The sequence below is a fragment of the Lichenostomus cassidix genome, chromosome Z (assembly GCF_008360975.1).
Source record: "Lichenostomus cassidix isolate B80296 chromosome Z, HeHo_3.0, whole genome shotgun sequence".
Lineage (NCBI taxonomy): Eukaryota > Metazoa > Chordata > Aves > Passeriformes > Meliphagidae > Lichenostomus > Lichenostomus cassidix.
In genome coordinates, this window is record NC_139511.1 from 19,429,324 (window position 1) to 19,717,681 (window position 288,358).

General features: G+C 37.0%; 1 protein-coding gene and 1 long non-coding RNA gene across 8 annotated transcripts; one reads left to right on the top strand and one right to left on the bottom strand.

The window, feature by feature from the left end:
- Positions 1-37,510: 37,510 nt before the first annotated feature.
- PRR16 (proline rich 16) lies at positions 37,511-178,746 on the top strand. 7 transcript variants are annotated; one of them, XR_014846744.1, is made up of 4 exons: positions 37,511-37,892; positions 133,324-134,080; positions 174,481-174,621; positions 175,901-178,746. XR_014846744.1 is itself a non-coding variant. In XM_085042292.1 (4 exons), exons 1-2 carry the CDS (start codon positions 37,731-37,733, stop codon positions 134,077-134,079), a joined length of 918 nt encoding a protein of 305 aa, XP_084898418.1. In that variant the 5' UTR covers positions 37,511-37,730; the 3' UTR covers position 134,080; positions 138,845-138,886; positions 175,901-178,746. The 7 variants fall into 7 exon arrangements, 5 of the variants coding, with proteins under 5 accessions (XP_084898418.1, XP_084898417.1, XP_084898416.1 ...); XM_085042292.1 differs by lacking the exon at positions 174,481-174,621 and adding an exon at positions 138,845-138,886; XM_085042291.1 differs by lacking the exons at positions 174,481-174,621; positions 175,901-178,746 and adding exons at positions 138,845-138,886; positions 162,647-162,985.
- LOC146424478 (uncharacterized) lies at positions 133,184-133,783 on the bottom strand. Its single transcript, XR_014846745.1, has 3 exons — positions 133,672-133,783; positions 133,509-133,587; positions 133,184-133,362 (listed from the first exon to the last, which is right to left on the bottom strand). It is a non-coding gene; the product is annotated as an uncharacterized LOC146424478 (long non-coding RNA).
- Positions 178,747-288,358: the final 109,612 nt, after the last annotated feature.

The following is a 288,358-nucleotide window of genomic DNA, read 5'->3' on the forward strand; positions in this document are numbered from 1 at the left end:
AGATTCCTAGTCTAAATCCATTATGAAATATTTCCTTCTGTTATTTGCTTTTTGCCTTTCACTGTATTTTAAAAGCCTGTGTATTTTCAGAGTAATTCTGAACATAAGAGGGGCGAAACAATAAGATCTCTGCAACATAAAAAACTGACCTATTTTTAAACACTCCTCTGAAAGTTGCTGACTCTTGCAAGAAGAAATCTGCCATAAGAATGGGACTTTTACAAAAAAACCTATGGTGGAAGTAATTTGTTTTGGTTTGAATGAGTTATGACCATCTAAATCGCCTATTGAATTGTGAATGTCTCCCTCCATAGGCTGAGTGCACCAACAGAAAGTGCCGCAGCTATGAATTATGAATGGAAAAAGTTTGCCTGTTTTAGCAGATCAGCCCTGAGAAGAGCTGGGCTCTGGGGAGCTGGAGATCAGCCCTGGGCACAGATGGGCTCTGGGCAGCTGGAGATCAGCTGTGGGGCAGAGTTGGATTCTGGGCAACTGGAGATCAGCCCTGCAGCAGTAACACTGGGACCAGGGGCTGACAGAGCTGGCAGTGGGTACTCTGCCAGGGGCACAGGAAGGCTGACGGGGCTGGCGGAGCCTGTTGGTGCTTTCGGGCCCCAACAGTATCTTCCTTTTCTGTACAATTTTTGATATGCAGTATTGATCAGCATGTCCATTAATAACTTGGTGAGGGGGCAAAGTGCACCCTAAATAAATTTACAGACAATAAGAAATTGGCATGAAAAATCTGACAGTCATCCTGCTATTCTTTGAGGGTTGGAGAAGGCATCAGACAGAAGACTGAAGCACTTCAACAATGTCCTCTCCCCAGAGAGGAATATTCCTGAGTACCAGAAACAGATTTTCACTGAATTTTGGCCCTCATTCTGCCTGGTAAGCGCTAAATGAAATTTTCATGGACAGCTACATTTTGAAGAGTCCTAAAATACTCATCTGAGGCACCCAGAAATCTCTAAACATTGTTCTTGCTCTTGTCTTTAGTCACAAGCTACATTAGGGAAGGTTTACATTGGGTGTTAGGAGGAATTTCTTCAAAGAAAGGGTGATTAAACATTGGAATGGGCTGCTCAGAGAGGTGGGGCTTAAGAAAGACTGGTTGTGGCACTCAGTGGTCTCATTAACAAAGTGGCAGTAGGTCATAGGTTGGACCTGGTATCTCAGAGGAATTGTCCAACATAATTGATTCTGTGATTCTGTGAAATAACTTTACTTTTCAGTCAAAAAATAAGACACTCCTCCTCCCCCCCCAGTAAATTGGTAATGAGCTGTGTTAGTCAAAATCTTCCCAGGTGCCTTGTCAAGTTTTATTAGTGATCCAAACCATGGCATCAATTCAATCAGCTCCACACCAACAAATTATGAAATATAGATTTTTAAAGATGTTCAGGTGCTCAGAGACATACGAGCCTCCAAATACCTTAAAAACTATTGTGTTTTTCTTACTAACAATACTTCTCTTTGGATAAACTACTGTTGATACATAGTACAGTGTGAGTGAATCCCCAGCTGCAATGTCTGACATTTGATTGCAATAGCTTGTTTGCTGTAATTAAGAAAATTTGTTTACAGCAGAAACAGTGATAAAATCATAGTCAGATCCATAAGTTTAAGTTATTAGACATTCTCTGGGTATTGCTGCAATTTAGATTTTTAATGGAATTCCAGTTTTAGAAACTCCTGTTAAGTATGCTCTTTTTAACTTCACATGAGGTACCTTTTACTTGTTTCATGTCAGTAAATAGCTGAGATTCATTTTTGGCATAAGAAACTATGTTTTCTACTGAATTATTCCGCTTGTTAAAAGAGGATTATTTTTCTCCTTTAAGCTACCACTGCATTTAACAAATCAGGGAGAATCAAAACTTATGTTGCAATAAGCAACATCTGAATATTTCCAAATTATTTCCATTTTAAAGTTTATTTTTAAATTACCAGATATTTCTATTAAATAAAATGTGAATATATGTGACCTAATATAATTGGATGTTTGATTAGGTAATTTCTAGAACTACAGTAAAAATTTACTGTGGCTAGATTGACAGTTGAAGCTCATGTGACCTGCTGGAAATATGCCATCTTGCATTGTGTCCAAAACCAACAGATGGTGATAAGAAGAGTACAGCTATTATTTAGGGCCCAGAAAGTTTTGGCTTCATAATTTGTTTGGGAAAGTTAGGCAATGGGCTAACTAGTAAGGACAGCCTGTATAAAAGTGATATTTTATAGAGATGATAGCAATATCCAAGCAGATCCAAAATATAGTTCCCATAAATATGATGAACAGCTGATGCAATCCACACAGCACTATGCATGTTGAACTCTTCTCTCTGCCTAAAATCAGAAGAAAAGTGGACAAGTTATTTGTTTAAAGTTGAGACTTAATTTCCAGTGAGACACTTGTTTTGCACCACATTAATCAAACGTACTGTAACCTATTGAAGAGAATTTTCTAAGAAACACTGGAGAGCTCCTAAAGTGTGTGAATTAGTGATAGGTCAATGGCTTTCCTCTACATAATCATACTCCATCTCAGGTATTGCCTTATGTATTGAGCTGAACTGAAGCAGTGTTACTGGATTCACAAATTAGTCCAGATGGCATCTGTTCTAAAATTCAGAAAGCTGCAAATCTTTCCTCCTTTTCCTCTTGCATTTCTACAGACCTCTGTAGAGAACTGCCAATCCCTCACAGGCACAACCCCAAAAGCAGGGACAGAGTACTATATGTGGTTTAATGCCCCATGCAATTTAAGAGATTTAAACATTCAAATTTTTAAGCCTTTTAAATCATAGCTCTTCATATCATGGCATAATGGTTCCTTTAATTTCTTCTTTTTATACCTACAGTGTTTTTAAAGAAAATTTATTCAAATAAAGATTGATTGACTATTAGTTTACATTAAGTGCAACTACCAATACCTTCATATGAATTTTCAGCATCAACTTGCAGGCATCAAGAGGGAATGTTTTCTTTTCTACATAATTTTAAAGTCACATTATATGTATTTATGTGTAGATAACAATAAGAATGTACAATATCAATGAAGGCTTTGGCCTAGTTTATGGTCTTGACCATCATTATCATAGTCATAAACATAAGTCTTGACCATCATCATAGTTCCTAAATCACTGGGAAATAAAATAGTAAAATAGATTAGTAAAAACTGATCTATTGCATCCTTGACAAAAATGATCAGCAATAAGATAAGGAGGAATAAACAGGTGTTAGAATAAAATTCCTTAGGTGTTAAAATTGTTTTCTGCTGTCCAGCTGCAAAAGCAAGGATGTCAAACTAAATGAGATAGAAACACCATGTGAAAGCAAAGTACAAAAACCCAACTGAAAACAACCTCAATCTGATTATCAATGATGACGATTCAAAAATTTTCAGGAATGGTTGCTTCCATTTTTAGTTTTTTTTTTTTTTTAATTAGGGGAATTCTATAATAAAGGAATCAGAAATGATGTGGCAATCTATTTCTAAGTAGCGGTCATGATCAAATTTTTGTGAGGCAAGGGCTGTGGAATAAGTTTGTGACAAAAGGTGAGCTTAGCAAAGGCCTATTCTAATGATGCCATTTTGCATACTGACACCATAAGCAAAACCAACAGTCAATCAAGGCAGAGACTCCTGTTCAGAAAACAGGAGTCAGGTTGTGTTATTGCTGGTGTTAATCACAGACATTAAAGGATTACATACGGGTCTTTTTGACACTATATCAGAAAGGATGGACATTGGAGTTGTAAAGAACAACTGGAACTACAAAAATCTGACAGTTTTTAGATTTTAGTACAGCACCTGTGTGTGATGAGCTCAATTGAAACCCCCCACATAATAGACATTGCCCTCTGGGATGGTACAGTGATTCAGCTATCCAGGGATGGTGGGAGATGCTCCTTTAGCAGGACCCCTCAATGCAGACCATTTTGGGTGGTCCATAGTAATCACCTCTGACAATGTCTGCAGACGTGTTTTGGATGTTGGAAGTTACACCCCTGCTTATGGACTGATTTTCTCTAAGCTTGTCTAATGCGTGCTTGAGTCTGGTGATACCTCATTGAAAACTTCATTCAAAATCCAGAACTTAGGTGCTATGTACTTTCCATTGACTGTGTTAAACTGGTTTCCCTCTAGTTTCAACGACTCAACCTTAGTTGTTGTATAAATTAGTGGGCTTATCTGCTTTCATGATTTTGTAAACCTTGATCACATACCATGTTATGCTTCACCTAAATAGAGAGTACAAATATTTTCAGTAACAACTCACAAGGCAGTTGTTTCTGAGGTTATTTTAGTTTTTTATCTCTGTACATTTCTAACTGCACTACGTCCTTCTTGAGATGCAGAAATCGGAACTGCACAGAGTACTTAAAATATTGGTGCAGCAAGGTCTTTTATAGAGCAAAATTATATTCCCTGTCCTGCTCTCTATACCCTTCCCAGTGATGCACAGTATTTTCTGGGATTTCTTTTTGTCGGCTGCTGAATGTGAAGCCATGTGTTTCAGATATGTCAACATATAGGGACATGATAATTAATATCCTGTGTACATTCTATTCAGATAGGTTATTAAAAAAAACATTCTTAAGGCAATACCGCATATGTTTTGGAACTGACAGGTTTCTAGATTTGGGATCACTGTCAGTAACTTTAAACTGGAATATTGAAAAGTATTCGACTGCAACAGTTACATTGTAGCAGTTTTTCGTATCAATAAACTTGAACCAAGTTAGATATTTTCCTACTGAATATACTGCTCTAGAAATGTTCAGAGATTATAATAGTCTACAGAAAAAAAAAGGTCATATAGTACAGATGTATATTCAAACTAGATTTTATGTCCTTGCCCTTTTTTTTCACTTAATTCATTATTTTTCACCTGGGATAGAGTCATACAAAATATTTTTACACGTGAGTGCTCAACCACAGTGGCATAATTTTAGTGGTACTTGTTTCTCAGTATGCTATATGATACCTCTATGTTTTAACTCCTCTGAAAGGGAACCTCATTGATAATATTATCAGTGTTGTACAAATAATATACAATAATAGCCTAATTATCTTACTTATTTTCATCTATGAGCTAATTTAAAACTCTTGCTGATATCTGCATCAGGTTTTGCATCTGTACTTGGAAACTTCTTCAGTTTAGCTCTCTCTGTTTTTTGTTTTTTTTTTTTTACCTTGTCTCAGCTTTTATTAAGAGTTTCTCTTTGGTAAATTTCAAAACTACTTTCAATTTTCATCCAAACTTATTTGTGGTCTTCCTTGTCCTTTATTAAGTTCCATTACTCTGTAATCTACTAATTAATCTTCAGCATTTATCACTGTTCCTCTACCTGTAGAGAATCAGAAGGAAATTCAATGGTTCTTCAAGCAATTCCTGTATTTTTTCTCTCTACATTTCAACTAATCTATAAGCCTGAACTTAGTGAATATCTCTATGACAACAACTTGCAGATCAGCTTCTCTTCTCCTCTCCTTGTCTAATCAAAACCCTCTTTTTTCCCCTCTTTCCCTTTCTCTATTTCTTGATTGGCATTGATGGTACTACCATCCAGCCTATCACTCAAATATATAATGTGGTTGTGACATTCTTCTTCAATTTCTAGATTTTCAAATCTGGAATGTGCTCAAAAACCTGATGCTTTTGTGAGTATAATAACTTAAGATGTGGGTGTTATGGATATTTCTTTCCCAAGTAGCCATATGGCTAAAACTCTCCTCCAGACTTATATTATGTTTTGGTTTTTGCAGCACCCTTTTCCATGGCTTTGCTTACATGAGTCAGAATTCTGCTAGAAGAAGTAATTTCTTATATTTTTATTTTCACTCTGTAATCTATACTTTTTCTCTAGCATTATCTGCTTCTTTTAATTTTTCATCACCAAAACTTGTAATTCCCATTTTCCCTTTCCTTTTTTCCATCAACTATCACTGTCATGGATTCTCATTTTCACTTGACTCATAATATCAGTTCCTATTGCTCCCTCTTTCTAGCATACCTCTGCTTTCTTCCAGGCTCAAACTCCTCCTTTGGAAACACAGTTAGTGCAAAAAGTCATTCAATTAACCTCTCCAAACACCACTTTAGTGATGAACACCATAAAATTGCCAGACAATATCTGTAACTTCTACAGCACTACCACAGTACAAACAATATTTGCATCAACAGTGTCCTTTGAAAGAATATTTCGAAGATTGGTTTGGTAAGAATGAGCATTTTCTTCTTCTATAAATAAATACGTTAATTTTTTTTCTGATAATTGCCTGTTTTGAGGAAAAATAAGGGGTTTTTTTCTCTTTAGTTGACTGTTATTCTTGTAAATGAACTACTCCTGTTTCACTGGGCACATTAAGTCCCACTCCAAATTAATAGATTACACTGGTACAGGAAAAAATAAAAGAATTCAGGAACATGTAAATATTTATGAATTCAGAATTGCAGCCCCTGTAATATGATGCCTTGTTTGTCTTCCCCTCCACCATTCAGTTCCAAAAACGTGATACTACTGATACTTCTGTCTTGACTTTGAAGTTTTTGCAAGGGGGAGAATGTATTTAACTACACCACGCGGGCACTATTTTGTAGCACAAAGAATCTAACTGTTTTTGTAGAACCATGCAGTTAAAAATATGTGTGCAGCAAGAAAAAACAAGAGCTCTAAAAAGAGAACTATGCAGCCTGGAGGCAAGTGTCTAAAAACGTGATGGTAGAAAATAAAATAGCCTTGCTCTATGTGCTAGTTTCCAGTCATTTGTACCTCAGCCTACAGCCAGACCACAGAAAAAATCATGTACTTTCTTCCATGTTTCAGGAAATTTTTTTGCCTCATAATTTAGAAATATAAGAAGATTCTTGTATTACTGCACACTAAGATTAGAGTCACGTATACATATATGTAGTGTAGGGGCAAGGCGGGTGGTTTCCATTCTCAGTTTCAGCTGAGAATGATTAAGAAAGGACCTCATTTCTTCCAAGCATATGCAAAACCTCCAAATGAGACCTTTGCCTACATCTTCTATCTTTATTTTTGACAGTATAATTTATCTCTCATTTATTCAGCAAAGACAGACTGTTGAGTTATGCTCAATTCTGACCCTGCAGGGCTAGGTACCTGCTGGCCACCAGAGGTTCATGTCTCCTCTGGAAAATGGGATAGCAACATTCCTATTGAGCAAGGTGTTTCTAATGTGCAAAACAATCATGTCTTGGATTTTCACTCGCAGAGAACACAGAATCCTTGTAGTGTACTGGCAAACTGGTCAGAAACCTCCCCTTTCCCTTGAAAATTCACTCCGAGAATCCTTGTACAGTACATTCCTTTTTTATCTTCAATCAACACAGAAATTCTGTATCTATCAGCTTGAAAATAAACAATTTATTAAAACTTTTTTTGTTTGTTTTGGGGTGTTTTTTTCTAGGGATTCATTATTGTTTTCGTTACAACACTCCAAAATTACCCAGTTTATGGAGATCCCATTAGGTTTCTGGGTTTGTTTCAAGATGAGCCTTTTGTCTGTCCCGTGAGCAATTTGAAAGGTTCAGACTTGAGACTAGCTTAAAGAAGCAATCTTTGAGAATATTTTTAAAGACTGGAAAAGTATTCCAGCTCCTAGATACACTTTCTGAAAGATAGTACAACGTCAAGGGGTCTAGAAATCTAATGTCAGCCATACATAACAATCTGCAAAACAGCTTTGAATTAAAGTTTAAGAGTCTTGACAATCTAAGAGGAAAAGAGACAACCTACTCAGTCGTATGCAATTATCTTATCAATTGCTAGGTTTTGCTCTAATGCTAATATGCTCTGAAATGGAAGTTGGAAGGTGCTGTATCTACCCTTGATTTTTCTGATCACTGTCATTTGCTCATGTCTGGCTATGGCAGTTTGATAATATCCATCACTGCACATTCAAGCATTTCTTGTTTTCACTAAATCTTGGAATAAAACTCTCTGAATGAATACTTAGATGGACCTACTCTAATGTTAGTACCTGATTGATTCTTACAGCTATAAAACTTAGTCTGGAATTTATTTATTTACCCCTTATATAATATGTGTACAGAGTTTAGAATTACAGGTCAGAGATTATATAGGCATTCTTATCTACCCTTGTTGAAGACAGAAGAGAAATGCAAGCAATATTCTAATATGTACATATTTCTTCTGATGATAGCTTGAACTCTCAAAATGTTTCCATGGTTTTCTAAGGCCCAAATCTTCTAATTCTCAAGAGTTTTGAAAATACAAATTAATTACTAGAATAAATAGTTTTCTGGGTGATTAGTCAAAGAGAAATGCACAGTTCCCTCACAGCTACCCAAGCGTGGTGTTTGAAGTGTATCATTATGGAACTCATAGGTTTTATTTTATATCTTCTTCCTCTCCTAGATATCTAACTTGGTATAAGACTAACACCATGGCTGTTGTGAGTTGTAATAAAAGATTGTGTGGCTCCCCTTCTGAACCACCTAGTAAGTGCTCTGACTCTTTAAATAGCAGGGTGATTCAGCACATTGAATAGAGAACAGAGGACAGCAAACCTCATGAAAGGCTTAATCTTTAAAGGAAAAGATTTCCAGTTCACTGATTTGAATCCATATTAAGGCAATCTTGTGTTCTTTTGAGAAAATACAATTTATAAATAATTCTTCATGCACACAGAAACGTCTCTTTACTAATCTGAATGCCTGATTATTATTTGTATAATATTCTTCTCTGTCAACTGTCACATTTACATAACAGTTATGAAAAAAATATGACAGTTGAATCTTTGTCTTTAACTTGTGATATCTTGTTTTCATGAGGGAAAAAGACGAATATACAGCTTTTATAAATAAGAAATTGTATTTCCTTTTATTTCTCATACTGATATTAAGATTATGATGTTCATGTCAGCATGGTAATTTACCCCAGGATGAAATCTTAAAAGCTCGCTTGATAGTAACAAATGGAAGTAATACATGAGAAAAAATGGGAAGGTTGGAGGATTTTATTATTATTATTATGATTATTATATTTGTTTAGTTTAATCTATCTTCTCTAAGCCCCTGCTGTTGGTTTACGTATTGACATACCCTCTAAGTTTTGTCCCCCAACAACAGGAGGCCTAGATAGCACAGCTTCACTGTCACTGAGCCAAAACCAGAGGACTTTCATCTAGGTTGCAAACAGCAGATGTTCATGCATCAGATGTGGAGAATTTTGTCTCTCTTCATAATGACATGTTTTATCACTGTAATTTTGGAGGGTAGAAATCTGGCCAACTATGTGGATGAGTTGGAGAGGACTAAAGAACATTTCTGCAGATTAAGGATTATGGTCATTTCTGACAGCTCCCTTAATGAAAAAGTAGAGGTCATTCAGAACCAAATGGGTTGCTGAGCTTTTCAATCCTGACAAGTTTAATGAGACAGAGAGATGTTTTTTTATAAACAGGAAGCTGCCCCTAACTAAATGTTTCTTCAGTCTCTCAGCCTTTTTTTGCCATGTGATAGAACCATCCTCTGAAGAATAGTGTTTTAATCAATTTTAAATCAATAGTCTTTTAATCAATGACAAAGAGATTTCTTTTTCAAGCAGACAACATTTTTCTCTCTGTATATATGCCACATCCATCTGAAAGAGAATGCTTCTGAGGTGTTCCAACAAGTTGTTGATAATTAGGTATAAAAAAGTTTGTTGTTATTACACAACACTGAGTTATTCCTCAGGAGCTGAGTCCATTCATTCTACAAGAATAGAGGACATGTGTTGCAAGTATAGCTGTTTCACTGATAAAGATGTTAATCTGATGCTATGAAGTGATAAATTGGAGGCTTCTTTACTATTCTGAAAATACTAGATACTATTTGTAAAGAATGTACAGGAGCATGTATAATTCTTCCAAGATCCTTTTCTCTCGGCATATTTACGACCCAGTAGGTTTGTGACTATTGCCACTCTCCAACTCTACTTCCTTGGCTTGTCTCTGTCAATGTTTGGATGGTTGTTGATCTCCTTTTTCAAATAGTCTCTGTTTGCCTTGCTTTCATTTCTTTTTCTTTCTTTCTTTCTTTCTTTCTTTCTTTCTTTCTTTCTTTCTTTCTTTCTTTCTTTCTTTCTTTCTTTTTCTTTCTTTCTTTCTTTCTTTCTTTCTTTCTTTCTTTCTTTCTCTCTCTCTCTCTCTCTTTCTCTCTTTCTCTCTCTTTTTCTCTTTCTTTCTTTCTCTCTCTCTTTGTTTCTCTTTCTCTCTCTTTCTCTCTTTCTCTTTTTCTCTCTCTTTGTTTCTCTTTCTCTCTCTTTCTCTCTTTCTTTTTCTTTCTTTCTTTCTTTCTTTCTTTCTTTCTTTCTTTCTTTCTTTCTTTCTTTCTTTCTTTCTTTCTTTCTTTTTCTCTCTTTCTTCCTTTCTCCCTTTCTTTCTTTTTCTCTCTTTCTGTCTTTCTTTCTTCCTTTCTTCCATTTTCTCTCTTGCTCTCTTTCTCGCTCTCTTTCCTTCTCTCTTTCCTTCTTTCTCTCTTTCTTTCTCTCTCTCTTTCTCTCTTTCTGTCCTTTTTTGAATCAGAGACCAGAATATAATCCATTTAGTTTTCACAGCTGGCATCTTTGATTTACTATTTATCGGAAAGGAAGGAAGGACTGATGGCTCTGAATTATAGACTCATAGAGCAATAGAATTATCTGGGTTGGAAGGGACCTTAAAGGCCATCTAGTTCCAGCACTGAACTGTTACCGGAATTCCAATTCCTCCTAATTTTTAATCTAAAGAATTTAATTTAGAAACAGGGATAAAATTTTTCTTCTGAAAATGGCCAGATCTAATAAATACCTGTTCAGGACACAGTAAACATCATACATAGTTAATGTGTTAAAGCTATTGTCCAAATATGCATAACAAGTGCTTCTTGCCTTTAATGGAAAATTTAATGCATAGTTATTTATTTTTGTGATGTTATTGCTCCAATTGAAAGAAACATTGACATTATTGCACTTGTTATTTCAAACAAAGAAAATCAAATATACACAGTAAAATTTCTGTCACTGTGCAATCAGAGCAGGATCATATACTCATTAAAAATACATCTTTATTAATACAATAACTGAGGTTTTATCACGAAAATACATCCATGTCACACAAAACTGTAGTATATCATACATGTAAATTTATATTTCCATCAGAGTTTCTTCTTTCAGAGTATGATTTCAGAGAATCTTAGAGCTCTTATCTGACGGGGCTAATTTTTCTGTCCTACTATCAGTGACATTTCTATGCAGGAAGAGTGTTCTCAGATTATTTTTGTCAAGATTCATATTTATGTCTCTGGTTTTCTGTTTCTGAGCTTTGGAAAGTGGCTGTGGAAAAGTCTCACAAAAATATTTACTCTTCTTTCTTAGCAAAGACTGTGAAATTATTCTGCCTGTGTTCACCTTTCCAAAACACCAATGCAGGAATTCCAGCTTTTTGTACAAGTGTACATTGATGTTTTACAGTGATTGTGCCTGCTCCACAGGATGACCGAAGCTATTTGCTGAAGTTGTCCAGCAATAAACTGAACTGGAAGATTTAAATTTTCCAAACCCTCTGTGTAATATTGGTATAGCAACCTGGGACCAGTGGCCTTTCTTTGGTAACTGAAGTGAAATTCACTGAAACAAAGTAGGAATCACTCAAGATGCTGTGGAGGTCATATTTTCTTGATATGATAATAATTGTCTGGAATTTTAAAGTACCCCAACGACGGTGACTTAAATTTTAATTCAAAATAAAACCTGCTACTTCTGTTAAATGGATGTCAAAAATTATTAATGTGGGAACCATACAACTCAAAAAGCCCCCCAATAAATTAACTTCAGTCTAATAGATGCTTTCACATCACACCTCCATGAAAAAAACCCAGAGAGATAAGAATAACATAAAAGTAAAAAGATTTTTAGATAGGTTTTATTTTTAAATAATAAGATACTGAATGTGTGACAATCTTCATTAGGAATATAATTTTATAGATGCTATAGTAGAAATTCAGTCCTTTCAAACTTAAACAGGAAATGGGGATACAGAGGCCTGTGTAGTAAGAGGATGCAAAAAGTTAGTACAAATAAGAAGCACAGGGCTTTTAAGTAACAGAAACAATCTGGAAAGGGAAAACACTGAGAGTCATAAAAATGGTAAAAGCCAAAAGGAAAGAGTGAGTGTAGAATTACAGAGTATATTTCAACCACCTATAAAGATTTCTTTAAAGTATACTTGCAGTGAGCAGCAGGAAAGTAAAATAGGCAGAGAAATAAGAAATTTAACTAGTAAAACAGCTATGAAAATTCCAGCAGAAGAGACAAAGAAATGGGATATTGCAGAATGCCATTTTGTTTCACAAGTGAGCGGATAAAACAAGTAGACATGCAAAACATGTTTTTAGGATGAGGATTGTTTAATCACAGAACAGAATATCCTGAGTTGGAAGGGACCCACAAGGATCATGTAAATCAAACTCCTGTCCTACACAGGACATCCACAACAGGCACAACATGTGACTGAGAGCATTGTCCAAGAGCATTGAACTCTTCCAGTGCTGTGACCACTTCCCTGAGGAGCCTATTCCAGTGTCCTACCACCCTCTGGGTGAAGAACCTTTTCCTGATATCCAGCCTAAATCTCTTCTGACACAACTTCAGGCTGTTCCCTTTGGTCCTGTCACTGTCACCACAGAGAAGAGATCAGTGTCTGCCCCTCCTCTTCTCTTCACAGGGAACTTGCAACTGCAATGAGGTCTCTCCTCAGTCTCCTCTTCTCCAGGCTGAACAGAACAAGTGCCCTCAGCCACTCCTCACAAGGCTTCACATGGCCCTTCACCATCCCCATGCCCTCCTTTAGACATTCTCTAACAGCTCAATGCCTTTTCTGTGTTGTGGCACCCAAAACTGTCCCCAGCACTGGAGGTGAGGCTGCCCCAGTGCAGAGCAGAGCAGGACAATCTTGCCCAGCTGGCAATGCCCCCCAGGACACAGTTGGCCCTCGCAGCTGCCAGAGCGCTGCTGGCTCATATTCAGCTTTTCATTGACCAGGACTCTCAGGTCATTTTCCATGACTCTGCTCTCCAGCCTCTCATTCCCAGTCTGTCTGTACATCCAGGGTTGCCTCATCCTTCATACAGTTGGTGATTTCCCAGTCCTCTTAATTGCCAAGGTCTCTCTTCAGGGGCTCTCTGCCTTCAAGGGAGTCATCAGGTCCTCCCAGTTTTGTGTTTTCAGCAAACTTAGTGTACCTGTGATATACATGAGGACATCTGTTAAAGCTTAGGTTACAGGCAGCTTCTCCTGTGTCATTTCCTATTCTCCTTTGGATTAGGAAATGTGTTGAAGCAATTTGCATAATTTAATTTTGTGTCTACAGATTCTACTGCAGATCTGGTATATCATCAAGTAGTTAATGAAGCTTTCTCAGGGAGATTATTCCAATTCTGAATACTGTACTATTCAGAGACGATGCCTTTACCATTATGTGTTTTCCAGATTTAATCTTCCCATGTTTTCAGTATTTAAGCTTTTCTAGTATAACTATCCCTGTATATCATGAACATTCTCCTCATTTAATTTAAATGATTGTTTACTCCTACACAGTTCACTTTCAAATCCCATAAGATGGAAGTTGATCTTTTTGTTTGTTTAATGACTTCCATGACCAATGATACAGATATATGTACCTTACATGTGCAACTTTCAGGCCACATGTGTCAAAGTTATTTTAATGTGCTTTGGAAAAAATTCAGTGTATTCTAGACATTTTTATGGAAAGCAAAGAGGAGCAAGTTTACCTGCCAAACATAATTGCAGCTGAGTTTTGCATTAGGAAAGGAGGAAGATTGTCATCAAGTAAAGTGTAATTCTGTGCAGAGCACCAAGAGTTTCATAGAGTTTCATATAGATTCCGTGTGGTTTTATGGAAGAAATCATATTTTATTTAAGGTATTATTTTTTGGAGTAGCTATCACAGAATCACAGAATCACAAAATATTCTGAGTCAGAAGGGACCCCCAAGAATCATCTACATCAACTTTAGTTGCACCTTAGTGAAGTGAAGTGGCTTGTACAGGGATAAAACCCATGACCTTGACATTGTTAGCACCATGCTCTTATTTTAAGAATGGATTTTCTGATGAAATGAAATAAAAAAAAAATGTTCAATGAAGTGATCTGATTGATAAAGAATCTATACCTTCTTAAGCCACTTAAAGACATAACTTCAAGTTGTGGTCTTCTGAAATGCATAGCAGAAGAATTGCATTTAGCTGCCAGAAATACCTCTTTTTGCTTGTGACAGTTATTTAACACGTTTGTACTATGAAAAGTAGTACTTCTTAGAATACTTCAAACCATTTTTTTCTTTGTTATATTTCTGTGCTTGATCCTGAGGCTTCGCCAAAGTTGGTTTACACACATTTTGAGAAGCCTGACAAAGCAGTTGTGTCCTAACTCAAAAAGGGATATTTCATGTTCAATGAGTGGCCTAGAAACACAGGCTCCCAGGACACAGAGGAAGGTTACAGGGCACCAAATAGCAGTACAGGTCTGTGCCCTGGACCAGAATTCTCCACTGTGCACTTGTTTAGCAGCCTGGAAGGAATGTTAACAACATGTCGTTAATATAGAAGGCCGTGGGCCCCCAAATGGTCTCACGTGTAGATGCCGTAAACCTCTTAATTTTTGTGTAGGACTGATGGAACAGGAGGCTTACTCAAAATCTGACTTGAAATGTTTGAAAGGAGAAATTAGCTTTCTGGACCCAAGTCCTGTTACAGTTGCAGCGTCCTGTACTGTAAGGCAGTGCAAAGCAGCTGCCTCTAGTGAACACTTGCAGCCTGTGGAGTTCTGCATGAAAGGGTGGAACTGAAATTATTGGATTACGAATGTTCATATGTCTGCTTAATATAACAGTTTACAATAAAGTGGATTTCCTATGATGTAGATTCCTCTGACTTCTGCCAGGGATTAAATGCAACAAGTTAATTCATTCCAATACCAGACACTAAAGTAACCAAACCACTGCAACTCTATTGCTAACCTTTACAAGTATAGCTGACTTTTCTACGTCTCTGATGCCCTGGTTTCCTGGGTTCAGATCTCTTGGGTTTGGGAAAAATACCTACTGTGCTATTGCAAATACAGCATTTGCCTAGAAATACTTAAATAGAGGCAGAATATATTCAGAATAGTTTAGAAAAAGTGATTTGATTCAAGCAATTTGTCTTTGCGCTGGAAGATTTATCTCATGTCTTGGAGTGCAGGAACTTTGATAACACTACTACAGGTTTTTACTCACAGGACACAGTGTGTTCCCAGACCTGTATGGTTGAACTGGAGCTACTTACCACTAACAGCTGAGATATCATCTTGTTGCTTTTCTTTGAATATCTTCACTGACATGTGAAGAAAAATTCCACATTTTACCTGATGGAAACTAGCATATTTCATCATATACTTTTCTTTGCCTTGTCTCATGGGTGATTTGACCACCTCACAAACTATATATTTTAGGAAAAATTAGGGGAATTCTTTTTCTTAAATGGTCCACTACTAACCACTTCACAGTTGCTTCATATAATATTAGGAAAATAATAATAGCATGCTTGTTGTTTTCCTCCCAAATGTGGTTCACTGTTGTTTCTATCAAAAATACTATTTTCAATCAAGACAGTATTTTCCTCTAGAAGAAAATGCCATTCATGGGAGTTCATTGGATGTTTTCTGGAAGGCAGTACCAGATGCTTTCTCTGATAGAGTGTTGCAGTTCACATAAAATCTTAATCAGCCAATTGGTTGGGATAACATTTTTACCCTCTAACAGTTTATTTTGTGTAATCCATCAAACAAACATTTGTATTCTATGTGGTGCTGCTTGCAATATCTCAATTATATAACTGAAGTATATCATACAAGTGATGCAAACAGGTGCTGGATCTGATTCATTACCATGCTAAATCTTTTTTTAACATTTCAGAGTTATAATATTTCATATTTTCATAGCACTTTCCATTCTGTGGAATCTAAAGACTTAAATTTCCCATCCAGGGAGGCAGAAAACACAAGCCAAATGAAAAAGCAGAGGTGACTTTAAAAGGTTCCTTTTAGTTTGGAGAAGGCTGATTACCTCTTTGCATATGTATTAAAAAAAAAAAAGAAAATAGGTGATAGACTAATTACCATTTTTATCACCTTTAAATGTAAAGTTTCACTAGTCTTGGTGGCAATAGAGTCTGGATCATTACACACAGAAAGGTACCCTTCCTGAAAAATATTGCTCAATTTGAAAAGTGTCTAGAAAATATCTTTTTAATAATCTTTTGTATGAAATAAAATCAGGTTTACTTTTATAGCCTTTTTTCTGCTTTCTGTTAATATGTGGAAAAATGTCAATCACTTCTAGAAGCTTAGAGAAGTTTCTTTGATTTTCATTCTCCACCAAACGAATGTGTCTTTTCCAAGATTTGATACTGGTTAACTGTAGCTGTGCCTACAAAGCTTCTTTATTCTAAATCTACCCTCTTCATTTCCCCCCCGCCTGTTCTTTCTAGAAACAAAATAGTTAACAAAAAGTTTACACAAGCATGGAGTAGTCCAATACCACGTGTCTACTCTAAGGCCTTCATTTCTCTTCAGAATATTTATTTGAACTAAGATTAATTTGGTGCCTCAGGTCTTTCTTTGCTAAGATACTAAATTGTTTTTTAGCTCCCCACAGATGACCACAAGGAATAGAGCTTTTTCTGATCCCACGTTCAGTTAGAAGTGACTTGCAGGTTATCATTCATTTCAGCAACAGCAGCCCAAGTACTCTCTTAGAGGAGCAGAAAGGCAAATTCAAGCCAAAGGCAAATTCAAATATTTAAAAAAAAAAAAAAAAAAGAGAGAGAAGAGAAAAGAAAAAAGAGACATTTCCAAGGCTATTTTGGAAAGATACAGAAATCTAGTTCCATGGCCTATCTCTGCAACTACAACACTTCAATATCTTTTTTTTTCCCAAGAAACCCCACTCAAAATGCTATCAGCAAGAACGACTCCCACCTATGTTTTCCATTTAAAATTACTATAATTCTGCCTTAAGATAAGTTTCCTAGCATATTAAAACAAGTCCAACAGCATGTAATAATAAAGGAACAGGATGTCTGATTAGTTGATCAATGTGTAATTGCCCAATCACTTAAAATATTCTCTTGTAATTGAGGTTTGTAGAATCTATCCACAGCTTTAAGCATTTTCATACAGCATCTTTGTCAAAACTAGAAAAAATTCTCTTTATTGGTGTGAGTTTAGTATTCAGGTAGACACATGGAGTGCTAATACCATATCATGTTTCCATGTCTTTCTAACAATTCTGAATCTCAAAGAGTGCATATTGCACAAGCAGAAGGGACCAATGTATTTCATATCAGCAAAGTCTCCTCTCTGTTTAATGGACCTGGTATTTATTACACTGTTGAAGCTTACTGAGTTTATATGCAATGACAGCATACTAATATATTGTCTCTTAAGTCAACATCAAGTAAAAAAAGTATCAGACTTGGAAATACCAAAATTTTCCCAACCTAGCCAGTATGTGCTTATGCTTCTGGAGCCATAGGATAGGCAGTTTATTCTCTAGGTGTTCATTATTACTGCAATTATTCACTAATTCTACCAGACTTCTTGTTGAACAATCTTTAGTGTCGTCCCAAAGATTCAGAAGCTTCAAATGCACACTGGGCTGAGCATAAATACCTCCTCAGAACAGTTCATCTGTTTAACTAGCAATACTTCTTGGAGCAGTGGCAGAAACATGGGAAAATGTTTTAAGAAACATAACAGTGGGAGAGAGACAGATTATTCAACCTGCTGACACACAAACACCCTTATTGTTCTTCTTAATTGTGTAAATCCCCTACTACTTGGGGTCAAGAATAAATAACACTGATTTCCATTTGACATCATCTCTTCCCTAACAGACTGCTGCTGTTTTCTTTTTTCATACTCAGGAACTGAACAGGAGTAGTGTGTTTCCTACTCCAAAACAAAAATGGAGAAACAAATGCTTCATTTGGAATCACATCTATTCCTTAAAGACAAAAGAAAAAAAAAAAAAAAAAAGAGGCAGTTTCTTGAAAGGACAATTGCTTTTGAGAACACAGGAATTGAACTTTATCCTGAAAATTGCTGTTGGTTTTGAGTGGTTTGGGTTTTTTATTTTATATTGTAGGTATTTTTCTCCTGATCCTCTTCCTTTTAGATCAGATTTAATCTTGCCGGTGCTCTCCATCACTGAAATTCTAATATAATTCCTTCTCTCTTCAGAGGGTATAAAAGTAAAAGTAAACTTCAGAAGATTTTTGTAATTTAGATAAAAGGGAAGAGGAAAGGGAGGAAGAGTGCAACAATCTCTCCTTAGCACAGAAGCATTTAATCTAAAGACTGTGCTGATGGGAAAAAAGCCATACTACAGACATGATAACTGTAATTTCTCTTTGAGTAAAGACATATGTAACTCAGACAGAGACAAGAGCTCTCTATTTCACTCCATCTGTGATTCAAACTCAGTACTGATTCTGAGTACTATGAAAAAAAACTTCAAATATTTTGGTCAGTATCTGGCAGGTACCTTCAGTTTTTGATACAAAAGGACATAAGAGAGACTGATGAGGCTGTTCTATTCCTATTTTTTTTTTTTCTGTATCATTTCAGGTGTGTGAATTTTACTAATGACACACGCTGTAGCTCCAGACTGTTGACTCTTGTACATTATTTTGTATTCTTACACTTGGGGGAAAAAACAATCAAAATATGGATTACAACAATCATTTTCATGATACAGAAAACCAGCAAAATCTAAAGTTACAGGGTAATCCTAACCTATATATAAAGTTTCAAAACATAAAGTCGCACTATTGAGTTGTAAGAGAAGCAAGTTGCATTTGAATCAGAATTTTCTGTCAATCTCTACCCTGTCCTGAGATAGCTTGCACTTTCTCTTTTTTTTTTTTTTTCTTCTTTTCTCTTTTTCCATTTACAGAGGAAGGATGGAAAATGTGTCTGGTAGAAAGGCACAGAGAATTTCATTCTTACTGATAACCAAGTGTTTGCTTTCAGCTCCTGATCTGGCTATCTGACTAATTGGTGTGACACTAAAGAGGTCTTAAAACAAACAGATTGTGAACCTGCTTCAAAGATACTAAAATTGGAAGGGAAAAAGGGGACATAATCTGCTTTTGATTTCTGGTACTAAAGAAAGAGTTCACGAAAACAACAAAGAAACTCCTGGCTTTGAATTCTCCTTCGTTGCACGGTACTTTATAGTAAAACTTCCGGTGGGAAGAAATTTCCATTTTTCATTAATTTCTAGTATGCAAGTATTTACTGAGATTCTAAAAGCTACTTCTATTTCTAACTTTCATTTCCTGCAATATCAGTTAGTTTTCTATGAGACATCTGTTGGTTTTTTAAAATATCTTTTAAAGCTATCCCAGTAATACATGTTACCATATATTAGTCCTTGGTGTTTAAAATGCTTTGACATGATGCTGTTGAGACGCTAGCAGAGTAAGGAAGTCAGTTCTCAGTGGCAAGAAGGAAAAGACCTTTATTGTTTTGATTTCATCATATATAGAGAGTTTTCAAAGGTCACCCAGATTGGTCAGTCAGAAACCTCCCCCTAGGCCCGATTGGCCAGGCCTGCACCGTCCAAATCCTGGGACGCTGTTTTCAATAACATCCAAACCTTATCTTTATTTATAAAACACAAAAGGAATTTTCATGGGAAAGACCTGTGCTAGCCACATTGACATACATTGATTATTTTGATGCATGTTCAGTGTGTGATTAAGCTTCCATATTATGCTTATAGTGTTAGATTTATGCACAACACAAAGCTCTGTGAAAACAAACACACAATTTTTTATGTGATGCTGCTGTTGTGACAGGGAACAGTTTGAAGGGATCAGTCTTGGAAGAAGACAGTAATAGCAGTCTGGAAAGGTGGAAACTTTGGCAGCTGAAAAATTAGTTAGGGAAATGTATCTGATCAGTCTGTGTAAGAGCAGAGAAAATATAAATGTATTTTTCTTGTCCATTAGTTTAGTCAAATAATATTCATGTTCTAGAGGTACTTTAAAAGAGGAATGAGAGCTATAATGGAAAACATAAATCACAGAGTGACAGCATCATTAAGGTTGGAGAAGATTTCCAAAGCCATTGAATTCAACCTTTGACCAATCTCCACCTTGTTAACTAGACCATGACGCTAAATGGTGCATCCAGTTCTTTACTATCATTATTTCCAGGGATGGTGACCACCACCTCCCTGGGCAGTTCCAGTGTTCAGCAACCCTTTCCATGATGAAATTCCTCCCGATGTTCAACCTGAACCTCCCCTAGCACAGCCTGAGGCCTGTGTCACTCATTGCCTAGAAGAAGAGGCTGTTCCCCACCTGGCTACAACCTCCTTTCAGGCAGCTGTACAGAGCAGCAAGGTATCCTTCAAGTGTCCTTTCCTCCAGGCTAAACAACTGCAGCTCCCTCACCTGCTCCCCAAGGATTTGTGCCCCAGACCTGTTGTATCATGGTCCGGGAGGGCTGCACAGGCCGGCTCCGCCCCGGACCGGGTCTCTCACCGGATCCGGGGCGAGGAGCCCCCGAGGTTCCATGGCATGGTGGCAGTCCTCCATCCACGTCAATTCAAGCAGGAATGTCGTGAGACAAAGGAAGAACTGGACTCCATCTCTGTTCTGGCAGATTGGTTTATTTGGGGTAACGGGGAAAAGGGGGTTGCAGGGGAGGAGAAGGGGGGAGGAAAGGCAGGGACGGGATAAGGGGTGCCAGCCCAGAGATGGAAAGACCACGAGGTGATCTGGACATTGACTTATAAAGGGAAAGGAAGGGGAGGGACTGTCTCCCCCAGAGCCAGTACCGGGGAGTCTGAAGGGAAGACAGGCGTAGGGAACCCACCAATAGATTTTGGGGTACAGCAGAGCATATTTCAAAATGAACCAATGGTATACAAAGCAGAGGCACAAAGGAGCACATGGAATCCTAAAACCCCACGTTGCTACACAGACCCTTCATCAGCTCTGTTGTTCTACTCTGGACACACTCAGGGACCTCAGTGTCTTTCTTGTAGTGAAGGGCCCAAAACTGGACACAGGATTTGAGGTGAGGTCTAAGCAGTGCCCAGTACATTTGGATGGTTCCTGCCCTGGCCACACTATTTTTGCTGTAACCCAGGATGTCATTGGCCTTCTGGGCTGCCTGGGCACACACCTGGCTCATATTCAGTCACTGTTGACCAGCAGCCTGTAGCACTGCATGGGGCTGCTGTGAATCAAGTGCAGGACCTGGTACTTTGTCTTGTTGAACCCCATCCACTTGGCCTCAGCCCATCAAGCCACCTTGTCCAGATTCCTCTGCAGACCTTCCCATGCTCCAGCAGGTCAACACTTGCACCCACTTAGTGTTGCCCATGAACTTACTAAGGATACTTTTGATCACCTCATGCACACTGTAAATAAATACATTAAACAGGACTGGGCCCAACAGCGATCCATGTCAGACACCAGAAGCGACCAGAGGTCAACTGGATATAGCTGCATTCACCACCACTCTCTGTTTTTTTACCCAGCAAGGACTATGCCTGTCCAAGCTGTGGGCTGCCAGCTTTTCCAAGAGAATGCTATGGGAGACCATGTCACTGGCTTTTCTGAAGTCCAGGTAGTCAACATCCACAGCCTTTTATGACCACCCACCAGGCGGGTCACCTCGTCACAAAAGGAGACCAGGCTGGTCAGGCTGGACATGCCTTTGCTAAACCCATGCTGGCTGTGCTCCTGGCCCCTTGGCTGTCCCATATGTGCCGAGTGATCGCACTCAAGATGATTTGCTCCATAACCTTGTCAGGCTGCAGTGTATCAACACAAAAGCTTGCTCCCCAGACAGTGATATGGCCAAGAACATTTATTAGAAAAGCATACGGTTTTTATAATATTTTTTGCCATCAGGTTAAAACAACACCCCTCTAGACAGCCAATAGAAAAAATGATTACGGCATGGGAATATTTCTTTCAGAACAAGCATTATTGTTATAGCTTTTGCAAACTCTGACAGTTCCATCTGTTACTTTTTAGAAACTTTGTTACATCTTCTCCCTAGCTCAGCGGAATAAGCTTCCTTTCTTTAACCAAGTGGTCTCTGTTCTCCTTTTACTAAAGCCCCTTTGTTTTCTTGCCCTGCATTGAGCACCGAGGCCAAGCTGACAGGTCTGTAGTCCTCTGGATTCTCCTGCTGACTCTTCGTGTGGATGGGTGTCACAATGGCCAATCTGCAGTCACTTAGAACCTCCCCAGTGTGCCAGGACTGATGGTAAATTACAGACTGTGGCTTAGTGAGCTCTTCCACCAAATATCTCAGTACCTTTGGATGAATCCCCATCCACTCCTGGAGACCTATGAGTGACTAAATGGCCCCAAAGGTCACCACCTACCTCGTCCTGGATTACTATCGGGGGTCTATTCCGCTCCCAGTCCCTGTCTACCAGCTAAGAGGCCTTTTTGCCTTCTGAAAACAACCAGTCTTCTGTTGAAGGCTAAGGCAAAGAAGGTGTTGAAGTACTTCAGTTTTTATCTAAATATAAATGGATGTCTGAAGAAGTGGGGCTCTGTGGTATGGCCATATAAATGTTGGTACTATGAAACCTGAAACCAGAACATGTCAGATGATGCATTTGAGTAAAACTCAGTGAGCTTGTGGGAAAATAAAATTTTGTTTGGTAAACTTTTAAAATTCCCCACAAGGTGAGCTGCTGGCCAGTGTGTAATGTGAGTGCAGAGAGCCTGCAGTCAGAGTCTGGGTTCAAACATGTCTGAAGGAGAAACCTCTTGGAGCATCAGCAGAAGTCAGAGTAAACAACTTTCATTTGAATCCCAGAAACTTTTGTAGAGCATCACTACTGACGTTTGTCATGCCATGATGTTTCCATCAATCTTCCTTCCATAAAGTTTTGGAAGGACTTCTGAGGGACGCTGTTTGTAACTAAAGCTCCAAATGGAAAATCCCATGGAGGCAAAGCCAAGCAGTGACTGAATGTTTTTCCTTTTTTCTGTGTGGTACCACTGTGAGATATGTAGTGTATCTCAACCCAGTTTTAGTAATTACAGTTTACTGTGGGTGAAATACTACGAAAAAACCAAATTTACAATTCTTACCATAAGAAAACATATATGTGTGTTCACACATAGAGATGTGTGACTGGAATCGAGGACTGATTTTTTCCAGAACTGTTAAACTCTGGAATTTTTAAAACACTTGCTCTTTTCCTTTCACTCACAGTCATTTCAATCCCTCTCTGACTTTTGTGGTCTCAACACCACTATTATGCTAGTTTCCAGTAAGTATGACAAACTGTTCTAATTAAGTAATTTAAAACAAGCATTTGATTGCAACCATATGTGTAACTAAATGTGTTCTTAAATTAATTTTCCACTGTTTTTTCATGAAAATTAGATGGCTTCAATCATTTTAAGTGTGATTTACAAAAGCTGGAGTTGTTGAAACCCACTGTTTTGTGACAAGATGATGCATTGAAATATAGTGCTGGTAATATGTGTTTACAAGGAATATATACAATTTGTGGAAGTCGAATTTAAATTCATAAATATTTTACATAATACAGCTGAAAATATTTGACCCTAAGGAGGAGGATATCCTGTGAACTTTCACATGTAAAAGACCTTGCCTTATTAATTCAAGAATTAAAAATATTTATTTAATTGGCATTTATGGCATTACATAGTTAATTAACTACTATTAACTGTTAAGTCTCTCAGTGTTACCTTTTTGTCATGTTTTCAATGTAACTCCTTTAATTTGAGATATCTCTTTAAAACTATTTAGTAAATATTTTCATTCTATAAGTATCGTGTTTGATGATATAGTTTTCTGAAATCAAGATTCTTGACATAAAAGCAAGGCTTTACATAAATAAAACTGTGTTTAAATATAGAGTGGAAGATCAGAAGTAGGTGTGAAAAAAAACCATTTAACCTCAGCATGGCAGAAATTAAAGGAACGTCCACAAATTTGTGTGGAAATGGTTGGTTTGAGCTTGGTGTTCAAGCTCCCTGTTCACTCTTTAGGGATGTCTAGGCATTTATGAGGCTGGTCCTCAACAGCTCACTTGCTAAACTGGAAGGTATTTAGTCTTCTTCTCTACTTCTTGATATAAATTCAGTGATTTGCTCCAAGATACACCTCTCTCAAATAGGAATTCAAAATCTCAACAACTTTAGAAAAAAGACATGCAGGCAAGATGCTTATGCCTCTTTCATTCAGCCAGAGATATGAGAAGTTATTGTCATAAGAACTGGTCTTCTGCCTGAGGATACCCAATCTCCTTCTGGGGCAGATCTTTGATTAGAGACCAGCTTTTACCAATTTCTTCGTGGTTTTGTGAGGAGTTTACAGCAGTTATCTTGTCAAATTCCCAGCTGAAATCGGTCTAATTTTGTATGGCACAAACAGAACTGGCAAAATTGTTTTCTAAAACCAGTGCGGGAATGAATGGAGGACATCAGTGACAGGAAAAAAAATGAACGATTGTGTTTGCTATGTATTCACAATTTAAAGTAATCCACTGTCCCATTATTTGCAGCCCCAGAAACATCAGTACTTTCTTTTCTAAAGCTACCCTATCAGACAACATAACAGTCTTTTTCCTTCCCCTTCTCAGCACTCAGAGCCTGCTTCAAGGCCCAAAGGTCTGAAGTGCTCTGGCAGATCACCCTTGTAGGTCCCCAGGACTTACATGCAGCTTTCCAGATGCTCTGTTCAGAAACAGAGAAAGAGAATCCAGTACACCTTCAGACCTTCTCATCTGAGTTGCAAGCACACTCCCTGGCTGCTGTCCTTCACTGCCACTTTATCCCTGCCCACTGAGGTCAACCAAGCCAACTTTTTAGCTTGCAGCATCATGTCTTTACTAAGCAAACTCAATCTTCTTTTCCTGAAAAAATTAAAAAAACCACAGACACCAGCTTTACTTGTCAAAGATTTGTCAAAGGGCAGACAACAGTAATATTTCTAAAATTATAAATACATATATAGTCTTGCTTTTGTTGAAAACAAGGGTGTCTTTAGAAAGGTTAAGAACTTCTAGTAATTCAAGAGTATTTTAAATTCTGCCTTTTTATAATACACATCTTTCTACTCAATGCACACACACTTCATGTACCCATTCTTCACATTATATGTAACAGTTCTCTGAAAATCTAACAGCGGAGCTGCAACTTCATCTGTACATGATAGCCAGAAGTCAATATATTTTAATATCTAAATGGAGTTTCACCTCTACAGATTTTAAGATAACTTTGCTTCAATCAAAAATGGTTCCAAAGACATTCTTGATCTCTTCTCATCTGAGTATCCTTTTGTAACATCAACTCCAAGGTATATACACTGTGGAAGAGAATCCAGAAGTTGCTCTGAGTTGCAAAGGTGGTCTTTAGAGTTTCACAGAGAAAATGCACAGAACATCTTATGAGCTGTTAAAAACTTTTGTCTCACATAGAGATATCATAAGGAATTGGAGAAGTAAGGTCTCAGCAAAAAATATTTGAAGACTCATAAAGCCATAAGGACGAGATAGCAGTAAGATTTTATAGCCTCAAGACTAGGGCAATGACCTCTTCCTCATTGTCAAAAGTCTGTTCTCTATAATATTCAATATTTGATATAATACATTCATAGAGAGCTAGTAATTTTTATCTAAAATTATGCTTTTATTCAATAAAGTTGTTAAAGATTATAACTTAGTCTTTGTAGTTGCATGAATTCAATTTTTAGAGTAGATTAGAACTTATATGTATAACGAATCTTAATTATTTTTTTCTTGATGTGTTACCTCATTCCAACTGAAGATAATGTACCAAAAAAAATCTCCCAAAATTATTACAATATGAGCACACATGACCTCAAGGTTTATTATTCTCTTTAAATATTTAAAATTCCATCAGAATTAGGTCAAAAGGAACAAAACCCAACGAATAAAATAATTTGGGAGACAGAAATACTGTCATTAGATCTAAAAAAAAAAAAAAAAAAAAAAAAAAAATTACTCTGTTTCTCATGCAGCGCAGTGAAATTTTATAAATTTTCTGAGTAAAGCTTTTCAGGTCTTGACAGTGAAAGGGTATCTTACATGCCAGCTGGAATAAAAGATGGGTACTTTGGACATCTTCCAAAGCATTACATGCCAGGATATTGAAAAGTTTCAAGTATCCCACCTTGTCACACAATGGAGCCAAAGCTTTTTCTCATCAACTTCTTTGCACTAAAGGGAAGCAGAAGTGTAAGAATGGAAGTGAATACCTTAGCAAAAAGTGAATGAATGTTGTCTATTTGCTTAAGTCTCCATATTAGTCCTCATATTATTTAGTTCTCTCATTAAGAGTGTCAACCAACCAAATATTTAAGAATACTGGTTGGGTTGACAGACTTTCTTCTCACATTTAGAAACTATTCCTCTCAACTTTTGAATCTAGCAGGGTTATTATTTGTCAAATTATTTGACAACTGACAAAAATACAGACTATATGTTTGGTTTCATAGAGCTTTGCCTATTATTTTAAATTTTTAAGGGTATAATAATTTCTAAAGGAAGCTTCCTCCTTCTATTAATGTAAAAATAGCCAGATCTTTAAAAGGCAAATTCACCAAGTGCTAGACTGTTCACCCACTAACAAGGAATGTTATTTGTAGTAGACCATGAAGAAACATGGCCAACAGTTTTATCCTGTTGATGATGTGTTGATGCAAAACAGTGTTTGAGCTTTTGCATAACTTGCAAATTTTAAATCGTGGATTTCAGAAATTTCAACCACTAAGGGAAAAGATGCTAAGGGAAAAGAGATTAACAAAAACGTTAATATTCATTTTCACTCATTTCCACACAGGATATTTGCTAGGTGTGACTCAAATGTGAGTCTGTGTCCTCTGAAACATCAGTATTTGGGAAAGCTAGGAATCTAAGTATCTATTCTTAAGGACACTCAGAAGCCTCACTCCAGAAGGTAGAAACTATATCACGAGGTGCCTACTTCACAAGGATGCTCAAGTCATGCCTGCAAGTACAGCACCTCTTGCTAGGAGTTCAAAATCCTGTGTCTAATCCCTCCTCTAGTAGCCCATGGGTTAAAACACAGTTATGATAGTGAAAATATTTTAACAAGTACTAACTAAAAGCAATTGTAAACACAAGAACTTAAAACTCTGACTCTCATGGTTTATCATGCTTGTCTTTTGTAAGAAAAAAGTAAACAGAAACTGAGTTACCAAGACTTCTAATGCTTGTTTTGGCAGTGATTTGGCAGTTCTGCAGAAAAACAAAGCTGAATCACCTTAATCCAAAAGCTACGTAAGAAAGCCAGAGGAGTTAATTCTGCACAGAGATTTTTTGCACCTTGATTTCAGATTCTTTTCTTTATGTTTGTACATGCATAAAGTCCTGCCACAGATGACGTCAAATCAAAGAGATGATATTTTACATTTACCTCTGCTTTTTGTACAGTTTATACTCATTTTTTACTTCTTAGCTTGGTGAGTGCAAAGACGTAGAATCCATGACATGCAAAAAACATTTCAGCTATAATAAACTCCTGCACCAAAACAGACCTACCCGCTTCAAAAGGCATCATCATATAGAAGCCGAGGCTTGATAAAAATTTCAACACTTCAGAATAAATGATCATTGGAGAGGACAGTGGGAATGGGAATGCATTTTTTCCTCACTACTTCAATAAACACCCACAATAATTACATCCTTCCTGTCACCGAAAAGAGAAGTGACTGGCAAAAATCTTAAGGCAAAAGTTACAAGTTTCTGTTTCTCACTCTACTCATTGAAATTGCTTGGATGAATTATTCCCTTATGCAACATGTACAAGAGTAAAAGGATTTGTGTCTTAAGTGGGGGTGACCTGTGACAACAGAGAAGTATCTAAGTACATTCCTGAATGCCTGCTCCATCTGATGGACCTTGAGACCTCAGGTCCTTGGCTCCCACATCAGAACATAAATGCAATCTTTTTAGAAGAAATCTCTCTTTAGAGAAGAAATCTCTACTTGGATTACTTGCTTTGTGCAGTAGAAAAGTGTACAGATCCCAAAATCATAAATGCTAGTTGTCAGACCAGCAATTTCTGTAAAACTTGGGTTCATGTGTGAAGTTCATGTGTGATTTTAAAAGAAGGCACAGTAGCATGGAAATTTAGGAATGGGAATAAAAATTCTAGTGTGGCTAGCATAGGTTTTTCCCATGAGAAATTTTCTTGTGTTTTATAAATAAAGATAAAGTTTGGATGCTGTTGGAACAGTGTCCCAGAACTTGGGCAGTGCAGGCCTGGCCAATCAGGCCTGGGGGAAGGCTTCTGACTGACCAATCTGGGTGACTTTTGAGAACTCTATATATGTGATGAAATCAAAACAATAAGGGTCATTCCTTCTTGCCACTGAGAACTGATGCATTCATTACTCTACTAGCTGCTCAACAGCGACATTCTAGTATCCGTCAAAGCAAGAAAAATACTCCCTTGAACTTCACAGAGGAAGAAGAGATGGTCTCTGTAGTAGGTGGAAGAAGACCAAACCAGCTGTGAGCTGCTGATCATCACTTTATCAGATAACACAGGTTTAGGATTGTATTTGCTTCCAGTGCCTCTAGTTTAAGTAACTTCTGAAGCAGAAGGTCAGTGCTATAAAATACTTGTAGAAATTTTAATCAACAACTTCAAACAATTTGTTGAACAAAACAGTTTTGTTGAACAAAACTGAGCAGAGTTTTAAGAAGTTCTTTGTAGCTCTTCCTTTGTTGTTTGTTTGTTTTTTCATTCAAACACTGGCAAGGTTGAAGTCACATATTTACAAAGGTAAATTAAATTAAACAGGCCTTACTGGGTTTGTCAAGTACACTACTGATGTATTATTCTGCAAGTGCAGAAAAAATAATGTAAATTATCAGAGAGGCACAAATGAGCGTATTTTTATTAAGCCTTCTGTTCTTTACCATTTAATCTCTAAATGAAATCTGATTTGGTGTAAAAAAACTTCAAAACCTTATCTTCAAATGTTAAAAGATTGAGTAATAACATGGTAAAAAAAAGTCAGGTTGCTCTTCCTTTAGTAATATTTGGATACCACAGAAGCCTAAGTTTGTTGTTCCTATACAAAATAATGCATAAACCCAGGATTTTCACCACCTTTCAGACTGCAAATCACATGTAGAAATTTAATTCACTGCATTATACTTTTTAAAGTTCTTTTCAGAATAAAGATATTCTATGTAAGATCTTCTAAGGCAAGAATATTCAATGTTAATTATATTTAATACTTTTCAATGCTAAAAAAATCAATATAGGAGAGATTTATATGGCAAATTACTAGATGTGGTACTTTACGCCTGTATCAAAATTAATTTAGGTATACTTATTCATTAGATAGAAGTATTCAGCAGTATAATTTTAGAGTGACTGTATGATTTGAGACCCTAGGAACAGAAGGGTGTGTGTGCTTGGTTAGAGACAAGGTTGCTTTAACCCAGTAAGCTGTGTCTGATATTGAATTACCACAGAACAAAATGACAGCAGCATGAAAGTAGAGCACATTCTAGGGAATTTATGACAGAGTCTTCTTGTGATCTGACTTTCATGAGAGTTGAATATTTCTGCTAAAAGATAAGATTGGATATACCGAAGAACTGTCACAAAACAATTTTACAGGTGTTTAGACCAAACTGATTCCTTTTTAAACCAGGCTTGTAGAGTGTGGGTCAGCAGGGATGAAGCTCAAGCATGTGAGTTATAAATTTAATTATTGCGACTCTTCTGAAAGTTGAACTAGCCTGTTATTCTCTCTCTACATGTTGCCTACCTCTCGAGTGGTTACTATTAACCAAAGTACCAGGCCTGGTTTATGAAAAAACCAGCCTATATTTGAATGGAAAATTTCATTCTGATCAGGATTCTTTTCCTTAATTTTGCAAAATTATATTGTGTTTAAAAAAAAAAAAGTGTGATAGAACTGCTTTTGGCTGCTATCTGGACGCTACTGCTTTTTCCTGATACTTGCTAAAAATATCAGAAACTATTGTTTTGAAAGCAAATAGATATTTAAGTATATAAAAAAGTTGTTTGCATGTTGGTTTTCAGGCGTTTTCTCTGTGTTGTTTTTTCTCCATCTGTCGAGATTACAATCCAGAGTGCACAGGCTCTAGAGATCCTTGTTCTAAATACCTAGCTAATAATGGGCTGGTGGTAATTATCAGTGAAGTAAACGACAAGCCCTTGATTGTGAAGCTTTCTGTTAGCAACAGGTCCTACCTAGGGAGAAGGAGAGCTGTGAGTTTTCCCACCACAGCTCCAGAGAATTGCAAATTCTCTGGAACAAATTCAAAGCTGAGATAAACAAGAATAGTCACTTTGTTTGAATTAGACTGGTGGTTTAGACATTTGGATATCCACTGAAAACATTACTTCTTTGCCTTCTATCACTTCTCAGAGAAGCATTAGATACAATATCTGAACACATCATTGTGCAACTGACATTTTGAAGACAGGTCATAGGTCCTGAGAGAGTACAAGAAATTATGTAGCAGATTCCAGGTAAATTGATGGTGGAAATTCACAAGGGGATTGTTTCATAGAAAATATTGTTTAAAGTAATAACAATTTAAAAACCCATAGTGTAAAAGCATTACTGTCCAAATGAGTAACATGACATTAGCAAATTGGAAAGCACACAGATTTGAAATGATAAATATCTGAATTTAGAATGGGAATATGGGAATATTTTTCTGTAATTTGGAAGATTCTAACTGGTGCCCCTGGGTACTTCAGTCTGTAATATTCAAGGTCCAGTGCAGCAAGGCATGGGCAGAACCAGCGTTTTCTCATGCCTTAACTTGGAGAACAGTCACTACCTCAAGGGACTACTTGGCACTCACACAATCCAACCAATGTTCATCAGTGAGTAATGGATCCTTCCCATTTGTTTCTGGCTTCTTTCTCTTAGTTTGCACCATGGCTTTTAACATAATTTGAGTTTGGAGAGTAGAGGACCAAGTGGAAGAGATTCATTGTCTGTCAGTAGATAATTCATCAATCTAAAATTAAAGCCTCGAACACATGAATGTTCACCTTTGCTTTATGGTGTATGGCACAGAAGAAATAGAACTGGAGTGGGCTTTGAGATAAAGGCTCTATAAATCCACTGTAGGTTTGCAGGTTAAAGAATTGCAGTTTTTTATCTTTGTATTCTTGCTACTGTACTCTAGCCCTTTTCCATGTTTGGGTTACTCATTTAATCTGGCATTTCTCTAGCTCAGACTATTCTTATTGAGGTGCTTTAGGAAAGAATCCAGACAGTGTTTTTCTTCTATGCTCCAGATGTTTGCAATAATGTACTACTGAAGTGAATGCCAGCAGTAAAAGGATATTCCTCCACAGGAAATACTTTGCATCTGACACCAACCAACAGCTCCTTGGGGGAAAAAAGGCACCAACTTCTTAGCTCACGGTTAACCAGTAAACAAAAAAGTAATCCTGGTAAACTTGGTAAAATTAAGTATATAACTTCCAATAACTGAGTTTGAAAAACAGATGTTGAAAATGACTAATATAAACTATTGCATTAGGATCACTGAAGAAATATATTCAGCCAACCTTCTCCTTTCAGTTTTACCACTTTGTTTACCACCAAACTTTACATTTTGAAAAAGGAAGGAAACTTCTATTCTTTCCAAGCAATGATACAGAACATATTCAAGAAGAAAAAAACATTCTTTATCTCCCTCTATTCCTTCACTTTAAAAGCATTTTGACAGCTATTAGCAGGAGAGATGCAAAAGGAATGCTATAAGTATGTTTTTCCTTGCCTGACCCATTTCATTTTTTCCCTACAATATTCTATTTATTCCCATTAAGACAGCCATTTCTGTTCATTCTTTCCACCAAAGCAGTGGACAGTGCACTGAGTACTTACTGTGAGAGCAAATACATATTTGCATCTTTCAGAGTTGTGTATTCATATAGTTCAGTTTTCTTATTCTCCCACATTAAAATAATAGATTGGTTTTTATGCTTGCCTGTACAGTGCTTTTTTTTTTTTTTAAGTCAAAGCATTCCACAAAGAATTATTTACACAAGGTTAGAAGTCATGTTATAATATGGATGAACAAAATTCACATAACTCTGACAGCTCACATCACCTCTAGATACTAGTATTCTGACTGAAACTGGTTTCATTATACTATCTTACAAAATCCATAGGCAGGACTTTGTTGTGTTTTACATGAAAACTGCATTCTTATTGAATTAAAACAAATTACAGACATAATTAATACTCATATATTTAATAAGATGCTCCATTTCTTTATCTAGGTACTGAGGGATTAGTTCAGAGAAAATAAACAGTTTAAATTCTTTCTCTTGTGCACTTTTCAGAGATTTGGACATTTTTACATAAATACCACTAGTTAAAGTTTTATGGGGAAAAAAGCCCACTACAGTTTTGTGCCTGGGGAATGTCCCAGATGCAGAATGGCCTCATAAGCTACAGTTGTTCACAGCTCCCCAAAAAAGCTTGATAGAACATAAGTAATTCAAAAAAGGAGTTAGTTTCAACATGTTTATCTTCCAACACTTACTTACCCACGAAGATGTAGTAAATCTTGTGAGTTGGCATTCAATACAGAGACATGAAAATAGATTTTTCTTTAAACTGTGTTAGTAAAAGTGACATTCTATCCCAGGCAGATTGAAGGAATTGAACATAAGTGACGCACGGGGTACATGTTATTCATATTTAATAGACAAATTACTTCATATATGTTTTTAAGTTAGGTGAAAATAACTCCTCTATCTTTTCACATCACTCAACAAAGGACTTGCCAGATAAGAAAAGTACTTTTATTGCCATCCTCATTTTACACATTACAAGGAACACGCAAAGAAAATAGGTTTGGATTCCATAAAATTCTGCTCTACTTTTACTTCTAAAGGAAAATAAGGTAGTATAAAGTGTGTGTTCAGTTTCTTAAAAGCTTGGCTTCATGCCTAGAGTTCTGCTCTACAAATAATCAATACTGAATCATGTTTACCAATATTTAAGTCCTTATGAGAAATATCTGTGGATTGACAGAAAGCATGTTATATATACAAGAGTTATGATTTTTTATCAATATCAAGAACAAAAAGGTGGAGAAGAAGGACAAGAAATTGATGCAAAAGGTGACTTTGCCTCAATCCGGACTTCCATGGTATTTTCTATGTACATTTTGGAAATGAGCAAATTTAATTCAGAGGTATGTATTTTATTTTGTGAGACCTTGAAGTTTTTTTCAATTTTGTTGAAACATTTTTCAATGTTTCAACCTGTTTTTAAAGAAGTGGAAGAATATAATGACATTTAATTATGCCACCTTCAGAAATTGTTTTCATTTTTGTTCCTTTAACTGAAAAATTTTGCAGCCTCTATGCGAATGAACGACAGCTCTACAGTTTGGTGTGTAAGCAGCCAGTGTGATTTTCTCAACATAAACATCAAAAATATGTTTAAGAGCTAAGAAAAGAACATAATATTCAGTTAACTATGGATGCATTTTGAAAAGAGATTACCCCACTGTACTTTTAGGATGAAAATATAATAGATGAAAATCTGTCTTTAATAAGGATGTGGAATGCAAGTTAGTGGCATTGTACTGCATCTTAGCCGACTGTTTTAATTTAACTTATGATTAATTTTGAAGATTTTACTGAACACTTTAAGTAATATGTGTCCAATATGCAAGTCTGTGGCAATTGGTCTAAATTTTCTTCCACACAATTTCATTTGGCAAGATAAAGACAGGTTTACTGTTTCATTGCTTCCCTAGCTTGTATGTAGAATATTTCCTTTAAGGACAAATTCTAAAGAGGTATAGAAAATAAATTAAGGTTTTATTATATTGTTCACAAAATTATTACTTCAGCTGGAATATATTTTTGCTTTGCAAATTATTTGATTTTGTTTGGAAAGTATCACAGTGTTTAAAATAAATCAGAACATCCAGATCTTATTTGATGTAAAAGGCTTTATGGAAGTTTTTCCTTTGATAAATAGCCCAAACTCCAAACAAAATAGCTTGATCATGCAACAGCAAATTATTTATAATCAATCTATCTGAGAGACTAACAACTGGATGAAACTGGGATGTAGTTTTACATATATAATTAGTAAAATGCTCCTTTGGTTTCTACTCTCATACAAGAGTAACTAAAAAGCTATTATGGTACTAAAGAAAACTTCCCAAGTAGGCAAGCATCTGAGGCTTTTTTTTATTTTTAATAGGAGACAAGGGACTAAATTCAAAAGTAATTACATTTCTGATATTATTGGTCTGGCTGATTCTCATGCAAAATCATTTCTGTGATTCATGTACATTTTATGATTACTCATGATTTCCTGCATAGCTTCCAAATCTTAGTGACTGCATACGAAAAATAAATAGCATAAATAAAACAGCATGATAAAATAACTGCTTTGTGTGTGTGCAGTTCATTCTATTTGAAACACTTGGCTGAGATATAGGACTTTTTTTCCAGAAGGAAAAGTGCCATCTACTGAATCACCAAAACAAAACTTTGCAGCATCTTGAGAGATTTTCCTGAGAGAGGTCCTTTCCAATTACTGATCAGACCAAACCTTACAGTATTCCTGGATTTCACATGTTAATGGAAAATCAGTGAACTTCCCTTTGAATGTCTTTAGACTTTTACTTTCAGAATAACCTTTGCCCCCAAAATTTCTGGGGAGACTTTTTGTGCATCCTCTGCCTCTCTTTAACACCCAAAAGAGGTCAGATTTCCGGAAAGGAGCTATTCCTGTTTTCCCTGATTAGCCAGTTTGGGTTTGGTGAAGATATAGACAAAAAGAGTATAAAAACAACACAGCATTAAATAACAGCTTATGCACAGACAGAAGCAAAAAGAAATAAAACAACTAACAGATAGCTTTGCTGGGGGAAACGACCTATTAGTTAACTGAGACATGGTCTGCAAGGTATAGAACATTTTTTAAAGGCACTAAATTGCTTTAAAGACCAACTGGACAATAAACTTTATTCAGGATTTGGAAGTGCTGTCAGTATTTTTCAGGGCCAAGCAGTAGACACTTGAATGAATAAAAAATATCAGCCATTGTATAATCCCGCACAGCTCTTAGAAGAATGGCACTACAAATGTGGAGGGATTGGTAAACTGAACATGATTTATATCTTCAAAATTTTGGGAAGCCTCCAAAGGTGGTCACAGGCTTACATAAATTGGATAACCACAGGATTGTGGGTAAAGTCTTGTCACGGCCTAAAACTAACTGATGAGATAGAACAGGAATCAATTCTCCCTTCTCAAAGTAAAAATATTTAGAGTCAAACATGGCAACACTTTATACAGACACAATATATAAAATGTGAACAATTGTGTAGGAAAAGTATGTCTAATAATGAATGCTCAAATTACAGTATCTGTAGCAAATCTGGTATCAATTTTGTGACAATGATGATTAATTGTAGGGTAAGAAACCACCCCTAATCTATATATGCCATGTTATGTATAGCTATGTACAGCATACCTTAACTTCTGTCACAAAACAGGCTTTTTTCTCTAATTATAAACTGGATGTGTGCTGGTTTCTGCATAGATAATTCCACTGATAGATTTTCATAAGCATTTTATTTTTTTTTCTGTTTATATAACAATTCCCCTGAGGAATAATATTCAAACACATTAATTGAAACTTATTCAACAACTTGTGGGTTGCTTTCTTTCTAATTTAGTGGTGACTGCACTTTGGAAATTCTGACTGTATTACTTAGCCAGCTTCAAAAATCATATGATGTTGTTGCTCATATAGAAACAGTAAAGTAAAAATAACCAGAAGGAATGCTTTTAAAAGTCAGTGTTGGAAGAGCTTTCACTTGGTGAGATGAAAAAGAAAACTCCCATTTGACTTGAAAAAAGTTGAGAGGAAAGACGGGGCTTTTCTTGAACATGGCCTCCTTGAAATTGTTTGAAAGGTCTTTGAGACACCTGGGGAAAAAATTACATTCTGTGCCGACTAACATATAATTTCAGCCAAATATCACAAATTTTATTGTGGCAAAATGTGGAAAGATAATTATGCTTCGTCCTAGGCAGTAACAGGTGCTGTCAGGCCCTCTTTATTCATATCACAGTCCCACAATCTTCCCAGAGACAAACTGTTCGTCACCAAGTGGGATTTTTACCACGTGCAGACACACTGCTCTGGGCAAGGTTGCTTTTCCTGTCCTGCTTTAGTTAGGTTAAAACATCTCAGGCTGCCAAAACTCTCAGAAACATTTACAACATCAAAGTCAGCTGCAGCCATGCAGGGTGATGCTCAAAGCAGAGCTTGGCTGCATGCCTTCTTCTCACTGTTCATAGCTAGTGGGAGATAGAAATACCTAAACCAACTCATTTTAGCTTTTTTGCAGAAAAATGAAAAACCACCAGAGGTTAGTGATATCTTACAATCTCTTCATTTTGCTCCACAGATCGATCTCTGAAGAGCAGTAGGGAAAGTGCATGTTCAAAAGTGGCACTGGCCGGTATTTCAGAGAAAGAGCCTTATAGAATATTCGTGAAAGATACTCTGGCTCATGTGCCTCCTTTACTTCGATAGGATGTGATACACAACCTTTGCTTCCCAACAAGAACACGGTCTACTGATTGTAGTGTTTTTGCAGCACAGTATGTGCGGGTGAGCAGGGACACCTAAGCACGTTTTCCAATTTGGTGACATTTACACAACACTGTCCTTCCACAGCTTCCTTCCTTAGTCCAAACCGAGCCATGTACACCCCAGACGGGCCAAACCGGTCACTTTACAGTATAGGGGTGTGAGGGTCAGCCCTCAGAAATTACTTCTATCACCAGAAACAGGCACTATTGTTGCCTTCTTCGACAGGAATGTTCAGTGAGCCAGCCACGAAATGTGTTTCCTTTTTGGGGGGGCTGTTTCGGAGAGTAAATATATTTTCCAGGGCATAGCTGGAGCGACCCATCCCGCTCCCGAAGACCACCGCGGGGGGCTGCGGGGAGCGACAGCCCCGTGCACCCTGCGGGAGATGCAGCGCAGCGCTCTCGCTCCCACGGGCCTTCGGGCGCCGAGGAGGTGGGAGAGCATCTCTGCCGAGGAAGCCGCCGTGCCTCCGCCGCCCCGCAGGAGTTGCGGGCGGTGGGCGCTCCTCCTCCGGCCCCCGCGGCCGCCCGGAGCCGCAGCCGCAGCCGCAGCAGGGGCCGGAGCCAGAGCAGGAGCAGGAGCCGCAGCCCGAGCCGGAGCAGCGGCCGGAGCCCGAGCAGGAGCCGTGCCGGGCCGGGGCGGGCCGGGGCGGGCGGCGGCGCGGGCGGGGCGAGGCGCAGGCGCGGCGCACGGCGGGCTGCAGCCGGGCCCCCGCGCCGCTCCGGGAGCCGATGGCAGCTGCACAGCGCGGCCGCCCGGCGGAGCGCGGCGCGGCTCGGCGCCCCCGGCGCGGGATGCGCGGGCGGGCAGGCGGCGGCGGCGGCAGCGGCTGCGGCAGCTCCGGGAGCCGGAGGGACGGGGCCGGGCGGCCGGCGGCCGCCGCGCTCGCCTGACCTGCGTGCCCCGCTCGCCGCGCCGGGCTGCCCCGAAGGATGTCCGCCCAGTCCAAGGGGACCGCATCCTCCTCCTCGTCGCCGTCCGAGGGGCCGCCGGCAGCCTCCAAAACCAAGGTGAAGGAGCAGATCAAGATCATCGTGGAGGATTTGGAATTAGTCCTGGGGGACCTGAAAGATGTCGCCAAGGAACTTAAGGAGGTGAGAACGAAGGGCGGCGTGGGCGGACACCCCGTCTGCCCCGTATGGGGCAAACGCCTTCGGTCCTGCTCCCCGCCGAAGCACCGCCGCCGCCCCGGGCGCCTTTTACCGCTTCTTCACCGCGGTCCGAGCAACTGGTGTCCAGGCTGGCCACGGGGCAGCTCCCGGCCGTGCCCCGGGGCGGGCGGCTGAGCATCGGAGCGGGACGAGGGGCGCGGCTGGAGCGCGGTGTCCCTGTGCCGTGCGCCCGGGACCGCCGGGCTCCCCTCGGCTGCCAGGAGCCCCTGCCCGGGCACTTCCCACCTCGGCGCACCCCTCGGAGTTTTATTTTTCCCGGGGGGAGCCTGTGCTGAGAGATCGCTCCTGGGCGAGGAAGGCGTTCCGGGGAGCTGCGGGACCCGCAGCGCTGCCCGATTCCGGGCTGTGCCGCGCCGGCATCCCGGCGGTGGGAGAGGAGGCAAGAACGAGCTCGCTGCCGCTGCAGCGGGTTCAACTTTCGGGTGCGCTGTGCAGCCCCGCGCTCGCCCAGCGGCAGCCCCGCTCGCCTCTCCGCACCGGGAGCGCTGAGCAGCCGAACCCCGGCCGCCCTTGGCGAGGGCTCCGTGCCCTGTGCTTCAGCCTCCGCAGCCTGCTTCAGCGGGAGCTGAGCGCCCTGCTTATCGTCCCTATCTGCCAAGATTGCCTTTGCAATCTCTCTTTTGCCGGTGGCGGGTGTCATCTCCTCTAGGTTAATCTGCAGGCAGAGTGCGATTACCGCGGGCATGTTCATAAGCGGGGAAATGCAGTAGCTGAAGGAAAAGAATTTGGCTGTCCTTTTGGAGATTTCCACGTTATCTTGATTTTGCTACACAACTGGTCGACAGATGGTTGGATTATGAACCGAAATTCAAGTCCAGAATCTCTGTGTATTGCTTTATAATCCTATATTTGACATTTATAACAGACTGCGGTTCTCTGCCATCAAATATTAGTTTTCTATTTTAACAACATTGTCAACAAGTTTCTTTCAACAGTCTTTTGCCGTCTGAGGCAGTCTGAAATTCACCCAGTGCTTTGTATAATGTTGAAAGGTACATAAACACACGGCTCACTAATCACAGCTGTTAGGCTCTTTTTTCACCCACGAAAAGGTTTCTTCTTCTCTCTCTCTTTTTTTTAAAATATACCTATAATTTCTGTTTTTCTTTATGTACTGCTGTCTATGCTTTGTAATTTTTGGAGGTATTCAGAAATGAAAATAAACACTTTGTAGAGCAGCTCTTGCTTGATAGCGCAAACTGGCTTCTGTTGCTGCAGAAGCACATTTTCAGGACCTGGAGAGGATGTAATGTGTTCTGTCCCATGAATGTAAATAGTTCCCTGCACATAATCAGTCCTAGCTTTCTTCTAGTGAGCAAACAGGATCGCTGTAAGTGGAGATTGCATATCATCATTTACTGTGGCATGTTTTATCTAAGCAAACTTGTCTGCTCTGGTTGACTGCATCTGTAAAAGAGAGCTGGATTTACCTCTGCTTGGTGGGAAAACTTGTAGAGAAATGGAGCTGTAACTCTATTAAGTACTGTGGACCTGTTGAAGGGTGCAAGGATTGCCAATAGCATCTGTTTTGAGAAAGCAAAAGTAGTTTTGTAAAAAGAATAGTTAAATCTTATTTCTAACTATACATGAGGTTTTGAGTAATGCTTTTCATCAGGTATGTCTTTACAAGGGCAGCTGTGATACTCCAACAAACAAGAGTTGGATACACATATATCTGCTTGATTGCAATATTGTCACTGTGTGTTAAATACACTTTGTGTGATAGTTGTTTTGAAAAGTCTGCAAAAGTTTGCCATCTGAGTACCTTTAGTTCTCTGCCTTTATAGGTTAGGCTAAATCTGTACAAAAACTCTTGCCAGCAATGTGTACTTTTTATGTGAAAGTGAGGTAATTGGTGATATTACAAGCTAATAATCAGTCTCTTTCACAGGTTGTTTGTAGGTGTTAGAAAGCATTGACGGGCTCTTTGTTAAACCTTACAGGAAGTTAGTCTATAGTCCATTTTGGTGTATTACACACAGAAATATAATTGTGCTTCATTTAGGTCCCTACCGTAGGACCAGTCTAAAGGATGAAATAGAGGATGTAAGTTCACACTTTCCACTTTCACTACAAATTGTGTATTTCAAGAAATGTTGTTGGTACATTTTTTCCCCCCCCAGGGTGTTTGCTGCAGCCCAGCTGTTGTGCTACAACCTTTTCTGTTACTTTTTTTTTTTTTTAATAAATTAGTAATGTAGTATTCTGGAAACAGCATTTCATTCTTTTTATTGCTATTTAAAAAGTTTTCAGTTCTGGTACAGTGGTAGAGCATGAAGGCTTTTTAGGTCTTTTTTGTGTAGTTCCAGTAATATTTAGTTGTGGTATAGAAAATATAATGTTGATAATAATTATTTGTGATTTACATCGTTTGTCAAACACTTTTTCTTTTCATGCCTACGTATTTGTTACCCTTAAATATAAATTATGATTACACTTGATATAGCACTTTAGGTATTGTGATGGACTGCATGTCGATCTTTCAGTTTTCTTTTTTTAAGATTTCACGGTCAAAGTACTGTCAAACTGAAATACCTTTTTGTTGCTTCCAAGTGAACTGCTCTGTAACAGTAAGGAGCATGGCTGTACACTACTTGCATGTCTTATTACATTTAGCTTGTTACATTGTACTTACATTACTGTACTTGCATCTGCCCTTTATTTTGAACCCTTCTCTAATTGTTTTTTTAACACTCTTTTTATTGTTTTTAAGAAGGGGAAAGAGAAGGGTGGGTAGAGGAGGGCATGTAAAATGCAGATGGACAAACCGTGAAGCTTATAAATATTCTCTAGAAACACATGACTAAATCATGCGGACTAAAACAAGTACATTTTAAGAGTTACTGTGTCTGAGAAGTGTGACATCCCTTTCTTGCCTCCCTCCCCCTTATTTGTTGTTCTGGTCTGCTTAGGCTAAGGTGACCACAGAAGATGAAGGATGGAGAAGGGAGTGACTGGGAGACATGGTAGGATGGAGCAGGGCTGAGTCCAGAGGCTGAGCTGCTGTATGGCAAGTCTTCTCTAGGGTGCAGTTAATTTAGGAGAGGATTGGCCCCTTTTGTCTCCTTGCTAAAAAGAAACATCATGTGGGTGTGTAGCAACAACGGGATGTGTTTCTGCATTAAAAGAAAAGAATGGATTTGAAATGGATTAAGTGGCTGTTATTTGATGAATATTCCAAAGAAAAATCAGAGGGGTGCCAGAGGATTGAGTAACACTTTCTATTCCTTTAGTCCAGGCTATTTCAAAATTAAGTTGGTGGAGCATTAAACTTTGGTTTTCTTCCAGAGGATTGAATAAAAGACATTTTTCACTGGAGTTTGTCTGGAAGGATTGTTATTATTAAGTCTTGTTTTGGAGTTGATACTTAACTGGCTGGTACTTAAGCAATGTACTACTGGAAATCAGAAGATGGGTACTAATTAAACAGTTATTAAATCCATGGTGTAGCCCTGGGTCTCTGATGACTTCAAAAAGGATTGTAGGGGATGTATATGTGCACCTGTGGGCAGCAGGGCACAGAGATTAATATAATCTTAATAATGATAATATAATTTTTAAGGCCTCCCTGCTTTCACATTTTATGATATGTTACACTTTTCTGTAGTCTTGTGCTTGTTTTCATTAAGGAAATACTTAACTAAATAACTTTATAAATACTTTCTGTAGTAATAAAAATTCATTTTGCAGAACAAATTCCTGGAAGTTATGTGTGAGGCATTTGCATAACTTTTAATTGGCTAAATGTGCTTCAACGTTTTATCGAAAGGAAGCAGCTGTGTAGCTATTGCCAATGTTTAGAATACTCCAAAATGGAGGTGCAGGAGAAACAGAAGCCCTCATAGGCATTGCACATGCATCAGTAAATTTCCAGTCATTTGAATATACCTCCTCTGCTTTAAATCCTGTGAAAATGTCTTGCTGACAGAATGAGTGCATAATCCCCTGTCATCTAACTGATGTGTTTATTTTCTGTAAAGATAAGATCTATAAAATTTGAGCATGACTTAATAAATATTTTCTAAGTGATGATGAGACTAGCAGACACCAATCCCCCTCCCCCAGAACACCATGACAAAGCTTGTTACGGGATAAACGACCTGATTCCATAACCAGGCCAGTCATCACTCCCTTAAGTGAAGGGTGGTCATGTGTTCTGGAGTTTTAATTTGTGGATCAGGACTGCAGAAGTGTATTAAAATTTCAGCCACCAGTGTGTTCCATTCCATTTTTGGTTTTGTGTTCTAGTAACTCTCCAGATGGGAGAAGGTACTTCACGTTCTTGCTGGATGAACCAGAAACTAGGAGGTGTCAGGTCCGCCAAGAGGACTGGAGCAACAATAGTCAATCATGTATCAGTATCTCTGATGTGCAGGCAATGCAAGCACCAATATAAAAAATGTTTTGGGTTCATATTGTTGCATGAAGATGAGGCAGGGAGTTATTACAGCACAGGAATGGGATATACTGTATGGAAACCTAAGGATAGGTAGAAAAACAGCAAAACATTTTAATCCATTCCTTCTTCTCCTTCTGGTTCTTGCCTCTTCTCCTCTTTGGATTCTGTTCAGGTGTCAAGTACCTACCACTCTTTTTGCTAGGTAGTGGCTGTTGAAGGAAGAGGTTTTTGTGCATATGTGTTTCTACCATTAGAAATGCAATTAAATGCAGATGCCCTACTTATATCTGGATCCTGGATGCAGGCCCTCTTAACAGTGTTCCTTCTGGAGTCTTGCTTCAGTGCATATTCTGTCTGCTTATGAAGATCCTGGTCAGTAAGATGTGTGAGGGACTGAAGCTTTTTTGTAAATTTTTTTTGCTATGGCTGGGATTGGGATCCAGTTCAGGTACAAGGATCAAGGTGTTGCATGAGTAAAGGCAAACATTCCAAAACTTGTTAAACTTTTCAACACCTGACTTTTTTTCTCTGCTTTCTCATTGCACTTATTCCTTTGTGCCAGATGCAATCATGTACTGTACCTGGATGTTTGACTGCAGAGTATGATTCATTATGTAAGAAAAACACTGCACAGCAGCTTTATTGTGATCTACCCAGGGGTTCAAAGGGTGCTATGAATAGCCATTGCAGATAACTGAATTATATTTTTTCTTTCCGTCTATTTCTTGCGGTCTATAAAGCATTTATAAAGTTATAGACAATAAAACGTGCAATGGAGTAAGATAAAACTCTTATGCTAGTAGTGTCAATTAAACTAATGGAGCTGAAAGGTAACCAAGAACCTTAAAAAACCACCATGTGTTAAGGTGGTTAGAAACATTTATATGCATTTATGTATACATGACAAGGTGGGGTTTCACCAGGTCTGATTTGTAACCAAAGCTGCCAAGAGTTAGTAATTGTATTGTGTAACCCAATGAAAAGAATAACTAGTGTACCTATAGAGAGTTGCTTATTAATATCCAGATACTTGACAGAGGGAAGCACACTGCTTTTTTGTGCTAGCTGTTCTATTTTTATGTAAACTCATGTCAGCTACTTCATTCCTTGTATGTAATACTCCTGATAGTAATGTGTATTGTGCAACCAGGAGCTAAATAGAGCGTGTATAAATTCCGTTTTCAAATAAAAACAGTACTACAGTGGAAATACATATCTTTTGGTAAAATTTGAATTTCACACAGTCTGTGCACTACTGACCGTGGTACAGAAAACAGAAGTACTGAGGCACAAACTTCAGTCTGTTGCAGTCAGATTTTTTACATTGACCGTGGAAGGAGCAAAATTAAGTTTGAGTGATGGAAGTTAGTTTTGGGTTACATAATATTTATTAAAACTTCAAAATTTAGAGGAATTAGTTGCTGCTGCATGTATGTACAAGTGCGTTATGTAGCAGCAATGACTTGGTTGAACACCATCATTGAATATTTGAAGATTTTTGACAGTTTCTTCTGGCAATTATATGATGTTTCTGTTCCCTATACTCACATTGGACAAAGTTCTGGAATACTCTTCCTACTTCCAGTCAAAAAGTTCCAGCCAAATTACTGCTCATATGTTGTACACATGTGTTGTGCACAGCTGATTATTGCTGCTCTTGGGGGAGCTGTGGGAGAGGTGCAAATGTTGTCCCTGAGTTTAGAGTGCTTTCCTACAGTGCCTGTTTCACAATGCCTTTATGAATGAGCATTGCTATTCTCTTCCAGTTTTCATTTCTTTTAGAGCTGCAAAATATTGCGGGCTCTTCTCTGTATGTTATACTCATTCTTTGAAAGGCTTGTGAATAAAAGTGAATGTTCAGTGACCTCACAGGGTGGCTCATGTATATGTGCAGGTTCCCTCTTTTTTTTTATTTCCTCAGTAGAGGCTGCTGCTGTGAGGCAGAGAGAGTAAAGGGTCTGTTTTGCAAATGGACTGCCTTTCTTTCCCACATAACCTGTGGCTGACAGCCATGCAGTTACCACTAACCTAGTTACCTATATGTAGACAGCTCTTTGTTTTTCTTTACTAGTTGTTGGGCTTTTTGTTTGTCTGTTTGTTTTTTGATTGACGTAACAAATAGCAGTTAATATATATTGTTTTCTTGATAGGTAGAATGCTACCTATTCTTGAGATATGAATGTGTGATAAGGGCTACAGCCTATACATATCTCCTACTTACAGCTCCTGTCCATCTCTGTACAAAACTGACCGGTCATTCTTGCTGTGGCAACCCACAGTGCTTCAAAATGCCATTTATTCCTGTACCCAGAGGAAGAAGAAAAGCAGACCCTGCTTTCAGTATGGAAGGGCTGAGGAAATCCTCCATCAGATCTGTGGCTACAGCTTCCCTGTGTCAGGCTGTGTGTGTTGGATGGCTGGAGTGACAGGACTTGGTGGCTGAGCCGCTGGCATTCTGCTTCAGCTTGAAACTGTTGTGCTACAGCTGAGGGCAGGTAGTGAGGAGCAATTGGCTCCAAACAGTAGTAGTACCATCAGCCCTTGCTTTTGCAAAAACTGTAGTGTGTTCATGTGTCTTTAAAGGTTAACAAACTCATCCTTTGTTTCATGCAGCATGTGCCACATTGCATTATGGAGACATGGGAGCACTGATGTTGAATCATTTCCAGATTTCATTGAAGATTATTGCGCAGCAATGTGAAGAATCCTGTAATTTTAAAACACTTTTAATTTCCCCCCTGTTTTTTTTTTTTTTTTGTAAATCCACAGTCATTATTCCAGTGTTTGACCCATGATGGTATTATATTCGTCTATTTATGGGGGTGTGTTTACAGTTGAGTGAAGAGCTTCAAGGTAGAATCAGAGTAAGACATCCTTACTTGCAGTGTAATCGTTTGCCTTGTAAGTAGGAGAAGAAGATAAAACTTAATACTTAGGAAAATGGTGTGAGAAGTTTATTGTGTATTTATTAGGTTTATTAGGTGAGAAGAGCTGTGGCAGGCTCCAAGACTTTGATGGGATACCAAAAACCTGATTTGAGCTTTTCATTCAGCTAAAGAAAATAAGTGTTTAAAATGCTCAAAACTTTGGTATCTAATAACATTTCATAATTAAATGTCACTGTGTTAAAGCAGGCAGCTTACGTGGCATAAAAGATGCAGATTCTAAAAACTTAACAAAGTGAAAGCATTATGAAATTAGGTGTTTGGACTTGCTTCTCCATTATAATTTATAGGTTCATACACATTTAATTGTGTTCTTTCAGTATAAAATTATATGTGAAAATATGAAACATCAAGGTCAATATGATTTTTTCTTTACGGCAGTATAATAAAACAAAGAGTAACTCTTTGTATGCATTTTCATTGAGGATTTCAGCTAAATTCATGACGGAAAGTTCAGTAGTTATTGGACAAAGAATTGGCATAGATATATTTATTTCTTAATACAGAATTACAGACTGGTTGAGATTCAAAAGGACTCTTAGAAATTCAAAAGGACTCAGAAATTGTCCAACTCATTCAAGAGATAGTTAGAGTAGTTGCTTAGGATCTTGCTTTTGAATATCTTCAAGGTTGGTGACTCCACAACCTTTTTGGACTACCTATTTTAGTACTGAATCACCCTTATGGTAAATGTATTTTGTCTTGTGTTTAGGTCAAATTTCCTTTATTTCTAACTATCTCCCCTCTTGTCTCCTTTGCTCCTTCTAATCAAGATGTAACATACTCTCCAACCCTTTCCAACTCCTTTTCTGGACTAGCTCCAGTGTGTTCATAGCTGTCTTGTGCTGGGCAACCCGGACCTGCACACAATATTTCAGATTTAGATTCAAAAAATCAGCTATTATTTGTTAAAAATTCCATGTCACAAGCATTTGCTTCCCTCAATAAATATTCCTTTAGCTGAAATTTTAAAATAAGATGAACACATATTGTCTGCTTTTCCATTGAAGTTGCAGTAGCAAGTGGTTGTGTACTTCACACTGCCTGTGATCTGAAGATGGATTTCACTAAATTTCATACAGAATAATAAATAACATATTTGCTGTATAGATCCCTATGTAAATATACCAGATGCATACACCAAGGGTTTGGAGCTGGTGTTTGTGAGTGCAGCCACTGGAGCCTGTATGTGACATTAGGAGGTGATGATTGGAAGGGGGGGCTGCAGCCCCTTCTGCTTTTGTAGGAATGCTCCTACTCCCATAACATCTCTACATTAAACCATAATATATCCTTTTCCCCACCTCCAACTGAAATTGCTTAGGCAAACCCAATGCAATTATTCAAATTAACTTTGTGAACAATTCAGATTAATTGTGCTTGTCTGCTTAATTTTCACTTTCATTTCCACTGTGCTGATCTCATAGTAATCCCTCCATTTCTCTGAAGCTCTTTGTTTTCTTTTCCTAGCCCCTTTGCACTTTTACCTCATAACAGTTTCTGCTGTTTGTATAACTTTACTTAAACTCACTGCTAGGACCTATCAGAAGTCATCTGGGCTCTTAAACATGAGAGTGCTTGTCTTGCCAGTCTTGAATGTTGACACATGAAAGTCAACATCAGAGTTTTGAGACTGGTCTTGAAAATTTCAGGTGACTCTGACAATCATAATAGAACCTCAGTTGTTCTCCTCATGCATCTTCTGCATGCTACTAGGAGATTCTCACATGTAGGCTCATTGTTAGTATTTTGTTTATCTCAGTTTCTAATCTGGTCTAGATTGAAACTGAAAGCTGTTGTTTAGATTCAAATTATCTGGTTCTTACTACAAGCAAAAGTAGTAAGATGAAGACAGATGAAGTTGACATTGTTTTCTAAAATTTGCTTTATCTTTTCTCAAAATACTGCGTAACTCTTTTCTTAAATAATTTGCAGTTACTAACTAAAGTGTTCTTTATTCTCTATGTATTTTTAGTGATGATTGCAGCAGGGATGCTTTGAATGAGGTAAGTTCATCATAGCATGTGGTCACTGCTAGCGCTGTGGGGTTTTATCTGTGATATCTAGGGTGGTACAGTCTAGACTTATTTGACTTTTGTTGCTTATAGGTAATTTCATGGCATGTTTTAAGGTTCAGTAAATCTGTGGCATTTGGTTAGAGAAATAACCTGTTTATGGTCAGTGTTTGGATAACTTATTAAGACTAGAAAACTATACAAGTATATCTATCTCTGCTGAGGTAATAACTTTTTGTTCCTTGAAATCAAAGTACAGATGGAAAGATGAACCTCTAAGACATCCAGAAAACTGGTGTCTGACCAGTCTGTGCAGTTTATGCTCAAGCAAAAGAAGGAGGAGGTTATGATTGTTATTTTTTTTGCTCTCTGTTGGCAGTTGATTTGCATGTGCTTGTTTTTCAGTTGGTGATTATTTAATTGTCTTCTAAAAAAACCCAAACCATAAAAAATGAATGCTTGAATTGTAAGGACTTAAATAATGTAAAAACACTTTAATTAATTTGTTTAGGTGTCTTAAATCTTAGCAAGCAGAATGTTTGCTGATGTGATACAGCTTTGACTTTGATAGAGCTGTGCCATCTTGTATTAGCTTGGCTGTTGCCCTTAAGTAGTGCCAGTCATTCCAGACATTTGATGTGTATGTTTGTGTGGCCAGTATTTGTATGGACAGTAATATGTATTAATTGCAAGGATGAAGTTCCCATTCTTTTATTTAAGCCTGAAGTTCATTGCCTACAAAAGAATTGTACTCTAAGATTAATTAAAGCTAGACATACATATAAATTTTACATTCAATATCAGGTAACTTATGGAAATGCCCTTTAAAAAATTCCTAAAAATATCTTCTAAATTTTGAAAGTTTTTAAAGGTGGTTTTGAAACTTTCTGTTCAGTAATGAATCTTTTCTGAGTGTTTATTGCAAGTACGACAGGTATGATCCTTGTAGAAAAAATTGACTGCATTTCAGTGAATGACTGCTTATACTATTTCTAGGAGATGAGCACTTGGCAGGCATAATGAATATCTGCTTCAAGTTTCTTATGATTTAAAAAAAATTGGCTCTTTCAAAGTCAGAGTTTATTCAATGTACATCATCTTAGAAACTGGAGGTACTTCATGATAATTTCAACAGAATTTTAAATGTGCTTAGTTATTTTTTCCATTATCTGGTAGTCTTTTATAAACTTATATCTGGCCTAGAATGTAAATTGTTTCTGAATTTGTATTTTTAACAGGTATTAGTCAATCAAGGGCATAAAATAAGGTAGTAAAAGTTAAGAAATAGCTCTCTGGATTTGTTCTTTCTTTGGGAAAATGTAAATAACCTTGACTTGATGCTTTGTATTATGAAGTCAAGTGTAGTTAATAATAATAATCTACTATGAAAAAAGGAAGATCTTGTAGATCTTGTGAATCATTTGCTAAATGTGAATTGTGCTTTTGTTTAGGTTTCACAACTTCTGACAGTGACATCTCATGTTCTAGGACTGACTCCTGGTGTTGTGTGACAGGTTTTCAAATGGTTTTTGGTTTTTTATCACAATCTTTTGGAAGAGTGGCAAGGCCCAGAGGGAATTTGGAACATTGTCGAGTCTTAATTTTCTAAAAATCAAGTTCTCATTTAATAACTGCTTGTTTTGTACAGGCAGAATACTTCTGTCATGTTCATCTATTATTTCTCAGCTTAATTTACTAATCAAGAATGAGGCATCATGTTTGTCACTGTGAATTACAGATATATGTCTTCCTTGAATGCGTGATTTCTTGTATATAGTGAAAAAAAGTTTTCTGTTGCATAAATGCTAATACACTGCAATTAAATCTTGCTAAGTGGATTTTATGATAATTAAATGTCTATTTTGAACAGATTAAATGGTTTCCTTGCTTTTTGTACAATAACTGTAGACTTGCAATACTTCTGTAGAATTTTTCCTTGAAGAGCATTGTTAGCTTTGGGTAGCCTGTGTGGCTGGAGGACAAGACATCAGCATTTTGCTTTCTTCTGATGTAGTGCTCTAGCAGGTGTATTTAAGGTTTTCTTCCAATGAAGGAGATACTCTGAGTCTTCACATGCTTCTTACTGCAGATTGCCATTTGATACAGACAGGAAGCATAGTACAATGTTTTTGTGGCTGGCAACTGTTTAGGCCAAAATTACCATTGGGGAAGTAAATAAATAATGACAAATAAATAGCAACACCTATGTTGTTGCAATTTTTGCTAACGTTGCCACCAAGCTCTGGTAGGTCTTTAATATTTCTTCATTTAGTTGTACGTGAATGTCAGTACATTAGTAAAGAATGTATTTTTTTTATTCATTTGGTAGACTTTTTCCATTTGATGAAAAAGAGCATTTCTTGCTTTGTTGTGGTTGAGTTATTCTTCACGGAACTATGTACAATATGTAGGTGAGATGTAATCAGAACTTTGCCAGGTGTTGCTTATCCTTGCTGGAACTGTATTTTGCTACATTCTGAAGTTTCATTTCTATTTGGCAGAGATGTCCTGCTGGCAGCCATTCTATGATGACCCTCTGCACAGTGGTCTATGAATTACTGAACTTCCAGTCCCTAGCACAAAGATATGTATTTTCTCCTTATGATTATGATAGTGCACAAGGGGAACTTTATCCCAGTTCTAAGTATCTGAGAGATTTACTTTGTGTCTTTGTATTGTCTATTAGCTCTGCTGCATCAGAGAACATTTTCAATTTTTTGTGACAGGGTAATCAATAAAAATAGTGTATGACATCAGCCAAAGTCTGGTTAGTTTCATTACTATTTCTTCATGACTCAAGTCTACTTCTTGTGCATATCTAGAAAATTAGTTAACCATAAAGCAAACTGCAGTCTGGAGCTGGCTTTTCAGACAATACATACCTTAATTGTTGAACATTTTGGTGCTGTGGAGTATGCAGAATATGAGTTTTCATGCACTGAAGATGAGAACAGACAAATTGAGGAGAGGGCGTTCTATAAATGCATAGAAAGCATCTCTCTTCTTCAGCATCTCCGTCTGCCAAGACTTTAGTAAAGCCTTTGACACTATCACCCACAGCATTTTCCTGAAGAAACAGGCTTTTCTGGGAGTGTAGTGCATGTACAATTTGCTGGGTAAAATACTGGCTGGATGGCTTGGCCCAGAGATTGGGCCCAGATAGTGGAGTTACTGGTGGCCAGCCACAAGTGGCATTCCCCAGGGCCCAGTGCTGGGGCCAGTTCTGTTTAATGGCGTCTGTCAACATCTATGTTTTTTAAATTCAAGATGTTTTTATGGCTAGGGTTTTAAAATTATTTATTTGTTTAAGTCTAAGTGTGTTAATCTGTTGTTGTTTGTGCCAGGGTTTCTATAATTGCCATTTTTATGGGATCTGAAATGGTCTGGAAGTATATAATGTTTTATGGAAGCAGTGAGTGGTTGGGAAGGATTTGTCTGCTTTCATCCTCAGGGATACTTGTGTATTACCATTAACATTAGTAATGTTGCAGGTGTTAATGGATATATTTGGAGCTGGGAAGTGTCACTACCAGTGAATAGAGTACTCTGCTGGACAATGAAGTAGATTCTGCAGACTAGGTTCAAAGACTTACAGTTACCAAGCATTTTTATGAAACAGTGATTACAACACTGTAGTGTTATTAAATTACTTTTCCAGAAATCTGTATTAGAGGAGTTCAGCCTGCGAGGAGATGAATTGAAAAAGGCAAGAAAAAAGTGAAGGAAAGTGATGTTGGTCTTCAGAATCTGAGCAATGTCTGTGTGGTCTGGCAAGGAAATCCAAAGTACTAGGAAAACAGCCTCAGAAGGATTTTCACTGAAGTTTATCCTCACTATTCTTTATCCTTGCTATACTCAATTTCAATTTTTCCCACCTCCTGTAAAAACTTTCTTTTCATAACAATGAATTGCCACTCTTATTTTCATGAAGGAATATGCCCACTTTGACTTTCCCCACAGTTGTAGTCATCTACTATTTTTTATAGTCTTATGTTTCTATTTCTTTTGGGATTCTTTTGTTAATATTTTGTTGTTTGGATATTCAAACATCACATTCTTGCATGTTGCATCATTAAGAAAGCATATATCATGGTTCTGAATTTTCTCTGACTGTTTTCTCAGACTGTGGTTATTTTCCAAAAGCATATTTCAAAATGCCTTTTTCTCTTCTCCTTTCTCTCTCCATCTCAGTGTAAACAAAAGCTATTTACAAGACTTAAATTCTGTCCTTGTTCTGAGACAAAGTAATGCTTCTAATTAACTAACATCAGGTGTCCTGACCTGTTTTGTCTTGTGGTAACACTTTAATTCTCTCATCAGGGCAGTGAACTTTCACGATGTTCCCTGCCTTCCTGAAGGGTTAGGTTTCATCAGGTGTGAAACCACAGCCAGAGAATAACAACCTGTTGGGACGAAAGTCTCCAATCTAGTAATTTTGCTGCCACTCTCCAATCTTTTGGCTTTTTTTTAGGCTTGGGGAAATGAAGTATCAGCATACCCAAATAAAATCAAGAGTAATAGTGGTTGAATACAGCAATTTAAGTGGTGTTCTTCTATGAGGGTGAGAGGGCATTTGTCTTTCCATGATGGTGCAAGTCTACTCTATTTGTGAAGTGAAATAGTGTCTGGAGAATTTGCTACAGAATGCTGTATATTTCATGTCAAAGGACCACTGTCCAGAATGGCTGGTTACATTTACAAATGCATAAAATGCCATTTTGAAGAGTTTACTTGGTTTTGTTAATTTAATTTTGCTTTGCAGACAAACATAATGCTGCAGAAAGTGTAACACATCACTAGCTGCCAGGTGCTTCCCATTATAAAATACCACCTTCAGTTATTTTTTTAAGGTCGAATAGTTCAGATGGAATTTTTCAATCTGAGTTCTGCATCATGCTGTTATTATTTAAAAAAAAAAAGCAGCTTTTTTTTAACTAAGTAGCTGATCTACTTCAGAGCAATAAGCCTGGGAAAACGTCATGGTTTTGATCATGCTTGTCATCTTCATGCTTGAAAGCTTCCCCCCACCCCCAGCCCCCCTGCTGCTTCCTTTCTGCACTCTAGCAAAAAAGTCTAGCCTTTGCTAGAGTATAGGTTTTTGATCACAGAAGCCTGTCTGACATGACCAGGGGATGTAAATGTTCCCTCTGAGCTGCTGTAACAAGATTCATTTTTTTTCCCTCCTTTCCTAAGACATACTACTGTGCTAAGCTAACTTGGTGGAGAGATGCATACCCCAAATGAAATGAGAAGATTGAGGATAAACTGGGGTTAATATATTGTGATGAACCTAAATTGCATGTATAATTTACCTTTGCACAAGGAAAGACTTTCAGAGAGGGGTGGAAAAATGACTATGAATGAAAAACCACTATGATGATGGTAAAGTTGTGACCACAGATGTGCATTTTAGGTGGCTCTGGAAAGAAGAGAAGTTTCACTGGAAGTCTGAGAGTTTTGAGCACAATCCATGTGCTAAAGTCCCTTTTCTTCAGATACTGGATTAAAAGACTCCCAGTATCCTGGACTCTATTGCAGCTTGATCTGTAAGTGGCTGAAATGCTCAAGTAGAAGGTCCATCAGACTTTCAGATCCTTCATATAATGAATGCCAATTCTCTTGTTTCTTTGTGTACCAGGAGTCTTAAAATGATCTACATGGCATACCTATCAGCATAGTGCCAAATCATGGAGTTGGTCTTTTCCCCTATTTTGGTTTGCATTTTAACATAGGAGATGCAGCATAAACTTAGGGTGTGTATTATTAAAATGGTTTCCTAATTTGTTTTGACGTAGTTTTCAGTTGCGTTCCCATAGCTGTTTTATGTAAGATTGGCTTACTCAGTGTATTTTGTGATGGTTCATGCTCAGTAATTAACTGTGTGTGATACTATGCTGCTGTAATTATTTGGTGTGATAGCCCTTCCTTATACATAGCATGGCATTCAGAGCTTTTCTGAATGAAGAATTAATTTTCTGTTGGCCTTTTCTGTCACTGTGGTGCTGGAAAATCTCATATATGATTAATGAATTTATTTTCATAATACATTTATGAGGTGAGGGGGTTTTATCTCAAGTTCACAGAGACAAGACTGGAGGGTGGCAAATATAAAACAGTAAACACCTCATTTTTCAGTGTATTAAGGACTTTATGAATCTTCTTATTTCAGCTGAAATAGGTTTATCTTTGACAAATCAGATATGACTATTTCAGGTCAGAAAATACGAAACACATCTGCAAGGTAGGAACAATTTCGATGTCAGTAATTTCCTATGGTATCACCAAGCTGTGTGACAGAGGCAGCAGTAGGATCAGTGTATTTTTGAAATTAATTTATTGAATTGGCTACTGGATCTTCCCCCTGCCACATTTTAGGGATTGTTTAAGTCTCTGTTGCTTTTGTGTCTTCCAACACAATAATGCAGAGCTCTCTTAAGAAAAAATATTGCTCTAGTCTCAGGCCAGCTTGACTTGTGCTGTCCAGTCAGATCGGTCTTAGGTTGAAACTACTGTGCAGTCTAAGTCTGGACCACAAATACATGTGCCAGGAGCTCCAGCTAAAATTCTAGGGGCCATTTTGGGCTCTTTATCCTAATTTATGCCCTAATTGTTAAGGTTTAGACTCTGGTGGAAAGGACACTAAAGGCCTGCAAAGTCTGACCAATTAAGTGGTCCAGGCAAACTGAAACATATATAATGGAACCAAAGTCTAAAACCAAACCCCTGACTGAAATGATGCCACTGATTAATGGAAATTTCTGTGACGGTTTATGCAAAACAAATCCACAGCTAGCTGAAGTTAGCTAACCGAATTATGAAGAAGTGTAATAGTTTGTTCTATACGTGGACTGTTTTCAGCTGGAGCACTGTTGAAATCAGAAAGCCTTAAAGGAGGAAATACCACCTGAAAGCCGACTGTGTTTTGGGGAAGAGATTTCAGCCTTCTATTTGAGCAGTCTGATATAATGGAAGGTGCCCTGCATATGGCAGGGGGTTGGACCTAGATGTCCTTTAAAGTCCCTTCCAACCCAAACCATTCTGTGATTCTGTTTCCATTATTCTGTGTGCTCAGAACCTCTTTTGGAGAAGGATCTTGTAGTGCTCATGTAATGCTCACTGATCTCAAAGGCATTAGGTATAAGCAGGTAGCTATTTTAAAACTATTTCAGGATCTGAGAAGTCTAATCAGGCTATGGAAATATCTTCAATTATGATTGAATAAAGTAATTGTAAACCTTAATTTTAAATGATCTGAATTGCATAGTGTTATTAAATCAATATTTTGTCGTACTGATATATAATTTTGTCTCCTACAGTCTAGATTATATAAATATCCTTATTTAAATTTCAGTACTGTTTTATATTATTCCTCAAAGATAATCTAAACTATTTCATTAAAAATTCATCATGTTCTTGACAAAATGTGCACTTGTTTTACCTTGTAACTAGATCAATAATCACCTTTAATCACACTATGACACTCAAAGAAAATCTTTTATTCCCTAATTATGGATGATCTTGGTCGCTTTCAGAAGAAAAGTTTAAAAAAAAAAGGGCAATTTGCTTGTGCTTCATTATAGTGTGCATTGTGAAAACAGACTGGTTACACTCTTTTACTGGAATTTTAATTAAGTAAAGCCATCAAGGAACTAGGGTAGATGCTTTTTAAAACTGTAAATTGAAATCCTTGGAAAAGCATATTGCAAAAAGGAAATTCTTTCTATAGGTGAACTATGTAAGACACTGTATGCAATTTCCATGGTACATTTGGTTTTCATGCAGTGTACCTTTTATGTAGTAAAAGGGCACTAAAAATGAAGATATGAATCTTTTTGTATCTGTGGTAGTCCCTTATTTCTTTCACTGGATATTATCAACATTTTATTTCTTTTTATAAAGGCGATGCAGCTTCTGGTTGTAATACACCATTAGGACAGACACTGTTTAGCTACTGCTCCAAATTGGTTTTCAGTCCTGAATTGTGTTGCGGCATAAAACAGAAGTCAGTGATGTATTTTGTTTCACATATGTTGCAAGCTGCTTCACAGCTTGGAAATATGGGAAAAGGAGGGGTTTTTTTCTCCCTAAGTTTTTGTTATATTTAGAGGTGACAAATTGCTAGCTTACATATAGCTAAAATTATGCCTAAGTCAGCAGTTGAAACTGAAAAACAGATTATATTGGTGTTCTGTTGACTTTTATATAGCTCTTGAAGTTTTTAGGTTAGAGTTTTTAAGCAAAACAGAGTTTAGTACAGCTTTGTTAGGCGTGTACTGCTGGCTGTTTTTCATGTACACAGATGTACAAGGGCACTGTCTTATCTGTTTGGTTTCCTTTAAACATGGTTTCTTCTGGATCCTTTAGTCACCTTTCCAGATGTTCATTGTGACAGTGTTCAGGGTCTGGCATGTTCAGAGCACATTTTTCAGCTTTCTTGCTCGGCTGTCGATGTCTTTCCATCACATATGCCTCTGTTCAGATGCTAGGAAAGCCATCTTTGCAGTTTCATTAGCTGAATGAGAATTAGTTTTAAATTCAGTGGGAAGTGGGAATTGTTACAGCAAACATCAAAAACAGGCCCTGGCTTTGGCTTTAAACTAGAGCTTTGGCAAATTCTTCTCCTGAAAACCATTTTACTATCTGACTGTGATTTTAAATTTGAAATTAAACTCTGAAGTTAATAATTTTTCCTTGGTTGGCCTAGTTGTGTGTTTCATTACAAGTATAGTGCACCTGGAAATACCTCCTAAAAAAGGATTTTGTAAATTAAATGCTGTGTAACATTATAGCCTAAACTCAGCTCCACATCTGTGCACTTGGTTTGACTGTATTTCATGACCTCGCCAGGGTGTTGTAAAAATAACTGCAGTGAAGATTGTTAAATGCCTATATATTACAGTAATAGGAGCCATGTAAGTGCCTAAGATAGATAGATAGACAGATAGCATTTGTGCATTAGAGGTTTCCTTGAGAACACCAACCAGATTAAGTGCTGGTGTTCTCCTTTGTAGCAGTGTTAATTGCCAATTTTTGGCAGTTGCACAGGCGCTAATTACTTTTTAATAGAACCAATGGAAGAAAATTTTCCACTAAGCTTTTATGGATAATTGTTGCAATTTTTTTTCCTTCAGGAGCTTGAAACTTTGCTCTTACAGCATCCATCAGGTCTGTCTTGCAGATAAATGGTGGCATTACAGCACATGCAAGATTGTATTCTGTAGCTTTATACCATCCCTGTCTGCCTTTTAAATGATATCGTTTAGAACCTACTCCTTCCTATGAGGAGAGTTTCAAACTCTTCAAACAGAAAGTTTGTACAAATAACGTATTAAGACATTGCTTTGTCTTGTTCAAAAGCATCTTGTTTTTACACTGCATTACATAACAGCCAGGTCTGTAGGGTCTTTCCACTGTACCCAGAGCTTTTAAAGTGAAGCTTTACAACCATGAGGAATACAGAGGAGTGCTAGGATTTATTGCACTAAATTTGCCAGTGTCTATTTCCTTTCTGTGGCTTGTTCTCACTATGTGTTCATGTCATGCTCAAAATAAAAAGAAGAAATTGTGGCATGAATGGTCTCAGTAATACAAGATCTGTGTAAGACACTAAACATTAAACTGTGTCAAAAGGTGGGTGTGTCATTGCAGGTGAACTGAAACGGTATTGGTCCTATCTTACGTCACCTTTCTGTCAAGAGTTTGTTACAGTTCATTGGGATTTTGGTGTAAAACTCATCTTTCATAATCTTCGTAAACCAATATGTCATGCCTTTTCTGTGGTAAAGAGTTAGGCTAAACATTTGTGATTTTGGCTGCAAACCCCACTGGTATTCCCCATAGGTAAAGTATCAGTGTTGAGCCCAGTCCTGTTCAGTATCTGTATTCTGGACTGGGGTGAGGGAATCAAGTCCACCATCAGCAAAATTGCAGATGACACTGAGCTGGGGGAAAAGGTTGATCTGCTGGAGGGCAGGACGGTTCTGCAGAGGGACCTGGACAGGTTGGGTAGATGGGCTGAGTCCAACAATGTGAAGTCTAACAAGTCCCAAGTGCCGAGTCTGCACTTTGGCCACAACAATCCCCTGCAGTGGTACCAGCTGGGGACAGAGTGGCTGGACAGTGGCCAGGCAGAAAGGGACCTGGGGGTACTGGTCAAGAGCCAACTGAACATGAGCCAACAGTGTGCCCAGGTGGCCAAGAAGGCCAATGGCATCCTGGCCTGTATCAGCAATAGTGTGGCCAGCAGGAGCAGAGAAGTCACTCTTCCCCTGTATTTGGCACTAGTGAGGCTGCACCTTGAGCACTGTGTCCAATTCTGGGCCCCTCAATTTAGGAAGGACACTGAGGTGCTGGAGTGAGTCCAGAGAAGGGCAACAGGGCTGGGGAAGAGTCTGGAGCACAAGTCCTCTGAGAAACAGGTGGAGGCAGCTGGGGATGTTTACCTCAGAGAAAAAGAGGCTCAGGGCTTATCACTCTTTACGGTTCCCTGGAAGGAGGTCATAGTCAGGTGGGGATCGGTCTCCTCTCCCAGACAGCCACTGACAGGACAAGAGGACACAGTCTTAAGCTACACCAGGGGAGGTTTAGGTTGGACATGAAGAAGAATTTCTTCACAGAAGGGGTGATTGGGAATTGGAGTGGGCTGCCCAGGGAGGTGGGGAAGTGACTGTCCCTGGAGGAGTTTAAGAAGAGGCTAGATTTGGCACTCAGTGGCCTAGTTGACAAGGTGGTGTTAGATCATGGGTTGGACTCAGTTATCCTGGAGATCTTTCCCAACCTAGTTGACTCTGTGATTCTCTCATTCTGTGGTTGACTCTGTGGTTCTGTGATCAGGTCTTCAACCTTAGGAGACTTCTTGAAGAGCAACACTTACAAATTTAAAAGGATATTAGGGTTTGTACTGCTCAAATTCTAGTAGCTTATCAGAACACCATTAACAGAAAAGGTGTATGTAAAAACAAGAGGGTTTTGGTGGTCTGTGGGCAGGTAGGAACAGTATGGCCCAAAACATCCCCTCAGAGATGACTAATGCAGAGTTCACACAGGTGTGTGTGTGTCTTACATTCACTCTTGTCCAGCATTTGGCTCTCAGATATGTCTGTGACAAGTCTGACTATTTGAAAGATAACCAGAATTTGGACAAAATACTTTGTAGAGGTTTTGTTGGTTTTTTTTTTTTTGTTCTTACCAGAATAGTTATCCAACCAGAAAGATTGCAGGAGAGCCAGTTTTATACGTGACTTATTAATCATAAGGATTTTGTTCTTAATATTGCTATAGGGAATATTTCCAACCTATACACCTTAAATTATAAATTACATCATGATATGAAATCATGATCACAGAGTAAGAAACCTATGTTTTAATTTTTAAAATAATTTTGATGTTAGGAAGGTTGGTGCAATGTTTGCTTAGAGACTCATTAAAGAGATCTCTTAGTGTTTGTGTGTATATCAGGATGATGTGTTTATAATGTAGTGTATACTCATTCTCTTCTCTAGAGCTAGTTGATTTGCATTAATTGTTCCCCACTGTTTCTTTATCCCTTTCTGCATGCTTGTAATTAAAAAAACCTCATCAAAATGAACAAAACTTCTCCTTCTGTAATCACCTTTCCCTTCCAAACCACCTTATTTCACTGTCCATGCAACTTAGTGATTGAATAGTCAGTGTCTCGCAAGCCTTGCTTACAGTTCTTCATATGGCATTCATTTGCTCATTTCAAGGGTTTTAAAACTGCAGCTCCTTATGGTTTTCATCAAGATGAAAAATGTTGTTCTCTTGAAACTTAATAAAATAAATAAAACTGCAGGTTACAAAGTGCATTGCATTTTCTGAGGTCAGAATGACAATATTTTAATCAGTTTTTACTGGAGTGTTTTTCAGTCTTGCAGGTTAGTTATTTAGACAGGCAGATCAAATGAATAGATGGGAGGGGACGGGAACAGCATGGAGAGAAATGGCTTCTAGGGAAAGGAGAATGCTCTTAATAGTTGGAATAGATGGAGGATGGTTGAAATACCTGTGTGAAGTTGCTGTCAGCTTTGGGTATAACTAAGTTGACTGGTTCCCTTATCTCCCAGTGATGGAAACAACTACAGATGGTTCACAGACGTGATTTGAATGACCAATGCAGGACTGTTGGGAAGATACTTAAATCTAAAAAGTTCCATTTTCCAAGATCAGCCGGAGATAGACATGGAGCCAGAAAGCATAAACAGCTATCAAAACAGACAGATACAAGAAATCCAAGTAACACTGAGGATGAAGAATGACACTCCTTATAAATCACTCTATGTCTTATAGCAGCTTAATCCATAACGCTCATTAATATCTGGATGTTGGGCCAAATGGCAAGCTCAGGGACCAATAATGGCATCATCCTCAGCAGCTGTCTTCTCATAACTTGTAATTCATTCATAGAATATTGCAGAATGCTAATACATGTTGCAGTTAATTCTCCAGAACAAAATCCTGACTGTGTGATAGTGCCCACAGTTGGATGTAGTCCAAGGCACTCTTTTCAGTACCAGGCACTCAATTAATGGAGTTGTTGGAGCCATCCTTCTGGACATTATCAGATCTGCTGATGCCACTGTTCTGCCACTTCTCCTGCAGTGTGTGTGTGGAGCAGGGGTACATGAAGAAATTTGCTGTATTTCTTTTGTAAGACTTTGGATGTTAAATTTTCCATTAATATACAACAAGTTTTGTGATGGTTGTTTGGAAGTAGGGTTCTTTTCTACTTTGAGAAACCCTGGACTTGCAAAAGATTGTTAATTCTGTACCAAAGCCATTACTGTTTCAGACATGAGTTTGTCATTAATTTGAAGCTGAATTCAAAGGCAGATCATTCTTAGTTCCAGTGAAGGTATGAACCAGCTTATATTTCTTAGCAGGAAGGATTTTTTACTGTAGTAAAGTGGTGGAGTTTGTCACACATGGAATTTTAAGCCTGCAGGTAAAATCAAAATAGGGACAGTGGGTATGTTTCAATAATTGACATAGTTTTCTAAATCTGTGACTAATTTATTAGAACCCACCAGCATAGGAAAGTCTAAACAGCTGATGCCAAGTGTAAAGAAATCCTTACAGTAGTGTTAGAATTGACTACGTTTCTGCTAATAGATACTACATCCTCCTTTTCTTTATAAGGCTAAATTTATTAGGTAAATGTTTGTAATTTCAAGGATTTTTGGGGGAATTGAAAATGCAAAATTTTTTTTCAAACAGTAGTCATCCTTGATGGTTCAGAATCTGTGTTTGTCTGGTTTTGATGATGACTGCAGATTTTGTGAAGAAGTAGTCACTTGTGGACTGTTCTTTAAAAGACCCTTAATTAGATTTAGTCTTCCTAATTTTATCTCATTAGGTGCTAAATAGTTTGTCTCTAGTGGCCACTTAACAGTCTGGATGATTTAGATTGTATACTTAGTCTTTTTTGGCCCTTGTCTGAGATAAGAGAATTGCAATGGCTTTAGAGGTTTCTGATTTTTTTGAATGACAGTTCAATTTTAAAACAATACTGAAATTACTTTATTTCAGGCTTCGTGAAATATTTTCCCTTTGAAAACAATAATTTATTCTCTAAAAGTTAAAATGCTAAGAATGCTATAAAAATTATTTTCTGGGGATTTGTTATTTTATTCTTTCATTGTCCTGATGACAGAAAATCTACTTGACTGAGAAAGGAAACAAGCTTTGGTGGGTTGACCTTGGGTGGCTGCCAGCTGCTCTATCACTCTCCCTCTTCACCAGGGCAGGAGAGACAATAAGAAGAAAAAGCTTGCGGGTCAAGATTAGAACAGGGAGGTCACCCAGCAATTACCATCACAGGCAAAACAGACTTGGGGAAATTAATATAATTTATTTCCAATTAAAAACACTGAACAAGGTTGTGAGAAACAGAGGCAAATCATAAAACACCTCTCCCTTCTTCCTTCCCAAACTCAGCTTCAGTCCCAGCTGTTCTGCATCCTCCTCCCAAGTAGTTCAGGGTGATGGTTATGGGGGCTGCAGTCAACTCCTGATGTGTGTTCCCTTCTCCTATGTCCTTGTGCTCTTTCTGTTCTCCAGCTAGGGTCCCCATCATGGGACGCAGACCTGCAGAAACAGACTGCTTCAGCAAGGGTCCCCCATGGCTCACAGGTGCTGCCACAAAACCTGCTCCTGTGTGGGCTCCAGGCTGCAGCTCCTGCTGGGACCTTACTCTGCTATGGGCTTCCTAGGGTTGCAGCTTCCTTCAGCCCTTCAGGGCTTATCCACCTGGGCTCCTCCAAATGCTGCAGGTGGATCTCTGCTCCACCATGGACCTCCCTGGGCTGCAGGTGACAGCAGGTCACCATGGTGTTTGTCATGGGCTGTAGAGAAATCTCTGCTCCAGCATTTAGAATGCCTCCTTTGAGCAGGAGCTGTAGTGATAGGACAAGGGGAATGGTTTTAAACTAAAAAGGTCAATTTTGACTAGATGCAAGTTTTTGACAGTGAGTATGGTTAAACACTAGGACGGGTTTTTCAGAGGGGTGGTTGGTGCCTCATCCCTGTAAACATTCAAGGTCAGGTATGACGGGGCTCTGAGCAGCCTGTTCTAGTTCAATATGTGTCTGATCATTGCAGGGGAGTTGGACTAGCCAACCTTTAAAGGTTTCTGTTGACAACTGATGATTCTATGATCCTGGCTGCCGAGCTCAGGTGTGCACTGTGGTAGGTGTGTTGGAGCTGGCTGGAGCAGCTGTGCTGGCACAGTCTCTGCTCACAGGAGACACCCTACAGCTCTCCTGCCAGCACCTGGGCACCTGCATGCAGCACAGACAGTAAATTGAGTGTACAACAGGGTGGAGGATACCTGTGATTAATAGGAAACCCAGATACTGAAGGCAAGATATGGTGCAACTTCATATCATAATTAGGAAACATGAGACTTTTCTAGACTGTAAGTTTCACTGATGACTTTGGAATAGGTAAAGGCTGTATTTGCTTTATACAATATGGAGGGTCTGAGGTTTGCTTTTTCTGACTAGTGGAAAGTCTGCTAGGTGAGTATCTGAATAATGCAAATTTGATGTGTGCTCTGCCTGTTGGGCTGATACCTGGCAGGTTTCTTTTTGGTGTGATTCAGGATTTTCTTTCCCTTGTTTCCTGCCAATGGTATTAGTGTTATAGCAAACTTGGTAATATTTCCATAAATGTTTTCTTCCTTGAAATTTGATACAATGTTTTTCTTTAAATTAAAATGTTAACAAAGTTTTAAATTTTAAATTCACAGTGAATTAGACATGTTAAGTGTTATGCCAGTTTCAAGTTCAGGAGGATATTTGGGTTTAGGCTGCTGTAGGTGAGGAGCAGGTTTGGACAGACTCTTTGTTGCAGGTTCAGAGGGACATTTCAGGTTTCCTTGCAGAAGTAATTCAGACTTGTGGCACTCAGTAAGAGCACTGAGCTGACAATGCATTGTGATGGCATTATGCTGGAAGCTAAGAGAGTTTCTTAGGGCATGAAGCTCATTCTGATTTGCCTGAAATGTAATCTGTTCTCCAGAGACACAAGATTGTGGTTATTAGTATAAAACTGCTATTTTAATAGGTCTGTTAATAATAAGATGTTAAAGTGAGCATCCTGGACAACATCAGATTCAGTCCTTATAAGAAAAACACTGACACCTGAGAGGAAAGAGAAGTAGTACTAAATCAGTTGTGTCACACTTTTTTTCCAAAAAAATTGATTTTTAAATTATTTTGTGACCAAAAATGATTTTTATATATAAATGACTGACTTAGAGCCCCCTAAAATTAGCATTGTGTGGGACAAGTGTCTGGAGCAGTAAAGGTGAGGAGAACTTACAGCTAGAGGCAAAGTCAAAAGAGTACAACATATAAATTCCAGAAACAGACAAGAAATGGCAGTTATAAACCTTTCTGTGTGACTCCTTGAGTCCCTTCACTTGAGGAGTGTACACAAAGTATTTTATGTTGAACAAGTACACCATTCTTTTATAACTGAATGTGTTTATCTTGTGAGCAAGTGCATGCTACAGTATGACCTTGAGGGAAGCAGATCTGAAGTATTGAATTATTCTGGGCCGTGGGTGGGATGAGGACAGTAAAGTGAAATGGACTTGGCATTTTTAAGTTCTGAGATGTGAAATATTTTAGTTCAGGAGGAAAAGGCATAACTGAAAACAGCAGCCAAAAGTCTGTACCCAGCAATCTAATTTTGCATCGGAGACAAGCAGAGCTTGCCACCAGGCTTCTTAGGTTTTTTTCTTAGGTGCATGTATTTACCTTGCTGCTTAGAGCATAATACCTGAGGCTGGAAGGTGGAATAGACTCACTCAGTAATTGGGTGATGAAGGGAAAGAAATCCACAGGTTGCTTCCACAAGTACTTTGTTGTGCAAAATGATTTACATTACTTGGTTATATATCAGGACCATATTCACCAGATACTGTAGAAGAATGTCCTGTGTGGCTTGTGGTGTGACAATAAGACAAAAATCAATGGGTGAGTATTAACTGGAAGTACAGGAAAACAGTATTAATCAATATGATTAGTTCAGCTGTGGCTTTTTGTGTATTCTGTAGAAAGGGATAGAAGGAAGGTAATGTTTTTTTGCAGATACATCCAGCCTACCTCTGTGGGATATCATTGGAGAAAGGTCTTAAATTTTCATTTGAAAATTTAACACTGTGGGACAGTCATGGATATGCTGCTGTTGCTGCTCCTTCTGCAAGGCTGAATGAGAGCTCACAGTGGAGGATGGGGAAGGGAAAACAAAGCAGGTAATGCTTGAAAAGGTGATTCAGTAGAGAGAAAACTCTTCCAAAAGACTTTTTAGGTTAGCTGTCTTCCCCGGAATGTTTGTGGATAGTTCTGGCTGAGGCAAGTTCATCTTTCTCAAGGCCTGGGAAAAGGATGTTGCAATAATCTACAGTTGCTGGTGACTAACCTCTCCCTCAGCAGTCGTTGGTTTTTTCTGTGAGATTTCTACAGTCAGATCATAATAGTATTTTTTGGCCTGTAATGATTGTGAAAACTATTCAGCAGAGTGTGTGAGTAAGAATGCCCAGCACAGTACACAAATGTTACAGATCATGGAATAACTTGTGCAGCTGCCTTTTCTCCTTCAGTAATCACTTTGTCTTGAGGAATGGAAGCCTGTATTTCTTGGTGGCTGCAGAACCTGTCTCTGAGAATAAGTGATTGCAGCACATCAAGAACTGATGCTAGAAATGCTGTTGGTTGCTTACCTGCTCCCAGTTAATTATTGCCTTCTCTAGTGAAGCCAGAAATCATAGTGGACAGAACACATCCCTGACTCTTTTTTCCCCCACTATTTACACACCACAAGACTATGAACTGCAGAAGTTTCCTCTCAAACCTGGCCCAGCTCTATTTATTTGCAAATAATGTCATCTCCAAACAGTCCAGCTCCATTACGGTGTTTCTGTAAACCCCAGGTTTACAAGCTCCTGTTGCAATAACATGTTTTATGATGTCTGTTTGTCTGGTTTTCTTAAAATCTCTGACCCTCGATCTGGGTGTCAAATGTCATTCCTGGCAGCACTTTCATGGTGAGTGAATGCCAAGGATTTCAAGGTCTCTGGCTGTCATCAGTGCAGTAATGCTTTTGCTGCAAAGACCTAAGGGATATGAAGGGCTGGAAGTGCATATATTGAAATGTGTTGTTCAAAGCCCCTCTTTCTTAAGCTGTTGATGTGAATTTTGTAGGCTTTTTGAATTTTAATAGTTGGTTTGGTGGCCTTAATTTCAGGTCCTTATTCCGAGGTGAAGATATTCCATGTGTTAGGACAAGTAGCACATTTTTGCACTAATCTTACCAGCTCCTCTTCTAGTCGAGTGCCAGACCTCAGGTCTTTTGGTCACTGATCTCAGAAGCCTCCCTGCCTTGCCAATAAATAGTTTCAGCAGGCAGTGAAGAATTTTCCTGAAGGAAGAGAAACTGAGCGGCTTCTGTCAGGATCATTTTAAGAGTTTTAAAGCAGTGGTCTTTGGATGAAGTTGTCAGATGAGGCAAGAGAACATCCAGCTGTCATCGTCACATGTCACGGGAGGGAGTTCTGAGTCATTTAAAGTTTCTGGAGGTGAAATTCATGAGCCCTCTGGATTCAGGTTATATGCAGTATCTGTTTCAGGAAGACTTTTACAGATCCTAATTTTATAAGACTCTTCTAACATAACATTGCTGCCTGGCCTGTATGAAGGCTGTTGTTTTTTGACCTTTGCTCTCCAAATTTAAAAGTATTTTGTATGTTAACTGTACCTTTGATTTTTTTCCCCATTTTTTCAGATAGTGGAAGAGATAGACTAAAGTATGTGATGTACTGTATGTCTTGTGGGTTTACTTGTTATACACAGATCAGTTGCTTGAATCTATTGCTTTTGCCTTATGCAGATCAGTTTTGAGGCATCTCTTCTTTATCCAACGGCTTTAGAAACCCAAAATAAAACTAAAAAGACAGACAGAAATTTTTAGTCTTGGACAAGCATCAGAAATTAATTATGCTTAGCTCCAGTGAATAACCAGAATTAATGTAGAGTTTAAATTGACCATTAATGCTGTACCTTTCTTTTTCTAGACCATGCAGGTGTGATTTTTCCTGTGAAAATCCTTTTAAATTCTTTACTGCTGTAAGTATGGCTTTGAGGGGAAAGTGTTTTTCATCATTTCAGTGTATTTGCTGCATGACTGATGCAGCCTGATATGACTTATCACAACATGACTTGTCATCAGAAAAAAGCTGAGAAAACAAAAGTGAGTTCCTGGAAGCTAATGCCGAGAAAAGAAGTGCTAAGGGCAGAGCAGGCAAAATGCATGCTTTTAAAAATGGCTTCTCTTTTCTCCTCTTGTTCTCTTTCCACATAAAGAAAAAAATGGGTAGCTAATAGAAACTTCTTAAGCAGTGAACTTTTAGATCAGATCCTGGATTTGGAGGTGGTTTTCTCATGATCAGACAAAGGAAAAAAAAAAAAAAAGGGATATTGCTTTATTTTTTTGGGGGGGGGGGAGAGAGTAGGGGGTGGGCATTAAACTCTTAATGGAGGAACAAGGCTAATAATGAGGAAAACAACTATGGAGGTCGTAAATTTTAAATGTTCTTGCATTTTTAGTGATCACTTTCTGTAGCTGGAAGGTTGAAAACATTTATTTTCAATAGCCTAATCTTTCAAGATCATTTATTAGCTCCAATTTTTTTTGTATTTTTTATAATTAGTTTCGTAAGTTTCTGTTTTTATGACTGTTCTTCTTCAACTAAAAAACTTCGTGTAAGTCAAAAATAAAGCACAAATCAGAATATGTTCTTGATGGTTAAACAGAAGTATTTAGTAATTTTTTACATATTTAACACTGTGAATACACTGAGGAGCATAATTATTTTACTGAAGTTGTACTGCTAAGCTCTTGTATGGTAAGATGAGAGGACAGTGAGTAAAGAGTTGTTTACTGGTGTCTATAATGAATAGAATTCTGTGTTTAACTCAGTGAGAGTGAATTTATCTGAATGGTAGTTATACTGAAAACAAATATGAAGCATTTTTGAAGTTATTTCAAGACCTTGGAGTGTTTAAGGAGAGAAAATTTAGTGTAGTCACAGCCTATCACATCTGTTTTTATGTTTCAAAACACAGTCTGTGCCCAAGTCCCACGTATTCAATATAATTTTTGCTGGCTTTCTGTTATTTATGTCACACACGTAAGTGGGAACTAAGGTAGGATTCTAGTGCAAGGGACCACTGATGGGAAGCTGATATGTAGCAGCATAACTTTAAAATGAGTGCTATATTATTTTAACCAGCTATGTTCAGTTCAAGATGGGAGAGAGAGAGTATGAGTAGAGACACGAGTCCAAATCTAACAGCAAACTGCTGGAAAGGACACCTAAGGAGATGCAGTGTGAATTCAGTAAACAATATTTATATGTTAGGCATATTTTGTGGATGATGCAGTTGAATGCATAGTTTCTTTTCCTTCAAAGAGGCAATGGGCACAGAGGACAAATGAGGAGGGATTTTGGTCTAGATATATAATAGAGGTCTGGTCTCAATTGTTATGTCATTGCATCGACTTTTGTTGTCATTGGATCCTGAGAAATGGGAATAATTGAAATGAAATTTTCTTGAGTTTGGGTTTTTTTATTTTTTTTGTATTTTGAAAGATTCATATGCTTGAACCTTACTAGGATCAATCTAAAGAGAAAAATTAATTTTATTATTTATTACTCAGCAGCATTTTCTAATTATATATTTTACTGTAAAGTGTAAATTATAATATTTCTTAGTTGCTGTTCGATTACAGAGGAAGAACAGCTGGAAACTTAAGACATCATGCACCAAAAGAGCCTACATTAGAAGCATTTTTCTGTTCAGTTTCATTTCTGTGCTGGAATTTATATGTTATTTTCTAGTGAAGGGAATTAAAAGAAATTGGCTTAATACTGTTTGATAATCCTTTCTGAATTAATTCAAAGTGACTTAATGTACTAAAAAAGCATGTGAGTCATTGGGAAAAATTTAAAAGTTACCTCTTTCAATGGCAACAGATGTTCTTCTTGTTCTCTGAGTATATCTTTTTTTTGTGAAATCTGCCAGCTGCCTACTAATTTTTAAGGAGTTCTAGTGTATCACTGGTTAATAATTGCATTGAAACTTTCAATAGATTCAGTGTTATTAAGGATGAAACTCGGACTGATACTACAGATGGGTCCTTTTACTTACATAGTACAAGTGCTGTATGTTAGCTGTAGGAATCTTAATGAACCATATAAATAAAACACAGTGCATTTGGGCTAGCATTTAGTCAGTCTTCCATAAATGACATGGAAAAGGTACTGACTCAAATTTAGGTATAAGGTGTTACTGAGTTTGCATTGAGAAGATGAAACAAATTGTGTTCTGATGTAATGTGGGTTAATTTTTTCACTGTGTCTCCCAGCATCGCTGTGTCAGAGCATGCAAAGAAAGTCTCACTCGTTTGTATTTCCAGCATTGTAGTAGAGATTTGTTGTCTTTTTTTTTCTCTTTTTTTTTGCAGCTGGAAGATGTTTTCTTTTGGCTGTGTTGCTGCTTTGTAGTTGGCAGCTCAGAAAGTTCAGGCAGTTACTCTTCACCCTTATGAACGTGTTCCTTTGTGAGCTCTCTGTGACTTCTCAGCATGGCTTTAGCCAGCTTAATTTGGTTCTGTGAAATAAGTATCACCAACATGTCAAGCCAGTGACTCTTGAAGAAAAATATCATTAAGAACCCTATTAAAAAACCATAAACCTATAAAAACGTGTCACCAATAAATGTTTATTTGTTTCAAGTATTTTGAAGTGTGATTCTTCTTTTTCAGATTGTGTCTCTGTGCAGAGTATGTGTGTGGGAAATGCTTTTTTCCCCCCTACAAAGGTTTCATCTAGCTTGAGGCAGGGATAGAAAAAGAAAGGGGATATGGAAGAACATGACTGAAATACAAACACAGCTTTAAAAACAACTTTAATGGATATACTTGTCCAAGTGTTTTTGCAGAGGTAAGCCTCCCTTTCCTTGTCTAGACTTTATATGTCTTATCGTCTGAGTGGCATCTTGTTTTTTCAATCACCCTTCCTCCCATTTTCCTCGAAATGGATAAGGAATGTTTGTTCAGGAAATACTTTTCACCTTGCTGGAGTGATGTGACAATTTTTATGTAGTAATAAGTAGTGTTTGAAAGCTCGGTTTAGGAACCATCTTCAAGTGTATAATTTTCAGATATTTTAGATAAATTCTCGTAGAAGCAACCTGGCTTATTCATGTAAACAACCGTCTTAGGATCATCCCTTCCTTAATTCATCACTGCATATCAGTTGGGCAACTTGGAAAATGTAAGATGTCTTGGAAGTGCTTAAGCAATTTATTGACTGCAACTTGTGCCTTTTTTTTAATGTGACTGACAGTGCTCGGTAGTAGCTATGATTCTATGACTTTTTCATTATTAATCCACCTCTGGTATATTGAAGTGATTTAGTCTAATCAGTTGCATTCACCTTTACCAAGATTATGGGAACCTAGTGGTGATCATCGAGTTCCCTTTTCCTTATAATGTCATTACTTTTTTTCTGTTCTGAATTTCACTTAAATACATGAAAAAAAAGGTAGTCTGAAAAATTCTGTGGTTCTCTAATACTCATAAGAAGGCTAAATTATTGTGAAAATTAAAAAGTATTCCTCTTGAGGGAGACATCCTTATGCAAATGTCGTTACCACTCCAGAGCAAGATTTCCAAACTTGCAGAATAAAAAGTGAATAGTTAGGCCTAAAGAAACAGAGTGTTGTTGGAGAGGAGGAGAAAAATGAATCAGTTTGGAATACTTGGTAATCCACAAAGATGAAATTGCTATCTTCCACAGAGCACTAAATATGAATCCTGGCTGTTTTACTGCCCTCCTGGTGGGACTTGCTGAGGTGGGCAGCTGTAAAGTGTGCTTCTTCTGCATCCCATATGTGTGTCTGAGCTTAACTGATGAACAGCATGACGTAATGTTCCTTATAACAGCATTAAGTTTTTCCCAGGAATTCAGTTGTTCCATCCATGGGGTTGTCTGCTGTGAGAGTTGGGTCAGGGTGGTGTTCCTGAGGCTTTCCTCTGCCTCTGAGCTGCTTGGCTTTGCAGTGCTCTTCAGCAGCCCTGGAGCACATTGTTCATCTGCAAAGGGTGTGATGACATTCCCAGTCTGCAGGGAGCTGCACAGGGGGCTTTCTGGGTGGAATTTATGGCTTGTGAGTCAAAGAGCAGACAGATCTTCCATGACATATTTCCAGGCAGGTCTTTGGGTCTCCTGATTTGCATCCACTGTTCTCAGAGCAAGTGGAAGTGTTGTAGTTTTGCATCTTCATAGGGTAAGTGATTTTGGCAGAAATACTCCAGATGTTACAAAACATGCACAGAAATGGGTCCTGCTTAGCTTTCCATTTGCTCCCTGTGCCAGCCAGAGCACTTCTGAGAGAGTTTACCAAAGCTGCTCTTCAGAAAGCTTGAGGTTTGCCTGGAATTCCCAGTTTTCTGCTCAGCAAGGAATAGTGTGCTGTGTGTGCTGGAGTGCTGTTTTTGGCGGTGTGGTTTGTTGGTTTTTTTCCAGGTTCTTTAAGTAAATGAAGTAGAATTATATCATCTGGAATCTTTGTAATTCCTGATTTCTTAATTCATATGTTAAAGAGAATGTGTGAGCAGGATTGTGATGAAGGAAGATTTGTTTAGGCATGTTTATCATTCAGAGCTATGATTAGAGGCAGGTTAGCAGATAGAAATTGAAGGACTTCTGTCTGTGCTACCAAAGTGTGTTTTATTATTTAATCTCTTCGCAGAGTACTGCACATGTTTAGTGCTTTATTTGGAAGGTTAGGGATGGAAAGGATAGAAGCCATAATTAAAAATGGCTTATTTTCTGAACACAGTTTTTATTTCTTCATTCCTTCCATTGACCTTATGTCAGGGATGCTGACTACCTTCAGTTTCACATTAAGTAAAATGGATACAGCTTTCAGATGTTGAGTGTTTCTCAAAGTTACTAAGTGTGATTTCCCTTCCTCTTTTGTAATCTTACGTGATAGTGGTTTTTCTGAGATACAAATGTTAGTGGTAATTTTGGAGAAGAAATTATTTTTTTCTTACGTTAATAAGCATCTTAGGGGTAATGTTCTAGCCTATTTGACTGAAAATACATATTTTAAAAAAAGGTATTTTAATGCCTGAATGCCTGGAAACTGGCTTTGTTCTGGGGTATTTTTTTAAAGTTTTGGAAATTTGACATGACTTCCAATAAGTTGCCTTTACATCATTGTAATTTTCATCTTACTTAATAAAACCTGTTTTTTCTTAAAAATAAACAAGATAAACTTGCTCTTCTCACTTCAGGGAATCCCCTTTACCTCAGTTAGACTTCAAATGGCATAAAACTAGGGAACCTAGGTAAAATAACCTTTTGCTCGTTCCTTTGTTGGCCATGAAAAATAAAAAGACTTATTTGCCTTAAACTTGTAAGTTTGCAAGATGTCACCAGTGCATTGAATACTCAAACTGTTCAAGTATGGGTCAATATAATCTAAATTTCACAGATATTTAGCATTCATGAATTTTCTTTGTCATTCTTTGTTCTTTATTTTAAAATTTTATTCTGAAAGACTGTTTCGTTGAAAATGCTCCACAATTTCAATTTTTTGTCTTGAAAATGAAATATATGAGCTGAAATTTGGTACATCTTAATTATTTGGCAAGGAGGACAGTAGGGCTGTCAAACCTGGTAGCTTATTAAATCATAATTTGTAACAATTTCAGCACTGGGTAATTAAGATTTTGGTGGAGAAAAAGTCTTCTGCTGATCAGTGAACTGTCAGCATATACGTTAATTTGAGTTTAAAGCCATCAGGATGGCCCTGCTTCAACAGCGAGCTTGGAACAGATGACCCACTGTGATTCCTTCCAGCCTTATCCATCCTGTGATTTGCAAAATATTTTCAGTTATGTTCAGGATTTGTTTGACACCCCTAATAGACATCAAATTTTACAGATAGACTCCAGTACTTAGTACTCTTCTCGCTCAGCCAGGTGTATTTGTAAATTAATTTCATTACTATTTTTTAGATTTTATGTCTTGGCATATTATATTCTTTAGATAAAATCTGTAAACAAAAACAGTGTTTGTGTGAAAAGATGAAGTATCAAGCCTTTTTGGTAAAGTATACAGTCCCATTTGTTTTTTATAGGGCAAGACAGTGGGAAGCTTGGCAAACAAGCATAACTTAATTTGCTTTCAAAGATGTGAATGCCTCTTGAAGTGAAAAGACCCACTCTGTTGCAAATCTAAAATTAGATTACATATATTATACTCAAAGCTGGCAAAACAGAATTGCTCCATGATAAGTGCCATTTTGTTGATATGAAAATTATTTTAAAATCCTTTTTATGTGGGCTTTTTAATTTAAGCTCAAATTAAATTATTTCAGACCTTCAGTCCTGTTCCCTGATGGATCTGTATATTATTTTTTATCTTAAAATAAAATAAAAAGGAAGGGAAGTGGAGAAGTTACTGTAAAAGTTTATCCACATTCCAATGTGTGCAAGTTGCTGGATTCTTGACACATCTTCCACAACCTTTACCCATGAGGATTTTCAATACTTTCAATGAAGGAGAGAAATTACAGAGGGAGATCAGAGCTTTCTGCCTAAACCAGGCGTTTCTGCATTAGTCTGCTCCTTGTCCAACCCCGTGGAGAATATTTCCTTACAACTGTATTTTATTTTTGCCTTGCCTTTATTTCGGGCTGCCCTCCCATGTGACACTAGGGTCTCAGGAAAGTTTATTTTCTTAGGACATGTTTCCTGTGGGTTGGGTGCCAGAGGATCAAGGTCAAACCAAGACCATGCCAAGGCAGGTAAAGTTAGGGATTGCTGCACTCCTCAGCACATCTTGTTTGCTTGCTTCGCAGCCTCCTGGGAATTTTCCAAACAAGATGTGGCAGGTCTGTTTGGGGGATCTCTCTGACACTGCAGGTTTAAGCAAAATATTGCAGTCTTTTGTACAAGGTACCCATATATCACATTCTCTGTACTGCAGTACAGCACAGTTTACTGAGACTGAAATCAGTTCTCCTTCTAATCTAAATTGGAGTTGAAAAAATGATGCATTAGATGGGTGTGCCCCTTAATTCAGGCAAGGCTATCCAGGTATGATGCTTGGCCCAGGCCAATGTGGCAAAAGAAAATTAAATACAAACATGTCATGTGGACAATTCCACACCTACATGTACTATCTTTCTAGATATCTCCTCCACAATATTTTCTTCCTGTTGATTTATCTTCCTGAAAATTAGTTCGCTGTTCCAATTCACATTTTGAGCATTGTTCTGCTTAGCAGTGGCAGAAAGCAGAGAAATTAAAAATGTACAAGTGTAGTATTTTGCAGCTTTGTTACTCCTTGTCTTCAGCAGATACTGCTTTTGGTAGTGACTTTCTTGTTTATAGTCTGTTTTCCTTTAACCCTCACATCACTTGTCAAACACAGATTTAAACCAAGACAGCTTGTTTTCCTCAAGATGGTTACTTTTACACCTTTTTTTGTATGCTGAGGCAGATATCTGAATGGATTACCCATGCCACAGCTCGAGCATGAGATTGATTTAGGGACAGAAAGTGGGTCATGTCAGTCTTGCCTGAAAAACATAGTAGGGACTTATATGGCCTGCTTTACCCAATGTTTCAATTGTGATTTACTAAATTCTTAAAACAGATACCACATAATTTTAACTTTTCTCGAAATCATACCTTTGCTAAGACAAGTATCAGTTTAGATGAAGATTAATATATCCCCTTGCAGTTTATTGAAGAGTGAATCAGGTGTCACATCTTAGACTTTATTAATTAAATGGCTTCCATTATATATTTATATATATATATATATATATTTATAGAGGCGGACTATCAGCTGGGAAAAAAGTTCTTTCCCACTTGGAAATACGTGTGTATCTGGGGCAGCTGTGGTGTCTCAGTAGCATAGCAATTACACAATCTAGCACAACAGATAGACTTACAGCTGTAGCTTGCAGTGCAGGCATTCCTAATTTCCTCTGGAATTACCGATCCTAAATTCTATCATTAATCGCTTTTCCATATTAAATCTGAATACAGAAAAGTGTGGATTGCACTCATTACTTAAAAATAATCATAAACCTGTTAGCAGAATCTTAAAGCCTCAGTGAACAGAATGAAATGTGTGTGGAATATATAGTTAGTATATGCGTAGACATGGTTTTGACTAATAAATCAATTTGTACTGGTCTACAAGACTTTGTCTCAGAGATGTTATATGAAAAACACCCCAGTTAAATAGATGCTTGGTGTGTGTTAGTTATTGACACATTTCAGGTTTGTATAAAATCATCTACTTAACATTTATTTTGGTAAAAGCTTTATATCATTTCACTCGAGTATATGGGGACAAGTATGTGTGAGGCACTTAGTCCTGCCTGAAGTAGTTGTATTTCCATACTTTGTTAGTTTTCTTCATTTTTCAGAAAGAAATTCCTGCAAATAATGTGTTAGTATTTTTAATAAGGCACAAAACTAAGTTGACTGTCCACTAGTGAAGTACAAAACCCACCAGGAAAAGGAGACTATGTTTATGCACCTGATGTGATATGTACCCGAATGTGCAGTTCAAAATACGAGCACAAAGTAACTAAAATAGAAAAAAAGGTACTAATTCTCGCTGGTTTGAGAATGCATTGCATGACTGTAAACCTTTGTCTTCTTGGAGCTGAATTAGTCATGGAATTTCTGCTGTGCAAGTTCACAGAAACATCTCAGAGGACAGGATGAAGTTCTTGCTCTGTCACTTGCTTTGTTCTTCTTTAAACAAACAAACAAAGAAAACCAACCAGCCAGTGAAAAAAACAGCTAACAAGAAGGACAGAATTTTAAAATACTTGTTTTGGTTCAAGTGAAAGGGACGATGTCACTGTCAGCTTGTCTGGGCTTTACTTGGATACAAAAAAAATGTGTTTGAAACGCAAATGTTTTGAGAATTAAGAGTACACCAGTGCTAAATCCCTTACTTTTTCAGCTCCTCAAAGTGTAATATAAACTCTATTTATATTTGGAAACAGAGGATTGTGACCTTTAGAAAAACCTGAGTTCAAAAAGTGTAAAAATGGTATTAAAAGTGGAAGGTCTGCTGCAAATACAGGAAGAAAGGCATGCACTTTGGAAGCTGATGTTTACATAAAGACCTAAAATGTTACACTGGTATTTCTATGATAATTAATTAACATCATGCCAGGGGTAATCATAATTCAAATGACTTGTATGTTTCCTTTCTAACTGCTGTATTCTGTTCTTTTTAATACTTGATGACTTTCATCTAGCCAACAGCCCTTCTGAAGATATTTTTGGTGCAGTACTTGATGAAAATAGATCAGTCTTTTTGTAGAATTCCCTTTAGATTTGTATGTTTTTTTTTCCTTTTCCACACCTCTACAAAGGCTTTTCTATAAATTGTCTCAAGAGCAAGTCAATAGCATTATAAGTTTTTTTGGGGTTTTTTTTGAAGCATGTTGTGACATACTAGATGTGATCTGAAGTGCTTGTAAGTAAAGCTGATTTGAGGAGACCAACAGCATAGAGTCAGGTCTTTCTTGACATTAGCACAATGTTCTTTTGCAAAACTGAGTGCTGTGTCTAAAGCAGTACAAATTCTAGTTAGTTATAAACCTAACTTGTGTATCATAGAAAAAACCTTCAACCTAGACAAACTTTTCATGTAGTCATAAAAAACATCTGACATCTTTTTCTTTTAGTTTAAAGCAAAAGGATCACAATTTTAAAGGTGGCATACTGTTTTGTAAACTGGAATGGTCCTTCAATGCCATGGAGATGTTTTTATTAAATAAGTAAAACCGAAAAAGGTCTGGGCATGATGGTATCTGAAGGAAATCCATTGTCTGTAAGAGAACTCATTGGTATTTGTTGTTCCTCCTACTGCTCAGGGCATGAGAAGATTTCAGGGCAACTTCTTCCTCTTGTCAGCACTGAAACAGAAATAACAATACAGGACTCCCTTGTTGGGGAAGAAGTCTGGGAGGTGTCAGTACCAGGAGCTGCTCACAGTGGAGTCAGCCAGAGAGTCAGACCAGACTGCCTGAGGCTACATCCTGTTGGAGCCTGAGACCCCCTTGAGGATCCACATTCCCTGGACAGCCTGTGCCAACACTTTGTGACCTCCTGGGGAAAGCTTATCATGTCCCAGTTCTTGCCAGTTTTCTATTTGTCCTGTATTGTTAATGAAAAATATAGTTTGGCAACAATAATGAAAATCCAGTATTTATAGCACCAAAAACCAAGCTATTATTACATGGACTTAATGAATTTAAGATTTTCAACAAGACTGTTTCTTTCTGCCTTGACATCCACTTATATGCGCGCATCATCTTCTGATACTCCTTAAATAATTGCAGTACTTAGAGCGTTACTGTTTGCTTCAATGAAAATATCACAGCTTGATCTGAGCATTAACTACATCTAGCAACAGGAGCTGACTGTGTAAGCAGGATTCTTAAATGTGTTAAGAGGAGGTTTGAAACTCAAACATGTGAAAGTTAGAAATTACTCATTTGGAACATGGTGTCCAATTTTAGGTTGCTTTTCGAAGTGGAAAAGGACGAGAGACTTCAGAGGATCAGGTAAGATAACCATTGTGAATGGCTAGTGTGTAGTACAATTTGCTACATATGAAAGTGGAGATTACAAGTAAAACATCAGTCAGAATTTGGGTGAGACATGCAAATTGTGAATGCTTCTGAAAATGAATGGCTCCTTTTTCTTCTGTTATAAAATGAGGTGAAATTATTATGGAATAGAATTACTTACTTGTATTTCTGGTCTGCCTCAGTGGGTCACTGAGAGGTAGTTTATAGACAGGTATTTTATTTTCAGTATTTTATTTATTTAATTGATTTATTTATTTGGTATTCCCATATGACTAGCTGCTGAAGCCTAAAAGAGCTGGGTGTATCAATTTCCACGATCCATCTCCTAAATGGAGGACTGTGTGGTACTCTGAAAAGTGCAGGTGCTCTAAAGGCAGGATTTTCTTCTTCTCAACGTTCTTACAAACCTGTTTCTGAGAGCAGAGTATCAGGTAAAATATGATCAAGCGTGGCATGTGCAATGCTCTGCAGAGCAGTACTGTTACAAACATTAAATCTTTTTTGTACATTTTAACAACACTGAAAGCACAGCTACAGTTTTGGGCCATTATGCCAGCGTTGATCTACACATCGCACATTAGCCACTTGCTAGACTTGTCAGGGAATCTGTGCTCTTGCATGTTTTTAAAACCTGAGAAGTCTGTGAAGGCTCTCTGGACGCTGCCTCTCCTTTGCTGCAGCCCCTGGCTGTGCCCAGAGCCTCCATCTCTCCCCTGCAGACCCACAGCTGCCTCTGGCTCCTGGGATAACCTGTGGGCAGGCAGCACAGAAGGGGCTGGGTGCCTGGTGCTGGGTGCCCAGGTCTCCTCCTGCAGCAGGAGCAGACCTGGGGGCTCAGGGAGGGAGGGGGGAACCTGCACAGCACCAGGCAGCCTGAGCCACCACTCGTTTGTCCTCCAGCGGGAATGTTTCCTTAAAGCTGGCCCCAGCCTCACCTGTCCCCTGCTCTCTTGTCACACCCTGCTGAGAAGATTTCAGCTCCCTGACAGACTCTCATGGGCACTGGAAGCTCCTGTTTGGTGCTCCTGGATCTGCCCCCTCTCCAGGCTGAGGCAGCCCTGGCCCTCCAGCCTCTCCTCACAGGGAAATGCTCCAGCTGCAGCCCTGGTGGTGTCTCTCCATTGAGCTTACTGTGATTTATCAATGTTTCCTATTGCTGACAGGCCCTGAGCTGGACTCAGTGGTCTAATGGATGCTGACTAGAGACAAGACCATCCTGTTCTTTGATTTACTGACCATCTTTCTATTAATACAAGATGTGGTTGCCTTCACTGTCCACTATTTCAAACTTCGTATCCAAATCATTGCCAAATAATAGTCTTTCCTAAAGGTCTGCTGAAGATACAGGTTTTAAATGCTTGAAGCACTGGATTAAAACAATAGATGTTGTATATAATTTACCACCACAGCATTAGCTTTACGTTCTTAGAAAAAATATTGCAGTGAAAATCACATATCCTAAACACAGCCCCTTTATTCAAGATCATTGTGTCCTGAGGAGTCTCTTAAGACTGTTGGAGTTTTGTGAGGTTGTTGCTAGAAAGCTTTCCCATGGCTTGAGTTACTGAAAATATCAACAGAAAATAAAGGACTCAGGTTTGGTAGTCGTGCAGCCTTTTTGCTGATTATCTGGGCACAGCAGCTGCAGCACCTGAGGCAAACGTGTAAATGTTCTGAGTCCTGATGAACCAGTCTACTCTATGAGGAGCTAACCTCCAAACTGATTCACTGTTAGTGAAAAGCTAGTAGTTGTTCTGTAGTACAAAAAGGATACCTTTTGCTGAGATCTTGGATGTTGAGAACTACATATCACCTTTTTTATCAGGAGAATACTTATAGCTTATATCCCTTTCTATAAAAAGGAAATGCCTTTTCATTGAAGCTATGAAAATGTGATTGAATTGGAGTAGTTGTTGAATTTTCCTTCTTAGAGAATTTATGCTAAGCTTACACAAGCAAACAAATAACAAAAAAACCCCTGCAAACCTGGGAAATCTGTGGTTGTTATGGATTGGGGCATACTTAGGCTGAAGTACAAAAGAAAAAAACTCAATTTTAGTTCTCATTCTAAAAAATGTCAGATAAATAGTGTAAAAATCCATGTTTTCCACAACGTCTATTCCAGTCTTCCCCTTTGTGAGTACTCAAACTCTTTTTTCTGTAGCTGGGGTTTTCGCTTGTTTGTTAGTTTTTAATGCAGAAATGTGTGATTTCTGCATTGGGTGCTTTGCGTTACATTTAGGTAATCAGAAACGTGCAATACTAGTGTAAGAGAGCTTACTAATAAAAAAGATGAGGAGAAGCACATGGAACTGCTGTGGCACAAATCTGATACACAGCCAGACTTGCCAATGGCCTAAACCCATTTTTTAAAAATTCTGTCTAGTGCCAAGTGTAGATGAATAAAATATTTTGGTGAGCTATGAGACCCGTAAGAGCAAGTTAAGAAGTTAACATTCCACAGAATCATTAAGGTTCAGAAAGACCTCATGGGTCACTGAGTCAACCTTTGACTGAGCACCAAAATGTCCAGTAAGCCATAGCACCAAGTGCCACATCCTCTCATTTCTTGAACAGTCCCAGGTGTATTGTCTCCACCACTTCCCTGGGCAGCCTGTTCCAGTACTTGAAATGTCATTTCTCTGCTTCAAAAGTTGTCAGTAAAAATAAGCTAAGATAGCAGTTGATGTCTTTGTTGTTAATTTTACTTTTTTTTTTCATTGTGGTATTTCTTCTGAATATTAAGATCCTTCCTGTGAATATTGAATACTAATATATTCAAGTTGTTGGGGTGTTTATTCTGATGGACACTGACTACCTTTTCTCTCTTTTCAGGAGGATAATAATACTCAATACTCAGTAGATTTTCAGTGTTGACAGTTTTGTAGAGTCATTAACTAAACAGATAAGAGAGCCCTTGGTGAAGCTGGATTCACCTTAAATGCAAGACATGAAAAATTGGAATGCAGCATTGTCAAATTCTAATGTTTTCATTTTACTTCTTGAGAGGCTTTAAACTCATGACTGGATCACTAGTTTTGATTTGGTTTCCAGAAGTAAAATTGGGATTTTGGATAATTTAGCATGCAGAGGATCTTTCTAAATTTTGGCTGCCATAACCACCATCTCAAATGACCTTTTGTTATTTCTTTTATTAAGATCACGGTGGGGCATTTTTCAGAATTTTATTTTAATTTACTTTAAAGTCACACAAATATGTATTTCAATATAATTTTGTATATAAAACAGTCACCTGTCTCATCTATTGTTAGCATAGCCAGATATTGTGGAAAAATGCAGTGTTTAAACGTGGGTTGATGTGTCTGGTATGCTTGTCACTTGTTCAAAGGCAATGCACAACTGAGTTAGATGTTATTAAACTAGTTACAGCATTTCCATCTTTCATTGTCATATTCAATTCCATTTCAGTAATCCCATATTCTTAAGATTAATTATGAAATTTAAATTGGGAATTGTTTTTTATGTAGCAAAAGATACCTGAATTCTTCTCTGTAAACTGGAGAAGGCTGCTCTTGAATAATTTTCAGGTAGCTCTCATATTTGTGACTGCTGTAAGTAAAAACAAAAGACCATATTGTATGTTTAGACTATTTAGTGTGCATATTTATGATAGTAGTGTTCATGTGGATTGTTTATACTCAGTTTGGAGGGAGGCAATGATGCATAAAATATGATGCTAATGCACAAAACAGTATTAACATTTATGAAAATGTTTAATTTACAGAATAGAGCATAATAGGCATTTTGAAGGTCTGATGCTTTTCCTGTGCTGGTAATCCTGATTAAAGTAACATAAGTAGGAATTGACACAAGCTGGTGTAGTCCATTATGCCAGTAATCCGCGGTTTAAGGGCTCCTAAGATCTTGTGCACATCGGTGTGAAGGTGCTTAGTTGAACCATTGTGTTAGTGGTCTACAGAAAGATTTCATTTTGTCAGTTTCCATTAAGTATATCTCTGTGTGCTTAGGAGAAAAAGTTTTCCAGGATGATTGAAAAAAAATACTGTCTGTAAGCAAAGACTCTAAAAGTACTTGAAAAAATACCATAGATAAATAATCTCTGAGGCATTTTGCAACCACTAAATAGACGTATGTGGTCTATTAAGGCATGGATTTTATTTTTAAAGAAATGAACCTTTTGTATTGGCTAACACAAATAATTGGCAAAACACCTATTAAGTTTATCTCAAACTGTTGCACTACCTAAACAGAATAAAATGGAGGGAGGACTGGGTGGAAGTTAATTGAACTTATGTTAGTATTTGTAACCCCTGTAGCTTTAGAGGCTGGGGTTTTTTAGGTGTTGAAGCTACAGATGTTGAGTTTCTTGGGCAGTTTAAAGGAAAAAAAAACACTCAACAATAAAATCAGATGGATTGATTAAAATTCATTTTATGGGCATATAATCTCATTCTTCAAGCAAAGTTTTGTGGTCTTTATTGAACAAGAACCTTCTTGACTGAAATCTGAAGAATGTCCAGCACAGACAACAGAGCCTGAGAACCATTTTGTTATAGTAGATGCAAAGATTTAGAGAAGGTCTAGTAGGAGGTTTTGAGTAAGTGTTTGTGATATATATTCACTAGTTATGGGAAAGTAGGAAGCTGTTTGATATAAATGATGAGTTGGAGGTAGGATTTTGCTCTGCAAACTTGCTGAAAATGACAACCATTTCAGCTGCTCTAGCACATGAGAACAGAGGGTGGACAGATCTTTCCAAATTCAGGGAGGGCTGATTGGGCTACAGTCAGTAGAAATGATTTGTAAGACCAAAATGCTTGAAGGGAGCAATTCCTCTTGAGAGCCACCTAAAGGGAGCAGAGGTGGTGAATGTTATTTTGTGTTGATTGAGGACAGACACACCAATGGAGTGAAACTATTACCCTGATTTGCTGAAGAAAGGGCAATTTTCTCTTGAGAGATGACTACCTGTTGATAGCATTTAGGACTAATGATGAAGGTATTTAAAGAAAACCAGCCAAACAGAATGTCTGGATTTGTTTTTGCAAACTTGAATTCCTCATAAAAGGTGTAAAATTGTTCAGAATGACTAAAACATGAACTGCTCTTATAAGAAAAGATCAAAGACAGACCGAGAATGAGGATTTTGACTTGTCAGTGAACAAATGCAATGAACATTTAAAGAAATGTCACCATGTTCTGTCTTTGCACCTTTAACTGATTTCCAGGAGTTTAATATAGATTTTTTTTAATTGCTGCTTTCTCAAGGCAAATTCTGGCTTTCGGTACAAGAACAGAAGGCATTACAGTAAAACCAATCAATTTATTTAATTCTACCAATCTATTACTTCTGTTCCTAAGAGCCTGCAAATCAAAGGATAGGAGGTTTTAAAAAGAAATATTGTGGAAATAAAGAGCAACTTTATGCCTTTTTCTGGCTGAAAGTAATTTGGAATTTTAAAAATGATACACTGGTATCACAACCAGGCCATGTGCTTGCTATATTTTAAGAACTGTATTTCATTTGGGAGACAACTTAGAGGAACTCAGCTGCTGGAACAACGTGTTCATTGCAGAAAAATGAGATAATTTCTTCTCAGCTATAGATATGTGAAAGATTCAGTGTTTTTCAAAAATAAATTTGTGCATTATGTTTTACTTATGAACTATGAATGTTGAACTATGGTCAGCAGTGAAAATGTCTAGTCTGATTCTTCAACTAGTTAGAAACTTAAAGATGGATATATCTTCAAATCTTTACTGAAATATATGGCGACTTGATCTTTTGCATACCTTTTCTGAGCTGTTTCAGATCACTCCTATGAAAAATTCATGTTAAAATTATGGTACATTACCAGGCATTTGTGGAACAGTGATCAGATTTTCCTAAGCAACCTAACTAGAATTGAGTGAGGATTTGGTATCATGTGAAAATTCTAATATGAAACCAGAAAAGATTACGTGGAAGAAATACGACAATCTGTGTGGTTTTGGAGTTTTCAGCAGGTATATACTTCAGTGTTCTGTTAAAATTGAAAGCTGCTCTTTCTGTGTAGCAGAAAAAGGTATTATCTATATCAGCATCGAAAAGATCTTACAAATTTATGGGAGAACTCACTCCCTTCGGGTCCCTTTTCCCACACAGGAGTAAAATGTGGATAAATCCAGTGTGTGAGTTGTTGGCCAAACCCAGGCCAGCAATGCTGTGTCCCCAGCAGAGAGTTGGCTGAGCTGCAGCTCCATCAGGTGGTTACAGGCAGCCTGCATGCCTTTGAGAACTGGGGCAAAACGCAGCTCTGTGAGCAGATGCCAAAGCAGGGCACCAACGAAGGGCAGTCAGAAATAGTCATGACATGGAGGAGGTGATACTAGTGTAAATCATAAAGTGGATCAGCTAGTCAGAAATACGTTTTGTTATTTTCTGTGGGTTTTTTTTTTTTTTTGGTTGGTTTGGGTTTTTTTTTTTTGGTTTTTTGTAGTATTCTGTTCAGTTTTGATTTTGTCCTTAGAGATGTCACTTACATCCAAAGCAGTGTGGCCAGCAGGTTAAGAGAGGTGATGCTGTCCAGTTCTGGGGTCTTCAGCACAAGAGGGACATGGACCTATTTGAGCCAGAAGAGGCTACCAGGATGATCAGAGGGACAGAGCACCTCTTCCATGAGAAAAGGCTGAAAGAATTGGTGTTGTTCAACCCGGAGAAGAGAAGGCTTTAGAGTGACCTAATTGTGACCTTCCTTTTTCTGAAGGAGCTGCAAGAAAGATGGAGAGGAGATTCTTACAAGAGCATGTCAAGAGCATTGAGAGGACAAGGGTCAAGAGGGGATGGTTTTACAAAGAAAGAGGGTAGGTTTAGATTGGAACTTAGGAAGAAATTCTTTACTGTGAGGGTGGTGAGGCACTGGAACAGATTGCCTGGAGAAATTGTGGATGCCCTATCCCTGGAAGTGTTCATGGCCAGTTTGGATGGGACTCTGAGCAACCTGGCCTGATGAAAGACTGCCCCACCCATGGCAGCTGGATTGAAACTAGGTGATCCCCTTCAACCCAAACTGTTGCGGTTTTGAGGAAGTTGCAGCAGACTTTACCCTAGAGCTTCTCTACCCAGCCCGGTTCAGCGCCTCAGTGCTCCAAACCCTCTGTCCCAGGGCTGGACACTGCGCTCTCACCGGCCGGGGAGCCATAAGGCTAGCTCTGGTTCATCTGCTTCCACAACCGGCGGTGATAAAGGAGGCGAGGAGGGTCTATGCGTTGTGTCCATGGAAGATGTTTATTCGCATGGTGCAGCAGAGGCCAACGACCTCCCCGAGGCAGAGATGCCTCGAGGGCGAAGGCCTCACATGCACAGCCACATGTGGAGCATAGACACACGTGGAGCATAGACAGCAAGATGGCGGAGGGTAAGGGGTTTTATAGGGAAACAGAGAGGGGCAGGGACAGCACACAGGCCCAGTGACCTCTGGGTACAGGGGAGGTACAGGGGCGGAGTTAGGAGTACAGGAACCAATAGGGGAAACCCGAGGGAGTGGCCAGGGCCACGTGGGGTTAGGGTACAGGAACCAATAGGGAAAACTGGGGGCGTGGCTAGGACTATGTGGAGTAGGGAAGGCAGGACAATAGGTGACAAGTACAGTCGTTAAGAAAGGGGTGTGGGGAACTTGCAGCCATTATCACAATACCAAACCATTCTGCGGCCAATATATATTGGTAAATCAAACCTGCTGGAAATTCAGGCCATTTGCTTCATGTTGAAATTTTAACTTTGCAACAAGTGAAACAAAATGTTTCCACCAGTGGATTAAAAGTGTTTCCAAAGGCATCTCATTCTCTCCTTCCTGTTTTCTCTGAGAATCCATTTCTTGTGAAAACTTTAATTTTCCGTGTAATGCCTGGTCGTTGAAGTGGATACAGCATACTCAAAATATAAATTGTGAAGAATAAATATTAAAAAGGAGAATGTCAGTGTGAAGGAATTTGCTGATCCTTCCTAGTTCTAAAAGTGAAATATCTAGGGAAAAAAAATGCATATAGTGCATGCATGCATCTAGAGATGCCCAGGTTAGTTATCTATACCAGAGACAGACTTACTCTTCCTGCTACACTGGTGACAGATATTGAAAGAGCTGAAGGAAGCTTGGCTAGAGAGGGAAGTAAGCTGAGGAGAAAAGCTTCTTGTTTGAGCTGAGAAGAGTTTGCCTCTATTTTTAGCACAGGAGTGAAACTGCTGCCTATCATTGTCACACTTTAGCTGATTGAGCAAATTATCTCTGATCAGTAACCCTCTAAATCGTTATGATTATCCTAATGGTCTGTATTGAATAAAGTCTAAAGATGATCAGTTAAAAATGTTCCTTATTTTGCTCAAATTAACAATTATCAGGAGGGGTCATATTGTAACATGCTAAAGCTTACAGGGAAAACATGCATAATTTAGACTTCTGCTTTTTGCAGATAGAAAATGCTTAATATTTAGAAGAGGAAAAATGCTTAATATTTGATTCCTACCTTTGAAAAGAAATTATTTGAGAATACAATTTCATGTAAGAGAAGGAGGGGAGAGATTTATGTGCACTAATTTCTCTATTCATGGTGTTGTGATTTGCTTTTATTGTTCTTTGGTGCTTTTGATTAATCTTTTGATTAACCTGGTTCTGTTCAAAGAGAACTTGTAAAAAGTCATTTGACCCATGGTGGATAGGGAAAAATGGCTTCACAAACTATGGTTTGAAAAGCCAGCTCAGTTAATTTTGACAATGAATTTGGTACTGGCCATAAACTTCTAAAATTTTCTTAAGAAATTTGACTGATGCATTTTGTGTTTGGTGGTATGTTCATCTAAACACATTACACCATCTGTGACTTGCTAAAGTGAAAATTTAAATTTTTTCATGTTTCATTGTCTCTCAAGATGTTCTGCCTCTGTGTGTAAGCATTGTGAGCACATCTTTGCAGATGTGGTAATGGATGCAGTGTCAATGAGTAAAGATACAGCCACTAAAGATAACACAAATGTAAATACCCTCATGTATACCATGGATGCTCTTTGAGGTCTTGAAACTATTTATTTGTGTTCCTCTGGCAGCTCCTGAAGTGTAAGCCTTGATCTCAGCTTTTTCATGTTCTGTGAAGGAGCAGCATTTGTGTGTGCAGAAGGAGCCTGGGGACCTCTGTGCTCTGCACTGCTGCACAGAGTGGATAGGAAGCTGCTGCAACACATAAGAAACTACAGACTTGAGTACCTCAGCTCCAAGTGTAGCACTTGAGGAGAGGAAGGTACACTGAACTAGGGATTGCAGCAATCAGCAGAATGGGACAGGGCTGAACTCGTCAAGAGAAAATGCTTTTGGTGCTGTGTGGGTTTTAATCTTGCCTCCTGGCCGCAGGTTGGATGTCCAGCTCCTTCCTAGTGTGAGTTCTTTCCTTCATAAACAGCCGAGGCATCACTTTGTTATAGAAAATGTCAGGAAGTGTATGGGAGGTGGTGTCTAAAAATAACAGTGATAATTGCCTTCTGCTGGTGGGAGGATTTATTTTGGAACTCAGTGAAAAGAGGAAAGAGTGGAAAGGCTGCAGCCAAGGAAAACCACAGCGTGCTTTAACCTCCATTTTGGCGTTGTCTTTCAGTTATTGCAGATACTTTCAATGCTCATTGCTTATGTTTGCACTTGATGTAAAAATTCTTAGCACAGATACCTGATCAGCCTCTGATGAGATGTTTCTGACATTTGATTAAAGGACCACTCTCCCTCGGCTGTGGCTCTAGAAGCCATGTAGTACGGGTGGGTGGGGAGGCAGCTGGCTGTTAGGGGCTGATCAATACCCAGTGCAAAAGCCCCAGATGGGGTAGTTTCATCAGAAATATTGGGAGGGGGGAAAGTAAGTGGAAAATTGGTAGATCAGGAGATACATGTCCTGTTCTAGTCTGCAGAATTACAGGACAAATGGTTGAGACTAATTTTCACTAGTCTAGTGCTACTAATAGACAAGATTGCAGCTACTTACTGTGGCTAGCACAGGTTTTTCCCATGAGAAGTTTTCTTGTGTTTTGTAAATAAAGATAAAGTTTGGATGTTTTTGGAACAGTGTCCCAGAACTTGGGCAGTGCAGGCCTGGCCAATCAGGCCTGGGGGAAGGCTTCTGACTCACCAATCTGGGTGACTTTTGAGAACTCTATATATGTGATGAAATCAAAACAATAAAGGTCATTCCTTCTTGCCACTGAGAACTGGTGCCTTCATTACTCTGCTAGCTGCTCAACAGCGACAACTTACCCTGTCTATTGTGTCTTTTATGCTTCAGTACCTGAAACAATAAAACTGAAGAAAGCTTGAGAAGCTTGGCTCAGGTGCACATTTGTGATAGTAAAATACAGTTTTATATTGAGTTGCATGTCTGTTGATGTTTAAGGATTACTAAAATGGCAGAACATTTATTTTTGTTTTGTTAAAGACAAAGTATCTGTAAGTTCCTTCTTTTTCTTAGTCCTTAGACATAGTGCCTTTAAGATGATGCAAGTCTGCATATTTATCAATATCAAGCTATGTTTACCAAAACCAAATGTGTTCAGGTTTGAGATACACTTGTTACAGCATTTGCAGTACATATGCATATGCACAAGATCCTAGAAGGCACAGCTCAAGTAGTAAGGTGCAAAATTGTAGACTTCCTCATTTAAAAGAAAAATAATTTTTTGCTATACTAATTGGATTTTCTTAGATACATTCTCCCAGACTAATTAAATAATTTAGTTTTCCAGTTCTGAAATCAAAATGGAAGAGATTATCGTTTCCCCTTTCTATGCGCTAAGACTGGATCAAAATCATGTCTTCTATAAGTTTCTGAAATTATTTAGACTAAACAAAATTCTCAGTTGATCTGGTTCAGTGTTCCATTGCCCTTACGGTTACAAAGGTTTTCGTAATGGAGTCCTCTTTGCTGCACTTTAAGCAGATTACTTTTTCTCCACTTCTTTGGTGTATGGGAGCTTTATTCACTCCAGTTTTCCTTGCAGGAACATCTGTCAGCAGAAAACTGTTCTCAAATGTCCTGATCCCTTTTTCTATTTTACAGTGTACTGTTCTGGGTATATGCAAGACTGGTAGGAAAGAGCTGGAGAAAAAAAAAGTGAGCAGCAGAAAAGCATAAAGAGGATGGTGAGGTAGAGATTACAATTTTACTGGATTTAGTGACTGATCATTCAACATAAAGGATGGGTAGTTTGGATGACTGATTGGAAATTGTTATATGGTAGTTTGGTAAAACAGCCCAATGATTTTTGTTTGATTTATTGTGGTCAGGTATCTGAGAATTTCCTCCTTCTTGGAACAACTTTGTTCCCCTCTTGACAGTTTTAATAAAGATAACAAAGAATTTAAGATTAAAGTGTGAATTGGCCTCTCTGTAAGTCAGGAGTGATGTACATAGGCAGTGAAATTTCTGGGGCATATCTTCTGTCTGTGTCAAGCTTGTATTGGGCAGAAATACAATATTGTTTCTGGATCTGTCATTCAGAGCTAATGAAATGCAAGAGACTTTCTGAATGAGGTCCTATTCTGACACTCATTCCACTTTTGAAACTCTTTCTGCTGTGGCAGAAGTGCCATATTTCTTTCCTAAGATGGAATACAAAATTTTCCTTCCTTGTTGCCGTGTTAGGCTGCTGATAGCTGTAGCTGTTCTTAAGTCTTTTTTAACATAATATGTAGACATAATACAGACAGCCACACCAGAATCATATATCTCCAAGAGATTCTTCATTTTGAGTCCTCTCATCCTGTACTTGTTTTATTTTTGGCTGATGTTTGAAGAAATTTTCTTGGCAGATTTATGTGGCAGAATGGTGGGGACTGATGGCAGTCTGTGAAAGGTTCAAGTCACTTTTTATCATTAAGTTTCTATGTGTTTTTCTCATTTTGTAAATTAAGAAAGGTCACTAATCAAGAAGATAAATACGTGAAAAACAGTACACCACTAAACACAGTTATCAAGACAGCATGTACTCACTGATTGTATTGGAGTTTAAAAACTCATCCAGAAATGTGAAGTTTCTATTTAAACATGATTTTAGTTTGATAGCTGCACCTCTCTTCGGCAAGTAATTCTTGTTCTTTGTAACTTTCAGAAGTTACATGGATTTGTTTTTTAAGGATATCGGTCTTTCCTGGCTTTGAAAATGTAGAATTCTGCTAGTGCAATTATGAAGGCTGTCTATAGAGACTTGCCAGAAAAGTGTTCTGTTTGTGAGATGCTGACATCATGATGTACTTTTCCATCCATTCCCTTATTTTACTAATAGAAAATTATAATTGATGCAAATGGCGAAGTAAAATTGATGTCTTATCTACAAAAGCTCAGGTTCTCTCCTTTCCTGTTCTGTATTTGGGACAGGGATGGAGAGAAACTCTGCTCTGCTTCCTCCAGAATCAGTAAGCGCGATGTCAGCATCAAGAACGGAAAGTTAAGTTTCAGGTGTCACTTTGCTATCTCGAAGGAGGAACCCATGACACACACCTGTTGTTGGGATATGCTAATTCTGGTATCAAATTCCTCCCTGATCTGTGTGCACAGGAGGTTGGACAGAGCACAGTCCTTGTGCTCTGTGTGAGGCTACATGATGGCAAAAATTCTTCGCTATGCTTGCTAAACTGTTGTCTGAACTGAACATGTTATGACTCAGAAAGCACTTTTTGACTGGGGGTATCCTGCTGTGCAGCAGCTTGTGGCACTGCCAAGCTCGAAGGGAGCCTCCTGTCCCCTTCTCTTTCAACTTAAAGTCAGCCAAGTCAATAGGTTTTATTTTAGTGTTTCAGTCATTGTAGCACATAGATCTCTTTTATTGTGAACTCTTTAGCTGCCCTGCTGTGATCCTACATGTCCTGTGACCCTCTAAGTAAGCTCTTCTACCCATCTACCCTGCTTCACATCTGGTGCTCCATCTCTTATAAACTCTGAATTTAGCCAACAGTCTCCTGAATAGTTTTAATTTTTATTTTTTTTCAGTGAATCTTCTAAAGCGCTCCGCATATAGACAATGTAAATCTGCACTTAACCAAGTCAGATAAGACAAAATGTTAATATATCTCTTGGCTTGAAGTTTGCAACAGGATTCAAGTGTCTGTGAGGTGCTTTCAGGAAGCAAGAATTTCTAAGGATTAGTACAAAAATTGTCTTAACACTTTAATCTGTCTGCCAGGGTAGGGTAATCTCTGCAAAAGACAGAATATTACAGCATCCAAGAGAACTATTTTACTTAGTATGAGTTACTATGTACCAGAAATACTGAATATAAAGCAGAGAAAAATCTTTCATGTAGCATGGCTATATGTAAAAACGTTTTCTTTTTATTGAATACTGTATTATCTTCAAGCATTTGTGGAAGCTTGTTGCACCTAAAAGTTGATTAGGCTGTGAGGTAGCTGAGGTTACTGCTCCTGTAAATATCTGCAGATTGCCAGATGCATATTTTTTATTATACCATGGAAATAAGAATTATAAAAGAAAAACATATACACATACTGTTCATAGATAAGGAGAACTCATGTTCCTGCATAATTTTTCTAGTATCTCTTGGACTACATTTAGTCCTTATTTTTCGTATATCAGATATGTTTTTATCCTTTTGCTAAATATCCTGTTCATTTCAATGTATTATAATTTCTGAGGTAAATTTTTTTAAGGAGAAGAGTGCTTATGAAAGTGGAGCTTCATTAGTTCAGGAACAGGTGACAAGTAGTTTATAGGCATTGTTGCATCCAGGGAGTTGCTGGAGCTTTGAAGTCTTTGGAATTGTTAGAGACACTTGGAAAGTTAGAGTTATTGTGGAGACCCTTTTTTTTTTTTTTTAGCATCTTTCTGATACATTGGGGATTTGGGAGAGTTTTGGGTATTCTTGGCTGTGGGATGTTTGAGGTTTTTTTGTCTTTTTGTTTGTTTTGTTTTGTTTTGTTTTGTTTTGTGAAAATCTGCCTTGATGACTAATATATGATTAACTGTGGATACGAAGTCCTTTCTTCTGATTTAGCTAGTTCTTCCTCATCTTGTGTTTGTCCTGCTGATTATATTCTTATCTAGAAGCAGCACATAGTGGGCTTGAATCTTACATGTTTCAGATCACATCCACAGCTTGTGATTTGAATTCTAATCCTCTTCTACAAAACAACTACATTGCCAATGTGTTTGCAAGACATGTGGCAGTGTCATGCAATAGATGTTATCTAGATTTTCCTTTTTTCTGACACATCCTGCTCTCTATTTTCGTTGCTTAATGAAAAGTTTATTGTTTTGTTCCTGAAATGATCTAGTCTCAAGTAGACACATGGGAGAAGGGGTGGGGGAGTAATAAAACTTACCTGTACCTGTTGCAGACTGTGTTTTTGTAGCAAAGTTAGAGGATGACACATAAGGAAAAACCACAAGTTGTTGCATCTCCATGCCTTTCCCATCCATTATACTTGGTACCCTGACACAAAAGCAAATTAGGTTTGTTTTCACATGATTTGTTCTTGACCAGAATAGCCAGTGTTGGCTATTAGTCATCTTCCTGTTGCTTTGCCTGTGTTTACAAGTAGTCAGTTTGGCTGTTTCTTCCAGTGTTTTTTTAGGGGTTTTCAGTAATTCCTTGGAAGTGAGGGGTTTTCAGTAGTAGCTGGGGTTTACAGGGAATTTGGAGGCAGTAGTTCCTGCTCTGTAAATTTTAAAAGGTAAGTATTCTTTATGTCCTTTTTTAGTCATCTTGCATCACAAGTTTTCAAAATGGTTATTAAAGGGTTATGCCATTAGTGCATACCTACCTCCTTCAGTGGTCTGTGATTCACTTCTGCTGGGAAGAACAGTTCTCTATTCTTTCATGTTACTTGGCTTCCTATTTATTTGCACTTCTCTGCTTCTACCAGCATGTCTGCAGTGGCAGCTTTACAGAAGGGTAGCAAAAGAAAATACAATGAAGTGCAATAGACAACTGTATGTTGCTCTATTATTTATTTCTAGTTAAAAAAAAATAAGCTAAGATTCATGAGAAGCAGGACATTGGGATCAGACTTTCCTCAGCAGAAATCGATTTTGCATTGTATATAGTTGTCCACCCATTTTTGGCAGCGACTTCTACTTACCAAGCCAGGTGTTATATTCTGTGTGTTGTCACTTCAATTCATGATGAGAATTTCTTTGAAGGTGAAATTCGTGGTGTTATATGTCAACAATGTAAGAACAAAAACAAACAAACAAACAAAAAAAACCCCAACCACAACAAAACCTAAACCAGAAGAAGAAATTACAGGCCAGGCATCAAACACCTCAGAGTCCTTACCCCTTAGAGAAATCATGAATGCAGCTACATGATTATGTGTACATTCAGCTGCACAGGTATGATGCTTTGTGACTAATCAGTATCCTCAAGTAAGGATCCAGCTGGCTGTTAAAATACTTCATACACGAGTTTTTCACCTGCAAGCTTAGAACACAACTGTAGAAGTAGACCTTAGGTTCTCCAGAGGGAAATTATTCTTCTGTGCAGCTAGTATCCTTATGTCCAGATTGATACGTAATGGTTCAGAAGTTATTTTAACACAAAGTGGAAGCTGGCCCCAGTACATTTAGGAACCTGATGTCAAGGTGAAGTGTAAAAGCTCTCTGGTAACTTCTTTTATAGTGGTTTGCATTGGTAACCTGTGGACTGTTAGGATCAGACCAAAATATCTACAATTAAACTTAAGAATTTCTAGACTCAGCCAGGTAGTTAAGAAGTCTGGCTCCAATTTTTCAGTTTCATGCCTTTGCTCTGTCTCATGTTTGAACTGTTGAAATAAAGGGGCTTGGTAGTCTCACAAAAATGCATACATTAGTTTCCAACAAACTAGAAGAAACTGTAGTTTTTCTGAGATGGACTTTAAAATTTTCACAGTTTTAATTTAAGATAAAAGGAAAATTACAAATTTCATTCAGCTCTGAAACCAAACATTATTATTATCAACAAAAAATCCTTGCAGTTTAATTAACTATTGTTTATAATATAAAACAATAAACAAGCCTGCTTGTTGCACAAAAAAGTAGTACATGTAGTACAGTTGATGAGTATATGTAGCTGGGCAGACGGTTCAGTTTCAAACATTAATTTCACCCTTTTTTAATATTCTCCAGTGTTCCATTAGAGAGATCCATTTTATAGTTTATTTGTACTTACCTGCAGTGCAGTCAACTTGTAATGTATTAAATAAATAATATTTGGGGGGGCTTTCCCCCCAAAATTGTAGCCATCCATGTAAATGTAAAATATGAATGTTAAAATAATTTCAGATTAATGGTTTTTGAAAGATCAGGTGACTGACAAGCTGTGGCTGTTCTGATTAATTTCAACTCTGAGTTCTTTTGCTGTAGGTTTCCTAGTATTACCTTAAAAAAAAAGTAGCTGTAACTGAAAGGAGGCATGAAGGGTAATAATCCCTAATACAGATTTCCTTATGAAATTCTGGGAAACTGAATTAATCTCATGAATATCTGAATGAAATTGTACAGCTTTTGCAATGCAAGAAATACTGCTCTTCTGTTTAAAAAACCCAAAACCTCACAAGTAGATTTTCCTTATAAAGTTATATATGCTCTCTGTGACCCCCTAGTTCCTGAGGTGTGTGCTGTCTTTAAAGTGTTTCTGTGCATGTGTAGCACACACACTGTTCTGAGGGGAGCTAAACCAGTCTTTTTCAAGTGATATTTCTGGTATAACTGTTACAATTCTTATTTGTAAAATACTGTGCCCTAGAGAGATTTTGGAATGATGATTAAGTTGCTTGTTGCATTCAAATTAAATTGTTGTTTTGGGGTTTTTTGCGAGAGGGTCTGTGACGGTATAAAATACAAAACATTACTCTCTATTAATAACAGATTTACGTGGTTATCCAGGGTACAGTATTCCTCATTTTTCCTATTGAAACTGATGTGCTGGCCCATGTGAGAAGCATGTGTGTTAAGCAGATGACACAATGAGAGAGGAATCACGGTTAAAACATGTCTGGATTTGGAGAAGTATGTCTTTTTGTCTTTTGTCCTGAGCGCAGCGAAGCTTCCAGGGCAGTGAAGTGTTACACTTGCTTTTTCTGTGACCTTATTCTCCACGTGGAGCTGAAGCTCCTGGATGGGGCAAGGCAGTGGTTTCTGGTGTGTGGGGTCTCAGAGCATATGAGGAAGTCTAAGGACAGTTTGCAAATGACCAGGATGTGGGAGGGGAAGCAGGGTGCTGGATGGTCTGGCTGCTGTATTGGCACCATCTGGTTACTGCTTTTGTGATACAGAGGAAGGAAGTTCTAGCTGGAAATGGCAGTTTGAATTACTTGGAGACATACACCAATCTTGAATTGATTTCTGATACAATCTGCAAGCAGTGGGAATACACAGTGGGGTGAGACTTCAGTTCCACAGCTCCTATCTGCAGCCTCACCAATTGCACAGGGCAGCAAATCTGCCCAATAAAACTGAACCACGCCAAAGTCACACCAAGTTGTTTCCTTATGGTTTTAAATGTGACCATCATCTAAATTCTCCTGTTTTTATTCTAGTAAGTGGCTAAAAAGCTTCTTGGTTTGCATTAACTTCTGCAAGCAGCATCGCTGTATCAATGCAGAGAGCATACCAGGTGCAAAACCCACCCAAGTTTTATATAACCAATTTATTATCCATGGAGATGATTTGCAAAGGCTGAGCTCTGTGTTACTGTGGAGACCTTATTAGCAATTTTAAGCTGGATTTGGTATATCCATGTGAGCTGCCTTTGCAGCAGTAACTGCAAGGAAGAATACCCTGAGGGAGAGATGATGGGATTTTTCATTTTCCTTAATCTTAAGTGCAGTTTTGTCAAGCTTCTTAATGAATGTTTAGCTTCAGTTCCCCCTGATGCTGAGGAGGAGTGTATTTTGTAACAGTGTTTGTGTCCCCATGAATTCTGGAATTTCTCATGAACAGGTTGTTCTACTTTTGGTAACAAGCTGCTGCTTCTGCCTCACCTCTGCATCTCTCCATTGTGACATGCATTTCTGCACATTTCTGTTCTCCACAGCTGTGCTGAGGAAGAATAGTGCTTATTGCACTATATTTTAGCCCCTGCCTGGTTTTATATACCTTATTTCAAGACTGGCAGTGGTCATATTGCTCATCCTCACAGATGTTATTCTTAGTTGCAGGAGCCTGCCCAAGAATCTTGAATTACTGCCTAAGATGAACATAGGGAAGAAGGTGACCTATTTTGACTCTCCAGAGGATACTTGCTGCCTTTCACTAAGACTATTCTTTGCTTCTTAAAGAGAAAGTTGCCTTAGGCTGCCTTTAGTAGTATAATGAAGGTAAGTTTACTTGCTTTGTGCATAGGCAGGTGTTATCTGTAAACTCTGTTGGAGATGTGCACAGATGGAAATCAGTGTTCAAAGTGTGTAGTCCCTGCCAGGTTTGTATAGGGAATGAGATGGACCCTACTTCACATGTTAATTGTTTTTCTGTTCCCAAACAGCTTTGGATCCAGCTTTGGTGGCATATGTGTCCTAAGATAGTCCCTTGGTATTACTGTTTCCATTGTCTAGTCTGTTGATGGGACTGAATGCTGGTTGCTCATGGAAGTGCCCATTTTGTATGGTTTTGTAGGCTTTGGCTGGGCAGTAGTCATCCTGCATGAATCTCTTTTTTGTTAATGACTTAATATGTCTTATGGAGTAATAAAAGGGTGCTACCTTTTCTGGCCAGGGTTTGCTCTGCCATCTTTTAGAAGTATTTTGAATAGGAAATTATCCCAGTCCCAGTATGCCAGATCATGCCTTTTTTGCGTAATCTTTTCCTTTCTGAAGGATAACACTTAGTTTTGGATTGTAGCTGCAGCACAGTTCTTAGCTGGCAAAAGGCCTCTTCTTCCTTAGTCGTGCAGCTGATGCAGCTGTGCAGATGATCAGTGAAAACCTTGTACAAAATACAGCCTTTAATTTGGCATTGTCAAGCTAGCATTTAGCATAGTGACTGACAGCCTCAAGGTTAATTTTCAACAAGACCCTCTTTCCTACACAGTGCAATAGTTTGGGGAGAGTTTTAGCAAGATTGTCTAAGAGCAGTAGTGTGTCTGCCTCAGCCTTTGCAATTGGGAACCAGAATTAAATTTTATGAGCTCCCTTACCAGTGCCAGTTTTATTTAAAGCCTGACAAATTTGATCTTTCAGAAACAATTGTTCTCTAGTTTGAAGATTTTGGAACCAGATATCAAGAGACTGACTGCACACAAAATCTGCATAAACAGTTGTCTTAGCAGTTAGTCCATTCAAAATCAACAAAACTCAGTCTGCAGTACAGTGCGAGAAGCAAACTTTGAGGTCTGTAGCGGGTCAGCACAATTGACATATATTCTACCTTTCCTCCTGTCTCTCCTTTCCTTGGTGTTGCATTCAACTCCTATCATCACAGGGTAAGTGGTCCCTGAGGTGGTTAGCTGTAGTTTTGGGTGGTGTTGGTATAAACAAGCTGTCAGCATGTGCATACCATGTGCCAGGACAGTCATAGTGCATGTTTCTTCCTCCTCTTTGCCAAGGAATGTGTGATGTTGCTGGTATCTCCTTCTTCCTTCCCACTGAAGTCTGAGGTGGGCTTGCACGACACATCACACTTTACACCAGGCTCATTTTTATTGGTCTGCCAGAATTTGACAGATGCAGTGGTTTCTCTGTCTGTTGGATAGCTGGTCTTTGTTCCCTTTGCTGGCCCTGAGAAAAATGCTTTTTCTAGATCCCAGGTGTTTAATGACTTCAACTGATGACAAGAGGGTTGCTTATAGCCACAGGATCTTTGCGGTAATCCTGCACCCCACTCCTGTGGTATAGTGCTCGTGCTCCTTTGCACTTCATCCCATTGCCCCACTTTTGAGGCTGCTGTTGCCTCACCATGCTGCTTTTTTTACTTTTTATCATTTTGATGCACATGACATCATTATGGACAGGGTAATAAGGAATTAATTCTGCACAGTCTAACTGCTTGTCACTACCGGCTATATAAAAAATTGTGGTTATGCCATGTGATTATTCAAAGATAATTGAAATTAAAAGTAAAACCAAATAGACAGTCGGCATCTAGGCCTATATAGCTAAACCAGCAAAACCAAATCTCTGTGCAAGGCAAGACATACTCACACAAAGCCTTACAAGTCCTGAGGCCTTTCAGAGTCATTAGTACACATATTACTAGCAATGGTGATGCTGTAGTCACAGGGCTACGGAGTGACAATACAAAGCATATGCAATGCATATTTCATATGATGAGTAATTTGTTGTATAACAGTCTCAAAGAATTCTTAGCAGGCAAGAGCTCTTTTAAATGAGTATGAAAACCAAGTGTGAAACAATTAGAGGGCTGGTGTAGGTAGGGTACTAAGAGCAGGGCTCAAAAAGTCTGCCATTTTCCAGCTTGTAACACAACTTCAAAGGCAGAAGAGATATGCATCATCAAAGTTATGTTTTTATTAAACAGGAAGCATCACCCCTGACATTTCATATAAAAAGAAGTCGATCTAAAAAGTGTTATTAATACTTGCTCTAAAAGAAGACACCAAGACTACCAAGAGTAGAAAACTAAATACAGAGAGTCTGGAAATGCTCAAAGGTGGCATAGCAGAGCTTGGGGAATACATCACTATATTTCAAGATTGCTTTAGGACAAGATTAAAAAAAAAAACCTCGTAGTAGTTATGCAAACAAAACCATTTATGTGGTGACAGTCCATGTCTGCTGGAGCTGAGATAGGAGAAACCTGTGAGTCTTAATGCTACAGAAACATAGATGATTGTTGTATTTACATAGTTTTGTAATGCTGTTTCCATTCTTGTAATTGAGCTCTAATGTTAGAACTTGATGGGATTTCTTTGGTTTTACTCTTTAGTTCTCCTGAAACTGCAAATGAGTTCAAATGTGATCATTCTGGGTGCTGTACTTTGGGGGAAGTAGGTCCAGACCAGAAGTGGTTTGTGCCCTGTTGAAGACTTTGATATGTGATCAGTGTTTCTAGGATTTTCAGAAGAGCTGTTTCCTGCAATATGAGTCTTTTTTACTTTGTTCACACGGAACAGTGAAAGCTTTGCAGTGGCAAACAAGCGGATTCGGAAGTGTCATACTCCCATTAACCCTACATTTTCTAATTCTAAGTAGCCCTATCTTTTTAATACTTTACAGAGTCTAAAAGTATTATTGGTGGGTTTATGTGTATATCTTCATTCATAGTGATTTGCAGCATCTTAATTTTTTGTATGTTTTTCATAACTTATTTTCAGCTGCAGTCTTTCCATAAGTTTGTTGAACCAAATAAACTACTAGGTCTCTAGTGAAAGTAAACTTAAGAGTGTCCTGTAAAACTGTAGGCTTAATTTCTCTTTATGTCATGAAATATATAGATGCAGTTGCAACGCTGTGGGAAAGAAGTACCAGAGGCCATGGAATTGAGAGATTAGAGGTGGTATAGGAATGAGCAGGAAATTTCTTTCAAGTAGCTGGGATATCTTCTATGCTTCTTATGCTGGGTTTGGTTGGTATAAAATATGAAAAACACCTTTGTAGTCAGGATCCCTGAACTTCAGAGTACAGGAACAAAATTAGTACTGCATAGAATATCATTTTCATTTTTTTATATGCATGTATACTGTCAAAGTTGCCACTTTCTCAAGCAGTAGATTTGTTTTCATGATGCTGATTACAGGTTTTAAGCCTGTTGGGAATTTTTCCTACCTGTCCTTCACTACCAGGGTTTCTAGACGTAATGGTGGTGAAACATAAATCTTCTTTAACCATCTGCAAGATACAGAAATTGTGAATTATATTCTTCCTAGCGTATCTTTCTTCTTGCTCTTTGGTTATTGAAGACCAGAATTTTCTTTCTCAAATGAATACATCCATTTAAAGATAGTGTCTGAGTCAGATAAGGCATTTTGTTAAAACTTTCATTCTCTGAAAGCCTTGCAGTGAAACCATGCTTTCAGTAAAATAGAGCATGTTTGGGCTGGGAGAAGCTCTGTAATTATAGGACAGTGTTGTGTTCAATACTACATTAAACCTGTATTTGCTGTGCAACAGTGGATCAATTAACAGATATTGTAGAAAATAACTTATCACCATGGGCTAGGTGATGAAGGAGGAGTAAGCCATGTATTTCTTCTTTACCTACAGATGAGAATCAGCTAATCAGAGTGCTCTGGAAGAGTCACATTTTAGCCCAAGTGTAAATGGGACAGATGTACTTTGACAAGACAGTTGGTACCACTTAAAAATAAAAATCACACCTCTCATATCTGAAAAAGCCTAACCCAGAACTCTGAGTTTTGATGTGTCTGTACTCTAGGTCAGCTGATGGCCTGCAAATTGACTCTAGGTTGCCTCCCCAGAAAAAATATACAATTGTACATGGCAGCTGTGTAATTGTCTTCTTTTTGGATTCTTTTATGTGGGTACAGGACCTCAAACATGGATTTAAATATTTCAATAAAGAAAAAAATTTGCAATTGGGAAGTTCAGTAATATGGTTCTCCATAATCGTTCTGTTGCTGGAGGGAAACTTAAAGTCTCTTAACTCTCCTATACCAATGAGATGAATTGTGAAATTCTTGAAAGTGATTCATCATGATCTTCTACAGACTGAACGCCTTTGTTTAGACTTCTTAGTGCTCTTGAGACACCAGTGTTAAGTGTTTTTCTGCTTTGAGTCATGGTTTTCTTCAGTAAAAACAGGAAACAGAATGCAGCCTATTTATTTTAGAAGGGTTTATTTTATTTATAAACATTTTCTTAAAATATTAATATGGGAACGGTATTGGAGAATGTTTTCCAAAAAGCAGAACAACACTGAAGCTAACATTTTGTTCATGATTAGATAAATTAGGTTTCTGAGGTGCTCGCTATAAATATGCAATTTATTTCAAGGAAAGTAGATAGTAATAACATTTAATGGTTCCTTTTCTAATTCAGGTAATAAAGAAACACCTTACTATAAGACCAAATATTGCTTCTGAATTTAAAGACTGATAGCTCTTAGCATTCCTCAGGAATTCCTGCACTCTCTTACCATTCTCTGTCATTGTTAATTATACAAAGTTTAAGAAAAAATGTTTGTTTTTTGAACTTGGTTTTAAATCTTTGGACACCAGATATAACATAGAAATAGCTATTTAAATGCTGTGAGATCTGGGCATACGTGTAGCAATTTCCCCAAAGAACTTTAAACCTAATTAAAACTGAAGTATCATTGTGTGCTGACTGTTCTGAGTGATAGGGAGAGCTCTATGTGAGAGTTCTCCAAACCAGGGATTGATGGGTTGAGGTTTAAGACAATTCAGCGGACATATAAGATCCCTCAATATTACTGAAATAAATTTTAAGTCTCCCTTGCAGGTTTTAAATGTTTAAGACACAAGTCTTATTTTCTTGAGTATCTCAGTATCAATAAGTTAGGAATGGCAGAAAATGATAAATCAGAAATGACAAATCCTGAAGTTGCCAAGGCAGTCATAAACTTCCTGCCTGAAAATCAGCATCTAACAAGGGAAGCTATCAAAGGCTAAGATGGGTTAATATTTTAGTTGCCATTAAAAGCCAGAGAGTTTTGGAAGGCTAATAACCTTCAAAATTCCATATTTCACATTTTGGCTGAAAATGAAGTTTGTGCTTTTCAGGACAGCAGATAATGAAACAGAGAATCACACTGGCATGGGAGAACCTGACCTTTTCTGAGAGACTCTGACAAAAGAAGAGATAGAGCATATTTCTAGTGGAAGCTGTGAGGGAAGAAGTAGATCTTGGCTGAAATTTCAGAATTGTGTATTCTACCCCACTGGTAGTTATTTTATACTGTGGTATTTGCTTGAGTTGTATATGCAAAATTCTTATTTTGAACACAGAAATTTTTGTTGCTGACCCTCTACATTCTTTTTCATATTGAAATTACCCAATTGTGTGCACATACCAGCATCCTGTGAAGCTGTATTAATAGAATCTGTCTGAGAACCATATGCTGTGTTTCAAACTGTCTTTTTTTTTTTTCTGGGTATAAAAAAGGCTAGAGACTTCATAAAATATGTCTGACAATCAGGAAAAATAACTTCTGACTAAATCTCAGGGGGCATACTGAAGTGCTTTTATTCAAAACTATGTATTATTTGCACCATGAGCACTAACAGAGTTTGGGAGTTTTTTAATATGTAAAAAATGTATAAAAAGGAAAGAAATTCAGGCAGCAAAATGGGAATAAGAAAGACCACTTTTTTCCTTTTGGAAAAACCAGAGAGTTCACAAATGGAGGACCTGTCTGGCTTGCATGCATTTATATTTGAAATGTAAGGGAAAGACTTTTCCACTCACACTTTTTTTTTATGTCAGCAATGTCAATTGTTTAAAATTATAAATGATGAACAGTAAGTGTGTAAAAATTTGCAACACTTTCTGGATCTAACAAATTTTGGTTTCTTGAGAAAAAAGATTTATTTCTATCCTCAAGTACCTTTCTTAAGTGCAAAAAAGAACAGATGGATATTGCTATGCAGTTAGAAATGCTTTGTCTGACAGTACAAAATTGTTCTTTGAAATTCCAGTAATAAGTACCCACTTCTCAGGCAAAGAAGTTTTCTTGTAAATTATAGAATATGAACCAGTGTATCAGCAAGATTTTTAAAGAATACTCAATATATTCTTGATATGAATCATTAATAGTTTAGTTTCCAAAAGTCTCAAGTATGTACTGAACCCAGAAACTATTGTAAAAAAACCCTAAAATAAAACAAAAGAAAACACAGGCAAGCAAAAGCCAAGAAACACTTTAGAAAAATGAAACCTAATCAAATAACATTATTAAAGATAATCAGTACAATGATTAAAGATCAGTGTACTGGTGTGTCATTACTATCCAGGAGTTTCTCTTTGTGAAATCCTTCTGTGACTCTGCAGCCATTACATTACTGCTTTGAGTTGTTGTATCTGTGCAAAGAAATTTGATACTTTGCTCTTGAGATGATTTGTTGTGTAGGTGATCTGTGTGTGTTTCCAATCTGCAGGATGTCTTACAGCATCACCTGAACTGTACCTGTGGTTGTGGTTTTGTGCTGAAAGCTTTGGAGCTTTTTGGCTGTGCAGCATTCGAATCATATCCCAAATGCTGGCCAGACATGGTACAAACAATATCTAGTAAAGCCATGAAAGCTGCTGAGCATCTGAAATGCTTTTTGGCTCTATAATATGCCTAAAGGTCTTCTGTTCAATCAGCAGCAGTCTCTGAGGTCTCTGCTTCCGAAAGCAATTTGAAGCCAAAGGAATTCTGCTCCTGCAATCACGTCTCTTGTACCTGAGGGAGGCTAAAGCTGACTGCCTCTGTAAATCACATTGGTTCTCCTGCACTTGGTGTTTGCTCTTGTTCTTCTTTTTTTCTTTGACAAGTGCTACTTTGATAAATTCAGTTTGGCAGGCTTGCTTGAGGAAGAGGCTTTATGTTTATCACTCCTTTGTATACATGACTTATTTTTCTCAAAATCAACTGCTGGCATCATTCCCAGTCTCCTCTCTAGCTCTGTAAAATTACTACTGGTAATATATATCAGTTTTAGCTGGTTTTTAGAGTTAATACTGGGTTGCAGTCATAACCAGCTATCTGAAGGGAAGTTGATTTTTCAAGAGGTGTTGAAACTAGAAGTGGTTACTAGTGCTGCAGTGTGTGTGTGTTGGAGCACATCTGGTCTGCCTGGGTCTGATTTTGGTGCCCCAATATGGAAAAGACATTGACAAACTGGACAGAGCCAAAAAGGCTTCCCAGGTGATTACCTGGAGCACAGAGGGGTCTGGGAGAGCAGAGGAGGCTAAAGGAGGTCAGAGGGTGCCTGCTGAGCATTTTCTGCTACCTAATGGGAGATTTTGAATAAAGTGGAACTGGGCTCTTCTCAGACATGCTTAAGAAAACCATCAGGAACAACAGGCAAATCTCAGAGAGCAGTTTCAATCAAGTGTAAGAAATTCCACAGCAAAGATGATGAGACAGTGGAGCGGGGGCACAAAAAGCAGGGTGTACTTACAGATTTTTTAAAACTCCCATATTAGAGTGAAAAAAAAGAAAAATAAAACAATCTAAGGATTGCTGTAATCAACCTCAAACAAATAGTAGTTTTACATTAGTATTTAGTTTTCTTCTGTTTTGTTTTAACTGATAATTTTAAGTGATCTGTGAGGGTCTTTAACAAAGGTATGTGGACAACTCCTAGTTGCAGTACCCATTGTATATTTAGTGACTAAAAGTGCTTATCAGTTCTGTTATTCATAGACCCTGTCAGTTAGGGTTATTAGGATACTGTTTAAAAAAAATACCATAGGAATGCAGTAGAACACTTCCAAGGAAAAATTAAATTGTACTCAAAGGAAGAGTGTATGTCTGAAAACATTTTTATATTATCTACTAATAAGGATATGGGTCATGTGTTAAAAATTTGTGGCTAAATTCCAGACATGCAGGAGTTCCCATGCTGAGGAAGAAGAGTGGTAAGGAATTAAATTTCCATATTGAGTGAACACAATTATATTGAGGAATAGCAGTACAAAAACACAGTTGAAGGAGATGTTTTAATCATCTTAAAATGTGAACCTACAATTGTATTCCCAGACATTTTTTTCCTTTTTAATTCTCAACACATACATAGTCTTTCAATCCACAGGACTAAATGAGAATTTATGGCCTTCATATAAATGCTTCATTATACTTAGAGGTTCCATTACATTTCTGTGCCAGACCACAGAAGACAAATGTGTAGAATTAAAAAAAGAGACGTCAAGACTCATCTCCAGTTGATGTGTACAGTGTCTTGACATTAAGCTAAATGAAACAGCATTAATGTCAGTAATGGATATTGGTTTTTTTCACTTTATTCTTCAGGTAGGAAGAAATGTCAGAGTCAGATTTGTGTCCATGACAGAATACAGACCCCTTCTGGCATTTCTGCACCCCACTATGTCTTGATTGTCCCTTGGGTTCTTCACAGTTGTCTTAAATGGAAGTTGGTTTTGTAATGAAGATGAATGCACAACCCTTTGGGGAAAAAAAAAAAAAAACCCCTACAAAAAAACGCCAGGCAACAAATCGACAAATTTAGAAATATGGTTACATCCAGGAAATGTATAATTCAAGATCAAAAACCTTCTAGGCAATGTAAGGCTGCAAAAACAAAAAGCTGCTTCCAATCTACCAGAATAAGTCTTGTCAGTTTTGGTTGGTTAAAGAATGACTAGTTGTTGGACTGTCCTTGGATGCTGAGTTCTTCAGTATTTCAAAGATGCCTTTCAGATTAACTTGAAACCCCTATTAAATCTAGAGGGTGTGATAAATAGAGGAAGGAATAAGGCTCTTGTTGTAGTGCTCTGTCAATGATTGCATCATCATCCAAATTAGTAACCCACAGAAATTTTTCCTGGATTTAATGCTTTATTTATTGGTATCTAACTGCTGTGCTAGTTAAGGCTTTGTCCCAAAGGCAGCCGATAGTGAATGTCTAGAAAAGTGACATTTGTAACAGTTAGGTGAGAGTCATCCATTTTTTTATTAAATTAAATGATCCTTCAGATATTGTCTATTTATACAAAGTGTTGCCAGTGTTTTCCTCTCACTTGTTCAAAGAGGAAGCTCCTGCCAAAATACCATAATTGTCTGATTTGTTTCTGTAGCAAGAGCTCAGTCATCCATGCCGTAACCTCTCCAGCCTCTCTGCTGGTCATTCTGACTCTTCTCACTATCATATAGATGAAACCAAGGCTTGTCCCCTGCCAGCTTGACTGACCTCTCCTCTTGTGAGGATCAGAGCTGGTTAGGATCATGTGTGCGGTGGCACTGGATCTAGGTCACTTCTACCCCTCTGCAATGTTCAGGAAGGAAGCATGTGCATGTAATGCCATGGGACATCTTGCTTCTAGCAGGACTACAGCACAGTACCTCAAATCCAAGCTTATATGGGAGCCCCCAATCTTGCCAGCATTGCTTCTCAAACAGTTATTGTTAAAAATAATATTAAAATTGATTTAGAACAATAAAACTTGATTTAAAACAGTAAAAAAATCAACAGAATTATTTTTAGCAATCTTTTCTTGTAGCTGAAACACTTAGAATCTCAACATTTGCCAAGTTACTATTAAACAAGGCAGCATCTTCTGCCGTGTTGATGGGAATTCTTTACAAATCATTTACAGTTAAGCAAAACAAAACAAAATCTCAGAGCAAGACCCACTGTCTCATACTGGGAGCCCAGCACTGTGCCTTGGGCTCTAGCAGTGGCTCATCAGTGCTGAGTGGAGGGAATGATCAATTCCCAGGAGTCTGCTGAGTGTCTTTGCTGTGCGCTGGTTGGTCATGGTCAGTGTGGTGTCCAGCAAGACCCCCAAGTCCTTCTCTGCAAAGTTTCTTTGCAGTCACTCAGCCACCTGATGCCAGCAGTCGTGGGCTTACAGCCCCTGTGCAGTGCAGGGAGGTTTCTGGACTTAGAATCCTTTCTCAGAAGGGTAAGTATCAGGCAGCTGGGTGAGGGGAAATGTTACTTATTCTGCCCTGGCACAGAAGTCCAGTGGCTATGAGCTGAGGAAAAAACTACTAGGGCTTGAAAATAAGCTTTCCCATTCATGTAGAATTAAACATCAGTAAATAGTAAACAAACTGAATATACATTAAAACCTCTTTTCCTGTGGCATCTGACTGAAATTAGGTTCTACTCTTCTAAATTCATTTGCTAGGGTATGAGGAAAAATTAAAGTTCTTTAATGTTATTTGATGAGAAGTTCATGCCTTTAATTCCAGAAACTCAAATTGCTGACCTCTCTGTGGAGGTTAACAAATACATAATGCCAAATAATAAATCATATCAAGGATGATAATTGCTATCAGCTCCCATTTATAAAAAATACGCACTCACTAACATCATTAGAAATTTTTAAATTAGAAATGCCTTTTCAGTAAAGAGATTCATGGGATATTTTATTTCCATGCATGAGAAATTAATTGGGTAATTTTACAATGGCATAAAAGGATTGTTGATTCTAATGTAAGCTAAGAAATCTTGGGTTTTGTAGCTCAGTTGTAGTGATTAATATTCCCAAAATTCCAGCTACCCATTTTTTGCATTCCTCTTAAGTCTGGTTGTCCTTTGTGTGGGTATCCACATTTCTGAATGCACACACAGCTTCTGAGAAGATTCTGCATTCCTGAGGGACACTTTAGCCTATTTTCTAGTCAGTATTATTTTTGAAACCTGAGTTCAAGTACATTCCTTCAAAAATATTGAAAAAAAAAGTTAAGAAATCTTGCCTTATACAACAACATAAGGAAAGCAGTGCTTCAGGCAAAGCACGACAATAGGAAAAGACCAGCTCTTTCTTGTGAGGTTTGAGCCATGCAGACATCACATTTGTTATCTTACAATCAACATGATGTGAATAGAAGTCAGATGCTCATTAATTCTGTCAGTCCATCTAAGCAAAGCTTGCACTGTTTGAAGTTATCTGTTCCATTTATTCGAATACTTTAGTGCTCTTCATATTATTGAAAATGTCATGTTTTTCCAGCAACAGACCACAATGGCCAGCCTATCAGCCTCTGAGTGTATTTGCTGCTGGTTTTCTTTCCATCAAGCTATTGTGGTATTTGCTTTCAGGCATTATTAGGGTATCAGTAATACTCACTATGTTTTCCAAATGCAAAGGAAAGTATATGTTCAAGAAGCATCAAAATGCAGTATTTTAAAGTTTCTCCAAAATGAGAGTCAGAGGGACCTCATAGTTAAAATCTGAACTGTTTTTATATGATTGCCTTTAATTTGAATCATCTGTAGAGATAATTCCTGTACATTAGGGGCAAGGCACCCTGGTCTTCCTTTCATGGAGACATTTCCCAGAAGATAGTATTACTCAATTATGGCATTTAAAATAGAGATGAATAAGTTTTTCTTGAAACGTGGTGTTCAAAACGTTTAAGAATTCAGAACAAGTTAGGCAAGGAAAGGCATAGAACATAACTGGAAAAAGACTCTTTAGACTTAGCAGATGTGAATTCAGGGTAAAAGGAAATGGCAATCAAGATCAGTAATTTCCTTTTTCTTCTACTTGCCAAAGGTACATAAATAAAGTTTCAGGAGTAACACAATTCTTCCCCTCTGCTGCATAAAGTGGAAGTGGAAGAAGCACAGAAATTGTGTTTATATAACTTTTTCTGTGGAAGGGGTAGCTTGAAACTCACCAGCTGTGTAAGATGAAGTCTAGGAAATTATTGCTTGCTCAGCAAACATGTAGAAGAGACGTGAGACAGAAAATTAAATGTACTTGATGCTTACAGTGCCTTTATTTCTTCATGTCATCAATTTATGACTCATCAGGTTTATGTTTGTTGGGTTTTTTTAGTTGTTTCATTATTTCCATTTCCTCCTTTCCATTAAAGAAAAAAAACCCCAAGAAAATGAATATGTTCTGTGCTAGGAATTCTCTTATTCTGAGGGTAGCCAATTGAAAATGTGAAAAATAAAAGCATGTTAATTTCTGTGTGTTAACCTGGAATAATTAAGATATGACTGAATTTACATTAATGAATATTACAATAAGTAAAACAATTACTATATAAGTAGTTGTAAGTAATGCTCTTCTTGAATGTTTATGCTGGTTTTTTTTTTTTTAATTTTTTAAAATAACATTTTTTCCTGGATGTGCTACTATTGTAGATGAACAGAACTGGTGCACAGCTTCATCACAATGAGCTGATTGTATCAATTTGAACATCTGCAATGTATAGTCAGACATGTCCATCCATTTATCCTGACAGACATCTGTCTCGGCTGCATGAACTCAAGGGGAGTTGTTGATAGGGGCTGCCTGATACATCACTTAAATCAGTAAGTGTCCAAACATTGTCTGACTGCTTGACAATGCAATTATCTGCCACTCTGTTCACTCTTACCTTTAGTTCATTAGTCCTTCCTGTTTCATTTATTCACACATTTATTCATACAGGAGAATAGGACGACTCTTAGGGCAATCTTTGGCTTATATGTCCCTAATTACCCCAAATATGCAGCATTTTTCAGTAAGTCATGCTTCTGCCTTTTTGGGTGAATAAGTCAGGGGATGGTGCATGACTGGAAACCTAACATTTACTGTATATCCTAGTAATTTTTGTATTTCCCAACTCCCTTTCCATGAATTAAAGAAAAGAGGAACTTACTGGAGGAAAACATATAATCCACTGTAAACATTCAAGTTATAGTTCAACTTTCTTAAAGAATTTTCTGAAATGAAGGAGTATAGGAAATATAAGACAAGAATTTTAGTGATGCTATGTCTTGAAATTACATCCTGATAGTTTCATTTAGTTCTTACGTTCTACATTATGAGAGCAAGTGACTAATCTTATCTTTGGTAGTGGTGAATAGGAAAATGATTAGTCACTCACACTGAGGTGTTGGTGAATAGCAGTTTGTGATTTGATTAAATCTTCCTTCAGCTGTCACTTTTCCAAGCTGAAGAAACTTAGTCTATTTAGGGTATTTTATTTTTCTTTTCTTTACAAAAGCCATTTCATGGCCCTTTCAGTTGCCCTTCTGCCTCCTCTAGTTGCACTATGTAATCTTTGGTATTAGAGACCAGAATTGAGGACATTGGTCTAAATACAGCATAGTTTGGATGTATTCTCTGGCCTCCTGCTGTCTTGTTACAGTTAAATTTTGTATCTTGTTAGCTCACTTGGTTTGTAGATGTGATTACCCTGTTCTGGGACCCTTCCTAACTGGATTTCTAACATCTTCTCTTCAGTTACAAAGGGAAGGAGAAAAGGGGTAAATGTGCATGTCAGCTTGTTGCAGTCGTATTGAAGTATTCAGGGAGTTTCATACTCTTTGTAACACGTAAGGTTAGCATTTATTTGGGAAATAGCAATTGTGATTGTGAGCCTGTTCATCTCAAAACAAAAAGGGGTTGGGGGTGTTCCTCTGATTCTCATTTTTAAATCTTACTGAAAATAGAGGCAGCGTGGTGCTTTTTATCACATAGCAATTGTTGAAGTTTTAATTATCTTTCTCTGTATCTGTTCCACAAAGATTCCGGGCATTGTTGAATATTTCCAGGGAGTCACATGAAAAAGAAAAGGAGTTATGAGAAATGATGCCCCCCTCAGCAAGTTCCTGCCAGGGAGACCTGCCACACCATGCTAAGCAGTTCTGTATGGAGGTCTGTCTTAGTGTAAACCTTAGCTATTTTCTAAGAAATTGGTGCTGCAAGCTGTCATTTTAGTGGGAGAGTGGCAATAAGCAACACTAAGAGTAAGTAAAAGATTGGTATGATTGTCTTTCTCATGGTGGTCATTCATCTATCATAGATTTTGAGCAGCCAAGGAATTTTCTTCTGGGTTTGTATGGGTGTTTAAAGGAAAATGTATGTACTGATATTCTTGGTATTTCTAGTAGTGAACTCACTGGATTTTCTTGTCATAAACGTTCATGAGTAAATAGGTCATTTATAATCACAAGTATTAATGAATTAATAAGTTCCTCTTTGTGAATTCAGTGTACAGATCTAAGCATGAAATTGCAGTAATTTATGTGGTTACTATAAAAGTAGTCATATAGTAGTCAACACAGAGCTCTGGCCTCAACCTATGGAAATCAGGCTTACTAAGTCCTTTGTGATGATCTTGCATAAAATTTTACTGCATAAGATCTTGGCAATGCTTTGTCAAGCTTATTTTCAAATGTCCCAAACTGCTCCGCTTTTATAAGCATTTCCCATGACTGATTTCACTGCATACACCTTTATTATTTTCTATGTTATAAGATGCACAGAGAGAAAGGACAAAAAAGCTTTTTAATTTTGTTAGTTCTTCTGCAGAGCAGGAGACTGCCACTCCAGTTTTCCTGTTTGCTGGGCTGGGACTGTCCACAATCACTGTCCTTGATTCACAGTACCTGATTCATTCCACCTTGGTCCCTCCCTTGCTGTCAAAACTTGAAAGGCACAATGGGATTTTTTTTTAAAATTTATTTTCTGTTGAGTATGTTTATGATGGTGTCTGCCTCAGTGTATGTTTGGGGTACCTTTGCAGGTGGTACACATAGTGCATGTGAAAGCCTAGAAGTTCTCTCTGGAGCAGCTGCTCCTCCAGCCACTTCACTGTTCCTCCCACCACCTTATTCTCACTGAATCTGTAGATTCTTTCCTTGGCCTTATTGTCCTGGCTTATTGGCTGCCTGGGTCCTTACAGATGGGATCTGGGATCCAGACCTGGGGTGCCTTATATATGGACTTTCTTAGATCTATTTGGTGCTAATAATTTAACAACTTCTCAGAAGCTTTTAATTTCTAAGAACAATTTAGATGATCTCAAATGATCCAATATGCTGCCACACTGAGAACATTATATATGTACCATACTCTGAAAAGTGCGTTCATGTTTAAAAAAGGAGGGTTATTTTATTTTTCATTAGTGACAAACTAATTTATGGGACACCATATGTTTGCCACCACTAGCACCAGTTAAATATTTCCTTATGTTTCATTCTTTGTTAATTGCCATAGTTAGGCATTTTGTGGTTCTATAGACTAATATTTTTCATGTAATTGCATGAAATTAGCTGAATACTTGAGGTATTTGTATATGAGTCTGTTTGTGTCAGAGTTCATAATATACCTTATATAATATGTGTATAAATTGAAAAACAGTCCTGTTTTACAACAAAGTTTGTCATACACAGGACAAATATGGTACAGATTAATGGTTTTGAGATGAAGCAATATATTCAGTGAGGATGAAATACTCTAAATGGCTTATTACCACTTATGGTGAATTTAAAAGCAGTTAAAATTCCCTACTTTTCACAATATCCCTGGACATACACAGCCAGTCAACAGTTCTGAAACATGGGGTCTTTATTATGAAATGGGCTTTGACCCTTGTGTCAGCACCCTAATTCTCCTGTGCACTGCCTGGATAATTATTTTCATTTTCAGTCACCTCACAAATGCCATTTGACCAATGAAATATATTAGAAAGTTAACTCGTATTTGGCTGAATCTTCTTCTCAAAGGAAATAATAATGACTGTTCTGAGTCCCCTTTAGTCTTTTTACATAATATCTTCTCTGGTAAGTAACAAGTGTTGCAGAGAAATGAACCTAGATCATATTTTCTAATAGCCAGCATTTCTAGTAGTTGAAGCACAAAATTGTGTTGATCATTTTTCTCTCACGCTCTGAGAAAAGCACCTAGTCAAACACTTACTTTGACAAATGTAAAATTTTCTCTGGTGTGTGAACTTGCATAATTCTGTGACTTCTGCTTGGGCAGCTACTCATCTCTTGAAGGTGAATAAAAATAATCCAAGTAATGTGTTACACAAAACATTTCACATAGCCCAGCCAACTTTGTAGAGTCCTCTTTTTCAGCTACAGCAAATCTCACTAATATTTATTTGCTAGCTTTCTGTCTGTAACTAGTATCACTCCCAACACTCCATGGTCTGATTGAACTTGGCAAAACGTTAAAAAATGTTATGCAACATCAGGAAGAACTACAAGTAATTGCAAGCATGAATATGCATTTGGGTGGGGGGAGTGGGGTGGTGAGGACTTGTTTCTGAAGTTTATTTAGTCAGTAAAAAAAACGTGGCATCTTCTCAGTAGTAGTATTTAGTGTAAATGCAGACAGAGAGAAGTCAGAAACAATGTCGAATTCAAACGCAATAAACCAAGATAATGCAAATACATATGCTCTACTCTTCAGAAAAGTAAGTTGAGTTATTTTGTATGTTAAACACAGTAAATTGTGTATATTTGTCAAACCTAGATGGCTATCTTTCGATACAATGTCATTGTTAGCGCATTCAAAAATCAAATTAGAACAATACTTATTTTTCAGCACTAACTATTTTTTAGAGTTTTCTTCTTGGTTAAATAGACAGTTCTTTCATTGAGTATTGCCAAATTATTTTCTACAGTTTAAGATTCAAAAGTTCATAAAAGCCATATTCACAGAATGCTCCCTCAGAAACAATCCTGATAGCAATCTATGGTAATGAAAGGAACTAAGTAGCTTTTTATTGACTGTTCTGTGCCCAAAAGTGATAGACCAAAGGGTGTAGAGAAACTTCAGTAGGGTTCCAGTTGATAAGGGATGCTAAATCCATCTCCTGGGTATCTCAGGAGGGCTAACAGAAAATGCAGGATTGTGTCCAGATATGGGGATTCCAGCATTGAGGGGGAAAGCAAGGATTGCTGATTCAACAGGAACCCTGGAGACTGGAGATTTTGCCTACCTACTTCTCAGTTCAGGGAAATTGCTTTTGATGTCTGAAGTTGCTCCAAAACTATTGTGAAATCTTCTGCCTTCTTCATTGGCAAAGACTTCTCCCTTAAGTGTCTCTCATCTGTCACAGGCCACTGGATAAGGCTTTTCCACAGGCACACTTGGGCACTGGTGCAGCAGAGACCACAAGGCAGCAAGAGCTTCCTTTCATTGGCACAGTGCTGGTTGATCCATGGCTTTGCTGTCAGAAGAGTTAGACTTATCCTTAAGTCTAGGAATGTGGTTAAGCCAGCAAAACTGTACAGCTGGTCTGAGACTCGATGCCTGGTGATATGATGTGGGCTGCAGGGTGGGCAGCACAGGGGCAGTGCTTGGGCACATGCAGAGGTGATTGTGCTGCCTGGCACTGTAAATAGTGCTGGTACAGGAGTGGGGAGTAAGGTAAGGTAAGGTGGAGGTTTCATTCTGTGAGGGTTTCACAATATGTTTCACAGACACTCTACATTGAGATGAGTAGATTTTCTTCCATTTCTAATAGTAATGGATTTCTAACATCCTCAGGAGAGTTTTTAAGTTAAATTAAAAGATTAACATATCTTGTAGAAGTTTTGCTCTTCAAAGTCTTCCTGTCATGATTGTACTTGCAAAAGTGAGAATGAGAGTGTATGGATATATTGTTAACTGGCTGATTTGTATGGTGGTATTACTTTCATGCAGCTGTAGTCACTGAAAGGCAGTTTTCTGCTTTCAGTTTCCTTATTTGAGTATTTCTAGGTGTCAGACATCCAAGAGAAGCAGGTATGTTACACTTTCCCATGCAAAGATGCATCCTTGCATATTTTCTTACTGTCTGTTGGAACAGCAAGAATATTATCTATCACTCAGTGATGCACTCACTGCTTTGGAGATTATTCTTGTGTAACTTTGTAGCATGGAACATTATTAAGACAGCATGTTTCTGTTTCTCCTTAGAGTTGGGTGCTACTAATGATTGCTAAGGTTTGAGCAATCTGAATGGTTCTTACATTTTATTTGCTACTTGGATGTTGCATGTGTGTGGTGCTATTGTGTATGAAAGCTTTAGTGGCTGGTTTAACATTGTCAGTGCAGTACTTCACAGTGATGCAGTCTGGAATTTTGATTTCTTGGCAACAATAGCAATTAGCAAATCCCCATGTTCAGATTTTAAGAACATGAATGTAGTAGCTTGTGCTAGTGACCAGAACAGGAGCTCAGTGGAAAAAGCATTAATTTTCTTTTATTAGTGCATATTAATAATGTGATTTTTGTTCAGTAAAACCATAGCTACTTTAAAAGTTGGCCAGTGTAAATGTCAGTTATGCTTTGAACTAACATGGTTTTGCTTTTGCTTTAGCTCAAATGTTAAATATTTTTTACTGAACCCCTGACTGCAGGAAAGTTGTTTGGCAAAAGATAACAGCGAAAGATTTGAAAAGCAAATAGGTGTCTGAAATGTCAGATACTGAAACTGTGAAAACTGTGTTTAATTTTGATCACATGTTTAATCAAAGCAAGGTGGAGGATTAAAAATAATGTGATAGAAGTGGACAGTTTAATGAATAGTTACAATATTTGCAAATAATAGATTTCAAAATATATGAGGAGATAATGTGAGTCAACAGAAAGTAAAATTTAATGTGGTTCTCATTGAATGTTGCTTCTTTGATCAGAATTTTTCATAGCTCATGGATTAAAGACAGCTATGTCTTCATTTTCCATGATGAAAAGAAATGGTTTCTCCCTGACATCGGAGATCACACGAATTAATTTTCACCTTTTTTTTTTTTTTTTTTTTTGGTAGAGTGCGCAGAATGAAAAGTTGGAGTGTGGTTTTAGTAAAGAATTTGGATGAGCCAATCTGGTTTTTTTTTTCTTTCAAAGTTTGAGTTTTATTGAGAGAAGGAAGTAGATCTATAAAGGAGTTGAACTGGTCAGAAGGTTGGAAAGAAATAAAACCTGCAATCCTTTTTCTTGTTTTTCTTAGTAAAGATCTTGTGTGTTTCAAAGCCAGAGTGAGAGCACTCTGTTCCAACTGTCAGCCAGGCTCACAAAGATATCACTGCTTGCTTCATTTTGTAAGCAAACATGTTAACCAGAAAGTGAGGTGAACTTCAGTATCTAGACAAGCTTCGTTTTTTTCAGTTAAACTCAAATGTTTTCAGGATTTCAGTTAAACTCAAACAGTTTTCAATAAAATCTCCTGGTTTATTATGGATACAACAAATAATTACAGACTATTAAATATGTATTCTTTGGAAGATTAATTTCCACAGCCTGGAATTATTTATTTGTATGTTCATGTATTCTCTTATTTAAACTCTGCCCTTACAGAGAAAGATTAAAGATAACTCTATGACTGTTAATAGCAATGTAAAGAATTGTATTAGTGAATTTGTTTGTAATTAGGGTTCACTCTTTCCAACAGTCCAGTGAAGAAAATACAGACTCTTATCCTCTGCAACTCTCTATTTCACTCTATCAGTAAAAACTGTCAGCATGAATGAACATGTTCTGTGTCTCCTAAACATCTTGGCTCGTGGATTCCCCTTTTTATTGCTTCCTTTATATCATCCTGAGGCATTCTTTATTCTCTTTCTCTTTTTTTAGATAAAAGTGCCACCCTTTCAAATTATACTTACTGGTAGTAAGGAACCTAGTTTCATCTGCAGAATCAGAATCTGATGTCAGTGAACAGAAATAGGTTGATTTAATTAAGAACACAATGAAAACTTTATTTCATTATCTGTACTGTGGGTGTACTTTTTTAAACAAATCATACTACAGTTGTAATGCTTTAAAGATTTAATCTTCTAGATGTCAGGACTCTGTTCTGCCTTTAACTCCATTTATTCTAATTGGGAGCCTTTAATCTGCAACTAGAGAGTCTGAACAGACGGGTGTTTTGTCCTTGCTAAGCTTTTGAAAGACCTGAATATTGTCAGCCTCAGTAGAAGTAAAATAGTTACTACATACCAAAATCACTTTTATTATTTAATAATAATGATAAAAAAAACTCCAACAAAAAACCCTCAAACCCCTAGATTTTCTGTGTTACACTCTCTGCTTATTTAATGCTACTATGACCACTTATGTGTGGTACATAATTCTGGTTCAGGGATTTATATTTTTGGATGTCAGAAGTGCTGGAGATTTTGAATTCTTTAAGTACCTGTGCATAAGGCAGCCCACACAGGGCAATCTCATGAATAAGCTGAGCAATTTCAATGTTTCATTTGCTCCATTGCCTTTCTCCTGCGACTGTTTGTATATATGGATTCAACATATGGGGGGAGGGTTGTAATATTTTATGGTATTTTTGCTTTGAAACGTGTGCACGTTTCTGTAGCATATAATTGTTTCTGCTACTCACTGAGACACCATAATGGTGTTTATTTTAGTTCACTGGAAAAAATGCTCAATACAAATTCTGATAGTCCTGTGTGGAAAAAACTAGTATTTTCTCTATTGCATTAAACCCAGCTAATTAAATTAGAACTGCATCATCTGTGTGCTTTGTGACCAGTGAACATATGTGTCTCATCACATCTTGAAACACAGAACCAGAAGCTGAATGATGATGTCTGAGAAGAGCTGTGCATGCTTAGATGTATGAGATTCTGTTGGTTAACATGTAAGGAAAAGCTTAGGTGATGGGGATTTTGTGGACAGTTTTATATCAATAGACGTTTTTGTTATAATTAGTTTCTTAACAGTTACAGACATCAGAATATCCATATCATATCACAGTTTTCGGAGATCTAGAAACAAGCAGGGCTAGAGAGTTCCTGATGTGTAATTTAGGTGACTCTGAAAATGGACAGTGAGATGGGTATAGAGAAATAGTGGCTTCAGGAAGTCTCACTGGATTTGACACAAGTTGTGTATCCCTTTAATAACTTGCTGTATTGCTGACTTGTACAGCATGGAAACTGGAAGTACCAAATCAGACACTAAGGAAACAGAAGCAGCCTGGGAGATCAATAGAAAGTACGAAAAGTGTGGGGATGGACACTTCTGTAGTCTGATACTTTGCTGTCTTCTTGCCTCAGAGTGTGATGATTATAAGATGGGTAATCCTGTGAAAGATGAAGCCTGAAACTTTTCTCAAAATTGATCAGAAAGCTTTGTGTTTCCACACCAAAGATAATAGGTTGTGCTACTGCTTTGCTGTCACTTCATGTAACTTCTTCTCGCCATTATCCATATCCATCTTTTGTAACAGGTTTTGTCATCTCTGTTCTGTGTCAGCTACAACTCTTATTCAGGGAAGTATTTAATCTTTCAATTAATGTGGATATTTACTTTGGATTTATTGAAAAAAAAGAGTGATCCTGGTGATCCTGTTTTCATCTTGAAGTTTGGGCTCTTGGAAAAGTGGTTTAACTCACTTTTTAGTCAGGTATGAGTAATGTGTGAATGCGAGCAAGATCTAAGACTCAAGTAGCACAGAGTGTGGTGATCAGTGGCTGTGAGAACATCACTTAGTGGTCAGGAATGGTTTGACGTGTTCAGAACTGCAATAGAGACTTTTATATAACCCAATAAGTCATATGCTTACACCTGGCTCTTGAAAACAGGTAATTTCCTCAATAGCTTACAATAGATGTTATCTGACAAATAACTCCCCAGTATGTAGTTAGACATAGGAAATTTGAGTGTTTTGTTTTGCTGCTGCTGTTGGTTGTTGTCTTTTTTTTTTTTTTTTAATAAATGTTCCAGTGCTTGTGCTGCAAGGAAATGTCAATGAAAAGGGTATTTGAATTTTAGAACATCTGCACTTGATACTTGACTGTAAGTGTTTTATTTATCCTACTGTAGAGTCAACCTATTAGCCAGCAAGACTAGCCAAAAACATTCTGCTCTGCAGTTATGTAGCAGAATAATAGTAAAAAGTAGCACACATTTTGCAGGGAGGGTTGCACATGAGAAATGTCACCCTTATTCCAGAGCATGCAGTGTAAATGGATGAGAAAGAAAGAGTAAAGAGAAAAACAGTGTCACATAAAGATGGAACTGCTTTCTTGAGTTGATAGAGCAGTTATATCTATAGCAGAGCTGGCAATTAGAAGCCACTGGGCAGACTACTCTTTCTTGTGATCTCCTTTAAGAAAACCTGTGGAGTATGTGAACATGCAACAACTGCATTCAGAGCAACTGTGATTTTATTTTTCTGTTAAAAAAAAGAAAAAGTATTATTTCTACTGCTGCAGTGCCTTTGAATGCAGGAGGATGTTCAAGGACTTAATGGCTTTGGTTTTGCAGTATAATCATGTTGTTTTTACACTTCTTTATCTGGATAAGGGGGAAATATTTGATCTTAAAAAGGCTTTAAGAGGTAAAACCAGAGATCAAAACTACCTGCTGTAAGCATAAGGAGAGGTATCATAAGTGGACCCATTTTGTTTTTTGCAATGGTTTTATCAGTGCAAGAAGGCCACTATTGTAACTGTTAGGCTAAAAATGTAATTCAGCTCACGAATTTTACTAACCTAGAGGAAAGAAAAAACAACAGTGGTCACCAGATTATCGAGACGTATTATTAATATTGGATAGCAGGTGAAAAATAGTATCTAATAGTTCATATATGTGCATAACAACGCTTGCATAAAAATGTATGTAAAAGAGACATATGAGGAAAATCTAAACACTTAACACACTTAACAATGTTTGAGGTGTTTTGAAAAGCTGCTTGTGTTTTAACTGAATGGATGTTAGGAATAGTACAAAGAACTATGATCTTTGCTTATACGTTAAGGTTGAGGGTTTTTATCTCCTGACATTTTCTGTAGTACTTTTGGTTAAGAAGGTAGTTGGTGTGTGTCACAATCACAGTCCACAAAAATAAACAGACTGTAGGTGTGTAATACAAATGTTGTACCAATAAAGTATTATCTAATAGAAATTTAAATGTACAAAATTATAATATAAATTTTATTTATAGAATCATAGTATGATTTATGTTGGGAAAGACCTCAAAGATCATCTAGTTCCAACTCCCTTGCCATGGCAGGGAACCTCCCACTAGACCAGCTTGCTCAAAGCCACATCCAACCTGTCTTTGACCATGACCAGAGATGGGGCAGCCACAACTTCTCAGGAGGCCAACCTATTCCAGTGTCTTTCCTCCTTCATAGTGAAGAATTTCTTGCTAACACCTGCTGTCTTTCAATCTGTGCCCATTCCCCCTTATCCTGACACTACAATTCCTGATGAAAAGTCTCTCTCCAGCTTCCCTGTAGGCCCTTTGGATAATGGAAAGTTCCTTTGAGGTCTCAACACAACCTTCCCTTCTCCAGACTGAACAGCCCCAGCTCTCTCAGCCTGGCTTTTTAGGAGATGTACTCCTGTCCCTTTATCGGCTTCATGACCCTCCTCTGGATTTGGTCCAGCACTTAAATGTCCTCCTTGTGTTGGGGACACCAGCACTGGACACAGCATTGCAGGTGGGGTCTCACCAGAGCAGAGCAGAGCAGAGCAGAGGGGCAGAATCCCCTCCTGGCCCTGCTGGCCATGCTGCTTTTGGTGCAGCCCAGGACACAATTGGCTTTCTGGGCTCTGAGCACACACTGCTGGCTCATGCTGAGTTTTCCATCACCCCCAAGTCCTTCCTTCCCCACAGGGCTGCTCTCAATCACTTCTCTGGCCAACCATGATCCAGGTGTAGGACCTTGCACTTTGCTTTGTTGAACTTCTTGATGTTCACACAGTTCCACTTTTCAGGCCTGTCCAAGGTCCTTCTGGATGTCATCCCTTCCCTCCAGTTTGTCACCTGCCCCACACAGCCTGGTGTCATCAGAGAACTTGCTGAGGGTGCTCTTGATGCCACTGTCCCTGTCACTGACAGAGGTGTTGAGCAGTCTTGGCCACAGCACTGACCCTGAGGGGGTCAGTACACTGGTCACTGATCTCTGTGGGACAAGGAGCCTTTGTCCACAACTCTTCCTGTGCAGACATCCAGACAGTTGTTTATCCACCAAGTTCATCCACCAAATCTGTATCTCCAGTTTAGAGACAAGGATACCATGTGGATCAGTGTCCAAAGCTTTGCATGGCTCCAGGTAGGCAATGTCAGTAGCTCTGCTCTGCTCTTGTGCCTTGTGTCAGTTGCTGTGCTGTAGCTCCAGCATAGCTGCTCACCAGGCATGATTTCTGCTTTGTAAAGCCACGTTGGCTCTTTCCCATCACGTCTTTGTTTTCCGTGTGCCTTAGCATGGTTTCCAGGAGAATCTGCTCCATGATTTTGCCTGGCATAGAGGTGAGACCGACCTCTCTGTAGATCCCTGGATCTTCTGCTTTTCCCCTTTTTAAAAATAGGGGTTACTGTTCCCCTTCTTAAGTCATCACAAACTTCACCTGACTGCCACAATTTTTCAAGTATAATGGATAGGGGCTTAGCAACTTCATCTACCACTTCCCTCAGAACTCACAGTATTAAATTTAATGTTTAATTTTCCTTATCCCTGAATTATCCTCTTCAGTATGTTACATCTAGCCCAAAAGAAACGTCTTTACTCCTACCAGGAAGATGCAACCTATCTAGCTGTGTGTAAAGGGTTCTCTCTTATCAAGCTGCTTAATGTCTCTAAACTTACAGAACTTACGTAATTTTTGACTGAACCTAGAAAAATTTCTTATGCCTTTTAAAAAATAAGTGCAAGTCCATAGCATTTTTAATAATATTCATTTGAAACTCTAAAATAATTTGTAATACTTAGCTTTCTTTAGCTATTTCAGAATTGCTTTATTTTTCAAACACAGATTATATTTTTCACACATTTTGCAGCACTTTCTTTTGTTAGAAAGATATGCTTTTTACCTTGGTATTCATTATTATTTGGGCCCATTTTATGAACCCCAGGTGTCTACATTTGCAATTTACATTTGCTTTGCCAAAAGGGCAAATATTGGTGCTAGAATAAAAAGACTCAGAATTAAAATATGAGTTATGGCTATAAAGCTTACCTATATAATTTTCTGTTCACCAATAGCCCATAAAGTAAAATATTACTTGTTCAATGCTATCTGATAACATTTTAAACAGCAATATATCTGATGAGAGTCATGGTAGACTTTCAATGCATACACCAGAGGTCTCTTGTTCTTAACATCTCTTCTCACCAACCATGTTCTTTTAAATGGTGGAACTGCATTTTTCTTTGAAATAAAGCAAGCCAAGATGACCTTTGTAGGATAGCAGCAGAAGCAGGCACTTGATCTGTCTTCTTTGTGCTTCTCTGTGCATCCTGCCAGCTGCACTGGAAAAATTCCGGTTTTTTACATCTTTACATCTAAAGACCACTTCAAACTCATAGGTACAAAACATTTCATTCTTGCTGCCACAAGTGCTGCAATTATAAGAAAGGGATTGAGGATTATAAGGACTAGATGTGAGGACTCTTCAAAGTGGACTAGTAATGTGGGTGGCAATCAAAGTAATGCTTTGGTACGTGGGGCTTTGTGTAATTGACCTGAGCAGAACTTCTGGGATATTGGTGTGTGGGGAACAGAGAGGGAGGAAAGAAAGGAGGGAGGAAGAGGGGGAGAGGGAAAGGGAGAGGGAGAGGAAGGAAAAAGAATTCATGTGTTGTAACCTCCAGAAGACAATGTGAAAGGAAGATCCAGCAAATATAGAAAGCTATTTCATTCCTCTTCTCTTGAGGTTTGGATCAGATTTTCCTTGTATTGTCAAAATCACCATAGAAATAATTATTGAAATATATAAAATCAAAGTAAATACTCCATATCTTTTTTAATAAGGTGGTAACTCAACTGAAAATGCTTTATAGGACAGCCAAAAAGCAAAACCAATCTTCAAAGGCTAAGCATCAACAAGTCTTTTAAAGGAGTGAATCATTTTGACTTTATCTTTGGTTGGAAATTTGTGGTAGCTGTACTGAATCTTGACTGCAGTTTGTTACCTTGCATGACTGAGACAGGCAGTTTCTCCCCCACCCTGCTCACCACTGTGTTTTGCAAATCTGTTTGGAGATGATTTTCTACTCTCTGCACAATATATTCTTCGACTGCAGTTTACAGCTGTAAGGCATCTACTGACTTACTGAGGAAAACAGACCTCTTCAGAATTTCACCTCCAGCCTTTCATTAATACTTCTGTAAGTCATGCCTCTCTTCTGCATTAAAAATAGCAAAACTGACTATGTCTAAGGGAAACCCATGCCACACTTGCAGAGGCATTTTAACAGAATACACAGGAGAGGGACTGGACTGTGAGTAGTAAAAACAGGGTGTTGTGGTACAGAGTACAACATCATATACCATATGGGATGGCCAAATTCTCTTTTAATAGTTCAGTAGTTCTGGGAGTGTAAGTACATTACGAGCATAACAGGCCCAGCTGCTTTGCAGATTGTGCAAAAGCAAAGAAAACTTTCTGTGCCAAAAATATGAGCTAATGGTCTTGTAAGGACAAAAATTTAATAGTCATTGCTTGAAAAAACATCTGCAGTGTTGTGTTTTGGCACATTGAAATAATTATCTCCTTCAAAAGTGCTGGAAATACCTGAGCTAGAGATTTCCTGTTGGGTTTCAGGGCTTTCTTTTTGTTTGTTTGTTTGGGGTTTTTTTGGGTGTTTTTTTTTTGGTGGGGGGGGGTTGGGGAGGGAGGGTTTGTTTTTTTGGTTTTGGTATGGCTTGTTTGACTGTTTGTTTATTTACTTGTTTTTTGAGGAGGGGTGAGGGTGTCTCTCATTGCAGACATTAGCTATGAACTGTGGTCCTTCACCTTTTCTCCTCATGCATTCTCAATTTATGGTATTTGTTAATTTTTTTTTTTTTTGTACTGGAAGGCAGATAGATGGCTTTCTTAGAACTCTAAAATAAGTGACTTTGATTGAATTCAGCTTTAACTGTAAAATAAGTGACCATCTATGGAAACACGTAACATTAGATGACATGGTTTGCTATGAATTTTGTTAAGCAGCTGTCTTGACAATGATCCTATTATGCTAATGGGAGTATGAAATTATTGTTAAAACATTTAATAATTTATTAAAAATATCCTTAGCTACAGTTTTATTCACTTTTATTCACTGTTTGAAATACATTGGTCCACAAACGACTTGAAGGGCTCAGATTTAGATGTCTAAGAGACAGACAAAATTTTTATATATAGAACCAAAAATGAGATAAACCACTATTTTTATATATATTTCTCATGTGCCCATGTAATATTTCATTGAAAGGAATCTGAAAAAAATTGTATTTGCAAATGTTAAGATAAAATATTCTGTTACTTTTAATTAAAATCCTTAAAGATGTTGTGCTGCAGTGCAAGCAGAGGTCATTTAACTTGGAGCAATGAATAATTAAAAGGCAGCCATGTATTCATTTTAAACCTATATGGTTCATAGTAATCACTTTCTCTGTTAACAGAGTTTGCTGATCCATTACTTTTATTTATTAGTGGTATAAGCTCTTATCATGGGCTATCTCCTGTGGTGTGTTCTGCCCAGAACATCCAGATGGAAAAGGTCAAATTGAGTCCCACGAAGCCTTCAGTAGGGTCACTACTGTGAAATATTCTGTGCTCTCTCATTCTTGGAACAGTGTCTGCAGTACTCTTACTTCCAGATGTTAGGTGCAGCACACTAGGAAGGCAAGGGGGAGATGGGAGCTTCTGCATTTAAGACCTCCCAGCTGAAAAAGTTGCAAACTTTTTAATAATAATCATCATTATCTAGAACATTATTTTTATCCAGGCAGATAGTTCAACCTGTTGCATAAACAGAACCTCTTTCTTTCAAAGACAGGACTTATCAACAAAAAGAGTATTGCAGGTATGTCTGAATAAAAAAATGTCTATTGCATTAGTAGGCTTTCTGTTTTTTGAATGTAAAAATGAGTATGCTGTCGCTTCATCTAAAATTTTCTTCTAATATTACATTCGTTCAATATTTAAATTAAAATAAAAATTAATGGATTATGCAATTTATGGTGATGTTTTGAAGCCAAAAGGACTGGTTAGAAGTGTCTACTAAGTTTAATCCTCTAGTTCTGTTCAGCTCTGTATTTTAGTAAGTGTTTCACAGGAGTTAGTACTTCCAGATTAATGTAAATTTTTTGCACATTTCATTTGGGCTTAAATGAGACTTCTGAGCTGTAACCTAAATGGTGCTGAAAAGCTAAAATATGGACGCCATGTAGACTCAAAGTAGTATTTTACCAATAAAATAATTTAAATCAAAAAATCCAACAGCCCAACATGTGGTCTCAAAAAAGATGTATTGGCTGTTCCTGGAGAAGGTCTTTTTGGTTTTAGTACAAAAGGATGTTAAACATTTATTTCTGGAGTCTCTTTTAGAGGGCCAGGGGAAAATGAAGGATGCTCATTAATACTCTGCATAATGAGATGGTTTATTTAAAATCAGAGGAATATATCCAGTGATTCAGACTGGACTTGACAAAAAGAATTGCAATACAATTGTTTATCAGCTCTTAGCAAATACTTTTGGGAATGCTTAATATTTCAAATTATTTTTCAGAGCTATAATATTACAAGGACCTTTTTTCTTCTTTTTGTCTTTTTTTTCCCCACAATAGCTGTTATTAACGTATCTGAAAAGTGTACCCAGGAAACTATTTATGCAAATATGTGATTTTTCTAATCCTACAAAGGAACTTTCAGTCTTCGTGGTAAACATTAATTGGTTTGGGGATGAACATACTTTTAGGAACTTCTACATTCTGTTCACCTTAATAGTTAAGAGCTTGGATAAATATTTAACATTCATTTAAATTAATATGATTTCTAATTAGGCAAATCACTGTATTTGTAGTCATCATGAATGAGTGTTTATATCAAAGATGGTTATGTAGGGACTAAAATCTCTACAATTTTATAGTATTGCCTTTACAGCTGGTTTACAACATGTTTATTCAGAAAACATTGGCAATAGTGGGAGTGCACAGATTAACCATTCCTTACTTGTTGTCAACATGCAGCTATTTCCAATTTTGTTTCCTGTTTTGAGACAGAAAAGCAGTATTAAGCTGGAAGGAGTATTATTGAAACATGTAAACCAAGGATTCGATATTAATTCTGCTGAGTTTTCTACAGGGAAGACTTCTTACCTTTATTTACATGTGTGTTTAAGCATAGAATGCTGATTTGCAATTTGTCTTTTAAATTTCCTTTTTTGTGCCAATGAATTTTAACAAATTTTATGCAGAATTACATATCAAATGCATATTTGACATGCCCGACTTCATCCTTCTTTTTTTTTTCATATCGAACAACATAAATAGTCTGCAGTTGTGGTTTCCAAAATTTTTAATTCCACAAATTCAAATAAATAAAGAATTTGAATATTGTTCTTAAAGTCACACAGGCTAAATCTACAGCATCAAACCTAAATTTGAAGAGTAAAAAAAAGAAAGTAGTATACTTGACACCAGTCTAACAGTAAAGGAAAAATTGCTGATTTCCCATTAAGTCCAAGTTTTCTTTGTGAGTCATGAAATTGAATTTTCCTTGTATTTTATTGCTCAGTCCTTATTCATTTCTTTAGTACTTAAAAGCCTTTTTTTTCCCCCTATTTGTGAGTCTTTTTTCAGTGTTCAGGACAAGCTGCACCAGATTTACTCTCAGCTCTCAGAATCTGTCTCTGAACAGATTCAGGGTGGCACTGGGTTCACTAGGATAGCTGGGTTAACACTGCTGCCCATGGAGTCATGCACTGCACTTGCTATTTCCAGTCCATGGACTGATTTGCTTTGCTTACACAGTGTTGAGCCCGAGTTGCAGTTTGTCTTTCAGCCTGGGTAAGAAGCTGCTTGTGAAATCATTGCATTGCTTGCCAGAGTTAAGACAAGTGTCATCATTCTGTGCCTCTAGATTTGACAAAACAGATTTAATCTCCTTTATTTTTAGTGAAACTATTTATTTTCCTATATTGCCAAATATGAGATGATGTATTTCACATCACTGATTTCCAGTATTTCACTGGAAGTGTGAAATTCTGTTGCCATTAATAAGCAATGCTGACTTGTTTCAATAAATATTTTAGAACAGTTACGTTTCTGTTACAAATACTATTTGAAGTTGCTTTTCTCAGAAGGATTTCTTTTGCTTGTTTGTTTCTTTATTTTCTCAGGGTTTCTGTTTATCATAATTTTATCAGGACTCTTTTGTGTGTGACAAGAACTGTAATTGTACTATTCATCATGCTATGAATACATGCTACATATCTGCCTCCATGTCTCTCTCTGATCTTCCAAACAGCATCCCTATCAGACTTCCTCCAAAAGGGTTCACAGGGGAATTACTGCAGCTGTGTTAAATTCTTAAAGGGGAATATAGTGCTTGCTGTAATTTCTTTTTTCTCTTTATTCCTTCATGGAAGAAAAGTTTTTAAAAAACTATTTTGAATGTGGGCCTCCCAGTTTGCTTTCCCTGAACTGGTAATTCAGAATGATGATGCTGAGCTTTCGTGGCCTTGTTAGATTCCCAAGAGCCCAACATAGTCCTCAATTTTCATTTACGTGTTTATTTCCAGCCTAACGTGGTGTTCAGTCTACTTCAAAATGTCAGAGACCAGTTGACTAGTGCCTTTCATTGAAATTTAGGCATTTTTAATTCCATTTATGTACAGAGGCTAAGATGGAATGTACTGCATCCAGCTGTGGGGTGCTCAGCGCAGGAAGGACATCAACCTGGTGGAGCAATGCCAGAGGAGGGCCACTGAGATATCAGAGGGATGGAGCAACTCTCCTGTGAGGAAAGTCTGAGAAAAGTGGAATTGTTCAGCCTGGAAAAGAGAATGCTCTGGGGTGACCTCATTACAGCCTTCTAGTACCTGAAGGGAGCTACCAGAGAGATGGAGAGAGACTTTGCAAAGGCATGTAGGGACAGGACAAGGGGAATAGCTTCAAACTGAAGAGGATAGGTTCAGATTAGATCTCAGGAAGAAATTCCTTACTGTGGGAGTGGTAAGGCAGTGAACAGGCTGTCCAGGGAAGCTTGGGGTGCCTACCTCCTGGAAGTGTTCAAGGCCAGGTTGGATGGGGCTTCTAGCAGCTGGATCTAGAGGAAGGAGTCCCTGCTCTTGGCAGGGGGGTTGGAATTGGATGAACTTTGCGACCCTGTCTAACCTAGGCTGTTCTGTCACTCTGTGTTAGTGTACTCTAAAGAATAGTACTACTTTGCTGAAGCTGCTACTGATGTATTCTGTACCCAAAACTTCGTGGTGGCAACAACAACTTCATGAGTGTAGCTTTGCTTAGGATGGAGTTGATGCCTTGGATGCCCTAACACTGGCAGACTTCACACCAGCCTTGTCCTTTGCTGGTGCTGCAGGGTGGGTGACTGAGCTGCTGAGACACCACTGTGAGAGAAAGCTGAACTTTTAATCTGCATGGAAGTTTGTATTTACTCAAATATTGAATTTATCTCTACTGCTTTGTTGGATTATTTTAGCATAAGCAGACATTATTTATTAATACAGCTTCATATATGGAGGTGATAGTGCATACATTGTAAAAAAACTAATAAAACCAGCCCACAACCCAATTGCAAGACTGAGACGACTCCTGTAGCTGTGGTTTCACAAAACAGCTACAGCTTGGGTATTATGCAACTTCATGAAGCACTTTGTCTGCAAAAGCATCTGTGTTTTTTCTCAAGCAGAAAGAGGTGTAGGTGGCATGTCCATGTTGTGAAGGTGGGAAACTGCAGGATGTTGCAGATGCCAAAAGCTTATGCAGGTTCAAGCAGATATAGGTGTGTTCACAGTAGATAAGTATGTCAAGATCTGCTTAATACAAAATCTGCTGAGAAGTTCTTGAGTTAGAAATTGTTTGAGAATGGGATAAGGTTCTACACAAATATTTCTGTGTGACTTTTCTAGTGTTCTTGCTTGAGCACCTGCTTTTTGTAATTTTTCACAATATTCTGCTAAGTAGATCACTTGCCTCGCCTGCTACAGCTTTTCTTTTGCTTTCTTTTGGCAATCTTTTAGCTTACAGAACTTGATAAACTTGTTTCTAGTCTAATTTTGGTTCTGTTTCTTCTTGACCTGGAAGCTGTATTCTCTGGGGGTTAGGGGAAGGGAAGGGGACAGGTGGCACTGTAGGGAAGTTTGCTGTGGCAAAATACAAAATATATGACCATGGATTGACTAAAGCTGAAATATAAGCACCTGAGAAAAGGTTCTTACTCTGCTGTTATGCAGCTTTAACTGTAAAGTGAGATACTGGCTCTCTCACTGTTAACAGGGACCTCTGCTTCATTTGTTTTTAGCTCTGCAGTAATTTGGGATTTGGTAAGGAAAAAGCTACTTGTATGTCCTTAGATATCAGAGAACTGATCATAGAATATTCTGCGTTGGAAGGAACCCACAAGGATCATCAAAGCCAACTCTTAAGTGGATGGCCCATGCAGGGATCAAACCCACAACCCTGGCACTGTTAGCAGTCTGATCTTACCAGCTGAGCTAATCTCACATTGCTCATATCTATTGAACACTCATTTTTGTCAACAAAGGACTTAAAATTGTACAGGAAATAATAAGCTGAAGTGATGTGAATGTAAATACTTTGACAGCTTGTCTGGAAGATTCTGGTACTTGTTATAGCAAGTGAACAATTTCTTGTAGGATTAGAGATGCAATCATGAGATATTAGAACTATTGATATAGCATATTTCCCAGTTTTTTACTTACAAAGTAAAAGTAAGAGGCTGCAAGAGCAGCCTCTTCACGGTACAGCTGATAGCTGCTTTATTCCGAATTACCTATATATTCTTACGTCTTGTAAGGTAGTTAATTTTTTGCATATTTATCTATGTCAAATTCTGCAATTTTTTGGAATTGCTTTAAAAATAAAGTGAATTTAAAAATTAAGACATTGTGATTCCACTTATTTTGCCCACCTAATTTTGTCCATTTCACTAGTAATTTCTTTAGTTCAAAGTAAGAATTAGTCTTGTGACATGTTTTGATTTTGGTTGATTTAAAATTAAGTTCAGCATCTCTCCATAACTATTCCTTTTCTAGTAGACTTACAGCAAACTATTAAATCTCATAGCTGCACACTGCTATGGTGTAGTACTAAAGAGTAATATATTAATTTTACCTATTCCATCTCAGAAGTAATATCACCTAAGTTGCATTCTTCTTATGCAGCTTAATTGAGAGCTACTAGCCTCTGCAGAAGCAGGTAAATAAAAACAAAAAAACAAAAACCCAACAACAACCACAAAAAAAATCCCAAAACCCGAAAACAAACAAACAAACCAACCAGAAATCTAACTTGTAAATCCATGTGAAGCTTTGAAAAATATAAAAAACCGTGCAAATGGCTGGACATACTAGGAAATACTACTATTTTTTACTTCTGTGAACTTAAAAAATTATGAATCTTTAAGTGTATATTAATTTCCTTTCTGTAAAACTATTTGCTTTTTTATTTAAAGGTTGCAACAAAGATTAACTATTGTCTCAGTGGATTATATATTCACTGAATATTGATAACTTGTTGCTGCATTTCACACTGCCTTTAAATAGAAGGAAAAACAAATGTGGTGAAAGATTTAATGTAAGGAGGCAACAAAGCTCTCCATAGATGAATTTTTGGATGTGGATTAGATAGTCACACAAAAAAAGAGTGTTTGTAACTAGTTGTAGATACGCTCTTCAGAGAAGTTTAGGGATACAAGTAAGAAATACAAGTACATGTTACTTTCTGTGTCATGTTTTAATGTAATGATTACAAAGTTAGATTCTTGGAATGAGATCCTGGCATCCAGTGAGAAATAGGGAGTTTTGAGTATTGATCTAATCTAGCTAGGGCGTTTGCCCGCAAAAGGGCTTCAACAGAGGAGGTAAAAACTAGACAAAACTTACAAGGTACAGCTCAAATTGGCTGCTTTTGATAATCATATGACTTTTTCTTGGACGAGGTTCTGAAGTTCCTTTAAACAGGAACTGCAGTTTGACCTCAGTGGAAAAACAATACTTTATGCTATATTTTTAAGCAATTTTATATAAGAGTTTGGTAACATTGAGGATGCTGTAAGATACCTTTGCATTGCGAATTGTTAGCAGCTTCAGTGGGGTTTTCTTTTGGTTGACTTTTTTTGGGTTTTGTTTGGTTTTTGTTTGGTTGGTTTTGTTTTGTTTTGGTTGGTTTTTTTGTTTCGGGGTTTTTTTGGGGTTTTTTTTTTGGTTTTTTGGGGGGGTTTTGTGGTTTTTTGGTTTTTTATTTTTTGTTTTTAATTGGGATTGAATAGTATTTTTTTCCTTTTCACCTGAACACAATAGTACTGATTAATTCTCCATACTCTACTAGTTGCAGCACAGAATTTCTGGGTCCGGATGCATGTTGGTAAGGGTGTAATTTTAGGGGTTTTTTTAATTGTATGTAATTACTCTCACACCTGGCTACCATGAGAAACTTTACATTTTCTCTAACAATATAATATGCTGTGTACTTCCAGTCGAGGACAACAGGGAGGAAAGTTGTCTCCAAACTGATGCTTAGTCTCAGTTCACTTACAGTTCTATCTTACAAATGTCACACAAACCATATTCCTGTTTAATCTTTGTGAAATGGGAATAAAATTTCATGTAACATTACTGTAGATCCTACTTAAGCCTTTAATTCAGGTGTTTTGTCTGCTCCTTGTGAGATGTGCTCTTACATATACCTGCTTTTTCTTTGCAGCTTTCTTTTCCTCTCAGGAATCAGAGACTAATCAAAACACTAATCCATTGATTCACTTTGGCTTCAATTTATATATTGTCTTGCTCTAATGATTCCAGAGTACAATCAATGTTTTGTTTCACACTCCTGTCTTAAAATCTAGTGAAATTGCCTCATTTCCTGCTCCTAGTAACAACTACCTGGTCTGTTGTCATTTTCCCTTTGGCTTTGTTTTATTCTCTTGCTTTAATTTTCTCTTGCTAATCCAAACCTGAAAGCTGTTGAAGCAGAGAGAAATGCATTATTTTGCTTGTCTGTGAGACCTCTCAAGCAGAGATGTCAAGACATCATGTACTTCTCTATAAAGATTTGGATTTTGGTGGTATGAGGAAAGTACCCCAATTCTTTCCTACCATTCAATTATATGTTTCTACACTCTTTCAGTATTCCAGTTACTAATTTTGAGATTTGAGAAAACCTTTTGAAATAGAGATTTCCTATGCATTAATAGAAATTCTTATGTATGTATTCTACAGGTGCTGTTGGTGCTCATTGTACCCCTAGTTTGAGCATTAGTGAAAAGCTTGAGTGCCTACAAAAAAAATTTAAAAGGACAAGAAATCAGAAAATAATTTTCAAACAGTAAGCTGGAGGTGAAGGACAAAAATAATATCTACATTAAATTTGCTTTATCGAAGTTTATTTTTTTGTGCTTACTGTGAAGCGAAGATACACAGTTGTCAATATAAAAACAAACAAAAACCAAACCATCTGAATGCTCCATCCATGCTGTCTTAGATTTCTAAGACAGAAGCATGGAACTGACATATTAAATTATTTAATTTCAGGATAAAATATTTTGGGTCTGTCCATGTGCTGACAGATTGTTCAATTCCTTGGATTTTGGCTGAGAAATCCAACTCCATCCCCACTGGGCACCTAATATTGTTGTCCAGTACCAAGCCAGAAAGAGGATAAGAATAAACTAATATCCTGGTTCATTCAGGGGTGTCGTGCTGGATTCTACAGAGCTTGAAGCCTCAGGATATTGCTAGCAGAGTGGAAAGAAGTGGGCATCTCTGCAGAGCTCTAGTCCAGTTAATGGAGTTCCTCAGGCTATAAAATTATGTATCCCCAATATTTGTACATGTGAATCAAGTCTTGCTTAATTCCAGAATGGAAAAAATGGACCATTTCTGCAAAGCTAGAGCAGCTTTTTATTTTTTCCTTTTTTTTTTTTTTAATTAATATTCTCTCTCTTACTTCCATAGAAGATGCATTGTGAAACAGGGGCTGTTTTTTTCTCACCGTACTTTTTTCTTTTTAACTACAAGAGTTTCACTTTGTTAGTTACGGGTTCTTGTGCTGCTTTTCCATCTTATTTGAATTTTACCTTCTGGGACAAAAAAGGAAAAGAAAAGAACAGTACACAGAATCACAACTTGTGGTGGGAATGAATCTGGACAGACAAACTGTGTTGTTGTGTCAGAGCCATTTCATGCTGGATTTGTTTTACAAACGGAAAAGTGACAAAAAAATTTTTGATGTGTACTACACATTTGCCCAGAAGGCATGAGATAAATTCTGTAGTCATTAACTTGAAGGGCAATTCATAACAGACTTTCCTGTTACTCTCTTGAGATAATTTTTGTCCTGCAATGCATAATTTATCTCTTTCTTTGCTTGCCAAAGAGTTTCTTTGGTTTATGTTGCATCCATCCATTCTGTAACTCTTATAGTTTCATAAAAGATGAAAGGATGCAGTAGGATATTTAGATATTTATAGGCAGACTCTACTATTGACACAAATCCATACTAAGCTTGCAGAGGGATGCTTGAATTTCAGGCTTACTGTCCAGAACTTGACTGTCTTTTCCTCGTCCCTGTTTCCTTCTGAGAAGTTCTCTCTGACTTAGTTTGCTTATGTAATGGAAAGTGATAATGAGAGCTCTTTCACCTGTAAACTGCCATTCTTGCAATGAATTTTGGTACAAATGGGGTTTGTTTACCCTTACTCTGAAATTTTTCAAGAGGTCTTATATGCTGTACCCTGGAGGGGACGTGTGGGATGTGACAGTTACTAGAGTTCAACTGTACATTTCAGCTGCTAGAATAATATTTTAAATCCTTATTATCTGGGGGACTTAATGTCTGTCTTTTAACGGTATGTTTTTTCTTTATTCTTTCTTTGGAGAAAAATCAAAATAGAAATTTAAATGCAACATGATACTCGGCTTTGAATACTGAATAAATTACTTGTTCTTTTGGTCTTTTAGAGAAAAAGTACTGTAAAGTTTTTTCAAAGATGTCTGAAAGCTCTCTGAATGATGCTAATTTGCATGTTTGCTGGTTTTAGGAGAAGGAAAGCACTAAACTGAATTGCTGCATATGAATTTTTATGAATTTTGTATTACGCAACTCAGCCTACTGTAAAAGCAGTGAAAACTGGAGTGCTTTTTCATTTTATGATGGTTTCGCTTTTATTATTTACTTTTTACTACTGGGCACATAAGTGTGTGACTAGTTTGACTGAATAGTGAGTCACAGCCTTCAATAGTGCCTTTCACTTTTTTTGCAGGTAATATGTGGCTCATATACCTAAAAATAGTCTTAGTTTGAAATCAGTAGTATCAGCACCAAACTATTGAAAGCAGGAAGCAGAAATGCAAGCTTCTGTGGTATAATGGCAACATCTGGTTTCATTTCAGATGTACTGGGGTAACCCTCCAGAGCATCACAGATCTCCATAAGGACCCCAAGCAATAGCACAGGTTTTTATTCATGCACCAAAGTTAGCAACACTTCAGTTACTGATTACTTTATGTACATCCTGAGAGGCTGTAAATGACAGAGATCAGTTTTTAAATGTGTGCTTACTTCCTGTGGTATCTGTTGTAGTTACATGTAGCTTAGAACTGCAATTGTTCAACTAGGTACTGAGTGAAAGGCAGTTTTCAGGAAGGGCTTTGAATTGTCGTATGAAAAGCTTTCTCTACCAAGTAAAGCCACCAGTGGTTTCATGCCCTATAAAAAATCAGTGGAAAAAGAAGTCTTGAAGACTAGAAAAGATCTATCAATGTAGAATCTAAAAACAGAATAATGGGAGGTAGACGAAAACATCAAATAAAGTGTCTGAGTTCTTAAATGCTTTTAACTGGAAACTAAGCAACTTTTCCTCTTCCAGCAAATGCTGTTTCAGGATTGTTTTGGAGGATTTCAGATCTTATGGAAAAATATTCATGAGAGGACATAATACAAGAGAGAATTTGCTTCTCAGAGTCTCTTTTACGTTTAAAAATTGTCAGAAAAGTGTGCATCAAACTTAGGATTCCAGGTGTGTAATATCACCTATACAGAGAATGCATATTTAAATCTAGAGTGTTTGAAAGGTCAGAGCTAAAAGATACTCTGCAGAAGTTTTGGGTTCAGAAGCTGTCATGTTGAAGCTAAAGTTGAACAATTTTGTCTCCTCATGCACTGGAAAGCAAAGCATAATGTTGAAGAATTACACTTCACTTACAATGATATTACCAAGTAAACCCTGGAGGGAAAGAAAGGGAATTTCATTCTAGACTGTTTCAAGTTGTATTTCTCTTGTATTCAGGTGATGAGCTAGCAAACTAGCCATCCCTATCATGGCTGTTGTCATCATTTTATTATGATTATTTTATTACGTTGACAAGAAAAAAGAAATAATGGTCAAAAAAATTGGATGCTTCAGTTCTGGGGAGGACAAACTGATAGCGGAGAGTGGTTTTGTTTTTCTGTGCCTTCTCTGAGGCAAACTTTTCTCACCGTTCTCACTCTGGCTGTCATGCAGGTGGTTGACCAGATTGACACGCTGACATCCGACCTGCAGCTGGAGGATGAGATGACAGACAGCTCCAAAACAGACACCCTGAACAGCAGCTCCAGCAGCACAACAGCCTCCAGCTTGGAGAAGGTGAAGGTGCGGGGGAACGCGCCCCTCATCAAGCCGCCCGCGCACCCCTCGGCCATCCTCACCGTGCTGCGCAAGCCGAACCCTCCTCCTCCTCCGCCGCGGCTCACGCCCGTCAAATGCGAGGAGCCGCCGAGGCCTGCCCTGGCCAACCCCGTCAAGACCAACGGCACGCTGCTGCGCAACGGGGGCCTGCCCGTGGCGCCCGGGCGCATCCCCAATGGAGACATGTGCTGCGTGCCCAGCAGCAACCTGGAGAAGGTGGTGATGCAGCCGCTGGTGCACAGGGCCGAGAAGGAGCGGTGTGCTCAGCCCGGGGCGAGGGAGAGGGTTCGGTTCAGTGAGAAGGTGCAGTACCACGGCTACTGCCCCGACTGTGACATTCGGTACAACATTAAGAACAGGGAAGTGCACTTGCACAGCGAGCCGGCCCGTGTTGCGGGGAAGCTGCCGCACCAGTGCCCTCCTCTGCCGCCTCCACCACCTCCGTTGCCTCCGTTTCTTGTGGAAAATGGAGGGTTGGGGATAAGTCCCAGTAATAGCTTTCCTCCTCCGAGACCTGCGACTGTGCCTCCGCAAACTGCGCCAAAACCCCAGAAGACCATCTTGAGGAAATCAACCACTACAACAGTGTGAAGTATGCCACTTGTAATAACTCTTTGTTTTTTCCTATATAGAAACATAAATAGGTAATGAGCACTTTCTACTTGAGCAATAAAAAGACCCAATGTATTACACTCTGTGCCCAGTGAAGTGGCATAAAAATCACATGGTAAGTACAAAGAGGAATACTTGTTGATCTTATTTGTACTCACCAAAAATAACAATTATGGCAAAGGGTGCTGAAAAAAATACTCATTCTTTAACACATGGGTTGTAAACTTCTGTAGCAGTTTCTTACTGGTAGCATCGTTGAAAAGGCAGTGGAAAGAAAGTTCCATGTGAAAATACTGAGCAGTGATTTGTGATAGATTTCAGTCTATCTGACGTAGGGGAACAGCCATTTCTCCTGGGTTTTGGGACTTTTGAAATGTCTTTTGATGAAGCAAAGTGGATAACCAGATAACAGCCTTTGACTGAATTCTAACAAATGCTTTTTTCTTTTCACCAGTGCTTGAGTGAGCACACTGTATGTGGGCTGGTGCAGTAGAATGTAATCAGTGGACTTCGAGCAGCTTGGTCTCTGGTGGGGAAGAAATAATTGAAATGTGTGTTGGCATGGCTCTGGAAAACTGAGTCGCATTTTCTTTCTGACTTGCTGTTGCAGTGCGTTACTACCAACATAAAGTACAGAGTTTTCAGATGAGCAGTCCCATTAAGTTTCCCCTGTTACTCCGTCTGCAAAATGGTAGTGATATTTTATCTCATTGTGCAATGGCAGTAGGCTGAAAAAACAAAGCCCAGTCCTGTGTTTTTCACAAAGGATTTGTCTGGTGTAAATCTCTTTTTGAAGGCGAAGAAAATATTGCCTGAAGCCTTCAGGGACATCCACTTAATTCATGTAAAGAGCTTTGAAGTTGAAAAGCTCTGTGCAATTATGAAGCATTAACATGCAAAACAAGATATTTTACATTTTATCACATTTTGATGGTGAACCCAATTAATATTCTTACTAGCTGAAAAAAAGTCCTCAGTGTTTTTAATTATTTTATGAAAGAACATCCTTTTATTCTCACAAAGAGAATTGCAGGGACTTAGAGTTTAAAAAAATATCCAGTCAGTGAAGAAAGTCTGATAATAAATCTGTTATTTACAAAGCTTGTGCCAGATTAATCTCAATGGCCAACAGAAAATGCTATATATTGAAAAAGCATGCTTATTTCAGCTGAAATGTAAAAGGTAGTTTATAGCAAACCAGACGAAATGAGACAAAATAGATTTTAAATTTTAATTTCTGATTACATCTAAAGTATTAAACAGATATGTATGTTTCCCTATATACATATTATAGTATTTAAACTGCAATAATAAGAATAAGCATAACAAAAGTTCCATCAGATGACTACCATTCTTTGCAGTAAGCAAAGAAGTTACTTGGTGCAAATACACATTCAGGGTCTAAAGTTTCATGAAGTATTCCCTGCATCAAAGGCAAAGAAAGGAAATCATCTTAAATTCTTAATCATGCTTTCCCCTCATGCCTCCCATGTGTTTTTCACTATGCACTTTGCATTTGTCATTGTTTGACTGTACTTAATCCCACGGGAGCTGTTGCCAAGCGCAGTCAGTTCAGGCACTTGCAGCAGGAGGCAGTAACTCGTTCTGCATCTCTGTGAGATCTTTGCTGCCCCAGTGAGGGTGTTGGCACAAGTGTTCTGCTCATGTGCTGGGACCTCACAGTACCTCCCTTGCTTATATGCTGAGAATTACATTTAAAATCACAGGAACAATGTGTGGACATATCCACATTGCATAGGTGCATGCCTGGAAAATGCCTGCTCTCCTTACTTTATCACTACTGTAGAGATCACATACCTGTTACAAGCTAGTTTAGTATTTTTTTTTCAGTCTTAAATGAATCTTTTTCATTCTAAAAGATAATGCAAATCAAATATTGCACATAAAATGTTAAAGAAGGTAACTCTGAGTCATTTTAGGGGGGTATGGACTGCTGCACATGTGTTATCTCACTTGGCTTAATTTTCCCAGTATGAACTTACCTCTGATAACAGAGAACAACATTTCCCCTCTGGGCTTGTCAGAGTCTCATGAACATGTTAGCACCTCCAAACTGGATGCTGTACTCAATGGCTATGCACTGATACACATGTAAATCTCAGTTTTGTTGCAGTTCTCAGCTCTGGAAAGCTTAAGCAGCATCTGAGTTTCAACAGTTAATGTTCAGTTTTGGTACCCAATATCTTCCATCTCATACTTTGTCTTCTCCTTCAGAAATGCTTTCTTGTCTCTTTCCCCACACCTCCTGAATATCTTCATATGATGTGGCTGTGCCATGAAAAGATGCACCTTTTCAAATGCAGTGCTATCTTTGGCCAGAAATGCAGTTTCAAAATGTGATAGAAAAACATTGTTTTTCTGCAAAGTGTGATAACTCAGGCTTTCTTTGGTACAACGTGTTCCAAGGGCTCTATTAAATTGTAGTACAAATGTTGAATCAATTATGTTTTAATGAGAATGTCTCTGGCCTGTGTCCTATTGTAAGGTATTTTTATCAGTGTAATAATTTCACATTAATAACATGACAGAATAAAATTAAGGTTAAAATGAGTAAACTTGCAAAACATGGAAAACAATTAACTTCAAATTTTGCAACACTGTCTGGAAACTGCTTATAGAAATGGCATAACAGCAGATGCAATACTCTATTCAGCCAGCACTATTTCATACATTTATATTGGAATGTAAGCTCTGTGAGGCATTTTTGAACACCTACAACACCTCACTGAGGAAAACCCAATAAATTAACCCGAACTGGACAGGAGTTCTCTGACTTTGTAATGTAAATGTCATGTTCCTGACATTATATTTAGTGCTTTGCAGAGATATTAATATCTGAAAAAAATGAAACTCCAGTAACAGTACTCAAAGCTTTAATTCAATGTTTGCTATCATTTCCGTCTGCTGTCTCGTTTTGATTCCCCTAAGGTATTTTATATTTGAACTGTCCAGATCTAGACTTCTCAAATGCAAATAGGAGAAGATGGCTTTTATCAATTTAAAGAAGGGGACAAGCTTGGCACAATTAAAATAAGCAACGAAAATTGCTTAATTTGTAATAATGGCATTCATTAATAAATGCTAACACATGAATGCATTGTAAGAAAGGAAAACTAGGAGAGTAAAATCCAATTACAGCAATATTGAAGGACATAGATAGGGATCTTCAAAAAGATCATGTATCTTTCTATCACCTAGTAAAAGTCACTGTTTTTCTTCTCTCGTCTTCTGGAGTTGTTACACCTTTCATCACATCGTCCATTTTTCTTAAAAACAAGAAAAAATACCAAATCTTCATCAGTGCTTTTATTATTAGATCAATATTTTATTTAAAATGTGACGTAAAATAAATGAAGTACACTACAGCTCTTTTATTAGCTTTCTTCAGATAACTTGCTTATTGGTTTTGAAGCAGACAGCAGCATGAATTCTTTAATTACAAGAGAGATTTGTATGGATCTCTGCTCAGATCCCTTTCTTTCCATGTTCTCATTACAGCTTTCCTTTCAGTGATGCTGCAAACAGTAATTTCACATGTGGATATAAAATCATGCCATGGTTGCTGCATCACTTTCTGATGTGGTCTCAAAGTGGGCATGAGCACAGGGCACATATTTTTTCAGAGGCAGCATTTCTCATACCCCATTTGTATATATGCTGTGAGCCACACTTTTTCAGGGGCTGGATGTGTGTGTATAGAAGCAAAATACCTGTCCACTGCTCACACTAGTAATATTGAAAGCATAATGCTCACAGGTGCAGTAAGGTCTTGCAAGTAAGGTATGCACAAAGGCATGTGGTAGAATAAATGTCTATGGTAAACCATGCTAAGCACAATATCTGGAATACTCAGTCTGAAAAATATATGGCACCTGTTAAATAATCACACTGTATTTTGTAGGGAAATTCGTAGTCTATCTCATGCAATATTTACATGCTGTGGCCTAAAATTCCTGTATGTGTAAGCACAGACCATAATTGTAGCAGCAGCAGCACTGGTGCTACTGGCTCAGTGTCCTGCAGAGCAGTGCATGAAAACTGCAGTACAGCCTCATCTTTGGTAGTAGTTACATGCTGATGGTTTTCAGTTGGGAAAAAGTAGGGATTTTATCTCAGTGGCCTGTTTTAGGGTGGGTGCTGAATACTCCAAGGGAGCAACGTTCTCCATCAGTCTTAATTTTGGCAAAGTATCTGTAGTAATCCATCTTGGGATAGCTCTGGGAAGCACGAGCCAGCTAACTTTAATTTCTGTTCCTGTATGATTTGACATGTCTCTAACTCAGGCTAGTCAAAGAGCTCTCCTGTTAGCTGAGGCTGGAGCTGCTGGGATAAATGACCTGACCACGTGTCCTGCTGCAGTAGAGAGACCCATGCTTGAGTCAACCTGGGCAAGTCTGCTCCTGCTCTCTGTGTCTCCACACCTTTTCATGTATGGCAGTGTTCTCCTTACCACATGGTGGGAGGGTTTGGTTAAGAAACTACACCTGCACTGTGTTGATCAGCTGGGCTGTATTGTTTCAGTGGTGAAGCAGGTGGGATCATGGCTGTATTTAAGGTGCCTAGTCTTTTGCAATGTTGAATCTTCGAAAATTTTGGATCAGAGTTTTCTTACTTTTGAGGTATTCATTCTCCTGTCAGGTTATAAAAATGAGGGTGTCTCATGCCGGTATGATGAAGGTGAGCTAGAGCTTCATGTTTTGAGTGACTGTGTTTGTTATTGCAGGACTGTGTGTCTTTTGTCGCATGAAATGGTTTATACAGACAGGTGAGAAAAAAGTAAAACATAAATTGTACCCATTAGCCAACCAACAGCAGTGCTTTGATGAATGAGTATGACCAGAATCGTTCTGCTGCCTTGCTTGGGACAGACAAAGAGCAAAGCTCCAGGAATTGCTGCATCATCTCCTCAAGAGAAGAGGTTTTTTCTTTAATTCCTGAAATATTGAATGTGTATACTGGGATTCTTTAAGGAACTTAGCAAAACCTACCTCATTGTTGGTTGTAAATTATATTCATAAAAAGAAATTATGTTTTTATAAGAATTTTCTGGTATGAGATCTGTCCCTGGATGTTGGTTGTCTGATGTTTTGACTAACTTATTATGCTATCTTTCAAGCAATAATGGAAAAAAATTACATAAGAAGGAAAAATAATAGGCAAATTATGAAAAAAGAGCTTTAAACAGATGTGTTTAAGTGTATTCCTCAGTGGTGCTTACATGATGATAACAACATCAATCTGAAAGCTTGTTTTCCTTTACATAGAATTCTTACTGTAAACTTAATCTTGAATCATACTGATGCAAGAAAAAAGCCAGTCAGTGAGAGAATTTCTCATAGAAGTGTTTGTTTCCTTTCCAGTTCAACACTGATTTTCATCAAAGTTACTAATATATGTCAATGTCCTTCTTGGATAAATTAGCATGTGAAAATCAGAACCTTTTTATAGTATGTCTTTGTATAAATCTCTAACGCCTACAGAGTATTTTGGTTTTCCTTTTTTGCAAATAGTGATGGTTGTAGACTGGAGCTAAAAATTATATTGTCTATATCCCTGTACCCTGTCAAATTGAGTTTAAAATTCTCTCAACAAATCCTGGTAACTCCTGAGCTAAGATCCTTTTCCCTATTTGTTGCCAATAGGCTTGGTGTTGTATAAATTGACCTGTGGTCAAAACCCCCAAAAATTCTGCTGGTCACATCAGTCTCTAAGCCAGATAGTATTCTGCATGATTTTTCCTATTTCTTACCCCATCATTCCCTGCAACTGGCAAGACAGAGAGAACATGACTTGTACTCCACATCCCTTGGCCAGTTGTCCCAAGGCCCTTCTTGACTCTGCTACCTTCCTGATGGGATTTTATTGCTGCCTACCTGAAAAGCCAAGGGGGACTAACAATCAGTGGGCCATACCAGCCTGGGAAGTTCCTTGGTGATGTCTCTTAGATGGGCCTCAGGGAGACAACACATCTCCCTGTGGGTTGGGTCTGGTCAGCACATTGGACCCTCCATTCCTCTCAAAAGGGAGTCACCAATGACTACTACCCTTCTTTTTTATTTAATTGAGGAAGTCATGGTGTGGGGTAGGCTGCCCTGCCCCAGGCAACCCCTCCATCCCAGAAGAGCCTTTATCCCAATTCTCATTTCCCTGGTCCCCAGATTCCAGGGCCTCATATCAGTTGTATAAGGACACCTGTGAAGATGAGGCGGGTTGGGAGGGGACCAATTATGGGTCAGGAGAAGAGTGAAGTCAGCACCTTGACTTGTAGGAGCGCAAAATTTCAGCTCTTTGAGAAGTTACTCAATAGGCCATTGTGAGACAAGGGAGCAGAACAGGAGTGGCAGATCAATCCATGGAGTACAGGAGCCTTCATTCCCCACATTTAGGAAATCCAGACAGGGATGCAAGAGGTGGGCATGGATGAATCAAAACCTGCTGATCAAATGAAGGGAAAGAAAGAAAGAAAAATTCACAGAAAATGGAAGCAGGGTCAGGAATTCTGGGAAGATTTTAGGAAGACATTAGCTGGTTGCATAGGGATGGGGCCAGGAAGACCAAGGCACAGAGGGAGGTGAACTTGGCAAGGGATGCAGAGAATATAAGAAGGGCTTCAGCAGGTTTATCAGACAGAAGGGGAACGTCAAAGAAGGTGTATGGCCCTGACGAACACAGACTGGCAAACTGGTGACAGCAAACAAGGAAAAGGCTGAGGCACTACACTTTTTCACTTCAATCAATGGCAGCCTCTCTTCCCACAGCACTCAGCAGGATGGGGACTGGGGAAACAAAGTCCCTCCCACTGTGAATGGGGATCAGGTCCATGAGCACCCAAAGAACCTGAATGTACATAAGTCTCTGGGACCCGATGAGATGCATCCCAGAATCCTGAGGAAATTGGCTGATGTAATTGCCAAGCCACTTTCCATAACACTCAAAAAGTCATGTTAGTCAGGGGAAGTCCCAGGTGACAGGAAGAAAGGGAAACATTGAACCAACCCATCTTAAGGGTAGAAAGGTGAAGCCTGAGAACTACCAACCCGTCAGCCTCACCTCTGTGCCTGGAGAGACATGGAACATGTCCCTCTGTCGTGAGACCCCACCTGGAGTATCGCATCTGCCTCTGGAGTCCTCAGTACAAAAAAGGCATGGACCTACTGGAGCAGGTCCAGGGAAAACTGAGCAGGGGAGAGGAACACCTCTCCTGCAGGGAAAGGCTGATAGATTTTGGGTTGTTTAGCTTGGAGAAGAGAAGGCTTCAGTGAGACCTTATTGTGGCCTTTCAATATTTAAAGGGGCCTTATAAGAAATATAGGGACAGACTTTATATTAGGGTCTGTAGTGATAAGACTGGGAGTAATGATTTTAAACTAATGTAGATTCAGACAAGATATAAGGAAGAAATTAGTTATGGTTAGGTTGTTGAAACACTGGAACAGGTTTCCTGGAGAGATTGTAGATTCTCCATCCCTAGAAGAACTCAAAGTCTGTTTGGATGGGGCTCTGAGAAGTACATGGAGGACTGTGGGTCGTGGGAGGGACCCTGGGATGGAGCAGGGTAAGAGCACGAGGAGGGAGCAGCAGAAACAACATGTGAGGAACTGACCACAACCTCCTTTCACTCTCCTGCTGCACCACTGACAGGAAGGAGGTAGAGAAATCAGAAGTGAAGTTGAACCCAGGAAGAAGGGAGGGGTGGAAGAAGGTGATTTAAGATTGTTATTTTCCTACTCTTATTTGATTGGTAATAAATTAATTTCTCCAAATCCAGTCAGTATTTCCTGTGAGGGTAATTGGTGAGGAGTCTCTTCCTTTCTGTAATTCAACTCATGAGTCTTTTGTTATATTTTCTCTCCTCTGTCCAGCTGTGGAGAGGGAGTGATAGAACAACTTTCATGGGCACCTGGCAGCCAGCCACAGTCAGCCCCCCACAAGTAGTGTCTAAGAATGCCAAGATCTAGTGAGCTCTTACTGAAGAATATCTTTTCCTTAAAACTGATCTTCAGAAAAAGAGAGTGCATATTACAAATTCAGGAAAAATAAAATTAATTTGATAATTTCAAAATTTTCTGGATATTATTTGCTTTAACTTAACTAATTAAATGTTTAGAGGGATGCTTATTAATTAATTCTGTGGAAATATGTTTCTGACGGCAGATGACCCATTAATATAATAAAAAAAAAGTATCATTGTCTGAGTTAATAAAGTCAGACTGAAAATAAGATTAAAATTCTTCACAGTGGGAAGAACTTACTTGGAAAAGTAGTCAGTAACCCACAATATGAGGTCTTTGAATTAATATTGAATTTCTCTGAAAAGGAGACACACTAAGTCTGAGGAAAATGCTACATTCATAAGCAGGATGGCAAAGTAATTTACTCTAATGCTCACTGTTAGCCATTAAAAGAACTGATACACCTTTTATTAAAAGACAGATGAAAAATACGCTTTTCTGATGTAGCCAGCAGGTGCAGTTTTGTATTTGACAGAGGAGAGAGATGAAAAGAATCAGTTAAGCATGCCAGAAGCAATGAAAAAATTAAAATGTCAAACTTCATTTTTTATAGACAGGCACAACTCAGTACAAATTGTTCAGAGTGTTAATGAATTTCTTCTACTTATATGGTGACCTGAAATTAACGTGTTGGATGGCTTTTATGAATATATATGGAAGTGATTCTCCACTGCTTAGAATTATGATTTCAGAACAAACCATCTTTCTATATCTATGTGGAAAACCTACAGCAGAACAACATACTCTAGATGAACAGTAATGACAAATCCTTTGGCAGCCAAAATGCTTGTCAGCTATGCAAGTATTGTCCCTCAGGATCAGTCAGTAGATGCATCCAGAGACAAACTCTCTTCAGATTCCAGTGCTGATATGACTCTGTACATTTAATCCTGCACTGTTTCTGGGTAAACCATCCTAAACCACCTTTGCTAATCATTCCTGTGTCATCCCTACAATTAGTTGACTGCAAACATTCTTTTGCAGTGCAGTAGTAAACCATTTGAGTGGCCCAGGCTGTCTGAAAAAAATGTTTATCCCCAAAATTGGTCAGTCAGTCAGTCAGACTATGAAAGAGGAGAGTGGAAAAAGAATCAGCCATGTTACAGAGATGTGGGGTTTTCCCTTGACTTGTTTCTACAACGCATGAAAAGAATACAGGAGAAATGTTTTCCTGTATACATGCGTAGATATGTTTCAAATAGGTTGTTGGGCTTAACCAAAATAACTAAGGACAAAATATAATCAAAACAAGATTTTGGGTTGTGTTATGATGTGATTTAATTAATCCTTCTAATAAAATAGATATTTTCTTAAGAATTAAGGTAATCTAGCATCCTACTTCTAAGACATTTATAATATGTTTCTGCATTAAGTTGTTATAATACCCGTAAAGTAAGGAATACGTAAAGAAGAGTTTCTGATGGATGCTTATTTTCTCAGTCATATTCCTTGCAGATACAAATAAAACACAAATGGATTTTTAGCAACAGGAAAAAGACCAGTCTCATTTGTATTAATAAGATAGTAGTCAAGCTTCTTTTTTTGCTAAGGACTTGTTGGGGGATTTTTTTATATTTGTCCTAGCAAGTATGACATAGAAGCTGTGTATTTTAATTCTTCTTTTCTCTTTTTAGTCTTCCATTTTGTGTTCTTTCAAAAAAAATCAAAGCAAAACAAAAACCCACAAAAACCAGCCTACTAACAACCAATTGGGGAAGAAGAAAGAGAGAAAAAATTTTCTGTGTGATATATAGTACAACATGTTTTACCATTTTAAAATACATTAGTAATGCTCACATTTTCACCTTCTGAAAAACTCTGACAATTGAAATACTACTTAGTGAAAAACTGACATACAAAAAAAGGAAAGTAACAATCAACAGAACAATAAATTCAGTGGAATTTTGATAAACATATATCATAACATTAATTGCTGAACAGGCCAAAAAAAGAGACTCGTTTGATAAATATTGAGGGCTCCCATGAGTTTTGAAAAAAAGATTTCAAGGTTTACAAAAAGAAATTTTAAGACTCTTCCAATGGCTTTTGTAGAATGTTTCATGTATGTACCTTCACTAACCTAGTGACTGATTTACAACACTAGTTATGAGTCTCTGCAGGAAAGCCTGTGTAAGCCAGTGGGCCAGATTTTTGTGGTGCATTCATTCTCATAATACAAAATAATAAATTCAGATTTATTATTTGTTATAAATGTATTTAAAATAATTATGTAAGCTCATTCATAAGACATTACTGATAAAGTATATCACTCTGTGATAGATGTCTTTAAAACTTGCAGTAATCACACCTCCTGAAGAAGTGAGGAAATACACCTAATACATAATTTGTAACTTACATATTTGAAATTGGTACAAACAACTCAATGTGATCCTGAATACTTTAGAGACTGATGATTTTTTTTCTGGTCATGACGTGATTTTTAAATACAAGAGTAGTATTTTAAGATCATGTCTGACTTGCAGACTTGTTGTTGGATTCTGCTTGGAGACCAGCTGCTCTATTTGAAAACAATTTAAATTGGGTTTTGCCAAAACATGGAAAAGAGCTGTAAATACTGAAATAATCCTCATTTTATGATAATACAACACATTGTTCTAATTAACACAATCTTTTGGTACAATATGTTGAGTAAATTATTATTTATTTGCATGAAAAGGATATAATTTCTTCATGGCCAGAAGAGATGAGAAAATCATCTTAGAAAAATAAGAAGTGTCTCCATCTGAAAGCCAGCAGCTGACATTGAATTATTCTTGTTAGAGGTCTTAAAATGTGTCTATTTACATTTTGGTTTATTGTCATTTGAACTTGTCACAGGGATAGATATACAGGCCAATTATGCCAGTACTCAATACAGAAGTACAGAAAATGAAAGACTTTGTTCCAAATAGTTTATAGTTTTGTATAATCTGAGGTCAATTCTGATTACACTCATACTTCAGAGTAAGTCTCCAAGTGGGAAACAGTTTTAAAGCCTGAATTTTATTACTTAAGCAGAAGAAGAATTAAACAAGGAAAACATTGAAGCAGAACTGTAAATACATATAAACCTAAGACTCAATATTTAAATGTTCTAGTACTGACACATTTTTTACATATATTGTTTATTTTCATCCTCTTCTTTTTTTTAATACTCAGCCCTGGCTGTACAAAGACATTGTGTTCAGTTATTTCTTTTAAGGCTAGGGGGATAAGAAATAAGGTTGTAAATAAATTGAGTCATTGATTTCTAGAAAGAGGACTGCCAGTGTAATAAGCTTCGCTGTTGATCTTGTCTAAATTCACAGACTGAGGCAGGAAAACTATTAGAAAAGCAGTTGTATATACTGGGATGTCTTTTAACAATTTTCTTTCACTATCACTCATTAACCATGCACGCAGGACATTAATTATTTGTCTCTCAGACATGCAATGAATCTTTTAAATTGTGTTTAAATGAATATTTCATGAGCTTTCAGCACCTGTGCTTTGAGGTGTGTTTTCAAGGAAAATTTGATCTATGAGTAGAAGATTTAAATGTCAGAAATACAAAGCACAGAGCTTTATCATAGTGCCATAAGATTCTAGGGGAAAAGGCACATATTATAAATTACTAAGAGTAGAAAGCTATGGTACTGGCTTTCTGTTTAACAGGAAATTGCCTGAATGTTAAGACAAACTTGTATCACTCTGCTTCATCTGTATTGACTGGAAAAATTATGAACTGCACATCAGATCTTCCTGAGGAGAAGGCTGAGGTACTCAACAACATTTTTGCCTTTGTCTTCAATGGTAACCTCAATTCCCACAAGTTTTGAGTGAACAGACAGCAGGATGGAGACTGGAGGAACAAAGTCCCTCCCACTGTAAGAGTAGACTGGGTTCATGACCACCTGAGGAACTTAAACACACATAAATCTGTGTGACCCAATGAGATGCACCCCAGAGCCCTGAGGGAATAATCTCCTGAGGGAATAAACTCTCTATGATATTCAAACATTCATAGCAGTCAGGTGAAGTCACAGGTGCCTGGAAAAAAGTTGTTGTACCCATGACTAAGGAAAGTATAAAGGAGGACGCTGGGAAGTGGTGGCATGTCAGCCCCACCTCTGTGCCTGGAAGATCATGGAACAGATCCTCCTGGAAGCTCTGCTCAGGCACATGAAGGACAGGGAGGTGATTTAAGACAGCAGCATGGCTGCACCAAGGGTGAGCCCTGGCTGACCAACCCAGTGGCCTTCTGTGATTGAGTGACTGTGTCAGTGGGTAAGGGAAGGGCAACAAATGTCGTTTCTCTGGGCTTCAGTAACGCCTTTGACATGGTTCACCACAGCATCCTCTGTAAATTGGAGAGATATGGATTCTGTGGGTCAACTGTTAGATGCACAAGGATTTGGTTGGATGGTCACTTCCAGAGCATAAGGGTCAACAGCTCCAAGTCCCAATGGACAGCAGTGACAAGTGATGCCATCAGGGCTCTATACTGGGACCAGTGTTATTAAATATCTTCATTAATGACATAGACTAAAGGATCAAGTACACTGTCAGCACATTTGCAGGTGACACCAAGCTGAGTGGTGCAGTGACACTCCTGAAGGAGAGGATGGCATCCAGAGGCACCTGGACAAGTTCAGGGAGTGGACCCATGGGAATGTCATGAGGTTCAACAACACCAGGTGCAAGGTGCTGCACCTGGGTTGGGATGACCCTAAATATCAATCCAGGCTGGTGGATGAAGGTATTGAGAACAGCCCTGCTGGAAGGACTTGGGGTGCTGGTGGATGAGAGGCTGGACATGACCCAGCCGTGTGCGCTGCCAGCCCAGAAAGCCAAACATGTCCTGGGCTTCATGCAAAGCAGTGTGGGCTGCAGGGGAGGGAGAGGATTCTTCCCCTCTGCTCTGCTGTGGTGAGACCTAACCTGGAGCTCTGCATCCAGCTCTGGGGTCCCACCACAGGAATTGACCTGCTGGAGTATGACCAAAGCAGGGCCACCAAGGTGATTAGCAGGATGGAGCACCTCTTCTAAGAAGAAAGACAGAGAATTGGGATTGTTCAACATGGAGAAGAGCAGGCTTTGAGGTGACCTAATTCCAGCCTTCTAGCACCTGAATGGAGCCTGTAAGAAAATTCACAAGACTATTGTAAGTTCTATTACAAGACTAAAGGGAGTGGCTTCAGACTGAAGGATAGTAGATTTAAATTAGACATTAGGAAGAAATTCTTTGCTATGAGGTTGGTGAGGCACTGGAACAGGTTGCCCAGAGAAGTTGTGGATACCCCATTCTCAGAAGTGTTCAAGACCAGGCCGGATGGGTCTCAGAGCAATTTGATCTAGTGGGAGATGTCCCTGCCCATGGAAGGGGAGTTAGAAGTAGATGATCTTTAAGGTCCACAACACAAACCATTCTGTGATTCTGTGATTTGTATTTCTCTAATTTAACCTGTGACCCTTTGCTTTGTGGTGGAAGAAGTTGGTCTCCCAGCTGTGTTAAGACCACACATGGTCAACTGTGACCTACGTGTCCTACATTTTCATTTTGTTGAAACTAGTACATGGAAACAGGAGGCAGAGTAAGGACACTGGTTTGCTCTTTGCTTCTGCTGGATAGTGATTTGTAATTTTTCGTACAGACTTGGACTAGGAAATTTGCAGATTTTGTAGGCTGCCAAATTTAGATAGGCTGGGTAACCATGTATGTTTAGTTTACTTGGCCAAGGTTTGCTAGGGTTGGGGACTGTGGGGGTGACATCCATGACAAGGTGACAGAAGCTGTCCCCATGTCAGACATTTCCTCCATGAAAGCCATTTCCTCAAAGATGGATCTGCTGCTGACCAAAGCTGTGCCGTCACCAGTGTTGGTAGCACCTCTGTGACAACACATTGTCCTTATTTCCTGTTTTTCTGCTCTGACCTTTGATTGGCAGTAGGTCAGATTTCTCAAGTCTGTTTTACCTGTGGCGGTAATAGATGAAGGATCTCCCTGTCCTTATCTCCTTAGGCCATTAGCTTTTTGTCATATTTTGTCCCACCATCCAGTGGAGGATGGGATCAAGAGTGACTTGGTGGGCACCTGGTGGCCAGCTAAGGCCAACTCAACAAGTCACTCATGCTCACATGCCTGGCAGTGCCTTGGTGGAGGTGATCTGTTGCCCAAGCCTGGCCCAGGTCAAAGTCACAGCAGCTGGAATGCAACCTATGTTCAGCATTTCTTCCCATGCAGATTTGCTCAGGGACTTGTGTGATGACAAAAAGGGGCACTCCCCATTAATGTGAGCCTGATGCCATCTTCAAAGCTCGGTCCAAAATGGAAATCAGGAGGGGCTGGTCTGTCTCCCCCACCTGGCTTTCCTTCTTTAGGATCAAGCTCTTAAATGTATCCACAGCATGAAGTTTGATTGCACTGGCACATGCTGTGGTCTGCTTTCAAAATGCATTAAGGGAACAAAATCAAGGAAGAATTTTCTTCAAATTTCCATTTCACATTTATTTTATTTTGTGTTGAAAGAACAATTTCAATTTCTTTTATGTTGAAAGGACTAAATAGAAGGATCACAGCACAGAAACTAGTTTTTCAGAAAACTTTCAGTCTATGTTTTGTTTGGTTATGAAATAATAGACTATATAATCTCTGATTTGTGATGCAGTAACAGGCTTTTCAGAACCCTCTTCCTTTTCTAAATAGGGGATCTGAGGTCAGATTTACACATCTTTAGGGGAACCTTACAAATTGCACTGAATGTAAGGAAACAGAGCTCATGATTTTTGGTTGCAATCATATGTAGTTACTATGGGATAGAGCAGATACTACAGTACAAATTACGTTTATAAATAGTGTTATGCTGTTACTGTAGCTAACCATTGTAGACTTAATCTTCCTCACAGCTTTGTTTTTGTGAAGCCTGGCAGTAAATTACACCATGAATGCAGAAGAATTGATTCTTGAGCAAATTGGACCCACCTAAAGGCAAGGAGCAGTGAAAGTGCAAAGAGATGATGAAGAATGCAGGGAAGGGATGATTAGGAGTCATTTTCCCTGACTTATTTCCAAAGGAGAATATGAAAGGAAGAGAAGTGCAGCTACTGGGGGAGCAGGACAGCATATGTGCCACAGGGAAATGGGATTTAGTAGTTCACTTTACTCCCTAATTTCTTGGTATGAGTCCAGTTTGTTGTTGTAACTTGTTTATCACTTACCATCTGTTACTTGTGATGCTCAGTGAAAAGTTTGCTTGGCCTCTTTCCTTTGAAGTGTTTTGGTCATTTCTCATCATTTATTAATGCCTTTCCAAACCCAAGAGTTTAAAGTGAGGTATTGAAACCCAAAAATTTTACATACTGACTTTTCATCATTTTTGCTTGCTGTCAGAGGGTTTTTTGGCTGTTCAGACCATACAGGTGCCACATTCATTTTGCATTAGAAGCTTTTTCAATACATTCAGAAGCAAACATTTTGGCATATATTAAACTTTCAAAAATATTTTATTTCCTTCAGTTATTAAGGCATGCTCATATTTTTATGCAAGCAAACATTTAAAGGTTGCTAAAAGAATAGTGGAAAAACTAGAAAAAATGTTTATCTGGTCAAGCTTTCAAAATATGAGACTTCTTTCTGGGCACATAACTTCAGAATGATATCTTTAATAATTTATTTTAAAAATCCAATGCTCCAACTTGAATGGAGGAGCTTGTTACTGTTTCAAACATGAAAAATTTAAAAACATAAGCATTTCTCTGTGTGCATATTTGTACATAGTGTTGTAGCAAACAACTGCAAGCTTATGCTGTTATTTCCTGGTCTTTTTAAGACATAAAATTATATTGGGCAGTTATGATTTCAGTCCCTTTAATACCTGTCAGAGGTTATTAAGCATCAGATGTTGGAACCTGGGGCATTGTTGAGGGTTACATTTGTTAAGGGACTGCTGATTGCAGCAGTACTACAGAGAGCAATAGGAAGTTATTGCCTACTTCCCCCTCCAAAAGCCAAACCTTAATTTACAGCATTAAAAGTGTGGAAGAAACAGGCATTGCATGGCCAAATGCCACTGTCAAAGCCATGCCATGACATTGCAGGGCTGAAAAGGGGAGAACTACAGAGAAGATGGACAAGCAAGATTAAGAGACAGTGAAAGCAGGGACCACACTGAAGTGGAAAGCAGAGGCTGACGTAGAGGTGAAGAAAAAGGCATGAAATGAGAATGCAAGGACAACAAGCCAACCCAGAAAATACTCTGACTTTATCACCACTGTCTGACATCCCACCTTACATTAGGTTAATAGGTAATCTCTAAGTGACCTCTTCACCACTTTGCAAGATTTCTTCCCTGAAAGACATGTGACACAAAATGATAAAACATTTACCTTTGTTGGTTTTCTGTTGAATATGCAAGGAATGGTTAGGGAATATTTGCCTTAGTTCCATATCTTCATGTGTGTGCTTTTTGGTTTTTTTTCTTCAATTCTCATAATGCCTGGAAGTCCTTTGGCTAAACAGGAAGTTTTCTTTTGAACTTTTAAGACTAACATAACCACAGGAAACCTAAAAGCATTGCTGGGATTTCAAATAAAAGAAGTGCAGCATGAAATAGATAAAATTCATAAAAGCCATAGAAGTAGTGCTGGGAGTAAATGGAAATAATAAAAGTACAGATGCATCTTATAGAACATGACAGTTAAAAGGGAATTTCATTGAAATATCATTTTAAATGGCTTAGACAGAAATTAACCCTCTGAATAGACAAGACCAAAACCATCCCTAGAGCCAGTGCCTAGGTTGTTGCATCAGGGGTGAATTGGGCCCAATGTACTGATGATAGGATATGGAGCTTGAAAAGGGCATGAACAAAGATGAATTGGAAACAGATGTCAGAAAGAATATTTTAGAATCATGCATTTATGAAGTAGCTACTGGGCAAGGCAGTTGATGAAAAACACAAAGGGACAGGAAGAAGGGAAAGAGAGGGAGAGAGAGATTGACATGTCTTACTGCTTCAGCTAAAAGTGATCTGTACAGGTGATATCTAATGTTCCTAATGTTTCTTTTGTTTACTCACTACCACATTAAGATACAAAATGGCAGTATTGAAACATGTTTAATTTGTCTCTTAAAATTTTGCAGTGTCTATCAGTCAAATTATCAAATCATAGAATGGTTTGGACTAGAAGGAACCTTTAAAGATCATCTATTCCAACCGCCTGCCTTGAAGCAGGAGTGATTCAGCGACATCTGGTTGCTCAGAGTCTTGTCCAAACTGACACTGAATGTTTCCAGGGATAGGGAATCTATAAGCTCCCAGAGAAACCTGTTCCATTTTTTCACTACCCTCATCATTATAAAAACCTTCCTTATATCTAGCCTGAATCTCTGCTCCTTTAGTTTAAAACTGTTACTCCTTGTCCTATAACTACAGGCAGTACTAAAAATCTGTCCCCCATTTTTTTTTTTTTTAAAAGCTCCCTTTGAGTATTCAAGTGCTGCAATGAAGTCTCCCTTTACTCTTTTGTCCAGGCCGAGCAATCCCTAATCTCTGTTTTTCCTCATACGAGATGCACTCCAGCTCTTTCAGCAGTTTTGTGTCCCTCCTCTGGACTCTCTCCAGCAGGTCCATGTCTTTCCTGTGGTGGGACCCCAGAGCTGATGCAGCACTGGAGGTGGAGTCTCACCAAAAGAGAGCAGAGCAGCAGAATCCCAGGATTACTTCTAGGGAGCACTTACCAATGACTGCAATAAATAATGCTTCTAATACTGGTACTTACTAACAGAGGTCATCAGATGGCCATCAGATATATTCGAGGCCATGTATCAAGCTGCCTACAGTGAGAGTGCATGAAATTATTTTTCCCAGATAAGGTTTCTGACTAGATTTAAAACAATGCTAGCTGTATCCAAATATTTTGCCATTTAAACCATACTGTAATAATTTAGCACAAAGATAAGAACTCAAAAAAAAAAAAAAGATATCTGTTGTAGAGACAGAAACTTCAGCTTGAGGCATTGATTCAAGGATTCTTTGCAGTGGCAGTGACCAATTATATAAAAATATTATGTGGATTGTGAGGTTCATATATAGTGACAGATCTGAGGATAAGTTAGGAGTAAAAGTCCCTGTGAAAATGAAACCTGAATGAACAATTCCATGGTAGTTCAAATAACTCTTTAATAGAAGGAGAACATTGAATGGACTTAACCGGAACTGCTTGCCTGCTTTGCTGTTTAGGCTTGCACTGTTTGAAAGCCACTTCCAGGACTGATCTAAGGGCTAAACCACATATACCAGATAAAAACAATATAATTTAGCTGGACTAATATTTCTGATTTTCATTAGACAAGGAAAATTGCATTTTTGGTCATTGAAACATTCACTGAGAGGGGCTGTATGACTTGGATCTTCCAAAGCTATGAGTATATTGGGGGTAAAACTCCGCTGCTTTTTCCCCTTTTAGATGAAATAAAGCCAAAGATGCCAGATGAGTGTGCATCAACACTGTGCTATCCTGTTTCTGGTGATACTGAAGAAAACAGGTCCCACTCACCTTGGGGAGTGGTCCTCACCTGGTCCTTCTTACCTATGAAACTTCCAAAGACCCCAAAGACTTTGTTCATTTTCCGTTGTTATTCTGTACCTTTATGGATTAATTGCTCAAAATTGTGTATTCATTAATTTTATCTTTTTAATCAGGACTTTTAAAAATTCAGAGCATTTTCTATACAAAATTTTTTATGATACATTTGGACTGGGTACATCAAATTTCATTCAGTATAGGCATGTTCTGTTACCATTGTTTGGTTCAAAGCTAATAAAAGTATCATCCTGGTTTTCCAGAAAGAAAATCTTCTATCCTGGAAATTTGTTCGTGGAATACCATTCACTGCTTTATTTTCTTTCCCCCAAAGTTACCTCTTGAAAGAAAAGAATATGAAGTATTAGTGTTTCCTTTTGTACTTTGGATTTATAATTGCAGAGTGCAAATACTGATAGGGAGTGACAGCTTCTATATTTTAGATATAGTTGAAACATAATGATAAAACTGCTGAAAATTTTAAAAATCCAAATTATTTGGTTTGATATTTTGCTTGTTGGGTTGTGGTGTTGTTGTTGTCGTCGTTTTTGTTGTTATTGTTTTTGTTGCATTTCATTTAATTGGCTGGAGAGGAGTTATTTTGTTTTGCTGGGATTTGTTATGTAGCAATCTGTAAAAGTAGTGGACCAATTTGTAGGCTGATAAATGAATCCATAGTTTCACACGTTTTTACCAAAATATTTCATGCTTCAGCTAAATGTCCGACAAAGTTGAATTGCAATTGATCCACCACGAATCACATAAAAATGTAATTTAATTTTCTAGTATTTTCAGCTTGAAATCCATGTGCTTATCTGTGGCACAATAATATTTCATATTCACTGTGCTCTGCTATAAATGTTGCTCGAGGTTTAAAGCCACAAATAACTGTTCTGTAATCACACACTGCACTTCAAAAAGAGAAGTTGGTGACTCTGTTTCATTGTGAAAACCCTGCAGTAGGTTTCAACTTATTGCTGTTCTATGTTGAATAGTCTGTGTAGAGCCTGGTTGATTATAGACCTGTAGCCAAATCCAGCACCTGCACAAATAGACAGATTTCACCAGTGTAAATATAACTACTTATACAAATGGTTTGGTCCATTACGACTCTGAAATCATTATTCAACTTCCCCACAATGTAAGTGTTCCTTAGCTGTCTTGTACTACAATGAAAAAGTTTCTCTGAGCTCTGGAACATTAATTACTGCTGTTTTCCTCATTTGGATACCTCCTCTCAGTTATTCACCTGGAATGGTTTAAAAGGGCATTGTTTTTAAGTATGTTTTAATGCCTGCTTTTTCTGAAAATTTAAAGTTTTAACATAAAACTGCCATCTCTAGAAAAACAATGAGTCCTATTAAATAATAAAATTTATGTGCACTGCTATTGTTAAGTAGAATTTCTCATTGAGTTGAGCAAGATAATGCAAAATTGCACTTCTAAGTTAAGGTGAAGATGAATGACGTATTTAGGTATAGACTCACAAAAATTAAAAAGGAAACTTTTTAATTCTGCTTCAACAGAAAATAAAAACGTTAGTTTCTTTAAAAAAAGTAATTCACAAGAGAGCAAAAAGGTTTTTTTACTGTCTTTGTTACAGCAATCTTAGCTCTGTGCGCAGTTATAAAAACATTGTTTCTTAAGAACAGTTATTACATTTGGTTACCTTCTGAAAATGGAGGTATTCATATTATAGGCTCTGTCTGGAAAAGCTTATGTAGAATTTAGGAAAAGAGGGCTTCACCATGTAGTTGAGGAACAGGGTAGTAAGAATTTAAAAGAATTAAGTAATAATTAAGTATTTATTGAAACTAGCTACATTCAAATGACAGACATTTCAAAATATTTGAGACAACATGTTTGAAATCTGCAGAATAAAATTTCAACTATTTGTCTCTGTAAACAGCAAGACTTCCTAGACAGGGCTGGCAGAGCAAATGAGATTTTCCACTTTACAGAAAATTTTTCAAGCCTGCAGCATAGTTCCTGAGTTTGAAACGTGGAAGTTTGTGAGCATCTCGAAGGATCACAGGAAGGTTCTTCACATCTGTGTTCCGCTGCAGTCCCTGGGAAGGGGTGGAGAGCTCTGCCCAGGGTCTGGCCTTTGGCAGCAGGTGCCTAAGGTGCCCTGCTGCTCTTCCCTGACAAAATGTGCTGTGGCAAGTCTGTATTGGGTTATCCTCCAGAATTAAGCCAGGCTGTGTCACTTTTCAGGAGTACACACGGATTTGTAGTGATCCAGTGAGCAGATTTGCACCACAGATATTTCCAGGATTAATCCCAAGGATAAATTAATAAAGTGCAGTATGCATTCCAGCCCACCTAGGAAGATGAACTAATTTTTGATAAATTCATAAACTTAATTATATTGCTTCATAAAAATACTTCTTGCAAAGTAAATTTTCAGTGATTCATATATGCTGTTCTGGACCATACGCATTTTTTTAGGATGTAATTCTCCAAGCAATGTAGTGCTTATGCAGATTTTTAAATTTACAAGGCCTATGCTATTCTGGATACTAAAAATTAACTTCCATCAGTGGGATTTATTCTTGACATTCATAGTTGCTATGCATATTTTTGCTGTAATTTTTTTTGGTTAAATTTTATTATTTGTTGGGTTTTTGTCCAGATTTTGTCTGGTTTTGGTTTTTTTTTAATATATTTTCCTATCGTATTAAAGGAAAAAGGGAAGGAGATACCATCTAAGTCTTATTGCTTCCTAATGCAGACTGGTAGATATTTCTTAGATATTTTGATTTTATAGATTAAATTCCTATATACCTGAAAAATTTAAGTTCCATTTGACCAGATTGCTTGAAGCCACATTTAACCCAGCCTCGAACACTCCCAGAATTTGAGAATTTTGAACAGTTATGCATTCAAGCATTAGGAAACAGAGTTATTTATGAACATTTCTTATGTTGAGAGATGGTTAGTGCTGAAGGAAGAGGCTCAGCATGGCATAGAAACATGCAGAGTCCCTCGAAAATTCAAATTTCTTTGGGACAAGGCCTAAAGCAGTCTGGGCTGACTCTAAAGGCTGCTCTGATATGGATTTTTTTTATCTCAATGAGCTGGTTGGAGGTAACTAAAACGATCTAATAAAAATTGGCTTAGAAAGTTGCTGCCTATTTCAGCATCCCTCAACATGTGGAGCTTCACTAATGGACAGATATTAATAAAAATGTCTAGTTTAATTGTGAAATTCTCTTCAGAAGATATGTTTGAGATTATTACTATGTATTTTCTAAACCATGTATTAAAACTGGTTTTGCTCAGAGGTTAATGTACTGTGAAAGGTTGGCTTTAATGCATGTGTATGCCATGGGCTATTTCAGATTTAGCAAGCTGGAGAAAGCTATATTAGAATTCTTTCATATATTCAGTGGTTCTGGATGGCTTGGTCTTAATTTTCTTGAATTAATTGAAAAGTGGCAGGAACATGAAGTGTATGTTTCTGTGACTCTGAATTTTTCCCATAAATTTGCAAACTGTGTTTCAGTCTTACTGTGTTGACACTGAGTATTGTCTAAAGCCATGTTTAGCATCTTCTTCTGCTCTAGGGATATCTGCAGAGAGTCTGTCCATGCAGGCTGCTCACTGAGCACTTTCCATACTTGATTCAGTCTGTCCCCCACCACATACATTCTTAATTGTGGTGCTTTGTGAACTGCAATGAAGACACTGTGTTTCTATGTCTTTGGTACTATATGTCACTGTTGCTTACAATTGGAACAGAGAATAAAACCATCACAATTTGCATTAGTTTTAGTTAATGACACTACCAGCAGTATTATAACTTAACACTTGCTTCCTTCCTAGAGTTTTGGAGCACAATCATGCTTCTCTTTCCATTCCTGAACACAAGAATGTGTCTTCTGTTGCTCCAATATTTATTGGTATTGTTAGTGTACTGTCCAAAGATGCTATGGCCCATGTAATTAATTAATTAGTGTGCAGAGTTAGTGACTGGATGTGGAGGTCTTTGAGAGACATATAGAAAATAACTTGGTCGAAAAAGAATGCTTTTATCTGGGTTACTTTTTAGCCTAAGAGATATATTTCCTTTTACTAACAAAAGTTACCTAGAGGATAAGTTTGTCATATTAGTACAAAAGGTTTGAGCAAGATATTTTGTCTACTAAGAAAAAAAAAGAAGAAACCCCAAACATGAGTTTTGCCTCTGTGTCAATTGGAAACTTTCAGAACAGATAAAATTACATTACTGTTAGTCACCTCTGAGTCCATTTTTCTCAATAGAAACTCAGCATTTCTCAAAAGTGTTTCACATTCAGAATTGCTTTGCAGATATTGCCACTATATTCCAGTAGCATCATCATTCATTGTTGTCTTGAATATCACCTGGGATAAAACAACCCATGATGCAGTTTGTTCTTTTGAGAGACAAAAATTATTGCAATTTCCAAAATAACAGCAGATCTTGTAGAATAGTTTTTCATGAAAGTATTCATTTACTTTGTACTCTCATTTGCCTTGCAGAGAGAGAAAGTCACAACTGCATAAAATAATCCTGTAGCTACCCATAAAATGTTCAGGCTAGACGAAAGGTTGGGAATGGTGATGATTAAATCACTATGGACAGCAGCTCAGGCACTTTACATGTAGAGATGAATGCAAATAGAGATGAATGCAAATAGGTGGAAATTTTGTGGAATCAGAGCACTTGATGGCTTCTCAGTCTCTTACTGCAGTAACTTGATTGACATCAAACCTAATCTAGATTGCTTCCTTAATCTAGATTCTCTCTTCAGGCGTTCAGTTACCTGGAAAATTTATCCAGAGAAGCACCTGCGGAAAACATTATCCAGCCTTTCTGTTGCATTTGTCTAGCTGGCTAGCTATCTAGTTCCTAATAGTAATAATAATAATAATAGTTACATATAGTTACAATATTTAAAACAGCTATAGTAGTAGTTATGATAACTACTTAGCTAGATGATTACTTATTAGTCATCAGCAGATCCTGGGAAATATTACTTGCTTCCTTATTTGCTATATAACAAAAAGGCATTTACAAGAAATACCAATCTTCCTTGTGTCTTGCAAATACTCAGGAAATCACCAGTTGAAGCAGTCAAGAAGAATACAAAATGTGGAGTCAATGATATGGATGACTCGGGCTTGACTCTATGATGAGCCTGCTGTTTTTTGCTCTTTATTTTGGTGAGATAACAGAGCAGCTGTGTTAGGACATCGTATGTGTCTGTGTGACAGCTGGTATAACTGCTCTGTCTCTCCTTTGTTTTAGACTTTGGGCACTGTGTAGGTACTGCAGGTACAGCAGGTAATGAGGGCAGATTGTGCCTCCTGGGAGAAGAGCAAAGGGTGCTGCAGGGCAAAATGTTTGGGAGTGTGGAGTGAAAAATTTTTAAAAGAAAGACAACATTTAGCATTGTTGCACTGGCAGATTTCAAGAAAGAGACACTTACTAAAAAACAAAAAAACAAAAAAAAACCCAAAAAAAAAAGCAAATAATTTTTGAGGATTCTTAACTTGTACAAAGCCACCAAATAATGCCAAGTGTTGAGGAGGCCTTGAGGTGTATTCTGACCAATGGGAGACTTGTTCAAAATCATTTCTGTTTTGATCCAGAAGACCAAAATTGCCTTTTCAAATCTTACCATAGTCTAGGGGCTCTACTGAAACCTAACATTAAAAATTGAAAGACTTTTTGGCATCCAAAGCACATTCTACTTAAGCAATATATTAGCAAATCCACCTGGAAACTGCATCCCACTTCAGGTTGTGAGAAAGCATTTTGCTTATAATTTCTCTGCTTAGTGCCCCAGGATAGCTGTCAAAATCCTTTTGGATAGCACAATGTTATGATAGAAATGAGGAGGAAGCAAGTCTGTTTTGGTATAAAATGTGTTTCTTTTTTTATAATCCTTTTTCATCAGAATCCTCCCATTGCCTATAGTAATTAACTGCAGTCATGCTGGCTCTTTCTTAAAGATTGTACATTATTTTCTCCAAAATTTGCATAGCCTCAGCAAAAGCAATGAGGGAAAATCTCATACTCAGAGTAATTTGGAATTATGGTTATCCTCTAAAAGAAGACATGGGTTAAATTCGAGTCACAGGAGGGAAAGAAACTTCTTTCTCACTACTAAAAGGATATGTTAACATTTAAAATCCACTTTCATCTCTCAACTCATCTCTTCCCTCTCTCTTCTATGTGCCTTCTATGGATGCATTACAAAAGGAAAAAAAGGGCAAGCAGTTCAAGTGGATTTGATTTGGTCAGTTTTTGCTATGAAAATCTAGGTTCACAGAGAAATTAAGTACAAGAATGCTTGTTTCTGCATCCCAGCCAACTGTGAATGTCAGCAAGGGAAAGTGGCTCAGCCCTGAAAATGTCTTTTGCCTATCTACAAACCACAAAACACCTTAGGTTGTAAACTGCAGCTTTTATTAAGTCAAGGCATCTCCAGTATTCAGTAGTCATGAAAAATAGACACTTCAAGATAGTAAGTTGTCATTTTGTACTTATGTTTTTTTCTGGGCAGCTGTGTCATCAGGTTTACCTTTTTGCATAGGACTAGGTGAACTTTGAATAACCCTTCTAAGGTAAATTGGTAGATTTCTACCCCATCACTACCTGAAATCCTAACAACTTCTGGCAAACATCAGCTATTTCTAGGAACAAAACTGAAATTAATTATTTCTTTGGGTTTTTTTTTCCATATTTCACTTTGACAGGACAATGTTCCTTGCTGTTCAGTTTTACTGGAAGTGATTGCTTTTCTTGAATATTTGGGATAGCCCAGTTGAAATTGGTTTGCATGGAACATGCATAATAGAGATCATGCTTTCAGTTGGCTGGTGATACCTACATTTAGCGATACCTGCTTTTTAACAATAAAAGTAAAGTAAAATCATGATGTGATATTTTCTTTCCATATATTATCTTGTGTCTTAGGAATTTTAGTTTGATATGTCTAAAAGTTTTTCTTTAGAAGTATTCATCCCTGAGAACTCTTATTCTGGATATGAACTTTAAAGTCTCTGAAGATTGTTTTGATTTGTTCACACCTGTATTTTTATATGCACAATCAGATTGAATTCTGTCCTAGACATTTATGGTACAACTCAAAATACAGTTTGGCCCAAGCAGGGTTTTTTTTTTTTCTGTTGTATTTTAGCTTTCCAGCAGTTACCATTTCCCCCACTCCACAAAATGCAGCTTTACTGTGTGCTTTTGAATGTGCAAGCTTTTCACTTTGCTGTGGAGAGCATTCTGTGTGTTCCTTGACAGTAGCATTACATGCTGCAATTCTAATACCGTGCATATATGATTTAATAGTAATAGTTCTATCCTGGTCACCTCATTGTGTTTGCTGTCCTGGCTTGCTGGAATTGAATGCTGATATCTGGGGAGGAGCATTACTTCCTTCAGCTGATGTTGTAGCCAAATGAGGGTATATAATCTTGACAAAGCCAATCTGCTCCCAGAAGGTCCTCCAGGCAGGTGGAGTAAATGGGTGCTGCTGGGGCTGCTTCTGCAGCTCATGTCTCTGGTGAATGCTCTGAAGGTCTAAAGGACATCTGAGATTTCTCACCACAGGCTGTGTTGGCAACCTCAACAGGGAATTTTGCCGTGAAATACTTTGTAGTAGAAATCACCATGAAAATAGTGTGCAACATCTTCCTTGCTGTGGTATTTAACTCCGTGGGGCCCAGAAACCTCTCAGACTGAGGTACCTCTCAGGTACTCACATCCTGAACAGGAAGCTTATCTTGCAGTTTCCTTCAGAAGAAGTTGTAGGATGTATTTTTTGCCTTTCTGAGATATGGGGGATTGTTGGAAAAACAGTGGATGGCTGTTAGCACATAAATGATTGAGCATTTTTCTCATGGCTAGGTCACCATTAGGGATGGGAATAGCATACAGGTTTTCCTTCTCTTGGGAACCAAATGGATCAGGTAGAAAATAGTATTAGCAATTACTTGGGGTGTTAATGATGACGAATTTCAGAGCAAGTCTGGTCACAGGAGGAAATTAATTCTGGAGCAGAAATGAACTTCAGATAATCCACATTTCTGAGTTCTTATGGAGACAGCTGTGAGAGGAAAAACTTGAAGAGTTTCAATTACTAAGGAAATAGTTTAAAAGGAAGTATTAATTTTCAGCTGAGACCTAGTTAAAAGTGACATGTTATCTGTCCTCTGTGTGTCTCTAATGAAGACAGAAATGTGTAGCCCAGAACATCTTTCAGAGTCGTGGTCTGTTGTGTCACCAGCTGTATAAAATGCAGGCATTTGGGATAAGTACAAATTAATTTCAGCCCTGTGGCTATGATGAGAATTGGATAATAATGCTTAAATAAATAAATTATCTGTTAAGAAAATTCCTGTTATGGAAATGTGAGTGATTAAGGTCAAACATGATGAAAAACTTTTTTTTTTTTTTTTTAAGTTTCTGTACTGATGGTCACAAATTACATTTAAAGATGACTAGAGACACATTAGTATGCCCATGAATTCTTTCTGATAGTGCAAATCCTGTGTGATCTACAAATTCTTATCTTCAGAAGTTGGTGGCACTTCAGCTTGTTGAAATTTATAATGTACAGAAGCCTCATCAGTAAAAAGCATAGTACCTAAACTATGAAATATGGTCTAAGAAATAAATAAATATAAACTAAGAAATATGGTCTCCAGCAAGTTTCAGTGTGACTAATGCCTTTTTTTGGTACTCAATCCAGGTAGACAGCTTAAGCAAATATAATAATTTTGCTAATTGCTTTGAAGAGTCTTTCATTATCTTCATATTACCTTTAAAATGCACCAATGTGATGGTTAGCTGTGCATTCAACAGGTTTTATTGAAATTAGGTAGTGGATAAAGAAAATATATCTCTTAATAGCACTGTGAAATGTTACAACTAATCTCTCTAGATTAGATGAAGCTGTAGAAAATAAGTTTAAAACATTGAAATTTTAAGTAGTGTAAGCATTTCTTTACAAAACTCTGGCTTACATATGAGAGCACCTTTTTCAATCCTTTGCAGCTATTTGCATTTAGATATCCTATAAATAAATTATTAAATACAATATTTAGACTGTTCTGGCCCACTATGTGATTTCTGTAGTAGGTACAAAATGTGATAGCTTTATGAGTTTGAAATACACCCTAAAGTAGTTAATGATGTAGACACATTAAAATCTCATCTTCCTTTTTATGTTCAACCTAGGATTCTTTGCTAAAACCTTCTTAAAATTAATGGATAACTCTCCTGTGCATTAGGATTTAAATATGACCATTTTATGTATTTTCTGTAATAATTAATGCTGTGGCATCTGACACCAGGGCCAAATTGCATTGTTACTGCTAATTAACCTTGCATTTTAGAAAAGAAAAAGGGGAAAAAACCCATCAAGACTTGAAAATACTATTTTTAAGTGTTATTTTAAATGCGTATAAATCTGAAATATATATAAATTCCATCTTCTGTAGGTATGTTAGTTGGACATAGCAATATCTCTTTTGCTTTTCATTATTTAGTTTGAAGCAGGGCATGTATTTACCCAGAGAGGAAAACAAACTATTTAACTAATTTTCTTCCACAAATCTATTACTGCTTCAAGATAGAACCGAGCCATGAGAAACACTGTAAATTCATTTTATTGTAATTCTTGTGCTGTAGAAAAAAGTGGTGTTTTCAACAACTGATCTGATAGATCTCATATGCTTAAATAAAACATGTTTCTCAGTGAAAATCAGCTGCTGAGCCTATGAAGGGTCCTGAAATCCTTCAGGAGCTGCAGGAAGAAGCTACGTGAGAGTCACAATGACCTTTCCAAAGATACATTAGAATTCATAACAAGGAGGAAACTATGACAGAAAATAGGGGTGAATTTTTGGCTATGTAACTGGTGAATGTTTTGATTTTGTGTCTCATTAGTGATGTAAACTTGCAGGAAGAAGGTACATGCAGGTGATAGATGGGGAGCGTGCTGTCCTGGTTGGAGCTTTGCTGGAACAGTCAACAGGCACTGAACAGTGCAGGAGCAAAAGGCTGGGCAACCATGCAGAAAAGCACAATTAGTGTGGTTGAGAAATTGAAGAGAGGACCGTTAGCAACTTGGATGTGTAGCAAAGTAAACAGAAAAAATTCTGTTTGTTGAGAGAAATTTAGTATATTTTTAGCATTACCTAAATTTACATAAGTTTGCTTGGCTGGAACAATGCATTCTGAGGTTATCACCTCCTTCATGTGTGAGAAGTTCATATGTATTATATGTCCATGAGTAAAACACGTAAGTGTAGACTAAGAATTAGAATGTTAGGATCATAAATGCCTGTGGAGGTAATAAAATCCAGAGACATTAGAAGGATAGACCCATTTGTACATGAATGTTTTATAAAAGTGTCACTCTTTAGGGAAAAGTCAGAAATAGTGGAATGTCTTGTAGTCACTCAGAGTAGTCATGTAAGAGTAGCAGTAAGGATCAACATGTTGAGGAGGTTTCAAGACCATCAATGTACATTTCCATGGAGAGGACATCTGCATTTTTTCAAGAAGCAAATTCCACCTCTGTTAAACAATGCCTTAATAGAAGTATTCCAGTAAACACAAGAAGAAATAAAATGACAAATCACTACTCCTTGTCAGCTCTGTGAGTTTTCCAGATGGTGATTTTTCACAGGTAAAAGCATGTACCATATTAAATTGATCCACCCTGGACATGAGCCTGCCTGCCCTCGCAGGAGTGGAGACTTGCCAGACAGGCAGGATACATGACAGGTGGGGAGGTGTCCACCTATTCTGAGGCATCACCACAATGAATAAGAGTGCAACAAGCCAAAGATGGGTGCAGTATCCTTTCATGTAGTTGGTGTATTCAGCATGATACAGTTAAAACAAATTTTACTTCTTGATGTAAATTTTGCTTCCATCGAATTAATGTGGAAGTAAATTTTACTTCCATCAAAACCCATCAATTTATCACTAGTAAGGTATGACAGAGGGAATGAAATAAAAATTCTATTGTAAAAGCATTAAATCAAGCAATGATTACTTCAGCTGATTTTTTAAATTAGTTTTTAAGCACCCATGCATTTTTGTAAGTACTGAAAAGTACCCAATATTTTTATGAATAAGTGTAATTTCTGAATACAAGCCAGATTTTAAATTCCCTAAGAGTATGTCACCTTAGGGAATTTTTAAACATAGTTTTTGTAATTGCTGGAAAATTATATGAGAAATTTAAATTTTATTAATAATTGTTAGTGTGCAGATTACTATAGAAATCAACAATAGGAATTATATTTTAATGCATATAGAAAATATAAATAAGGTCCTTGGATTTTCCTTCTAATTCAGTCTCAGTTAACAGGCCTTTATTTCAAAATCCTATTAAACAAAGGGGGTTTATCTGTTTAATCTTGTGGTTTTCTGAGAGAGAATTTTCTGTTACTGTCTTGACCAAGATCAAGACAGCATATTGATCCTTCTGCAAAAGCCTTTATGTTACCTTTTTTTTCTTGTTGCCTGTTTTTTAAAGGGAAAAAATTGTCTGAGATACCATCGTCCAACTTGGTTTTTGTACTGCCACTGTTGGACAGCTGCAATAAAAATAATTCTAGTTGCTTCTAAACATAGATTTATTAAATAATTACTATCTGAACAGCAGAAGACTTGTATTTCAATTAAAACTTCAAAAGCACAAAATGCATTTTAGCTACTGCTGATGAATCCTTATCAGTTAGGAGAGTGTTCAGCTAACTCTTAAACTATTTGGAGTTTTTGAACTTTCTTATTTATGGGAGCTATTTTTGGGGTAAAGGAAGGGGAAGAATACATGGAAAGAATTATTCACCTCTAATCTCTACTGTCGAAAATCCTTGCATACCATGTAATTCCCTTTTTTAACTAGTGAATAATTTGACTTCAGCCTACAGGCATGATAGAAGGTTCACATTTTTGGTTGCTATCTGTAGCTCTATGGCGATATTTCTCTTGAAATTAGAAACATGAGAAATATAGTTAACGCAGTACTGGTCGTGGAGTCCAAGTCATCAAAAAGAAAAATAGAAGTGGCAGTTTTAGTTTTCCAATATTTTCACCATCTGAGGTGGCATTGTTTCAAGTAATGCAAGCCAGCAGGGCCAAAGGGTTTGTTTGTATCCATCCTTTTAATTATAACTCTAAGGAAAGCCAGTGTATTTTGATTTGCACTGAAAGTAAAACATGGACTATGTATTTGTATGGCCAGAATGAAAAACTGAAATCTGTCATTCCTTTTAGCATTTAGATATTCTATCTGACACAAATCCAATTGTTTTTCATTCACTCATAAATAAAGCATGGGACAGATGTGCTAGGTTTACAGATTGCTGGAGAAGGAGATGGTGTTTATAGACTGCCTTTCTTTTGCCCTCTGTTGCTAGAGATAAGAGAAATCCAAATTGACTTGCTTCCCTTGCCTGAGGCATTTTGAGCTCGCAGCTTTCCTGTGTCTGAAGCATGCTCTGTGTTTCTGTATGTAGCAGTATGGCTTCAGCTGCTTATGGCTTCTCTGAGATTTTGGTGCTGCAAAAGAAGAGCGAGTACGGAGATGATGGTTGGATTTTGGAAAAGCAATGCAAGTATCATGCTGAGAGGACCGAGTAACATTTTTTCATCCACTATATCCTATGCCTGAAGGGTGGAGCGAATTTCTGTTTTGCAACCTCCACAAACACACCCTCTTCAGTGAGTGCAGCAGTTATGTATGCTCCTCCAAAGGCTCTCTTTTGGGGCATCACCACTAAATCCTCTTCATTAACCACAGTTTCCCATCAGATCTCCCTCAGACTCTACTTTCTCTCCTCCCAACCCTTTAAGTAAAGCCATGTTCTCTTGTGCATGAGTGAAGTTACCTGACACTCATCCCAGCAACAAAGGCAGCCGAGTGTCTTTTCAACTGCTCTCTCCTGGAATAAGTTTAGACATTCCCTAAAATAGAATTTGGTTATCAAAGTAAAATAATTTCACAGTTATCCTGAGTGTTTTAATAGAAGATTTTAGGAGGATGTAGCTAGCAATTTACTGTTCAGCACACACTTTGTGTTGGTGGGAGGAGTGGTAAGACTTCACTCAAAATGGAGTCTGGTGGTGGTGTGGAAAAAGGCTTTTCAGAAGTGAGCTGTCAGCTTGTCATTCGTCCATTATATATTTTGCAGTATGTGAAAGTTATGTTACATCATCACTGAGCTTGCAGCTGATTGTTGAATTGTTGTGGTTACTGTAGTGATTTATATACTCACGTGCTAATACCTTCTTCTGTTTCTTCTTGGTTTTCTGTTTCCTTGTTTTCTTACTGGAAAATCACTATGGCAGAGGTAAAACAGTTTACAAAAGTAAATTTAGCATCTTTACTTCCAGTGATGCTTACACATTGATGCATTTTTCATAACTAGGGAATGTATTTTGAAAGTTTGGTACTTTGCAAGTAGTAAATATGTCATTCCAATTATTGATACAGATGATTCAGTTTATTATCCAGGACATATTTATAGCTCCAAAATACAAGGATTGGATATAAAAGCAACTGTTCCAGTTTTCTTCCCTTACAAGTTTTTGTATTGCTTTCACTTAGATGCTCTTTTATGCATTAAGAGTTAAGAGGTGCTTAGATAACATTAAAAAGGGGAAGTGATAGTAAGGAATAATATATTTTTCATTATTAATTGTAGAAAAAAGTTTCATCAGGGCCAAAGCTACACCTTCACTTCTTCAGTTTGCAGGAGAAACACCAAGCCATTTTATTTTTCATTATTATTTTAATCAGGTAAGAATTTCTAGTAAATACTTCAGCTCTCCATTGTACTGTCCAAAACACAGTTCTTTGTGCATGCACACACACACACAAACTAACAAAAAACCCAAAAAAAAAACCATACCGTGGAAACAAAACAGTGCATTATGACTGGAACAGAGGGAATTATCCAAATTATGGATTCAAGAGTCTTTCCTACCTCTTTTGTTCCTGTCACATGACATGTAACACATATACCATAGTGTTGTATCACACCTAGATAACAGAGCTCCTGAAGCTCATTTCTAGGATTGCTTAAAACAAATTAAAAGGCATAATTCTGAATGCCTAAGAAGAATACAAATACTGATATTTCTGATAAACTGATATTTCTGCCTTTTTGTCATCAGCTGCATATTTTTTGTTGTGTTTGGAGCTGTAGGTAAGAAAGCTAACAAACAGATTTTAAGAAAGGGTGCACAGGACCATCTCTTCTTTTATATACAGGTATTTGCAAAAGCTGTTGAAACACAAGTTGACCCCTTAAAGGGAAAGTTTGCATTGTCTCATATATTTGCAAAAGTAATAAACTCCTGTATTTATTTTTATAATTTATTTTATTTCTGTAATTTATCTTTATAATTAAGCATATGCGTTCTAATAGAGCAATCGAAAATGAGAGCTCTTTCCAAGGTTAATGTTTCCAGAAAATACATAGTGCTTTCTATAAGGAGACTCTCAAATGTCTTCAATGTAAATATCATGCCAGGTTGATCTCTTTCATGCATAGTTGCTGAAAGTACAAGGCATATGAAGATCCCAAATAATTTCCTGATTTTTCTTTTCACTTTCTAATCTAAAAATATGTTTAGCATTTGTTGTGGTTTCTATTCAGCTTCTTCCTGATACCATGGTTTCCTTGGAAGTTCAAGAAAGTAGCTGGTTAAGTCATGGTAATTGAATGAGTAGAAGTTTCAGTATTTTCCTTTCGCAATGCAGAAAGGCGCAAGCAGTTGATGCAACCCTTTCTAGTCTTCTTTATGCTGGAAAAGGTTTATGGTTGGTGGGTGGGAAGTCTTCCAATAGGCTATTGAAGCATGAGGATTTGTAATCTCTATTCATGGCCTCTACTGCCCACCTCTACTGCATTTATAGGTTTCTGCCCAAGATTCAGCTGTGAGCTACTCAATAATTTCTAGTAGCTAAAAATTCCTAGCAACAAAGACAGAACATCCCAGTGTCCAGCAATCTCACAGAAATCCCTTTTTTTTGTAAAGAAAAGGGCTGCAATTGAGTATCTTGACTAACCAGAATAATAATGAATAGTAATAATAATGAATCATTGTAAGCCTTTAGTCACATTGCCATGTTTAGGGAGAACAGGATAATGTAATTTCAGTAATCTCTATATATCTAGTGTCAGTGAAATTAATACTTTTTCCTTGTGTGGCAAAATATTTGTGCCAAACAATAAAGGAAAAGGTAACTCCTGTAAAGCACATGGTAATGAACAGCATGTTGTTAGCTAAAATCAAAAATTATTTCATCCCTCAACAGGCAAGCTGCAGAAAAACTACATCAAAGAACTTATGGATTTTTTGTGATGTCTTTTAAGTCCTTTTGGATTGCAAAGTAGACCTAATCTTACAAGGCAGCTGGATTGCTTGAGTAATTTGAAACAGATGAAAGATCAGTAAATGTCAAGAAAAAAAAATCAGAAATATTGATAATTACATTGTCTCCTACATGTCTCTTTTCACCCATATAGTTTGGGTTTTTTTGAAGAGTAAGGAGGTGGAGAGCTGCCAGCTCACTTACCATCTATCCATCCTAGCTTTAGGCTGAATGAGAAAAGGTTACACCTGTCAACCAGAAGATATACACTCTGGGGAGGATGATTTTCAAACCAATCACAGGTCACTTTAAGATGTGTAATTATACAAAACCCTCTAAACTGTAAAAATTGAAACATAAAAGTTTTTAAATAATAGCTGAAGAAAGCCCTTTAAAGCATTTCGCTGTTCTGTGTGAACTTTCTGTTGCAATGATACTAATGTCCCTTTCACTCACTGATAAAAGGTTTTTTCTTTTGTCATGTAGATTATGCTCCGTACCAAAGTAATTTATTTTTATTCATTTAGTATAGGTTCACAGGGATTTGTATCATCATCCTGTTTTCTGTTACATAGGCAGCTTCATGAATTGAATGTTTTAAAAGTAAGCCACAGGAAATCTGAATTTTTACACAAAAAATACTGACATATATGGTGTGTGGGGTGCTGGTGTCTCTTTTTACATCAGACCTTCCATCTCTTTTGCTTTCTGCCAAGAACTGGAAGGCAATGATGGCAAGGTCCTCAGATTAATTAAAGAGGTTATAGGTGCAGCACTGATAAGGAACTTCCCAGCACAAGATACTGGATGTGACATACTTTGGAAATAATTGCAAATGCAAACGACTTAATTCTTAATGTTTTTGTTTCAATATTTACTTCCTCTGATATTGCCTGTGTTAAACTAGGTCGACAAACCTTGTAACCAACTCCCCAAGTGTGTTACTAGCTATATTTCACTAATCAGTAGAAATAAAATGTTGCTTACATTATGGACTTAGCTGTCTTTTGCATCTCTTTTCGTTTTTTTACTCATCTTTGTTCTACCTCTAGTTGACACAGATATGCATTCAAACTAATTAAGAAAATTTGTTTTGACTCATCATGAAAAGGAGGGCAAAAATAAGGGCAGAAAAATGAAAATAGTATCACATATTAGCTAGATTTATATTAAAAACTGCAGCAAGGGTAGGTGGGTTCCCTGGACCATAGGAGATTCTCTTGGAGCATCTCAGATACACAGCCTTAATTTGGGAAAGCAGCAGTAGGCCTCTGCTTTAGGTAGCCATTCATCTGCATCCCTCTGTACTCAGAGAAGGATGCTGACAAAACAACTTTTTGTTCACCACTAGCAATGTAGTTTATTTGTTTCAAGAGCATAGCCAACCCTAAACAAGCGTCAATACCATTTTTTTTTAGAGTTTTGACTTTTAGGTTCAATATTTCTGAGCATTTACTTCTGAAAATAAGCAGAAATTTGTAGAGCATGAAAAGGACAGAGTGAAATAAAATGTTAACTTGTACCATGTTGATTAAAATTATTGCTTGGATCTGAAAAAGTCTGCAACCAAACCAGAAACGCAGCCAAATTTTCTTTTATGGAATGAAGTGCCTCATATGCAAGACTGGGTTTATGGTTTGATTATTGCCTACTGAGCACTCGGTACAAATTATTTCAGTAACCCTTCATAAAGCAGTGTTTAAATACTTTTCACATTAAATGGACATATAGCTAAACAGTTGATATCTCCCGTTGAAGAGCCACCAGCAGACCTTAAAGTGCTTGTCAGTTCACATTAATTTCCATAGTATCATTAGGCTATATCTCCTAGGGATGAAGCTAAGCTCAAGTGTGGCTGCTTCTGTGTGGAGAGACCCACCCAGTCCAGCTCTCACATGGGCTGCTGGCATTGGGACAGCTGCAGTGCCACTTGAGCCATGGCTGGGGATGTGACCTTGCAAACTGCAGTCCAACTGGGTGCAATCCTCTGGATATTGCCCATGGTTTGTCCTGCAACTAGCCCAAGTGAGTAGAAGAAAGAGAGAATTAATATATCTGTATGCACATTATACGTAGACACATACATAAGATACATAAATAATGCATAATTGTACATATATATGTTCATATTTACATATTTGTATATCTGTTACATTACAATTGATAAGCAAACATTTATTTGAATTTAGACTTTCTTTTTAAGCTAGTCTACATCAGAAGTCTATCTGCAAATAAATATTGGGACAAGCTACAATCGGATCTCAATATAGAGATCTCATTTCATTTCTTACTTTGGAATGAAATGCATAGCTCAAATCTTATACTCTAGTACAAAGAAAAAACCCATTTCATCTTATCTATCATTTCTTGCTTTTTCTCACAAGATTTTTTTTGAGGAAATAATTTTCTGGAAGCTAGTAAACATACATCCAAGAGGAAAAAATGAATCAAAAACACTCTCCCAGAAATATTTGTGAGTACTTTTCTCATGAAAGATGTATCACAACATATCCAAAAACACCATGAGAAAATAAATAAGCTTCCCAGGAATGTATTCACACTTGGCATAACCAAGTCTGTCTTAAAATATGTGTTATGATATCAGCAAAACACTTTTCCAACACCTAAGGGACCAAAAAGGCAAATGAAAAGAAGGTTGTGTCAAGAAAAATGACCACATAAGAATTTCTAAAATTTGAAAATGGTAAACGGAAATGTATTATCTCAGTCAAAAATATGTCTGAGGTATTTCAAAACTGCTAATTTATATATGCTTTCTGTACATGCTGTATATATTACTGTACTTAAATTTATGGATACTTCTTTTAAGAGGTGAGGTGCTTCTGACCAGTGAACAAGACTGCCAGGTTTTCCCAGGCTACATCAGCAGGACTTTTTCCAGTGTCATTCTTTTCCCTTTTAGCATCTTTTTTAGTTGGAGTTTTGGCATTTTTTGTACTCATCATGGCAACCACTAATGTAAGCTGTTGACTCCTGTGATGTCAAGATACCTGGTACCTGTCACCTAGTAACTTTGTTTGCTTAGATATCAGCTATATTGGAAACTAGTGGAATTGACCAAAAAAAAAAAAAAGAAAAAAGAAAAGAAAAGGTTTAATATACTGATAAGCACATTGCCTCTGACATTGATTGTGTGCTTCTCACTATGAAAAAATTACAGTAGCTTTCAGAACCAATATTCTGGTGATCTTCATTTTGTTGTGCAAGCAGACAAAGATAGGAAACATTTACAAATACACTACTTAAGTAGTTTGAGTTCAGTTGGATAACTATATTTAGTACATATTTTCCTCATATACTGTCTGATATCATTTACGAGTTTTTATTCACTATTATCTTTATAGAACTATATATAGGGAAGGCTCTGGAGATAGCAAAAGTGACATGACAAAGTACTTTATAGTCTCATTAAAGAAGTGTTGCTGGGAGAGGCTAGTGAGATCACAATACTTTTGTATATATATATTTGTATAATATTTTTGTACAAATATTTGGTACAAATAATATATATTTGTATAATACATGCTGTCGGTGCATAAATGAATTGTAGTATGTAAAGAGAAAAAGGCATAAGTGTACATTTCAATTGTAATGTGTAAATATTTTCATTTTTCATGCCACTTGCAATCTCTTCCAAAATTTTGAAAGAAAAACTTGGAATAAACAATTGGAAATTCTTGTTCCCTCATTGGCAAACAAATTATCTAGGGATTGAAACAGTAGGGTGGGCAATCACATGTAAAAAAGTTTTCTGAAGCTTCTGAGGGGAAAAAAAATAGGAATAACTACAAAAAGGTGTGGTGGTGCACTTGTAACATTCTGTGCTGTTTATATTTAGGTGTTTTAGTTTTTACAGAGAAAGATGTTTCAACAGGGATCATGATGGAGATTTCTTGGACCACAGAAAGTACCAAAACTCCCCAAAACCTTAGAGAAGCTTTGTCTTTGTAGTAATTCTTTTTTCTGTTGAGAGCATTAGTATAGTAATTAATCTTATCTAGAAGAGTAAAAAGCTTAAGATAATATAATTAAAATAGTCTATGTCTGAATATAAATATTTCTGTATCTTTCAGGTATAAGTAAGTAGTTTATACATCAGACAACAGATGCCATTAATATTAAACAATATCTAGAAGATACGTGCACTGTGTTTAGGAAGATTTATTACTATATGATTTTTTACAATTTTTTGTTCCATAAGAACTTTTGTTGTACTCCTAAATATGTAAGTACAACTAATAGCTTGGCATGTGGTCTGACTTGCAGTGTACTTAAGACAAGTAATAGCTTATGTCCAAATTATGCTGTCTGTGCTAAAATAGCCCAAATAATGAAGCCTTTATTTAGGCTAGTCTTTCAGGTGCTTTTACCAGACCCTTTAAATGATGTGGAAATTACATGGCTTAGTATAAATCAAGTAAATCTCTCTCAATTGAATGTGAAGTGAATTTCCTAGTTTTCTTCTTTTTTTTGTGATAAAAAGCATTAGGCTCAGCATAGAAACTTTTACTCAAAGTATTCTTTTCTGAGATTACTGCCAGTCATCACATATCAGTTCAAACTGCACGTATCAGTTCAAAGTTGATGATGTCTTCTGTATAATTTTCTTGGTGTCTTCCAGTAATACCACTGCATTTATTGGTCTTTAAATAAAGACCAGTAAGTGCAGTGGTTTCTCTGTATCTGAGAACGGCATGGCCATTCCTTAGGACTGATGTTGAAAAGATGCTTCCCTTAGCAGCCTTTTCCCATAACGTTTTCTATCCACAGGATTCTCTATAGCAGTTTGCCCAGAAACAGTATGGTCATGGCCATGATAAGAAGGAATATGCAATTGTAGATGGGGCTAGTTTTTAAGAATATTCTCAGTTTTTAAGAATACTGTGAGAAACCGAATGAAGCAGAAGGGCATAGATGGTTTTCAGATAATACATGCAGAGAAGTAAAATTTATTTTTGATTACAGAAGAGTAGTAATCTGGTTTTGAATGGGGAGAACAGCAACATTAGTTTCTTTGATTCTCTGGCTTTTGGGACTAAATACTGATGCTGTAGAAGGAAGAGAATGACATGGTGATGCTGCTAAAGTATTGAAAAGGAGAAGGGATGTGAGTGAACAAAAAGGTCTCCTGTAAATTTTCTGAGCCCTAGCTCCCTAACAGTTACACCAGAAGGTCAGGGGTTTTTTACTATGAGGTTATTGACAAAGTATGTTGTAATGAAGGGATTTTATAATGATGAATTAAATACAGAGATCTGAATATACAGCCTTGTTATCAAAAATAGTACATACTGTAGGATTGAGGACTAGGCAGTTCATGATAGGAATCTGTAATTAGTAGGTACTTTTTTTTTTTAAATGACAGACCTTTTTTCTCTTGCTGTTTACTTCTTCATGTGTACAATAATGGTTTGCAATTATGGATTTTTGGGGAAGGTACCAAGAGGATCAGGGTTTTTTTTTTCTTTTTTTTGCAGGCATTGCTACCTAATGAATTTTCCACTGAGCAAGCTTAACCTTAATTTTTAATTTGAACAAATTCTTTATTAATGTGGAAATGTGCAAAATATTTTCATAGTTTTTACTCTTTAGTGCAGATATTATAAAGAAAAAAGGTAGTTTTTTCTTCCTTGGTAGAATAATGATGAAATGAGTGTGGATATCACATGGTTGTATGACTTAAAATGAATCAAGTTGTGTGGCTTGACAGCTCAGTGAGAGATGCTGGAGAAATTCAGATATGCTTGATAAATCACTCCTTGATTTTGTGATCAATAATACTGGGTTTGGTTGGGATGGAGTTAATTTTCTTCTTAGTAGTGTGTTTAATTTAGTATGAGAATAATGTTTGTTAACAGCACACTGGTGTTTCACTTGTTGCTGAGTAGTGCTTACCCTAAGTCAAGGACTTTTCAGCTTCCTCTGCTTTGCCAGTGAGGAAGTGCTTAGCAAGCCAGGAGGGAACATAACCAGGAAAGCTGACCCAAACTGGCTGAAGGAATATTCCATACCATAAACTCATGTCTAATAAACTGGGGGGAGTTGGGTGGAGCTGCAGTTTGCAGCTTGAGGACAGGCTGGATGTCGGTCAGCAGGTGGTGAGCAATCAATTGAATTACATATTGCTTGTCTTGGGATTTATTTCTCTCTCTCTCTATTTTTTTTTTCTGTGGTCTCACTTTTATTACAGTTGATTTTGTTATCATTATTCTTACTATTCTAATATTTTAATTTTACTGGGGTTTATCCTTTTTTTCCCCAGTTCTCTCCCCCAGCCCACTCTGAAGTGGGGAGTGATTGAGCAACTGTGTGTGACTTAGTTGCTGACTGGGATTAAACCACAACAGCATGATATTGTCTATGTTTATAAATTGCAGCCCAGAGGAAAAGAAAAAATCATATTGCTCTTCATGTCTACAGCCACTCAGCATTGTATTTTACTATTTTGCTGCATTCAGAATCTAAGTTTGAGGAACAACTGTTTTCTGACAACAAATACTATTTTCATGATCTCTTTTGTGAGTATTATTATCATTATTACTTGTAAATGTATCTTAGTTGTACCATAATTCATGCTGTTCCTGAGTATTAAGCTGCATTCAAGAGTAGTACTGTCTTTTTTTGGTGATTTTTATGTGGTAATAACATACACAAATAATTAGCCCAAATGTAATTGAAGCCTGAAACAGTGACAGCTGAAAAAGTGTTATGTGTTTCTAGTGATACGAAGACTGTCTTCAGTTTAAAAATAAGCTGCTAACAGATGTTTAGGATACTCTTGTTTTTCATTAACAATGTGAGTCAAACCCTGAATAGTTGACTAGGAAAAGAATTTCCTGCCAAGCCAGAAGTATCACAAATTTTTGCTAGATTGTTGGGCCACTGTAACAATTCTGAGTGTAAAACAAGTTTTCCTACATATTCTACCTTTTTATTTAGTGGTGGGGGAAAAAAACTAAAAGAGTTTCCATTTCACCAAATTCAGATTCCTTTTTTATGTTTGACAATGGAATTCCCCTTGACAATCTTTATCAACTTAAATTATTTGAGTCAACGTGAAATAACAGGAAATGTGAATGAAGGGCTAGATTCGCAAAACTAATGGCAAAGAAATGATCTTCCTCCTCCTTGAAGTATGTACCTCTGAGTAAATCACCAAAACTGGAAGAGGAAGTTGTCATTCTTTTCTTCAGAAGGTGTGAATTTAATCCTTTAACCCAAGTTAGTGTCCTAGGTACCAACAGGTAAATATGCTAAGATCTCTTATTTTAATGCTGCTGCTTTATCTTGTCTAATAAATAAAGTTAGGGAAACTCAGTAAGTCAGTGAACCTTAGCATTACATTGCAGCATTATTGGTGTTTTATGCAAATTGAAGCAGTTTCACAAAAAGGAATGTGAAGGAAAGACCCTAATCAGAATTTTATATAGTATTTTAATGATTGGGAAACTTACTTGTCAGGTGGCAAACTTCTACTCAGTTCACTTTCTAATTACTTTATGAATGAGTATTTAATTTATCTAATTAATTAATGAATGAGTCGAGATTTCACAGAGGGTGTAAATAATGCGATTTCAAAGACACAATTGAAGTTAAACCCATTTACCACAGCAGAGAACCAAGGCTTGTATACATAATAAAATGCAACTGTAAAAGATCATGTTTCAAAGTACCATTATTTTTTAAACTCCTGCTTACATGAAAAATGGAATGACAATTCAAAATTATATTTTGTTTATTAACTTACCTATTTAAAGTAACATTTTAATAACTTTGCTTTTCTTTTCTTTTTAACAGCACCTTCAGGCTTGAAGGAATATCTATATTTGGAGGCACGTCAACTAATTTCTTGCATATCAGATTCATCATTGTGACTTCTTGCGGGCCAGATCTGAGAAGTAACCAGGAACCTGATCCTTAGTGGAGAATGGAAAAGCCCTTCAAGTCAGAGCACAACTGATCACTAGTGTAATCTGCATTGAATCATCTTTCTCAGATCTGACAGCTACAAGCTGAGTCCTGGCAAAAGCCACAGCCTTAAATTCCATTCAGTGGGAAAGAAGGATAAGAGAACGAAATGTCTTGCCCCGTTGCAGAAACTGCTATCTCCAAGCCTGACACCTGAGTTCTGTGCTGAGCAACCAGAGTACCAAACAACGAGTTTTTTATGGGTACAGCCAGCATCCACAAATATTTCAATATGTAGCCAAAAGGAGAAACGAAGCACTTACGTGATTTCAGAAAATGAAATACATTTATTGTAACAGAGGAATGTTACTGTCTGTGGGGAAGAAGACCTCTGTCATCCCTTGTATATATTGAAAGCCATACAGGAACAGGGCAGAAGTGAAGTTCAATCACTTAAAAGGATGCTGTCTCCTGTCCTACACCCAGCTTTGAGGAAGTTCTGCTCTTAGAGATTGCATCTGGATGCACTTCTAGTATTTGCACTGTCAGTTCCATTCAGGGTAATGATGTGTGCCACCATTTGCACAGATGGCCCCAGGAGATTTTTGACCACAACAAGCTATACTTTGCCAGGGCTCCAAAAGGAACTGAAAAGTTAGAGCTGAAGAAAGACATTTATGCTCTTTTTCACTATGGGGATCTTTTCACAGAAAGGACTATGATCCTTTCTTAGGGTGAAATAAATACATGCATATACATACATATATACATATGTATATATATGAAAAAGCAGCAACATGATAAGGTGTATTTAAAAAGGGGATATAATCTTTTTTAATAGCATCCATTTTTTTTATCATATTAGCAGCCGAGAAATTAAGTCTATTGATTATACATCAAAAAATGTTCCTATTGAACATTGACATTTTAGTCCCAGTTACTGCTAAAAAGTCATTTGTAATATGTATTTGACATAAAATTTTTCTAGCCATTTGTCTATACTTCATGGAGAAATCTAACAGATAAGCAACATTTTCAGTTTATTTTTCTAAATAAATATGTTGTTTGTATTATTTGCAGTCACTCATTTTGGCTGGTTTTCATTATCTCCAAAAGTGATTTAAAGACAGAACCAAAACACAGAAATTGTTTGTTCTTGTTAAGCTGTAATGATTTGCTGAATGAAAGCTTTAATATAAATACTGTAATTTGTAAAATGATGAAGTATATTTATATAGGCAAATATGTATGGAAAACAAAAGGAGGTATTTTAACTCTTAATTTCAGAACATAGTTTATTTTAATATCCACAGGAAGAAATTAAATATATAATGGGATAGGGTTTTTATTATCAGTGAGTTTTAGTAAGTGAACATTTGGATGTTTAAGAATGAAATGAATGTAGTCTAATAATGGTGGTTTCCCAAATTATAAAGAGACCTTTTGCCAGCTGTCTCATTTTACTCCAAAACTGATTTAGAAATTTAGGGGGTTGGGTTTTTTCTGGGGTGTGTGTGTGCTAAGGTTTTTGTTTGGTGTTTTGTTTGTTCTGGCATACTGACAAGCCCATGAATTTGATACTATTTCTCATCATTTGTAAAGCTACAAAATAAGAGGTTGTCTCTTAGAACAATCTGCAGTTTACAGTTAAGAACAGTCACTGTTATCCATCTAATGCAGTGTTTTGTTGTAGAATTATTGAACATTTCAGTGCTAGAGGTGTTCTGAATAAAAATATTCTTTCCTTTTTTTTTTAAATCCACTAGCCTATGTGTAATTTTAAGATAAAAGTAGTGCATTTGGTTCCCAGTTCACTAAATCATTCATCTTAAATCCAGTTATATGTATCTGATTTATAGAGTTGAATAGGATTTTCTTCCAGTTCATTGCTTTATGGAACCATTTAAGTGCTCACTAACAGAAAAAATACCTTTCAACAATGAAAGCTAATAAAAAAAAATCTGTGGGTTAACTTTGTGAAGGGCAGATATCTTAAAAATGTGTTGCTCTGCTCTAATGTGCTAACAAGTGTTATGCGTGTACGTTCGTGTGTGTGTGCGCACGCATGGCACCCTTACCTGCTCATGAATGAAATTCCAGCTCTGCTGAAGTAAGTGCCACAAGTCCTGTTACTGCAAAAGATGCTCATGTTACTGTATTTTTTGGTGAAAGACTTGAGCTGTGTCTTTGCTTGTGACTCTGAAGCCATAAACAGCTTTTGACGTGTGTCAGGAAATCAGAAAATTAAATAACTTTATGTTAGACTCCCTCATTTGGCAAAACCTAGGATGATCTTATGATTTGACTCTTTTTATGAAAGTTAGTGGTCAATTTCCTTCGGTGCAATGGATAAATGAAACCTTTGTATTTGTTAAAGAATGATGGCTGTGTTTTGTTCACACACAGTTTAGCTTTTGGTGGCTTATAGTGTTCTTACTGTGATGTCATTTCTGTTTCATTAGAATAACTTATTTGGACACACAACTGGCATGGGCTTGGTTTTCCTCCCTATTTGGATAGTCCATATTTTAAAATTGGAGAGCTTGTTCTTTGAGACAAGTATGCAGTTGTTTAAGGAAGGGACAACATTATTGAAACAACAAGAAAATTTCAGAATGATCATTTGAACACTTCCATTATTGCCTAATGATAACACTTGGAAAAGCTCTTATTTTTGTGAACAAAATGCATTCATCTGTATTTGAAAATAGCCCAATAAAAATCCAATGGAATAATTTGTTAGTACTTGCAAATACTTTTCTGCTATGCTGAGTTCTAGATCGGCTTGTGTGTAAAATTTTTATTGCACAAAATCCATCTGAAACAATGCACAGTTTTCTTCAGAAAAATACATGAGATATGGAAAATAATGACTGGGTCCCAGGGGCGGGTTTCTATCATGTGTGCAATGCAAAAATAATGAACATACCAACATGTAGGCCTAATTTAAGTGACAAATGCATTTGGAAGATAACGCTGCAAGCCATAGTTCTCATCAATCACATGTTGTTATTTGCACCTCTGCTTAACTGGGACTTCATGCTGGAAAGTAAATTTCAGTGTGTGTGTACACACATGCAATGCCATGTATCATGTCTTATTTTACTACCAGTGTTACTGGGAGAAATCCAGATTGCTTGACTTGTGTAAATCTAAATTAAATCTTTAGATAAGTGTTCAATATTGGATATAAATTGAGATTCTCTCTGTATATGGGGCAGATATTCCCATGAGATACCATTTCGACACACGATTTCAGAAACTGTTGGCAAATAATTAGCACTGAAATGCTTTTTCATAGTTCACAACCAGAGAAGACAATTAGATTATCTCATTAAACAGCAAAAAAATTTTGTCATTTCCATTATGTTCATCCAAGCATACTGACAAGACCAGCAGAACTTTCTCAACTAAAATGACTTTACGCTGACTGATGGGTCCTTTTGTAGGTTTTTATATCATGTACACAAGAAGTGCCTGCTGTGACAGCTCTAGAGTAGTAGTGCATTATTTCATTACCTGATATCTGAAAAGCCATCCAAAGCACCCAATGGGCTTGAAATGATGAGGTGTGCAAAACAAAATGCTGACAGTTCTGGATGTGTCCACAAGACTTACTTTCAGCACTTGAATTTTTTAAAAGACAAAGATGGCCATCATTTGTGAGAAAAATAGGGATGTGTTAAAATAGCTCTTTTGTGGGGTGGAAGAAAAGGATTACAAAACACTGGTCATCACCAGGAGGTTATAAAAGTGTCCCTATCCTGACACAGTTGCCCCAAGTGTCACATGCCATGAATATCCCCAAGAGACAGATTTTTTTTCTGTGAGCAGGGATGTGCTGGGTACACAGCAAGACAATGATGCTGTTAGTAAAACCTGACCACAAGGCAGTGGTAGGCTATTGTCTGAGGAGCACTGGAGGAAGGACAGACATCACTGGAGTCCCCTGAAGGTAGGACACTGTCACTGAGATTGACTCTTACAGAGAACATTAGACTGAGCAGAGTGACACACACTTTTCAGCAAGACTCCTTAGACGACTGCTGAGACTAAATTAATGATCTTCATGGTCTGGACAGTTGAAGATGCCATGAGAGAAGAAGCAAAAGCCAGGTGGATATTGTTCAAATTACTTCTCTCTCTAGATTCAATATACTTTCAGGGCTGTGAAGAAGCCAAGAAATCTCCCTACAGTTGGGCTGAACTTCAGGAAGGACAATTATAGGCAAGGACTCCTGTTCGGGAGAATCTGGAAGGAGTACTAAGAGGGTTAAGTCATGGCAGATGGCACAGAGACTCTTTAAGGTATTATTAAAGGCAGAGAACAAATACATTCTGCTTAGCTAGAAAGGCTTGGGAAAGGGTAAAAGGGAAACCACAGGGCTAATCAGCAGGGTTTTAGAGGCTACTGAGAGTAATGCATGTTTCAGATAGCTGAAGATTTTTAAAGAATGTATAAGGACTGTAAGCTTCTTAAGACTAAATTTAAATTAAAAAAACCCAAAAAACAAACCCACAGCAAGATCAAGCAAAACTGTAAATGCATCATTGTATCAATCAATATATGTACAATAGGCCATGATATTTAAGGTTTTAAACGCTATGTCCAGTTCCTTGTCTGGAAAAAAAACCTAAAAAACCCCCAAAAATGTAATCAAACTGAAAAAGCTTCAGAGAATGACAAAGGTAGAAAAATTAAATGGTAGAATTAGATTATGTCAGTGAAGTGACAGCCCACAGTGATTCTTCTGCTCAACAGAGGTGTGAAAGAGAAGTAGAGTGACAAGATCATGAGTGACAAGAATGGCATCAAGTGTGCAGTGATAGGGGACATCAAGCAAAGCTAGCCGCTTGGGAGCTCAAAAATAACACAAAAGTGTTTATTTAGGTAGTGTGGAGGGAAGCTGTGGAACTCTTTCGCTGAACACATTGCCTATACTGAAAGTTTATGGGACTTACAGGCTGTGAGAAGAAAGGCAAAAGTAGTAATTGAGAGTTGCTAAATGCAGTGATCCTGATTTTGCCTCAGTGAAGACCCATTGGTGTCAGGGTGAGTATCATGAATATGAATTTCTGCATGTGTGTCCTGGATCACTGTTGGCTGCTTTTGTGGCCCAGGAATTCTATTTGCATAAGCTGAAACCAGGGGGAGAAAATTCTGGTTTTGCATTGTGTGCTGTGTACTTCATAGAGGCAAAAATAAATTAGCAAAACCAGCCAAGAGTATTCATATGGAAAGCACAAAGATCCTTAAGACAGGTAAGGGATGATTCCCCAGAATTTATGTAATTATTAAAAATTCACCTATGTATTAGTTCAGTAACCTGTTAATGTTGAGGTTTAGGGTTGAGAACTAAATAGGCATGTATAGTAATTAAGACTAATGTAAAGCAGAGAGATTAATGTTTCAGGAAGTAAAATATCCCAAATTTACAAAGCCTGCAATCTTTTGATTGGTGCTCATTATATATTTCTTTAAAATAAACTTATGTGTCTATTTGTTTCCTTAACTTTATCACTGAAATAAATATCCTTTACCAATAAATTTAGTTATATTGTAGGTTGTGGGTGGAAACCGTCTGGATGATCTGAATGAGAAGCTGAGAATGTGAGAGTCTGAGTCCCATGTTTATCAGACAAACTCCCTTTGAATTGTCTGCATTTGAATAACTGGAGAGTTTTTATGTGCTTCCACCAAACTGGCAGTAATTGGCCATATGACAAACTCATTATTTATTGGAGACTTTGACACTTTATTTTGTTAGAGAGATTAATAGTTAAAATGTATCTTACTAGAAGACCTAGTCAATAGGATTTAAAGCTTTTGAAAATTAAATTGCTGGACCATCTAAGATTATAAACAAACCAAAATCTATATGTAATATGGAATGCAATGGAATTTATTTGACTTAAGCTATCACTTGTTTCCATTTAAACAGATTTTGCAACAGTAATAAATATGGTGTGGAAAAATAATTGTATAAGATCTTTTTCCTAGAGAAAAATGTTTTTAAGTTGTACTGCAAAAGTGAGTAAATTTCTATTTATTATAATTCAGTGAGCAAAATATTTATTACTCTTGTGAGTATCACTTGTACAATTGTGGTACTATTGATTTGGTTTTAAAATAATTTTTAAAAACTGTTTGGTTTTAAAATAGTTTTTGTCTATTTTTAGAACAAATGCTTGCTTTTTTTCCAGTTTCTCTGTAATGCTCTCTGCTTTCATATTGCTGAAAGAGACCTCTGCTTAGCTCATTCCTCTGTTTTCAAACTGCAATTGTCACTGTGACATTATAAAACTAACTTAATTAATCTGCTGGGAATTAGTTTCTGTTGATTATATGCCCTCTCTTTTTTCGCTAAGGAGATATTTCAGCATGGTCCTGTGTTAACAGACATTTTAATTCAGTGTCTTGTACTGATTTTATCTTATCTAAAAGTAAATGCTTGTTATTTGTGTGCAAAAGCTAACTAAAGACACTGTTTTTGCTATAGGCTGTTTAAACAGAATTTTCTAAGAAGTTAATTTAGAATATCTTGAAAATAGATGAGAAGCATTTCCATCTGCCTGGTTGTGGCTTTGTTCTATTTGAACTAACAGTGTCATGTGTTGAATGGAATGAATCGAACTAAATGAAATCACTATATAACTAATCTGTTTCTACTTAGCAAAATTATTACTTTTCTGACATTGTAGAGGCTCCTAGCTGACACTTAAACAAGTCTCTAATTGGAATTTAAAATTCCTTAATTTATTTATTGTGTGCAGGGAAGAGACTAGACAAATAATGAAAAAATATAGGGTAGCAAAAGGGGGATTTTTATAGAAGTAAAACAAAAAAAAATAGGAAAATTGAAATCTTTTTTTTGAAAGATGCAGTCCCAAATTAACTGAAATTAAATCTCACTCAGCCTCCCCATGCCAGTCCTGTTCTTTAGGTCCCTTGTCACCTCTGCTGCATGTTCAGTGCAGTTCATCCCGCTGCATCCCAACGTTGTTGGGCCACTATCTGCCCCAAGTCCTTCCAGCCTGGCTCCTTGCTGCTCATCCACTCTCCATCAGTCATACCTGCACTACCCAGGTGCAGAGCTTTGGCCCTGCTGCCTGTTCAGGGTAACGGGGCTTCTCTAGGCAAAATCCATATGTTTCCCCAGATCCTGCTGATTGAATTTTTATCGCTCATTATGTCCATCTCTCCTCTTAACATCATGCAGAAATTTGTCAAGTTTTCTTTCTGTGTCATGAAGGGACATCCTATGAAGGGATGCCAGTACTGATCCCATGTTTCATCATGAAAGTAATTTATGACTGGTAGAGCATGATTTGCTGCTGGTAAACCTGTACTGGTCCTGATTGCCATGTCCTCTGTTTGTGTGGAAATTAATTCTAAATGAATACAAATCTTGAACTTTCCCAGTGTAAAATTTGAAGCTGCTTTTTCTGTAATTCACTTATCTCCCTTCCTTCTTGAGATGAACATAATATTTGCCTTTTTTCAGTTGTTGAGGGATTTTCTTGATTACCATGGTTTTTAATAAATGTTTGTAGCCTTGCATTCACTTCAGCCAGCACCTTCAATGCCTTGGGGTCAGTTTGATCTGGCGTCTTGTACTTAAGTTCAACATTTCTAAGGTGTCCCTTAGCTTGTTGGTATCTTGTGCACCTCCTTCCAAAAGAAGACTTATATTTTCACAAATTAAAAAGTAGGCTTTGACTGCAAAGACTGAGGTGAAAATGTCATTAAATAATTCAGCCTTTTCCATATAATCTGTAAGTCAATTGGCTCTCCCATTCAGCATTATGTCCTTCCTGTGAATTTCCTTCTGATATTAGCATACTTTTAAGAGCTCTTCCTGTTCAACTTATGTATCTGACTAGTTTAGCTCTAATCAGGTTTTGGTCTTTTAATCCTTAACAGCATGAGCAATATTTTTATAGTCTTCCTTTGTTTTCTGTCCTTGTTTTCACTTCCTGTATGATTTCTAGCATTTAGGTTCTCTGTGTAGTGGTTCCAGCCTTTGACTGAAATTCCTGGTCTACCTTCATGTAGGGGTGCTTTTCTCCTGAGCTGCAAATAATTTTTCTTTAAAAGTCAGCTAGCTATTCTAGATAGTCCTTGTAGGACACTGCCAGGGATTAATCCAGCAGTATTCTAAATAAGTGAAAATCTGCTGTCCTGAAATCTAGAGTCCAAGTCCATATCTTAACTTCTTTACATTTCTCTAAATCTTGATTTCATCTTTTCCTGGTCACTGCAACCCAACCTGACATCTGTGATCCCACTCACAACTGTTTTTTCCTCATTGGGCTGCTGGTCAAACAGAGTATTTCCCTGGTTGGGCCTTTTAAAGTTCACATTAGAAATTCAGAAGCAGTCCTCTGGAGACACTTCCACGATGCTTAAGGTTTGTGTTACCTGTTCAGTAGATGTCCATGTGGCCATCCCTCATTTGGACCAAGGGCTCTGATCAAGGGTTTCCTCTTGTCTGTAGGCAGCTTCAGAGATGTCTTCTTAAGCAGGCAAGCTGTAACAGATGTCCATCACATCATCCAAGTGGCATCTTTTCGGACCTAGACCTGGTCCACAAACACCTCCTTGGTTTCACACCAGATCTCTCCTCAGTCAGGAGTTTCCTTCACATAAAACACATCTCTGCTTGTTCAGTACTGACTGCCTTTTCTGAGCAGGCTTGTGACGACAATCTGTTCAGTCTAGTGGAAGCAGCAGCACTGTGGAAGAGGACAAGAAGTAAATGCCATGTGTCACACAGTCTTCATCTTTAGAGGTCTTGATGCATAGAGTAACATGACAGGAAAGATTTATGCTTGGTTTTCAAGCACAGAGGCAGGAGCATGATCCAGGTAACCTTTTTATAAAAGGGAGAGAAGTTGTCAAACAGGATACGAAGCTGGGAATTTGAATATTCCTAGCTTAGTAATCAACTGGGAGCAAGGAATATAGCAAAAGAAGGTGAATGAGATGCCAAGAGTAAATGGGAAAGCTACACTTGTGATTTACTAGCCAGGTTTTCAGAAAGCTGTGTCCCGCTCATTATGATACATATGAATAATGTCAAAGAGGCTACCTGAAACAGCTGGATGACTCAGCAGGAAATACTTGGCTGTCAGTTTTTAAGTGTATAAAAGTTTTGATCAAGTCACTGCAGAAAGGCTCAAAAAGTTTTGATTTGCAAAAGTTGAATATTGCCTGTCATGCTAAATGAAGCCTTGAGACCAAAATAGTCTGTTATGCAGGCAAGCATAAAAATTCTTTTAATATGTTATTTGAATTTGTTTTTAATTAATTTGTGGTTAACTCATAAGCATATGAAAGTAGATTATTATCTGTGCAGACAAAATCAATATAAAGGGCAGAAAAAAAGTTAAATTGCTTGGGACTTGACTTCCACTTAATCTGGATATTTAGCAGGGTGAAAATATGTATGTCCTTGTCACAGGTATAAAGATGATTTATTCTCACATTATTTCTGCTTTCTGTTGACAGTATAATGCTAAAGGATTTACGTAAGTTTAAATAAGATCTCTCCTTAACGCTATTGTTTTTTCCTAATCAGTAGCAGATTGACTCATTAATGTCTGGCTATTTGTAGGACAGTTCCTGAATTTAAAAAAGGACTAGGATTGGTTTTTCCTGTGAGGAAATCAGTAAAGTGTATGTGGGATGAAAGCTGAGAAGAAATGATATTTCTTTCTCATTGTTTGTGGTCTATTATGATATAAATAGAGTTATCTTCTGGATATAAATCCTTCCACTAGCATGAAGCATGAGCAGATGGGAAGCTGATTAAGATTAGACACTTAACTTTAAATTAACTAAAGCTACTTAAGATGAATCCTTCTTTATTCCAGATCACTGAGATAAATTTTGACCAATGATTCATGGTCACGTTTGAAAAAATGTAGCAATTTAGGGCTACCTTCATGGAGTAAAAAGGTAACATACACACTGATTTTTACCAGGAGTTTGGTAACACATACAGGAAAAAACAACTTTTTTGGCCTTGTCACCTTTGCCATAATCAGAAACCACACTGCTACAAGAAAGGTTTACTTTACCTAGATAAATATAAGATAACAACCCCCTAACTTTTCATATTTTTTAGATTCAAGCAAGTATTGCTAGGTTATCATCTCCACTTGCCTGCATTAATATTTAATAGATCTTCTTTTTGAAACCTACCCTAGCAACCAGTATATTTGGGGGTGGGGGTGGGGATCATATTGACAAAGCAGAGAGAGGGGCAGATGTATTTACTCAGAATATGTAACTTAAATGTGAACATTTCTAAGGTAAATGATGTCTTCAAAATTTTTTCAGACCCCCATTAATATGTAATGGGCATCAGTATAATCCTTGAGGGATGATATTTTAGTTTTGATTGAAACAGGAAATGCAATTTAATGATGTCTCTAAGGACAGAAGGATTAGGGCTGCAGGCAAAAATATGAAGAACATACAGATTTTCAAATGCCTGAGCTGCAGAGGTAATACATTCTGTTTTTCTACCCTCTGGACTCGTGTCTCTGATAAAAGTGTACTTACTACACAGATATAGAAGGATAAAGATTATAGTCATCACCTGCTGTTCTCCTGCTGCGTTTTCATGTACTTCTTCGTCTTCATAGGAACAATAAGTCTACCAGGGGGATATCTTGTGGGGTTTTTTTGTTATTATCAGGTTTGAAATTTTACCTTTTAGGGATTTAAACATAATGATTTTTTTTGTATACTACTATTTATTCTGGTGTCTGAAATATCTTCTAATGTGATGGTCCAAATATTTGGAAAGTGTTTTATTTTTGCTGAAATCTAAAGTTTTGGGGTGCCATGAACACTTGCAACAGCTAATGTGTTTTGCTGTTTTCTGTTGCAGCTTTATCCACTTAAAGTTCTTGTCTGTTATCTTTGTTTTGGTATTAATCAAACCTTGGCTACTTTTTGCATTTATTTATTTTTTTAGTATAATTTTCCTTTTTCAAACTAAAATAAGCTTTGTTTGCTTATACCAAAGTGGCATAAAACACTTATACCAAAGTTTTTTTTACACTATATTTTTAACTATCAATTTATATTTATAGGAAGATAGTTTATGTCAGAGAGAAGATGCACAAAGTTACAATTTTGATGTTTGAAATTTTTAGGTAATACATTATTTAGTGCCACAAAGATTGCACACGCTGAGCTTGTATGCTTAGATACTTTTCATTTAGTTATGGATGAAGCAGTTTTGACATTTATCTTCGTTGTCATTGTGCCAAGGGCAATTCATTTTATTTAATATCTTGCTGAAGAATGGAATGACAACAAGTATTGGAGTCAAGCATTAGACATGATACATACTGTGGTAAAGAGTATTCCTGAGGCAACATTGATGAATCAATAATATTACAGAAGACAAAAAGTAGGATGACTTTAATTTAGAATACATAGGACAATTTTTTGTCTATTTCCAATATCCAATCTAGAAATGATGCTGAGGGTTTTTCTGAGTATTCATGAGACTGCATTTCCAGAAATAAATACTTCTCAGAGAGTGCTTATATAAAATATGATCATCTGAAGGCAGACTATGTTTACTGAAAGTAAGAACTGAGAGTTTCAGTATAACTGTGAAGCCCTGAATCAATGGCTATTTAATCTTTGGAATCTATAATAGTTATTTCTTTGATTAGGGTATTTCTTGGATAAATGTGATTAGTGAGCTAATAACATAAGCAAACCACTCAGAAAGAGACATTTTTTAGCCCTGCTAAAGCATTGCTGAAATGCTGTAAATGGCAAATGAAATAAATATGAAAATTCATTTTTTTTTAATACACGGAAATTTAATTTCTCTATAAATGGCAATATGTTCATCTTGTGTAAGTACAATGTCATCCCTTAAAACAAGAAGAGGGTCTGACAACTTACTTGCTTGAAAGAAAGAAAAGTAAAGGGAGAAAAGGAAAAGGGGACAAGGAAGAGAGAAGAGAAGAGAGGAGAGGAGGGGGGAGGGGAGGGAGGGGGAGGGAGGGGAGGGGGAGGGGAGGAGGGGAGGGGGAGGGAGGGAGGGGAGAGGAGGGAGGGAGGGGAGGGAGGGGAGGGGAGGGGAGGGGAGGGAGGGGAGGGGAGGGAGGGAGGGAGGGGAGGGGAGGGAGGGGAGAGAGAGGGAGAGGAGAGGAGGAGGAGAGGAGAGGAGGAGAGGGAGAGGAGAGGAGAGGAGAGGAGAGGAGAGGAGAGGAGAGGAGAGGAGAGGAGAGGAGAGGAGAGGGAGAGGAGAGGAGAGGAGAGGAGAGGAGAGGAGAGGAGAGGAGAGGAGAGGAGAGGAGAGGAGAGGAGAGGATTTGCCTTTGACAATTATAGGTAGACAATTATAGGTAACTGTAATATAATTACTGCAATGGAAGACTGAATGTATTGCTGAAGATTCTAGTTTCATGCAATTGCAGGCAAAAAAAACCAATCCCGAAATTGTAAATTTCTGACAGCTAGGTATTCTGCATACAGAAAGGACGTACCTTTAATAGGACCTTTAGCAATTTTTCAGAGGCTAATAAAAGTTCAAATACACAAACAAGCATCATATTCCATCTAAAAAGCATTACTCTGCCTCTAGGTCCACATCCACTTTGTCCAGAGCATATTTTCTTACGTCTTACATACTGGAATCTATGAACCTCAGAGAAACCCATAAATCATTTGGGAGAAACTACGCTCTAGGCAAAGGGAAATTATTTAACAGTATTTCAGAAAGATAAATAAGAAGACATTATTGAAAATGACATATATAGTAACTAGGGTCTTCCACAGACATAGAGAAACCTCTCTGGTCGAGTCTGAGAAATAATATATATTCTAATGGATGAATGCAGAATAAAAGGAAGCCAAAAATCAAAAAGTTCGTGGCTTCAAATAGTCTGGATATAAAGGCTTTGACTCAATGCACACAGGAGTGTCTATGAAAGAAACTACATGGAAGAGCAGTAAGAGCACCCAGAAACAGAATATGAAGATTGTCTTTGCCAGCACTGATATAAGGACAAGTGGGAAAAGTAATTAAATTAATAAATTTCAATTAGGATGCTAATTAAGAAGCAGATGGGGAAGGCAAGCCTGTTTGAACAAACAGAACTTTTCTTGAATCTCAGTTCCAGCAGAAAAAAACCCCAAAACTGATAGCACCATCACATCTATTTCTAATTGAAAAGCTCTTTGAGACCCCACTGTTTATTTACAGGTTTGAGTTCTTTTCCTATGTTGAGTTTTTGCTCAATTTGTTTCAATACTGGACCAGTTTCACACTGCATGTACCAAACAGAAACTAGACTGCTCATTTCAACACAGTAGGGCTACATACGTATGGAAAGCAAAATGTATTACATTTCATTTTTGAATATGGCTATGCTATTATTGTTTGGAAATAAATAATTACTATTTGCTTTCACATATCCAGCTTTCCTACAGTAACATCTAGATACTAGATTTTATTATTCTTGCGACTTTCTACCCTTCTAATATAACTCTAAAGCTATATTTTTACATGCAAGATGAGAGTGGATTATCAGTCAGCATCACTATTTTTGCAAGACAGTGAGACTGATCACTACTGTTTTCTCAGCCTGCAAAAAAACCCCAAGAAAACAAAAAAAAAGAGTCCTCCAAACAAACAAAACAAAACCCCCAACCACCCCAAAGAAACAAATCTGAAACCAAAACAAAACCCAAACAAAAAAAAAAAAAAAGAAACCAGCATTTTAAACCATCCTGCAGCATAGGAGATGGCATTCAGGAAGTACTGACTCCATCTGTCTCAATTATAGAAGCTTAAATAAGATAAACTATGCATCTTGGGTACCTAGATATAAAAGGAGAATAAGTAAATACTGGGTCAAAGAAAAATCTTCTCTCTTTAACTCAGTTGTATTTATACCATTTAATCTTAGTTTACTTTCTTCTTTAAAAAGTGCTCAATGTTTTATCACATATGTAAAAGTAATTTAACTTCAGCTGTTCCAAAAGCACACAAAAGCCTTTCAGCAGTATAGCACTAGGAAGTTCATGACTCTATATGTACCACGTCCAAGAAAGGATATGCATTTGGGTTTACAGGTAATAGTTTAAAATCGATGGAAGGCTGTACTCTTGAGCATCAGATTCTTCATGTAAGTAAGAACAAATTCTTATGGTTCTAGATCTTGTGTGTGTACCATCAAAATAAATTCTTGGCATATGAAAATATTTAGGGACTAATTTTATCAAGACTAATTTTATTAAGTAATATTGGAATAGGACTAAAATACCAAGACTCTTTTCTGGTGTGTGTTTTTACAAATGTAAAGTACATAACTGTTGCTATCAAATACACTCTTGTAGAGAGAGTCTGTATTCTTGTGAGAATTCAGACGCGTTACATATTTACAAATTACCCACCAAGAAAATAACTATTTTCCTCCATTCCTTTTGATTCTATTTAATCACTTCTTTGTAAAAAAGAGCCTCTTATTCTTCTGGGCCCTGTTGAGCATAAAGTGTTTCCAAAGTAATACAATTTGAGTCCTGGGTTATTACTGAATTTTAATCAAGAATGCATTTTGCTCAGATTCATCAAGATAGCAGCTACATAGTGCAAAGTTACAGCGTGTAGTACACCTTCTGCACATGTGGGCATATGAGTCAGCATGAGAGTTTAATGAGCCCGTGTAGAAATGTGTTCCTGTCTGTCTGTCCTTGAATGAATGTTGGCTGTCTTGTGACTCCATTTTTGTTCCTGGAAGATTTTCAAAATCACTCCAGTTTTACCTTTTTTTAAGCTGATATATTCTGGCAGTAAGGAACAGCTAAAAAATCATGTATAGATTGAATATGAGAGAAAAGAACTTTTAATTTTTTCGATCAGTGACATTTCCACAGTCATGAGAAGATCTCAAAGCAGGAGTCCACTAGAGTCCCCAGTAATGCACAATTTTGGTGGTTGAAGGCATGCATATTCTATTTTGCCAAATTGTTGCAAAGGGCTTCAACAATTCTCAACAACATAAATCTCAGGTGTTTTTCTTTAGGCTACAGAAAGAAAGAGCCTTTAATCAAAATTTCTTCACTGGCATGAATGTCAGTGATATTTTGATGACAGTGGATACTAAAACATCTAACTCATATACTGAATAAAGTAGGTAAGACAAGACTTATTCAGAAAAGGTTCTGTACTGGCTACCTGTATGTCACAAATAGCTATTTACAGAGAGCTCTGAAAGGCTCATGGACCTCTTCTCTCAGTCAAATGCATGCCTTACATGCATTTTTCTTTTTTTTCCCCTTTTTTTTTAAGGGGTGTTTTTAAACAGTCTGACATTGACATTAATACTGAACTTATATTACATGAAGTTGCAAGCTGTTTTTTAAATGCACTACTCACAAACTTAGGACATCATCATCCTTTTATTAAAAAGTGTTTATTTCTGGCTAAGACCCTCATTATGTTTTTATATAAATCCTTTCGTGTAATAACAACAGTTACCTTTTCACTGGCTTTGAGCCCTTAATTTCACTAACAGAGAGATTGTTTCCCTCTACAGAGAAAAAAACTGAAAGCATAATGTATTGGTGACTTTGCAATAAGTGTACAATAGAGCCATAACAGAATCTGTCATCTCAGTGTGCAGCCAAGATAGTTTGTTCTACCAATGTAAGAAGAAAGCAGGCAGAGACAGTTGCTGTGAGGTGAGTGCATGGCAGTTGTGTGTTTCAGTCTTGTTTCAGACAGTTTACTGTTCCTCAAATATCATCTCAAACTTGTGATCTGTAGAGCATTTTGTGGTGGTCTGTGCAATGTTATCTCATTAAAAGATGCTGCCATGTTTCCTGGGTTTCAGCTGCTGAACTGCCTCTTAAGAGAGCTTAAACAACACAGCAAGCTTAGTATTCTATTTTCATGCTAAAATTGCTTAGTTATTTTGAAGATGTGAATAGAAAGTCCATCAAGCAGTCTCCCTTTCAGGATGTGAACTATTAAAAACCAAAATGCTTTGAAGTTCATCACTACCATTTTTATAGCAAAATTTTTGCTTTCTTAAGGTCTTAGGTTAAACACATCCATTTTGGTATGTTCTTTATCAAATGGTCTGTTTTACCAAAATTAAAATGTTTAAAATAGTTCTTTTCTCACAGAATACAGAAGGTTCAGAAGGCGTCATTGATGAAATGCTTAAAGAAATGAATCACCTGATTCACAGTGGAATAGCCACAAGACTTGCTGAAAAGGGTGAATGTTTCATTCCAATACACATCATTTTAGTGAGATTATGAGCATGCTTTGGAAAGAGTTCTCATTGACTTCTAATGCCATAGTTAAAGGTTTACCCAGATAGAGCTCAACTATTCTTGAGAGCAAGGAACTTTTGTACCCCAGTATTAGTTCTGCAAGTGGTTATGCCTTTTACTTTTAGTCAACATGCAAGAGCTTAGCTGGCAGTATTCAGTATGACTGCAGCTTTTCAGCCACTGGGCACTAATCACAACACATTTTCAGTCTAACAGTTTTTTCTTCTTTGGATTCTCTGTGGTCACTATGTCCCCTGGAGTAGTGTTATCCCAAAATTCAAGTATCTGCAATTGCTCTTTATGGCAAGGAGTTGGAACACGGGACCTAAATTCAGTTTTTCCCAATGTTTTGGCGCTTCCAGGCCAGGATGAAGTACAACTTCATTCATTTACAAGGAAATGGAACCGAAATATTGAAAGTTAGCTGTTTCAGTTCTTTCTATTAAAATAGAGAGTGAAGCTTATAATGATACCATAGATCTCAAAATAATGTTAAGGGCTAGAAAGAGAGGGGTTTTTCTTTCTTGTTTATGAATAAGTGTATTTCAGTAAAGAATATTGCTTTTGAGACTATTCTATGTTAATTACAACTTAAGACATGGAATGAAATGGTTAGCAGGATGAAGTAAAAGCAACATGGTTGTATCTGTTGTGATTTAGCACCAAATACATTGCCTGTAAATCAATTAAATGAGGACAGTCATCCTACTGAGAGCCCTGAATAATTCTCTTTTTATGCTAGATGATATGCTAGATGCCAGGAGGGAATGGGATGTGACACAGTAAGGGAGAGGTCATAGAAGAAAAAGCTTGACATTCCAGATGCTGTCACAGTGAATCTGGTAGCTGGTCCTGACTTTGAAACCAAAGGTCCTTCACTCCCAGAATTTTTATGCTTTTCAGCAAACCAAGCAGAACAGGCATTAGTTTAGATTATTTTAGTTTGTGTTTGATCTTTTTAATCCAGATGTGTTTATTTCAGGTTTTGGATTGTTTCCAGTGCAGCAGCCAGCCATGACAGCTCAGATAAAATCCAACCCATCTGTTAAATCTCTGTCTAAAACACCACAGATTAAAAAGCAACTAGCGGTAATTTAGAAAAAACACAAGTCTGGCCCTGACAGGCTAATCTGTGCTGGTTTAGATGAGTATAAATTTTAGGTTTTTGTTGAAACCTTGAGAGAAAAACACACATACTATTCATATTCGTCACCTATCATTTAGAGTCTCTCTTTACTGAATCAGCTTACACATATGGATTTTAAGATTCCAGAGGCTATTTCATTTTCATTTAACTTCATGCTCTTCTTTTGGTTTCCTGCCTAGTTCCTTGAGGAAACAAGGCCTATGGAATTGTGTCATCTGCTTCTGTGTCTCACTTTTGGAACCCTTGGCCACAACGAGCTAAATCTGAAAAAAGGCAAGGGGTTCAGGTTCAATGATGTGAAGTTTCCAAAGTCTGCAGAGACAGAAATGCAACACATTCCAGCTACCTTGATAGCCAGGTAGGGAAGGATTAAAAGACAGGAATCCTTTGGAAATTATGCTTTGCTTGCTTCTCTACCTAGGAGTCAACCTAGGCTCTTGGCATCCCAAATCATGAAGTTTGCAGTGTGACTGTGGTTCAAATGAAGTATCCCAAAGGAAATGAAACTGGAATAAAACGAGTATGTTTTTGTCAATTCAAATTAACATATGTCAAATTTTTAGTTGATTATCTTGTCTCTTTTTATTCACTGATGTCACTACAGTTTCCACATTAAGAGTAAGCAAAAGAAAATACTGGCATGCAAGCCAAATTCTTTTGTCTTATAAGGGAACAAAACAATTATAAAAATTATGTGATACTATTGTACACTTTTTAAACTTCCATCTCAAAACACTGCAGTGCTCAGATGGAAATTAATTCACTTCAGTTAGAATGTCCTTACTATTTCATCACCTATTTCTATTATTTTACCCAAGTTTCATAAAATCAGTTCACATAAAAATAACAATAAAATATATTTAGGTTTTGTATGCTTTCTTGTATAAAAAAGTCATAAAAAAAAGCCTAGATGGGTAGGTAACAGGAATGTGGATGAGGCCTGGAAGTTATTTATATGGTAATTTTCCTTTATCTGAAGTATATTTTAATGTAATGAACATTTGTAAACAGTGACTTGAGAACCAGACAGAGATATTGAATTGCATAAAGGAGCATGCTACAAATTATCCTAAATTATACTTGGAGTAGAACTGAGGACAACAGAGATAAACCGATATGTTTCTCTGTAACTTAGGGCACAATTTAATCTATTTTTCTCTAGCAAGACTATTCATTATGATCACAATTTGAACTTGCAGTCTACATTTATCTGATAGATAGGTACATAATGCCTAAGAAAATGGGCTGTATTCTCTGGATCACAACTGAGCTACAGCAATGCAGCAAAATAAAATATACCATATTCTACAAAAGCTTTTCACTTTAGTGATAGAAGTGTGTGAGGCATTAGAAACCATTCTGACCAAACAAGCAGGGTCATATATCCCAATGACTTCGAGCTGCAACAAGTGTGAATTTATGGATTACAGTTAGCTCCAACTGGGGACAGAAAAAGGAAGACAATGAATTCTGTGGTATCACATCCTTATGTTGTAATAAATATTTGAAGGCATGTAGTCACAATTTTGCAATACTAGTGTATTGAGGAACCCTTTGCCACCTCAAAGTCTTTGCAGATCTAGGAAATTGTGTCAGATATCAGAAATGTTTCCCTCATATCAAATTCAGAGTGATGTGGCTTAGTATCAAATTCGATGCCAACAGTGTTCTAAAGGAAACCTGTGCCTGAGTTAATTTGCTGCCAAAGTTTAACTCATAACCCTTTGATCAATGTTATTGAGCTAACTTGGCATCTGAAGTGAATGCTTTGTGTCTTGCAGTGGTCTACAACAAAATAAAATTTTGCAGCATTAAATAGATGTGCCAGAAGAAAACCATACATTGTAAAGTGTCACTTCCAGCAGTACAAGTGTACAATATAAAGTCAGAAATTCATTTCTCCATGGTATTAAACAAAGTTTGAGCTCACCAAATGCAGCTGAGCTTCAGCTTGCTAAGGATTTGCTGTCTTGTACAGTCACAACTGGCAAATCAGTATGTACCAGTACCCACAAGCAATGCTGTTGCCTTAGGAGGCCAGCATGATGCTGCTTTTCAAATGATTGGCACATTCTCTTACATGGTACTCTGTGACAATTTCTGTCATGACTGACATTTGCATCAGCTACCCTCAGTGAGAAAGGTGGAAAAAATGAGGAAAAAAATGCTTCTAGGTCCTTAAAAGTTGTTGTCTCTTTACCATACATGTGAATTAATTTCATCAACTCGAAGGCATTATGATGACAGTGGTGACTTTGTGTGATGACAATCAGGAGAGTATCAGTTTTAGTTTCATGAACATGAAGCCTGCTTCTGTGTGCATATTTATTTTGGGGTGTTATTTTCTATACAGATGGTCATTAAAAGAGACACACAGGCATTGGATGGGAGAAAAAGAGGAGATTAAGGTTAATTGAACAGAAACAGTCCTCTCACCTAAAATAGAGGAAGATTTGTGAAACCTAGAGAAATTGACCACATTATGTCAGTGTGGACATGTGTGGGGTGTGGACTTCATCCATCCTAACACTAGCCTGGAAAGTACATGGCAAAATAAAGCAGAAGCACTGAGCTGTCAGGTGTAATCTAGGTTAGGTCCAGATATGGTGCAGAGATGTTACAGTTCTGGAGCACTGTTGAGACTTGGGGATTATTAGTTCAGATGTAATTCTTGAGTTAATGTGCATTTCCTGACTCTAGATCTGATCTGACATGGCATTGCTTTGATCAGTGTGGATTTGCTGGTTTGAGGTTCTACAAGATCAAGAACTGAACATACAGCAAATGGTCCTTCACTTGGCTTGCAAAATAGTCAAGGGCATAAATATCAATGCATGTTAGCATAAAAAAAAAGGGATAAAACAGCAAGCATAGGTAAGATAGTTTACATATAAAGCACACTTGTTTAAAATATTTTCTCAGAGGAGTGTGCACCTTTTGGCTGATACACTTTTTATTTTGCAAAATATTGTTACTCTGCCCCAACATTCCAGCTATCATTTCAATTCCCACAACATTTTCAGGGAAAACTTTTAGAAAAATCAGAGAGCTTTCCTGGGAACTGCAACATATAACAGCTAAAATTCAGGTGAATTCCAGTGAAGAGACTCCTGGAGAAGGCTTATGGATTTTTTTTCTCTGAATGGCAAAACAGATCAGTCATTTCAAAGGTGTGTACTCTGGAGTCTGGACAAACAGTCTCAGAAAGATCATCCTTCATTTTAGGCAGACACATACCCAGAATCAATTGTTTTTTTGGTTATTAGTCAGTGATATTCATTAATGCATGGCAGGTTTTTTTACTGACACCATTACAAGCAGATGATGGTACCTGGGGGAAAAGGATGAACTAAGGAAGAGGGCCAACATTCCAAAATATAAAGCCAAATGTTGTCAATAGCTGGATATGAAATTGTCATGTTAATTTTTTACTACAAAGATATGCATTTCTTAGTTCTGAGTAGGATTCTCTTTTGAAGGTATTATTGCAATTGTGTAGATCTTAAGAAAGTACCAAGTTTGCAAATTGTGACAGAAATTAATGAAGAAAGACAAGCTTTGTTTTCTTAGAAAGCTTTCTTAGGAAAAAGAAGTTCAAGCTCAGAATTTGCAAGCTTTTACATTTAAAAATTGTTTAAAAATGGCTACCTTCTAAAAACTTTTGTAAAAATATTTATAATTTCAGTAAAGATTGCTTCATACTTTTAACTAATAAATTGGGAATAAGGTGCTTTTAAATTTTATTTCAATGGTTACAAATTTCCAAAAGGGAAACTAAGATATACATGCAGTGTTGTCTCATTCAAATGGAGTAACTACTGTCACATAACAACCAGTACTGCAATATAACATTGAAAAATAATGGTCTACAATTAGAAAAAAAATGTTTATTCTTGTTCTAAAAATATTTTAAATAATCCTGGAAGGGTAGATGAAAACAATCTCCTGTTCAGTTCTCAGTTTCTCCTTGCTTTACATGCTTTCCACCTTTCCAAGTTTTGTGAGGGTTTTGTCTTTGTCCCTCTAGCAGCTTGGCCTCTGCTCACAGCAGTCAGCAAAACCCCTCTTGCATCTCTGACCCAGATCTGTGCTCCAGTCAAAGACACTGATGGAATTGAGGGATTTTAAAGGTTTTTTTGTGTTAAACACAAACTGTGTGACTTACTAGCTAAGACTATTCTGAGAATGTCTTAAGTAAAGCTGGGCCAGGAAGAGCCCCGGGGTTTGTAAAGACTGAAAGGAGAAGATGCCTCTTTAGAGATCAGTGCATACATCCAACTATCACACAGGTTTCTGGTTTCAGGTGTGAACCTGTTATTAAAATATTCTGAATCAGTCTGCCCAGCTCCTGGTGAGTACTGTGGTAATGAATAAAAGAAATGATAGTATTTATGGAATCTTTAAAACTGACAGGTGACTTTCATTTGTGGCAGTCTTTGGCAGCAAATACAAACAAACCACCAATGGCTGTGTTCCACTTAAAGGACAAAAATATTAATAGAAATCTGTACAGTAGCTAGGTCTCTATTCTTCTGTCACAGGTTGTATTTAGAAGACTGTTTTACCACTACCAACAGAAAAAAACCAGCAGGATGTAAAATTCTGCAACTTTTACAATTCAAGCCCACAAATGCATGTGCAAATCGTGCACTTCCCTGGTCCAGGTGTGTCAGAAGAAGTTTGGCTCTTCTGTGCAGAAGTTTTTGTAGCAATACACCTGTATTTCCATAAGGTGACTTGGCTAAATTTGAGCTCTTCTCCACTGAGGGATGCATTCCTGTTTCCTTCTCTCCTACCTGCCAACCTCACCTTACCCTCTCTGTGGTACTTACCTGATCACATAATACTTTGATTCAGCTCAATAGAACAGAAAGCTGACTTGGCAAGCAAGCAAGCAAGTGAAATATTCACTGTTGTGCTAGTTGTTTTAGTTCATTTTGTGATCACAAGAGTAAGAGAGGCAGTCTCCTCCCATGACCCTCCTCAAATCACTGGGGAACCTGCCAGCTTTCTTTTGGTGAAAACTAGCTGTGTTCTCATATTTGTTGTTGCATATATCATCAGTTCTTATCCTCCACTTATGTCAGCACTGAATTAGTTATCCCTTCTTCCCCAGCTGATATGGTGGCACATAATTATTCTCTCACACACTTTGTTCTTTATTTATTTAACATACTGCTGTCCCAGCAAATGCTTGTCAGTGCTTCCCTTATGTTTGGTTTTCAGCCATTTTCTATCTTGATATTATTTAAAACATTAATATTTAGTCTGAAGTGATGGCAAAATGTGTCTGAGCATATATTATGAATAAATCCATTGAAAGTTTACACAATTTCTGGCTACAACACAGGTTTAGATTAATATTAAATAAATGAAAGACTGATTCATTTTTAAAGATAACTGCTGAACTGATGGAACAGCTTGCGTTAGAAGTTTTGAAAAGCTTTCGGGAAAAAAAAAAAAGGAGTAAAGTATGATACAACTTGCTGTTATGATACCAAGAAGAATTAAAAAAAAAAAAAAAAAAGGCAGCAACAGCAGGTCTCCTAAGTGGTGGGATTTTGGGAATGTGATGTTGCTCAGAAGTTTGCCCCATCTTCGTTTTTTCAGTGAGAGGGGAAGCACAGTCCAGCACTGTAAGTGACTGAAAAAACCCTATGTAAATAAAAAACAGGAAACCACACACCCACATAAATTTTCATGCTGTTATTAATCAGTATGTGATACTACAGAGAACCAAAGCTGTGAAATCTAGGAGGCTTAATTTGTTTAAAATCCCACATGTGAAAGAAAACCTCACATAATATTATTAGGAACAACACTGAATAAATGAAGGAATAGCCAATTTCGTGGGTTTTGCAACCTGGAAAAACAATACTTGGACCACAAGCTGAAGTTGGTCTTGCAGACATACCTCCAATTTTCACACTTGGGGGAATATACCTGGTTTTGCCTTAGCTGCTTAAATGTGCATAACTTTTTAACAGAGTTGCACTGGTGTGTTTTGCTTGTGGGTAAAAAAGCAGAGGTATAAGATATCTTTTCTTAGGGTTAAAAATCCTGAAGCCAACTGTGTATTCAGTTTTCCTAGGAACAAGAATAAGTTCTCATCACACAGGGAATGGAGAGGTTCTCCAATGTAGAAAACCACATTGTGCCAAACCAAAACCAATTCTTTGAGCTGAATTGCTGATCACGTGTTTCTTTGAGCTTTGTGAATAAATAAGCTTGCAGCTCATTAGCCAAACCAAGCCCAACAATAATTTTGAAGTATATTTCCGATTGACTTAATTTGTTCAGTATATTTATTTAAGATCCAGCAAAACACAAATAATCAGAATTAAAAAAAAGTTCAATTACAAAGACCATTGCAGTGTATGTTATGTATGAAAATATAATCTAGCAGCTAAGTGAAAATTCAACTTGCCATTTAAATTTTTGCATACTTTACCTCTGAAATATTACTTTAGTAATCTTGTTTATCAGAGTTGGTTCTTGTGTACAAATCTCTTGTAGCTCTGACAGTTCATTCTTGAACTATATTTCACATCATTCCTGAGGTATCTGGTTCTAAGTGTGTTGGCACTCTCTTGCTCTCATGCTGAGAGGTTAGTATTGTAAATATTTTTTAAATGAACTTTTCTCATACCTAGAGAACTTCACTTCTTTCAAATTGGCAATAAATTTCTTTTCACCAAACCATCCCCGTTTTCACATTAAGGCAGGTTAAACAGTGGCAATTACTTATTAGAATTGTATGGGTGAATATTAATCTGGCATTTAACTTACATTGAGATCCTTTGGTTTCATGTTTCTTAAAAATTTTGTCTAGTTTTCTGTCTTCACACTACCTTCAGAGAATCTATTTTCCACTTATTGACTACATGCTGTAAGAATCCAGCATAAAACAAAATTATATATAAAAAGCTGGAACAGCTGAGGCTGTGTGCTAGTATAGCAAGATAATGGATAACATTTATTAAGTACATTATTTGTATCAACTCAATATCAGGAGACTGATTCTGAAGGCCCAGAAAGCTGTGTTCTCTTTTACATACTCAAACTTTTCTGAACTTCTACTCTGATTCCTCCTCTCTGCAATTTCTTTGTAGGTGGTTATTTGGTTTTGTTTTCTTTTTGCTGTTCTCCTTTATACTTAAAAATCTGCTCAGCACATAAGCATCTACAGATTTCATTGAAAGAGTTTTCTGCATCCAGGTTTCTTTAACATCTTCATTAATGCTCTGCAGGGGGATTAAGTTGTTTCAATCAAATCTGTGACACTCAGCATTCTGGCTTTAGTCTTTATCCTCATTTATTGTGTTTTCTAGCCATAACAAATGTTATAGGGGATCAAATATTTTGTGCAGTCAGAATAATAGATTAAAAAGCAAAGCCTATTTCCCTCATGACTGAGTAAATTATATGAAAATTAAAATGGAAAATAATAACTAAAATTACTTTCAAACAAATAAAGAGGATCAGATCCTACAAAAGAATAGGACAAAAACACATAATGAGAAAAACAAACAAACAAGCAAAGAATCCTGAATAGCAGGGTTAGTTCTAGAAAAATATCTCTACCCTCTTATATGGAGACAGTGCAACCTCTGAAACTTTCATTTGCTGGTCATCTTGGGGTAAATGTTACTGTAGGACATCATGATATCTAAGCAAAAATGTCATTAATCTCAGCACTGCCATAGCTGTCTATAGAACTACAAGCACTCTGAGCCACATTATTCATGGCAGTCTACTGAGGTTGGGTCTAAAATGTTTTTCAATTGAGTAATTTACAAAATCTATTGCAACATAACTGTGATCTCAGCCAATACATCCAAGAAAACACTCCCAAAACCAACAATCCCTCTTAAACAGCTTATCAGGTTTATCACAAGGTGACATACTGATTGAGAATACGATATGGCTTCCTAACTACCAAAAAGACATTACCAAGGTGAGTAAAATTTCATAAGCAGAATCTGAGGAAAACATATTTATTTTCAGAACTCACATTAATGTACCTAGATGAGAGAGTTGTATCCAAGTAAACAAAAATTATGATGTCTGTAGAAATTTAATCTTTGCTCACACTGAACTCTGTGCAAGGTAAGTGAACAAGTTATAAGATATTAATTCAGAGGCTTTCAGTGATGACAGTTAAATATAATAATACTGATTTTGGTCTTTACACAGAAGAGCTCAAATATATGAGTGACTTGTATAATATCTTTAGATATACTAAAGCACTGTGAAAACAATGGATCAAACTGTTTATCTTTGTAAATGAAGTCATTTATAAGAAGATATCATTGGCTTTAAACAGCAGAAATCGAAGAAATCAGACCATTAAGAGTGTTTTCTGAGCTTGTCAAGAGTAGCATTCTCTTCAAAGTCTATCTGAACAACATGAAGAGGTAAATTCTTTTTAATTTAACATGTTTTTTAAAGCCATGCACACACAGCAGTGCAATTAACTCCTTTTTTTTCCCTTCCTAGAGAACTGTGATAGTTGCATCAGCAATATAAAGATAAATTCAAATCCTGGAGTAAAATTAAAGTAAGCTGAGAAACTAGCTTTGATATTTAGCCATATTATTTACTCTGTATACAAATCATCTCCCAAGCATTTATCCGAAGGAAATTGGCATTTAAAACAGGTAAACTGGGGAGAAAAAAAAAATTAAACATGTAATACTCTTCAAGTTCTACCAAATATAGAGCAAAAACTGAGTCACTGAATTACTTGCTCGTAATGATTTAGGTTGTGAAGGCAAAGAGGAGCCCAACCCTGCTCTTTTGGCCTATTTTCTTTCTCTTTCTCACACAAACACATGTCTTGGGTATGGCAGATAAAGACTCCTGCACACGTTTGGTCTGCTCTCCTTGCAAGGGAATATCTTCACACTGCCCATTATATTATCTGATCATCTGTGAAGAGCTGAAGCATATTAACTTCACAGTCTAATGGACTCTTCATGACCCTGTATGACAGAAAGACATATAATTTTAGGCCTATGTCCCCAAAAGAAGGAAAAATAAAAATCAGGGTGAGGAAATATTAAAGCCCAGAGGCTCAAATCTTTAGTTGTATCTAATTTTCACTAAAAAAATGAAAGTGAATTATGTGACTCAAAAAAATCTAAACAACATATCTACAAAAGCATTACACTATAATCTTCTTGTTTCCTTATGCTGTAATGCATACTTGCTGTGAAGATTAAGCATGGGCTCAGCAGTGGTTTTACTATTAGTAGTATTAGTATTAACTATTTCCCAGCCTGGTATATGGAAATATGTTTTTAAGTAGATTATCCTGCTGATTTGTGTGAGTTAGAACCACTGCATACTGTAGAGATTATACATAGCTTTTATTTATGACAGTCACTTTTAATTTCAGTATTATAGCAATTCCTTTTAGGAAATATCGTTCCCCTTGCCCTTGCCTTCCCTTGCCTTCCCTTGCCTTGCCTTGCCTTGCCTTGCCTTGCCTTCCCTTCCCTTCCCTTCCCTTCCCTTCCCTTCCCTTCCCTTCCCTTCCCTTCCCTTCCCTTCCCTTCCCTTCCCTTCCCTTCCCTTCCCTTCCCTTCCCTTCCCTTCCCTTCCTTCCCCTTCCCTTCCTTTCCCAAAGCTTCCCTTCCCAAACCTTCCCTTCCCTTCCCTTTCCTTCCCTTCCCTTCCCTTCCCAAACCTTCCCTTCCCAAACCTTCCCAAACCTTCCCAAACCTTCCCTTCTCTTCCCTTCCCTTCCCTTCCCTTCCCTTCCCTTCCCTTCCCTTCCCTTCCCTTCCGTTTTCCCTGAAAGAGAAATAGCTCTCTTTTGACTAAAATAAAGTGCTTCCCTTTCAAAAAAAGACGTATTTGAAGTCCACAGCACACATCTGTGAATGCCAAACAGTTTAATCATAATGGTTGTATCTAAACCTCAGACTAACACTGAATGTGTTCTTTTAATTTTTTTCACCATACTTCAGAAGTTGCTTAACATAGGCAAGAGAGTTGAGAGCACCCATTCATGGCACTAGCATTTGTGTAATATGATTTGTACGAGTAAAAAAGCCACAAAATTAACCTTGGTGTCTGTATTCTGTAAAACTTTCCAGTTCTTTTGTTCTTGGAAGTGGTTAGAGACATGTGAGAGCATTAAATGGATCCCCTTTCCTGTTTAAAGTGACTTGGGAGCCTCAGTTATTAGCCCAAAGCCACTAATTGTGGAGGTTTGCTTGGAATATTGTGCTTCAGAGAGAATGAAAGGAAGCTCTGATGAAACCTTAAAAGCTGCACAAAAATATTTAATACTCATAGCCATCCCTTTCTGTGAACTGGAAAAAGTATTTTGGGTGTGAAGTTCGCTTATCCAAAAATAGTTCAGCAATTGGAGAATTTTATATGTTGGTCATCAGTATGAGGCATAAATTGGGTTTACTAAACAGTCAAACAGCCTGCTTTCTGCCCTTTAGTCTTCTTGCCCTCTCATTCAAGCCAGAAACTGATCTAAATAAATTGGCAAAGACTTGACTCAGAATATAACACAGCTGTGTGTATTTTTACACATTCTGTTTTATAGAGATAGGAAAGAAAGTAACTGCTTCTATTTTCAGGGTCAGTTAAGAAGTAGAGCTTCCCAAGAGAAAATCTAGTGTATTGCAGTCCATTTATTGTGATTTAGCTTTTTATGCAAGGGAAGAGAACATAATTTCAGTAGACTTAACACATTAATTCAGAATTTTAGCTTGATCTCCTGAAACATAACCTACACTTTTCTGGTTGTTCATCTTTCTTGGTAAGGAAAAGGGGCTCATTTCGCAGACTGTGGAACAGACAAATGAAATCCCCCTTGTTTCAGCATGAAATTGGATTATACGTCATAATAATAATGAGAGAAAAATCTGTAAACTAACATTGTAAAATATTCGGCTCTTGACAGTACCATTTATCTAGCAGAACAACAATTGGCACATCACAGGTTACTCACCAGACCAGAGACTGTAAAATTCAGAATATAATTTTGTTAGCTCTTTAGCAGGCACGAAAACTGCAAAGTTAATGTAAGTAAAAGTGAAAATTTTTAAAAAGTGAAAATTATATCACTGTGTGCAATTTGTGTTGTTTACTACCAGTGGTCATAATAATGAGACTAAAGAAGGAAACCTAAGTAAATAAGTACAATAGAAAAAAAATTAATTTTCCTTTTATTACTAAGCAATTTTGCTGGGGCTGTGGTACCTTGCTGGGAAAGGGTGAGACTGTAATGCATTTGAGTGCATACAGGTGTGGAAAGGTTTGAGCAGAGAATGTAAACAGTCATGATTCTCACAATTGGGGATCACAGGACTGTGCAGACATCCCAGCTGCCAAGTGAGGGGAGAGCCCTGGTGATGCCTGTGCTGGGATTATTCTGGCCATGTTTATCTTCCTGGAGGGAACAGCTCCAATACTCCCATCGTAAGACACTCAACAGGAAAACACACTAAGTGAACTAAATGGGGGAGATCAAGGCTCACAGCGTCAATCAGTTCAACTAAATTAGTATCTACACACCCAAGTACAGTGAAGTGGGCCAATGCTGTTTGCATATCAGTAAAACATCTATTCCATTCCACTATCCCAGAGGCTGAATAAAAGCTGCTTATTCAGAGAGGCCCTGAGGCTGACTTTAGTCTTTTACACTTGCAGAGCAACACCAAAAAGGCCAATGGCTCCTTAGAGGCACATTTCAAAGAAATTCAGGATTTATGCACACAACCCTCATTATTTAAAGTGCAAGTTCTGCTCCAAAAGTCGTTGCACAAGAAGAGCGCAGAGTAAGAGGACTTAATATTTCTTATTTCAAAGCATACTCTATGTTGAATATCACCTGTGTCAAAGCATTCAAAATATCTTCCGATGAGCACTTATATAAGATGCTTTCTTCCCTGCTTTTCTTGGTAAGAAATGTGGAGCTGGAGCTAATAAAAAAATTACTGATGAAATGTATGCCAAGAAAATACTCAAGCAATCTCTTCCTATGTTTCATTGAGAAGGTAGAGCAAAAAACCTTAAAAATCAGCATCTTCCTATTTCTCCTGCCCAAGATAAAGTGCAAGTGTCAACCTGCATATTTATCAACAACAAATTAATGCAGCATTTCAAGATTCTTTTTAATATAGACCTGATTTGATTTTATTTGATTTGGTTTTATTTGAATTTGCTCCCTTTTTGTGTACTAATCAGCAGACTCATAACATCCTTGGGGAGTTCACAGAGAGGAAAAGAAGTGCAAACTTTGGGTTAGGTAGCAGGCCTTTGGTTATCAGCTGTACTGAGTGTTCAAGATGCCCAGGAAGGACCTGGATTTTGGCTGTGCATTTGCAGGGATGGCAGGTAAACAAAGAACATTCACAGATGGGTGTTAAGTACTCATTATGCTATAGAAACCTCCTGCCTGCAGCTTTTTGAGAGTAGATATCTAAAAAGCAGAAGTGACATAATTTGATTTTATTGTGCTTCGGGCATGCATGAGACCACACTGAAATGTAAAATCTGTGACTGGAAATTCACACTGACATAGATCTTTCTGTTCAGAACACTTGTTTGTACAGAGAAGCTGAGACTTTTTTTCTTTCTTTTTTGGTCAAAGGTGTACTGCACAAAAGTGTGAAACACTCATGCAGCAAGGTATATTTGGGATTCAAAGACAATGAAAAGAAGCCAGGGGAACAGTTAGAATGTAGATGTAACTGTTAACCTATTTAATCTCCTCTGTAATAATGATGATGCAAATAGCTTAATTTGCATCACCATTAGAATATAATATGGTCTCTCATGAGGTTTGCACTAACAAACAGTATAAAGACTTGTCTGCCTGGAGATATGATTTCTTTAACTTTATTCTGCTTTGAGATCATATTATGTGAAAAGGAATGATGAAGAGCAATTTTGCAGTTTAAAAGCTCACAAATTTGTGTGAAAATGTAGATACCCTATGCTATCTGACATCTTTGGTCAGCTTTCATCAATACCAAACACCTTTGTCACTTAAAAAAGTAAAAAAAATAAATCTGTATTGGCAAATACAGAAATGGCTGATGGAAGAGAAATGTGCAGTGACTGATGCAGAGCAGCAAGAGACAATACTGTGCCAATTTTTATTCCATTAATTTTCTAAAAAATCCTTAATAGCGTAATTCTGTATGTCCTGAAAACAATAAATAAAAAATGGCGCATATTTATTTTTCTCCATTTATTTATTTATTTATTTATTTTCTTTCTTGCATTTTTTCCAGTAGCATCATGCTTTGTGAAGTTAACAATTTGACTGTAGAAGTAGGGTGGCTTATTTGCTTAAATATGGCAGGGGGAAGTTGTAGTTCACTAATTCTATGCAAAACAAGTACCACTTTCACTCTCTAGCCATGTCCTGTGCCACACTGATCAAAGATTTGTTAGTAGTGGACCATATAAGTCGTAAGTGGTCTTTTGACATTAGGCAGATGGGTGCCTGAATCATGATGACAAGTAAATAAAACTTAATCCAAAACCCAATTAAGTTGACTGAAACATTCTTGGGAATACACTGAATTTCTTCTGATACATTACAGCTTCTGAAAAACCTTGTTTTTTGGTTTTTTTAAATGTTTATCAATGAAAAATAAAGGTAAGGTACAATTATTGAGCTACCTTTGCCTGAATGTGAATCCTGCAAAAGCACTAGTGCAGAAAAATATGAGCAATGATTATCCTGGATTCTACCACCACTGCATAAGCAGTAGTGAATGTGCTATTAAATTTGCCTGGAATGAATATCATGTATTTTTCTAGGTCAGCATATAATCTATTTCTTCATAAATATCTAAACCCAATCCTAAAATTAGTCAGTGCGAATAACCTATTCATTTAAGCAACTAAAAGAATTCTATTTGTGGTATAAATATGGTTATATATAATATACACATAATGGTACACAAAATAACATTTTATAACAGTGATGTTAATAAAATCATATAATTGAAATCAGAGTTTGTTTGAGATGGCTATTTTCGTCTTTCTTCTTCTCATAAATAAAAAATCTATGGAAAGCAAGAACTATTATTATCCAGTGAAACTGCCCATTATTACACTCCTCAAAAATTTATTTCTAACTAGAGTAGTACAGTTTAGCAATTTTGCTCTGCAATCTTTTTGAAACTGAATATTTTTTAATAGCTGTGAAGTAGTTTCATGTAGAAGATATTTGAGAATTTTGCCTCATTCAATTTAACAAGTTATATGATTCCCATTAATCATTATTATTATAAACACCCACATCATTACCACTTTGAGAAATACAGTATTTTTAACTTCAAGAATGATTTTTCCATATTATACATTTGCATATATGCTGTCAGTAAATGACAAGGAGGGAAAATTATCTCTTTCTACTGTTTTTTCTCTAGAGGAAAAACCTTTTACCCATTCATGAGGTGGATAAGATTTTTCTGGGGAGATCCTTTCCTGCTTCATCAAACACAGAAAGAGTGCTAGTTTGACTTGAACAAAGTTATAGAAACTTGAAAAGTAAAATATGAAAGTGATAATTGAACAAATGTAGAACAATGTAAAATTCACAGAAAATTATCCCTGGTTGGTTTAAACATGCCATGGACTAATATGATGGGAGAGTAAGAGGAAAGTCATCAGTGCAGCAGAAGAAATTGTGCAAGAGTTAAACACTGGCCATGTTATTAGTAAGAATACTGAAACCTTATGTAAATGTTATTACATTTTTATTAAAGCAAATTATAAGACTCTAATCCATTCCTGACTTGCTTATTTTTCCAGCAACAGCTCTAGCTGTTAAGGGGCAAGGGATGACTCACAAAATAGGTTACATGTCAAGCGTATAATGAATGGTTTGTGGAGCAATTCACTATCTTTTTACAAGCATTCAATTATTTTTCCTTAACAGGTTACAGAGATAATGAAGATAAATAACATTTTTCTTTTTAGACATGAGCACTCAACAATATTTAATTAGTTTTAGTAGGTGGCAGATAAAGGTGGAGTCAAGTCAAGATTGCAGATACAATTCCTGAGTTCAAAGAGGCTGGACTAGTTATTTTATAATGGACCCTATCCTTATCAAATATTTCCTACATCTAATAAAATTTGAAGACCAGAACTACACATACATACACAAAAGAAAAATAATATGGATGGCGATGTATTCCTTGCAACTTTGCTCTCGCCTTAGAATAGATCTCTTTGTACTGACCTTATGCCTAACTTTCTCATTTGTTCACAGAAAACAGGGAAATTTACTATATCCATGTCAAGCTTGACCTGTTCACCGTTATGTTTAAAATTAGACACAACACTGAAGCAGGCCTACTGATTAGGATGTTGGAGTTCAGTCAAGTCTGAAACTCACTTTTTAGTTCCTCAAAACAATGGAGACATTTTGACATAGACTGCTTATAATTCTCTTTTAATTGATATATTTAGAAATGGCAACCATGGAATGTTTTGATAGACTTGTTTGCCTTCATTTGCATGCATCATCAGACAGTAAAGGATTTACATTATATGACTTGCAGAATAGATTACCATTTATTTAAAAAAGAATAATTACAAGATTAGAAAATACATTTTTTTCTTTCAACAGTCTTGTTACTCAGGTTGCTTAACACACTGCAGGATTAATTCTCACTATACTAATTGCTTGATAAGCACAGAACAATTACCTAATAGTTTTGCTTGTGGAACATGTGGTTTTAACTGCTTGTGAATTAAAAAGAAATAAAAAGAGATAATGGCACTGAATTGAGCCCTGGAAGTCTAAGAACTATTTTCTGATATTGGCTCATAGAATCACAGCACATCCCAGGTGAGAACTTCAAAAGATCTTCCAGCAATCTCAAAAAGCCCAGCCCTTTGTGGGAAAAGGAACCCATATGAAAATACCTACCACCCTATTTAATTTCATCTTGAAAATCTTCAGGAGTAGGGACTTCACTGTGTCCCAGAGGAGTCTTTTGCATTGAATAAATGCTCTCACACACACACACACAAAAAAAAAAGCTTTTTTCTGTCCGTATGAAACCTCTCCCACTTCAGCTTATACCCACTTCCCCTTGTCCACTCCACGTGGCACTTTGTGAAGAGGGAGCCTCCACCTTCTTCACCAACATCAGTTGGTGTTGGAATCTGTCAGTTATTGATTGATCAATTTCACAGAGTCAAGGAATCATTTTGATTGGAAAAGCTCCTGTAAAAAGATAATTGACTCCACTAACTTCACGCTATCCAGTCCACCACCAAACCAAGTCCCCAACTGCCACCTCTACTTGCCTTTCAAATACCTGCAAGGATGGTGATTCAACCACTTCCCTGGGTGTTACAACCCTCTGCTGAGGTGGGATAACTGACATTCTTGTTAACAGATGCCTTTGAGCAGGTTACAGAGAAACTACACTGATTTGCATATATATATATATATATATATATATATATATATATATATATATGGCAGGTTTATCTTAGAACAATTTGGTTGCAATGGAAAGGAGGTATTGAGTCATTTTTGTTGTTATGTTTAGAAGTACAGCAATATAAAAGTATGAAAATACCACTTAACAAAATACATAAGTAAAAGAAAAGAAGAAAAGGAACACAAAACAGTAGATAGTGGAGATGGAAACATTACTACTTGTCAATACAGCAACAAGATTCAGTTGTTGTAATTTCAGTGTCCATTGATTAAAGTGATGGTTTCAGTCCTCATCTGTCAGACATGGGGAAGCCCTCAAAACAAAAAGTTCAAGGGGTTACTACATATATAGATTCAGGTGTGAATGCCAAGCACCATCCCTGTGGAATGAGTTTAACACTGTCTCTCAACACCATGGAGCATGCACATTCCTCTGCTGGAAGACTCCAGAAATCAGTCTAGGGTCACTTCAGTGGTTGCTTTACGGCCGTTTTTAGCACCACTGTTTCTCATGCCTGTATAGTTGAGCCAGCTGTACCTCATCAGAAGGGAAAAATATCCTCTGGCATACATGTGAAGTTCCCAAAACTTTTTCCTACTCTGTGGAGCTACATGTTGAAAACCAATGGCTGAGCCACTTTGTGGCAGTGCTAACAGATTAAATTCCTATAAGGTAGTCAGAGATTCATTTTCAAAACCTTGTTACCTGGTGAGTAATTAAGATTCACATAGAGGTCAGTATTGGCACTGACAAGCATTTTTTCTCAGTTGGCAAAATTTCAGTGTTTTTAATTTATAGGAAAAAATCCTTAAAGATAATTTATGAGCGATCAGTCTCTGTGTACTAGAAATTCTAATTTTTTCTGTCTGCAAATAATCTTCCTTTCCGTTATACATCGTCTGATTGAATATCCTCTGTAATCAGCTTTAAAAATGCCATTGTCCTGAGCCTTCCCTTTTGAAAAATAACTTTGAATACACTTACTTAAGGCAATGACAAGCAAGCAAAGCAGGGATAAATCACCTGGAAGCTGTGAGCTTCTCAAACCGAAAGGGGATTATAGTGTACACAGCCTAGTAATTTTTTTCAGACACACAAAAGACAAGAGTGTAATCATGAAAAGTCACCAAGGCTTTATAAAGGACTGTGTTTGACCAGCCTGGTTGTGTTCTGTGACTGCTTACATAGGCAGGAGGACAGTAGATACCATACTTTTAGTCAAGCTTTTGACACTGTCTTTCACAGGTCTCTCATTGAGAAGATAGTGGCTGGAGGAATGGACTGTTGTTAGGCTGACATGTAGCTGCCACTAGGCTTAAAAGGTCATTAATAACTCAGCTATTATGTGACTGGTGAGCACCCAACTGCACATGGAAATTTATGGGCAACACCCTAGAAGGGACAGGACAGTGCTAGAACGTCATCGAAAGTTATGAATACTCATCTTGACAGAACCATGGCTTTTTTGACCTCTTGTTGGCTGTTAGTCTTCTTCAGGTGGGATTTCAGGCTAGGTGACATCCAAAAGAATCAAGGAGCATTTTTGTGATCTTATCATACTATTATCTATGGATACTACATGGTAAAGTTATCAGTATTATGAGTCAGATGAACTTTGTCTATTATTCCTTTATTATGAACAATATAAAGTACAATCTCAAAACTACAAACTTCAAAGAGCAACATGCTGCTAGTGAATTATTGAAAAACACTTGTAATTTATTCTTTGTGAAAAATAAATCAACTACTCAAAAATCAACTTCTTTCATTGTAAAACTCCATATGTACAAATTTAAAGTAAAATTATTTTAAAGTAAAATGTTATTTACTATATTATAAGGTTTACATTATTTGCTTTATTATAAGGTTTCTTTTCAGCCACTTTAGCTGTTAATTAATGTTAAAAGAGAGTATATATAAAGACCCATCCATAAAACTGAAGAGCACTCCCCCAAAAACACACTGCCCTTACTCAGTCTGAATAGCAACAGACTGTCTAATAAGGAGCAGAATGTGGTGAAGGAGTAACACAGGCTGAATCACTAGAGGGTTGCTTAGTCAAACTGAGTACTAACTTAAGTCACATATGAGGTTCAAATGAGAACCCTTACAAAAATTACACACTGCTTATCATGGGTAATAATGGAAAGGTCTTATCTGGAGCCTGTAGAGAATTTCCATGGGTCTTGTGGGGGTTTGGCTTTTTTTGTTTGCTTGTTTGGGCTTTTTTGTGGGTTTTGTTATGGTTGTTGGTTTTGGTTTGTCTGGTTGGGGTGGTTTTGGAGGGTTTTCTTTGGGATTTTTTAGAAAGAAAACTGTTTATATGAATCAACACACTATGCTGCCTAGAACCCATTGGACAGATGTAAATAGTAATTTTTCACCAAGCTTCTCTTTTAAACTTTGTGATGATTTTGTGTCTTTTACTTAACTCAAAATAATCATAAAGGGTGGTTTTACTCAGAGAGTAATTTTCAATTGTAGGGCTGACTCAAACTCTCAATCGATGAAAATATTGAGTGTATGGCTCAATAACCTACAGTATTATTTTAAGTACAACAATAATCACTATTAAGCTTAAAACCACTGTCCATTATTTTTCAGTTTGTTTCTGCTACTGAATAAATAGCAGAAGGATCTATCCTTCCCTCTAGCTATAAAATGTTGCTTTGCCTTGTCCCTTAGGCACTTACATTTATGAAGAAGTGCAAAGGAAAGTCTAAAAAGAAAACCTTCAGCAGCTTGAAGATTAAACTGAGATTTGCTGTTCAAGTTACCAATAAGGAATATTGCAGGGAGGAAATTAATATGCGTTAAACAGGACACTCTCTGTCCTCATGGAAATACTGCCTGCTTCAGCAGTGTGTAATCTAACAATTATTCATATCTCAGATACTTATTAAAGAAAAAATAAATGAAAAAAGATGACAATGTTTTCAAAAAAGTATGTAATTCTGCTTATTAAGGAGAAGATGTCTACAGTTAGTTTGTGTTTATCAGAACAAACAGTTGCATTTATCAATATAGGCATCACGAATTTTGCAATTATCCCAAAATTACGTTTGGAAGGAAATGTAGTATTTTATTATATTCATTTATTTTTAATTAATTTTTTGACAGAATCAGGCCACTACTGTATTTTATAATTTTCTATTATTTTCTTCTTGTCTTACTGCCTCCATATTAAGAGAAATCAGTTTACCTTAAGAGGACCAGTGTGCTGTCTAGAATACATTAGATGAACATTAGGTTGTATTTCAATAGTGGAAATGGAGGGAAGTTACCTATATCTGTGCCACATTTATCTTGTCAAGAAATCTTCTCCCTTTTTTTACCTTTTACATTCATTATTATTTATTTGCTTTATTTTTTGTTTATTTATTTAACCAGGGCAGTAATTGGAGTGTGAAAGACAAATCATACTGGAAATCAGCATCTTAGAGTACATGGACTTTGTAATAAGAATGATACTGTCTAAATTGAAACATATTGTAGTAATTGAACCTTTGAGGCAATGTATTAAAATGAAGGATCTGTTAAGTATATATCAGGAGTAAATGGAAGTGTCATTTATCTTAACAATTTGATTAACCATTGATTTTGTCAGCCTTCAGATTTAAAACCAGCAAGTTATTACTTGCAAGAAGCAATTACGAGAAGTTAGTACATGAATGTGACAGAGCTGAAGTGTAAGTTTCAGCCCTGCTACACTACTGACATTCAGCAGCATGTTTTAAAAAATGTTATAATACTGCTAGCATCTATCCTAAACCTCCCTCAGCTGCTCTCTGATATACTACTTCCTGTGAAAATCACAACTGCAGACTACTTCAACACTTGTTGCACTTATAGAGAAAATCTGTAGTCTTTAATTATTTCAAACTTTGAAATAAAACAGACTGGAGTTTGGTTTTTGTTTCTGTTTGTTTGTTTGTTTGTTTGTTTTGGGGGGGGTTGGGGGTGTTAGGTTTATTTGGGGGGGCAAGGGTTTGGTTTGCTTTTTTGTGTTTGTTTGGATGTTTGGCAGCTTTGTGTGGTTTCTTTCTTTCTTTTTTTTCTTTTCCTTCTTTTTTTTTTTTCTCCAGGAGGCACAAAAGAGCAGACCTTCCTGATTTACCTCAGTGCTACCCTTGTCATAATGGACTATGGTAAGACTGAAAATTACATCCTCTTCCAGTCAGTGTTAAAAGGGTCTTCTAAATTGATTCTAACATTATGATTACAATTATTAATACTGCTGCTACTGACTTTCTGTATTGAATGTCCCTAAGAATCAAACAGTTCCTATCTCTTACAGATAGCATTTTGAATTGACAAGGCTTTGAGTTGACTAACCGAGATCTACCTGAAGACTTTGTTTCCCCTACATTATTAAAATATACGCAAACCAGCGGCTTTGGAGAAATGACAATTTCAGTTTCAGTGCTTTTATTCCTTTTAATTGTGTATTATTGCCAAAAAGTAAATATGAGTTATGGTAATTGAAACTATTTTGTTGTCTATTCCTTTACTTCAATCATACTAATAAGATCACTAAGTGTCAATGGTCAATATGTGATCAGAAAAAATGCCTTGAGATTTTGGCTTAGTACACTCACAAAAATTTACTTGATAACATTTTTGTTTGTCTCCTCACATCCAACTCTCTTGAGGTATCTGAGAAGTCTGCATTTGTTACAGTACACACCCTTAATGACACATATTATGAGACATTTAAAAAAATTTATTTGAGGGTGAAGTGGAAGTAAAAAACACATCTGATTTTGTCACAGCTATTTTTGTCAGCAAAAAGAACAAAGCATCAAATATGGAAAAAAATTATGGCACAGCTTGAGTCATAGTAAGAATTTGGTTTTGTAGAACATTGGAATTCATTACTGCATGAGAATTGGCATCCTCAGAGGTGGAGGGAGGAAGAGACTTCTAATAACAGAGGAGTTAAATCAACAACACGTGGTCTATGCAGATGTGTGTTTGTACGTGTACACAGAGGAGTATATCTGCCTACACACAAGTGTAAACCTCCAGTGGTGTAGGTTGCTGCAAACCCACAAAGCTAATGTGGCCAGGAAATTTACGATATCTTCTTGTTTCTCTCTAATGCTTGGAGTTTCAGTAAGTTACCAAGAGGCATCAGGGGTTCTTATCATTGAGAATAAATATGCTTCAACTGACAATTTTAAAAGCTGATTTTATATCTTGTATATCAGATATCTGCTCATATCTCTATTTGGATAGAATGACGACAGACAGTAGCAACCAGTCATGTTAGAAACTTATATTTAATTGTGTTGATAAATTTAGCATCAAAGGATATCAAATATGTGTGCATTCAAGTGAGTAGCAGCCATGTCAAGTGCTTTGTTTAAAATATTCTGTTAACTAGAACATGGATTAATTATTGTTTCTCTTTACCAATTTAAGGGAACTTTACTGTTACAAGAAAGTTTATCTTAAGAAAAAGCGTGACGTATATTTCCTGTAGCAATAGGAAAACATTATTAAAATTCTAAGGGTTTCTGTATGCTCTCTAGCAAGAACTTACCGTATGCAATAGTATATTGACAATCATAGCAACACAGAAATATTATTGATTTGCCAAACTGAGAGTTGACTGTTGGTGAAAATGAGGGTGGGCAAAGAATGAGTGATATACACGTACACAACAGAAAACACATTTGATATTACACAACAATTAGTTACATATAAAAATCAATAAAATTACATTAAAACATGACTGATACTTGTCAGTGTGGAAAGAAAAGCAGAAAATTACGGATGACAACTTGGAAATCTTAAACTTTTTGCATGGACAGGGAGCCACGATTCAACATAAAACAAGAATGAAAAATGTCTAAAGCCTCATTCTAGTTGACTAGTAATTTCCCTGATGTGAAAATAAGTATATGAAACTAATTGGAAAAGCAGGCAAGATATGCAATGCTGTTGTAAAATTCATGTTGGTGATAAATTTAATTAGCTATTATAAAGATATGAGGGAACAGGTGGCAGTAGTTGCCACTGTGTTGCTATTAAGGTTACTTTAAATTGTATTGTAAAAACATCTCTCATCACTGGCATAGATGCGGTTTTGGTAAAAAAGACTAAATATAAAAAAAAAAAAAAAGGAAGTGTTTGTGTATAAGCAGATCAGGATGTGAACTTGATCTGAAAACCTATCAACTCACCGGAGCCCTAAATTTTAAAAGTTTACTGGATCTTGCTTGGTGGAGTTGACTTTCCCCTTAGCAGACCTTATAGAACTGCCATTTGTATTTGCAGCGAGAATGCTGTGAAGGACACCAAGTGTTTTGGCAACTTCTGAGCTGTGCTTGCACAGCATCAGTTCTGCCTGTTGAAACAAAGGCCAGGAGGCTGGGTGTGGGAAAGAGACTTGGAGTACACCAGAGGGATGTTCCATGGCATACGGTGTGGAGGTCAGAAAGAAGAGACAAGGAGAGACAAGGGCAGAGTGAGACATTCCTTATTGAGGTGACTGCCTTCAGAAGCAACTGCTACAAGTATTGGAGTCCTGTTTTCCAGGCTGGACATCACCACCTCATGGGAAATAGGGAATAAACCTTGTTGCTTTGCGTTGTTTCCATGCACAGCCTTTGCTTTTTCTCATTAAACTGCCCTCATTTTGATCCATGTGGTTTTTGTCTTATTTTCTCCCCTGTGTCCTGCTTTGGAGGGGGAGTTAGAGATTGTCTTGGTGGACACCTGGTAGCCTGCCAAGGTCAACCCACCACAGTCTTTTCCTGGCACTCAGTGTGAGGCTAGAGAAAACTGCAGTTTTGAATTTGTAAGTGTAATAGCTATTAACTGGCAGGCTTGTGTGAGGGTCACAGAGTTTAATTACTGCACTACTCAGCTTTTTATTGTGCTGAGCTTGGAAACATGCTAATAGAAACAATGGCTGCATGCTTTGCCCTGGCATTGATGCCTAACTGTGCTGGGGCAGATTTGTTGTGGGCAGGATGAAAGCACATAAGGATATGTGCTCCTAATACAGGACTGACAAATGTATTTTTAATGCTCAGGCTCCTGGGGCTCTTGGTCACTTTTGGGTGAGTTGTTTAATACTATTAACACTGTCAACTTATTGTCAGGTTTCCAAGTCCCGTGTCATCCTGGTGTAAGAGGGCACAGTTTTGGGGAGAGATGAAAGTAAAACATGCCATTAGGAAGCTGGTTCCTGTGTGGCAGGGTGTGTGGAAGTATTTGGGTGGGTGTTTCAGGCAGTTATCAGCTTGCATTGACAGGGATTTGATAGCTGAACAAGCAAGCAAACTGTGAATTTATACACTTCCTGGTAGAAGGGTATTTTCCCTACCCCAATAAAACCTAGCAGCTTCTAGCACCATTTTGAGGCTTGGCCCATGCCTGTGGAGCCATGGTTCAGTATTACTGTAGAGGGTGGTCAAGATGGAGAACCAGCCCACCCTTGAAGATACCTTGACTGAGACAGTGATCCAAACTACCACTAAGAACACATCAGTTGAGACAGGGACCCAAACCTCCAAACCTGAACTACAGTAGTCATACAAGCAGTAAGAAAGAAACAGTGGACATGGAGGTTGATGTATCCATATAATTTTTGTCCTTTCCGGGCACTGTGGAATTCACAGAGAAAATAAAAAAGGGGCAACCATTTGGCAATTTGGCAGCGTCTGGAGACTGCTCCTGTCAAACATGAAGGCCAGGTATACTTTCAAGGAAAACCTTGTGAATTGCCAAGAGAAGAGGACTACCCCTGAAAAAAAATCCAGTGGCTGAAAAAATTAGTGATACTGAAAGTCTTCTGCAACGACCTAGATGAAAACAAGGTCTCCAAACATCCATCTGACAGCCTGTGAGCACAGACCATGTGGAGGAAGATGGTCCAAAAGGCACCAGCTACCAAAAATTTAAGAATGTATATTGCCCAGATTTGGATGCACTATCTATGGAATGGGCATCTTCCTGGCTCTGAAACCTTGAAGAAATGCTCTCTCCTTTCTTTTCCCCTGGGACAGCATCTTGGCTGTCAGGGTTGCCCTATGGAGCCCTGGTGAGCAGGAAAGTGAGTCCCAGACACATGCTCCATGGTACTCTCTGGTTCTTCCATTAGGACCAGCTGGAGAACATGAGGAAGTAGGATGGTACACACACTTTCAACCTTGAATCCCATGTACAAAAATTCAGGGGAAAGACATCTGCTAAGAAGGGGCTACCCAAGAAAACTGTCAGTTTAATTTTGATGTTGAGGTATAAAAAACCAATCACTGATAACCCAGATGCAGAAAAAAATCACTGAGGTTTCCTCCATTGATTCTGGTGAAGGGACCTCTGGTGTGGCAGTGCAGGGGTCAGACAGTGACTATGAACAGGAATGAAGGGTTTCTGTCTTTGAGCCGGAAGAGGAAAGGCATGAGTGAGAATAAGAAATTGTGTGGGTTCTGTGCTTGTGAGATGCAGAAATAAAAGGCTTTGTTAGGCACAGGTGCAGAGTGTACACAGATATAATCCCATGGATGCTTGGCATGGACTACTTCAGGAAAGGGTCCTTAAAGGATCCAAGTTATCAATGAGCTTTTGGTATAGCCACCAAAAAATACAGAGAAGATTGAACAGCTGTCTGTCTTACCTGACTTCTTGGAAAATCTTTCTGAGGGCATGCAGTGAATTAAAGAACAGCAGGTGCTAATTGCCCCCACAATGGTGCACCAGTGGCAACATCACACCATCCTAGACTTTCTGATTCTTATTGTTACTTGACTCATCAGCTGGAGAGTCAAAATGATCAGCAGGACTTGCCTACCCTTGAGTAGTCCCATATGGCCAGTGAAAAATTCTGCTGGAAGTTGAGGTTAATGGTGGAATATTGTGGCCTCACTGAAGTCATGCCATGGCTAAGTGCTGTTGTACCACACATGCCAGACCTTTAACAGGAACTCTGACAAGTTGTGTGTTACAGCTGATACTGTCTGTGTGTTTTTCCAAATTCCTTTGGCAGCTGAGTGCAGGCCATTCTTTGCTTTCCTGTGGAGTGGTATCCAGTACACCTGGACCTGGCTGCCCAAGGGGTGGAGGGAAAATCCTACCCCTTGTCTTGGAATAGCTCAACCTGCACTGGAACAGAAGAGTCAAAACAAATAGCAAAAGGAAAACATCCAACAGAACTCATCTGTGTTAATCAGTTTATAAATCTGCTGATTATGATCTGGCTTCAAAAATGTCATAGACTTTGGGCTTTTGACAGGATCTTAAAAGTTACTATCCATTTATACAAAAAGGATACTAGGATGCAGTGCTGGTTTTAGCTGGGATAGAGTTGACTTTCTACACAGCAGCTTGTAGGGCTCTGTGTTCTGGACTTGCACTGGAAATAGTGTTGATAACTCAGGGATGTTTTTGTTGCTGCCGAGCATTGCTTATATGACAACACACAACTTTTCTCACTTTTACCCTTTTGTTTCTCTTCCCATCCCACTGGGGGGGAATGAGTGAGCAGCTGTGTGGGACTTGTTTGCTGGCCTGGTTTAAACTGTGACAGATGTCCCTACAAAAAAGCTATGTGTCATGGGAGAACCAGGCACAGAGATCTGGGCAAAGTGGTCATGCTTCTTTCTCACAGACTGAGACAGCACAACTCTTTTTTCACAGCACTTCTTCAAAAAGCAGATATAGCCACAATGGATCCAACAGTGTGGGTTTCAATTATGTCTGTTTCTTCATTTAATCTCAGTAATATTAATTGCTATAAATGTGTTGACACCTGTTGCTGATGATTACACAAGCCCAGATATGAAAGATGAAAGAATCATGCCTGGGGAGGAATTCTGTGTATATAAACAATGCATCAAGTGAAATAATGGAGTCTGAAGTAAGGACTGGACATAGAAGAATATACTGGAAAATGTACATGTAAAAGTAAATATCTTTTAATGTTACTTTTCCTGCATCTCAGTTTTGATCTTTTATAGAAGCTTCTTATGTAGTAGATTCTAGCTATTCTATGAAAGAATTCTAAGTCCAGTAGGCAAGGAATAAGAAATATTTCAAAATTTGTTCATTTAAGATTCCAGTATTCATTTATGTCTGCAGTTCCAAAAAGGGCAGGAGAGCATTTGTTAAGTATTCTTTATATATATGGTTTGCATGGCCTGGCTTCTGGTAGCAGGGCATCACAGAGAAGCTTCTGCAAGAAGCTGCTAGAAGCTTCCACCATGTCCAGCAGAGAAAATCCCTTGTGGCTCCAATGATGCACATGCCACTGGCCAAGGCTGGGCCAATTAGAAATGGTGGTAAAACCTCTGTGATAGCATATTTAAGAAATCAAAATAAAAGTTGTTGTGCAGTTTTAATTTCAGCTAGAGAAGAGTGGAGTGAGATGTGAGAAGAACTCTGCAGACATCACAGCCAGTGCAGAAGGAGGGGCAGGAGGTGCTCCAGGCACTGGAGCAGACATTCCCCTGCAGCCTGTGGTGCAGACCATGGTGAAGCAGCTGTGCTCCTGCAGCCAGGGAAGTAACAAGGATGCAGAGATCCTCGTGCAGCCTGTGGAGAGAGGAGCCCACACCAGAGCAGGTGGATGCCTGGAGGAGGCTGTGGTCCTGTGGGAGACTCGGTGGAGAGAGGAGCCCTACTCTATGCTGGAGCAGCCTGGCCTTGGAGGACTGCACCCTGGAAGGAGTGACCCATGCTACAGAAGTTTAGCATCCCACTGTTGCCCGTGGGACTCACTCACACTGCAGAAGTTCTCAGGAGGATGCTGCTCATGAGATGGGCTCACGTTGGAGAAGTTCATGTAGAGCTGTCTCCCATGTGAGGGACCCCATGGTGCAGCAGGGGAATGACTCCTCCCCCTGAGCAGAGGGAGAAACCTCAGATGATGAACTGACCATAACCTCCCATTCCCTGTCTCCTTGTGCCACTGGGGCAGGAGGTAGAGCTTGAAGGAGGGAAAGGTTGGGGGAAGGCATTTTTAAGGGTTTATTTTGCTTCTCATTATTTTGCTCTGATTTTGTTATTAATAAAGTCCCATCTCTAAGCTGAACCCATTTGCCCCTTGATGGCATTTGGTGAGCGATCTCTCCCAGTCCTCATCTCAACTCATGAACGCTTCATTAACTTTTTTCTCCTCTGTCCAGAGGGAAGCAAGTGAGTGAGAAGCTTTTGTTCATTCCTGGCATCCAACCACTGTCACCCCTTGACAGCAGGGCCAAGAGCTGTTGTCCCTTTTGTTGTACTGACTTAGAATGTACTGATCTGGAGTGTACTGGAGGAGTATTCAGCCACTCTTGTAGAGGTTTCTTCCTTATCAGAACATGAAGAATCATACAGGACTGAATGATTTTGCATGGCAAGGTTTTGATAGTGGGAATCTATAGGGTTGACTTCTGTGGAAAGATGCTGGAAGCTTCCCCCATGTCTGATGGAGCCAGTGACAGCTCTCCAAGACAGACCCACTGCTGGCCCATCACTGATGGTGGCAGCACCTCTGGGATCAAATAAGAAGTGGGAAAAACTACTGCACAGGATTTCTCTCAGCCAGTGAGAAATGAACACATGTGAGACAAGCAACCCTGCAGACACCAAGGTCAATGAAGACAGAGGGTGAGAAGGTACTCCAGGCACCAGAGCAGATACTCCAGTGCAGTCCATGGAAAAGACCATGGAGATTCATGGCAGAGCAGAGACACACTTGCAGCCTGTGGAGGACCCCACACTGTACGGCGTGGAAGGGACACAAGCAGGAGCAGTTTGTGAAGAACTGCAGCCCATGGGAAGCACTCACATTGGAGAAGTCCATGGAGGACTGTCTCCCATGGGAGAAACCCAGTGCTGGAGCAGGGGAGGAGCCAGAGGAGTCCTACAAGTGAGGAGGTGAGAGACGCAGAGACAATGTGTGATGAAGTGACTGCAGCCCCCATTCCCCATCCCTCCTTGCCACTGGGAGGAGGAAGTAGAAAATCTGGAATAAAGTTGAGCCCAGGAAGGAGGGAGGGGTTGACAGAAAGTGTTTTAAAGATTTGTTTTCTCATTATCCTGTTCTGATCTGATTGGTAATAAATTAAATTAATTTCCACAAGTTGGGTCTGTGTTGCCCTTGACATTAACTGGTGAGTGATTTCCTTCTGTCTTTATCTCAGCCCTTGAGCATTTTGTTATATTTTCTCTCACCTGTCCACTTAGGAGAGGAGGTTTAGGGCACATTTGGTGGGCACCAGGCATTCAGCCAAAGTCAATCCAGCACAAAAGTATAGAAGATAAATGTATACTGAAAATAAATTTTTAAAAAATCTATTCTCTTGGTGTCAGTCACCTAGCCAAGCACACCTTTTTTTATTCAGAAAATCTATAAAAAATTCGGACTATTAATGTATCTGGCCATCAGCTCTTTATTATGATTGTAGTGGTGATATTTAGCTGCAGCAGAAGAGATTCTGCCTTGGATTATTTATCCAACATTTTAATATTCTTTATTTATTTTGACATTCACTCCAGATTTGGAATCAATTCATATGCTTTTAAAATGTAAATATGAGTTGGAGTCTCTCAATATTGTATTATTAAAATAAAAAGGTTTGACATGTTATAACTTTGGAAAGGATTAAATTCTGATGTGTCCTTTATTTCTCTTGTGGTACTGTCTTAGGAGTTCTTTGATAAGCACTTAATTAGGAACTGCTTTTTTGTGTATTTGCGAGTGGATTTCTTAACAGTCCTAGCAACTTTGGCACATTGGATGTGGAGGATTTTCCATGTAACTACTTTCTGGAAAAACAATTCACTCATTACTGAGTCTGAGGGCTACGAAAGCAGCCTCAGCATGTTAGTGAGGATTTGGTTAGACTCTGAGTTAAATTTAGAGTGTTTTCTTGGAGAGGAGGAGTATCTTGGATGAGTTGTGGAACAAAGAAGGGGCTTGGTGCACAGTTTAAAGTCGTAACTAGACTTGCATTCACAGATTGCCACCACTGTAATGTGACATTTGTATGACATGCTTTTTAAAAAATATTATAATAATATAGATAATTTATGTCACATTCATAAACTTTGACAGAAGTGAAGAAGTATTCCCTGAATACATTTTTTCTGGGATTCTAACTCGTGAGCACTGTGACTACATATTATGAAATTGTGACCCAAAGTTATATTAATAATATCAATCTTGGCTTCTTGAAACAAGAAGTTGAAACAGACCTTTCTGTGAAAAGATTTGGTTCAATATTGATTTAGTTCAACTCCTTTGGGAGTTCTTTTTTTTTTTTAAAGTAAGCATTCTATTACTACAAACTGCTATGTCCCTGAGAGGGGAAAAAGCATGTAATTTCAACATATGCAAGCAATAATTAATAAAAGCAATTGTCAGCCATGAAATAATGCAATTGGAGAGTATAATGAATGAGTGCATACACAAATTACTGGATGATCTGGTTTTAAAAATTTGTAGAACAAAATAAGTAAACACTAAGCCATGAAGTTCTGGATGATCTCTCCAGACAGGCATAAACACATTATCCCTGCTCATAGCCAAGCATGATTCATGGTTAAAGCCTTCATCCAAATTTCCAGGGAGCAGTTATTTAACTTCTTCTCTAATAAACAAACAAAAAAAAACCTAAGTGGAAAAGTAGTAAGAAAAAAACTAAAGTGCTCTAAGAAAACTTCAGTTCAGCTTATATTTTGCCACATTCAAATGGTTTATAAAGATGCATGTTTTGAGGAAGCAAGTCATACAGATCTTCTTATGGGCTGAATCACAAAATAGTATGGGTATCTGAAATATTTTTGGTCTTATACATGCATTGTTTCCACTGTTGCAGGAGACCAGACACTCACATATCTAAGATTTGCCTTCTCAAAGCACTCCCTTTTCTGTGTCAATTTAAGCATTAAGCATTGGCTGTAACTTTTAAAGTTGCACATAGGGTATACAAATCAGTCTTTTTCACCAAGCTTTATTCTATTTAAATCAATGGGACATCAAGCAGAAGAAAGAATGATCAATGAGAGAGGAAAGAAAATGAAAAAAATACTCCCTCTTCCAAAATTTCAACTGAAAAATTTAACATCTTAAGTGACAAAGTGATGAATATCTAAAACAAAATGTATATGACCTGGAAATAATTATTTAGTAATTAAAACTTTCAAGTAATAAATTCTTAAACAGAAGTGTCACTTACTGAGATGGTTTAATCATATAATTTTATTTACTGAGCTTATATATCTTAGTGTGGTTGATACTACCTATATTATTTATTCTTCTACAAGATTTTCCAGCTAATTAAGAGATAGTAAAATCTGAAACTTTTGTGTACTTGAGTTTGCTCTTACATTTTTCATGTCCGCTCAATTTTCAGTGGACCAGTTATAGCAGGTTCTTCTCTTAAGAGCGAGTAAATTGACTGGAATATTGTATACAATAGATAACACTCAAAGTGGATCTCTTTTTGCTGTTTCTGAAGACAGGTACAAATGTCAGCATTATTGGTTTAGTGATATATTGCCAGCTAAAGTTGTTTTCCAAACTTAAGCACAGGGCACAATAAACAACTCTTTACCCATCTGAAAAGGAAATTTTTATACAGGGTGTACTTTTTCTAGAGAAGATTCATATTGGCCTAATCTGTAAACAGTTCTATGTCTAAAAGTATGAGTGGAAAAAAGTTAAAAAGTTAAAAATCCCAAAGTGGAAAAATGTATTGATATTAACATGGAAAGATGATCCAAGTGGAAAGTGAAAGCCTCTTGAAAGGCATGGGAGAAATCTGGAGATATTGGTATTTAGAATTACTGGAAGAATGCTTAACATTCTTAAACTTAACAAAGATTACCATTTACATTGCACAGTAAATTAGACTACACATACATGTTTATTCTTTCTTGAGCAGTGAGATATCTTTAAAATAAAAAAAAATTGGAAGAGCCAGGCTGAGCAGACTTCTCAGAAAAAAGATGTGTCTTCTGTCTTTCTCATACATCCTGAAAGGAGACATTGTCCTAAAGATATCTAGGTCAGTATCCAAAGATACTGTTCATGTCTTCTATGGTGGTGAGCAAGTCACCTAGCAGACAAAATGAAGAAATTTGAAAAATATTATAATATGGAAGAAAAGATTTGCTACCCTTGTACAGAACTTTATGGCTTTTGGGAGATGTTAGTTTTAATATTTAAAAAAATCAACAACTCAGTCATAAAACTTTCATACAAACATATAAAAAATAAACTGACAGAGTCAGAAATATGGTTGTGGAGTCCTTGTGAATCTCTAATTTGACAGCACAGTTGAATCTCAGAACCTGAAAAGGAAGATTTTGAGAATTCTGGGATGACAGAGCACAAGGCCAGTGTGTGTGGCTCTGAAATGGGACACACTTAAAATGCTAGAAGAAAAGCAAGACAACAATAAGGCCACTGGCTTTTATGATTTCTCTCTTGAAAACGGACACCGTATTCTGTATACTGTCTTAGAATCCTCCTTTATAAACACTTAAGACATGATCTGGTATCTGTCACAAAATAAATTCTTTTGTATTTCATGTGACAAATGAACATTTCTGAAGTTTACCTGGAAGAGCATCCTAGAGAGATAAATTATTCCTTTTTTTTTTTTTTTTTTTTTTTTGATCCTTGGTGCTGGAGAATCCTAAAAGAGCATGGAAATGCTTATGCTGAAGCAAAAGGCAGTATTGGGTAAATTGGGATGATTAGGAATCCTTTGGACATCAAGCTGCTGCACTTTGGAAATCGTTCCCCCTATAATTTCTTTTTTTTTTCCCGACTTATTAACTCAGGTTAATCAGTTTTTGAAGTGAACTCTGTCCTCTCAGATATAAAAAATTAGAAAAAATAATCTTTTACTTGTAGGTTTTGCAAAAATGTTTTGATATCCACAAGAGAATGAAAAGTAGCTGCTGTTCACAATATATTCTAGAGTGGGTTGTTCTGACTAGAGGACCTGCTTGCTGCATAGTTCTTTCCTACCATCCTAGGCAGTGTTTAGTGACTCAGATGATTCTGAGACAGCTACCTCGAATCACCAGTGAAGAAATTCAGGGCTGAACTGAAAAATTGGGCATAGAGGAAAGATTTTTTCAGTCCAAGCCCTCATGAATCCATCTCCATTTCACTTAAAGAAAAAAGAATAGTTTTCAGAATTCTTTCTTCATGAAAATGAAATTTTCAATTATTCTAATTAAAACGCTATTTCTAGTGAGAAAATTTTATCAAATGCAAAACCAGGAAGAAAAAAGTGAAAAGGGAAGGGGAATGACCAGCCAAGTTTTGGCATTTGTCAGAAAGATGCTCAAGGAGAAGGATTTTCCTTTGGGTTTAGACAGCTGCTCAGTGCAGACAGACCTATATTTACACCATGTAAGAAGAGGACTGTAATCATAAGAATAAATTGTATTTTGGGCTGAGTTACTCAGTCTATTTTATTGCCATTGTTCTATTATGGGTACTATTCCATTTTTTATATAGGACTTTAATATTAATTGGACCAGAGACTTGTACACAAGTATCCTGGCTCTTAGCTCTCCGGCAAGAGAGAGGCTTTCTTGTTTGGAGTTTTGTGTTTTGTTTTGTATTCCATCATATTTTGAAATCAAATTCATTGTCTTCAAAAAAGAAGAAGCAGAAGTTTGACAGCAGGTCAAACCAACCCATCAGAATGCCAACACCTCCAAAGAGACTTTGTCTTAATGCAGTTGATTTGATTAAAAAAGGTACTGAACAAACCTCAAAAGGTAACATGATTTGAGAGATGCTTAACAGGACTGTCAAAAGCAGCACACAGAATAAAGACTGAATGCTACATAAGCAGAATCTTAGTCTATTCTGTCTTTTTTTTTTTCACCGTGTTTTATTACCTGTGGAACCCAATTTAAATTCTGATTTTTTTAAAATTAGATACTTGCTCTCATCTTGCCAGGACAGAGAAACATCTGGCTAGGGGAAATAAAGAAGGGTACACTACCCTCACTAGGCCAAACACTGTGAATTAATTTCAATTCCTTTCCAAATAATTAGAACTTCCCTGCTGGTTCCTGATCCTGGTCCTTTTGTCTGTCTTCCCTGTTAGGAGGTTAGCTACTGTGAGTGTGTGGCTTAACTTTCTCCTGCTCCATGCAAGTCTGTTTAGTCTGAATTCAACACCAGCACCATTTGTTCTCTTCAGCTGCAGAGATGAAGTTGTTCTCTTCAATTCCCCATGAAGCCTCCAACGAGGCAGTGAGGGGTGAATGCTACCAGTATGGTTAGGCATTCACCAATGGCCAAGTATTAGGTTTATCTTTTATTTTCTTTTAGCTGTATGTGGATATTGCATCTTTATAAGAAAAGTTTTCAGGTCTGCCAATAGATGGGGCTACAGATTCTAGGTTTTTTAATGGCATTTTCCGATTTCCTTCTATTTTGTTTCCCAAGGTTAATAAAAAATTTGATCATTTATCCTCATTTCTATCAGATATATTCTGGCTAGTGAGTGTTAGTTCAGGGATTTAATTTTTCTGGCTTCTTGTTTTTTATAGTAAGACATCCTGATAATATACAAAAGTCTATTTTTTGTGTTTAATCTCCTTAACCAGATTTGCACCTTAGACTAAATTTGATTACTGAAATCACCCACATTATCATCATTTAACTTGCTATACTCATCTCTTTCTTCTACTAACTCTATGAAGCCTACACTACTTTTTTCAGTTAGTAATAATCCCATCACACATCTGATACATTAGGAAAAATAATTTTCCCATCTGCTACTTCACTATTTAGAATAAATGTTTCGTCATGTGCAAAGCTTTCCAAACTTTCACTGATTTCTCGAGTCCACAGTGTGTTTTTCCTCTTTTTAATGACTGATGTTATGAATCTCACTGTCCTTTCTTGTCTTCAACATGATGATGTAACCTTTCACAACGTGTCAATTTTAACTAAACAAATTACCATAAAATGTAACCTGTAGTAACATATCCCTTGTAGTAAATGATTGCAAATGGTGTTTCTCTCTTAAAGGATAGTATTATATAATTAAATGTTGCACAGTGTTTCTATGTAAGGTAATTTCTATTTTCTCTTTGGACAGTTCACTTGCTAGGAATTTATGCATCTGATTTTCAGTCTTGAAAGTCTGTATGCTAGAGAGTCCCCTGAATTAATAAGAAACAATGGTAGGTAGTTTCTGTAATAGAAGTTGAAGATGTTGCAAAATTTAAGTACTGACAAACCCTTTTAAGGTAAGATATTTTTTTAATAACTAATACTAAATTCTGGTTAAGACCACATAAGTTCTTTTTAACAGTTCCCTACACATTTGGGTATTTAATAAAAGGCTTGAGTTTCAAATGTTTTTTTCTACATAGTTGTTAGTTTTCTGTGGAATTGTTGGAGCACAATGTCCTTGATTTTACTGCTCTATATCTTACTGCTCTTTGCAGGGGTGAAATAATGGATTTGAAAATAATTTGTAGGAATCAAGAAGCATGAATTTAGACACCTGGAGATATATGCTGTGTACATAGACCCCTACTTCTTATAAAAAACCTTTCAAAATGGAGTTATAAGTAAGACTACTCAACTGAATATAAAATACTGAAATATGTGTGAAAGAAATGTTATTCAATTAAGTAAGAGAAGAAAAAAGTCATTTTTTTAATCAAATATTGGTTTCTGAAACACTTTCAAAGAAACTCAGTATGAAAAATAGTTTTGAGGTTCAATTTATTTATTGAATTTTGTTGTAAAATGAGTTCACAGCAAATAATTCATCTCTATATTTTTTCCATGACACACATAATACCATTAAAACCCTTGTATTGGAGGTGGTACTACAAAAGGCTTGAAAAAAATTAAAACATTTAAGAAACAAATGAGTAATTTACATACCAATTTCACACAATAACATAAAAGAAAATATTTTATATGTTGGGGAAAAATATGTATTGCCAGAAAATACAAGATATGAGATTCACCACATTTTCCTCAAAGAGTTCCTGATCATATTTTCTGCCTAAAGGGATATTGCACTTTTTGCTTATGGTGTGAGTCTATGGCTTATTTTATTGCAGATTCTTAGAGAAAGAGGGTGGAAACTTAAGTATAAAAAAAGTAGAATTAAGTCTTTGCTACGTGACCTACTGCCAGACTGGTTTTTTTTTACCCTGACTAGCATACTATAATGAACTTTGTTCTTTCCCCAAAATTGTGGCTGAAAATTGTTAAGATGCTACATTTCAGAATTTATGATTAATTTTCTCTCTTTCAGTGAAGGTCTCTTGGACATTTTTATATCCCTTTGGAAGTATTTCAGGCAACAATTAGGGAAACTTCCATAAATTCTATCTCCGCTACAAGACTGGTAAAATTTCAACATACAAGTAATCGTAACAAAATATAAATAAACAGACCAAGCCCCTGAAGGACAAACAGAAAATTTTCCCTGAACATACTTATCCACCGACTAAATAAGGAAAGCAGAAATATTAACTAAACACATTACTGCTGAATCAGGTTAATATTTTTTCTGACATAATACTTTGAAAATATGTGTACAAGTAAGCAGAAAAACTCTTGGAAGTAGTTTGGAAAAAATTTTACACCTCCTCTCTACGAAACTGTATGTACAAATTCCCTTTTATACAATATAAACTAAAAAAGTCTTTGGAGTGTTGGAAGTATTAGAAATGTGTGTGCTAAGACAAAGGCAGAAAACTAAAGCAAAAACAAAACCAAAAGACAAACAAAAAACAACAGAAAAAGTAAAAGTTTAAGACTGTGCTGAACTTATTTCATCTCACCTTCCAAAATATTTGGCATTATATCAAAATCATCTTTGGCCTGGCAGTAGCTGCTGTAGTTTTCAGATACTTGGTTCAAGTGCTGCTAATCCACCATTCCTACTTGTGGGTGTGTTGGAGAGCCAAGGAGCAGTTTTCCTGCAGCTGTGGGTGAGCATCAGTATAAGAGCTTCACCTTGTCACTGCTGCAAAGATTATCCTTTGATCTGGCTATGATGACATGTCAAGGCTTTCCTCATTAAGGGAAGTCGTACACATCTTGTTCTAGATCCGGACAAACGCTATGAGTTTACTAAAAAGATATATCACAGAAGTTATTTTATTTGCTGTAAGGACAGTACAGCTGGATTTTTTCTCTGCTTTATCTGTAGCATGTCAGGTGACTTGAAGAGCAAATTTACTAAGACAAGCAGTCTTAGCTCCAAAAAATTAGAATCTATCTGTGACACTTGGCTGACTGGCAATTGTAGTACACTTGCTACTTTCTTTCTAGCAATTTAAAGACCTGAGAGATATATTTTGAGAAAAAAAAAGCTATGAATGAAGAAATAATTTTCTTTTTAAAAACTATAAAATGCTCTAAAAAGCCCCAAACCTAGAAAATGGACTGATGGGATCATTTTAATAGGATTTTACTTCTACGATGTGTACTCTGTTGGAAACAGTCATAATTGTGTAAAAAGCAAAGGCTTTCTGTACCAAGGAGATCAGATTCTGGAAAGGAATGGGAATATAATCCAGGTAATTTCTGTAATCTTTTTCCATTATATGGACTAGGATGATTGGTGACACATTCCTTGATTCTAATATGGAAAATATTTGCTCTGAAAATTTATGAAATATAAGAAAACATATAAAAGGCACTGTTCAAGACTGGGGAATGAACAAAACTCCTTTGTAAAATTAGTAGCTTTAATATAAGTCCTCTTAAACAACTTCCATGATAGAACTTGTAATTGTGCCTGCTGGGTATTTTGTATTTCTGACGTAGAAGTAACTCAGGAAGCTAAGTTTTACTCATTCTATTAAATGCTCAGAATTGTGTGAGGTAAAAAATTACATACAGCTGCCTACTTTAGTCATATGCAAAACCAATACTGAGCTTGCTGGGGCTTCTAAATATTAAAAAACTACAACCTAGGAAAAAAAAATCTAAATTATTTACAAGAAGAGTGGTTATTCTTTCTCATATTTATGAACATTGAAGGTTTGTGTAACTTATCTCTATAATAAGTTATGTAATGCACAAGAGAAATTCTTACATTACTGTTTCATGATGCAGTGAAGCATTAAAAAGGATCTAGTACATTAGATTTCCTGAGAGGTTTATGTACAGTTTGATATACTTTGTGAAATATCTATTTAAAAGGTTGATTTGACTTGTTTACAAAACATGTTTTAAAATAAGACATACCTTATTATTAAGAAACATCACTTAAATGGTGCATTAATACATTTTAGTCCATTAGAAACATGATCATTGATGTTAATATGCTAAATATTCTGTAAAATAAGTGAAAATTACATTTAATTTCTGTGGATCATGAAGCTTATGCAATGATTCCCTAATTTCCATCTGGATACAGCACAACAGAGCAGCAACCTGTACCATCAAAATAAAGCTAAATGGAGTAAATGACAACTTCCCAATAGCCTTCCCAATAAACAATGTATCTCAGTGTATCAAAGAGAAATTTAGAGGTACATTTATCTTGCCTTCTTTGTCCTCACTTTGAATCTGGATTTGTCACATTTCCATTATTTGGAGACCTCAAAAAAAAAGTATTTAAAGTGCATTGGTACAGTGGGATAAATTCTTTCCTTGATCCAATCATCGGTTTTAAGTTGTCCAAAACCAGTATTTTAAGTTTTTTCAGTTTTTTCCCTAAGGGCAATGAATAAACCCTTTTTAAAAACCCTTTTTATAAACCCTTTCTATAAATTCATATAGATACAAGGAACATTTATCACTGTTTGACATTCTATTTGTACACAATAAATATTTTATTGCTCACATGTAATTTTCAGGCTGTAAAACTGTAATATTACTGTAAAGCTTCTTAAAATTATATACCTCAAATGGGATCACCTGGTTTTTTTGCAGATGGGAAGGTTTTCCCTTTTCTGAAGTATCAAGATTCCACTATTACTCGGGAGGTAATCTATGCAATCACTGTATGAATATCACAGTCTTTTATCCTTCTTCAAAAGTTATTTCATCAATCTTTTTCTCTATAATAATCCATAGCAGAGTACTCCTCTGGTTTTTTTCTACTGTCATTTATTTTAAAAACTTTACAAGTATATAAAATCACATATGGATGAAAAACTCATTACATCACTTACTTCAATTCCTGTATATATTACTCTAATGTATTTCAGTCATGTTTTTGAAGTAATTGATCTTGTTTTGTTCTTAACATAGGCTTGAATTTAATATTTTTTAAATTAAATTAGTTTTTTTCCCCATGCATGTTTTTATTGAGGAGACTCCTTTAGTATTTCCTGGTGTGTGACAAACCCAAAAACAAATCCCAGGCCAAAAGGTGATAATATGAAGTTAGCAAAGTAAGAATGTTGTCTATTTTGGCAAGAATAGAAGGAATTCAACTTTTTAAACTTATCATTTGAAGACATTTAATTTTAGGTGTTTTGAGCTTTTATTTGCTTGATGTCAGAATAATCTCTTTTTGGAAAATGAAAGACAAATAACTTTTGTCAACCTGGTAAAGTTCTGATGTGCAAATGACTATAGAATTTTCTCATGGTTACTTGAAGAAAAAACATGACATGAAAAGTCATTTATCCCAAAGGAATTTTTTTCAATACACAGTTATCTGCCTGAAGATAAGACTGAAAGCTGACTCAGTGTTTCCGAATATCATCAAAAGTCCAGTTAATGTCTTATAACTGTCATGGTGTTAAGATTAGAAATACATGATACAAAATAATATGCACATATAGTTTCAATATTTGCAAGGAAGGCAGTCTTCATAATTAATTGTGAATGAAATAGGATAACATATGGACTGCTGAACATCTACCCCAACAACTCCAAACTGTTTAACACTCAGAGATGACTTCCATATCTGAACCCCCAGGAAGGAGTAGAATAGAGTGGCTGATTTTTGGGTGAATTTTCTAGAGAGAAGAGAGAGAGCAGATAAATGAAACTAATCATTACACGCCCAAACTGCATCAACATTATAGAAATATAGCTTTCTATTTCTCTAAGAGAAAAACTGTATCAGTTAAAGACTGATAAAAAGACAAGCACTCTAAGTTAGTTTGAAAAACCTTAAGAAAGCAATACTATTTTCTTCATAAATATAATTTATTTCAAGTGTTACTGATAGATGTTTATTTCCTGTGAGAATGAGAACTGCCTAATGAATGTGTTCATGTGTATTAAGTATCTAAGATCTTGATTACAAACCCAGTGGATGAATGAGAAGGGCGCTGATATGCAGTAGGATGGCAAACTACTGTTTTTAATTTCAGCCATATTTGTGTATGCCTTATCATTTTATTTCTAGGAGCAAAGTATCCTATCACTGTAAACTTGGTCTCTTTCTCCAGTTTCTGCATGCAGGCTTAAGTATCACTAAAAGCCAGTGTGAAAGCTGAGTCCATGTCAAGAGTGTTCTGCCTGTTTTATTCAGCATTCGCCTGTCATTGTTAATACTTCACATCAGTTTTAGTTCAGACTACCATTTGGTCTCCATTTAAAGAAAATTTCGCCTAGCTGGCAGATAGTGTCCTGCCACTAGTTAGGACATTTACAGGCTAGACACATACACATGGCACACATCTCTGAATCTTACCTTCTAAATTACATTCACTGATATCAGACCTGGTTTTCTGATAAATTATTATTGTTGTCATTGACCACGGTCAGCTCTGGTCTCCTGCATGTTTTATAACTTCATTTTCTGTTTCAGCTTTCTTTTTGTCAATGCTATTTTCAGTTGCTGAATTTCCTAAATTGTTGTGGAAATATATATTCCTCTGTTGCAGAGAGCAAACTGCTTAAGCTGTATTGAAAAAGATGAGAATTAAGTGAGGTACATAGGTTTGACAAGATTTACTTTCTATATTTTCTCTCATGTCTGAAACATTAATAAACAAAATTTCCCAAATTATATAATTAGGAAGTCAGGTAACTGGCACTGGCTATCAGAAGAAATGCACGAGTCCTATCAGTTGACTCTAAATCCTGGCATGGCAGTCCTATCACTGTGCCATATTCTTTTCTACTTGAGTGACCATATTCAGTTCCTCCAGGCTCTTCCCAGCTCTCCTGGGAGTCCAACGTTCAATTTTTTGGTGGAAGTTTTGAAGAGTGCTTCCCACAAGAGGGACAGGAAAAACACATTAAAAAATTCAGTACAGAAAATGAGAAGGACAACACTGAAGAACAGAAATAAGATATGTATTAGTCTCAAACAAAGGTACTGGTATGTCAGGTACTATTATAAAGGAATTGAAAAAAATCTCATCGAAATTCAAACTAAATTGACTTGGAGAACTTCTCACCATTACTGCAGGTTTCTGCCATTTCTGTAAAATATGATTATTCTGTTTCTCAGTTTCTAAAAATGTTCTAGTTCATGCAGTAGAGAGAAAAGCATACCTCAGCCAACCAAACTAGCACTTGAGAGAGGATGGGCATGATGCATCTTGTCAGTATTCCATTTCAGACACTGGCCAACAGCAAATGCCTAAGGAACTTTAATATAATTTAAAGTTTTCCTTCTTGTAAATCATCGTTATCTTTCTCAGCATAAAGGCTTTAAAAAAAAATAGGTGATATTCCTCTTTTCTCTTCCTGAGACAAAACAGAGGATTGGGTATTTATTAATCAAAACAAAGAGTGAATCGATAAAAAAAACTGAAGTCTAAATTTGGAGATACCTTTAAGGCTGGAATTCTGAGACTGGAAGTAAAAACAGAGGGTGCACTACAGTTCACTGATAAGAAAGACAGTGAGAAGAACTTCTTCTTTCCCACAAGGTGTGATTCTTCTTTCCCACAAGAAAAGGTGACTGTGAATTTGTAGTTTCATTAGATTCCTTGCGCTAAGTTGAGTGTAACTTCCTCTAGTGATAGGAGCAGGTAAAAACTGATTATTATTATTTGAATTTTCAATGAGAGAAAAGTCCATATGTTACAGCTTGGCTCTTTTTACCTTTTTCTTTCACATGTAGCATTAATCCATCATGAACCATGTCTGTCATTTGAAACATTATCTATGAATTGCATCATTAGAAGTGGGAGAAGATGAAAATTGCAAGATTTCTTGACCTACCTGACTGAATTCCAAATCTATCTACTTAAAATGGTAGCATTTTCTTCTCAAATTTGGATTGGTTAAATTAATTTTTTTAGTATTCAGATAGCAAGAAACAATTTGGTTCTTGCTAACAAGTGTTCTTGTTCTCTACCTTTCTATGTGTGATGCTCAGCCTAAAGTTTCCTTTCACTCTGTGGGTGCTCTGAAATTGATGAAAGTAACTTTGAAAGTGGATGAAAGGAACTTGGAAAGCTCCTAATAGAAGGTGGTACCACGAATTTTTGTACTATAAAATGAACAGAGTCAATGGATGTTTGGCATCACTAATGACCAGTCTAAAACTGAAAGGAAAAGGGAGACCCATAAAACAAAATAGTTATATAAAAAAGTAAAATATACATCATTATTATGGCTTGTTCTGCTGCTATATTTAGGATTTCAGATATTTATTATGCCTGTTATTACCATAAAAATTACCCAAAGAGCACTATGAGTCTGAAGAATATCAGCTAGTTTATAATTTAATACAGCACTCTTCAGACTAGAGCAACAGACAAATGAAAGAAGCTGGAAAGAAATATTAATGGTACACATCTTACCACTACGCATGGCATGTAGAAAACTTGTTGGAATTAAAGGTGCAATTCTGTAATTATAGCTGATATAAATATAATTTAGAAAATCTTATATATGTTATGAAGATGTTTCGAGAATTCTGATCTTAATACACTTCATTTAGGTCACTGCTACTGTTCATGAATTAGAGGAAGAAGTATGTACAGCATGCTTTAGACCATTTACTGCACCTCTAGGGAAACAATACTCATCTAAATAATATTAATAATTAATGAATGAGAGATACGGGACTCAATAGCAGCATGTATCAACTAAGTATTCAGACTAAACTTCATGACAATAAATCAGTGGTCTAAAAAGGCTACAAAGTATCTTGAAGTACAAAAATGTTACTTTAAAGATTTTTTATGTTTTCTATGGTTTCCTGCCCTTCACTATTTTCAAGTTTCTAGTAAAGTCTTACTGCTGTTACCATTGTTAATTTCGTCCTCTTGCTCTTAAAAACTTCTGTCTGAGCTCCTTTCTTTGCCAATGTCTCCTTTGCTGTGCTGGGGATTCTGCCTTAAAAATATTATGAAGACATTAATGTTATAAAGGCATAATGTCTATCACATCTATTTTAACAGAAAGAGGCTATTTTGCTTTACTGACATAGAGGAGAAGGTTTCAAAACCAGTAATAATTTTGTAGCCATGAGTTATTAAGACTCATATACAACTGAGGACTTGCACTGCATTTTTATGTCTCTATCACTGTAAGTGTTGAGAAAACAATAAAAAAAGAGGCTCACCACAAAAAGGCAGAAATCACTGCCATGGCAGTGATCTGCAGAGGTACCAGGCACTGTGACCATTGCCTTTCCATCTGTCTTCCTGAGCAGAGAGGTAGGAGCCATGAGCTGCCTGTGGCTTGGTGCCTTACAGGCAGCAGCTGGTGGGGCTGCAGAGGGGCAGCCTGGTGAGTAGCACAGGGAGAAGATTGAGGCAAAATACAAGCCACAAAAGTAAGAAATAGCAGGAAAATTTAATAGAGGGGAATCGCAGCGAGGACCAGGGAAGATGCGAGTCTTGGTTTGCTTTCTTCCTCTGTTGGAATTAAATAGATAAATAAGGTATCCTATTTTAAATGAGGGCAAGCACTGAGTGGGGAGGCTTCTGGGCTTCAGTGCTCCTACTTTTTTTTTGATAACTTAAAATCTCCCAGGAACCAGAAGAGATCTGCTATGTCAAGCTCTCATGAGGCATTCTGTAGATGTTAACATTATGCTTTGATGTAACTTATTTGGGAGCACTCTGGTACACTCTGAAAAATGATAAGAGAAGCTATTAGCATAGCAGGAGCGTATGTCTTGTCTGTAATATCAAGGCAATTTTTTGGCTTTGGAGGACAGGGGCTCTAGCTCTATGGAGCTTTGCAGAGCACTTGAACAACCAATCAGTGAAAGAGGAGGACAGCAATTAGCAACAGCTGTGAAAGAAATGATTTTACACTAAATTGCAAAAAAACCAAACACCTCTATGTAAAAAGTAATGAACATGCTCACTCTACTAGAGAATGTAATATACTCTAGTATATTCCATACTCTAGGGATGGAAAATTAATTTTTATATAGAAGTGTTATTTCTATACAGAGGGAAAATTAATTTTTATATAGAAAGGTTATTTCTATACAGGATTTTTCTCAGAAGAAAAAAAAGTCCTAATCAACATGACCTAGACTTTGAACTTGAAAACTTTCAAATTCAGCAGTACTGATTCTAGGGTTTACATGTTTTGTTCCAAAGTCATAATACCTTCACCTACACAAGCTTGGAACAAGCTGAATGATAGCTGCATGAATATTGACCTCTAAACTGATGAGCAGAATTTCACTGTAAATTTACTCCTCTTTGATCACCTGCTGTAGTCTGGGTCCCTGATTAAGAATTTCTGAAAGATGTTTCCACCTCTGCAGTTCTAAGCATGGATCTTCTTTCCATGACCATAACTCCAGTTCTTACAGGGTGCCTAGTAGGACTCAGCCTCTCATTTAAGTATGGTTATGGAAGGATATAGTGGTAGATATAGGAGATCAGCTTGGATAGCTCCTGGTTAAAGCCATGCTATGGGCTTAACATTCCTCTTAAAGTGTCCTAATAATTACACAGTAGGTTCAGGTAGAGTGAAGGCAAGCTGCAAGGCCATAAATGTATTGCGCCAAAGAACAGAAATTGCCAGTGATTTAAGATGTGTGGTTTCTCTTGAGTTGCTGCTCTGGTAATAGGGACATTTGGGAGGGACATAGAGTTTATTCACTCCACCAACTGCTCTCAGAATTGTTTATGTCCTAATTTAAACTCTCATTATACTAATTTCAAGAGCAAACAAGCTTAGAAATAGTTTTGGGAGCAGATAATTCAGAACTCCCTTGTTACCAGTTAAGTGCCCAAACTACTCATCTGCTTCTTCTGTATGTTCTTACTGTATCTCTCTCTGGTCCTAAGTATCTTGAGTCATTTATTGTATAATGGCTTGTTTCCTTTACCCTTCTGCCCCCTGTCATGATGAGGAGGAATTTAGATGGAATTATTTTTTCCAGCTGACAGATATATCTTCATTATTTGTATTATTTTCTACCAACTACCTTATTTCTCTATATAATTTATGCTATTCTGCTGAAGTTCATTTGACATAATACGAATCAAATGCTCTCTTTATCTTGACAGATATATATAATCAACCTTAGGGCACTGATAAGAAATAAAACACTGCAAAGACACATGTGAGATAGAAAAACTTTATCGATTTTTATGCTGAGTTCTTTAATAAGGTTTAAATACTATTTTGCAAAACCAGAGACCCTGGCTTCATTAGCATGTTATTGAGAGACTTTAATGGAGGAAAAGTAGAACAGACTCCAGAGGAACATCAAATCTCCATATAAAATCTTTTCTGCCACTTGCTCTGTGCTGTGTTACGCTTCAAATTTCATGGTGGAAGGCTGCACTTGTCCTTCACTCCTGTATTTCTCTTGTGGTTTTTTTCTCTTCTTTTATGCAATGCAAATCACAGAGGAAGGGAAATGTGTGTGTATATTTGGATGTCATTTCACAAAAAAAACCCCAATGTGTAAAATTAGCACTTTTGGGAGAAAGCTTCCCTTAACAGACTGTTTTACACCTCATCATTTCCACAGGACTGCCATTCACTGTCATATTTGCTGTCATTTTCATGATCAGCAGTGACTTGAAATTGATGTGAGAAATAACTGGCAATGATACAGATTTTTCCTTTGTTTTTGTTTGTGTGAGCATGCATCTGGGTTTTGTAATTTTTCTCACTTGACAGAATTTTTTTTATGCAGAAAACAGAACTAAACATTATTTTGAACTTCATTCAGTACCTTATTTTTCATGAACATTATTCAAACTCATTCTGATATGACGACCTCAGTAATATAGGGTAAAAATTATCACAAATGATTTAAAATTTATGAGAATTTGTGTGATACAGGTGTTTAATGAATTACGGAATGTAAGGATCAGAGCACCATGAATATCTTATCATTAATCCCATTACTACATCAAACAGATTTGCTTGGGCAGTCCTAGAACCAAATCGTTAGTGTTTGACCTAACACTATTTTTTAACATGTTTTACATATATTTTTAATATGGTAATTTTTCATAGAAGAAAAAGAATGAGGGAGATTTAGGATTGAAATCAAACCTATAAGCAAGATCATGTGGAAGTCATCACAATTTTACTTTCATTAAGACTCTATTGCTTTCAGAAGTAGACTCATTATAGTCTCTAAATGCAGTAGTACACCCCTGCAATTGAGCAGAAATAAAACTTCCATTTAGTATTACTACAAAAGTGGGGGGGGGGAAGAGCAACAGTGATTATAATATTTTTCTCTTTTTTTTAGTATAGTTCATACTCTGAAATAGCACCTACTTTATGAAGAATGCATGTGTTAAACACAAGAAATAAGATGATGCAGTGATGTTTTTATAAATAACAGGTTTGCTTACAAGGTGACCTAAACATTTGAATGAGACTGTATTCTTATGCTGCATTATTTTAAATTCTTGACTTAAAAACACACTTCAAAAGATTAATTCTACCTATTAAAAAAGGATGAATAGTTACAAAACTTTCTTCCTCCTAATCTAAGAAGTCTAGCCATTTCCAGGATCTTGTATTTCACTGAAGTGTGTGGGCTTTGCCTTGACTGTACAGCTCCTTTATTGGACCCACATGTGTTGCAATTTCCCGAATAACAGGCTTGCTCAAGATACAAGCTCCTGTGCCTTCTGAAGGAAGGGCTGTCTGCCCCTGGAGAGAGCTGCATGCTCCCAGTTCCTTCTTCATGCAGCTACTGGTGATCAACTAGGACATTATGAGTAGATAAACCAGCATTGAATGAGCCAGTGGATTAGACAGGGTTAATTTTCTTCTTGTTTAGCTCCTTAACTAACTTCTATGAAGATTCAGATGAGCGGGGTAGTGGCAGAAAGAAGGTGGAGAAAGCTAATTCAAAGGGTCAGAGGCTGAGGGTTGGCATGGAAGGGAAAGCCTGTCATTGGATTGTTTTCAATGTGAAGCTACCTACAACCTTAATTCTGCCACAAAAGCTATCCAGGTGTTGTACTACACTGCAGATAGGATTCTTCTATCATCTCCCCCTTTTTCTTGAGGATGGAAGCAGAAATTGAAACGTCATCAATATTTTGCTTGTGGTTCAAGCTGTATGTCAGCAGACAATCTTTTCTTCAAAAACCTACATGTATTCCAATTTTTTTTCTGAGTGAAATATGTAGGTAGCAGGTCCTTGAAGTATTTGTTAAATTTTCTAAAGCTGAGGAGAAAGAAAATAGATTTTAAAAAATAGTTTTCAAAGAACAATTAATTATTTGTGAATTGACATGCTGGAAATATGAAAAGATATCATTTATTCCCTTGCTACTCTTTTGCTTTCATTACACCAAAGTATAGACTTGTTTAGGAGGTATTTGATGCTGAATTATGTCTTTTTCTTCTCTTTGAAACCTATAGAGTCTTCATCTGATAATGTGTAACTACATTAAATTCCTCATTGAATTAATCTGAAGATCTTATAATTTTTTTCTGTATATGTTCCAAATATATTGCCCCTTGTATATTTGTCCTGCAATTATTAACTTTTCGTGGATTTGTCCATGCAGGTAAGAGCTTTTCTTCTCAGCATTCCTTCCCTTCTGACCCTGATTATGGACCAATATTGACTTTTATGGCTGCACTCAGCATTGCCACCTTCTCTCTAAATCCCAGGGTGCTCACATGGCTCCTGCTCAGGTACCAATAAATACTGTTAATTTTAGCAAAATACTGTAAGAATCAACAAGTATAAAATTTTAGGAATTAATCAAACTGTTTATTATTTTTATATTATATTAACAAGCAAACAAATGGGAAAATGTCAAGTAATAGTGGAATGAGTCTGTGCTCAAGTATCAGCTAAAGAAAGAAACCCTTTGGACTAGAGGCCTTTAAATGAAGAGAAATCATGAGAACTTTTCTTTCCTTGCTTGTCTAAACTTATATCTGTAAAACATGTGAATACAATGAGAGTACAGAATATGGTAGAGACAATATTCATTTCTCTGAAGAATTTTTTCCTCTGCACTTCTAAAAAGCAAGTAACAATAGCTTATTTGAAAACCTCTGAGGCAGTATATTTTTTGTATATGCTGACAATCTTGACTTCTTGCAACTGGAAAGAAGCACAAAGAAAACTATAAGAGAGTAATTTACCCTCACATCAATTCTCACAGACTGAATAGGCAGGGATTGAAGAAAACCTTACAAATAGGCAACCTTCTCCACCATTTATATAGTTTCTGTGGTATATTATGTTCTAGCCTTAGCTCATTTCTGCCCTCTCAAGAAAGAGAGTTAGTTAATATCGTATTATTACTCTTTGTGATGGTTCTAGCAGTGGGGACAGGAATAACCTGTTCTATTTGAAAGATTTTGCATCTTCAGTTGCACCTGCCCAGATATTCCAAATATGCTTTAAAATTATTTTTGGGGAGACTTATACTGTGATTAGTTTTCTTTGAACCTTTTTTTTTTTTTGTGAGAGTTTTATTCCATGTATACGTATTCCATGTACAGGTATTCCCATATTTAAATCACAGAGTTGTCACGGTAAGGTGCTAGGTTCTCACCTGGATCTGAAGCCAAAAGACATTTAATGCAAAATTCTGTCTTTAATTGGGCTTGGTCTATGTGTGAAAGTACTGGAGAAAGGGTAAATGTGCATTATGAGTTCTGTTCCTTACTTTCAATAACTTTACTGAATGGAAAGATGTCTTAGCTAGTAAAAATGACGCTATTTGAACTCCTTAAACACAAGCTGAATTTTTTGACTATTGTATGAAGCATAATTAAAAAATAACTGGTTTAGAAAAAATAATAACAAAGCCAGGTTTGAATAAGAAAATAACACATTGCTCATTGAGTAGCTCCTTTATGATACACTGCAAAGAAGTTGCATAGTGTGCATGCTCTGGTCCCAAGTTAGACAACTTGTTGGAAGTTTTTTATATAAATGAAGAAATAATTACATAATAAAAAATAAAGAAAAAGTGGAGGATGGAAGGAAATGGATTTTCTGGCGTTTAGGAGCTTGAATTTTATTTTTCTACAGCCAATGAAGAAATTTTATTACAACTAATGTCATAATAGTGAGAGTGTCCTCCTAGTTTGTCCTTAGTTAGTAACAAATAGAATTTTCCATTTCAAGAAATGCAGACATTTCTAAAATATAGTATATTAAAATATTTTCTCTTTTTTTATTCTTGTGTAGTACCTGTGATTTGTCTGAAGTTATTTTTTCCAGAGAAATAACAGGTAATAGGAGAAATAGGTTGGTGTCAATGAAGAGTTAAGGTTATAAGGGACAGAAAGAGATAAGTATTTAAGAATCATTTCTTTAGAGGTGAGGATTCCCTACTCGTGCTTGGATAGATCCTATTACTTTACTTGAGCATCAGTTATCATGAGCAACAGTGACTAATATAAATTAAACTTGCTAAAATGTAAATATGAAGATATTGTTTCTGAATTATATGAATCAGTTTATGTTAGTAGAATTGTGTAATTGTTGCCTGTTCTCTGTCACACACAGCAAACATTTTGCATTTGCTTTATTATGACTGTCTTGTGTAATCAAAGATGAATGCAGAGAAGAAAACTTCTGTTTTAATGAATCATCTAAAATGGTGATTAAGCCAAGGCTGGGGATAGAGGAAAAGTAATGTCCTAACTGAACTATAGCATGAGTAATGAGGAGTAAATTTCATAAAATATGGTGTGCATTAGTGGTATTTACCTCTGATAATTTCAATCCTAGTAGTTCACAGCAGAGTTCAGTATGTTCTTGTTGAAGTTGTTTCCAAAGGAAATTTTGGAACTTTTCAATTCCCCCTACCCCAACCAATATGCTGAATTTAAGAAAGAAAACCCCAAACATTTTAACATGTGCTTCCTTTTAGAAGTATGAATGAGCACTGAGATTAACGTTTAAAAAATAGACCTTAAATAGTTACAGAATATCAGCCCACCTTCCTGTCTCATATATTTAGTTTCTTTAATGTGGCCTTTAAACGGAATAATTCCAGTTAGTTATTACATAAATTTCTCTTTTGGCAACTGAACTTCAAAAATAGTTATTAATTGAAATCAAACTCTACTTTTAACTTTTATGGCTTTTCTCAGGATATGTTTTGTGATTATTAAAGTTCTGATTCTAGTCTTTAATTTTGTTTTGTTACAAAACAGTGGGTTTCTTAATGAGTTTGCTCTTGTAAAAGAGGAAAAAATGTGGTGGTCACATCTCAAAGGTATGTAAAGCAAGGGAAATTTAGATATCATTAGATAACAGTTAGTTATATTTAGTTAACCAGACAATGTAAATGATTATATCTGTACTGAAATATTTAAAGAACTTCTTTAATAAGCCATGTTTTAGTGTTTGACACCAGAAAACTTGTCAAATTACCATTTTTAAAATATGGGAAGCAAGGAAAGTTTCCTTTTGATTATTTTGGGTGGTAAAGAACATACAGAAAAAGTATGTCCTCATCACATTCCTATTCTAAAACGCAGTCTTGTTATAGAGATATTCATAGAATTATAGCATCATTAATGTTGGAAAAGAGCCTTAAGTTCATGGACTTCAACCACTAACCTACCATGGGCATGTTCACTGCTAAAATGTGTTCCCAGAGGACACATGCACAAGTTTTTTAACCTTTCCAGGAATGGTGACAACATGTTTCCCTGAGCAGCCTGTTCCAATGCCTGGCTACCCCTGGGGTGCAGAATTTTTTCCTGTTATCTAAACTAAACCTCCCCTGGTGCAACTTGTGGCCATTTCCTCTGCTCCTGTCACTTGTTACCTAGAAGGAGAGACTGACACACACCTGGCTACAACTCCCTTTCAGGTACCTGTGGAGAGGAAAAGCAGCCCCCTGAGCCCCCTTTTCAGCCAGGTTAAATACCCCCAGCTCCCTTAGAGAAAAACAATTTGCTAGACATCTTCACTGCTCACAATAGTACTGAATTGTATTAATACAGTAACAAACAATCTCTTATTTGTTTTGGTGCTCTTTGCTTGCTGCAAAGGCTCTTGACTAAACACAAATCACTAATTGTAGACATAACAGAGTGAAGATTTTTCTGTTCTTAGGATGATGTAATTCTTAAACCAAAATCTCAGTGTAAACTTGCACTATTTTTTTCCTGTGCAGTGTCTTACTAGTTATCTCAAGCTCTTGAACAGACATTTTGTGACTTACTTGAAGCTTCAGTGTATTAGACAGTCCTTTTACTTTCTATGTCTGTTATCAAAGATGGCTTTGAAAACCCCATGGATTTTTCTGCTTTTTAAGAGCAGAATGATGCCACAATTTTTCATTTCCACCCTTGCTGAGATGTTCCTAATGCTTTTTTTGTCATTAGTAATTTCTGCTCCAGAAAAGTTTCACAGAACAGCCTGAAAAATCATAGATCTCTTAGAATCAAGATTGTTTTGTTGTCATTAGATTCTGGACAAAAAATCCTCAACCAAATCCACCCCCCTGCCCCCCCCCGCCCCCCCGCCTCCCAAAAGCCAGAAAAACAACCCAAAAACACCCCAAACCATGACATTTGGGTGAAATATTAAGTCTCCTTCTTCAACTATTCTGCTAGAGTATTTTTATTATATATATATATATATTTTTAGATTATATATGGTAGATTATACATTATCATATATGTTATATTGTTATATAACTATTGTATTGTGCACAATTACATATGTTAAATCATTATTTTAATTTGTGAATCTACATTCTTAATTTTTAAGGATTTTTAAGTTTCTAAGGCATAACTACAATCACTCTGTAATCTCACTACAGTGTGTGAGTCGTTTCTATGCATAATTTCTTACAAGAATAGCAGTGAAACTCTCAACACGGATAAGAATTGAAAAGTACTGTGGTGGAATTGGAAATTTTTTCCCTCACTTATTAAGGTTTCAAGTAAATACACTCTCCAAGGACCTGAAATTTATGTCCTTGTGATGTAAAGGAGAAGAAAAAAAGAGAAAATGAACAGAGACAATGTTATGGAAATGGGAAAATCTAAGAAGTGTTAAAGGAATGTGTTATTTGTTTTGCCTTGCCAAGAAAAATCTGTTCCACATTGAAAATATGCTGTCCTCTTACTGTGATAATGAGGGAAGAAAATAGTGGAGCTAATCTAGTGCAGGTCAGAAAATTTAACATTTTTTCTATGAATTATTAATTAATAACACTAATATCAACATGAAATGTTTCTGGCATGCGTTTTCACCTTCAGCGCCTCAGTTGATATGCTCTGATTAGATGATGAGCATTTTTGAGAAGTGCTTTCTTAGCCCCAGACTACAATGTGAGTGGTGGAGTATATGCTTAAAATGGTCTTGTCTGCAACTTTTCTCTGAAACTTAGAAAATAAAGTTCAATATCAGCTGACAGATTATAACCTATAGTACTGAGCCTAGTCAGCAAAGAAAGAAGATGGTAAATGCATGGTTTGCTAACTGATCATGCAGTTGAGACACTGCAGCAGGGAATTTTATTCCCTGAAATTTCATATTAGGTAAAAAATTAAATATTTTATAAGAAATCCTAATTCATCAATAAACTAGTAAAACTGGTTTAATTGCAGATCACTTTCTCTTTCTCCCTAACCCTGAAAAAAACCCTAGCAGCCAACTCTTGGGGTTTTTTTCGAGTAACCCTCTTTTTCATATAACTGATATGAGAGAAATCTTTGGGCTGATAAAAGGATCTACAGCTCTTAGAGTGTGATAAATAACCTGCAATTAATATTCAAATTTGCATAAGACAATAACCTTGAGTATTCCACATTTGTAGCAAAATCATGATCTTATCTTGTGAGGAGTCTGATATTTAACTCAGAAGAAATTTCGAAACCACTGCACACTCATTTCTGTTAAAAACATGAAGTGTTTTGGAATCTTTCTTTGTCTGGAATGGAGGGCTGTTGTGAGACTCTTTGTTCTCAAGGCTGAGGATTCATCGTGCGTCAGCATCTGAATCACTTTGATAGAAATTCTATATAATAATGAAGAAGGATGTTTGGAGTGGGAACAAATTATTTGGCTGGTGTCAAGTATTTTTGTACGGGGAAATATGATCTCTCCTGGTTTCACCACCCTTTCCAGTTAGTATTAACCAGGGAGCTGTTGCCTGCTTTCAATAAGAGAGTTAACTTTTCTCTCTCAGAGTCTGATAACTTCACTACTCTCCCAATTTTTGTGATTATTAGAAGGGCCATCTTGAGAATAAAATGCTCCTTTCTTTTCCTGACTCCTTAGGTTTTGTAAAGCTGGCATCATGCTCTTTTCTCTCTGCTAATATTCTTCTTACAGTTTTGAAAATTTTTCTGAAAAGTTTCTGTTCAGTTTTTACCTGAGTAACTTAATTAAGTTGGAGCAGCCAGCTGGCCCAACAATTTTTGGTTAAGCTGCAGGCACAAGAAATATTCATATTTCCAAGGAACTCTGTCTCCCCTCAAATTTTTCTGTGGCTTTGATTAGTCAGGAGAAATCCCAGCAGTAGATCTCATAAAGGGGATAAGAATATAAAGTTAATATTGCTATTAAATTGAAAAAAACCCCAAGATAAAGTTGGAGAGAAATGTTCTGTCAAATAATAATTATCTGGTGAATAATCTGAAAACAACATGCAGACTTGACTTTCATAAAGGACTTCAGAATTTCTTGTTCATCTTACCTTTTTTTGTGAGTACTACTGAAAAAGAATTGGATCCTTAAGAATACAGAAATTGTATATGCAGCTTATCTTTGATTAAGCTATTGGGCACTACATTTATCTTGACAACTGGAATTTAACAGATGTTAATAAAAAAAATTAATTAATTGCAAGTGTAAATTGGTCAAAAGTGATAATTTTTGGGTCCTCTTGTGTACCATTTAAAAAACCCCACCAATATTTTAAAAGAATGTTAGTTGGAGTTTAGAGCACATTACTTAACTAAACTACTACAAGTAAATTTTGTTGAGTAAACAATAATCAAAAATCCTATGGACTTTTAAAAGAATGAGGTTTTTGACTGACTTCTTTCTGCCTTTCATATTCTCTGTAATCAGAAAATCAGAGTTATGCCACAAAAAATCAGTGAAAAAAATCGAAGATGGAAAAGACACTACCAGCAAGACCATGGGCTTGGAGAATCTGTGAATGTTGATATATGGAGGGTCTTAATGATTTTATAAGGCTGCAATTTCATTAAATTTCCAGAAATTTAAAACATGGGAGTTTTGAGCTCTATGTTATATTTGTAATTTCTGTCATTCTCTTGCAATGCAACAGGACATTCTTTGTAAAATATTTTAAAATTCAATGCACAATTTCATGTGCCTAATTCTAGCTGTCAAAGTAATATATTGAGTTTGCATTCTGGCAATCTGTGTTAGATTTCATTCTTACTTTTGAGGTTATTTGAATATATATTCAAATATATTTTGAACATATATTCACGCACTTCATCTATGGAATAGAAGAATTTTCATACCATTTCTTGTAGCACAATGTGCAATTCTAAGCAATTATTCAATATGTCTAAATTGATGAACTATTCATTCTGTGGTCTTTGGAGGTAGAATTATTATCGACTCCTACTCTAACAGTCTACAGTAAGGAGGTGCATGAAATGAGGCCTTAGGCAAAGTAAATTTTCAAGTACTGAAATGATTCTTCCATGACAATAATTGCAGAAAAAGGCTATTTACTTTTAGAGTGTTTTAATTTTTCAGGTGTAGCTTGATTTATACTTTTACAGCAGATTACACAACTTCATATATATTTACAGAATTTTAAATTTCTCTCTTGATAAATTTCACATTATCTACCACAAGCTCTGTTCTCTCGACAGTCATCACAGACACATCAAAATATACAAAATATGCAAAATGCATTGTCAGCTATATTAGAATGCAGAGAAAATAAGGATGTGATTCTTCTTTTAAAAAATTATGATCAATATGTTACATAGGTATCTAATGTATTGTACTAAATAAGGGTGCTCTTCACTTTTTTTTCCTTAAAAAAAACAGTGGTTGAAAAAGTCTATGCAAGGATGTGTTAGCTTCATTGACAGCTCTCAATTTGTTTTTATAGTCATCAGAATAATGACAACCATTATGATTACAGACCATTTATCACAAAACTATGAGCTTAATGTATATGAATAAATATTTGTTAAATTTCCAAAACCAATTTTCGTGAACACAGAAATGAAATGCAGATGACTTTTGAACAGAATATTAAAAAGTTGGGGTTTATAGCGGATCTGATTCCAAGGAGATGTAAGTAAAATATTTAGCACCTCAAATTATATTGTTGCAATACCTAAGAGTGAAGATAGTACTTTCTCTTATTTGTGTATATATTTTCCTTTTTCAGAGTTACTGTAAAATTTTTGATACCAAATGTCCTTTGTCAGTGGCTGTGTATCAAATTATTGATAGTGATGGAGTTCCTAAACCTGTGTTTGAAAAGGAAGTATACATCCCTGGAGTACTGCATCACTCTGCAAGGGCGATGCTCAAAATGTATCAAATTCCTGACACACCTTCTGGGATTCAACACGACCATGTTTACTTGGTCTATTTTGCATGTGGTTTTGTTATAAATTATGTGGAACTTCTACTGTTATTCATACATATAAAGAAAACAGTATGGATTCTTTTCTTTTTTTTTTTCACTTGAGACATCTAGTGATTCTCAGTGGGAAACAACCGTTATTTATTCATTGGTGTTTCTTCAGTGATAGACATATGATTTTAAAAAAAGTCAGTCTAACTCCATAAAAAAGGGATGCTAAAAGCCAATATGTTACAATGAAAACTTAAAGACTGTGCATGTATTTATCACTTTTTTAAAATTTTATAATCCTTCAAAATAAAGTAACTATTTATTTTCAAATACAAATATAAAGTTGTTCCTTTCAGAAGAAAGTATTACGAAAGGCTCTGTGTGCATCAAAGCTTTCATGTAAATTAATGACTTTTTTAGAAAGCAGAATTTTGTTAATGATGGTATTTACTTCAGATGATTTAATGTCTGAATACTTATTTCCTGAAAGATCATGTTTTTAGAGGAGTTGTTCAGTGTATTTGCTCATAGTTTTACAATTTTTCATAGTTGTATTTTGGCTTTTGCATAAATCTGTAAATTATTACTTTCAGTTTCTTTTAGTTGTGTGATGAATAAGTCTTGCCCAATCGTGCTGTTGCTCTTGTCTGTGTGACCTGCAGTAGGGAAACTTCTGAATAATGATGTCATGATATTATGTGTTCCACAAAATTTCATCAAAATATAAATGCCTTATGAACTGAGGTAATAAAAAATTTGATTTAGCAAAAACCTGCAAATATTTAGGCTGAATCTCATGTTATTTTAGGAATAAGTTCAAATCATCAAGTCTTTTAGGGATATTTTTAGAAAAATGGATTTTTGGTAATATTGTTTTTATTCTGTAGAAAAGAATGGTAGGCTGTCTATACACCTCTATGTAACAAATTAAATCCAAATACAGGTGTTCAACTGCAATTATGATGTATTCAAATACAGATTTTCTGTTTGCCTTTTAATCTTGTGCATAGAATTGCTAAGTAAAATAAATAGAATTTAGAATTTATATTTATATGGAATTTTTGCTGCTAGTAAGTGGGATATTCCAGTGTCCTAACTCTTGATCTTCACACTAAATGGGTAATCTGACTTTCTGCAGTAGGACTATCTATGGAACAAGGTATTATTCAGCTGAAAGCACCAATGGAAATAGATATCTAACCTTGAATAATGAAATATGCCAGTTTCATTCAGAAATAAGTGAGTGGGTAATGTGTGATTTTAAGGGACAGCACAGTGCACAAGGGAATACCTCCAAGATCTTCAGCAGAAACCCATTGGAGCACAGAAGTGGTGGAATCATCATCCCTGGAAGTGTTTAAAATGCATGTGGATATGACTCTTGAGGATATGGGTTGGTGGTGAGCACAGTGATGCTGGGTGAACAGTGGGACTCCCTGATTTTAAAGGTGTTTTGCAACCTAAATTATTCTGTGATCTTGTCAGGCACTGAGGAGAGACTGACCAGCTTGTAGTTTTCCAGGTCGTTCTTTTTAACTATGAAGGTTATGTTTCCCCTTTTCTAGACAGGGAAATCTTCACCAAACTGCCAAAACTCCTCAGGTATAATGAACAGTGGCTTAGCCTGAGGTTCCCTCAGGACCCATGGATGCATCTTATCAGCTTCCATGAATTTCAGGTTCCTCAGATGGTCTCAAATCTAATTTCCAAAGGAGGCAGCTTTTTCTGGATTTATGACATGGTGTGTGCTACTGTCAGTGAATATTTATTTTATTAACTATTTAAAAACAATGGACCTGTATTTTGCCTGGTTTCTTTCTTTCTTTCTTTCTCTCTTTCTTTCTTTCTTTCTTTCTTTCTTTCTTTCTTTCTTTCTTTCTTTCTTTCTTTCTTTCTTTCTTTCTTTCTTTCTTTCTTTCTTTCTTTCTTTTTTTCTTTCTTTCTTTCTTCTTCCTTTCTTCCTTTCTTCCTTTCTTCCTTTCTTTTTTTCTTTCTTTCTTTCTTCTTCCTTTCTTCCTTTCTTCCTTTCTTCCTTTCTTTCTTTTTCTTTCTTTCTTTCTTTCTTTCTTTCTTTCTTTCTTTCTTTCTTTCTTTCTTTCTTTCTTTCTTTCTTTCTTTCTTTCTTTCTTTCTTTCTTTCTTTCCTTTCTTTCTTTCTTTCTTTCTTTCTTTCTTTCTTTCTTTTTCTTTCTTTCTTTCTCTTCCTTTTTCTTTCTTTCTTTCTCTTTCTTTCTTTCTTTCTTTCTTTCTTTCTTTCTTTCTTTCTTTCTTTTTTCTTTCTTTCTTTCTTTCTTTTCTTTCTTTTCTTTCTTTCTTTCTCTTTCTTTCTTTCTTTCTTTCTTTCTTTCTTTCTTTCTTTCTTTCTTTCTTCTTTCTTTCTTTCTTTCTTTCTTTCTTTCTTTCTTTCTTTCTTTTCTTTCTTTTCTTTCTTTCTTTCTCTTTCTTTCTTTCTTTCTTTCTTTCTTTCTTTCTTTCTTTCTTTCTTTCTTTCTTTCTTTCTTTCTCTCTCTCTCTCTCTCTCTCTCTTTCTTTCTTTCTTTTTTTCTTTCTTTCTTTCTCTCTCCCTCTCTCCCTCTCTCCCTCTCTCTCTTTCCCTCCTTCTCTTTTCTTTTTTTTCGCCTCGCCTCGCCTCGCCTCGCCTCGCCTCGCCTCGCCTCGCCTCGCCTCGCCTCGCCTCGCCTCGCCTCGCCTCGCCTCGCCTCGCCTCGCCTCGACTCGCCTCGCCTCGCCTCGCCTCGCCTCGCCTCGCCTCGCCTCGCCTCGCCTCGCCTCGCCTCGCCTCGCCTCGCCTCGCCTCGCCTCGCCTCTCCTCGCCTCGCCTCGCCTCGCCTCGCCTCGCCTCGCCTCGCCTCGCCTCGCCTCGCCTCGCCTCGCCTCGCCTCGCCTCGCCTCGCCTCGCCTCGCCTCGCCTCGCCTCGCCTCGCCTCGCCTCGCCTCGCCTCGCCTCGCCTCGCCTCGCCTCGCCTCGCCTCGCCTCGCCTCGCCTCGCCTCGCCTCGCCTCGCCTCGCCTCGCCTCGCCTCGCCTCGCCTCGCCTCGCCTCGCCTCGCCTCGCCTCGCCTCGCCTCGCCTCGCCTCGCCTCGCCTCGCCTCGCCTCGCCTCGCCTCGCCTCGCCTCGCCTCGCCTCGCCTCGCCTCCCCTCCCCTCCCCTCCCCTCCCCTCGCCTCCCCTCCCCTCGCCTCCCTCCCCTCCCTCCCTCCCCCCTCCCTCCCTCCCTCCCTCAGGAAAAAGAAGATCCTGACAAAAAGGAGATCCTGACAAAAATGCAAACTACTGTTAGGGTTGCAAAGATAAATATTTACTTATTCATCAAATTTAACCTCTGTTTTCTGCTCTATTTTTCTGCCTTAGCCAAAAAGTTAAGGAAAAAAAAGTTACAAGCTTTATTGTACCGAAGAATTTTGACACTTAAATAGATTTCTGTAATTTAAAATAAATGTTGACTGATTAAACTACTCTCTGAAATCAGAGCAGAGGCTAATAATAGTTTTGTCCTAGTGATAATGCTACTGTGAGTAAAAAATATGTGCTTACATATTTAAACCAGTTTATTTCTTTTTTTTTCTGAGGTTTTTCCTGTCAGGTGAAATGGATTGTTTCCTGTTCACGTGTTTGTGTATTACTTAGACCAGTTCTCCAGATTAGTCTGGGGTGTAAGACAGGCTCTCAATAGTAGAAAATAGCTAACCTAGGTCAAGGTAGACGTTCATACAATCCAAAAGAGAGAAGTAACACTGCAAGGTTAGTATGGGTTTATTCAGTACTAGGCTAACACCCTTCCTTAATCAGGTGGAAAAGAGATATGAATAGAAACAATTTGGGTGCCATGACATAGTTGCCCTTGACTGGAAGCTGTTGTAATGTCTTCTACCTCTAAAATCCTCCTCCAGTGCACAAGGACATCTGCAAAATTAATTAACTGAGCCTAACTTCTATTGACTGTTGAAGCTCAGAGTAAATGATGTGGAGCTGAGCAGAGTGAGAGCTGAGTGTGTTAACAGGCAAGTGATCCATGGGCTAGCCAGTGAGAGCAATGACATTTGGCAACATGATTCCATCATTAGGACTGAGCTAAGTCAAGGTCAAATTACTTTTAAAAACTCTCTTATTTTAAAGTGCCTAACACTAATGGATTAAAAATTTAGTTGTAAGGATGTTGTGTTACTTGTCTTTCCTGTTTCTCACATGTGCAGAGAAATACACTGTTTATATCAAAGAAGCTTGGCACAACTGCTAAAAGATTTGAAAAAGCTAAAAGGGTGCCAAAATGTTCTCTAAAAAGGAGTTGGCTCTAGGAGGCCTAGTCTTCCCAGAAAATTTTCTGCCAAGGAAGGAAGGAAGATTAGGAGCATTATCATTGTTTATAAAGTAAAAAAAGACTGATAAAATAATCTGAAAAATCTTTGAAGCAGCCCAAGAAATTGTTGCATATTTTTTCAGACGAAAAAAAAATCAGCTTAACTTAGCCTTCTAAATACAAGATAAACTGGGAAAACCCACCCCAGGGTTTTTTGACAGAGTTTGTATCAAGGAGAGAATAAACAGGTATTTTTAAAAGTTGTCCTCGTACCACAATTAAGATTTCACTGTTGAGGAAATATTTTTAGACCCTAAACAGGGTAATGGACATCTTTAAACTTCGTACTGGTCACTAATTTTCATAATTGAAAAGTAAGACCCCATAGAGGTAAAGCAGAAGCCATTTAATTTTCTTTAATAAGTGGAAAGGCACTTTTAAATGGAATAGTGGTGTGATCAGTGCTTAACTTTTTTAAAGTCAGCCACTCAGAGTCCAAAAAAGAGGGAGACATGTTTATGTAGAGAGTGAGACTCATTCGTGCAGTCTATAGTGGGACTGTAGACTATCCCCTTTAGGAGCAATTTTCCACCATCATAGCTGACAGAGAGATGTCAACTCTTCATTGGTGCTGCTTTTCTTCAGTTATAAAGAGGGATTAGTCCTCTGAGGTTCTGCAGTTTCTTTGTATTGGCATAATTTTACATTGCCGTTAAAAGGAGCTCATGCAGCTGCTGGGTGAGCTTGACAGGAAATTGATTTGGTCATGAACTGAGCTAATGAAAGAGAAAAAACAAGGCCTTTCAGCCAGATTAATCCTCAAATTTATCTCATTGTTTGGAGGCATGAATACTGTTGCTGGCAAGCACAACAACATGGGAATGCACAGGGAGAGTTCAAGGAAAAGCACCTGTGTTGGCTTAAAGGGAACTGAGCTGAGCTCAGGTAACATGAGCATTCTGCTAGGGAATATTTATTCTGAAATTCTGTGTGAGTTTGTCTGCTTTTCTGCCTTATCTTTTTGCATATGCTGTGTGTCTGGGACTAAAGCCACCTTTCACTGGCATAAAAACTAATTTTCTCTGTGGGCTGGTATTTCTAATTGCAGTCAGTTACTTACACTCATCTTCTCTTGAAACATCTGACCTATGAAATTGTTGCAGCAGGGAAATTGTGTGAGAAAGAACAGCAATCAAACTTAACATGGGAATTTAAATCATTATAGAAAACCAGTATATCACTGCTACAAGGAACAAATAGAGCCGTTTCTCTTGCAGAAATAGCTTGCCATTTTCTTATGCTCTGAAGCACTGCTGGCGAACACTGATTTGGTTATGTCTGAGTCATGCTCACACAGTGATGAGGTCTTCAAATTAAACAAGTGTTGTTTCACCTGGCAGTCACAAGAGCATATCTTCCAAATGCTGAAATCCCTTTACAGACTACCAGACAGTTCCCATGCTAGCAATTTCTGTGAAGCTAGCTGTTGTGGTTTAATTCCAGCCTGTAGCCAAGCCCTGCACAGACACCCTCTCACTCCCCCACCAGTGGGATCAGGGAGAAAACTGGAAGGGTAAAAGCCAGAAAAAGCATGAGTTGAGGTAAAAATAGCTTAATAGGGAAAACAAAAGCTGAGCACACAAACAAAGCAAAACAAGGAATTAAGTCACCACTTTATATACTGAGAATGATGTTACATGGTCTGAAATATCCCTTTGGTCTGTTGGGGTCACCTGTCCCAGCTGTGTCTCCTCCCAACCTCCCATGCACTCCCAATTTCCTCCCCAGCATGGAAGTAAAAACACCAGAAAAGGCCTTGGCCCTGTGCAAGCCCTGCTCAGAAATAACAAAAACATCTCTATATTATCAGCCCTGTGTTCAGCACAAATACCAAACACAACGTATCAGCCTCTGTGAAAGAAATTAATTCTACCCCAGCTGAAACCATCACACTGGCTTTTACAGTGATATACTGAAAAAATCTAGTTAAATTAATTAGAGCATTAGCGTTTCTTATCCCAGTGGGTGGTATCACATTTATACGGCAAACTTGTTTTCGCTGGTTCTAGGCTGACTTTTAAATCGTCTTATGTCGTGAAGTTGTCAGTTGGATCCAGAGACAAGTTTCTGTCATCTTTGTTTCCTCTGCCTTTCTGCCCAGGCTTCATTGGAATTGTCAGATTAGCTGCCATACTGTTAGCAGCATTGCTAACCTTCCTAAATGAGGGAAAAATGTTAGCACTCCTTCAGGGTACTGTAATTTTCTTAGTTAGAAATTTATTTAGGCAGCTAGACTGAAGGGGCAGAAAACTGATTTATGTTGTTATTAATATCATTATGTTTCTGTTCTTTCATAAAGCAGGATCATCATGCTCTTTAAAAATAAATTTATAAATGCAATTTTAAAAAACTATATCATTTTCTGACATATTTAAAGAACTATTTTATCTGTTGTACCTATTTACAGTTTTCGAGAATATAAAACTAGCTTTGTGATTCTAATTAGATTGAGTATTTTTTATATTTTTTCCCCAACATATTTTGATTTTGCTACTAATCTTGAATTTTCCGTACTTAGAAATTCTACTGAATTTGGGCCTTCTGTCTTGTAAAGATGGGCAATATAACTCCAGACATTCACGGCACAGTCATCTGTTGATGCCTTGGAGTCTTTCCATGACTCTCAGTGTGAAGCCACAAGTCAATATCAAAAAAATGCAACCAAACAAAAAACCCCCCACACAAAACTCCCCTGCAAAAACCCAAACAAACCAAAAAAGTGACTACATTTGGAAAAAAGTCTAAGTCTCTAAGACAGACCTGATCAGAATTTGCTTCTATGAGTGTTATTATAATGACAAAACAGCTTAGCATTCGTGGTTTCTCATGCTGTTCCCTCCCCTTGTGGTTCCCTCCTGAGCAATCACTTATTCAGAGCAGTAAAGTGATAATAAGGGTCTACTTCCATTTTGAGCTTGTTGCAAGTTCTCTCTTTTTGAACACCATGACTGAGTAATGTTTTGAGCTGAAAGATGGGAATAATTTTCTCTCTCAGCAAATGCATAAGCTGTCACTATATTGTGTTAAACACATCTTTTTGTTTTGTTGGGATTTTTGGGGTTTTTTTTTTTAGCATTGCTACTTATCTGTAGCTCATTCTTGCAAAGTAAGTCTAGTCTTGGTGATGTTAAACTTCTGGCATTTCCTGATCTTTTTATTAATGTATTTCATTCTTTTAAGTCTCCATCAATTCTACTTACTGTCATAGACATAGAGCAAGGGGAATTAGTGATTAAGTTTTGATGACACGAGTTATTACTAACTAGTATATGACTAACCTAAGATTGGCCTCTGAGCATATTATCACACATAAGTGTGTATTTATGCATTTATTCACATAGGGACAGTCGATACTCTGTTGCTCTCTTTTCAGGCTTGACAGACTTTCTGACACCAGAGGTTTCAAACTTCTGTCTGTAAAAAGCTGATTCAGGTGGGTTTTTTCCATACATTTTCTGTGAATGCACTGTGGTATTTTTGTACATACCTGTACAGTAGAATCCTTTTTCACTACATTCCTTTTCAATATTTTTTTTTTCAGTGCAATGAAGTAATGTCTATAATGCCTGGTTACTACATGCAAACAGAAATTATATGGTTATTTTTTAATTTGTTTTTGCATTCCCTGTATAAAACATACAGAAGCATGTTGAAATCAAGCAAGAATTGTGTGAACAGTGATATTTTTTTAAGATCAGTTTGGAAAATTTAAATAAAAAATAAAAATTAAAAGAAAGAATCTGTATACACCTTCCTTTAACGTAATGAAGTAATGAAAGAGGACATCTGTTTACTTGTTATTTAATTTTGATTGAACCTATTACTTCCTAATATTTTCTAAATTCCTCACTGGTTTTGCACTAGAATTCTTCCCAGAATTGATGGACGTCAGCACAACATTTTCAGTTACCCTTTCTTGCAGTTTTGGAAAGCCAAAATCTAAATAGACGAACACTGGCACACAAAAGGGTGGAAATTTTTCCATATAGCTTTGTATATTCACTCCTTGACCATTTACTTGCTTTTATCTGATTTTATCAGTGTGTCCAAAATCACTAAAGTCATGTTTCACATCCCTGAAAAATTCAAGTGTAAGTCATTGCATCATTGCCAGATATATCAATTGCTTTCTACAGTAATTAGCCTGGATCTCTGTAAATGCTGCAAATCAGCACAGCTTTCAAATGTACAAGTGGACTCAAAAAATTGTAAAAATGTATGTACATCCATTGGTTTCTGACTAGTACAGTGATCTGGAAGATGCCTTTTTTTCCCAATTCCATGCTTCAAATCTTTTTAGCAGTGCTTATACATCAGACTCAGAGAAATGTCTTTGGCTTGGCAATATAAATTTATTTCAGCCTTCAGTGACAACTCAAAAAACAAGCAGGGAAGTAGAAAGGAAATGGGGCAGGAGAGGGAGCGGTGAAGAAGGAAAGAGGTAGAACAAATATCCTAGACATGCAGTAAAGAGGGAGATAGATTTTAAAAAACAATATCCTATTGCTACAACATGCTGACTCTTCACTGCTGCCTGAAACTACGTTCAATTCTCATTTTAAAACTCGTCGTTAAGCAATTAGTTAGTCAAGACATGATATCTCTAAAGTATATTTTCTCATAAACAACTCTCAAATTAAATTCAGGAGAATTTCCATGAGTTAATTACCTTCTGTTAAAATAAGTTTACTTTTAAAGGCTTGTAAAACAGTGTTAGAAACTGACAGGAAAATATGTAAACATTCATAAATGAATGTTATGAAAGATATCTTGATATTGAATCTGAGCCCTTTCAAAAATATATATGTAACCCTTAAGACAATTATGAGACTTATCGCTTGTACATTTCTGTGTTCTGCAAGCACCAAGTTCACTTTTTCATCCAGAGGCAGAATATGATTTTCATGTCATTCCTGGGTCACAAGTTGACAAGGAGTATTTGGGGTGCATTTAAGCTTAATTTTCATACTTCATTCATAAGGAAAGAAACTGTGCAGGAACCATTACAGAGAGAATTTTCTCTTTCAATTAAAAAGCAATACTGAAGACAATATGTTTTAGGAGATATTAATTCCTTAGTTCAGTTTTGTGTTGAGCACATTCTGTCAAAGTAGCTGAATCGTGTGCTGGCTCTATTTACCTGAATATCTTGATTTATGAATTTCAGCAGTTCTATGTCAGCACATAAGGAATAGAGAAAACAAAAGTGCAGTTAGGTGCATAGTACAGGGAGACATCTCTCACTATTTATATTTCTACTGAACTAACATATAGAAAATATTAAACATGCAATAATATGAATGAAATAAAATTTGTAGTGAAATAAAGTTTTAACTCAGTATTCTGGTGTGTGCCTTGCTGGAAGCCTGCAACTGTTGTAGTATTTAATTGAAACAGACAATCTGTGGAAAGCCTACTAACAATTATGTTCCATGCAAAGGGTTCTGCAAGCAAAGATGGGGCAGAATTAATCACCAGCTTGAGCAGAAATCATCAGTTTTGATTGATAAAACACACCTGTGTTCAGGTAAAGACCCACTTTTCATCAAAAGAGATCTTTGATATTGGTCTTATTTCTGCTGCTATGCTAGGCTGATGTAATGGAGTGATCTAATACCATGTTTTACCTTAGGTTTGCTGGAGGTGTTGTCTAAGTCTTGCAAGGTGGTAAATACTACTGGAGTGTGAATTTTTGTGTATGTGTAGGAGTGATATGAAATTTCTGCTGTTCTACATCATTATTAATCTATCTGTATGGCATATAAGGTTCTTCCTAAAACAGCCATATATTTTATGCAGAGCATCTTCCAATTCATAGTTCAGGGAAGCCACTCTTCAATACGAGGTAAATATGGTTGTGCTATTTATGACATGCTCACTAAGCCATGATCCTTGAGCCCTAAAATTCTATGCCTTTGAAAGTGTAGGGTCTACGTCTGTAATTTGCAGAGTAAAATGAAGGAGGAGAAATAATCTTTATGCTCTTCTAAATACCCCAAGCACTTCAGTAATCTTTGTTTGGCTGACTGGTTTGCTTAAATCCCTGGCACCATTTGAGTATGTATTTACAGACTTGCACCTTGCTGGATACAAGTTTAAGTTAAAAAACCATTAGCAATGGAAGTCACACATACAGCTAAAATATCTGGGGTTTGGCAATGGTCCTTTATTTTGTGAACCTGATCTGTATATGGAAGAAGTCTTTCATAGGATATGTGGCATATGTGGCATATGTGGCAATAATTTCCACCTCTTTACAGAAATAATTATAAAACCTATAGCTTTCATTTGCAAGCAAACATTTAAAATATATTGACATACACTACCACCCTTTTTTTGTGCCTTGGAGATAAATTTGTTTGGTCTTAGTTGATAATCCAACCCACTTTCAGGAAAATGAATTAAAGTTAGCTTCTACCAAATAGTTTTGTACAAGTACCATTATACCTTGAAATTTTGGACTTCTGTATATCCAGTTCAGTGCCTGTTATTGTTGGCCTTCTTTGCTTTCATAACATTAAAAGTTGCTGATATATATGTATTTTATAACTACAAAATGATGTCAACAAAAATCAGCATATCTGTTTAACAGACAATACAACCCTTTTCTTGTCTGTTGTGACTTAACAACAGCAGCAACCCTTGGAAAACATAAATCTTTTCCTGAGAGCGTACAATAAATTCAGAATTGCAGTCCAGCAGGGCAGACTGGTTATGAACAATAATCTTAAACGCAGAACAAAAAGCCACATGTTCAGACTAAATGAATCCCTTGACAAAATGCAGGCCTGCCCTAACCTTGCTTATCATGGTTAAAAGACAATTAATAGATCTAACTAATATACTGACATAACTATGGGATTAACAGTGTTCAGAAATCTCCACATGGGGGTAGACAGTTAAACTACAGTAAAAAAAACCCCAGTATTTATGTATCATTCTATAATTAAATATCAAGGCAATCTATCATAGTAATTTCCTTTCTGAAAAGCTTGTTGCTTTACTACTTTTTTGTCATCATAGCTTCTCCCCAACTCTTCATTCTTATTAAATACACAATTACTTTTCTAGCCTATTTTACATTTAGCAGTAACAGTAAACATAGCATACTGAGAATGAAGGGTAAAGAATGGGAAAGAAAAAAGGCTTACACTTGAACCTTCTAATTCATAATAGTTGAAAAGTGTGTAGAAAGCTCTCCATTTCACCAGGTAAAAATCTTCAAAATGCAGAATGAGAACTCTCAGTTTTGCTTCAGCTAACAGTTATTCACTGGTACCTTTTTACCTAAGCATTAGTCCTACAAATAACTGCCAACAGTTAATTCAAGGATGGATTGGCACAGACAATGAATTTTTTAAATGGCACTGATAAGTACTGCACATATGTGAAAATCTAGCTTGTTTGCTATAGTTCCAATGTCAGCCATCATTTATGTCTAGATTGAGAATATCATGATTTACATTCAAGTGGTAGAGAACAGCTGCTGGGACTTGTGACCATATCTGCCTGACCTATTTGGAGCAGGCAATTGGTTCACGAGATGGAGCTTTCTTTGCTCTTTTGATTCATTCATGGAACATATTAGTTCTGCAAAAATGCTTGTTATTTACAGTTTGAGGGTGGGGGTTTTGGTTGTTTCTTTTTCTGTTTGCTTTTTTGGTCAGTTTTTCTGTTTGGTAATTTTTTGTTTGTTTTCTTTCCCCCCAAATCGTAAGGGCAAAACCACCTTATAAACATTAAAATCAATTTATTGCAATAATTTACATAATTGTTTATATGTTAACCTTATGTAAATCAGCTGAAAGTGGATATAAGGATAACACAATGTGTTTGTTTCCTGTTTCAATAACTTATGGAATCAACTTTTCATTATTCTGCAAATATTTCAAATTAAACTTTCTTTCTGGGTGAATATTCTGAAATATCTGCTTAATGTTTTGGTATTCACTGAAAAATGCTGTGCAGATATCTTCAGCTTGGGATATGAATGGATAAATGTTAAGGTTATGGTTGTCACAATTTTCTGTTGTTCTGTTAATTCTGTTTCTTGTTGTTTCTGTTAATCACTGAAATATCAGTGAAGTTGGCTACTATTAATATTGTAACTCTGATTATTTCTTTTTACAAATTTTTAATTAATTCAAAACATCCTCCATGATTTTGTTATAAGTAACTAAAATGCTCTGATATTCATTCATGTATGCTGCAGGACTTTCAAGTGGAGAAAATTGTGAACGGATGAAACTGTGGAATGTTTCTGACTTTTTTCTTTTTTTTTTTTTTTTTGTAAGGGAATAGTAGAGATTTGGGTACAACAGAGGTTACAAAAACAGACTTTCTTATAGTATGACAATTACTTTCTTCTCCCCATGATATTTTTGGTAATTTATCTGTGGAATGTCTTCAAAATCAGAACTAAAGCATCTCTTGCAAATAACATGCAGCTGTAAGTTATTGCCATAACATAATAAAAAATAGACACAAGGGAGTTTGGGTTGTTTAAAATCCTAAGAAATTTTTCAAGTACCATGCATCAGACATAATAACCCCAAATTGGGTATTTAACTGCAAATTGTTAGGTATATCTTTAGTTTTTTGCTAACAGGCATCATCCCTACAGGTTTGTCTGTAGTATCTATTAAAGTTTGTATTTTATTTTCCCTTTGCCTGGGTGAGCATATCTTGTCTGCAAGGAGGGAAAATTTACACCAGGAATGGCTATGATGCTGTCACAGCTTTGCCTTCCTAGGTGGGTTTCTTACTGTCCAAAGCAATGCAAGAGGCAGATGCAGAGTTAATACCTCTAAGATACAGATTTAAGATGCCCTTCCTCCTCCTCTCCTCATGTTTCAGTCTCTTTCCCAGAGTCTTAATCTAGTCTTTGGCATTGTTTGGTACAGTGGAGCTATTTGAATTCCTATGAGGGACGTGTTCAGATAAATTAATTTCATTTCAACATTGTGTTGTATACTGAAACCAGAAAGAAATGGTTAGACAAAGATTTAATTTTTTTTAAGTAGTATTGATTCCATTGCACGCCAGACAAATCTTAATTCCTTATTTAAGTCCACAAATGAATTTATATACAGATAATAAACTGGCTACATTATTTCAAAAGCAGTATTAAGTGCCTTAATAAACATTTTCCAAGATTAAATGCACAATTATTTGGACAATGTTCCATTTTTCCTCCGAGCATTCAATACAGTTCATTAACAGAAAGTGTTACTGTCCTACTCTAACACACAGTTAAGTTGTTATGTCTGTGAAGGGCATCAGATTTTAATAGAAAGAAATAAAAATTATTGCTAAGACAATAGCTTGCACAGAAATACAATTTTTAGATACAGAAGTTTAGTGTAATTTCTAAAATATATACTCCTTTGTTGTTTCATGCCTTATGTATTTGGATACTGGGTGTCAAACTGTATGGCCTTGGTGGAAGACGTTCAGTTGTGTATGGTCACAAATGTGACAATATTTGTGGACCATATATGTGACCAATTTGTTACAAATTCTTCCTATTTAATTGTAGAGGAGAAAAACTTATGGAGAGAAAAAGAAATGCCTTGAATTTTGTGCTCTGTCAGGTGAGAGTTGAGGGGATGAGTTTGCCAGGAGTCAAAGATTACAAGCAGGAGAAAGTATTTTGTGGAATGCAACAAAAGAAGGAGAGAATTTGAAATCTGAAATGAAGGGAAGGTGGAAGATGGGTTTACTATAACCATACTTAGCATAAATGCTGCAATTTCCTGTTTCAATTTTTATTTCTGATGCACTTAAATTACACATGCCAGCTGGATTATCTGCAGGGAAAACAGCAAAAAATAGGAGGCTGATGCCTAAGGGATAATCACAAAATGTTAAAGTAATTAAGTTACAGAGCCTATAACAACTGCAGCATACAATCTCTACACAGAATATACATTTTATTCCTGTCAAGCTTTGAAACTTTTTAAATATATGTGTGCCATTATAATTCAATGGCTAAGGAAAACAAGGAAATATGAAAAAGAAGGAATACAGAGGTGCATATCCAGCAAGACACAAGAAACAGGATCGGTCTTGAGAGGATAGACTTACCATTCTGTAACAAATGAAGGGATTTTTTCAGTATAACTGAGTTAACTGTTGGATTGCTCATGTTGTTCTTTCAAAAAATACCCAGCAATACTTTTACAGACTGCCTAAGCATAGTCACCAGCTAATTTCCTTTTAAGTTGTTCCATTTTATTTTTCTTGTTTATATTTTTCTACATGATGATATTGACTATAAACACCAACACCACTTTGAGTGTTCTACTGACATGGATGCTTACCTTGAGTTAAAAGTCTCTTTATAGCTCATGTATGTTTACAAGTGTGACAGGAATTCTGAACATTGGAAATTCAATGCTCTACCAAAGAGCTGTGATTCTAAATATTTCATAAGCCACACAGGAATGGAAAATCATCTCCATTTTCTAGTAATCAAAGGGTGATTTGGAAACATTAAAATAATGACAAATAGTTGTTATTTTTGTTCAACCTGTATACTCTACTACAGCCACATTTCTAGTACATCTTTGAGCAAACATCTGCTACCATACTTAGTAAAGAAACAAATGGATTACATTTTTGTTGATCTGACTAATTGTTATGTTGAAAGAAAGTATTGTCTTTGTTTTCAGTGCTTGTACCTATTCCAGAGTTTTTATATGATTTCTGCCTAAAAATTGCACCATTTTATATGAGGAATCATACAGCTAGAAATACTATCTCTTTTGAAGGCAATGCTTGCAGAATGACAACATCCATCAGACTTCACAAACAGCTAATTCAATTTATACCTCATATTATCACTTCTTTCGCATGTCTTATACATAGACTCTTTAAATGGTATGGGGTAATTCTTGAAGTCCCAGTCATATCCATGATTTCTCTACTAAGCAGCAAACTAATGAAATTTACCTGGAACTTTGTTATGTGGAAACCCTATGTGGTTTCCAATTTATTTTTTAGTAATCTAAACACTGAGACTTAGTATATTATCTTAGTATATAGATACAAAGGTATTTATTGTTAAGATAACATAGTAAAACTATAAAATTCTCAATTATGTAGTATAATCAATACAACATGATTCAACCCTATCATGGAATCTATGAGAAATTCAAACTCATGTTAAAAAATATTTCAGAGGACTGCCTACTCTTGGAAACATCCCTCTATTTGGGTGTTGGCAAAAGCTATAGAACCACCAGGTTAGAAAATATCTCATTTAACACTTTGCATCTCTAAAAACTTGCAGTGAAAAATCAGAAGGGATGGAAATAAAAACAAAAAACACCTGGGAGCAAAAAGCTTATGTTTCATTTGACTACCCACACCAGCAGAAGTTATTATGATAAAGAAGCTCCTGGTTGGTTTTTTAAGCTTTTCCAAGAAAAACTTATGACTGGAAGTACCCTGCAGACTTCTAGGAGTCTGCTGACATCAGGTTACAGGCTACTGCTATATTTATAGACAGTCAGAGAAATACTTTCTTTGAAAGAAAGCAGCGAGAAGACAAAATGTGCACGAATACCTACCTTTACTGGAAAATTTGTGTGGGTAATTTGAACTTAGTGTTGAAACCACTCTTAAAAATGCCAAGTTTTTCTTGCATGCAATAATGTCTCTTGTGAAAGCCAGTATTCACCATTCCAGTCTAAAGGATTCAGTGTATCCTTGTAATGATTTCTTTTTGTATGAATGAGACTAGAGAGGGTTCCCTTCTTCTGTCCTGTTGTCCTGCATTCTCCGCATTTAAGACTGTACATCTCTTATATTGCTTACCATGCCACATGATGTATTAGAGGTCTCCTTCACTTTTCCACTGTTGTCTAATGTTTGCCGACTGATTTTGCTGAACACCAATGCTTAATCTATCAAAACTCAGACATGTAAAACAAGTCTTCCCTATTCATCCTATTTATCTGGGGAAAGAGAGCTTTAATTTTTTTAATAATGATGTCTTTTGTGATAAAGTAGCTCTCCCAAGGGTATTGAAGTCTATCAAACATGATATCAGCAATCCCCTTGATGGTGTCAATGGTATCCATAGAAAGACTCCCCGCAAATTTGGCTTAAGGCTGATTTAATGAATCTCCCCTTCTGCTTTTGCTTTCTATACAAATAAAGACCTGGATCTGTATTTCCAATATCTAACAAATGTATTTGCTTCTAAACATGAGGGAATTATTTTTAACCTTTTTATTTCCAATACAAAACTTCATTAAAAAATTCTTGAGTAGCTCTTTTTCTGCCGCTTCCTGTCCATGTGATGCTGCCCAAAGTGATCCCCTCTGGATAAAATGGCCAGGCAGCTCTTTCTGCTGGCATTTTTTTCAGGTAGATGTGAGAAATTCTGAAGTATCTTTGAAATTAGAAATTAGAAATTCTGTAGTTCTGTAGTATGTTTGATGTATGTGCTCTCCAATCCTTTTCAGTTTCCTGAAATTCAAGGTTATGTTTTCGCTGTTACTGAGTGTCTGGTAGCAATAGTGTTTATTCATTATCCCTTTGCTTTGTTATGGAACTCTTAATTTATTAAGACTGATGAATAAACTAAAAATGCATCTAAACCACACAGTTTGTTTAACAGTGAAGAATCATTTTAAGGATTTTTTCATCTAGTAGCAAAGTGGCAGATGAGAAAACAAACTGAATTTTGATTCCATGTTGCATCATTACACCAGGAAAAAAAAATCTTTTGAAGTCAATATTCATTGTGCTGGATGAACAAAACATTGAAAGTTTTTACTATATGCAATTAACAGATAAAAAAAACAATCTTTGCTCTCGAGATTTTTGTGGCTGCAAACCAGGATCAGCTAATCAAAATGGTGGTTTTGTGCAGAAATGTCTGAGTACATAGTTATAATTAATTGTTATGAACTTGAAAATAAACACTGAAAAGCTCAAAGGCTAGAGACATCAGTGTAACTTTGCCTATGTCTCCCTGACTTTCAAAATGATGCAGGATAACTTTTCATTGGTTTGGCTTAAAAAGCAGAAGACACAAGTCTATGTGTGGTGGTACTTAATTACAAGTGAATTAATTTGAGAAATCTCATTTGGCTTCTCTCATCTATACACTTACAAAGGAGTAAAGGATATGAGAACATAATAATGGGACTTCAGATGTAAAATCCTGAAAGTCTTTCTTTCATCTCTCTTTCAAGCCCTCACTGACATAGTTTTCACATTCACAATTGGATACCAAGATAAGGGCTCAGGTTGAAGATATCAGTTCTGTTCCAAGGATGACCTCAATAAAACTGTGGTCAGAGACACTTTTTTACTTCAGAAATAGGCTGGACAGAACTGAAGGAAGGGAGAGATTGGAATGACACATGCTTGTACAGCTATCTCATGTTCTAACATGCAGCACCTTGTAACCCTGGAAACAGTCTGGTGCTTCTCATGCGTCTTTTCAACTTACAAATTTCAGCCAGGATAAAAGACCAACAAGCCTGATTTCTCCCTCATGTCTCATGGGCTAGATTTCAAGCAATTTCACTGCTTAATAAAAGGAGCAACCCCGTGTCATGTCTGGCTATTTCTGTGATTTCAAGACATCTACCAGAAACATGTCACTTGTAATTTCTTGACGTAAGCTTTTTTCAAACACAGGCAAAACCAACTGAGTAATTTAGCTCAATGAAGACAAAAATTTTAACTTTCCTAGCCATAAAGTGTCCAAACATTTCAGACATTTCCTTCTTGGTTTCAGAGTTCTTATGTTCTTCAGGAGTAGCAACTCTAAGACCATCACCTGGGAACTGGCATTATTCTAATTACATTTTTACGTGGTTGCATTTGCATAAGACCTCCTGATCTACTATTTTCATCAGTCACTTATGTTTTCTTCTACACTTTTGAAGTATCTTAAGCAGGTAAAGATAGAATGTTGGTGAGAAACAAATAAAGGTTAAACATTGGCTGCTTCTCCATTTCTAATGAAATTTCTCAGGCTGTAGATTGACTTGTCATTGAATTCTAATTTTATGGCAAATGCTCAGAACTTTTTCCATGATTTCTCATATACATATTCATTGTTTGGTGCTTTGTGATGCTTTCAGAGCAAGGCTCTGTGTTCTCATATGCGAAAACACTGATGGACTTGAGTTTTAGGGGTTGGATCCAGTGAGACTTGATTGTTTGGCAACTTTGCTGCAGTTATTTCAGCTGTAAAGATTCCTCTGTTGTCATAAATGATCAGTAACAACTGCCTCTAAAAGTATTTTGTCTCTATATATAGATTTTTTTTCTCTTTTCAGGAGCTTTTTTAGAAATGATAATTAAATTTAAATATACTCAAGGTTTTAATATCCCCATCTTTATATGTATCTTCTGATGTTGCAACCACAATGTAATGTAGGATTAAAAGACAGAATTTAGTAATCTGAATGAGTTTTTCAATGTTTTTCTACATTACAGGCATTTGTCTTCTCTATTTATTTGTGAGGAAAAGGTCAAAAGATGGGTTAAAACTGTATTAAGTCAAATTTGCTTAAGATTCGTTCACATGTTATAACACTTTATCACTATTATTCCAGCTCCAGGTAGTTCAAAGATCTGTCTTATGACAAACTGCTTTTTGAAACTAAAAAAAGAATTTTGAGAATTTCTTATTTGAAATATTTTGCTAAAAAAGTAATCCTTTCATTTTTATAACTTAAATTAGTATCTGAGGATGCATAAATAAAATTAGTAGCTGCAGCAAATCTATTCCAGCAGAATCTTTGTTCAGAATTTCCAGATGTAGTGAAATGATCACTAAAACAAAGGTTTTCCAAAATAATGAAATTTTCTCCAATCTTGCCTTAATCCTGTGTCACACATGACCCTCTTTGACAGAACACAGTAGGTAATTTCAGTCTAGAACAGTTTATGGTTATTATTATTGAATATAAAATATAAATGGTTGTCCTTAAACTTCAGTTTAAGGAATAAGAATTTAATCCTTTGGTTCAGCTCTGGCCATGTATAGGAAGAGAGGATTACACAAGTATTATTAATGACATCCAGTACTATATCTGAACAAAGCAAAATGTGCTGCATTGTTCAATTTTAATACAGTTCTCATCCTCTCATGAAATTTTTGTCCTTCTTCCATCATATTCAGGCAGAAATATTCATACACAAAAGAAGGCACCTATTTTGTAAAAATTTGGCTCTAGTCCTTTCTTAATTTGAGAACTGTAGAACTATCCTAGTATAGATCTAAATATGCTCTATGGAAAATTCAGAATTTCTTTTTTCAGGTGTCAATCATTTCTAAAGCAACTGCTGGTAGCTTATAAATTTTAGAAAAATTGAAAAATTTTAATCACTTTGGAACTGTACTGCTCTAAGTATGAAAGGTCCTCATATAAACTTAAGTGATGTCTCATTTTACTCATATGGTATGAAGAATAGCTGTGTTCTTTTCTTTTTATAAAATATGAATTAATTGACATTAAAAAGAAAGTATTACAGTAAAACTACTATTCACTAAAAATGACAAAGAACATATTACTCCAGCATGTTAAAACTGAGTTTGGACTACTGCAGTTCATAAAATGAGGAAAAGAAAGATTTTTTAATTTTTTTTTTTTAATTTGACAGTACTGTAAAGATTTTTGCAAGCCTTTTGCAATTACCTTCAGAGTCATTTTTACACAGGAACAGAAGAGTATTGGTTTCTTCCTTGAAGCAGTTATTCCATATTAAAATTCAAAGGAAAAAAAGAGGAAGGTATTTTCAGAATAAAGTGGATGTCAAGTTAATTTTGTTTAGCAGAGAACTTATAGGACTGTTGTTTAGGAACAGCCAGATAACTTTAAAGAAGGCATTGTCACCCTCTATTTCCAAGCACTGCTGCTTTAGAAATATACAAGTGTAAGAAGAATTGTAGTATGAGGACAAGGGTGTAAATATTATTTATTAGCAGCTAAATCTCCTGCAGTGCTGGAGAGATGCAGTTCCAGATGATAATGCAGACCTACAGTTGCTATAGGCATCAGTATTTTCCAGAGCTATTGTCTGTATGGCTATTTACAGTCATAGTCTAAATGGAATTGTTGCCCCAAATTTATTAAAATATATGAACAATGAATTTTACAGAATTCTATGAAAGGCCAAAAAATTCAGATCTGTGAAGTGCCAAAGAATTTAAAGGTCTGCAGCAAAAGTGTGCATTTTTAGATCTGCCAGCTTAAGGCAGTCATTGGAATGTATACTAAAGCAAGGCAGAGATCCTTCAGCAACAACAGCATTTAATGAATTAAAGATCAGAACAACACACACATGAACTGACAAGGGCACTCAAAATGGATTTTTTCCCTTACCATATCGCCTTGTATTCTGTTTGAAAACATAGCTGATAATGGTATTTTATAACAATATCATTTTCAGGATGGCTAATTTAAAAATGGAAATATTCAATATCAGCTGCAAAGCCATAGGAAGACTTTACACAGTTTTTCTCTTGCAATAACCTTGTAATTATAATATGTTAATGGAACATTTTGCTCCAATTGTTAACATCTGATCGCATGATAAAGCAGGAGTGAAAATAAGAAATACAGGGTTTACTTACAAGAGATGATAATTTGGCTCAGTATGTCATTGTACACTGAATGGTATATCTTTTGGCTACTCTAGTGAGTCTTTTCCTTCCCAAAGTATCCTCCTATTTGAACTTTTCCCATTATCAATAAGAAGGTTGAGAATTGAACAAGCAGACACGTTTTTATGTGAGACAGGAGCTCAGAACTAAAGTGATATTATAGCACTCTGTGTCTTCATCCTACAGCCTCTCTTTTCCAAGGAGCCTAGGCAGTCCTCACTGCTCAGAGGCCCTTTAGCTATAAATGCTTGTCATTCCTTCACCCAGATTTGCACCAGAGTTTCCAAGATTATTAAAAAGGACAAAAAAGGCAACCCAAAGGTGAATGTATAGACCTTGAAAATCAGCTCTTGTCCTAATTTTAAACTTACTATGATTTGGTATGTTCAATAGAACCAAAAAGCTTGAAAGCTGTCCTTAAAGTAGAAGAAAACATGTTTAAAATGTTGCACCAGAACAGAAATTATACCCTCTGAATGTCACCCATTTCTATGTTACTATAAATTTGGGCAGAGATGACAAGTTCAGAGAAGAAAAATGGGCTGCTTTTCCCCATCTGACATCTTCTGATCTTTAAAGGACATTTAGGGCATAATGTTTTACCAAAGGTCTTTACAGATCAAATTTTTTGTGATTTAAGCCCAGCCATCAACTCAGCCCCACAGAGCTGCTCACTCACTCCCCTCAGCAGGCTAAGAGGGACTATTTAAAAGGTTAAAGTGAGAAGAGTTTTATAGATAAAGCAAAAGGTGTGTGCTCAAGTAAAACAAAAGAATTAATTGACTTCTTCCCATAGATAGGCAGGTATTCAGCCACCTCCAGGAAAGAGGTGCTCCATCACTTCCAAGACTGACTTGGGAAAACAAGCATCATAACTCCAAAGAAAACCCCTCCCTCCTTCTGCTTGCAGCTCTAGACCTTCAGCAGGGTGTTACATGGGACAGGACACTCCTTTGGTCAGTTGAGGTGCACACAGCTTTCTGTGTGCACAGCCTGCTCACTAGTGAAATGGCATGGGCATGTGCTGAGCATGCGAGAAGCAGAAAAGGTCTGGATATTGTACAAGCACTGTCCAGCAAAAAATAAAGCATTCCTGGGCTACTGACACTTTTTTCAGCAGGTATCCAAACCATGGAACTATATGATCTACTATGAATAAATTTAACTTTATTCCCAACAAAACTACTACAAAACTCCAACTCTATTCCCATCAAAGCCACTACAAACCCACAAATTTCTGTCACTATAAAGAAAAATCATATGGGGATATTCTTTAAGATGCTTGTGCTGGACACATATTTACTGGAAGAGCCGAGTGTATTATTTGATCCCTGTAGTAAGGGGTTATTAATAATGGTCTACCTGTCCCTGCAAAATTATTGATGGAAAATTTTTACATTGTCTTCCATGATGTCTGATTAGAATTTTTTGAATTTGACTGGAAAATCATTAAATTGTTTCACATTAAAGGATTTTCAGCAGTATCTTGATTCATTTTTAATATGAACATATATTTACAGAATATATCTGTGCATGAAAAGCACACAGTATTTTTACACAGAAGTATTTGAGTTTGTTCGAGGATATGAGTAAATGCAACCAATTATTCATATATCAGGTTATATTGTAATAATCCTTGAGCATCTACTGCGTTTAAAAGGAAGCAATCTTTGTGAACACACTGTGATTAGCTTTAGAAATTCTGCTTTATTTGAAATACATTAGGTTTATTTTCCACTTGCTTTCATGATAAATGGCCTGATATTACCGAGGTTTAAAATAAATCATCCTAATATGTTCTATTTGCAATGTATTTGTATAATAACATATTTTTATATAATTTCTGTGATTTCATAGTGCATTATCTTCTATTAAGGCTTGCAGCCAATAAATGTTTTTCAGGAAACCCTGCTGCTTTTTCCATAGAACCGTAATAGTACTGCCTGGAAGGGTCTTTTGGAGGTCACCCTGTCCCACCTAAAACTTCAAACAAAATTATTGCCAATCTTTGAGTAGGTAATTTATGGCTTTTTTGAGGCTGAATCTAGAAAAACCTCCAAAGATAGAAGTTGCATGGTCTTTTTGGAAAACCAATTCCAATGCTGCACTGTCTTCCCTGCAGCCATAAGGTATATTTTATATTTTCCTATTCTTAAAAGACACAAATATTACAACAATATACAAGCACAGCAGATACCTAAACCCTTTTTCTCATGATCCTGTTAATTCAAAGACTGTAGACTTTTATTCAAACAACATTCCTCAAAAGAAATGGCAAAACCCCACAATGTTGATGTTTCACTGTCTAATCAAATTACAGAACACATCAATTCTGACTTAAGATTATTTCAGGAAGTTAATAAACTTTTTTGATAGGGACTCCTAAAATTAATAGCCAAAATCATGACATATAGGTGTCTCCAAGACAGTTTGATCTTTGTACAAGTATTGAATTTGTTGATTAACTGCTACACATAGCTAACAGGATTGACATATTCATAACTCCTCAGCTTAGCCTGTTAAATAAATTTCAGTGGATGGATTTCCAGCAGGAGATTCTTCTTTATTCAGAACAAATCATGCACAGTGTCATCTTCAGCAAAGTAATATTGCACAGAAAAATTAGGGAGAGTTCTCCTACTATTTTTTCTATGTTTTTAAGTATTTTCATTCTTCCATGTAGATAAAAATGCCTTAAATTGAAGAAAATCTCTGCAAAGAATTTCTGTCTTCAAAATCTTCAAGTCCTTACACACAATTAATTATTCTTCTGTTAAGATAAAATGCAGTTTCATGCTGTTTGGGTGAAGTGTGGTCTGTGAGCACTCCCATTCCAGAACTCACACAAGACAACACAGACTGTTTCTTGTCACCAAGGAAAGCTTCATTTCCTTGCAAGGGATCACTCTATCCCTGGCATTCCTGCTTCCATCCTCTTCAACCATCTCCTGTATTTGGTCCTTCTTGCCTTCTGTGCCAGATCATCCCCCCCTCACAAATTATTACCATTGAGCAGTTGCAATTAGAATTTTACCTTCAACTATTAGTGGTTTTATAGCACTGTCGTAAGCCATTGACATTACAACAAAGTACTGAAAACAATTAGTAAAATCTCAGCATGTCCTTGCCATCTGTTTATGGACATTTGTATCTTTTCCTAATAGACTGTAAGTTTAAGACACTGCCAGTATTTCCTCAGTAGTGAAAGGGAGACTAGCCAGTTGGTCATACAACAAGTTTATGAATGTTCTTTTGACTCTAATGCTTCTGTGTGCAAGGTAGTGATAATCTTGTTTTAAATCTATCGTCTGACTTCTCTTTCAGTGATGTGTTTTGTCAATAATTCTAAATCGGTAAACTCCATGCCCTAAATTGTAGGCAAAAAAAATACTTCCTCTACTGAAAATAGATTAAAAATCCCTTTCACAGGAAACATTTGGGTTTTTTAACTGATGTTGCACCTGTTTTATCTGTGTTAATGATATAGAACAAAAGTTTTCTTTAGCAGACTGTAAAAAATTTGCACATCCTAGGAAAATTATTCCTCTACTTTCAGCAGAACATCATGCTGTGTTTTGTAAATGAGATGGACAAAAATTTGGCACTCATAGTATTTCCTGAAAAAACATGATAAATTAGAAAACACTAAAAATACAGGACCAGTGATACCAGCAATGGCACTGAAATACTGTACTATTCACTTAAATGTTAATGAGCACCCAAACTAAAGAGTCATTAATGAATCTGCTTCATGTTTTTCTGTACAATTTTCAAAATTTCTTTTAAAAGGAAAGCTGCTGAAATGGAAATGTCACTGCACCACATTCTGTGAAAAGACATATGCTGATGTTTTGGTAATAATATAGTAAGCAGTTCTCACTGGGAGACAAATTACAGTATGGGCTCTCCATTAAATCTTGCAAGAACCATAGCAGAAAATAACCAAACCAGTTTTTGTAGAGCATTAAAGACTGATAAATATAAAAAAGTTTTACAAAATAGGGGGGAAAAAGCAGGTAACTTTATGTTTGCACTTTCAATTTTCTTTCTTTTCTTGTTTTAGAACTAAACTAAATTCCATCCATAATTTTTCTTCTTTAGGATCAATTGCCAAAATATTTTTGGGAACTTGGTATGGGTACCATATGGCACACTTATCAGTTTTTGTGAATTCAAAATGTGCAAGAGCAAAAAGAGACATAAGAAATTAATGGCTCATTATTCAGTATGTACAAGGTAATATAAGGTAACAAACAGTTCTGTTTTGCTCAGTTTTAAAGTAGATGTTGATTCTTTTTTTATAGGTTGCCTGGAGTGGCTCTTCAGAGTCTTCAGCCTTCAAATGTTGAAGCATGTAGGATTTCTGGCATGTGACTTTCCCAGTGCTCTGAAATTGTGTGCAGGCCCTGAAAATTCTCTGAAGATTTCTACATAGCACACTGCAAGCAACACAGTAGACCAATAATCCAAAAGACCCATAAAGGGTGGAAACACCAGGAAAAATATGTTTACATTAACTCTTATTGTAGTAATAAAGTGGTATTTTTCCACTTGAAAAATTATGAGACAGTGGGGACTGAATACGTCTCAGACTACTTCTAATTATAAGCATTCACTGAAAATTTCTCCTGACTAGTAATATTATTTCTTGCAGAACATTACCATGTTGTCAGTTTATATTGTTAATCACATGAATTTGAAAATACACATAATAAAAATTTATAACTTCTATTCTACAAAAGATTTTTTTAAAGTGTGGATATAATTATATTTCATAAAAGAAGAGTGTAAGTTTTCCTTATCTTTGTTTTATAATTTTTTTTTTAAGTCAAGTTATGTTCAAAAAACATAAACCAAAACATAATGACTTACAGTGTTGAAGCTCTAATTTAGAGATCACAGTGAGAGATAACACTCTGAAATTCTAAGTTACTAATCTTGAATTCTAAGTTACTAATCTTGCAAGGAGTGTGATGTGGGAATGCAAAAGGTTTGCATTCAGGGAGTAAACTTTTAATCACTGCCATAAATATAGATTTTCTGCGAATTTTTGTATTTGAATTTGTTGATACTAAACACACGTTACGGAGACAGCAATTATAGCAGAAATATGCAGTGAAGGAACTTGCACAAAGACCATGCAATACAAGCCACAAGGTAACAAGGCAGGTTTTATAAAGCTGATTTCCCTTGAAGGCTATTGAAGCACATATCATCAGTACATTCTGGAGTTTAACAATAATGTTGTCAGGGAATTTTTTGACCTGAATAATTCAAAATTATTATGAAGTGCTGCTTTGTGTTACATATGAATGATGTGTGCAGAGTACCATCATAGAGGACTTTCCTTTGCCTTTGATTTCAGAGGTTGTCTGTAAAAATACACTTCCTCACTGGTTATGTTCCCTGTACATTGTCATTTAATTGGAGAAAGGTTCTTTACTCCCTGGGTCTGATCTTTTAGAAACTGTCACATCAAGCAGATATCTCTGTCTTGTGAGACTAAAAATTTCAATTTAAATCTGTATTGGAAATCCTTAAACCTTGGGTTAAGTTTTCTGCAGTTGCTGTAGAGTTCATTTCAGAAAAGTAGCTTTATAATATCACAGTCCTGCAAAATACATTGAGCTGTGAGTTTCCTCCATGGACTGCAGGGTGGAGATCTGCTCCGATGTGGTCCTTGATGGTGTTCAGGGAGACAACCTGCTTCACCATGGTCTTCTCCAAGGCATTCAGAGCAGTCTCAGCTCTGCACCTGGAGCACCTCTTCCCCATGCTTCATCATGATCTTAGTGGCTTGAGGACTGCTTCCCTCATGTTTCTCTCACTTTCTCTCACAGCTGCTGCACATTTTTTATCCACTCTTACATATGTTAACACAGAGGCACCAACAGCATGCTGGTAGGTTTATATTTTGCCAGCATGGGCCCATTTTGGAGCCAGGTGGTGCTCTGTTTGTTCAACACAGGGACAGTTTCTAGTGTCTACTCACATGGGTCACCCCTGCAACCTTCCTGCCCACCCACCTCATTGCAAAATCTTGCTACATATACCCAGCTGAGAACCTGTTCTTCCCTTCTCTCTCCCCCATCTCTTGAAGACTGAGAGGATGGATTCAGGTTACAAAGTGCTCTAGTCAGTAAACAGGTCAGTCCAGTATAACTGTGAGTTGCCCCTAAGGATAACCATCATTGGGTGACTCACCATGTCATGGAAAGACAGAGATATCCTGTGGGAGACAGTGGATCAGAGAATTGTTATCAACATTGCTGCCTGGTGATGCTAAGTAAGGTTGGTAGCTGAGGGAGAATTAATAATGCTGTGTTGAGTTCAAACTGGAAAGAGATTTCTCTGTTCAGCTCTGAAGGTGATGGCTGATGAGGGGCAGTGGTTAGAGGCCACAGCACTGCACTGTTCCAAAAAGAGGGTGTGACTGAGCAAGTAGTTTGGAACAGTTTCCTGTCCTGTCTCAAGCTGGGAAACACACCTGTTTCAATTCCGTATTGTGTCTACTCCTCCATCCCTTTCTAAATTTAAGTAGCTGCAATCTCTTCTATTTGCAGTTTTTTGAGTGGCAAAGTCTCTTTGAACTGTAAAAGGATATGAGAAGTAATATATTACTAATATATAAAGGGAGAAAATAGAGGATACCATTAGAAAAAGAAATAACAGAGAGCATGGTCTTAGAGCTAACTTGTTGATAGAGGCAATTTTATAAACATTTAGTGATTATTTTCTTTTCTAGTTTTGAGTCCTTCAAACAGTATATGTTAATTTCCAGCACTTTTATGTAAATTAATTTGTAAAAGAATCTTAAGCCAGGCTATATCTTGGTAGTAAGGGAAACCTATGGCCCAAAGTGCAGATCCTTCCTTCAGATTTATTACATTTTCAGTAGCCTATCTTGCAACTAAAGTTCACTGGGAGTATGGGAGAAAAATAACAATAAATGTTCTAGATTTTTTTATTCCCAGTAGCATTTATTATGCAAATGAGACTCAGTGGATTTAAATAGTAAGATATAGAAGAATGCTAATACAGCTGTGTATTGTGTAAGTCAGTACTTGAATGAAAAATGGTATATAAACAGGTCCACTAAATTATATATATAAATTCAAAAATATACTGCTTTAATTTTAATATGTAACCATGGCTTTTATGTCACCATTTTTCTCATACTTTTTACCATTCACATTAAACATTTATGCAACTCTGTTTATATTAATTTGTATTCACTGGCTTAAACCAGATTCAAAACGGAGGTTAAGATGCTTTTTTTTTAATGAGCTGACGATTGAAATTTGTGTTAAATTATTTTGAACTCCTTAAGAGGTAGATTGCTAATGTTTGTTACAACTAACCACTAGGGAAACTTACTATATGGAGCCCTGTTCTTAAAACCTCACCAAGAAATACAGAAAGTGTTAATCAGATGAGAACTGGGAGCTACTCCTACCCGGTAACTGCTGTCTTTCAAAAAGTGAGTGGGGCCTTAAAGACTTTATATGCCACATTCTGTAATGTATGAAAAAGACAGGGAAAGTTTAGGCTTCTTTATTCCTCCCAAGGAGGAAATTCTGGAAATTACAAAGGTAGAGGAAATGGCATCTAAACCAATCTTACCTTGCATTATGACTTTGAGTAGGGCTGTTCCATAAATGTCAGTGACTTGAATTTAGCTGATTATAGTACTTTGGTGTAACAAGGAGAAATCTGTCATTCCAAGTAGCTTTCAAGACTGCTGGTAAATGACTGCAGGAATAGGGTTATTTGCTACTACCTGGTTGTTACAACAATGGTCAGAAAAACCAATGTATTGCTGGGCTTCCTGAGGTTATTCTTTCTTTATTAAAAAAATGGAGCTAGATGCTGGACTTGAAAGGATTTGTCTGAGACATTAATTTAACTATAAAATTTTATGTATTCTTGGGCACTTAATCCTATTGTGTTTCAGTTCCCATCTAGAGAGAATATTGGTAGCTTATTGACTTTCTATTAAGAAGTTGAAAAAGTAGTTTGTGAAAATGTCAGAAAGAGAGTATGTGAACTATAAAACTATGTATGTAACTAAAATGATGGGACTAATTTATGGGATTTCTTTCCTGGATCAGCTTGATTGGCAATGAAAGCTTTAAGTTGGGGGATTTTTTTTCAATTTGTCGAGCCCTCAGCTTTTGATTTTAATGCATTGTGTCAGCTGTCATGCAGAAAGTCTATATTTCAATTAAATTCCCTTTGATAGCATGGATTTATTCTTATATGTCTTACTGCTTTAGAACTGCTAATCCATTTTTTCTTTGTTTTAATATAATTTGTGTGAATGTCATTTTTCCTTTTAAGTCTTTTTGGTTTTGGATTTTTTTTTGCTTATGCTTTGTACCTCTACCTCAGTATTCCCAGTACAAAAGGGAGACTTGACTAATGAGTTGTAATATATTATTTGCTTGGATTTGAGGAAAAATTTATTTTTCCTTTTTCTCTTACTTTCTGTCCCAAACCTATATTGTAGTAGTTGCAATTATTTGCTTAAGAGGAGAACAGGAACAAAAGAGACCTCAGGGGGTGCTACTTTTTCCAAAATTATCATCTCAGTGTGACATTAGATATAATACAGATGGTGCTGGAGACTTATTTGGTCACAAATACTGCTATACAGTATTTTTATTTTATATAGTTTTTAAAAATTATTTATTTATTAATTTTTACTAGGAGCTGAGGAGAGATGCAGTTTTATACTAGCGTATTTTATTACCCAAATTTAACTACTGTTTCCATGGAGACTACTTCCACTCCAGCACTTTCACAATTGTTGGTTTTAATAGGCTATGAAGACGTCTACATCTACCAGTACAGGAAAACTGGGCAGGGAAGATAAAGATAAATTGACTGGTGTCCAAAAGAAAGCAGGGCTGTCTTTTGTTTTTGAGCAGTGGGTTACAAATTTGTGTTTCAGGATTATGATTTCTGGGTTTTGCTGAATAAATAAATAAAGAAAGAAATACGCCGCATTTTACCCCTTGTGAAGTTTCCTTTATATAACTTTAGGCATTTCAAATTGACAGCTGCCTGACATCTTATTTCATTATCTTGTTTCATGATCTGCAATTTAATTGTGTTCCTTTTCTTCGCTTTGTGTTAGTACTGAAATTGAAATAAATCTTAGAAGGCAAGCAAGATCTATGATTCTCTCTTTTTATAAGGCACTAATAAAAATGAAGTTACTGTGTTCTTTCCATAGGAAAATAGGAGGTAGTTTGGGCAACATTAATGCTGAAAGACATTTTCTTGAACAATGAGAGTCAGTAATGTGTCTAAGATATTTATTTCATCTTTCCAAGAGGTTGAAAGGAATACTTAATTATTGACTCTGCTTTCTGTCACTGCTTTATGCTGTGGTTTCACAGATTATGTTTAAATAAGCAGGTTTCTTTTGGGTTTTTTCCCAGTTTAGGGGCTCAGGGCTTGTTTTTTTGTTTGTTTCATTTTTGTTTGGCCTATTATGGAGGATGATTAGCTTTACTAATGGGCCAATAGTACAATTTTTTTTACATTTGGGGGAGTGGGAAAGAATGTGGAGAGTATAAGCACACAGCTATTTTCTGTGAAACTGCACTCTCTTCTTTAAACATTCTTCTACATCCTTTATTTTTTACATGCATCTTTAAAAAAAGGATGGGTTTTATGTGTATATTTTACCTGTACCTACTTTATACACACATTTTCAATCAGTTTTATTTTCCTTGTCACACAAAGGAAGACTGTGTAAAAATCCTGCTCTTGAGGAAAGTTACTACAAACACTTCCAAACTTGTTTGAGTCAGACTAGCATGCAGATATTACTTGTGATTGCTCTCTGATCTCCATAAGTTTCACACTGTAAACTGAAAGATGAAATTAGCAACCATTAGCATCTTCAGTTTTGCTGCTCTAGCACCAATTATGCACGAAATATCTGTATGCAGATTAAAATCAGATAAAGGCTGACTTAATTTTAAAAGCTATTAAAATTAAAATTTGAGCAGGGAGACATTGAATTTTTTTATATCTTTGATTATTTAATATATATTATACCACATAAAAATACAAATTATTTACTGTTTTTTTTAGTTCAAGCTAGAAAAATATCATGTGTGCATCTCAAGAGAGTAAAATAAATAATCTACCTGGTTTTGAAACTCCATACAATGCAACAGAAATTACTCAGTTATCTTTTCTCTAACTGAGTTCTAATTTAGTCTCTTAAGATGAATAGACTCATAGTTTTTGAAAAAAATCTTCCAGTATTGCTTTAATGAAAAGAAATCATTAGAATAAGGAAGTTAGCAGATAGATCAATACTCCTATGCATTTTCCTGTGAAAACTACTTTTAAGATTAAAATTTGTTTTTTACCTCTTTTGAAAAAAATCAAAGTAATAGCATAAAATATATATTCTGTTTTGATATTTTGTATCTGATTTTATGAAACAATACAAAAAAATTATTAGAATAAAAGACAGAAAAGAAGATGAAAATTGCATGAAAACCATAGTTTTGGTGGGGGGCACTGCTGGAAAACTCTTTGGGGGAGACTGCCAGGGGATGCCCTGTGTTGGACAGCAGCAATGAATCCGCCATGGAACACACCTGAGCCTTTTGTTGCGAATAAAATGCTGTATTTTAGTAAGGTTATATGTTTATAGAATACTCAACTAATCTCAGGAAACAGGTGCAGGGTGTGTGGCAGGATGCTCCCCGCCCCCCCTTCTCTCTCTCCCTGATCAGGGGCCAGAGATTAATGGCTCAGATTAGGTGGATTGCTTAATCAGGGCTATCTAGTACTGGTGCCTGGAGGTCCAAGGTGAGACACTGAGAGAATGTGAAAAATTCTTAAGTGACCGTAAATCCGCACTCTTTTTTCCCATTAAAACACCACGAAATCTCAGCAAAAGTAGAAGGTTTTCCACGTGGACATTGGAGCATGAGGGAAATTCTTCTCCCCAGGTGTCTGGACACAGCCCTGTGGTAACTTCTCGCGGGATTGAGAGAGGATTCTAATGCATCCCAGCTCCAAAATTGGATTTGGTAAGATCATTGGTTTCCTAAATTGTATTCTTCTTTGCTAGCCATAATAATATTAATAGGTACCTATGATAAAACAGAATCATAAGATTGCCCAAGCTGGAAGGGACCTCAAAAGATCTGCTGAAAATATTTTGGAAAAAGGGGTGTAATGAGACGAATTAGCAGCCTGTCCAACTGCATCTTGAAAACCTCTAGTAATATGGACTCTACCATGGTCCTGGAGAGGTTGTTCTATGGATTTATTGTTCTCCCTGTAAAAAAGTCTGTCAAGATAAAAGCCTCCCTTAGCTAAACTCGTACCTCTTGCCCCTTGTCCTCTCCATGTGATGTCTTGTGAAGAGAAATCCTTGATTCCCTTTGTGGCTTCCCTTTAAGTACTGGAGTACTGCAATATGGTCCCCTTAAGCCTTTTCTTCTCCAGGGAGATAGATATAACAGCTTCAGTCTTTTGCCATATGTCAGGTTCTTCAGTCCTTTGATCATCTTTATGGCCCTTGTTTGGACCCTCAGAAGTCTGTGTTTATGTTTTTTGGCCATGGGGACAAAAACTGCACTTAGAACTCCAGGTGCAGCCTGACAAACACTGAGTAGGGAGGGATGATAGCATCTCTGTCTCTCACAGTAACGCTTCTGTGGATGGAGGTGCCCTCAGGATCAATTTTGCCTTTGTTGCTGCCACAGATCATCGCTGACTCACATTCACCTTGTGTCCCCTAGGGATCTAAGGTCCCTTTCAGCTTTCTCCTGCCACGCAAATCCTAGTCTGTCCTGCACTCTTCAGTTATGTAGTCCTAGATGTGGGACTTCCCACTTGTCTTGGTTAAATTTCACACTGCTCTTGCTGGGTCTCTCTTCTAAGCTGTCCAGATCTCTCTGTAAGGTGGCTGTCCTTTCTGACTTCTTGACCCTACCACCCACTGTGCTGTTATCAACAAACTCAGTGAGCATATTTCCAGTTCCATCATGTTGATCATTTATGAAGATGTTGAACAACATCGGGCCCAGTATGGATCCCTGGGAGACCCCACTTGTGACTGACCCCACAGTGTGAGTAAAAGCATTGATCATCACCCTACCAGCATGGCTGGTTAGCCAATTTCCCACCAGTCTCACAGACTCACATCCGGTCTGTATTTTGTCATTTTGTTCATGAAAAACTGTGGGAAACTGTGTTGAACACTTTGATGAAGACCAGGAAAACAGTGTTCACTGCTCATCTCATGTCAACAGAACCTGTTAGTGTGTTGCACAAGATGACCAGGTCCGTCTGGAATTATTTCCCTCTGGTAAATCTGAGTAAACTTTTTCCAATCCCCTATTTGACTTGCAACAGTTTCTAAGAGGACTCACTCCCTTATTTTCACAAAGGCTGAGGTAACACTGATGGGTCTCTAGTTTTCTGAGTCCTCTTTGTGTCATTTTTGATAGGTATAGTATTTGTCCTCTTCCAGTCATCATCCAGATGTTCCCTGATTTCCACAACTATTCAGATATCAAGACAGTGGCTGGTGACAAAGTCAGCCACTTGCCTTAACACCCTGGAGTGGATTTGCCCAGTCCCATAAATGTATGTGGGTCGAGCACTTGCAAGAGGCTGCAGAGCAGCCCTTCCTCCACTTCTGCGGGTCAACACAGAATTGCTGTTGTTACTTGATCCTGTGATATGGGGTACATCTATGTCAGTAAAAGCATGGTTAAAGAAGGTATTGAGAACTTCTGCCCTGTTGGCATTCCTAGTCCATAATATCCCAGACCTGTCTTGTATTGCGCCAGCGTCTTTCCTGTACCTCTGCTCACTGCTTACCTATCTTAGGGACCCTTCCCTATGCTTGAAATCTTTGGCCAATTTTGGTTCTGACTGAGACTTAGACTTCTTAAAAAATGAGTTTTCTATTATTCTTAGGAATAGTTCTAATATTTTTGTTTGTTTGTTCAAATGGTAGGCTTTCAGCTATTCATAGAATTTAAAAGGTCATTCCTTCTCTGTTTTTTCTACTAAAAAAAATTATTTTTGTTGGTGCATCACAAACAATTTATTTATAGTCATGTTTTTGCCTCAGGTTTTGATTAATTCTCAGTTTTGAACTCTAATCAATGTGCAATGTAATTTTATAATATGTATGTATAGGCACTTACTGTGTGCTATCATAAGATTACTAATTTCAGTATTCAATGTCACAGGACTGAACAAATACATTTTTAATATGTTCCAATTTTCTACTCTGCTCACTGTGGGGTTTTTTTGTGTCACATTAGCTTTTCCTAGTAATAGAAAAATAAAAAAATTAAATTAATTCCTCTGCGACTATATTGGAGATCTATAGGGTTTCAAAAAGTTGAAATCTCTGTACAAACACAAAATTACTAAATTACTAAATTACTAAATTACTAAATTACTGTACTGCTATCCAGTTACTGAAGACTTGACTTGCAATTTTTAGTACTTCTAAATCCAGGTTTTTATGAGAGATACATCTTGTCAAGAATGTTTATTTTATTTGTTGCTTTTATTACTGTTACATTAGTACATTGTAAAGACCCAAATAAGACACAGAATATCAGTAAATGAAAAAGAAATCTGTTTCACAACCACCATGGTTCACTGAAACTAATCCCACCAAGTAGCAATACACTTGATATATTTTATATGTTTTACATATTCCCTTTTCAGTGTAAATATTGGGAAAACTGATCTAAATTCCAAAGCAAAATGAGTAAAGACTGAAAGATCATTTCAGTTAAACTTAGCTTTTTTATTAAGAAAATGATATTAACTTTACAATTAAAACAATATCTTCTTGTCACTGTTGAGCAGCTAGCAGAGTAAAGAACTCAGTTCTCAGTGGCAAGAAGGAATGACCTTTATTGTTTTGATTTCATCATATATATAGAGTTTTCAAAAGCCACCCAGATTGGTCAGACAGAAGCCTTCCCCCAGGCCTGATTGGCCAGGTCTGCACCGTCCAAGTCTTGGGACACTGTTTTTAATAACATCCAAACTTTATCTTTATTTATAAAACACAAAAAGAATTCTCATGGGAACGACCTGCGCTAGCCACAAGAAATTGCTTAGATCTAAGGTGTGCAATGAAAAAATAGAAAGTTGCATATTTGATTGTTTACCTTAATGATATTTTACTAAGCTTACTGCTGAATAGCACTAAGATCGAGTTTCAAAACTGTTTTATTTATATTTATTTTAAAAACATTAATGTTTTAAAGAGCTTTTAATTCTTTTAACTCTTACATAAGTTAAACATAACATGTTTAAAATGTACTAATTGGACTTAAAAAAACTATTTTCAAAGTGAGAAACCAGCAAGATAAGTGTTCAGTACTTCAAATGCTGGGGAAGTATTGATTTTGACACTGGCAAGATAGAATAGTATTGAAACATTTCAAAAATCACTTTGTTTCTTTGTGAACCCTGTATATGCTGCTCAGAGACACAAATGTAGGGAACAATCCCAGTGACTGTTCTTAGCTGCACACAGAGACCGTTAAAACTTACCATTTTTAAAGGTAATCGCTATGTTCCAGTTATTTAATAACCTGTTCATGAATTAGGCAACACAAATCTATATTTCCGTGTGTTCCATTCTTGCTTTATAGTTTCTGCTTACCTTTTTGTGTATTATTTTCACCCATATCTGTTTCCTAAAATGTCACAGGCATTGTAAAAGCAGAGTGTTCCTCAAGTAAGAGAAATGACAGAATCATCGCTATAAGCAGAACTGAATAAGAGCAGTGTATGTGTATCAAAAATGTTAGTTCAGGAATTTAAAAGTAATTCAGCTTTTAGGCAGCTTGTTAAAATGTATTTCTCATTTGAATAAGTCATGGTAAAAATTAAAAGATTTTAGCAGCCAGCATTTGTGTGAAAGAAAGATTTGCAGGTTAGGGCCCCTTTAGATGAAAAGGTAATTCACCCTGTATCTGGAAAAGTGAACTATCAACAATTCAGCATTTGAGGGTAGAATTTACCATCTGTGTCATAAACACATACTGATGAATTTGGGGGTTTGACCCTTTGACACTAATACAGTGAATCTTACATGTGTCAATATGATGAAATTTCTAATAATGCATGATTTCTAACTGAGAATTCACTTCCAGAAACTTGTTAAGAAAGAGCAGTAGGAATCTGTTGAAAATTATATTCTATGACCCACTATAATTCCCTGCCACCTTTCGCGGTTCAGTTCCTGATCTGAGGTCTCGGGAAATTGTTTGATATGGTAATTTCTTTCTTCAGTGAATGACATTTAGTTTACAAAACTGTTCAGGCTTATGAAGTGTTTCCAAATTTGCTTATTCCCCTCAAAGAGTTTTCTTTTTTTTTTAGTTGCTATCAAATTAGTTAAGGCAGCTTTTCAAACTTTTAAATTATAGGAGAGTAACATGGATTTTTTATGTCTTGAGGAAGGACTAGTATATAACACAGAGCTGCTCATTCAGTCTATAAGAATAGCAGGCTTCTTTTAGAGGAGGACTTCAAATCTGATGCATGTGCTGTCAAGTGTTTAATTTAAAAATATAATTAATTTTGAATAAATGTTTGCTCATGCTGTTAGAGGCTGCCATGTTTGGCTGAGTACAGAATCTCTGTGTAGAGGACACCGGAGGATTTCCTTAGCTAGAATAAACCAGCATAAATATACCATAAAAGAAGAGCTTCATGGCTGACATATCAGAACAGTTCCTTTCTGGAATGCCAAATCCAAAGCCACCAGAATGAGGCAGTTCTCACTGGCATGGCTCCTGTCCCTCCTTCCACGACTGCTCAATACAGCGTAGACTTTCCTTGTTGTGCCCCCTGGTCTTCACTCAGTTCCATTCTGCTGTTTTGAACACATTGTACAAAATCTGGAGAGAGTATCTCGAGAATTTACATACATATTCTGTGTCCCTCTGTGTGTTTCAAGCTAATGTTATTTACAAGTGTGTCAAAAAGCTGGTTAAAAATCAGCGTTCCTAATTTGTGATTGTCATAACAGTTCATACAAAGAAAGCTCAAAATCTAATGCTCCTATTGCATTTGGGATGTTTCATTTGTGTATAAGGCATTAAAATCTTTCATATTTGAATTGTAAACTCCTAAGTTTTAATGACACTGTCTTCTGAAAATTAATTTCCTTGTAACCTGAGCCTCTGGGATCAAGAATTAATAGGGAAGTTTTTTTTGCTTATTATAAATACAATAATGTCTGGTGTCTGTATGAGGATCAGAAACCTCCATTGGTAATTCTGCTAGAGAATCCAGCGGTATTTCTGCTCTGAAATCCTGAAAGCCTCATTATAAACTTTACCATCTGATATTAAATATGCCCTTATAATCATAATTTCTATCATCCTTGGCCACAATGCTCCTCTCTTTTTAATTACTCTTTTGCTTTATGAATTATTTTGAGCTGTAGTAACAAGTTGTGCCATTTTTATTAAATAAAATCTGACAAAACATCAGGAGCCTTCTGTCTCAGTGTATCAGGGAAAACCTGTCTTGAAAAGGCATAATTTAGAATGTAAAACACTAACAAGGCAACCAAAGTGAAAAACATGTTCTTACTATATTAGTTTCTTGGCAACTGATAAAGAAGTTTCTCATAACTAGGTTTCAAAAATGGCTGTTAAAACATATTAAATGTTATTGACATCAGCTAGATGTTAGGGCAAAGAGAAAGGTTCACCACGTTGACCTAAGTAAACCTCTTTTGTTTACTGGATTTTCTCAGAAGGCTGAGTCACTTCCTTTTACCCAATGACTTATTTATTGGCTGTTCTTTCCCTGTTAGAATCACACAGATGGTGACCATTAAAATAATTAGTTTCTTTTACTGCATTTCTAGTGTTTGTTTTTGAATTGCTTTAACTTTTTAAAAAGCTTGTTCCCCCAGTGTTTTTGTTCATTACATTGTGGTACAAGTGAAGCAGTATATGGTCTTTCCCCCAGTTCTTGATATTATCTTTTTTTTTATTATTATTATTATCTTCTCCGAATGACTTCACTGTGTAAAAATATTCTACTTTTTATTTTATTCTGGATTTACTCAGCACCATTTCAAAGGTTATTATTTCCCTTAAAAAATCTAAATAATTCTGTAGTGTCCCAAGATGTCCACATGTCATTTAGTTGACCAGGATTTGTACTGTTTTTTCAAAGTGTCTTCTTTTTCTTCCCTTTTGAAATGTTCAGATAACAGGTATTGCAAAATTAAAATAATTAGGAAGACATATTTTTTCCTTTTTCCTTTGAACTTTTTTGCAGACAAAACAAAACAAAAATGTCAAACCAACCAAACAAAAACTGAAGTTGAATTCTAGATGGAAATAGATATATTCTGCATTATAATGACCAGGTAGCTTAGGAGGCAAGCACAATTTCAGGGGGCAAAACAGCATTTCTATTTTAGCAGAAGCGGTGCTTATGTGCTGTGTCCCTGAGTCATGACGGGTAACCATTCTGGTGCGTGAAGGAAAATGTGGAAATTCTGATTATGAAAGACCTGTGAGATCTTGTCAGCCATTACTCACATAATCATAGAGTTGTTGGGACTGGAAGGGACCTCAGGAGACCATCCAGTCCAACCCCCCTGCCAAGGCAGGGACACCTAGAGCAGGTGACACATGAACATGTCCAGGCGGGCTTTGAAAGTCTCCAGGGAGGAAGAGTCCACAACCTTCCCTGACAGCCTGCTCCAGTCCTCTGCCACTGTCAGCATAAAGAAGTTCTTCGTCAGGTTGAGGTAGCATTTCTTACATTTAATTTATGGCCATTGCTCCATATCCTGTCTTGGTAACACTAAAAGGAGTCTGGCACCATCCTCTTGGCACCCAAAGCTGAGATATTTGTGTGCATTGTTGAGATTACCTTTCAGTCTTCTCTTTTCTAAACTAAGCAGGCCCAGCTCCTGCAGTCTCTACTCACAGAGGAGATGCTCCTGACCCCAGATCATCTTTGTGGGCTCCACTGGACTTTCTCCTTAACTTTCTTGAACTGTGGAGACCAGAATTACACATAACACTCCAAATGTGGCCTCATTAGAACCGAGTAAAATGGCAGGATCACCTCCCTCAATCTGCTGGCCACACTCTTCCTGATGCACCCCAGGATCCCATTGGCCCTCCTAGCCACAAGGGCACTGCTTGCTCTCGATCAATTTGTCACTCAGCAAATCCCGAGTCTTTGTTGGCAGAGCTGCTTTCCAACAGTCCAGCCCTGTGCTGTTATATGGGGTTATTCCTCCTGAGGTGCAGCACCCTGCACTTGCCCTTGTCAAACCTCGTTAGGTTAATCTTTGCCCAGCTCTGGAGCATGTCTGGGTCCTGCTGAATCTCAGCACAGCCTTCAGGTGCATCAGCCACTCGCCCCGTTCATCACCAAACTTGCTTAGAATGCTTTCCTTCTTTTTTCCTTGGTCATTGATAGACAAGCTGAATAGGACTGGAGCCACTGCCTACAGGCCTCCAAATGGACTCTGTTCTGCTGATCACTACCCTCTGAGCTCTGCCATTCA

Coding starts and splice junctions, on each gene's coding strand:
- PRR16 (XM_085042292.1), top strand. CDS start 37,731: ATGTCCGCCCAGTCCAAGGGGACCGCATCCTCCTCCTCGTCGCCGTCC. Junction 37,893..133,323: donor TCGCCAAGGAACTTAAGGAG/GTGAGAACGAAG, acceptor GCTGTCATGCAG/GTGGTTGACCAGATTGACAC.